The sequence below is a fragment of the Podarcis cretensis genome (genome assembly GCF_951804945.1).
Source record: "Podarcis cretensis genome assembly, chromosome: 2".
Classification (NCBI taxonomy): domain Eukaryota; kingdom Metazoa; phylum Chordata; class Lepidosauria; order Squamata; family Lacertidae; genus Podarcis; species Podarcis cretensis.
In genome coordinates this window covers 75,103,783-75,392,140 of record NC_137171.1, presented here as the reverse complement: position 1 = coordinate 75,392,140, position 288,358 = coordinate 75,103,783, and the positions used below count along the sequence as shown (strand labels likewise).

At 43.7% G+C, this 288,358-nt stretch overlaps 4 protein-coding genes and 3 long non-coding RNA genes across 15 annotated transcripts; 4 read left to right on the top strand and 3 right to left on the bottom strand.

Annotated features, from left to right (window-relative positions):
• Window positions 1–100,805: 100,805 nt before the first annotated feature.
• LOC307211284 (kelch repeat and BTB domain-containing protein 12-like) lies at window positions 100,806–107,996 on the bottom strand. 5 transcript variants are annotated; one of them, XM_079967776.1, is made up of 5 exons: window positions 107,868–107,996; window positions 106,146–106,297; window positions 105,750–105,828; window positions 103,902–104,129; window positions 100,806–102,468 (listed from the first exon to the last, which is right to left on the bottom strand). In XM_079967776.1, exons 2-5 carry the CDS (start codon window positions 106,228–106,230, stop codon window positions 101,028–101,030), a joined length of 1,833 nt encoding a protein of 610 aa, XP_079823902.1. In that variant the 5' UTR covers window positions 106,231–106,297; window positions 107,868–107,996; the 3' UTR covers window positions 100,806–101,027. The 5 variants fall into 5 exon arrangements, with proteins under 5 accessions (XP_079823902.1, XP_079823901.1, XP_079823899.1 ...); XM_079967775.1 differs by lacking the exon at window positions 107,868–107,996 and adding an exon at window positions 107,334–107,722; XM_079967773.1 differs by lacking the exon at window positions 107,868–107,996 and adding an exon at window positions 107,392–107,721.
• On the top strand, window positions 104,530–106,442 carry LOC307211286. Its single transcript, XR_013836368.1, has 2 exons — window positions 104,530–105,802; window positions 106,244–106,442. It is a non-coding gene; the product is annotated as an uncharacterized lncRNA (long non-coding RNA).
• LOC307211287 lies at window positions 107,931–118,591 on the top strand. Of its 3 annotated transcripts, none has more exons than XR_013836369.1 (3): window positions 107,931–108,070; window positions 110,383–113,417; window positions 118,350–118,591. It is a non-coding gene; the product is annotated as an uncharacterized lncRNA (long non-coding RNA). The 3 variants fall into 3 exon arrangements; XR_013836370.1 differs by having other exon boundaries at window positions 110,383–116,663; XR_013836371.1 differs by lacking the exon at window positions 118,350–118,591 and having other exon boundaries at window positions 110,383–111,351; window positions 113,218–116,954.
• A 6,956-nt stretch (window positions 118,592–125,547) lies between these two features.
• DNAH1 (dynein axonemal heavy chain 1) lies at window positions 125,548–251,260 on the top strand. 3 transcript variants are annotated; one of them, XM_079967202.1, is made up of 79 exons: window positions 125,553–125,701; window positions 138,096–138,303; window positions 139,175–139,247; window positions 140,773–140,947; window positions 141,492–141,648; window positions 143,053–143,185; window positions 145,044–145,205; window positions 146,224–146,476; window positions 148,521–148,678; window positions 150,000–150,211; window positions 152,312–152,610; window positions 154,123–154,273; window positions 155,886–156,079; window positions 157,215–157,440; window positions 158,111–158,230; window positions 163,859–163,941; window positions 164,491–164,632; window positions 165,192–165,347; window positions 167,357–167,555; window positions 169,025–169,278; window positions 169,802–170,014; window positions 175,310–175,474; window positions 175,617–175,738; window positions 176,113–176,218; window positions 176,951–177,130; window positions 181,953–182,093; window positions 183,069–183,232; window positions 184,035–184,148; window positions 186,619–186,807; window positions 187,525–187,630; window positions 189,487–189,600; window positions 190,682–190,831; window positions 191,382–191,468; window positions 192,065–192,251; window positions 193,451–193,542; window positions 194,108–194,262; window positions 195,514–195,691; window positions 196,007–196,201; window positions 197,160–197,279; window positions 197,723–197,881; window positions 198,160–198,264; window positions 199,792–199,932; window positions 200,674–200,834; window positions 202,205–202,362; window positions 202,540–202,713; window positions 202,826–202,864; window positions 204,173–204,351; window positions 205,410–205,640; window positions 206,759–206,955; window positions 208,631–208,766; window positions 210,038–210,246; window positions 210,943–211,114; window positions 211,424–211,615; window positions 214,082–214,192; window positions 215,243–215,428; window positions 226,758–226,949; window positions 228,644–228,811; window positions 228,963–229,154; window positions 229,615–229,746; window positions 231,739–231,864; window positions 232,240–232,359; window positions 233,006–233,155; window positions 233,742–233,902; window positions 234,180–234,405; window positions 234,504–234,699; window positions 235,673–235,824; window positions 236,935–237,131; window positions 237,626–237,770; window positions 238,015–238,173; window positions 238,989–239,120; window positions 239,704–239,874; window positions 240,174–240,353; window positions 246,773–246,949; window positions 247,466–247,636; window positions 248,355–248,485; window positions 249,044–249,188; window positions 249,532–249,738; window positions 250,103–250,337; window positions 250,955–251,260. In XM_079967202.1, exons 2-79 carry the CDS (start codon window positions 138,112–138,114, stop codon window positions 251,074–251,076), a joined length of 12,654 nt encoding a protein of 4,217 aa, XP_079823328.1. In that variant the 5' UTR covers window positions 125,553–125,701; window positions 138,096–138,111; the 3' UTR covers window positions 251,077–251,260. The 3 variants fall into 3 exon arrangements, with proteins under 3 accessions (XP_079823329.1, XP_079823328.1, XP_079823330.1); XM_079967203.1 differs by lacking the exons at window positions 249,044–249,188; window positions 250,103–250,337; window positions 250,955–251,260 and having other exon boundaries at window positions 125,548–125,701; window positions 249,532–249,687; XM_079967204.1 differs by lacking the exons at window positions 125,553–125,701; window positions 138,096–138,303; window positions 139,175–139,247; ... (3 more) ...; window positions 145,044–145,205; window positions 150,000–150,211 and having other exon boundaries at window positions 146,350–146,476.
• Window positions 216,852–222,054, bottom strand: LOC307211017 (HAUS augmin-like complex subunit 3). Its single transcript, XM_079967232.1, has 4 exons — window positions 220,741–222,054; window positions 218,716–219,158; window positions 217,951–218,167; window positions 216,852–217,686 (listed from the first exon to the last, which is right to left on the bottom strand). Exons 1-4 carry the CDS (start codon window positions 221,962–221,964, stop codon window positions 217,471–217,473), a joined length of 2,100 nt encoding a protein of 699 aa, XP_079823358.1. The 5' UTR covers window positions 221,965–222,054; the 3' UTR covers window positions 216,852–217,470.
• Window positions 251,261–251,421: 161 nt separating the features above from the next.
• Window positions 251,422–268,447, bottom strand: BAP1 (BRCA1 associated deubiquitinase 1). The gene is made up of 17 exons (XM_079967231.1): window positions 268,286–268,447; window positions 266,386–266,415; window positions 266,135–266,189; window positions 265,221–265,353; window positions 263,906–264,025; window positions 263,088–263,149; window positions 262,862–263,004; window positions 261,556–261,634; window positions 260,902–261,025; window positions 259,906–260,053; window positions 259,082–259,266; window positions 258,212–258,345; window positions 257,145–257,617; window positions 255,683–255,843; window positions 255,002–255,094; window positions 254,464–254,536; window positions 251,422–253,969 (listed from the first exon to the last, which is right to left on the bottom strand). The coding sequence occupies exons 1-17, from the start codon at window positions 268,320–268,322 to the stop codon at window positions 253,836–253,838; spliced, it is 2,184 nt and encodes a 727-aa protein (XP_079823357.1). The 5' UTR covers window positions 268,323–268,447; the 3' UTR covers window positions 251,422–253,835.
• Window positions 268,448–268,502: 55 nt separating this feature from the next.
• Window positions 268,503–269,328, top strand: LOC307211034. The gene is made up of 3 exons (XR_013836251.1): window positions 268,503–268,591; window positions 268,952–269,033; window positions 269,241–269,328. It is a non-coding gene; the product is annotated as an uncharacterized lncRNA (long non-coding RNA).
• Window positions 269,329–288,358: the final 19,030 nt, after the last annotated feature.

The window sequence follows — 288,358 nt, the reverse complement described above, 5'->3', positions numbered from 1 at the left end:
AATAGCAAGCAAACAAAGCACCCTGAGATCTCCTGCTCATGGCTGTATTTCCACTTGCACTCTTACAACACTTCCAGACGGGGCCTTAATATTGCAAACAGCACGTTGGCAACAGGTCTTTTTTTAGTTATTAGGTTTTGCGCAGAAAGGGTAGATCGGGATTAAATGGTAAAATAACACAGGCTGGCATTCTTATGCCAATGACATCGTGAGGATGCTTAAATAAATGTTTATGCATGAGGAGCACTGATCCCTACAGTAAACACCCGTCTGGGCTATGATCTAAGACTACCAGCTTTATTCAGACTACTTGCAGTCATCTAAAATCCGAATGGAACACAAATAGTGTTTATATTGTATCATGCCACCCCAATCTCCTAGTGGAGCGAGATTCCAGGGGTTCCAGGCACTTACCTGGAATGAGGTATAGCAGAGACTGTGGTGTCTTTATGATATATGGTTTATTTACACATTTATACAACCTGAGCCTGAGATGGAGGGGTTCACAGCATTTACACCCGAAAAGGGTCTTGTTTCTCCCATAGCCACAACCTTGGATTCAAGCAGAAATCAGGCATGGCTCTGACCCTCTGCCTTCCCAGTCTGCTGCCTTGCTTCCAGGTCACATAACTCTTACTCTCAACTCTGGCCTTTGTCTTTCTCACCACCAATGAGTTGAGGGAGGGGGCTAACCCATTTGCTATCTGAGTCAGAACCACTTCCTTTGTTACCTTAATGGCCCATACTTAGAGGGCCGTTAGCAAGAGACTTGTCTGGCTAGTTCAACAATTTGAATCCTTGCTTAGATTTTAACATTTGCTGGATCCAGGAATTAGAAGGGACCCAGGCATACAACCTATCTCCCCACCACCACCACCAAGCAAACTTATAACAGTATTATTTCTTTCAAGTACTCAAACAGTTCTATAGTGTGATGGGTGGTGGTGATCTTAGTTAAAGAGTAAACCAGGTGTGGGGAACCTTTGGCACTCAAGATGCTGTGAAACTACAATCCCCACTATCCCTGGCTTGCTGGGGCTGATGGGAATTGTAGTTCAGCAACATGCCCATGCCTGGAGTAAACAAAGGGCAAAAAGGGGTGCGGGCAGACATCAATCAAACTCCTGCTTGGAAGATATTCCTCCTGGGAATATTGAGCCACGCAGGGCCACGATGTCTGCCTTGCCCTATTTCTACCAGCCGTATCCATCGATCAGAATATTGCTCTTTTTGGAGCTGTCAGTCTGGCGATTCAGCAGCTGTATCGATCACCAAGGTAGATGCCTCCCACACTCTCTTCTCATGATGCAGAGAGAGGAAAAGGTGAGAGAAGCCCTCTGACGCATTTTGGAATGAAATGCCACAGGAAGTTGTTTCTGCCTTGATTTCCCTACTGCACCCCTCCCTGGCTGCCCCCAACTTTTATCACTGTTAATCTAATGTAGCCAATTTTAAATGAAGAAGCTGCCCTCCCCTGACATGAATCTCCCTGTGGCATTGAAATTAAATGTAGACTATGATTTGGCATTTGAGAAGTGAAAGGGATGGTAGCCCTAAGGGAAAAGATAACAGCTTGGCTCTTTGTGTTAAATAGCTGTCTGCAAGCCTCAAACTGCCGAATGAGATTTAAACCACTCCTGGGCACGCTGCCAAACCCACAGACCTGGCTGCAGCTATGACTCATTTATAGCAAGAATCTCTGACTGGGAGATGCAGTGCGGCACTGCATGGATTTCTTCAACAGCGTCAGGTAAAATGGATCATCCGGCTTCCTGTTCTGTGGCTAAATGAGGACATGCTCTGTGAGCGCATGCATCCCCAAACAAAGCTTCGCATCGGAGCCAAGGCTTCAGAACGAGGTCTGATTTCTGGTCTAATGCGTGGGAAGGCTGGCTGCGACAGGCTGCTGGGATTAGCTCCGGGGCGGTGGAATTTGGATCAGGCGTTTTACAAGAGAGCATTTCCACCAACACTCTTGGGTGCCCCCGCTCTGGGTGGGTGCTTTAATGCTCTTGAATGTAGTGCTTCACGATGGGGAAGGGGGGGGGGAGCGAGGAGGAGGACATAATCTCATCTGTAAAGAGGCCACAGAGGGTGGCCTTCCAGAGACCGCACCACCCAGGATGTTTTCTTATTGTTTTGGTGCTTGGGGCACCCTTATTCATTGGGCACAAGGGCATAATAGGAGGGCAAAGAATGAATGCTCTGCCCCCATCCTGGCAGCTGCATGCCCTCAGACCCCACACATTCTGTGGCTCCTTATGCCTTTGCACAGTTAAACACCTGGAACGGAAACCCATGAGGCTCAAAGCAAATCGCACAGAGGAAGGGAAGTACTGTGTGTGTGTGTGTGTGTGTGTGTGTGTGTGTGAGAGAGAGAGAGAGAGAGAGAGAGAGAGAGAGAGAGAGATCTGGTGCTCTTACCTTACAAACCCCTTCTGGCTGATACCCAAGCTGAAAATATAAAAGAGTTTTGTGGCACCTTAAAGTCTCACAAATTGACTGTGGCATAAAGTGCTCATGGACTAGAGCCCACTTTCATGTGCATGAAGTGGACTTCTTAATCCCAAGAAGTTTGCGTTATAATAAATCTGCAAATGCTGCAGGTGCCACGAGACTTGTGTGTGTGTGTGTGTGTGTGTGTGTGTGTGTTTCCTGTAACAGACTTTACATGGCTATCCTTCCCGGATCTGTAAAGACAACTTTAAATGGAGTGCCACCAGAGTGGCCGAGATTGTATGACAAGAGAGAACAGTGGAGCTGAGCACACACTCTATATTCTTCCATCCCATAAGCAGTGTCCTTAATGGAACATCATGAACAGAAGGGGGGAGTGCAGAATGGGGCAGGATCTATGGATATAAATTGACAACTATGACCACAGAGGTAGAGCGCTGATTACGATGATTAGCTTCATGGGCTCTACAGATTCTCAGTTCCACAACCATCTTGATGAATGATTACTGAATTTGAGTTTTGCTGGCTTCATACTCTGGGTAGTGGTGTAGTGGTTAAGAGTAGTAGACTCATAATCTGGTGAACCGGGTTCGCTTCCCTGCTCCTCCACATGCAGCTGTTGGGTGACCTTCAGCTAGTCACACTTCTTGAAGTCTCTCAGCCCCACTCACCTCACAGAGTGTTTGTTGTGGGGGAGGAAGGGAAAGGAGATTGTTAGCCGCTTTGAGACTCCTTTGGGTAGTGATAAAGCGGGATATCAAATCCAAACTCTTCTTCTTCTTCTTCATCACAAGCACAGCATTGTCCATTAGCACAGGCCCTACATTTTGAAACCTTGCATTCTATATGCAGGAGCTCCCAAATTCTCCCTAATCTGGGGTCCTAGAGGAAGCCACCCTGTTCTTACCAGCACTAATAAGAGTCCTGGCTCTCCTCGTCAGACTTAGTTTCTCTCAAATAATCTTTATTAGTTTTCCGGTTACATACTCCACATACACATAATGTGTTTCATTTGACATTTATACTTCTTGCTCCTAAGCGCTGACTTCCCTCCTTCCTTCTTCCGGTTTTTTATATCACATATAATTTTATCACATTATTTTCATCCATTTTGTATATTGTTATTCATTTCCCATATTTGTCCATAGTATATCCATAAACAAATAAATCCTCCTGTTTATACAATTATTGTTGTCTGTCTGTATTCATTTACAACTACTGTTAGTTGTATTAATCTCCTCAGACTCAGTTTCTCATTTCCCCAACCCACTAAAGTTTCCTTCAACTTCCCAGGCTCCTCCCATTCCTCCTCCTCCACATTGTGGGGGGATTTGCCAGCCATAACGATTGGTGCTGTCGTGGCCCTAGAGCATCAGGAATAGGCTGAGAAGGTTCAGAAGCCTTAATGATGAGAGCACAGACCTTAATACTTCACAGGCCCCCAAGTGCCTCACACAGGGCCATAATTTCATGGCCCACTTGTGTAGTGCATGCTTGAAAAAACACACAGTGGTGGGGCTGAACTTCTGGCTATGCCTTTGAGATTGGTTGTGTATTGGATGGAGGAGAAGGAGGGAGAAGGAGGGCTGAGGTTCTGGTTAACCTCCACCCCTCTCTGTATCTGAGGTTGGAGAGGGGGTTGATGGGGTGCAGTCCCAAGGACCTAGAAATGAAGTGTATTCACAGAGATCGATTGACACAGTGTTGAACTGTTGAACTTCTCACCTGTGTATGTGTGTGGATTTTTATTTTTAATAAAAACTGCGACGGGATAGATCATAGTATTCAACGGCAAGTCAACGGGAATTGTTTGATAAAGGAGGACTGTTTTTACTTTAGGTGATTCAGCTGAGCTAGAAATATTTTAACCTCTTACAAGGAAGTTCTAAAAGATCATTAATAATAAGTGAGGAGTACTCCTCAGTCTACTTGTTGCCTGAAAGGCTGTGATTCCATCATCATACAGTAGCCGCAGGTCAGGAAAAGTTCTTTGAAGAGTCACAGAGAAATCTGCTCTCCATCGAGACACCAACATCATTTCTTCCAGCCCCACAAAGTTCAGCTCATCAAGAACAGGCCTATGAAGAGGGATCCATTTGGGATTATATATCTGAAGGTGAAATAACTCCTGTCAGCCATACAAGAACTTGAGGTAAACAAAAGGAGCCTGGATAAAGGGAGGGTTGCTTTAGCTCCGCATGAGGGAGGGACTGGAGAGTGTTGTCTGAACAAACCCCCAGGTTTATTAGGCCCTGAGGAACATTTTGGGGGCAACCCAGCCTCTGCAGAAGAAATGGGCTCCAAAGAAGCAAAATTGCTGCATCTTAATGCTTGAAAGGGACACAGGTGGCGCTGTGGGTTAAGGCCTCAGCGCCTAGGACTTGCCGATTGAAAGGTCGGCGGTTCGAATCCCTGCGGCGGGGTGCGCTCCCGCTGCTCGGTCCCAGCGCCTGCCAACCTAGCAGTTCGAAAGCACCTCCGGGTGCAAGTAGATAAATAGGGACCGCTTACCAGCGGGAAGGTAAACGGCGTTTCCGTGTGCGGCTCTGGCTCTGGCCAGAGCAGCGATGTCACGCTGGCCACGTGACCCGGAAGTGTCTCCGGACAGCGCTGGCCCCTGGCCTCTTAAGTGAGATGGGTGCACAACCCCAGAGTCTGTCAAGACTGGCCCGTACGGGCAGGGGTACCTTTACCTTTACCTAATGCTTAAAAAGAGAGAGCAACATTTTGCTTTGTCGGAGGCAGCCAACAGGAGCTGCCAACAGGGGCGCCTCTACACCATCCTTTTAGAAGCATTCTCACACCCCTTTTAACAGTCATGACTTTCCCCAAAGAACCCCAGGAACTGTTGTTTGTTGAGGATGCTGAAAAATGTAGCTCTTCAAGAGGTCTCCATAAAACTCATGTTGTTCCTGCTGAGAATAAGGGGGCCTACTACTGAAATCAGGAACAGTACAGTACAGTGGTACCTCGGGTTAAGTACTTAATTCGTTCCGGAGGTCCGTTCTTAACCTGAAACTGTTCTTAACCTGAAGCACCACTTTAGCTAATGGGGCCTGCTGCTGCTGCTGCTGCGCCACCGGAGCACAATTTCTGTTCTCATCCTGAAGCAAATAGTACCTGAGGTACTATTTCTGGGTTAGCAGAGTCTGTAACCTGAAGCGTATGTAACCTGAAGCGTATGTAACCCGAGGTACCACTGTACTGGTTTGTTTTTTTAATGGCCTGTCTTCCACAGGCCCTTCCTTCTAATACTGAATTGTAGCTTCTGTTTTTTCATTTTAAATATCTCAAAAATTATCGCCTATAAAGCCCTTAGGTCCAAGCTATCTGAAATACCATATTCCCTCCTATGAATCTCCCTGGGGAGGCCCTTCTCTCAGTCCTGGTACCCTCACAGGCATGCTTGATGGTGATGGGGAGTGCGGGCGGCCTTCTCAGTGGCTCCTCCTAGACTTTGGAGCTCCCACCATGGAGAGGCTGGCCTGGCTCCCTCCTTGTCCTTCCACCAGCAAGTGAAGACCTTCTTGTTCTAACAGGCTTCTGGGAACTGGATGCTGAAGGGTTGGTGCTGTGCTCTTTTTCATTGTACAGTATTTATTTGTATATTTTAAACAGATTTTAGATATGCATATAATTTTAATTCTATCATTGTCTAATTGTATCTTGATGATTGGTTTTTCTGTTATATAGGGTTCTTGTTTTTATCTGGGAGTCATTTTGAGTCGCATCAGGGGGAAAATTGGGGTATAAATAAATTAAGGAGGAGGAGGAGGAGACACTGCTACTGAGTGTCTTGCAATATGTATATTTATTGGTATTAAAGCAAAGCAGTTATTGGTTAAAAGGCAGCTGAGGAATCAAGTGGAAGTTCTTTATTTGGTTTAAAGCTCTTTAATCAGTTGGCAGCCTAGTAGATTGTAGTTAGTTCAAGACTGTACTCATGAATTACTGTGAAGAACCTTAACTGTAATGGGCCACCAAAGGACAGAGGCATTTTTATCGTTGCTGCTAGTTTGGGGACTGAAAGTGAGCTGAGATTTAACTGTGATGCCAAAAATGGAAGAGGTATATTTAGAGATACTACCTTATCCAAGCAGAAAAATAAAGTGACAGGAACTAAGTTAATAAAGCTGCATTCAGGTGTTGCATTTTTTTTTTTTACCTTGTACTGAGGAGTCTGGGAATAGTAGAAGCTGAAAATACCATGGAGAGGCTTAAAGTACAAAGCCCTATTGTCACACAATTGGCTTGAAAACCATTTTCCACAGACATTGTGCAACACAGTGCTGGAGATGCAGAGCTCCTGGCAGGGAGTTCTCTGCAGAATTCGACACATGGCGCTTTTTAATCTTTCCAGTGTGATTATGCTCCGGCCCCAGAACAGCAGGGGACAACATCAATGCTGGCTTTTTATTGCCGGTCAAGGCAAGCAACAAGCCATTTCCATTCCTCAATCAAGGGCATTGCAAGTACAAGCACACACACACCTGTGACTAAGCCTCATGCCTTTTAATGTTAACACACCTATCTAGGTGAAAGCTAGAAGGTATGATAACACATTTACTTGTAATATTATTCATCAGCCATTAGATGTCTCTGAAAGCCGTACCCTTCAGCAACCTTTAAAAAGGTCCAGTTGCAAATCAACAAGAGAGAGAGAGAGAATACAAGATGTGTTGGAATATCTGCATCTACATCTATTTCTTCTTCCATGAACACAGTCTTAACAGTGTGTCTGCAAGTGACTGTGGAGGCCAATTCTGGATCCACACATCCTTCCACAGTGGGGACCTAGGTTTCTGGGCGGGAGTTGATCACAGTGAGGGTTTGCCAAACGTGCCTTAGTTCATTTCTTCCTTTCGTCCTGAGTTCGAGCATCTTGAAAGCCCATCTATATCTTATCTCACAGTTGTTCCTTTGTCAGCTCCCTCTATGGGATGACATCAGGTGTGTGATGCTGCAGACAGAACGTTGGACTTAGACCTGGGCTGAAATCTCCTTGTTAAGTGGCCTTGGGCCCAGCGGCGGAGGAAGGCTCTTGGGCACCTGGGGCAGCGTGCCCAGGGGCGGGGTGAACCACCCAAAGGGGCAGTGCACGGCGCCCATAGGGGTAGAACAGGGCACGCAGCGTGCCGCAACGTCCCTATGGGCGCCGCGACGCACCCTGTCCCTATGGACGCCATGCGTGCCATGCCATCCCAATGGGCACCATGGCGCACCCCATCTCTATGGACCCAGCATGCCCCATCCCTGTGGGTGCAGCGCCCATAGGGACAGGCGCGCAGTGGGGCCTCAGCTGCCCTACAACTGGGGGGGGAAGGCAGGGGGCAGACAGTGCGGAGCCTGCGGGTGCCGAGATGCGTGGCTCGTGCATGCTGCAGGCCCTTTGTTGATGAGTACCGCCCACCATTTTGTCACCTCCTGTCAGGGTGACACCCGGGGTGGACCGCAACCCCTTTGTACGCCCCTGCTTGGGTCAAGTCAATGAGACAGTACAGGTGTAACACTGAACTGCTTTTCATCCATGGAATGGTGCTATGTTCTCAACCATGGTACTATCTCTCAGCCCAACCAACATCAGGGAATGTTCTGAAGATAAAGTTGCATTGCCTGTGTGTCCTACCATGAGCACACACAGGAGATCAGGCGGTGGGCTCCCTTTCCAAACTACTTAATTGGTTTCTGCAGAACCTATAATTGGCAAGTCATGATCATGTAGTAGTTTGGAAACGACAGTGGCCCGCTGCAGCATGAATTTCCTACTAATGAAACAATTACAGGGGATGATACCAGTAATGCACCATTCATCTGCTGGGTGAAAGAATTAATAAGGAATGCAACTGGCTTGGATGCAAGGAATCATAATCGTCCTTCTAAAGGGAGTGAGCAGTATTGTAGAGATTCTTAGCACTTAGTTGTATAATCAGATCTCACCGAGAAGCTGCAAAACATTTCATTATCTTCTTAAGGCATGGAAAAACAGTAAACAGTTCTCACACAGAATATTAACCCTCCCTTGTCATGGAGCACTCTGCAAGCATTCACCTTGCAATGTGGTTAAGCGTCAGCCATGGCTCAGAGAAAAGCAGAGCCAAGAGCATCTAGCTAGCCTAACATCATGAGCTTAAACTTATGTGCCTGGCACATGCAGAGGTCTTCAAGATCTTCCACTGAAGAAGACCCAAGAATAAAGGAGTTCACAACACCTATATCTGGGTTGGCAGAGGCATAGATGGGAGAGGCTCACCAGTGGGGTGAGGACCTGGGACAAGCATGAGGCAGGTCCAGTAAGCAGGAAGCATTTCGAGATGGATTCCTGGGGGCAGTTATTGCTTTGTCCTGAGAGGGGAAGAGGTGTCAAAAGGAAGGATCTCCTCTTCGGTTCATGTGACATTTAACTAAAGAGAGATGCTATTGCCATCAAAGAAATCTGGCAGGGGAGGGAGGCGTCAGTTAACATAGAGGTGGATTTAGGGGAGCGTAACAGGTTCGGTTGCATTGGGTGCAGAGCCTCGGGGGCACTGCAGGTGGCGCCACAACTATGAGGCAGAGGATGGAGGGTGGTGAACATCTCAAAGGTGGCAGATGGTGCAGCGGCTGCAGGGTGGAGTGGTATGATTGTGGCAGGGCAAGGCAGCACTTCCTGTTTCACCTGAAGCAGCAGAACGGGACGTGCCTGTCCTGTAGGGCTACACTTCTCTCAGCTTCCCACTAACTTTTCAGGTTTTCTGTCTCTCTCTCCCCATCACGAATTCTGACGTCCTTACCACAGAGGATAAAGACCTTTTTGTTTTTCTCCCCTCTGACATTTCACAGAAATAAAGCTAACGCATATTTGCCCTCGACTTCCAACATTTCACCTTCCCACCCCCTTCACTGCCTGTGTATCATTCAGCTGGATTGCCCCCCCCCCTTTGATTAGCATTTTAATTATTTTAATTACCTTGTTTGCCGGCTTATCTCACAATTCAAACCCAACCACGTATGCACGCACAAACACAGAGACCTTTTTTTTTTTTTTATCTCAGGCCCACTACAGATGCCATTAGCATTTTCACTCTGGTGTCTCATGGCGGAAAGGAGAAATTAGCATTTGTTCATCTCTCTCTGTTTTGATTCAGGCAGGCATTGTGCCACAGGAACAATAGCTAGCCTCCGCTGCCTGCCTCTGTTCAGGGTCATTATATTCTCCCTAGAAGAATAGGGATAATTTATCTTTATTTTCCCCCTTACGTATCCATTTCAAACAATGGCTCCGAGAGATGAAAAATAATAGGAAGCTTCTGCCAAGGCCAGTACCCCCATCCAAACTGCATCCAAAAGCACCTTCCTGGTTTACCTTCAGTGCATGAACTTGGCTGATGTGGCGAAGCTTGGCATGTTCTCTAGGCACATTGGGTAATCCTGAGCAAATGTGGGAGCAGAGGAAAGAAAGCCACAGACAGGCTCCTGGGGTGGTTTAGGGGCCCCTCCAGACAACCTGTTCAATGAGCATTCATCCTGATTGACTTCTGCAGATCTTATACGGAAGTCAGATGATATCCAATCTTTATTAAGCATTTGTTCCAATTTGTTTATGGCACAGCTATTTGACAGCGTGCTTTCATCCTAAACTCATCCTTCTTTGTTTGCTGAGCCTTTATATGTCTTCCTGTGAGTCATTTATTGGTCCTCCGTCACTTTCCAAAAGGCAAAAAGTCAGACTCTTGTTAGAAGTGGATTTTACTCACCTGCTGAGAGTGGAGCTAAGTGTTTCTGCCCCTCCACGCTGCCTTCTGCTGCTCAGAATTAAGTTCCACTATGTTCAGTGGGGCTGTATGGGGTTGCAATTCTATACATAATGAGACAGGAAGGAACCCTTGCAGCCTTTCTTCATTGGCTTGCTTCTTCCTATGATTCAGTGTTTGTGCCTAGCCTACTTTCTCTGGGAGCCTTAAAGGTCCAGGAACCTGTAGCTGCCTGGCTGCAGGTGCTGGATTTATAAAGTTTTGGCATAGGCACCTGACCAGCTCTATAATTCTTAAGCCCCCAACTTCCCTACCCCCCAATTGTCAGATACCTTTCTCAAGGGGTACATGTTTGCTTAGGTGAGTGTGAATTTAATTTCCTGGGAAGGAATCCCATTTTACACAGGAGGGCCAAGTAGGACTTCTGGTTGTGTGAAGGAACCTGTATGTACATTGCTACACACGTAGGGCTTGTTCTCACTGAGGTCAAATGTAGAGCTGTTGGAGTGTAGCTGGTCAGCAGAGTCACATTACACGCACTCACAGAGAGAGAGAGAGAGAGAGAGAGAGAAGAGGGGCCTCCTGTATTGGGCCATTGGCCCATCTAGTCTAGCATCCTGTTCTCATAGTGACCAGCCAGATGCCTATGGGAAAAACACAACCAGGATCCGATCACAAGAGTACTCCCCCCACCCAAAGTTTCCAGCAACTGGTATTCAGAAGTATACCAGAGAAAATTGTGGGAGATAAATATAAGAGCTGCCTAGCAAACCAAGGAGGCAAGGGGAATTCCACTTTGTCCGGAAAGGTTCCAGTTGGAACTTGTTAATCATGAGGCAAACTTCCTGCTTTTCCTTAGAACAATATGATGGTCTCTATTTTGAAATGGCTTGAACAAAAGCACTTTTGGAAAACATGTGCATTTGTCATCCTGCCCAGACAAAATACTACACAAGGCATGTTGCCACTTTGTATGACTTTTTAAGCCGTTTTTAGGCGTTTTCGTCCTTTTAATTTTAACTGCCATGCAAATTCACATTTTCATTGCATATGGTCATACCCTCCAACATTTCTCCGGTGAAAATAGGGACATCCTAAGGAAAAGTGGGACATTCCAGGATCAAATAAGAAACTGGGATGGCTTCCCTAAATCAGGGATGTCCCTGGAAAATAGGGACACTTGGAGGTAAGTGCTTTGGGGTAAGAGTTCTGGGAACTGTAGCTCTGTAAGGGGCAAACTACAGTTCCCAATGTGCTTTCACTGTGTGGTGTGGATATCTGCCTATTCATGTCACTGCTGGGTCTGACCATGTAAATACTGGAGCCATGTTATCAGACTCGCTCCTTAGATTATACTGCAATCATTTCCATGAAAGGATTTCAAAAATACATTCTAGCTGTCTGGAAGAGTTAAATGGTGATGGCCTACTGGATAATTTTCTGAATTTTGACCCTTTGATGTTAGATAGATGGGTGAATTGCTAAGCAGAAAGGTTTTCTTTAAACAAATCTCACTGCATACCCTCCAGTCTGCCAGAGGTGATAATCTTATTTTCATGCCAGTCACAATATGCTGAACTCAGGCCTGTGCAGTTGTTTAAATGGTCCCTTGAGTAGGCCAGCCATCTGAATAGCTGCTTTGAATTGCTTTGAAAGGCTTTTACATTGTTGTGCATCGCTCTGATGAGAGGGTAGTATAGAAACACTTCTGCAAAGAAATAAATATATCAAATGTCTCAGTGGTAATTTGGTGATAGCAAATAATATTTAAGATCTTGATTGCTCTTCCTCCCCCATATGTAAGAGCAATGACCATAGCAGCTTTCTCTCTGGGCTGCATTGACCATTACAGTGGTACCTCAGGTTATATACGCTTCAGGTTACAGACTCTGCTAACCCAGAAATAGTGCTTCAGGTTAAGAACTTTGCTTCAGGATGAGAACAGAAATCATGCTCCGGCAGCGCGGCGGCAGCGGGAGGCCCCATTAGCTAAAGTGGTGCTTCAGGTTAAGAACAGTTTCAGGTTAAGAGCAGACCTCCGGAATGAATTAAGCACTTAACCTGAGGTACCACTGTACCAATATCACAAAGCTGGGGTCACAGATAGCCTCCCTGAGAGGTGTGTCTGAGAACGTGGAGCAGCAACATGTGCTGATGTCATTGCCACATTTCACCAGTGGCAGACAATGATGGAGGTTGTGGTCAAGGAGTGTGCGTGATCACATCAGGACAGAGAGTATGCAACTTAATGCATGTTAAAAGGGGGTATAGCTCAACAGGGAGGAGCTATTTTGGGCAGGAGACCCACCTTCTTTCTATTGTGTGCTTCTGCCCCCTGAATTTTTGTTCCTTGTTATTGGTAAAGCACAGTCAAATGTACCATCACACCCTTGGAGATTTTATTAGAGGTAAGAAGAAAACATTCCTCTATTAGAGTTTCAGCCCAGCAGAATGCATCAACCTCTAGTTAAAGCAATAATTCAGGCCTAGGACTTGTTCTCTTGAGGATTTGTGCTTCGGAATGAAATAAAGCTGTTTTTGTAAAGGTAGATATGGTTATTTTGTTTTATATCATCGACTTTGCATACGTTTTATTATACACATAGCCTTCATAAAATTTTCCCCAAATCCAAACTGACCCTTGACAATAATTTCCTCGTAGCAATAAAATACCTCTCTGATTACTGCAACAAACTATAAACTGTGATTGCCATTATCCACCTGTTACTAAAACATTGCATTCCTAAGTAGCCTTGCGTTTATGCAGAACTGAAAATCACCATGATTTTTTTTTACAAGTAATGCGAAAAAGAGAGCTTTTTGGTATATTTTATTGGGTGTGGGTGTGTGTAACTTTGATATAAAACCTACTAGGGTGAGAATGCACATTTATTTTTATTTTTAAAATAATCAGATTTTCCATCCTGCACATTAACATATTATTGTTTCGCGTTCAGGGCCGGTCCTGAATGCAGGTGCCTCACGCGGCAGCTACTGGTGGGGTGGCGGCAGCAGTTCCTCTACCATTCTGCCCGAGACCCCTAAGCTAGCCTACCCTGCTGCCTCTGTTGAAATAGGACGCAACTGCAAGCCCAGTGGAATTCTGTATACAGTGGTACCTCAGGTTAAGTACTTAATTCGTTCCGGAGGTCCGTTCTTAACCTGAAACTGTTCTTAACCTGAAGCACCACTTTAGCTAATGGGGCCTCCTGCTGCTGCCGCACCACTGGAGCCCGATTTCTGTTCTTATCCTGAAGCAAAGTTCTTAACCTGAAGCACTATTTCTGGGTTAGCGGAGTGTGTAACCTGAAGCGTATGTAACCTGAAGCGTATGTAACCCGAGGTACCACTGTACATGGAACAGACCCTCCAAGTGTCCCCATTTTCCAGGAACTGTCCCGGATTTACAGAAGCCACCCTGGTTCCTGATTTTATCCCTTAGGATGTCCCTATTTTCATCGAAGAAATGTTGGAGGGTATGGAGGTTTGCGACCCCTCAGCCAAGGAGATAAATAACTTCTTCTTCTTTGGCGACCACTCCTAGCCAAGTAAGATTACCTTTAGAAGATATCTGAAGCAGTGGTGTAGCGTGGGGGGTGCAGGGGGGGCCGGCCGCACCGGGCGCAACATCTGGGGCTTAGGGGGCGTAAATCCACGGGTTAGGGGGTGCAAATTACTTGCCTTGCCCCGGGTGCTGACAACCCACGCTACGCCACTGATCTGAAGGCAGCCCTGTTTAGGGAAGTTTTAAAATGTTTAATGTTTGATTATGTTTTTGTATACGTTGGAAGTTGCCCAGAGTGGCTGGGGCAACCCAGTGAGATGGGTGAGGTATGATGATTATTATTGAATAGGACGTGTCTATTTTCACTGGGGAAATGTTGGAGAGTATGCATGGAATGAGGGGGTGCCATCTTGTCCTTCACCTCAGGCAGCAAAATGTCTTGGGTCAGCCCTGATTGCAGGGGTGATGATGGTGGTGAAGCCTCTTCCATTAATTGGAGTAGCTGCTACGGTGGCCCAGAATGCTCAGTCCCTCAGGAAACAAAGCAAGTTGTTGCTGCCTGCCTGCCTGTGGAGTCTCTTGAAGTCACTGATTGTGGACTTCAGGAAAGAATAAAGTGTTATTCCTTTGGCTCCCACCAGCACGAATCTTTAGGAGTCATTAAACACACATTCCATTTCACTGAATGGAAGGAGGCTGCTCAGTTGTGCACCACCCAGCTCCCTCAGGACTGGTAAGGAAAACCATTTGTCCTTCCTTTAACAAATGATGGCACTCATCTTGGGAGGCTTGCCTTACATTCAACAGGCAACCAACCATGTGAAGCTGTTATTAAAGTAATACAGTGCTTTACATAGTAACATAATCAAAGAAAAGAAGTCCCTTCCACCAGTAGCTTACTTTCATCATTCTAACACTGGAACAATTACCGAGTATGAATGTAATGAAATGCAGCTGCACAAACATAGAGTTTCATTTCAGTTGGGGCTGAGGTTTAAGCAATAAGCTTCATGGAAAAGTTGGGTTTTAAGGATGGACTTGAGTAAAAAGAGAGTAGTGGTAGCATGTACTGAACTCATATCCTTCCCTATTATTAAGGCTTCCTGGGCACACAGTTCCTTTTCAGGGATTAAATCATGTAGAATGAACCTGTGTGGTGGACAGGCTCTGCCCTGAACTTCACACCTTCATCTCTAGGGAATGCCCTTACACACATAGATGTTCTCATAACAGTAAAAGGTAAAGCTCACCCCATCGCGTAGGGGAGGCTAAGACCATTTTACCAGCCCCCCTTTTAAGGGCTTCCTACCCACATTGGCCTAAGGGACGCAGGTGGCGCTGTGGGTTAAACCACAGAGCCTAGGACTTGCCGATCAGAAGGTCGGCGGTTTGAATCCCCGTGACAGGGTGAGCTCCCGTTGTTCAGTCCCTGCTCCTGCCAACCTAGCAGTTCGAAAGCACATCAAAGTGCAAGTAGATAAATAGGTACCGCTCCAGTGGGAAGGTAAACAGCATTTCCATGCACTGCTCTGATTTGCCAGAAGCGGCTTAGTCATACTGGCCACATGACCCAGAAGCTGTACGCCGGCGAGATGAGCGCCGCAATCCCAGAGTCAGTCACAACTGGACCTGATGGTCAGGGGTCCCTTTAGTTTTACCTTTACCCACATTGGGGTGAGTCAAAGCAGGCAACCTTTCAGCCAGGTCACATTTGCCAGGTAACCAGTGTGACATCTTTCTGGGAGCTGGGGCAGGGAAAAATGACCTTCGCTGGTAGAAATTGCTATCCAGGTTTTTCCATCCACCAACTCCTGTGCTCATTCTACATGAATGAGTGCGTGAAATGGCTATGTTTCTGAGGCAATCGATCAGTTGCAAGTTAACATAAATGTGACATTTGTGAAGCTAATGGCTATCAATAGGTCCAGGGAGAGTACTGGGAGAGGAGCTGTTCTGTGGTTGAAATTTGGGGGGAGAAATATATAAATGCACCTTCAAATTCAGGCATCTTCTGGAATGCTGTTTGAAACTGCTGCTTAAGTAAAGTGAAGGCACAAACTGGTTTAATTCAAGCATTGGCAAAGAAAACAGAGACTCTCCAGTAATTAAGGGTATGTGTGGATACCTTCCCAAGAGACCTGCATTTACATGAGGTGCCAATACTTCCCAGGACCTTTCCTTGTTTCTCTTCTTTAGGCTAGGATTTAACATTTTCATTTCACATGCTCCTAATAAACAAATTTCATGGATTTATAAAAGGAGAAGGCTGGCTTGACGATTACTGTGCTGTACAGACCTGAAATCCATGTATTTCTACTAGGAATCTTACAGGATGCTCCCATGTTAAATGTGTGAGAAGCACCATTTCTTTATTTGTCACACTGTATCTAGGGATGGGCAAGTGTGTCCATTTCGGTTTCTCCAATCTTAAGTTCAGTTCTGCACATTCCTACAGCACTTTGCTAATTCCACCCTCAGTCTTAATGAAAATGCACCAGCATTTTAATGCAAATATGAATATTTCACCTATGATACACATTTTTGTATACAATTTTGCCTAACATGCACATTTCTGTAAAGCAGTTCCCCCTAAAATAATGCACTTTTAAATGTTATTTTTTTTACTACTGTGCGTATTTTTATGGGCACCTTATCCCCAACATATGCATTTTTGTATGCATTACTTTGGTTGGAAAACTGCATCACAAAATTCTGAGAAGCGCAAATTTCAAAGAACAGCTGCATTTTAGTTCTTGTGCTTCTCGTGTTCTTGTCTTTCTCGTGTTTCGGGTTCTTGAAAGTGTGAATTAGGAAGGTTTGCCTTTAAATGTGAACTGAGTCACCTTCCTTCCCTATCCCTACCTATATCCCACCTCTTTCCTCCCAGGTGTTTTATCCTCTCAAAACTCTGTTGAGCTAAAATAGGCGAAGGGAAAGTGTGGCTACCACAGACTCTCATGATGGGTTTAATGCCTGAGTGGGGATTTGGATGAGGGTAAAGGTAAAGGGACCCCTGACCATTAGGTCCAGTCGCGGATGACTCTGGGGTTGCGGCACTCATCTCGCTTTATTGGCCGAGGGAGTCGGCGTACAGCTTCCAGGTCATGTGACCAGCATGACTAAGCCGCTTCTGGCGAACCAGAGCAGCACACGGAAACACCATTTACCTTCCCGCCGGAGCGGTACCTGTTTATCTACTTGCACTTTAACATGCTTTTGAATGGCTAGGTTGGCAGGAGCTGGGATCAAGCAACGGGAGCTCACCCCGTCGTGGGGATTCAAACCGCCGACCTTCTGATCGGCAAGTCCTAGGCTCTGTGGTTTAACCCACAGAGCGCCACCCGCATCCCCTTGGATGAGGGTACCCAAAACCAATGCTCTGGCTGCTATATGGTGCTGTCACTTCTTCTCTTACTGCGGCCAATACCTGCAGCAGGAACTGGGGTGTTTTGGGCAGCTGAAATTAAAGTGCAGCGGCAGTTTAGCATAATGTGAAGTCGATGATGCTAATGGCTTTCATTAGGGCCATCAAGACTATTGGGATTATCAAGTGGGGTGTGTGTGAGGAGGAGATGTTCTAAACTTAAAGTTAATTGAACTGCTTGCAGGTTAAAATGTAAGGAGAAGGAATAACAGATGACCCTTTTACGAAGTCTTCAGCCATTCTGGGAGGTTTTCTGTTAGAGGAACTGTGGGCAGGCTGGGCTGCCCCATCAACACCGCTTCTCCCTCACCTTCCTTGCAAGTCAATACAGGCAATTACAGCTTATTAGGTAACTGAGATACAGCAGTGGGGTTATATTAGTTAAGCAGTCATTTATTACTAGCACCACACGTGAAGAGAAAGATAGGGCATGGTTTTAGTCTTAAAACCCTACTCCCACAAGGCAGGAAAGAAAGGCATAGCATATAAAATGGTCAGAGGTGCTGTTGAATCAGCAAACATCCTCCAGTGCTCCTAATAGCTACTTTACCTTCGCAGTGTCACAGCCCATATGCCTTAGTGGTGCCTTGCACCAGGCCACAGAGGTAGGTCGGAAGTGAATCTTTCAAACCTCTTTTTATGCACCAGACCCCAAACAGTTCTCAGAATAGCGCTGTTCCAATATGTAGTGCCATGTGGATGGAGATTGTGGGGGAGGGAAATGACAGCAGCTGTAATATTCTCCTTAGGTCAGAGTAACATTCAGGGGCACATGCTAGGACCCTGCTTCTCATGGATTGGGTTTCTGGGGGCTCTGGAACTGTGTGAGTTGCAGGAGATGTTAGACTAGACCAGTGGTTCCCAACCTTTTTTTTGGCCATGCCTCACCTAAGCATCTCTAAAATCCTGACCCCCCCCCATGACATATAATTCTTATTATTCTAAAAGCGAACTCCTTTTTTTAAAAAAAACTTTATTGATTTAAAATAAAGACATAAAAGATTGTTTACAGCAGAAACAAAGAAGAAAAATGAAAGAAAAAAGAGTCAAGATAAAGAGAAAAAAGAAAAAACTGTATACAAAATGTGAACTAACTCCTGTTCATGTGGAAGAAGTCTAAAAAGCCATTAACTGTTAATAACTCATTCTCAAATTGCCCCCTTTAAAAATCAAATTGCCCCCCTGTGGGGCATGGGCCTCACTTTGGGAACCACGGGACTAGACGTTGGTCTGCTATTTGCTCCTGAGTTTGAGGTTGCCTGGCTAGCCTTCATTCTTGGGTGACTTCCATCCTGCCGTTAGCTGCTCCTGTTTGTGTTTCAAACTAATATGACCACAGCTCTGTACATGGTGCTATTTTTATCCTAGCAAGCTGCCTGATGTTTCCATGCATATCGTGCCTTGAAGACTGAACATGGTTTTGTGCTCCAGTCATAGTTAGGGTTGGGGGAGAGGTTCAAGTCAGCTGCCCTCTATTACCCATTTTCCAAAACCATATTCCAAATTATACCCTGGGGGTGGGGAGTGTGCACTGCTGCCTTCTGCCCCATCAAGAACAGCACCTGGAAGTGGGCGGAATGATGCAGGCTTTGTGTCCCATGCAGGCTTCTGTAGAAAGGTCCACCTCCTGGCCCATCCCAGGAAGAAGGCAATATAATATATTTCAGTGGTGGGTGGCAGAGTACGTAGGGGAGAAACTCTTTCTCACCTTTGTCATTGTCATCCAACTGCTTTTTCAGAAAATGTATTCATTTTTCTAATGAGTTATGGCTGATAAAAAAATGACCATCTGGAGCTCAGTACTGCAAATGAAAGGCAGAAAAGCTAAGCAGCAAGCAAAGCAGGAGCGGTACTTTTGATATACCTATGTACACAGAAAGGAGAACAAGAATATGACAATCCTCTTGTTGAAACTAGCACTGAGGGAGCTAAATGTGGTGCTCCTACTACAAACGATATAAACTCTAGGACTGAAGTTTCACAAATTGGAGATACAGTGGTACCTCAGGTTAAGTACTTAATTCGTTCTGGAGATCCGTTCTTAAGCTGAAACTGTTCTTAACCTGAAGCACCACTTTAGCTAATGGGAGCCGCCGGAGCATGATTTCTGTTCTTATCCTAAAGCAAAGTTCTTAACCTGAAGCACTATTTCTGGCTTAGCGGAGTCTGTAACCTGAAGCGTATGTAACTTGAAGCGTATGTAACCCAAGGTACCACTGTATTTATGGAAAACATCAAGGAAAGAGAGGATGTCATGAAAAGTGGAAGCTGGAGAGAAGCTGAATTGCACTTACATAAAGGAAAAACAATTGATGATATTAACTAGCAGAAAATTAGGTAAGGAGAACAATATTGGCTATAAATCTTGGAATGCTTGATTGCATTGGTCAGAGTTCCTGATATGCAAAACTTAGCATTCCATGGTACAACTGAAAAGTTGTATAGTGCTAGCAATGGATTTTTTTTGAAGTTTATATAATATCTAGCCCTTGTTGATCCTATCATGTATGAACATTTGTGCAGAGTTAAAGATCACGGAACAGTGGTTCACTACCTAGGAAAATAATATCCCAAATTAGCCTCTACAGCTTCTAGCAGGTACTAAAAGCAAAAAACTTTAGCACATGCAACCTCAGCCAAATACTACTCAATTATTCTGGACTTCACACCTGATGTTAGTTATATTGAACAACTAACAATGATTGTACATTATGTACCTTATATTGTACATTATATTGTACATTATAATGAGATGTCTGAACCTGAGAGTATCTCAAGAGAACGTTCATTTGGATTTGTTCCACTAATGGAGACTACAGGTGCCTTTATGACAGAAACTCTTCCTGAACAGCTTTAGCAAATGGTATTACCAACTGAGATTTGTGTGGTCAAGGTTATGATGATGGGAGCAGCATGAAAGGCAAAGAAAATGGTGTAGAAAAGAGTCCTAGGCATAACCTATATGTCCCTTTTTTGTGCCCTGCAATGCACACACTATAAACTTGGTCTCAATGATGCTACTAAATGTTGTCTGGAAGCATCTAGTTTCTTCAGTTTGGTTCAACAGATCTATAATTATTTCTCATCAAATTCTAACTAGCCATGTATCAGACTTAGGCATAACTGTTAAGCCATTGAGCGAAACAATATGGGAGAGTTGAATCGATGCTTCGAAACCACTGATATATCATCTTGGTAGTATATATAATGCTTTAATAGAATTTTTTGGTGAAACAAGCCTAAAAGGTTTACCTGAAAATACTTCCTGAATCAAAGCTAAGCCCCTTGCTGAAAGTTCAAGTTCATGGTATCCCTTTGTTACATGGCACAACATCCTTTTTGAAGGCAATTTTACATGCAAGTTACTACAAAATAAGGAAACTTATTTAAATTCAGCTACAAGCCAATTGCAAGTGACCAAGAAGTATATTGTGGGCTGCAGGTGTGATGAGGATTTTCGACAATTTTTATAGATGCTACTGAGATTGCAAAGGAGCCAGAAAAGAAATACTACCAAACTTTGGGACAGAACAAGTTAGAAAAAGGAGAAAGAAACAGCAGTTTGAATATGGGCCCAAGAAGAGGCACCACAAGATCCAAACCAGACTTTAAAGTAGGTTTCTTCTATGCTGTCCTAGACATGGCCATACAATCTGTTGAAGAGAGATTCCAACAGCTACAACAATATAATTTCCTACCAAAAAAAAAAAAAAAATCCTTCCAGTAGCACCTTAGAGACCAACTAAGTTTGTTATTGGTATGAGCTTTCATGTGCATGAACACTTCTTCAGATACACTGAAACAGAAGTCACCAGACCCTTATATATAGTGAGAGAGTCTGGTGACTTCTGTCTCAGTGTATCTGAAGAAGTGCATGCACACGAAAGCTCATACCTGTATCAATAACAAACTTAGTTGGTCTCTAAGGTGTTACTGGAAGGAATTTTTAAATTTTGTTTTGACTACGGCAGACCAACATGACTACCTACCTGTAAATATAATTCCCTGTTTGACTTCCTGTCCTATATAGTTTCAAAAAAACAAAAAACCCAATCCCAAACACTACTGAAGATGTACCTGAGGGCTACAAGAATCTGGAAAATGCACTGTGGAAACAAATATATTGATGCTGAAGATCTGTGATGTGAACTTATAGCAATAGCTCAAAGACTTCCAAAGTCTATGTAACCACTGTTACAATATGGATGCAATGCAGCTGCAAAGTACTAGCTTGAAAAGTAAACATGATGGGAATGTTGGGACTGCCCGTGGGAAACAGAGGGACAGTCAATTCACAGTGCGAAGCACCGGAATTAGCTCAGAGTGTAATATGAGCTCTTCCGTTTGTTTCCTGTCCAGGAAGTGTTTGTCTCTTGACTGCTGGAGCTTGAAGAGAGCAGTCATGTTTTTTGTAATGCTGCAAAGACAGAAATAAAGGCATGTAAATACGTTTCTGTCTATCTCTTTCCCCTGCCCGGGGGGGGGGGGGGCAAGAAAGAGGGGTGTGTTCTTCTCACGCTGAGAAGGATCGCCTATTGCGACCTAGCTTGGATCTTGCTGGGGAATGCAGCCAGGGAGGTCAACAGGAGATCAAGCCGGGTGCCTGGGAGAGTTGCCAGTTTCTCCTGATATGGGCTTGATTTCCGACAACCACAAGGAGTAATTCTCTTCATACTACAACAAAAACTCTTGGATAATGTGCCTAATGTTTCTGTTGCTCTGTGGATCCATCTCACACTTCCAGTGGCAAGTGGTGACTGCAATTTCTCAAAGCTCAGACTTATAAAAACTTACCTATGCTCAGCCATGTTGCAAAAGAAACTAGATGGCTTGGCAACTATCGCACCCAAGCATCAACATTTGACCTGAAGGAACTGGGGGCAAAATTTGCAAAGGAAGAGGCAGGCTAAGTGAGATTTTGATGTGCCTGAAAAGAGTCTGGCACCAGCATTGTGGGACCTGCACTGTGCCTCTCTCCTCTCTCTTCCACACAGAATGCTGTTTTGCACCCCCTGCACCCACTGCCTGGGCACATGCCCCCTCTTTCCCCTTTCAATCCAGGCCTGGGTGCCAAAGAAGACTGTTGAGAAGCAATTTATTGAAAGGCTACAGAGAATTCGTGAGGAGCAAAGAGGGAGAGGAGCCGAAGTGCTGGAAATGGGGCAGCTGATCCTGTGTGACACCTTCTTCCTCTTACTCCTTGATCAAATAAGCCTCTGCAGAGGGAAAGCATCACAGGATTTTTCTCTGGGGGAGAAGGGAAGAGGAAGGTGTGTGGTGGCGGCAGTGCCTGGGGAAGCCAATCATGCCTGCTGTATATTATCATCAACACTCTTCCTTGATGCGAAGACTTTCAAAATTAAAAAGAAGAGAGAGAGCCAGGCTGGTAGCATCTATATTTCCCAGCACATCAAACCGCTCCCCAGACGAACATCTCTGTAAATTATAGATCAAACTCTTCACGCTTTCCATCAGATGTGGAGCAGCAAAGACCGTGATCTGGTTGCAAATGGAGCATGTGTGTGACCCCGGAGTTTTGGAATGAACTATGGAGGGAGGGAGGGAGAGAGAGAGAGAGAGAGAGAGAGAGAGAGAGAGAGAGAGAGCCCTGATCACACGGAAAGGAAGATGCATCTATGCCATATCACACACAAACAGCTTGGTAAACAAAAGAAAAAAGAATGGAAGGGATGCTCAGGAAGCCTCAGGACCCTGGCACTCGCTCTATACTCCAATGACAATTTTAATTTTACTAATAGGTCCAGCTTGACAGGAAGTCTCTTCAGACTTAATTAAAGCAAACCCAAATGTCCTGATCCAGAATTAAATGGGTTGTAAATAAAACCTGCAGTGAATTATTTCAAGATAGCATGTATTACACGCTTCTCATCAAATCCCACTCAGGGGCAAGGAATAAGTTTCTACCGAAGGACCAAGATGCAAAAGGAGGGAAGGAAGTCTCATAAGTTTACTTGCCTTGGAGGTTAAAACTGCCACCATTACATCATGCTTGCTGCCCATTGAGATTTGATCATTACCATCACAAGAGTTCCGAAAGTTTGAACCTCACAATGATGCTGCAAGAATATCCACCTTTAAAAAAAGGATACATTTAAAAAAAAAAAATCTGGCAAGGAGAAGAAAAAGGTTTGAAGATATAACTGCAGAGCATAACCTCGGGGCACAAAACTCAATGAGCATTTTAAAAAGAACATTTTTCCATTTTTTAAAAAAATAAAAAACTCTTCTACCTTGTCAAAGGTAAACTCATTTTTTTTTTAAGTGAAAGCTAGTACTCATTACTTCTTTGGGGGTAAAAAAAACCAAAACCCAGTACCATATAACCTCATCCACAGCTTCCTGCAATACTATGCCTGCTAAAGGTCCCAATATTCTCCAGGTAATGCTGGAAATCACCCTGGAAAGCCACTACAGGACAATATTTAGTTATATGGACAAATTGCCTGACTCAGCAAGAGGCAGATGCATATGTTCCGATCTCTAGAAAAAGCAACTCTAAAAAGCTTTTAAAAGAAGCATTTCCAAAGAGTTTGCACCAACATGCCTATTCTCCTGGATATTTTGGCACACGCCATCATTTGACTTTCCCATCAATTACTATAGAACAGCAGGGACTTTGACTGCTGTGCTTCGAACTTTAAGAGTCCCTTATTTCTATTGAGGATGAAGAGTAGTGGCTGAACCATGCATCATTCTCTTCTTTCTTTGAAAGGTCATTAGCAAGGTCTGGTCTTCAAAAGTGGCATGCTTCAGAGACCAAATACACTTATTAAGACTGGTGAATCATAGCTGGCAGCCTTCTTGGACACAATACCTGAAACTCTCTCCTACAGAGGCTTGGCTAATGTGTATCTCTCTGTTTTAGCTGCATTTTCCATTGTTGCATGCCTGAGTGGTTCATGTTACGTAAATAGAAATCTTGGGCTTGTTTTTAGTTCGTCTAATTTCTACCTTAGATAATCTTTCTGTGAGGGCCCAAAGCAGGTTTAAGTAAGATAAGGAAATAAGTTCTTGAGACATGACATTTAAACTTGGATTGGAAATTCCCACCCCCACCCTGCTCCAAAAACTGTGAACATTGTGCTCCCAAACTTTGATTTACCTGTACAGGTATATCTTAATTTTAATGAGCTGGAAACACATTCCAGTTCACACAACCATCTTTGGGGCTTTCGCCCCCTGCTTGTGACTCGTTAACCCAAATTGAATGTGAAGGTGGTGAAGTTATTTTGAGTGCTCCACTGGTGGTGCCATGAATGGAAAATAATTCTGAAATGGTAATCTTTATGAATTATCCTTAAATTGGTTAAGAGCCAAGTATTCAAGTTTAATTAATTCATCCAGATTCTGCTGATGAGAGTTTTTATGCTTTATCTTAGCATTTTGATACTGGGTTACAGATGCATAATAATAGTACATAGTTCTATTTTTACTGGGGGTGAGAGGAGGAAGCGGCACAAAGATGTAAAACAGCTTAAAGGTAAAGGTAAAGGTACCCCTGCCCGTACGGGCCAGTCTTGACAGACTCTGGGGTTGTGCGCCCATCTCACTTAAGAGGCCAGGGGCCAGCGCTGTCCGGAGACACTTCCGGGTCACGTGGCCAGCGTGACATCGCTGCTCTGGCGAGCCAGAGCCGCACACGGAAACGCCGTTTACCTTCCCACTGGTAAGCGGTCCCTATTTATCTACTTGCACCCGGAGGTGCTTTCGAACTGCTAGGTTGGCAGGCGCTGGGACCGAGCAGCGGGAGCGCACCCCGCCGCAGGGATTCGAACCGCCGACCTTTCGATCGGCAAGTCCTAGGCGCTGAGGCTTTAACCCACAGCGCCACCTGCGTCAAACAGCTTACCCAGAGGTAAAAAACCTCACCCCAAGTTACCTAAATAGCTCAGAACTGAAAGGGAACTTGCTAACCCAGTACTAGTGGGATTCCTTTAACCTAATTCACAGATGAGCAACAGTATGACTTCAAGCACATAGGTGCCAACTCTCTGGGGCCCTGGGTGCTTGAGCACCCACAAAATTTCCCATGAAGGGGCTGGGCACCCATGAATTTTGGTTCCAGGGCCATGCATGGTTGCGGGGCCTAGTTGGCACTCCTGTTCAGTGTATGTGTGTTCCTGCACATGCAGGCTGCTCACCTATGTGGTTCCTGGTTGATTACATGCAGAACCAACATAACAAGTATGCCCAGGTGTTCATATCATCCAGGAAAGCCCTCCTTTCTATTTTGCCAGCATCTGACGTACTGCTGGTGGGAGCTCAAGCAAGGGCCTTAGTGGCTGCACCTGGATTTTGCCATGTATGTTAGTAGCCTAAATAGCAGGTCCTAGGGAAGGATGAAACACACTGGCAAATAAGACAGGGAAAAGAGAGTTTTTTTGGTTACTGAAACGTCTTGCCAACAAGTGACACTGCACTAGGAGCAGCACTCATTAAAAAGGCTCTCCTATTTTCTATCCTGCACTAACAACATTTCACAAATGATGTGTCCCAATTCAAAAGGTATCCTTCCTTAGCATCACTTGTAGAAACAAACAGCTGCCGTGTTTCCTTCCCTGTCATCCAGTGACTAGGTTAAAATGGCCCAGATGCCACCAGGCCATAAACTCTTCCCCTGCCTGCCTGCCTTGTCTGTCCAGCTTAATGGAAGAGGCTTTCAAATGAGATTATCCCACGGTGATAAGGGAGTGTAAAATAAAATACAGAGTCATTAACCAGACACAGGGCATTGTGTTCCTCTGTTCGAACCAAGCCTTGCTTTAATTTCACTTTCTTACCAAGAAAAGCAAAGGTTTTACTCCCCACTGGGGTTGTATTCTGAGTCACTGTATTTCAGCTTCCTGTTATTGGCATTTCCCTTGCCATTCGCATCGTGCTGCTGGCCTCAGAGTTTGTTTTTGCCACCGCCCCCTGAGTCCCCCTCCTGTTCATTAGTTCCTTGAGTAGATTTATTAAACAGTACAGTGCAGCATATTACCTTTCCACAGTTCCACCCCCTCCCCAGCCTTATTACCTTCAATTGCTTTTCATTTCATTGCTTTTGTAGCATTATATCCTCGTCTTAATGCTATTTTAATAGAGTTTTTGTATCTAATTTCCTTGTCATTAAGTTATTGCTGTCGAACTCATTGAAGCTGTTGTCTGATGTTTCCCACTGGGAGCATCAAGAGAGTCTCTCTGGAATTATTGTGCAAAGCAGCAGAAGAGAATGGCAGACCTGTCCAGACCATGGTTTTTTGTCTGCTAGAACTGAACCTAAATCTGTGTTTTGAACTTCCTTTCTCCTTGTTCAACCTTTTCGGCCAACCCAAGCACCAATCATCTATTCTGCAGGTAAGAGTACACGGATGCTTGCTCCCAGTTGTGCAATTACAGCTTGCTGCTGTGTGCAAGGATATTTGGGCTGAGGTATTAATTCCAACAATACTGCCTTTATTTATTTTTTTAAAGATATTTATTAAGAGTTTAAAGATTACAAAAATGAGGGGGGGAAATAAAAGATAAAAAAAATCAAGAAAAATTAACAACATATACATTGCAATATATAAAAAATAGGTAAAAAAAAGTAGAAAGAAAAATACACCAATAACAATAAAAAAGAAAGATAAAAACACACGTCCAATATTCCATCTCTTTGTCTTTCATTTACTTGTTTCATCAACCTCCTCACACCTCCCTTTTTGTATTCTAGTTTAATTATTTGTTTCAGCAAATTCTTTCCATCTTTCTCAGTTTTTATTAGATAATTTAACTTAACAGTCTGACCTATCAATTAACTCAGCAAATCCTTTTCATCTTTCACAATATTCTGTTATTCAATTTACCTTAATTTAATTTAACCTTATCTTACAATAATATACCTTAAATCCTAGAACTTAATACTTATTTATACATAACTCCTAATATCATTTCTGCTAAAGCCAAATAATTTCATTCCACCATTTTTCCTAATTCCCAAAATAAATTTTACCCTAATTCCCAAAATAAATTTTTAAAGCTTTCTTCCAATCTTCATCCAACATCTCTTCTTCCTGGTCTCGGATTATGTCAGACCTTACTGTCCATTCCACCAACAATACTGCCTTTAGACTGTCATCCAATGGCATCTGATGAAAAAGATGATTTTAAGAAGAGTACTCTGTAAAGTAGCACCACTTCCTCCTGCCCCAAAGAAACCCAAAGTCCCCTAGATACATTAACATGTTGAGCAACACTGACTCACCTGCAGCCCATAGGTTGCATGTGCCCCTCAGTATTTATTTTTTTTGCTCCCCAAGATCCCCCCCAATCCTTCCTTCCTTCCTTCCTTCCTTCCTTCCTTCCTTCCTTCCTTCCTTCCTGAATGCAAACCACTCTACATTCAAGCAATACCCAAGTGGTGTACAGAAATAAACTTTAAAGCACAAAACTGTTCATAAAACAGTACTAGAAACATGAAAACCAGCAAGAATTAAAAACTGCAAAGATAAAATAGACTCATTTGGGTAGGCTTAGGAGGAAAGGAAGATTTTCAGCCAATGCGGAAAACAATATCGGTGCCAATTTCTTGTAGTAGTAGTAGTAGCAGTTGTTGTTTGGTATTAAAAAGAGGGGTGTATGGGTATCATAGGGACTGCTCCACCCTCTTTTTTTTAAAAAAAAATAATATTTATTCAAATTTTAAAAGTTACAAAGAGGGAAAAAAAGAAAAAAGGAAAAAAGGAAAAACAGAAAAAATACAAACAATTGAAGAAAGAACAAATCAAACCTTTACATCACTTGCTTTCATTCACTTACTTCCTTGACCTCCTCACACCTCCCATTTTTGAATTCTAATTCAATTAGATATTTTAGCAAATCCTTTCCAACTTTGTTTTTATCTTAATAGTTTATCTTAATATTTTATCTTAATATATTGTAATTTTACATTCCCTTCTTTCACCATTATTTTTACTTAAACCTTTATATCTTTTCTGCTAAAACCACATAATTCTATTCCAACATCTTTCTAACATTCCTTAATTTTACAATATTTCTGTAAATAAACTTTAAATTTTTTCCAATCTTCTTCCACCGACTCTTCTCCTTGGTCTCGGATTCTGCCAGTCATCTCAGCCAGTTCCATATAGTCCATCACCTTCGTCTGCCATTCTTCCTGGGTGGGTAGATCTTGTGTTTTCCAATACTTTGCGATAAGAATTCTTGCTGCTGTTGTGGCATACATAAAGAAAGTTCTATCCTCCTTTAGCACCAATTGGCCGACCATGCCCAAGAGAAAGGCCTCTGGTTTCTTCTGAAAGGTATATTTAAATACCTTTTTCATTTCATTATAGATCATCTCCCAAAAGGTCTTAATCTTTGGGCATGTCCACCAAAGGTGAAAGAATGTATCTTCAATCTCTTTACATTTCCAACATTTGTTATCGGGCAGATGATAAATTTTTGCAAGCTTGACTGGTGTCATGTACCACCTATACATCATTTTCATTATATTCTCTCTTAAGGCATTACATGCCGTAAACTTCATGCCAGTGGTCCATAACTGTTCCCAGTCAGCCATCATAATGTTATGTCCAACATCTTGTGCCCATTTAATCATAGCAGATTTAACCGTTTCATCCTGTGTATTCCATTTCAACAGCAAGTTATACATTCTTGACAAATTCTTAGTTTTAGGATCTAACAATTCTGTTTCCAATTTTGATTTTTCCACCTGAAAACCAATTTTCTTGTCCAAATTAAAAACCTCCCTTATTTGATAGTAATGAAGCCAGTCTCGTACTTTGTTTTTTAATTTGTCAAAACTCTGCAGTTTTATTCTGTCTCCTTCTTGCTCCAAAATTTCCCAATATTTCAGCCAGTTTGCCTCCATATTGAGTTTTTTCAGAGCCTTAGCTTCCATTGGTGACAACCACCTTGGAGTTTTATTTTCAAGCAAGTCCTTATATCTTATCCATACATTAAACAGTGCTTTCCTGACAATATGGTTTTTAAAGGCTTTATGTGCTTTGACCTTGTCATACCACAAATATGCATGCCACCCAAAGACATTATTAAAACCTTCTAAGTCCAAAATGTCCGTGTTTTCAAGAAGCAGCCATTCTCTCAGCCAGTGCTCTACCCTCAATCAATGCAGCTGCATTAAAGTGTTTCTAGAGAGCTTTAGATGCCCTGGGATATATTTAGATAACTCTCTACAGCTGGCATCCTGAACCTGCGGCCCTCCAGATGTTTTGGCCTACAATTCCCATGATCCCTAGCTAACAGGACTAGTGGTCAGGGATGATGGGAATTGTAGTCCAAAACATCTGGAGGGCTGAAGGTTGGGGATGCCTGCTCTACAGTCTAAAAGAAATGTAAGTACATTGGATAGATGCCTGCTGCTTCAGTGTTGCATCCACAGCCCCTAAACGTGTTCACTGAATTTGCTAAGAAAAGTGTCATTGTAACAGCCATATGGAGCCCACAATACATGCAATTCAGACCTGGGTTGCTTCCACACATTACCCATTTTCCTGGAAGTGACACTAAGAATTTTGGATCATCCAAAGGATGTTTATACCAGGGTTTCACCTGCCATTCCATCTTCTCAAACTACCAAGCTAGTAGTAATTTTCCCGGGTTAAAAAAACTATTGCAGCACTGTTGACTGGCAAAGCACTATAGCTGCAATTGGTGGTACCTGCCAAATGGCAACCACGTAAGGTGGACTTTTGCTGATATTGCACTTTTCTGGCAACAAAACACTGTTCTAAAACACAAATCCAGTTTGTTTAACCATAATTCAGTGCCTTCTCCCTCTCCCTGCTGAGTGTTGCTTTAATGCTACTATCTGCTGAGTGTTCGTTTTTTTGAGACATAGCTTAAAATCTTTGAGCCATCCCAACACACCTGCAGTGCTGTGGGGTGACCAGAGCAGGAACTTTTCTTCCAAGCAGGCTAGGAGAATGAAAGGTGGATGTGGTCAATCTTTGCAGAGAATGAAAAGTGGGAGGAAGCAAAGAAAAGGCAGGGTTACACTGGTCCTGGCTACAAGCAGAAGAAAACTTGCACTAATTCATTGAAAAAAAGTATTCTTTCTTCCCTCACTAAACATCAATTGCCTTAATTATATAAAGCAAGCAAACATGGGCTTGCTGTGACAGCCAAGAGGAAACAAATACTGAAATGGCAAATTTGCTGGGAGGAAACAAGTCCAAATGATGGACTAAAAAGATTATGTTAATTCCAGGAGAAGCAGCAACCACTTTAAAACAAAACAAAAAATAGGAGGACCTCTGCTGATAATAGGCTGTAATTCTGAGCATGCTTTCGAAAACTTCATTCTGAGTAATAGTTTCAGAATTCCACAGTCCCTACAGGGTACTTTGACAGATGTGCGGGGCCAGCACCTATCAGTCACTTGATGTCTTATGATGTCATATGTTTTGACTTCAAAGGAAGAAGCAAGAGCGGATGCTAAGTGGGCTTCCAAGTCTTTGTAGCCTTGCTTGAACTCAAGCCAGGCTGCAAAGGGATAATTGTTTAGACCGACTGCACCACAAGCAAGATGTGGAAGCCTAGTGAGCCTAATCAGGCCTGCAGGCCAGAGGTTTTCCACTGCTGACACAGAATGTCTGATCAAGTGATTTAGGGTGTGGCAGGAGCACTTGGGCAGACAGCCATACTTCATCCTAGTTGGTTGTTTTTCCAGAGTCTTTGCATTTGCCAGACAAGTCAGCATGTTCCGTCATCTCAATAATGAAAGCTGTATTTGTCAGGGGTGACATTCCACAAATGGCCGTGTCCTATTTGTCAGCAGAGAAATGGCACACCTTGCAAGGTCTTGGGGAATATCACTCGCTCACTCCAGCCCAAGCTATCTGTTATGTACTGAGTCAAATAGGATCCAAACTGCAGCAGTCTGATTGGTCCTAGAACAATAGGATCCAAAAGGCAGCAGTCTGATTGGTCCTAGAACAATAGGATTCAGAATGCAGCAGTCTGATTGGTCCTAGAACAATGCAGCAGTATGATTGGTTGGCAGGAACCACCCAATCATGCTCCAGATTGAAGTGAATCCACAACCTGATTGGCTTACAGTAGAATTCCGGAATTAGCCAATCATGTGCAGCCCATTGTGTAAATAATGTATATAAAGCAGATACTTTGAGGGGACATTCATTCCTCCTCACCACTATGAGCTGAATAAAGAGCATGAAATCACTTTGCGACTCTGAGTATATTTCACTGGCGACGAAGGTGGGATCCCGCTGAGCTGACTGCCATACACAGCACCGCAGCACCGCCACCTGCCGCACCGCTGCCTCGCACCGTGTATCCAGGCTTCAGCTCCGGGACACAAGGAACTCAGAATGGCAACCGACAGCAGCTTCTCACCGTTCAACCCAGCATCCGGAGACTGGGAAGCGTACGCCTCCCATTTCACCTTCCTCCTAGAAGCCAAAGGGGTCACCGATGAAGAAGACGCCAAGAAGAGGGCAATATTCTTCAGCGTTTGCGGAGAGGAGACATTTGAAATCGCCCGGGCTCTCCTTGCGCCTGAAGACGTTGCTACTGTTCCATACAAAACAATAATGGAACAGCTGAAGGGGCACTTTTCGCCACAGCCCTCAGTGGTGGCTCGTCGAAATGCCTTCTATGCAAAGCGGCAAGCCCCTGGGGAAACCATAACTGGGTTTGTGACCTCTCTCCGCCAAGCCGCCCGGTTCTGCAACTTCTCAGAGCTGGAGAACATGCTTCGTGACCGCCTCGTCGGTGGCCTGAGGGATGAGAAGCTGCAACGACGCCTCTACGCTAAGAAGAACCTAACGTTCCAGGTCACTCTGGAGGAGGCCCTGGCAACGGAAGCTGCCGAGCGGTCGACGCAAGAGGCACGGCCGAGCCAGCCGTCCCAACCGAGGGTCCACCACGAAGACCTCACCGACGACTCAGGATCTGGCAGGGAGGAGGTGCACCGAGTACAGCAGCGCACTCAAGCAGCCCACATACCACAGCTGCCTCGACGAGAAGGAGGGAACTGCGCAAGCTGTGGAGAAAGTCACGAGAGGAGGACCTGCCGTTTCCGCAACGCAGTGTGCAGGCAGTGCAGAAAAGTGGGACACATCGCCCGGGTGTGTCGGGCTCGGCCCACCCGATGCCAGGCATCAGATGACCAATCCAAGAACCCCAGGTCCCGGGGCCCAACGCACCAAGGCAACTCGACGGAGCTCACGGACTTCCAGGTATACCAGTTGCCCCACCCCAACGTAGAGAAAATTTATGTAGAGGTACAGATAGAGGGGGCCCCATGCCGCATGGAACTTGACACGGGTTCAACTCTATCCATAATCTCGGCAAGGACCTTAAGGAAACTGTGTCCTAGTGGGGGTCCCAAACTCAGGCCGGCCCCATTCACCCTCCGGGACTTCCAGAAACGTAAGGTCCCCACAATGGGGGTGGGGACCTTCAGGGTGCAATACCGAGGGCGGACGCGGCAACTGGACTTACTTGTGGTCAAGGGCCCCTACATTAGCCTACTGGGATTGGCATGGTTTGGACCACTGGGGCTAGCTGTCACCGGGGTGAACCACACTAGCTTACAAGTGGACGTGGACGCCATATGCAAGGAATTTTCGGGGGTTTTCGATGGGAAATTGGGACAGTATACGGCCCCCCCCCCATTGCTCTACAGCTTGACCCCGCAGTACGACCGGTCAGGCTCAAGGCCCGCCGGGTCCCGTTCGCCCTGAAACCCCGTATAGACGAGGAATTGGACCGGCTCATGGAGCAAGGAGTGCTGGAACCGGTGCCTAATGCCCCCTGGGAAACCCCAATCGTCACACCTGTCAAGCCTAATGGTTCAGTCCACATCTGCGCAGACTACAAATGTACCATAAACAAGGCCCTCACGGCCCATGCATACCCAGTGCCAGTGGTCAGCCATGTCCTTGCCACCCTGGCTGGGTCGAAAATTTTTGGCAAGCTGGACTTGGCCCAAGCATATCAACAGCTGCCAGTAGATGAGACCACAGCAGAGGCACAGATGATTGTGACGCACAGAGGAGCATTCAGGGTAAAGCGGCTGCAATTCGGTGTCAGCGTGGCACCAGGCATATTCCAGAATCTAATGGACTCTCTCCTTAAAGGGATTCCTGGTGTCACCCCCTTCTTCGATGATGTGTTGATTGCCGGGCCCACACCAGAGGAGTTTGAGGACCGCCTCCGCACCGTTCTGCACCGTTTCCAGACAGCGGGTCTCAAGGTGAAGCGGGAAAAATGTCTACTAGGAGTGCCCCAGGTGGACTTTCTGGGATTTATGGTGGACGCAGAAGGGGTCCACCCGACTGGGGACAAGGTACGGGCCATTTGTGATGCCCCAGCGCCCAAGAACAAGACTGAACTTCAGGCCTTCTTGGGACTATTGAACTTTTACCATTCCTTCCTTCCCCACAAGGCGGCGGTAGCGGAGCCCCTACACAGACTCCTGGACAAGCGGGCCCCTTGGGTGTGGGGCCAGCGCCAGGAGGCCGCATTCCAGGCAGTCAAGGACTTGCTTGTCTCAAACTCGGTCTTGGCACACTTCGACGAGAGGCTGCCGGTGGTGCTAGCATGCGACGCCTCGCCCTATGGCATTGGCGCTGTCCTGGGACACCAACTCCCAGAAGGAAGAGAGGTACCGGTGTCATACTTTTCCCAGACACTCAACGCAACTGAGCGGAACTACTCACAAATCGACAAGGAGGGTCTGGCAATCGTGAAGGGAGTTAAAAAATTCCATGATTTCTTGTACGGGCGGCCCTTCACCGTGGTGACTGACCACAAACCGTTGCTTGGCTTGTTTGCCCCCGAAAAGCAGACCCCCCAAGTGCTGTCTCCTCGCGTCCTCAGGTGGTCAATTTTCCTTGCCAGCTACCAGTATGCACTGATTCACCGCCCTGGGAAGGCAATGGGCCATGCGGACGCCCTCAGCAGGCTGCCACTACCGGAAACAGGCCCTGACCCAGCACCTGCACAAGAGGTTATGAGCCTGGAACTGCTTCCTGACCGCCCCATTCAGGCACAAGAAGTTGCACACCATTCCAAGAAAGATAGGGTCATCTCCCGGGTCCTGGACTGGGTGTGGAGGGGATGGCCCAGCAGCAGCCCCGGGCCAGAATTCGCCGGCTACACAACCCGCAAACATGAACTGTCGGCCCACAAGGGGTGCCTGTTATGGGGAAGCAGGGTCGTTGTTCCCCAGCCCCTCCGAAAAAGGGTCCTCACAGCCCTACATGAGACACACCCAGGGGTAGTAAGAATGAAGGCCCTTGCCAGGAGTTATGTGTGGTGGCCGGGGATTGATGGAGAGATAGAGGCCTGGGTCAAACACTGCCAGGCCTGCCAAGAATCCCGCCCGGATCCCCCAAGGGCCCCAGTCCAGTCCTGGGAGTCTGCCCGAGCACCATGGTCACGACTGCATGTGGACTTCGCTGGCCCCTTTCAGGGGAAAACATTCTTCATAGTGGTGGACTCCTACACCAAATGGCTGGAAGTCGCACTGGTACCGTCCACTTCTACGTCCGCAGCCATCCGGGTACTACGCAGGCTGTTTGCTACCCACGGGCTCCCTGACACTCTCGTCTCAGACAACGGGACTGCATTTACGTCAGGAGAATTCCAAACCTTCACAGCGCAGAACGCCATCCGCCACATCCGTTCGGCGCCATTCCACCCTGCCACCAATGGCCAAGCAGAACGCATGGTGCGGACCACCAAGGAAACCCTTCGCCGCATGACGCAAGGGGATTGGGAGTACCGCCTTGCCACATTCCTTCTAGCACAGCACAGCACCCCCAGCTCAACGACTGGCAGGAGCCCCGCTGAACTACTAATGGGTCGGCGCCTTGCAATCAGATTGGACCGCCTTCACCCCGATAGAGCTCAGGATGAGGTAGTGGTGGGGGAAGGCAGGAACCCCTGGACCTTCGAGGCCCAGGACCCAGTGTACACAAAGAATTTTGGAGCAGGCCCTGCATGGGTACCCGCCACAGTCACTAGGGTCACTGGCCCCGTGTCGTACGAGGTGCTAACAGATGGGGGGCAATGCTGGCGCCGCCACTGCGACCAGATACGCCGTCGATTCCCGGGAGAAAACCAGGAGGAGGAGGACAGGTCAGAGGAGTCCCAAGGGAACAGTGGGGCAGTGAGGCCCATAGAGCAGCAGGGGCCAGCAGGAGAGGCAGAATCAGTAAATACAGAGAGGACCCGTGAGGCCGAAAGGACACCGGAACCAGAACCACGACTGAGCAAGCCGGTTGCGCCAGACCAAACAGCCCCATCACAGCCAGCATCCTTGGAACACGAGCCAGAACCTGAACCCCGGACCAGGGAACACCCCAGGCCGCAACGCACACGTAGGCCGCCAGCGTACCTTGAGGACTATGAATGCGACCTCCCGGGCAGGACTGGAACTTAGAGGGGAGGGGTGTTATGTACTGAGTCAAATAGGATCCAAACTGCAGCAGTCTGATTGGTCCTAGAACAATAGGATCCAAAAGGCAGCAGTCTGATTGGTCCTAGAACAATAGGATTCAGAATGCAGCAGTCTGATTGGTCCTAGAACAATGCAGCAGTATGATTGGTTGGCAGGAACCACCCAATCATGCTCCAGATTGAAGTGAATCCACAACCTGATTGGCTTACAGTAGAATTCCGGAATTAGCCAATCATGTGCAGCCCATTGTGTAAATAATGTATATAAAGCAGATACTTTGAGGGGACATTCATTCCTCCTCACCACTATGAGCTGAATAAAGAGCATGAAATCACTTTGCGACTCTGAGTATATTTCACTATCCTTCATCAGGTGAATGGGTGAATTGGTTGCTGGTCTGAGCAACTAGAGACATCCTTTTGTCGTATGCAGACAGCCCTTGCCTCATTCTCAGCTTGCACAGAAGCAAGTGTGTCTCCTGAGTCCCTGTCCTGCCCCATTGGACACAATCCTTCCCTGCCAACAGAGTCCCTGCCTGCTTGCTCTTCTCTCTGAAGTGGGCAGCAGCAAAGACTTACCTGCTTGCCAGCGTTACCCTTAACTGCTTTCTCCATTCCCACTTATTTGGTCCAGGGGTGTACCTAGGGGTTGGCAAGGTTGGCTCCCACCAAGGGTGCAGGCCCAGAGGGGCACCTCTCTGCTTTGGCTCAGCTCCTCTGGCAAGGGGGCAAGGGACATGTGTGTGTGTGTGTGCTGATCCAGCGCCTTGCCAAGGGTGCAAGGGAGCCTAGGTACGCCTTTGGTTTGGTCTATACGAGCATTTATTCAGGCACTGGCTACTCTACTGCAAACACAATTGAGGCTCTTCCAATACCTATTCTCAGCTATGATCAAGCACTTATGCCTCCCAACAGCATGCATTGGGGTGACTGTGCACCAGCCGTGCCATGCTACGTCTACCCTGGCTGTTAAGTTCCAGCCAAGCTGGCCATGTTGTGGAGTCACCAAGGAGCCACAAGTGTGCAGCACCCAAGTAACCAGCAGATAGTGTCTTGAGCCCCATGGAGGCATCTTGGCAGGACTGATGGGTGTGGGGGTAGCAATGGGACAAAAGTTCAGAATTGGATCCTGGGGAGGGGCCCAGTGGACTGGGAGGTGCTGGTTTTGATGTTGAAGAGGGGCTGAGTGAGTTGTCAGGGGGCAGTCCTGCCTCGATATGAGATGCCCTGCCGTGGTAGAGCTGCCTGACTTGACTCTATGACCGTTTCCTATCAGTGAAGTGTCCCCTGTGTCCAGGGAGGCACCTGAGGCTAGACTGGACTGTGAGTTGGCTGTGACAGCTCCTCCTCCATGGGCTAGAATGCAGTGGTGGCTGTGATGATGTGATCATACCTAGAAGGCACAGACTATGGATAAGAGTGCCTGCTTGCTTGCCCAGTTCCGTGGCTTGGAAGGACAACCGTGCCAGTTCACAAGGGGGAGACAGGGCACGGAGTCTTGCTGGGGTCTCGTCCAACCCTATCTGTAGATCCTAGGGACTGAACCTGGGACCTTTTGCATGCAAAACATTGCAGAGGGCTGTGGGCAGTAGAGTGTAAAGCAAGGGGGCAGGGAAAACCTGTGCCCTGCAAGGGTGGTTGGATTCCATTTCCCATCAGCCCCTGTGAGCATAGCCAAGGGGGAGGAGAGCTGAAGTCCAGCAACATCTAGAGATTTCCACAGGTTCCTCATCCCTGCTGTTAAAACATTTAAAATATCATCAATAATATCCTATGAATTTGTCTGAGTAAGGAGTGGGTGGGTGTGTTTAATGGCAAAATGTTCTTTTAAAATGCTGGTTGAGGTTTGTGCCCTGAGGACATGCTTTGCAGTTATACCTTCAGACTTTTCTTTTTCCCTTGCCAGATATGGAAATATATCCTTCTTCAAAAAAAATAAAAGAAAATTGGATATTCTAACAGCATCATTGTGAGGTTCAATATTCTGACAGGGACAAATCATGAAGTATTAACAGAATGGTAGTATCTGAGCTGGCATAATTTTCACCTAAAACAATCTGGAGCTGCCAGATTTACAGATCTGAAGGCTTGGGAAAAACTGGGGAAATGGGGAGGGGGGCCGGAAAAGGGGGGGGGGAACCTCTGAGCTTCCCCCAGCCACCCAGGGCCTTAACATCTCTAGCTAGATTATGTCAATCCAGTTTGGGCTTATGTTCTTTACAATAGAGGTGGGCAGGTCAGGATCAGTTGGGTGACTGCCATGTGATCTGAAGTGGATCAACAACAATTTCTGATTCCCAATTGCTCAACAGTGATACCAACAAAATGGCTCCCATGCTGCAGTGAAGAAAGACGTTGGGGGGAGAATCAGCTGTGAATTTTCACATGGAAGGACTGTAAGATCAGTTTGGGTACTTAAAAAAACCAAAAATAAATAATTGGGCTCGGAATTATTTATTTAAAAATGCAAGCCTTTGAACTTGGCTCCAATTGGTGGAACTTAGGCTTTTTTCTTTCTTTTTAAAAAAGTTGGTTTGCGAATCCAAAGTCTGCCCTGCCCCCAGTTTACAGCACAGTTGTCTTGGTTTGTTTTCTTCTGCTCCTTTCTTAATTTATGTATTCCTGTCTCCTGTGTCCACATGGGTTGGCTTCTATGAACTGTCAGGCAGGATGCATTGGCAGGGCTTGCTTGCCTGTCCCCAGAGTTACTTTCTATTTTTCAAAGGAAAGCTCTCACCGTAATTGCGCTAGTCTATATCTGGAGCAGCGCAATCTTGAAAAACCCTAGCAAGAGGTGAGGGCGGTGGGGACAAAAGCAAAGCTTGATAGGTAACCTAGAAGAACCCAATCTGCTCTACATCATAGGTGACAAATGTGATGTCCAATCTGCAGAATTTTTGTAGCAGCAGTAAGTCACAGTAGGGAAATTTGCCCCTCTTAAATTGTACAGCATTCAGCCGTGTACCTTCAGACAAACTCCCAAATGTTTCAGTAAAGTCAGCTCAAGTGAGTTTTAAAAACAAACATGAATCAATACTGGCGTTCGGTGAACAGTTAATGCCGACAAGGACTTATTTGTGGGACATGTCCCGGTTTTAAAGAATGGCCGCTTACTGCAGAACTTCACCGTTCCACAGAATAACTCTCTGTGTGACATCTAACTTTGGCTGCACATAGGACTACAAGGCTTCTGAGACCTGCATATTTCACACCATTAGCATATTAGGTCCTTATGGAAGAGTTTAACAAGTGCAATGGAAATTGCATTGTATCCATAAGTGAAGCAAAATGCTTTGCATGGCAGTTATTACCACTGTACTGATGATCCATACTAGGATTATTGCCTTCCATGACCAGCAACTTCCCACAAAGAGAGTAATTGTGTTTAGAAATCAACCTTTTTATTCAGGCATGGCTGTGCCTGCAGATTAAGTTGCATTACTCCATCCAAGTATAAAAGCTTATTCAATGAGTACTTTGGAGCTTGTTATTTTGTGGCTTGGCGCTCATGGTAGATTATGATGCTGGGTTTGAGTTATAGAGAATATATATAGTTATGCAGAGGATGAGATGGTTGGACAGTGTTCTCGAAGCTACGAACATGAGTTTGACCAAGCTGCGGGAGGCAGTGGAAGACAGGAGTGCCTGGCGTGCTCTGGTCCATGGGGTCGCGAAGGGTCGGACATGACTAAACAACAACAAATTGGGGCAGGGGTTAGGTTGAATGCTTGGGTCCCCTTATGGTTCTTGCAATAGCTAGCTTAGCTTCCTGATGAGGTGATAGGATAGGTAAAGGGAACAAAGGAAGGGGCTCTGTGCAATGCAGCAAATGAATGGGGGCCCCGCCCTCAGCTGGCTGGAAGTTCATAGAAGCATAGAATCTTAGAGTTGGGAGGGACCCAAGGGTCATCTAGTCCAACCCCCTGCAATGCAAGAATCTCCGCTAAAGCTTCCATGACAGATGGCCATCTAACCTCTGCTGAAAAACCTCCAGTGAAGGTCCACCACCTCTCGTAGGAATCTGTTCCACGGCTGAACAGCTCTTACTGTCAGAAAGTTTTTCCGAATACGGTATTTAATCAGAATCGGAATATTTAATCTTGTAACTTGAAGCCATTGGCTTGAATTGTACCCTCTAGAGCAGGAGAAAATAAGCATGCTCCCTTAAGATATTTAAAATGGCTATCATATCTCTTCCCAGTCTGCTCTTTTCTAGGCTAAACATACCCAGCTCCTTCAAGCACTCCTCATAAGGCTTACTTTCCAGACCCCTGATCCAGACCCCCTTCCTCTGCACACGTTCCAGCTTGTCAACATCCTTCTCAAATTGTGGTGCCCAGAATTGGACACGGTATTCCAAGTGTGGTCTGACTAAGGCAGAAGAGAGTGGTATTATTACTTCCCTTGATCTGGACACTATACTTCTGTTGATGCAGCCTAGAATAGTGTTAACTTTTTTTTGCTGCTGTATCACACTGTTGACTCATGTTGAGCTTGTGGTCCACCAAGACCCCTAGATCCTTTTCACATGTACTGCTAGTAAGCCAGGTGCCCCCCATCCTATATTTGTGCATTTGGTTATTCCTGCCTAAGTGCAGGACCTTACATTTATCCCTATTGAAATTCATTTTGTTAGCCTGGGCCCAGTTCTCCAACCTGTTAAGGTAATTTGAATTCTGATTCTGTCTTCTGTGGCATTAGCTACCCCTCCCAGTGTGGTATCATCTGCAAATTTGATGAACACCCCCTCAATTTCTTCATCCAAGTCATTTATAAAGATGTTGAACAACAATGGGCCCAGGACAGAATCCTGAGGCAACCCGCTTGTCACTTTTCCCCCAGGATGACAAGGAACCATTAATGAGTGCTATTTGGGTTCAGTCAGTCAACCAGCTACAAATCCACCTAACAGTTATCTTGTTTAGCCCACATTTTGCCAGCTTCCTCACAAGTGGCTCCAGTAGCAGGGTGTGGTATCACCTTCTCATTTTACCTCAGGCAGCAAAACGGGATGTGTTGCTCCTGTCAAGCAATACACCAGCTCCAGCAAAAACAGTCATGTTCTACTTCTGGATTTACCTCAGAGACAAATTCTGGGCCATTTGGAAAAAAGAATCCTTTGGAGCAGGAAAGGTCATTTGTTAAAGTCCAAGCTCAGCTCCCATGGGCTAGCTAACTTTGAAAACAAAGGGGCAATACTGTGTAGCTGAATGTAATGGCTGCTGCTTCATAAACCAAGAGGGGTTTTTCCAACTTTCCTGAACCCCAGTCAGAAAACGTGTCAACCAATTTTGACTTGCCCTGCCAATCACGCACCAAGAGTGTGTAATATCAACCATATGTTTACTTCAGCACTTTAAACAAAAGGAAAGCAATGTTAGAACTGAGATGCTGAATCAATCCAAGTGGTAGCTCAGGAGCCTTTGCTCTTATCCCCCAGATAATTTAGGTTAGGATGTGCTCAAGAATGCAGGCAGAGTTGCAGTCTGGAGCTTCAGACCCACTGCCTGGTTAGGATCTCAGTTTGCTGTCCACTAGTTGAGCAAAGAGAGAGGGTTCTGCTTGAGTGGTCCAGCCCACTCAATTTTCTTGACGCAAATTGGCCACCTCTGTCAGAGCTATTAGCCATGGGAGGGAGAATATACATGTGCAAATGGGTGAGTGTGTAAGTCAGAGTAATTTGTAGTGCTTTTTCAGGGGGGGGGGAGTGTACTCAAGGGTACGTAGTACTGGCACCTCTCTCCCCCCCCCCCAGAAGAAAGGTTAAAAGTGTGGCACTTGCTTTAACAACTTTTTGTTGAGTTCCGGCACCATTTTTTTTCCTAGAAGAAAAGCAGGGGTAATTTGCAATGAGGAAATGGTACATGGTAAGAAGGGTTAACCCCCCCCCCCACACACACACAATGACCCATATCCCACAGATGGGAGGAGAGCCATATCCACCATATCATTTAGTTTGGGCTTAAGTCACTGTTGGAAGATTGTCCAAGTCTCTTCCATATCTTATCCTCTGGCTGTGGTAAAGAAGCCATTGCTATCTTGGCCTACAACTGAACTGCAGTCACTTTCCTTCCGGATCAATGCTTTGTACTAGCACCAGGTCCTGAACTTATATGCTTTGGTCAAATAGCTTCTTCCAAAGCCAGGTCTATCTTATCTTCCTCTTCAAATATGTCTGCATTTTGGGTTCAGGTGAGGGCTCTGTTATCATGGTGAGGCTACCTTCTTGTATAATTTTGATCACTTGATAATCTTATACCACTAATTATTGTTCAGCTGGATTGAGTGTATGAAGAGAGACTTCTCTCAACTGAAAAGACACTGGAGAGTGTTCCTGCATTTGCACCCTCACTCACAAAGGAACAACCAAGCATACTATCTTTGATGATTCCAGGAGAATTAGAAATTTGCTTTGAAGGGAAAACCATTTATGTTAAGTTTGAAAGAAAAATATATTTCGGCTTGATTGTTTGTTGAGAGATACAGTCCGTAGAGACTTCAAGGTAAAATCTGCTGCATGTGCCTATTAAATGGAAGAGTAAAGAAAGTCCTAAACACCAAGAAACAAGCAATGTGTTGAAGAGCATCTGAATATAGATTAGAAAATGGAGTGGGGGAGAAAACCAGAGGAACATTTAAAACACACACACACAGCTGAAGAAGAGAAAAATGTGCTCTGAGTGTTCTGGATAGGAGAAGATGAATTTTAATTAGAAGGAAGCTGCAGAGAATGAAACATCAAAAATTGTTTTGTGTAGGTTTGTTTCGTTAATTAGGTAACTGTAGCTTGATCTTTTCAGCTTATAAATAGCTAAAAAGCAAGTGAGAAAATGCCCCAAAGCAGCTATTTGCACTGGAGTTAAAAATTAGTTTGCCACAAGTGTATGAATAAGCCCTTGGGTCCTGCAGTCATTTAAACACAGAACCTGTTTCACATTAATGGGTTTGGAGCCTCATTCTTCAGCCCAGTTTACTGTGATGCCTTTGCAACTGGAGTAGCACTGGGCTGGCCTGTTGCATTCCCCTGTCAGGAAACGCAAAGATTTCATTGTCTCTTGTGGCCCTGGCAAAATGGATCCCAACTCAACATGTATTTTACAAGGCAACCGCACAAAAACCACCTCCTGCATCTTTAACTGGGGCTGTCGCTAAGCAGGGCCCAAAGGGGGAGAAATAAAATTGTTTTGACAAACACATTTTCTCAAGAAACCTCTGGAGAGTTGCTGTAGCTAAACAGAACGGGGGCTGAATTGGATTGGTTGCCATGGAAACCGCAGAGAGCCAGAACCCATGAACTAAAGCATCCTAATAATACCTTCAGCTCACACACCAGCTAAGGGTGGAGGCAGCGGCAGGATCAAAAATCACTATTGCTCAGGGGCTGGGACTTAAGAAACGCTCAGAGTGCAGAAGCTGGAGGGTTGGAGGGGGAGGTTGTTAACTAATGTGCAGACCCAAACTCTGCTTCTCCCTGATCACCAGGTGCAGGGGAAAAGGGTGTGTGTGTGTGTGTGTGTGTGTGTGTGTGTGTGTGTATCTGTGCTCAATAGAGAAAGAACACAGCAGAGAAGCAGGTCATAGCAGTAAGTTCCTGCTCCCGATAATCTCTCCTTCCATCTTCCCACTCCTGTAATGCCCATCTCTCTCTCCTCTAGCCCATTTCCCTCTCCCTCGCCCTTTCCCACCTAAATCTATGGCCTTGTTCTCCCCTTCCCTGTGGTTCCCATCTGCTGCACCTCCTTTCACCCCCTATTCTTTGCTCATTTCCTCCCATCTGTCTCCTCCGCTGCTTTTCATTCCTTTCCTCCTCCTCCTCCTTCTCCTCCTTTTGTCGGGGTAGGCAGGTTCAGGCACCGTGGCCCATTCTGTCCTCGGCTTCCCCACTGAGCCTGCAACAAGGGTGCCAATTAGTGCGAATTATCTTGCTGGCATAGGTTCACCCGCGCAGCCACACAAATAACTGGGAAACCATTTCCTGTGGCTAGTGGTTCAAACTGAGAAGGCGAGTTCAGTAAATTTGACAAACCCTGTTAAAGTCACTGCTGCGTGGCGTCTCCACGACCGAACTGGCTTTTTCAAGAGAGTGCAAGGCCTACGAAAACAGCCCATGTGCTAAGGGCAACACTCATCAACGTAAGAGCTCTGTTTTCGAAAGCTGTGCGGGCACAGATGTACAAATACCTTGAGCTTAGCCATTAACCCCTGCCCAAATAAAAAGCTATATTGGCAAAGGCGGCAGCAGATGGGCATTGCTTTATGCTCATGTTCTTGACTTTCCACTTTGGTGAGGGTGCCTGAGTAAAAACATATGTGCACGTCAGTTGAGAATGGGATACACATGCTTAGACTGGTACTTTTCTTGGAAAAATACTTTATGTTAATGGCTCTTTGTTTCCTCAAATGACGAGAAGTTCTAGAGTCAGTGCCTGAGGGCTTAAGTTCCTCTGGATGAGAGCACACAGTAAGACGTAAGGTGCTTTTGAAATGTTCGTTTCATTTACAATATATGCAAGTAGACCGTAGTGGAAGCAAAGAAATTTCTGCAGCAGGCAGCAAAACAATTGATGCTCTCTCAATGATTCCCAGAGAGCAACTGAGTGGTGCCAACCGGTACTCCAAATCTTTAGCTGAAAAGCTCCCAGCAGACTGTCTATGGTTGTGTACACACCATATATTTAATACCTTATGCCTCCTATCCTCCTCAAGAGGTCCGGAGGGTGGCAACACAAGGACGGGCCTTCTCCGTTGTGGCTCCTCGTCTGTGGAATACTCTGCCCAGGGAAGTTCACCTGGCACCTTAATTATACACCTTTAGGCACCAGGCAAAAATGTTCCTTTTTAACCAGGCCTTTGGTTGATTTGATTGACATCCTATGCTCTTTTAAAATGTGGGTTGGGGGGGCGTTATTCAGTTGTTGTTTTATTTTGGTTATGTATTTTGTGGTTTTATATTTTGATTTTGTTCTGTGAACCACCCTGAGACCTCTGGGTATAGGGCAGTATAATAATAATAATAATAATAATAATAATAATAATAATAATAGGAGACTCCCGGGTTGGCGCCTCCGGCAATGGCGGAGTTCCTCCGATCAGTAGGAATTTGCTCCGTGGAAATCAGGGTCTGACCGCCACGGCGAAGGCGGAGACCCACTAAAATCACAGGCGGGAGAAGCTTGTGAACGTGGGATTTGGCTGGCACCTTTTGCGTCTCCCCTGCTCACGGGGAAACCCAGTTTTGGGGATCCGGAGCGACGTGGGGTGAGTGGCGTGGTGCTTCGAATTGACTGCTTTTTTCACGGAGGGAAGCCGCATTGCTGTTGCCGGAGAGCGCTGACTTTTTCCTGTGGACAATTTGACTCTAAACAACTACCCGTGAGTAGAACGGAAAATTGGATTTACAAACGTCTTAATTTGGTACCGAAACAGGAAGGTTTCAAACAGGAAGTCCGCCTTCCCCTTTTGTAAATAGATTGAAGCAAAGAAGCTGCAAGCTAAGGTCTTGGAAAGCCTTATGTAAAGGATTAAACTTCCATCAAGTAAAATCATTAACCCCCCCCCCCTTGGAAGCAGGAGAAGAGGGGGGAAATTTTGGATCATGTAAGCCTGCAGGAGAGAGTGATAAAAATTAAATTACCACTGCTCTGAACCTGGAAACGGGCTGCCAGTAGATTGATGTTTTGGGAGAGTTCATTGACTGTGAATAAAATGTATGTTGACAGTTAGTTAAATAAGAGAAATATATTGTTTCCATTGCCCTCTTCTGCGTTTAAAAAGGAGGAAAAGTAATTGAAAATTGAAACTAACTTTACTTTTGTAACTGTGCTTGAAAGGATTGATACAAGTGGAGACTGTTTCCCTCTAGAGGGAGCTTTTGAAACTGTTACAAGAGTGGAGCTGGGGAATCTCCAGCTGCAGGATAAGAACTGTGAGAATCAAGGATTGACCTTGGACTATTTAAGAATGTTGACAGGAGAAGCCTTAGTGACTGCATTATGCAAGATAAGCTATTCGTTGGAACAGCTTCAAAAGAAGATGGATGTTATGGCTACTAAAATTGATGACTTGGGACAAAAAGTGATTAATTTGGGACAAAAAGTGAGCACCAATACAGAAATTATTCAGGATTTGCTACAGGAATCTACTTTAGCAGAACAAAATGTGGAGAAGGAGAAGGAGAAAGTTGTTGTTGTCGAACCTAAAGTAATACAAGTGGGAGCCTCAGCCTTAAAGAGGCAAATTGAGGACTATAAGTTGAGGCCTTTTATGATTGAATCTAGAAAAAGTCAGATTTTGAGGATCGGAGCCCGGCCTGGACTGGAGAAGGAAAGCTGGAAAGATCCCTCCATGCAGGGATTAACTGACTTTTGGGACATGGACTTGGGTCAGGAGGAGACTGGAGTTCTGGGGGCCTTTGGATTTGGAGGAATCTTGAAACATGTCCTGAAATACTTCATGGATTTTAGCTTTAACTATGGAAATTTGGCTGACCTGTCGAGAAGGAACAAAAGTATTGTTAGGTCGGAGTTTCCCCGAGATCTGCTCTATAGCATCAAAGAATATGAAGAAGACCTGCAGAAGGGACTTGGAAAAGAGTTAAGAGCCTCGGACATAAGATCTCCAGGTTGATGGACTGTATGGAGTTGACGGAAGTGACTGGCAGAGTCCGAGACCGGGGAGAGGAGATGGTGGAAGAAGATTGGAAAATTTAAAGTCTATATATAGAAATATTGTAAAATTAATGAGTGATAGAAAAATGTTGGAATGGAATTTTATGGCCTTAGTAGAAATGTTATAAGGAGTTAAGCTTAAATAAGTATACTAGTTTTAATGGAAATAAGATTAAAAATATGTTAAGACATTTATATGATAGAAAATAGAGAAAGATGGAAAGGAATTGCTGAAACAATGGAAGTGGAATACAAAGAGGGAGGTGAGAGGAGGTCGATGAAACAAGGGAATGAAAGATAGAGTATGGAAAAGGTATGATGTATGCTTTTAAATTGTTTTTGTTTTGTTTTGTTTTGTTTTGTTTCTTGTGTTTAGTTGAATGTGTTAAGGTTGTGTTTTGTATTGTTTATATATTGTATTGTATTGTTTTCTCTTTTTTGTTTTCTTTCTCTTTCTTTTTTGTAAGCTTTAAAAGTAATAAATATTAAATAATAATAATAATAATAATAATAATAATAATGCAGGTTTAGAGTTCCACCACCTCCAGAATCCTAGAAACTGTAGATTACCCCTTATAGAAGTCTAATTCCCAGCACCCTTAACAAATTATGGTTCCCAGTGGGAATGTGTGTGCACAGCCTAACTCAATTCAGGCTTCTAGCTGCACCTCTGTCGCACCCCTCCACCCCAAAATGCTTAGGAGTGTCATATTCCCAAGGCTGGAGAAAGATTCCAGATCATTAAGGCACATTAAAGACCTTCTGGGACGTCCCTGCTCACCCATCAAGTTTGTCAGGCAAAACGATGGACCCATCCATGCTAATTGAGAGCGCCAAACTCATAACAACAAGCAGCACCAGGGCAGCAATCCTTCCATCAAGGAAAGTAGCAATTGAATTGCTATGTTCATGCTGTTTGCCTCTGTCAGGAGTGAATTTCACACACGATTCAAAGGGGGAAGATTACACTGCCCTGGTCTGACCCCCAAGGCCTCTGCCTACCCAGATACACTCGTCAACATTATAGCACCTTTCAGGCTCAAGTCCTAACTTAGCAAGTAATCTTAAAGCAAATCAGAGCTTTGTTCCTTCTGGTCCAGTGCTGTCTGCCCTGACCTGCAACTGCCTTCTGGACAACAGGCAAAGGTCTTTCCTATAGCGTTCCTTGCTACCTTATCCCTTTTTGACAGGAGATACCTAGGGCCTGGGCCAGAGACCTTTTCCTTACAAATCAAGTGTTCTGCTGCTAAAGGATGGGCCCTTCCACAGGCACTTGTAGACAATGACCTGCAATGAAGTGAAAGAGATCAGATAGCATATGGCCAAGAAGGGAGCAGAAGGGCTGTTATATAGGAGTTCCCAGGGCAGAAAGTTTGGGTGAGGAACAAAACGGAATAGCCTGTTCAGTTACAACAGCAACAGCTTATATCTTCTTTATTCCATCTCTGCATCCCATCCTTTGCTTCCTGGTTCAGCCTCATCTAAGGGGGTCTTAAGAGTATGCAGAGGTTTGGGATGATGCACAGCTGTGAAGGCATCTCTGCAGGTGAGTCTGCAGTACAGGGCGGCTGAGCCTATTTAACATACATTTAAACTCTAATTGAATTATCACTGATTGGCAATGAGATGCAAAAAGCACAACCCCCCACGATACATTTTCCACCTGTACATCCGTGTTTGTGTGTGGGTGTGGGTGTGTGCATCTGCCACCTAAGAGTTCACTTCATACATCTGACATAGTGGGCTTTGGTCCTTGGAAACATATGTGTCATGTTTGACGTTGGAACGGTTTCCTTTGGGAGGCTGTAGACTCTCCTTCACTGGAGGTTTTTAAGCAGAGGTTGGATGACCAACTGTCAGGGATATGTTAGCGGAGATTCCTGAATTCCACCATAAAATAGCAATAGTATGGAAGTGCCTCACATCAGACTGGCTAGGATATGGAGAAGGTGGCCAAGTGGGGGGAAAAGACAGAATTCTTGCACTTCTAATGGTTTGGAAGAACAAAGAATGTCAGCTTTCCCCCTTCTCTGCACTTATTAAAGGTGCATGAGCACTGTGCTCTTTTTTCACCTGGCTAAAGGTAAAGGTAAAGGTACCTCTGACAGCTAAGTCCAGTCACAGATGACTCTGGGGTTGCGGTGCTCATCTCGCTTTACTGGCCGAGGGAACCGGCATACGGTTTCCGGGTCATTGTGGCCAGCATGACTAAGCTGCTTCTGGCAAAACCAGAGCAGTGCATGGAAACGCCATTTACCTTCCCGCCATAGAGGTACCTATATATCTACTTGTACTTTGACGTGCTTTCAAACTGCTAGGTTGGCAGTGTTGGCTATTTGCAGTATGGTAGCGCTGCAGAGAGCTTGCTGGGGAGACCATGCATTAAAAAGAAAGGGACTCAAAAATAACTTAAACAAGGTTTTAATTACAAAAAACAAAAACTCCTTATACACTAAATACATTAACAACAAACCAGACCCAACCACCAACCCAACCCCCAGGGTAATGGGAGAGCTAGGTGCTGCTCCTTATATACTACACCCAAATGCTAACACGCCTTAATCAGTACAACTCAGCAGCACCTGCTATGTTTCACAGCTGTAAAGCTGGGTCTCGTTAGTTTGCTCTGGCCCTTGCTCTGGCCCCTTAAAGACATACACATTAGGTGGAACAATGATGAACCTTTACATTTAAAGAAACCATTCAACATTTCCCCTGCGGTTCACCATTGTGGAACAAAAACATAAAGCATACTTTGTACATGTTTTTCATGTGTAACCTTTGGAAGTGCTTTTGTAAAAATGTCCGCAATTTGATTATCACCTGGGACATATTCAAATACAATCATTTCGTCAGCAATTAGTTTCTTTACAAACTGCAAACGTAATCTTAAGACTCTAGTGCGCTGCGTATTGGTTTCTGAACATAGGATAGCAAGTCCACTCTGGGAATCAAGGTAAACTTTTACTGGTAGTGTTACTTGCATCTGTAGGTCTGCGAATACTTGCAGATACCATTCTACATCATGAGTGGCCTGAACGCATGCACATAATTCATTCTCGGTTGTGGAGAGACAAACAATGGTTTGTGTCTGGGACTTCCATTCAAAAGGACAACCGTTATAACAAAACACCATACCAGACACACCCCTGCAATTATTTTGTTCCACTGCATGAGATGCATCGCAGAAAATTTCAAAACCTTTGTCAATACTTGATGTAAACTGCAACCTATAATGTTTGGTATGTTTGAGGTACATTACCACTCTCTTAAGAGCAGAGAAACATTGTGTAGTAGGCTTTTCCACAAATTTTGCCAGAAAGTGAAAAGCATAAGTTATATCTGGTCTTGAGATTCTTTGAATGAAATTTAGCTTGCCAATAGCAGAACGATACAAAGTTTTGTTAGGGAATGGCTTATCTTCACCTGTAAAGGTGAAACCACACACCATAGGCGTTTCCTTCCCATTTGCATTCTCTAAACATAGCATTTCAACAAGGTCATCAATTTTTGCAGTTTGATGAACCAGAAAAGATCCATTTTTGCCTTTCTCAATTTGCATGGATAAGTAATTTTTAGCTATGCCTAATTCCACCACATCAAATTTCTTCTGTAACTGTGAAACTACCTCTTCATATTCCTGTTTAGTTTTTGTAGAAATTAACACGTCATCTACATACACACATATCTTTGTTACAGAGTTTGCCCTTTCCTTTATAAACACACAGTTGTCTGCCTTTCCTTGTGAAAAACCAATATCCAGCAATTCTTTTGCTAAAGTTTGGTGCCAATTCCTTCCACTTTGGTGCAGACCATAAAGGGATTTATTTAATTTGCATACCAAACCTTCATCGGTGTCTATGCCTTCAGGGACACGCATAAAAATTTGTTATTTTAAATCTGCAAACAAATATGCAGTTTTTATATCTAGGTGATAAACAGAATGTCCACGTTGTGATGCATCTTTTAACAAAAGCTTAACTGTTTCATATTTTACACTTGGTGAATAACACAAATCATAATCTTCGCCTGGAATTTGTTGAAAACCCTTAGCAACTAATCTTGCTTTGTACGTTACAACTTCATTTTTGTCATTCATTTTAACTCTATAAACCCATTTTGAATCAATAACTCTCATATCTGGGGTTTGTGGTACAAGAGACCAAGTGTTATGCTCTTTTAAAGAAGCTATCTCAGAGTTCATAGCTTTATACCAATTTGCAGCTTGGTGCTTAGGTAAATTCTGAACATCATTGTAGCTTTTTGGCTCAAAAACCGCCTTATTGGCATACACAGTATTAAAATGTTCATCTGCAAAACGTTGTGGCTTCTGCCTCTTTCTATCTGAATGTCTCAGTCCGGAAGGAGAGTCAGGCTCCTCAGACTTAATGGGACTAAGTGAACTACTAGTTTCAGGTTGTAAATCATCATTGTCAGACTGAAGAGGTGCCTGTAGGCTAAGCTCACGGTCAGAAAAATCAAGAGAATCTAACCTCCCCTCGGGTGCCTGTGACTTTAAATCATCAAACAAATTATCAGATTCAACAGGCTTTTTGTCTTTTTCCATTAATTCAGAAGCACCATTTCCTGCTGCTGCTGCTGCTTCTTCCTCTTCTTCCTCAGTACTATCTATACCGTCAGTATCTTGGAAAACAGCAACTCCATTCCAATTTACAGTTTGTATCATGCTTCTGGTAATATGAAATTTGCCAGTTGCTGGTATGTAAATTCTGTACGCCCCCTGCTGGTAGCCCATTAATTTTCCCTGAACACTACGCTCACCCAATTTTTGCTTAGCGGGATAATGCATAGTTACATCTGAACCCCAAATGCGTAGGTATTTCAGATTAGGGCATTTTTTAAACAGCTTCTCATAGGGGGTGACATCTAAACCAGAATGATAACTGCGATTTCTAACATAACAAAATGCATTAAGCGCTTCAGCCCAAAAGTCTTTGGGCAGATTAGCATCGTGCAGATAAGTTTTAACCCCTGCCTGCAGGTCACGCTGCACAACCTCAACAAGCCCATTTTGCCAGGGACTTCGGGGGCAAGATAACTCATGAGTAGTCCCCTGCGCTTCCAGGAATTTCTCAAAATCCTCAGAAACAAATTCTCCGCCCCGGTCAGAAAACAGGTTCTTAATTGGTTTGTTAAAGTGCGTTTTTACCCAGTTGCAAAAAACTTTGTACCTCTCAAATGCTTGGGACTTCTCAGCTATTGCATAAGTCCAACAATATCTACTATACTGGTCTATGAGGGTGAGCCAGTACTTTGAACCTCCTAATGATGGTGGGAGTGGCCCAACTAAGTCACAATGTACACGCTCAAATGGCTCAGTTACTTTCCTACCCTTGCGTGCAACCTTAATCTTATTCTTGCAACAGGATAAACATTGCATAAAGAATTTACATGGTTTTAAGTTGAGGCCATTAACAATATTCTTTGTCTTAATTACATCAGCAAAATTCAGGTGTCCTAGAATTCTGTGCGCCTCGTGGATACACCCGGAATGAGGCCTTACATTCCTCAACCCCTGGCTTGACTGTGCTGCTCTGCAATTTATAGGCGATTGGGAGTAGGTGTGAAAATACAGTCTATATAAACCATCAGAGTCCCGGGCATACAATAGATGTTTGCTCCCCTCAAAAAACTCACACATTGAATTTAAGAAACGCACACTTATGCCTTGACGAGCAAAACACCTTACTGATAATAAATTGTCCACTGATGGGCAGTAAATGCAGTTAGCTATTGTAATGTTTAAAGAGTCGAGTTTAACAGTACCCCTGCCAAGCGACTGCAAGACTTGTGAATTGGCTAAATGTACATTACCAATTTCCTCTTCGAAAGAAATAAACAAGCTTTGATTGTTGCAAACGTGGTGAGATGCTCCTGAGTCCACAATAAAAGAATTCCACTTGGCACCTTTAATTCTTTTAGGATCTGTAGTCCGAGCGTGAAAAGCTCGCGGCTCGTTTCTGTCTTTACGGTACGATGTCGACTGCTGGGCTGACAACCGTGACTGACGAACAGAAACAGGCTTAGGAATACTTTGCTTTCTTTTGGATCTGCAGTCCTTTGCAAAATGTCCTTGCTTATTGCAGAACCAACAACGCTTGGCAGCTTTAAATGCAGTTGTATCACCACAAGTTTGCATATGGCGTTCCTCATTCTTTCTGGAAATAGGAGTGCTTATGGCACAAGCCTCCCTTCTATCCAACTCGCCCATTAATCTTGCCGTTACCCCTTCCACAGTTAATTGTGCTGGTGGAACGGCAGATATCTGGCTAGCTATACCATCAAAGTCCTCGTTAAGGGAACAAAGAATGATAAAAACATACTGAATATCAGGTATGTCCATGTCCCTTCGAATTAATTCGCCGCGTATTGCCTCCAGACGTCTCAAGTGTGCTGCCAAATCACCACCAGGCTGCAACTTAGTCTGGTACAACTGCTTGAAAAACGTCAATGCAGACGCTGACTCTTTTCTAACATGCACTGCTGCAAGACTGTCCCACATTTCTTTGGCAGTTTTCTTATTTCTTATATAAACTACTTGCTGGTCGCTGACTGCCAAATTAATTATCGCCCTGGCTTTAGCATCTCCTTTCGACCAAGCATTTGTTACAGGGTCAGGAGGGTCATCTGTTACATAGGTCCATACTTCTCTAGAGGTCAAAAGCGCCTCCACCCAAAAAGACCATAAACTATAGTTCTCATCTGTTAGCTGTGGAAAGACCAGAGCCTTCTCAGCTTCAGGAACCCGGTCAACCATTCTGGAACTCTTCCAGACCCACAGAACTACGCTAACAGGAGAAGGAGTTTTCAAACCTTTCTCAGAGTCCAAAAATATGCAGTCATCCACTCAGCAGCTGGGCCCATAACCAAAGATGTTGGCTATCTGCAGCGCTACCATACTGCAAATAGCCAACAGGCAGGAGCAGGGACTGAGCAACAGGAGCTCACCCCATCGCAGGGATTCGAACCACCGACCTTCCAATCGGCAAGCCCTAGGCTCAGTGGTTTAGACCACAGTACCACCCATGTCCCTACTTTTCACCTGGCTACCCAGAATGGTGGGCTCTAATTTTCAACTCTTGGAGTTAACAAGGTGTGTGTTGCTTTGACTAACACAAATTCTGAGCTGCCTCTGAAAGAAGAGGCACCACTGCACTGACTCCAGATTTTTTGTGCCATGGCTACAAGTCCTAGAACCTTTTTGGATGAGGGGATGGAATAGGTATAGTTTCACACAACTAATTAACTCAAACATTAATATAACTTATAGATATTGAGGCATTTGCACCATGCTCAGTATATGTGACTGTGGCTCTGTGCTTTTCTGTCACACTTTCCAGATAGGAGCAAAGGCTTGGGTGGAACCAGTTAGTCTGCAAAGAATACATGGCAGAACCCCTGCATCTTCAAAACAGAGCCTTATGACTTAGTCTCTGAACCATACCACTTCATACCATAGGTGAAGGAATGCTTTTTCGTAATAGGATCTGCACATCAGAGAGGAAACATATGGAGCAACATCAGTCATGTAAGCCTCCAGCTGCAGTCTGCATGGTCTAGCTAGCTCATGCAGAAACTGCCCTCTTGACCGTTGGACCCACTATTGGTCTTGTCCGCTTAGTCCCCCAGAGGCTGTTTTCGTATGCAGGGGAAGTTCTTAACTCACGAAGGGTTTGAGACCCATCAGCTACACTCACCTGATTTAGCCAGCCTGTGGGAGGTGTGGCCGCTGTCACATGCTGACAGCTTCTAAGAGTCACAGGTGAGAGCTGAGTGCAGGGTGGGGACCCCATGCATTGGTTTAGTAGCTCAGTGAGAACCGTGCCTTAGAGCAGGGGTAGCCAGCATGGTGCCTTCCAGGTGTTGAACTCCCATCAGCTCCAGCCAGCCTTGCCAATGGCCAGGGATGATGGGAGTTAGAGTCCAATGGCATGTGGACAACACTATGTTGCCTACCCTCCTCCCTTAGAAAAAGGCCAGCATCTTTTAAGTAAAAACGAAAAGCACAGCCTCCAATGAACCAGACGCAAGAGTTAAACCTTCTGTGTTCTACCCACTATACCCCCAGCTCTGGATCTGAAAGTCTGGCTGCTGGGTATTTGCTTCCTGAATCTGACAGCAGCTAATACCCAAGAGACTCGAGTGGTTTGCTTTCAATTTGTGTGTTTGTGCCTGTGTTAATTTGCCCAAACATTGCATCCCACGGTGTTGGGCTTGACAAGATGACAAGCAATGGGAGCACTTCTAAAGGATCCAGACAGACAGGCAACTGGATAGACTGCTAGGCGAGCTACTCGATCTGCCTCCTTGTTAAGCGCCAATGTGCAAGTAATGATGCCAAAGTTGACGGACCTTGGAAACAGGGAACCTGCTGTCTGAAAACCCTGCAAGAATGACGTAATTGCATCCACCACTCTCCCCTCCCTCCTTCCTGATGTTTGGAGGAGCTTAGTGAGATACGCACAAAAAGTAGCCGAAGATTAACTTAGTTTACCCAGAAATGCTTTGGCGCAGCAAAAGGCAATATAATAGCATTCATTCCAGCTAATAAGCTCCGGTCTTTGCTTAGCTCTGTCAGATACTTGCTCAGGGATATTTATCAACAGAACACTGAACTGTGAAGGCCTCTGGACAGATCTGCTGCTTTCAAAATGAGAAATGCTACATTTCATATCCTAGCCACCAAAGCCCCACGTAATATCCCCCACGGAGCATGCTCTTGTTGTAGGGCTTTTCTCTCTGTGTGTTTTTGGAAAGAGGAGGGCTTGCCTTCCTGCCTCTTGACACTGGCTCCTGCCAGAAGCATCTGACATGTGTTTTTCCCCAGGAAGACATAAATCTATCAGGCACGGTTAACCAAATCTTAATTATGGAGGGAAAGAAAAATACCTTAAACATATTCATATTACTAGTTTATAATGGTCTCTTGCTCTGGATCCAGTAAACTGAATAATAATGCACTCTTGAATAAGGTGCAATCAACTGTGGTTGAGCTATGCTAATTTGCAAACGATAACAATCTTGTGAGTCTTAAGAATTGCCTTGTTCGATCAGACTCCGAGTCTGTGGTCCTGCAGTGTATCATCATAGAATCATAGAATTGTAGCGCTGGAAGGGACCCCAAGGACCATCTAGTCCAACCCCCTGCAACGCAGGAATCTTTTGCCCAATACGGGGCTCAAACCCATAACCCTGAGATTAAGAGTCTGATGCCATACTGACTGATCTATGCAGCTTTACAGCAGTGACCAGCCCTGAAGGCTTACCAGCAAGAAATCATCCCTCTGTTGCTTGACCTCAGCTTCTGGTCATTCCAAAGGTATACTGTCTCCAAATATGGAAGCTCTGTTTAACAATCAAAGGCCTTATCATTAATTGCTTTTCTAATTATTTTTAGAGCAGTGGCAGATATAAAGATAGCACTCAGGGGGGTTCCTCAGCTGCAAGGTGAGCTGTGTATACATGCATGCCTCAATCTAGGCATGCATGTATACACAGAGAGCTGCCCATTGGTCCACCCCACTCAGTATTGTCTACACTGACTGGCGGTAGCTCTCCAGAGTTTTAGGCAGGGGACATTCCAGTTCTACCTGGAGATGCCAAGGATTGAACCTGAGACCCTCTGTTTGCAAGGCAGATGCTCTACCACTGAGCTATGACCCTTCCCCATATGCAGGCCATTTAACTCAACACTGGCTCAGCTGTCCATCTTACCTTTCCCCAATGCTTCGACATGGGATATCTGCCTTTTAAAACTGTTTCACTTGCACAACTTGTTATAGAGCAGGAGCAAATCTCCTGTCAGGGGAAAAATCACAGCATTGGGGTAATCACAGGTGGGTAAAGGGAGAACATAGCAGAGGTTTGTGAAATCATGCACAGTGTAGAGAAAGTGGAAGCAGATAACATAATGGCAGCACCCAATGAAACCAAAGAGTGAGACATTCAGGAAAGGTAAGAGGAAGTTCTTCTACCCCCCTGGAGTACATAGTTAAAACTGTGGCATTTGTTTCCCATGGTGATAGCCACCAAATCAAACTACTTTTTTTAAAAAATAAGCTGGGCAAATTAGCGGAGGATAAGGCTATCAAAGGCTACTTGTCATGACAGCTACATGCTGCCTCCAGGATCAGAGGCAGAATGCCAGTTGCTGGGGAGCAACAGCAGGAAAGGACTCCTGCCCTCATGTCCTGCTTGCTGGCTTCCGAGAGGCATCTGGGGGGCCACTGTGGGAAAGAGGATGCTGGTCTAGATGGGCCTTTGTTCTGATCCAGCAGCAGCAGGGCTCTCCTCGTGTTCACTTCCTTGCTTAATCCCAGAGTTCCAGTGTTCAAAGAGAATTGTTTCACTCTCTCCATGTAGTTCATAATTTTTGTACCTTGCGTACTGCCTCCCACGCCTGCAAAAGACTCAGCTTCTCAAGCTTCCTTCCTTCCTTCCTTCCTTCCTTCCTTCCTTCCTTCCTTCCTTCCTTCCGAAGATGCTTCTTCCTTTTGGGACCCTTCCAGATGTCCTTTTTATTGTGCATTCACAATGATTTGTGCTCATGATGGTATTGGGGCAGTTATACGCCATCCCATTTGCAATACTGTTTGAGTCTGCGAAAGCGTTGGGGCAGACATAATGCTTTGTTTCCAAACAGTGCATGTCCCATAAGTTCCTTCTGAAATGCTCTAACTTTTTATACCAAACATTTTCCAGTCCCCACCCCCATTTTTGTTGCACCAGAGTGTAAGAACGCCCCTCCAGACAGCAATAACGCAACAGCACTGGGGAAAGCATTGCAGAACAACTTAGAAAGCAGAATGATGTGTGGACAATCCGGTATAAATCCAGCAATCCTTAATGACATGTTGCAGAACACATCTGCGAAAGAATGAAAAAACACCTCACCAGCCTGGAGAGGGTCTTGGATCATTTCACTTGCCTTTTAGCATGGTTTCTGCTTTCCAATATACTTTGGGAAACCACAGGCATCAACGGATCAACGCTGGATATTCACCATCTCTAGGAGGCCGATATGCAGGGCCAGCTCATAGATGTGTGCACCCTGCTGCCGCAGTCCCAGGCAATCTTACCTGGGGGCATGTCCCATTGAATTCAGAGGGACTGTCTTCAAAACAGATGAGGATTGCACTACTGATTCTTCAGCACTTGAAAGATTGCAGCTAAATCATGTTTGAGGCGATTGCTTGGGAGTTTGAACTGTGGCATTTGCTATGTCATGGGCTTATTTGCACGCTGAAGCTACCTCGAAGTGCCACCACCAGAAAATGGACATGTGCAAACCAGCCCACAGCTGGCTTTTGTCGTGATTCTGTTCACAAGATTACAAATCCAGGAGCACCTCAGAGCAAGTGGAAGCATAAGCGGGCTCCATTTTTAGACCACAATGTGTCTCTCTCCTTCTTCCCATGTGTCAAGCCAGCAGCTCTCTGTTGTGCTTTTGCTATTTTGTCACTGCCTGTCTCACAGGCTTTCTGCATTTCCCTGTGCCTACCCTCTTCTGCCTTGCCTTTCCTAGGCCCTGTGAATCAGAGTATGCCTGTCCTTCGGCGATAGACGCAGTGTGCCACCCCTCCCTCCCTCCCTCCTCCTCCAACTAGCACCAGCTGCCATTATGTGAGAGGCAGCCCAGGGCAGAGGGGGTTCTGTGTGCGGCTGGGCTGGTGCAATTTCACAGCTAGAGTCCTACCAGCAGCTTAATGCAATAAGTTTGTCACAAATTAACTTCAGGTTGCTGCGCCTCTGTTGTTTCCCCACCCCCATGTAGCTGCTGGCGAGGAAAGGGAGTGATTATTCGCATTATCCTCTTCACACCCTTCTGTAGCCCCTCATCCTTCCTGCCTTGTCTAATAATTCCCCTCCCACTTCTACGCCTGTGACACAGAGCACAAAGCCCTGTTTCTTCGGCACAATGCCAGGCAGGGAAGACTGAAGGAAGGGTACCGGTGACATCCTTCTCACCTGGGCTTTGCAGTTTGTTCACCAGCAGGCAGTGGACCGGAAATCCATTGGGCTCAGTGGGAACCATGGGCTAACCTCAGGCAAGATTTTATGTGCTTTGCAGACTTTGTACAGTGGTACCCCAGGTTACATACGCTTCAGGTTACAGACTCCACTAACCCAGAAATTGTACCTCGGGTTAAGAACTTTGCTTCAGGATGAGAACAGAAACCGTGCTCCGGCGGCGCAGCAGCAGCAGGAGGCCCCATTAGCTAAAGTGGTGCTTCAAGTTAAGAACAGTTTCAGGTTAAGAGCGGACCTCTGGAACGAATTAAGTACTTAACCCGAGGTACCACTGTAATGTCCTTTGTAGAAGTCCCTGCTTCAAGCGGACTCATGAAACTGCTTTACCAGGAGGGTGGGGGTGGAGAAGGGAGGGGCAGGGTTGTGCCAGGCTGGCCTCAAAGCAGGAAAAAAATCACTTGCCACTCTTCAGAACATGGTTCTTTCAGCTTATGCAGCTGAGCAGGATGTTCCCAGGCCATCCGGGACAACGGAAGTAAATGCAGCAGCAGAGCATGTCTCCAAGCTGCTTGGGGCATCTATGCCAGGGGTGGGGTGAGGGATGGAGGATAAATGGAGCCCACTTCCTTGTTCCACCCTCCCCCGATCTGAGCCTTGCAAGGCCACTCAGGGAGGACGGTGTAGGGATGTCAAGGTTGCAGGTTCGATCCCCATAAGGGACAGCTGCATTGCAGGGGGTTGGACCAGATGATCCTCAGGATACCTTCTTCCTCTATGATTCTAAAGGGCTGGTGTTACCTTTTAAAGCCCCACCTCCTTACAATCCTCTCTGGCTACCTCTGCCAGATGAGGTCTGACGGGTGGCTCTTAGAGAAGGACACTTTAGATTTAGCATTCCAGTTAGGGAATACCTACCTCAGTGGGAAATGGTTGAGAATTCCAGCTGGTGAGAGCATTTGTGGTCTGGTGATTTTTATTCTCATTTTATCATACGTATTGGCAAGGCTACTTTTTGTGCCAGGCCATTGTATACAGAAACACAGACAGCTTCAATATTTCAAAACAACTCAATCAGCTCCTGTCTCTCAAACAGGAAGAAGACAGTGTTGGTTATTGCAGGAGTGCGGTGCTGTTGTAATGATTTATTACTACAGCATCAAAGTACATGGCAATTTATAGAGCTGTAATGAGAGCACACCTCTGCAACTCCGGATCGTAAAATGCTTGGAGAAGAGCAGGGCAGCAAGGGAGGGGTAGAGAAAGCAAGATGAGTGTTGCACATTAACACTCTAAGGAAAATTAGTTGCCATGCAAGCTGCAGAGAGAGCTTAAGAGTAAGTGGCAGTAGTTAGAGCAGGTACGAGGCATTTTGCTTTCTGAGGCAAAGGGAAAAGGCGGCTCCTGCCATTTAAAGCTGACTGGGCTGGGGGTTTGAATCTTATTCCACCCTGGTGACAGGGCAGCATCCTCTGCCACACCTGAGGGAAGCAGCCTAGCTTAAGAGGCCCTGTGGCAAACACAGCTCTGCCCTCCCTTGACATATTGCTACAGTGATGTCATTATGAGACCCTGGAGAACAGCTGCCAGTCACTGCTGCAATGGCCTGACACAATATAAGGCAGCTTCCTATGTTCCTAAGCCAGGGCAAATGTCATGGGGCAAGTTAGCGGGGAGAGGGATACTGAAACATTGTGCTACTCAGCAAACCACTACTGAAAATCTGTCCTAAATTCAGTATACCGTATAAGCAAGAGTGTTTGTAAAAGAAAACTGGCTTATATTTATAACAGGATCCACCTCTTCAAATGGGAGCATTTCCATTTTAAATAAGCAGTGCTGTTGTAGTCAAGCTGTTCTGCCATGTAATGTGGAGAGATTATCATCTCTCCAAGGTATTATTCATCCTGGTAGCTGATGGAGATAATCAAAGTGGATTAAGGGGCAATCAGCTGCAGCGAGATCGCTTCAGCCTTGTTTGGATGTCCTAGTTCCACCTAGAATGTGCTTGGGATGTGTCTCTCCTCCCTAGAAGGGACAATAATGGGTAAAGGGATGTGTGTAAAAACCACACTTGTTCTGTGTGGCTTGTTCTGGAGACTTTGCCATTGTTTATGCCAGAATTGCTGTGCTTGTGCTCTTTCTGCTTGCCTTTCCATAATTTGCAACCTGCTTGATCTGTACATTAAAAATAAAAAAGATTATCATAAAGGTACCATCATTTGGGGGTACTTAGTCCTCCAGTGGCAATTGGTGCCACACAGGGTGCACTGAATTTCCCTGTTGCAATAGGAGGACCATCAATCATGTTGGTTGTAAAACCAGCAACAGGACCCAAGTCTTGCAGCTGTCCTGAGTTACTCTTATCAAGTACAGATATCTGAAATGCAAGAAGAAGACACTTAGAGTCCTCCCCTTTAAAAAGGTCACCCGTCCCTAGCGTTCCTCTCCCTCCCTCTGCTTCATTGCAAATTGTATTGTCAAAATCTCCTCTTCAATATAGAGGTGGGTGCTATCTGTCTCATCCAGGAAAGATAATATCTGCAGATACTGATGCTGCCAGATTGAAGTGCTTCAAACAAGCAGCTTGGGGGTGGAATCCCAATTGAGTTTATATCAACTTTTAATGACTTTGGAAATCTTGTGCAGTTTGGCAACAGCTTGGTCTACTGTGATTGCAGGAGGGAGCCTGGCCGCTGCTTATTTCATGGATGCTACTAAAATTGAGAATGAACAGAAATAGGAAGAAAATGCAAATCTCTTGCCACTCGCATTCTCTACGTTGCCTAGAAGCTGCTAAATCCCCAAGAGCAAAAAAAATCAGCAATCATTGTGCAAACCCTCAAGACAGAACTGACTAAGAGATTGAGCTGTGAATCAGGAAGAGCCTGGTTTGAGTCTTATCTCTGCCGTGAACTCACTAGGTAGCCTTAGGCAAGCGGCTCTCTTTCAGCCCCAGTTCTTCCTCACCCCAACATGCAATCGTGGGGAGACAAATATTAATATAGACTTACTGCTGGATTGTTGCAAGGATTACAACTGGATAATGCACATGGAGTGCTTTGGAACTGTGAAAGTGCTGTATGGTCAATATAGTGATGGTGGTTACTATTGTTAGTACATGCTCTTGCATGTAGTTTTAACTGGGTATAGTACACACAGTGTTAACATTTTCCATGGAATGTAGGACAAATATAGGCTTTCATGGCATGTCAGGACTGTGGTCATCTAGGTCTGCTTCTACCATTTCCACTCAGGCAGGAATTCAGTGCTCCACGTCTTTGCCATGTCACTCAGTTTAAAATGCACTATGATTGGCCAGAGTTTGGTGGTGGTGGTGGGTTAATTCTCATGATTTGAGCAAGACTTCCATTTTCTGAAGAGAGCCTTCTTTTCAACTATGTCTTCCTTGACTCTGCTCGTTAACTATGTTTGCATCCTCCTGTATTTGTTGGTAGGTTGTGGATTTGATGTATACCTAATTTCTTGCATACATGGTAGCTGAACATCTAATACTATGGTTTCATATCACTTCAGTTCTTGGAAGGATCAAAATTGCCCCCTCAACTTCCTTTTGATGAATCCATTGATTTTAGAAGTTTCCTATTTTGAAACCAAACGTTACTATTTTGAAACCAAACTTTTCGCTTACATAGATGCTGAATTTTAACAGCACTGGAGTCGCTGTTCCCAATCAGTTCAGCAACATTTACACTTAGGGCTTCTCCTCAGTCACTCTTGGCCTGTGCCTAGAAAGTGTAGGCCTGAGAGGTTTTCTGATTGCCCCATGCTTTCCAGGCACTGGTCTGAGTGGCTTTCATTTTCCATTTGCAAGAAAACATGCTCTTTACCATTCAATCAGAGCAAACGTCAGTTGGGTTTCCTGCAGGTTGATGTTTGCTCCAATTCAGCACTAAAGCATGGGCTTTCAGAGTGAAAGTGGTGGGGCAAACAGAAAACTGCTTGGACCCATGCCCAGAAAGCATGGGGCAAGTGGAAAACCTCTCAGACCTATGCTTTCTAGGCATGGGAAAAGCAGAGTAGATGAGCCGTTAGTGATGGAATTACCTGCTTCCAACAACCCCCTGCTCCTGAAAGTGCATCCTCAGCACAAGAAGACATCTGTTTGTCATGTGAGGAATGAGCCCCTACTAAAATATTATTTCCTGCTTTCCTAGAATGTCAGGTTGCATTGAGACCCACTTCCCTGTGACAACATGATTGTCTCCAGTCCTTGTTGGAGTGAAGACCACATTGTAGTAACAAATGAGCTAGGGAATAACCCAAGGATGGGACTGTGGTTCCATATCCTCCAACATTTTTCCAATGAAAATAGGGACGTCCTATTCCATAGTGATAATAATTTTATTATTTATACCCCACCCATCTGATTGGATTTTCCCAGCCACTCTGGGCAGCTTCCAACATACAACATAATACAACATTAAACATTAAAAGCCTTCTCTATACAGGTTTGCCTTCAGATGTCTTCTAAAGGTTGTATAGTTACTTATCTCCTTGGCTCAGGGATCGCAAGACTTCATACCCTCCAACATTTCTCTGAAGAAAACAGTAACGTCCTAAGGAAAAGCAGGACATTCTGGAATCAAATCAGAAACTGGGACAGCTTCTATAAATCTGGGACTGTCCTTGGAAAATGGAGACACTTGGAGGGTCTGCAGTTCAGTGCTAGAACATGTGCACTGAATACTGAAGGTATTCGGTTCAACCCTAGCATCTCTTGTTAGAAGGATAAGGTAGCGAATGTTGTCAAAGACCTTTGCCTGAGAGTCACTGAGCTGGAACAGACAACACTAGGCAAGTGGAACAAATAGGCTGAACTGGTATTAAGGCAAATTCCTAAGAGGTTCCTGGTTTCCAGCACAGCCCTTTCATATTCAAATAGGAAAGCCCAACCTACATATTTAATTTGAATGTTTAATTGGATATACATTTTCTACCAGGGCTGAAGGGGCCAGACCTTGCCTAGGTTAGTATCATTAGTGTGCCCAGTTCCCCCCGCCCCGCTTTTAGAGGGTGATGAAATACTGGAAGTATGAAAAAAACCCCACTATAGTATGAATCTTAATGAAAGCGCTTATGCTGTCACCAGGGAGATGTGTGAAATTTGGAAACCTAATTCCATCTGGTGAAACACCCAGCATCAGAACACAGAGGACTAAGCCCACCGACAGCTAGTGGGGCTCTGCACAGAAGCAGTGCTGTGCAATTCAGGTGATAGCAGCGGGGTGGGGGATTCCTGGCTCCTGCAATCCCCAGACCAGGTCCTCCCTATTGTCAGCTAGCCAAGCTCCCTGATTAAGCATGCAGGAAAGTTGAAACTGCCTGACTGGGTGGAAGGAGCCAGGCACAGCCGCTCCATCCATCAGGGCTCTCGCTTTCTGCCAAGCACATTAGGGGATAATTAAGTAAAAATAGGCCTTCCGACCAGTGTAGCTCATTAAGGGCTAATTAAGTTAATTAGTGCCAGGTGTGGATTGCGGCTCTCGCTTTCGCTTGGCTGTTGTTTGCTGTAATTGCATTTTCTCAGAAGCTTCCTCCCTTCGGCTGGAATACTGCCAAAGGGAAAGGTATTCAATGCCTCACACTGTTGATGCAACAGTGACTAGCTAATGGCCGCCTAATGATGGCCACATGGGAAATGGGGACACTTAACCCTTTCGGCTATGTAATCTGCCACACACACACACACACACACACACACACACACAGAGTGAGAGAGAGACCTGGGGCCTAAGCCAAAGCAATGAGTCCAGTCCAAAATGCAGCTCCCAGTCGCTGTCATATATCTGCACTGCTTAGACTTTTGCACACAAGTTTAAGGAGGTCATCATCCCTGACCGCTGGTCCTGCTAGCTAGGAATGATAGGAGTTGTGGTCCAACAACATCTGGGGACCCAAGGTTGAGAATGGCTCCCCTAGAGTGATTAAGATGGAAGATGGCCACCTTAATGTGTTGGCGCAGTATGGATTTAGATAGGTATCTTCCTCCAATGAGCTAGCCATGAAGGCAAACAGATGAGCACAGGATTCCCTTAAAAGATGTGGAGACTGAGGGACAATGAATTATTCAAGATGCATTCTACAAGAAAGGAGATTCTGACCAAACATCAGGAAGAGCTTTCTGATGGTAAGAGCTCTTCAACAGTGCAACAAAGTCCCTCAGGAGCCTGTGAAATCTCCTTCCTTGGAGGTTTTCAAACAGAGGTTAGGTGACCATCTGTCACGGATGCTTCCTTTGAGATTCCTGCATTGCAGGGGGGTTGGACTAGATGACCCTTGGGTCCCTTCCAACTCTATGATTCTATGGTTCTGGGCTCATTTTAATATGAAGTGTTGGCCAGAGATACAACAATGGGGTAGACATGATTAAGCAAGATTTTAGAATACAGTATATCATTACCTATGTTCATCAGATTTTTTAAAACATTTCTTTTTTTGCTTGTTTTGAGTGTTTGTTAGGTTGCTTGTTTTAGTTATACGTTTCTTACCCCTGGTGATAAGAAGGTATCGCTTTGGATGTTGCTTGATAAGTTCCTTGGCAGAGCCATATGACATATAGATGCCTTCCAGATTGCACCCATTTCCTTCCTTGCAGCGTGCTGAGTTGGCAGAGTTGGCTTTGTAGGTGATATGAAGCCCATACCTCATTGGGGAGGGGGACACTAGTCCTCCCCCCTCACTGTCTGTTCACCCTGCCTGTTCACCTCCTTCCTGCTCTTTCTGAGTCAGCAGGCAGTGACAGGAGTACAGTGTAAGTAGGAGTAGCGGCTTCGGCTCATCTCAGCCTCTTCCTCTGGGTAGCCATGCAGACTGGGCCCAGAGGAAGAGGGCAAGGAATGGGCTCGTGTGACAGTTGTATGGAGAATGATGCCTTCCGAGGGAGCCTGCAACCAGCACTGCTAACTGACCCCATAGCTGCCATCACATGAGCTGTGTGTGTGTATGAGCTAAGACAGGCAAGAAAAGAAAGCCAACTCTCTGCTCCCCTCTGCCTTCCTTCCACTCTCTATTGGCAATGAGCAATTGGTAGGTGGCCACTTTGAAGGACCAAGGCCAGCAAATGCTGATAGAACATGGCGTCAATACATTAACTCGTAATTAGTTATATTTATTCTTGTCCACTCTTGTCCACTGCTCGCCCCACTTTTTTTGTACTTACTCGGGGGAAGACCAGATGTCAGCAGCAGCAGGACTCTCAATTTAGATGCCCCTAAAAAATAACCAGCTGGTGGTCTGTGCTAATACATCATGTTGGCTCCGTGTGCATTCATCTGGGACTCAACTGGATCTCTGTGTCCAGCTGTATGGAATCGTAGCAAGCACTTAGGACTCTGCGGAGCAGAAGAAAAACCTGTATCTCACTGGCATGTTCTCAGCAATCCCAGCTTAACTTTGTGGCTTTGACACGAAACCACTGGAGGATAAGCCCTGCCAGTCTAGACTGTTGGAATCTGCTCGGCTCACTTCACAGCAGAGATACAATCTTCCATCCGGGAGCCAATCGTGGCACTGCTCAAAATGTCACATCAGATGCCTCCCTTTATCTGCCAGGAATCACCCAGCAAATGTCACCAGCCACATGATGACATTGGGAAGGTTCTGGGGAAGGAGGAAGAGGGAGATAGGTGCTCAAGACTAAAAGGAATGCATCTGTGGTGGGCATGGGATCCTCTGGAAATTTAATTTCTACATAGGTATGTTGTTTGTGGGTCATGTGTCAACATCAAGTGAAGGCTTGTCTGTGGGAAAGAGGTGAACCATCACAGGCAGTGGTTTTCCATTAGCTCAAAATAATTTCATTGAAAGCCGTTCACATGTTCAGCTAGGAGCCATCGTGGAGCATATGCATGTGCAATAGTTAACTGGTCCCTACTTGCTTTCAAGGAAAGAAGGCAAATATCAGCACATGGGTCCTTGCAATATCTTGTGCACCTATACGTGGGTCAGCAAGCAAGAATGGATTGCAGCACTGGACATAGCTCAGCTAAGAGCTGCCAGATAGATGAGCTATGGACACACACATACAAAATCTGTTCTTTTCTCTTTCTTTTCCTTGCTCCACACTTTGTCTTATTTGGTGAGTGGGTGCCTGCCCAACATCTAGTTACCCACTTGCTGGTAAACATAAGGCTAGCAGCTTAATCAGGTCACAAGATGGGACTGTTTTCTGGCTCTGAAATCCAAATCCACTAGGAATATAACTGAAGGGTAACTTCTTATGACAAGGGGCTGAGGTAGGAGAGACTTGCGCTTGATTAAAGCACAATAAATGAAAATTATTTTTAAAAGGTACAGGCACCTAAGCAATTAATATTCACAGGTAACGAGTGTTCTCTCACATGGGAACATAATGCATAAATTGGGGTTTATAGATCTGATTCTCCTCTCAACCTGAAAGAGTTTCTGGAATAGTTGAAGTCAGCAAAGTCGCCCTGGATCTATATTCCACTGATTGCAACGTCAAGTCTGGCATCTTAAATATTTTAACAGCTGTCAAGTGACCATTGTTTGTATACTTGATTGCTTGCAAATGTTCAGTGCTGAGCCACTGATACTTCCTCCATGGTTACTAAAGGATGGAAGATGTTTCTCAGGGTGGCTGGTTTCCAACCAAGTTGTGGCTGAAACTGGTGCTCTATTCTCTGGGTTCGTGTACATGTGCGTCAAGTTAGAACTTTCAATCTGCACCACTTCCTTTTCCCCGTATGTGTGTGTGAACACAAACAAACAAACAAACAACATGGCTGCTGAGGGTGCAATTTGAGGAAGACTGATACAGAGCCTAGTGCCTGACCTAACGTTTTCAGGAAGGAAGTCTGAGGAACTGAGTCAGAAAGTGCTGACAAAAGATGAAGTTCTGGGTCTAACAGACAAACCAAAAACTGACAGATTGCCAGGAATAATTTTTGAATTATGGGGCTGGAGGAGACTCTTGAGAGTCCCATGGACTGCAAGAAGATCAAACATATCCATTCTTAAGGAAATCAGCCCTGAGTGCTCACTGTAAGGACAGATCGTGAAGCTGAGGCGCCAATACTTTGGCCACCTCATGAGAAGAGAAGACTCCCTGGAAAAGACCCTGATGTTGGAAAAGATGCAGGGCACAAGGAGAAGGGGACAACAGAGGATGAGATGGTTGGACAGTGTTCTTGAAGCAACCAGCATGACTTTGACCAAACTGCGGGAGGCAGTGGAAGACAGGAGTGCCTGGCGTGCTCTGGTCCATCGGGTCACGAAAGTCGGACACAACTAAACGACTAAACAACAACAAATCCAGGATCCTCTTCTCACAGTGGCCAACCCACAAGCAAAACCCAAGCACAACACCAGCATCCTCTTGTGTGGTTTCCAGCAACTGGTTTCTTGGGAGCATTACTGCCTCTGCCTATGTAGGCAAAGCAGAGTCATTGCAGCTAGTGGCCATTGAGAGCCTTGTCTTCCAAGTTGGTGGTCATCATTGCCACTTGTGGGAGCAAGTTCTTTGTACAGTTCTGGTCGCCTCATCTCAAAAAGGATATTGCAGAGTTGGAAAAAGTTCAGAAAAGGGCAGCCAGATTGATCAAAGGGGTGGAGCGAGGTTGCACGAAGGAAGGTTGCAACATTTGAGGCTTTTTAGTTTACAGATGAAAGGTGAGCGAGAGGTGACTTGATAGAAGTTTATAAAATTAAGCACGGCATGGGGAAAGTGGGTGGAGAAAAGTTTTTCTCCCTCTCTCATAACTTGTGGGTATGCAGTGAAGAATGTTGGGAGATTTGGGACAGATAAAAGAATGGGCTTCTTTCTTTTATTTGTCCTGAATGGCACATAGTTAAACTTTCGAACTCTGTCTCACGGGAGACAGTGATGGTCACCAACTTTGGCAACTTTAAAAGGGGATTAGACAAATTGTAGGGAATAAGGCTATCCAAGGCTACTAGCCACGATGGCAATGTTCTACATCCATGGTCAGGATTCTGCTGGAAATTGCAGGTAGGCAGAGACCTGCTTGAAGGCTTCCCGTAGGCATCTGGTTGTATACTGAACTTGATGAGCAATATGGCCTGATCCAGGAGCCTCATCCTACATTCTTATGTTGCAGCCACAGTGGCTGCATTCTGTTTGAAAGGGGGGTGGGGAGTCTGATAAATGTGAAGCTCCAGCCTCAGAGAGGAAACAGTTTAGGTTTGGGGTAGAAGACATGCAGTGTCATCAGCTATTTTGAAGGTGGTTGGCAGGAGATGCAATATAGTTTGCTTGCACTTGGGGGAACTAAGAACTCCCCTCCTTCCCGTGAACTGCAAAATGTTGCTCTGGTGCTTCATTCCTGTCTGTTCCTGTTCCCTTTCACCTTTGGGGATGGTGGCGAGGATATGAAAGCTGAGCTAAGGGTTCAGAATGAAAGTATTCCCTTCCCTCTGCCTTTACCCAGTGGACTGAGATCCTTTTAAAACATGCTCGTGCATCAGAGAACCGATGAGTATTCAGTGCTAACTCCTGTTTCTGAAAATGAGTCTGGCTGACCTATCTGGAAAATCTGAAATAAAATTGGGTTCCATCCCTGTAATCTATATTAACTGCCCCTTTCAGCTTTAATGGCCCTCTCCAGGCACCACCCCAAAATTTGTCCTCATCTAGGGCGCAGATTGTTAAAATGCAGCGAGCCAGGTATCACCGACCACCAGCCCGTCCTCTAAGTGGAGAGAATCGCAAAAGGGTGCTTTGAAATACTGGTGTTAGCCGCGGATGAGGCAGGCAAGGGTGCCACTTATTCATCAGCATTCTGCAGCTCTCTCCCCCATTATTCCTACAATGAATCAGAGCGAGATGAGGCAGGAGTCTAGCCGAGAGCTTCATCCATAATCTGCACTCCGATGCCAGCACACACAATGGCATCCCAAAGGGACAACTAGTCTCCACATTTGGGGCAGTGGAAAGTTACTGCTTCTTTTGCAGGCATGGCAGTGACAGTCCTGTAAGATGGCGGGGGGGGGGGGGGAGGCAGCTATGGAGTGGGGGGGCAGGGAGGAGATGGGGAGGCCCTCATTGGATTGTTACACTTGCGGGCCGCTATTTCTCAGCAGCAAGATAATTGCCTTCCAGTGACAACCGAGGTCAGGCGTGACTGGCATCTCAGGGAGTATCTGTCTGCTACGGGGCTCTGACAGCCCTGCCTGTCATTGCTTTGTTTTACAGCTACAACAACTGGGGGAAGGGGAGGGGGGAGGGATCCCACAAAGCCATTGCTTGATGGAAAACAACCCAGAAATTTGGTGTTATGTGAGCTCTTTAATTAGAACCCCGCACAGATAAGATGCTGCTTCTGGTGTTCCGCCGGAGACACCTTTGGTGTGGGGCAGAACCTGCGATATTCTGGGGGCAGGCCCCAGGGGGAGAGAGAGGGATACTTATCCTTCTCTGTACTCTAACCCCCCACCCACCCTCTTTCTTCTGTGCACCGGACATGGTTTAATTTGTGCCCCAAACCGTTTCCTACTACTGAGCCCTCGGTAGTAATGATAATGAAGAGGGGCGCCCCAGAGCATATGCAGATTGTTGCCAACCGTCCATCTCGGAAGAGAATGGAGGTGCACACCTTGCGGGGTGAGGTCAAACTGTTGGAAGGTTGCAGCGCCTGCTGTGGCTGTAGAGACGGATGCAGACGAAACATGCTTTGTTGCAGCTGGGGCAGATGAAGGCATTGGGTTGTGCTGCTGCAGATGCACCATGGCGTTTTTTCTCTCTGCACCCCACCCAGCGGTCATTTCTCCTCTGGTCACTGCTGTGGACAGACAACTTGAGTGATAATATCATAGGCACAAAGGAAGCTTCCTTATGCTGAGTCAGACCCCTCGGTCCATCTCACTCAGAATGGTTTACGCCAGCCACCCCCAATTTAGAATCAGAGAACAGTAGAGTTAGGAGGGACCACCAAGGTTGCCTAGTCCAAACCCCTGCAATGCACATAGTGGGGGCAGGGCGGGGGGGAGAGCCTTCAGCAGTGTGGCTTGTGGGGCATCTCAGAAAGGAGCCCTTGGAGGGAGAATAGGGATGTTACAAGAAAAAACGTGCACCCCCATTTTTGTCTGAAAAAGGTTGAAGGGGATGTGCTAGAAGAGCCATATCTCAGCTCTACCTAGTGACGTCTGTTGAGTCACAAGTGCATTTGTTGACTGCAGTGGCCAAGTCTCCACTGTTCAGGGATGCAAAAGTCCTCTGCTGATTTGGTGCCCCCCCCCCAATCTAAATGTACAAACTAGATGCAAAACCATGCCTGCCCCCAGCAATGTTTCTCCTCCAGGTCAGTGTTTTAGCTCTGTTGCAATCAATATACACCACCCCCACCCACCGACATCATCCTTGATTGCAGAAATACTTCAGTCACCATGAAAGGAGAGTTGTGCATCCTTGCTGGGATCACCAGCGCTTGCCCTACCACCAGTCCTGACCTCGAAAGGCCACCTCCTTTTCTCCCCCGGGTAGAGGGAGTTCATAGCTCAGTTGGAATCAATATTCTCTCTTGTTTGTGATTCTATACAAAGCCTCTCGTGATGAGCAGCAGTGTGTGTGTGTGTGTGTGTGTGTGAGAGAGAGAGAGAGAGAGAGAGAGAGAGAGAGAAAGTTCGAATCTGCACTCATGGATTGATTTCTTGCTAACAATCAGAAGGAGGTTGCTACATATCCAACATCTGTTAGAAGCCTTCTTCCATACGGGGCAAGTGAGGGGTGATGCTCACCCTACTCTTTTACTGCTTGCATGCTCAAAGGTGAGCAGGTAGTGCCAGCAAGGAGGGGCAGCAGTGCCAGAAGGCTGCAGGAGTCAGCAATGGATGCCCCACAGAAGGATGGGCCTCCTCAGTAAGTGCCCAATGATGCCAGCCCCTGATGGCATGGACTGAGTTTGTACAGGGACCTGGTGGGATTAAAGTCAGTCAACAGTTAGAATTACCACCCCACCACTACGTCATACACAACTGCGGTGCTTGAAGGAAAGACACAGTTCCCCGAAGTGCATCAATCCAAAGGCTCCCAAGCCTTTTAAAATATCATGTAGAATTCCTAAGTCAAGCCCTAATACTGGGTATGGAGTCAGTTCCTCTATACAGTTTATTTGGAGAAGCAGAATCCTTTGATCTTCCTGCTTCCCTATTGCAAACAGATAAGGACATTGGCAGGATTATTGTAACAACCTGCAGTTTCACGAGAGTATATAATTAAAGTAGATGAATAAAAGAGTAAGTTAAGTTAATTTAGAATATGCAGGAAATGATAAAAATAATTTTAAGGAACCACAGAAAGAGGAAGGAAGTTGAGTTTTGAAATGTTAAAATGACTGTAAAACTATTGAATCATAGAATCATAGAGTTGGAAGAGACCACAAGGGCCATCGAGTCCAACCCCCTGCCAAGCAGGAAACACCATCAGAGCACTCCTGACATATGGTTGTCAAGCCTCTGCTTAAAGACCTCCAAAGAAGGAGACTCCACCACACTCCTTGGCAGCAAATTCCACTGTCGAACAGCTCTTACTGTCAGGAAGTTCTTCCTAATGTTTAGGTGGAATCTTCTTTCTTGTAGTTTGGAGCCATTGCTCCGTGTCCGCTTCTCTGGAGCAGCAGAAAACAACCTTTCTCCCTCCTCAATGTGACATCCTTTTATATATTTGAACATGGCTATCATATCACCCCTTAACCTCCTCTTCTCCAGGCTAAACATGCCCAGCTCCCTTAGCCGTTCCTCATAAGGCATCATTTCCAGGCCTTTGACCATATTGAAATGTATATAACTGAAGAAGAAAAAATAGCAATGGTTTCTGTAAGTCCTCGACCCTGAACAGCTCTGTTTCTGTTCAACCTTCACTCACCTTGAATTATGATCCAGTTCTTGTCCCATAACCCCAGTTTTATTAAAGGATTCCTGTGGGAAGCAGTAGCACTCTGTAGGCTGACTGATACAACAGCTGAATGCCCTGCTTCTTTTACTGTAATAGCTGAATTCAGAAACTGGTCCATCTTTGAACAGATGGTCTTACCTCATGCTTCCTTCCTTCCATGCTAATGAAATCATGCACTTTTTGCAGCTATTAAAGGTAAATGTGAGCTGATCGACAAGAGAATTCCTTGTGAGGAGGAGATGGTTACAGAGCATATTGCCACAAAACTTTTTTTCGGGTGGTGGTGAGGGTTTTGGCATGGAGATTCATTCCATCAGTTCTCTCTGACACAGGTTGAAATTGCAGCTTCCCATTTCCTGGCCTAAGGCCCATTTCAAAGTTATGTCCAGCTGCTGATTGGACATGTCAGAATACGGACGAGGCCAATTGCCATGATAAATCCCACTGTAGAAGCTCAGCTGGGGGCTGGGAAGCATGCTCATGTGAACTGGTGCTGCGGAGGGCTACATGGATGTCAGAACTGACAGTATAATCCTATCCTAGGCATACTCCACTTCTGTAGTCAGCACAGGCTGCTTCTACACTAGAGCTCTTAAGACACTGTTTTTTTGCACATAGTTGGAAGTGGAGCTAGAATGGAGGATGCACACACACATGTAACATATCCAGCAATTCTCTTTGCTATAGCCAAGAACCTTCTATAATGAGAATGTATTGGAAGTCTGAGTGCAATTCAGCTTATGGAAGAGGGTTCTTGCATGGTTTAAGACAGATAGAGTTAAGGACCTCCAGATACCCAAGACTATCCCTGCATCTTTAACCTCTTGAGCTGACCTCTCTGTCTCTCTGATGGTTAGGCTGATGCTTCTCAGGTTGCATCTCGCTTACAACTTCCTCCACCTCCTCCTCCCAGTTCTCTCTCGAAGCTCAAGATGAGAGGTGGCGCTGGAACTGTTAATTAATAATTTTACTCAGTATGATAGAGTTTTATTTCATACAGCTTAGTTTCAGATTTACAGGCATCTCTCCACATTCCATCTAGGGAACTGTGGATGTCATGATCTTAGATTGGGTGTTATCATTCAATACGTTTAGGTTTTGTATGCCCTGCCTTTAGTTGGATATATTAAGAAATCTTTTGCTGTTGCTCGTTTGTCTTTGTGGTTCTATAATAATTTGAAAACCAATAAGAATAAACCAGTGCTTTTTTCTGGGGGGACGCAGGGGGACGCATACCCCTAAACATTTTGTGAATCTAACAGGAGAAGAAGCTTAAAAAATTAAAAAAATTCGTTTCTTCTTTAGCACGGTGAATCGTCAGTTCTGTTGCTACCTCCGATGGCAGCCTCATTTCCTGTCATGGTGTTTCCTGAGTCTCAGATGGAAGCGAGCGTTTAATGTGTGAAGTAGGAGTTGGAATCTAGCACGGTGGTTGGTCAGTTTAGTTGTTATCACCTCTGACGGACACCAACAGCAAGCAAAGGAATTGGGAAGATGTTACTACACACAACCTCATGCCAATGTGGAAGTTACTGTGAGCTGTCAGCTGTGTCATATGAGGTAATGCATGTTCTTTGTACCGTTGTCCATTTACTGTATTTATTTTCCCTGATTTGAACTATAAAATGGTGGTTTTCTTGAGTCAAAATGTTGTTGTTGTTTAGTCGTTTAGTCATGTCTGACTCTTCGTGACCCCATGGACCAGAGCACACCAGGCACTCCTGTCTTCCACTGCCTCCCGCAGTTTGATCAAACTCATGTTTGTAGCTTCGAGAACACTGTCCAACCATCTCATCCTCTGTCGTCCCCTTCTCCTTGTGCCCGCCATCTTTCCCAACATCAGGGTCTTTTCCAAGGAATCTTCTCTTCTCATGAGGTAGCCAAAGTACTGGAGCCTCAGCTTCAGGATCTGTCCTTCCAGTGAGCACTCAGGGCTGATTTCCTTCAGAATGGATAGGTTTGATCTTCTTGCAGTCCATGGGACTCTCAAGAGTCTCCTCCAGCACTATAATTCAAAAGCATCAATTCTTCGGCGATCAGCCTTCTTTATGGTCCAGCTCTCACTTCCATACTTCACAAAATGAGAGTACCCATAAACATTTTTTTAGAAAAAAGCACTGGAATAAACTAACTAACTAAATAAATATGTGGATGCCCAGATAAGGGTTGTTAGCATATGTTTCTCTCATAGGACATTGATTAGCTTGGGGTGGGGTGTGGACTTTCTCATGGCATTGTTTTAATGCTGCATCACCACAAGAGAAAGCCTAGGAAACTACTTGTTGATACATGCCCTGAGTAGCCCTCACACCTGGCTTCCCTCGGTTGCCTTGACGCTCTGATTATCTCTTCTTTCACTGGCAGGGATATTCAGGGAAGACTCATAAGGAAGGCACTGTGGGATGGATTTACAGAGGGCCCACCATTAAATAGCGCTCCCCTGATTAATTACCTCAGACCAGTGGGAGAGCTCAGCCGCTGATCATACCACTATTATCTGCCATCATTCTTCACTGATCAAAGGCAGTCCTTTCTTCTCTTCATTCTTCTGTTAGACTCAAGTAATGAGATTTAGCTGCAGTGAAAGGATCCAAGCTGCATCCCTCAGCTTTCTCCTGTGATATAATGCTGAGGAGGAGTGAAGCTGCCCTGCCCTGCGTACCAGCTGGTATCAAGGAAACACCTGTCAGTGGTAATTCCCAGCTCTATGTCATCTCTGGATTTACCACTTTGCAATGTCAGCACGGCATGTGCAGTGAGGCAGGGGCCACTGGGAGCTCACGTTGCTAGGCTAGCGCTGGGCAAAGTGAGCAGCAAATTTAATTGCATAGGGTTGGGCCGGGGGTGATGTTCCCTTCCTTCCATCACCGTCACGGCGGATGTGCCAGTTTCTCAAAATCTGCACGCAAGTATGCTGAGTTGGTGTATTTTCCAGCACAGCTGGCAGTTGATATCGGCAGACTTTGGGAAATGATGGATGAATGCTGAGGGATGCCACTGGGAACCCAAGATGAGGATGTTGAGGTGAGAATCAGCAGGAGCACAGGACAGCAACCCCTCTCCCACCATAAAAGTGGAACAGCTACCAAAAAGGCCTCTCCATCCCTGTGACATTCAGACCTAGGGCATGCTCATGGTTGCCCTTAGCAACTGCAGAGGTACCAGAGAACCCAAAGGAATGGGCAGCAATGCTGTATAACTACTACCAAGGTTACTGATTGAGGTTTGCTCAGTAACCTTTCCTGGACCTCAAGTAGCTGCAGTCTGGATGTTGTAGCCAATGCTAATTCTACTCAGGTTAGAGCCATTGAAATGAATGGCCATGACTAACTTGGGTTCATTGATTTTGATGGGTCTACTCTGAGTAGAATTTTGTTGCATACAACCCTGGATTCTTGAAGGCCTGGGAATTGCATGTTGCATAGATGAGACTGCGGTTTCTTCAAAAGAAGGTCTTAATATCATTCAGATAGTACAAATGGGTCATAGATTTTTTTTAAAAAAATCCACATACCCGAATTTCCTTCATAAAGAGTAAATGTAGATTAAATGCGGGGGATACAGGCTGGCATTTTGATGCTGCCAATGCCATGTAGACAATGCAAAAAACTTGCATGTATGAGCAGCAATAGGTTGCTATACATCCGGAAATTCCTGGACATATGTATGGCAACCCATGTCAGAAGTCGTGTAGATTTTGACGAAAAGAAGCTCAACAACTTTAGTCCCCCACCCCCAAATGAAGATCGTCAGCTTTCCCAAAAACAACTTTTGTGTCCAGATTCTCACTTTTTGAAAAATGGCAGCCCTAAGCACCAATCATACAACAAACACCTGATTGGAAGTACCCTTGAATTGGGCGGGGGGGGGGGTTGTTATGAATCCAGTTTTTCAAGCTTGCATTAAAAAACAATAACACCCTAACGTCATCTTGTTTCTTCATTTACTGTGGAATTGCTCACATATATTTAACAGTACAGGGGAAAGATTTTGAATGTTAGCTATGAAATATAGGAACACAGGCTGAACTGAAGCCTTTTGAATTTATTAAAAGATATAACACTAGACCCAGAGATAGAATATGGCTGGAAAATGTACCAGTAGCTGTAATAAAACTAAACCCAGGAAGCTGCATGATTTTGCACCAGACTGTTGTTCTCCCTAGGCTAGTATTGTATTGTCTACTCCAGCCTTTCGAAGGACAAGCCCCTCTTGGGATGTAAATGCTATGAACTCTGTCTCCATAAATCTCAGGTTTAAATATATGTGAATAAACCACATTTCTTAAAGGAACACAAACCCTGGTTAAGTGCCAAGACCCCTGCAACCTTGCTACCTCTCGGCAGAGATTGGGGTGGCTTGTAACAACATATACCTAGTCATCAGTCTGCCACAACAGTTGAGCTGTAACCTGTTTTAGTTGGTTAAAGTTTACTTGTTTATCTTTCCCAGACTGATCAAGCAGCTTTGCGGAATGCCCTTCTCCTGTTTTTCTGCTGAAGTCGTGTTCTGAACAACGTTGCTTGCATTTTGTTCTTGCAGTAAAGCAGGAGCGCAGAACTCCATGCCCAGGGCCCAAATGCCACTTTCCTGGCCCACAATTCAGACTTGGATAATGCAGACAGCGGCGTAGCTAGCCGCTCAGGTGCCCAGTGTGTTGCACGCATCCTGCACCCGGGGGCGGAACGAGCCGCCCATGGGGGTGGGGCGAGCCAGGGCAGGGCGTGCTGTGTGGAGCCTCTCTGCAACCTCCCCCTCAGCTGTAGGGCGGCTGAGGCGGTGGGCAGACGCAGCCCTGCGCTGCTCGAAAAAGCAGCGTGTTGCTCACAGGAAGTCCCCCCGCCGCCTCCCCTTTAGGTGAGGAGCGTGGCTCAGGCACACTGCAGGCCGCGCAGTGTGGCACCCAGTGCCCCCCCGCCTCACCTAGCTATCAGTGGCGTAGAAAGGGGTGTGTGGTGGGTGTGGGAGTTTATTTTATTTCAAAAAAGTGTCATGAGCCCAAATTTTTATTTATTTATTTTAAAAACACACGTTTTTGCCATTTTGTCACCCCCCTCAGTGATGACACCCAGAGCGACCGCACCCCCCCTTTCTATGCCACTGAATGCAGAAGATCTCTCACAGACAGTAGGCACCAAGCTAAATGAAGGTCAAAGGCCGACTGTTTTCTTATACTGTGCTTCCAAACAGGACTTAATAAATACCAAAGCTTGCGCCTCAAGTTATATGTAAATATTTTAAGGGGACAGGACTCTGTCTTCTACCAAGTCACAAGAAAAAAGATTCCACCTAAACATTAGGAAGAACTTCCTGACAGTAAGAGCTGTTCGACAGTGCTGCCAAGGAGTGTGGTGGAGTCTCCTTCTTTGGAGGTCTTTAAGCAGAGGCTTGACAACCATATGGCAGGAGTGCTCTGATGGTGTTTCCTGCTTGGCAGGGGGTTGGACTCGACGGCCCTTGTGGTCTCTTCCAACTCTATGATTCTATGATTCTATGATTAACCATGGATAGGCTTCAAATGGTTATTTTGCTGTTTTCAGTGAGGACATTTAAGCGAATGAAAGGACTTTATGATTGGTGGGTTGCTTCAAAATCCTCATCTGCAAGGATCTGAGCTGCTCTTCCTAGGTTTGGGTGCTCCTCTTCAGGAGTAAACACTCTGGCAGACTGAGGAGCCATGAGACCTTCTGGGAAGGCGGCTTGATGCCATTATCCCAGGAGTTGTTGTTGGAAGAGCCTATTTAGAAGATGAGTATGCAACACAAACTGAATTGCCATTATTTCCAGCTCAGTTACAGTTAGGTGCTGACAAAAAGAAATAAATTTATTTAGGTCTTCTACAGAACTGATTTGAACATTTGTACCAAACAACCAAAGTGTGCTGCATTTAAAAATGAATAAATCATGAAATATTTCACATAGGAAATGGCAGGCATTTTCTCGGATGCCATTTCCTTGTTAATCAGACTGTTTTGCCTGGCAGTTGACATCTTTCCCACCAGAGATGGCTACATGTATGTTGTATATCTGCAGTGAAAGTGAACTTTCTGGATGCGTTTGAAGCAGAGATACTGAGCAGGTAGCTCCAGTCGATATCTAAACCTTAACCCTCTACCAATCCATGACTCTGTAAATTTTATGTCTCTTTCCATCCCAGTCTCCCTGGAACATGGATGCTGACAGGATTGTTACAGTCTCTAGCTGGGGTCCTTATCCTCCTGCCCACCCCTCCCACCCCTTCACTCTCTTCTCCTTTTGCATAATGGATCAGCTGTGAGTAATGGGAAATGGCAGGGCATCCGAGCTGGCTGGCAGGCCCTTAATGAAGAATATGGAAATCTCATCAGTCCAATCAGGCCAGCAAATGAAACTGCTTCCCCACCGCCGCCACCGATGTGAGCAGAAGGCTAAAGACATGCGTGTCCCTGCTCAGTTCCTCTCCTGGGGTGCTTCTGCCTTTTGTGTTGACAACTGAGCTGTGAACTTCATTTCTGGAGCATGCACAGCCTTTGCCCTGATTTCTCTCTCTTAGTGGTTCATCAGCAATTAGGGCAAGCGGGATACTTCTGCTACCCTTTGGGGGGGGGCGCTCTCTTCCTAAGGCAATTGGGGGCTGCTTTTCCTGATCCCTTTGTTGGGGTGGCTTCTTAACACAGATATTGTGAGGGAAGCTCACAACCTTATAGCCCCCTCTGTCAAATTTACATGTGTTTTCCCCTCTTGACACAGGTAGTTCTAGTTGCTCCAGAAAAAAAGCAATATGAATAGAGGTTTTTTGTCACTGAGACAGCAGTTTACAAAACAGCAAGAAGCAGGCAAAGCTAGAGTACATAGGTCTGAGCAAAAATGGCTCCCCAAATTTATCTGTGCTATTTGTGGGTGGCAGAATTGGAGGTTTATTTATTTATTTTATTCTTTTACCAATTCTTTTCCAGGGGAGAGCTGAAATTCTCACAAGGTTTCAGGAGAAACTTGGAAAATAAAATGTTCACAGTTTACAGTACTGTAAAATAAGCAGCAGAATCCACCGTTGCATGAGCAGATTTCTGCTTGTGCAATAAGACTTCGCCTTCCTCCCCTTTTGCCGGCACTCCTCAATCCTCTTCCCAGAGGATCCCTCAACCTCCTGGAGCAGATGTTGGCTGAAGTAGGCTAAAGCAGGTAGGAGATGAAGGTGAAGTACCATTGTGTGAGCATGAAGGAAGCAGGGGGCTAAGAAAGGAGGACTGGAAGGAGTAGAGGCCAAGCCCACGGCTTCCTTCAGCAATATGGTAACACAGTAATTTCAGACTACTGCAATTTGCTCTATGTGGGGCTGCCTTTGAAGATGACTTGAAAACTGGTGCAAAATGAGACTGCCAGAGTCCTTATGGCGGCGCGGGAGTCAGTGTTACTGCCATTGTCATATCACTAGTTTTCTGTATGTTTCTGAGCTCCATTTAACGTGCTGGTTTTTACTTTTAAACCATTTGGGCTCAAGTGATTTATTGGACTTGGTGCACCTGTATACTTGTTTGAAGGTTTTTCCTTTCGCTTGGGAAAATATGATATACTGTAGGTGAATATAGGACAGCAGCTCTGAGTGGGGCACGGTATGATAGAAGATTGTAAAATTAGGTATGTTGTGAAGAAATTGGATAGATATCTTCTCTTTCTTGCCAAACACTAAATTTTAGGGTCATCCGATGAAATTGAAAATTTGGCAGTAGATTCAGAACACACACACACACACACACACACACACACACACACTTAGCCTATGGAATATACAGCCACAAGATAAGATAATGGAGTCTTGATTAAAGGCTTTAAACAGAGATTTGCTTCTATCCATGGTAGCTAAATGGTGCCTCTCAGGTTCAGAAGTAATATACCTCTGAATATCAACTGATGCCCATGACCAGGGGTCAGCAAACTTTTTCAGCAGGGGGCTGGTCCACAGTCCCTCAGACCTTGTGGGGGGCCGGACCATATTTTGAAAAAAAAAAAAATGAACGAATTCCTATGCCCCACATATAACCCAGAGATGCATTTTAAATAAAAGCACACATTCTACTCAGGTAAAAACACCAGGCAGGCCCCACAAATAACCCAGAGATGCATTTTAAATAAAAGGACACATTCTACTTATGTAAAAACACACTGATTCCTGGAACATCCGCGGTCCGGATTTAGAAGGCGATTGGGCCGGATCCGGCCCCTAGGCCTTAGTTTGCCTACCCATGCCCATGACAATCAATGGAATAGGCCTGTTGCCTTCACAAATTGCACATCACTCTCCCAGAAACAATTGGTTGACCATTGTAGGAGACAGGTATAGACTGAAACGAGATGCCCCCCAGTCTATAATCCAACAGGCCTCTTTGTATATTAGTTGGAGACGAGGTGAAACTCATTCCCACCAAGGCGCATGTCTTTATTTTGTTGTTTGCAATATTTGTAGGCTGCCCTATAACAGAGTTCTGAGAGCAACTCACAAGAAATAAAACAATTTTAATATTTAATAATAAAAAAATGAAAAATATAATACACCTTAAGCATGCAAGGCATAGGGAAAGCTTTAATCTGCAGTTTCATAATATGCAATTAATATTTCTGTCAATTAAGTGCCAGATGAAGGCAGCAATCCCATGCACATTTACCTGGTTGGAAGTAAACATCCTTGTACTCCGAGGGGCTTACTTACAAATAAACATACGTAGGATTCGCACTGTAATTGATTCGAAAGTGTCCCCTTCTCATTTATGTGGACCTACACGAAAAGAATTACTTCCAAAGTTGGCAGAGTCTATTGCAATGTATGCTGCCTCCCAAAACTGCATACTGTATTTGTTAGATGTTAATTGGGTCACATGCAAAGTGGTTTCCTCTGCTTACACTGCAGCTAAGATTAGGGGGTGGCAGGCTTTGAGAGCCAGATTCCCTAAATATTGTTATCTAAACAGTATTCTGTATTCACACTTTAATTAAATTTAGGTTGAATAGGCAGCAAATAATTGTTAAATATTGTTTGCCTTTGTGCATTATTATTCTTGATTTTAATTTTCATCTGATTTTTTGCTTAATTAAAAAAAATATACTCATTTGGCATTTCATGTGAAACGTCTCTAATTACTTAAAGCTCACAGTTCCAGCAACAATACAACTAGGATATATGACACAACAAAAAATAAGGAGGAGATATGGTCACCTGCAGTAGTATATATATATATAATTTTGGAGTTATAGGGGAAGTAACAACTTTGTTTCTCAGGTGCAGGAGGTAACAGGCAGGTTGCAGCTTAGGCAAGGAGTTTTTGAATCGGCTGCAAATCTGGCAGAGTTTCCATGCAATCTAGTTGGGTGGGGGAGCTTTCTGGCCAGCATCACTTCACCTTGACCTCTATGGTTTGACTGGCTGGGTTGAGGCTGGTGATGGCTTGCATAGTTCCCTGGTCTTCTTCTGAAAGGAAGTTCAGCCAGTCAGGTGATGGTGGGCAGTGCAGAGTATTTAATGTCATGGCCTAGGGTCAGACACCCATCCCATCTTTGGGGGGTAAAGCTGGGGAAGTGGGGAAGAGAATTGCCCACAGGGTCAGCTGCAGAAACTAATCCAGAAACATTTCTACAAGAGGAGCCCATTGCCCTGGTACATCTGTGGTTCAAAGAGATTGTGTTGCCCTCCTCTGACTCCAGCTCAGAAGCCCTTGTGGAACCACAGCAGAGAGGGGAGCGTGACTGGTTTGCCCTCACTGGGTGCCGAGCCGAGAGGGCACCGTAGGGGGCACCAGAACAATGATTTAGAACAGAAGGCAAAAGGCAGGAGTGCACTGGATTTTGGATCACACAGGGCACCACTGAAAAGGCCTCTACAGACCACAGTCTCCCCTGCTCCATCAGAATCGATGACTGGTTATGCACCTCTCATGGAAGGCAGAGCTATCTACTCAGATACAGCTGCAACCAGGGCCAGCCCTATCATTAGGCTGAGGCAACCATCTTAGATGGACGTTGGAGTGCAGGACAGCTACAGAAGCCCCCCAGCTCTTCCTCCTGAACCCCACCCCTACAGAGCTTTTAAAGGTGCTGAAGATCTCTCCTTTTGTTTCACCTAAGATTCTTGTTATAAGCAGGCTGCTCCATTTCCAAGATGGTGGTGGGAGCTCCTCTTTGTTTTAATTGCTGAGCTATGGTCAGAACCTCCTCCTCTTTTTAGACAGGCCTAAGTGATGCCTCCCCTTCATGCGTTTCCATGAATCTGTAGTTTGTACTTGATGCAGAGATAATAGCAAGCAACCCTATTAACATTGTCACCAGACTCTACAGCTAGGTCACTGTTCCCATTTGAACCCTATTTCCAGAGGTCTGAAGCTCATCTGTAACAATGCACTTTGATGCATTTATGAATTGCAGCCCAACTGGAGAGTTTCTTTGTGTTTTGTAAAGGAAAAATGGAGGGGAAATCATGTTTTATTTTCCTTCCCAATATCTCTTGGTGATTGTGGCAACATAACCACCAAAGGGCTTGAATAGAAGCTAAATGGATCTAAATGGTTGACCCTGACCCGCACAGCCCTTACCCTTTGCTTTGTGAATCTTCTCTTTGTCCCTTCCCAAAAGCCAGGGCTCTACCATTAGGCAGAGTACAGCAGTTGCCTCAGGCAGTATATGTTGGAAGTTATGAAAAGGCAACAGATAGTTAGCTGTTCAGCTTATTGTTGCATTTTTACTGCCAAGTGTGATGATTGTAGGGTTGGTTTTTCTTTGTTTCTTTCTTTTTGCCTCCAGTGCCAAAATAAATTTGGAGTTGTAGCTCTTTTGAGGGCATTTCCTACCAACTCTCAGCACACTTAACTACAGGTTCCAGCCTGTTAAAATGGTGCTTTAAATGTATGTTGTGGCTATGATCCTGGATGGCCTTAGATACCTCGCACCTTGATTTGGAGTGGGGGTGCCGTTTGCTACGCTTCCTCAAGCAGCAAATTGTTTTGGGCTGGTTCTGCCACAAACTCATTTCTCGTTTATAGGTCTTCAAGGGGAGGACACTCTCAAGATAAGACCAATTCTCATAACTTTGAAAACATGCTGACTTCACATGTGACCCGGCATTGAGGGGAGACCTGTTCTGCTGACATGTACATTCTACTGAATTTAATGAAACTTACACCCAGGTAATTGGGTAAAGAATTGCAGCCTGAGTAAATGAATGTGCATGGGGTGCCGCAAAGGTGAGCAGCATGCATTGACAGACCCTTCTGGTTTTCCCAGTAAAATGTAGGGATGAATGGAATACCTGGGACTTAGGGCGCACTTCAGAGCAATTATATACAAGCACTTTATTGCAAGGGTGGGGAACCTGGTGGCCCTCCAAATACCGTTGGACTACAACTCCCATAATCCTTGACCATTGGACATGTAACACACGTTGGCTGTGGCTGTTGGGAATTGGAGTCCAAAAGCATCTGGAGGGGCACAGTTTTCTTGCCTCTACTTTAATGCATACCCAAAATGAGCCAACCTACCCTAGGAAATCAGCCCACAGTCCAGTGCATAAGGAGCAAGCTATCTGGATTGCCTTGTAGTTTAGCAGTGCCTTGCAGCCAGCACACACAAGTTCAGAATGTGAACTGTATGTTACCTTTGAGCCACCATGCATCTGCAAGAATCTTGATATTTCAAGTTTTTAACTTTAAACGTAAGATTTTGGCTCTCATAGAACAATTTTTAGCTTGGCTGTCTATAAGAAGCTTGAAATATCGAGGCCACAGTAAATGGAGAATTAGCCCGGAAAGAAAAAATATGTTCCATTATATAATTTTCCAAAACAAATGGCTTCAAAAGCTTTCTTGGCTAAGTTTCGACCCCTCCTCTTAAATTATATAACTGCTGTCCCATCATCAGTTTCTCTGAAAACATTGCGGACTGAGCCCAAAGGACTCCATACTCATCCACTCTTACTTGAACATTATTAAGCCAGCTTGCACATCGCCATACTGTTTCATAGCCATTGCTGCGGACATGGAGAAGTCCTCATTTTCTTTGTCTTTATCAGAGTGATTCTGGCAATAATCAACAAGTGTTGTATTACAAGTTCAGTCCTGAGACTTCAGAGTGATCATTACAAAGTTCCAATAGTTTTGTTGAAGGGCTCGAATGTAAACAGATTGCCAACAGCGGGTGAATTAAAGCCATTTCCACAAGATATGAAGAAAGTCTTCCTCCCCCCCCCCCCAAGTGCATCTCCAGTGCCTACAAGAGTGATTACACATCTTCTGCAATCTGTCTGGTATGTAATACCATTCAGATTCACACAGACCAGCTATCATGGGGCATGTTTACGTACAAATTTCCCATCTGTTATCCAAAGTGTTTCTATTTCTAGCATACTCCCACACCTTCCTAACTTTGTCTTTTTAGAGCTAACAGAACAGTTAAGTCAGCCACAGGACCGGGACCTATCGTTCAGCAGAACTAATGTTTTGCATAATATAAATCATGATTAATAAGAGGTCCCAGGTAAAATCCCTGGTGGTATCTCCAGTTAAAAGGATCAGGTAGCAGGTGGTGTTAAAGAGTGATGCCTGGCACCTTGGAGAGTGTGGCTGTGCACACACCATACATTTAAAGCACATGATTTCCCCTCCAAAAGGATTCTGGGAGCTGTAGTTTGCACCTCACAGGGATACCATTCCAAGCACCCTCAACAAACTACAGTTCCCGGGATTCTTTGCAGGGCAAGTCGTATGCTTTAAATGTACGGTGTGTATGCAGCCCCAGATTCAAATTCCCACCCAACTGAATGACCTTGAATAAGTCAAACTGTCCCAGCCTGACCTACCTTACAGGGCTGTTGTGAAGATAACGGAAGGGGGCACTAGATGGACAAACAACCTGATCTGATTTAAGGTACTTTCCTACTCTCCTGTCTTAATCAGAGGGAAAGGCTACTTCACACCTCCTGAGTTTTCTTTGCTACTGTCAGGGACTCAGCGGAAGCGCAGGGAGGAGAGGAGATGGAGAGCGAGGGGGAGCAATCCGAGGGCAGCGTAGGAGAGGATGACAGCAGCCCGATAGATTCCGTGAGCCTCTCCAGCGAATCGGAAGATTCACAGAAGGGGGCGCCGATGGGCAGGGCAAGGGGGGACCCAAGGGGGACACCCCAGAAACAAGGGGCCAGCGGGGACTCCCAGAGCAGCAGTTGGAAATCAGGACCAGCTTCCCCACCAGAGCGTAGTGGGGGGGAGGAGTCCCAGGTATCAGAGCCCACATATTCACCACCAGCGAGAGAAGATGAGTCAGGGGTGGCCACGCCTCCATCGGAGAGCGAGGGAACGGTCAAGAGGAAAGTTGCAGGCTGGGCGCGCGCGCCAAGTTCAAATGTACAGGCGAGCGGCACAGAAGGTAGCCCGGATAGGGAACCAGGTCCTAAAGCCCGCCGGAAGGAGGGGGAAGAATCATCAGGGTCAGCGTCAGAGGAGTCCAGAAAGGATGAAACCCTAGCGGGCAGGAGGGCCCAGAGGAGAAAGGAACTTAGGAAGAGGTGGAGCAAAGCGAGAGTCTTAAACTGGTGTGGAAGGGGAGGAGACTCAGACGGGACTTCGCCGGTCTAGGCTTTAGACGTAGAGCTGCGCGCTGCGGCTTTGAAATGGAAACTAAACCTCAATAAAGACTTTTGTACATAACGACAGCCTGGCGTTGGTCCTCTGTGAGCTGGGACCTAGAGGCAGCTCTGACAGCTACCAACATTATCCAATTTCAGACCTCAGTTGCATGAAGTATATGTGGGAGGCCCTTGCATACAGAGGAGCTTCATAGACACATTATAGCTGCTATGTCTGCAGGAGCCCACTGAACAAGAGCTAGTGCTTTTATTGTCTGCAGCATATCTGCAATGTTGAAACAAATACTAATTTCAGCGGCTGACCACCGGTCTCGGGGGACGTGTGACCTGGCATTGCGCATTTTGGAGCCTGAGCTAATCTGCCTCTTCTTTGGGTATTGCTGTGTACCCAATAAACTATGTCCTCCTGTTCCTGCATCTTCTGGCTTTAAAGAGAGGTTGCTGGTCCAATCTGTGCATTCAGGTCTTTTCCTGGGGAGAGGTAGGTGCCCCCCCCCAAGCTTCAAGGGTGTGTGTGTGCTCTGGCATGGTTCTTACTGCTGGCACATGTCTCCTAAATTTATGGTGTTTTTAAAGTTTCAAATTTGCCCAGAGCAACTGAGTTGGTATTTCCGAAATGTAATAAATACAGCCCTGCACAAAGATCACAGCTGAGTCAAACTCGTAGATCCCCGCATGCTCTCCTTTTTCTGTAGGGTACAATGTAGGCTCAAGCTTGGGGAGGCCATTTATCTTCATGAGTTCTAAGATCGAATCGTAAGCCACCTCTAACAAGCAAGGACCCATGCCCTCGCTTGAGGCTCAGCTGCTCCTCTGCACATGTTGTTTATACACAACAGTAATGACAAAAATCAGACTGCCATTCAACATGCTGATCAAAAGAAAATGATAGAAATTAAAGGCCGAGGGAGGCACAGAGGATTTCAATAAATGCACTCTGTGTTATTATCAGCTGCCGATTTCGATGCAAAGGAAATGCACAGGCAAAATAATGGGATTTATCAGAGGCAGCTACGAAACTTCCTTAATAAATGCAGATGTAGGCTTTCATAAACACACGCTGCCTAAAATACAAAGCCACCTTACTTGAGAGAATCTGGTGACATTTCGAAACATAATAGTAAAATAAATGGGAATCAATAAAATCCATCAAATAAAAAGAAATCCAGTTTCCCTGGTACATAAGAGCATGCATTTATTCTAAAATTCCCAACAGGGTTGAGGAGAAGAAATTGCAGTCACAAAAATGCAAAGTATGCCATTTGCTGGAAACGTGGTGTTGTTTATGTGTCTGGATTTTTCATTTGTTTGATGTGTTTGTTACATTTTTATCTGCTTGTCATCAGGCTGAAGAGCAAATCGAGAAACTGATGAGGCTGTTTTGCTGCAGTAGGGCAATTAACTTCATTAATAACAATAATGATCTTACATTTATAGAGCAGAAAGATTTATAAATCATTCCTCCCACCAGTGAAATGTGGGCACCTTCATTGGGTAGGGGAAATGCAGCAGTTATTTCAGACCAATCTGCAATCTTAAACAATTGCTCAGTGCAAAATATAAAGACTCTTACAGTATCCGGCTGAACGCATCATCTCGTTGTCTGCGTTAATTTGTGTGTTTTCAATACAAATGTTCTACTAATTGGGGAAAAGAACGAGACAAACCGCATGCAAGTAAACTGAGTGAAAATCTCTGCAGTGTTTCGCTTTGAGTGTTGCCAGAAAATTGACATGAATTGGCACCTTTCCTTAGACATATCCAATGCATTTTTGTTAAATTTCAACCTCTCGCAGTGCTATAAGGCATGTGCCTTCTGAACATGGAAGGCTGTGCAAAATCCTTATGAATAAACAAGAATGCAATCATTATCTTATAAATAATATGCAGCTTAGTGTTAAATTGTTTTGTTTTGCAACCCATCCCCCCCATCAGCCTCTCAGATACCATATGCAAGCATCTATACTTTGCACTATAACTGCAGTTCTTGAAAAGTTGGCTGCTTCTAGAAAGTTGGCTTAGAAAGTCAGACCCTTGGTCTATGTATCTTGCTCAGTAGACTGCACTGGCTGGCAGTGGCTCTCCAGAGTTCAGACCAGGGTGTCTCAGATGGAGATGCCAGAATTTGAACCTGGAACCTTCTGCATGCAAAGCAGAATGTCTACCACTATGCCACAGCCCTTCTCCAAAGGGCCTGTGCTTTGTTGCTGTTGTTGTTTTTAACCCTCTGGGCATTTGCAGCCCCTTCTTACACCAGAGAGCAGGACTTAGGACCACTCTTAGTCCCACCTCTTAGATCTAAGAGCCCCAGCTCATCAGCCAGGTTTTTAAATGACCAAGCTCTAAGATCCCTTTAAAATGTCCCTTTCTGGGAGAGGGATATAATCCAAGTCCTAAACATGCCTCCATTCTTAAAAATCACATTAATGCTGATGGGGTAGCAAGATGCAATTTATTTTTATGATTTGGAGTTCTGGTTGTACAGAAGACCTTCTACAACAGTAAACTGTTTTGGACTTTAAGCTGCCTCTGTGTAGTGGCTGGAACTGGGGCAGAGTCTCAACACTGTAAACTTAGGCAGATCATGTACATAAGCATATGGATTGTGCAAAGTTAGACCACCGGGTCCATCTGTCTCAATACTGTCTACTCTGAATGACAGTGTCACCTGAAAGTCTTACCTGCAGGTCTTTTCCACCCCTGCTACCTGAGGTCATTTTAACTGAAGGTACTGGGCATGCCCATTGTAGTCCTGTCTTGAGTTACATGCTTGTTCCTATACAGTCCGTTAAGGATACCTCTGTACTCTGACATAAGCTAGGCCAGAACAGTGCTGCTTCCATATTCACTGCATTTGCTCATGAGATTTGGGAGTGGCCCCAATCCTCTTTGTGTCAAGTATAGGACTGAAGTCTGACGTACATAGTGTTCTGAAGAAAAGTTGTCTGCTTCAAAAAATGAATTATTTAAGGTTGAAGTCACTTGATGCAGTCCTCCTGCATAAGTTAGCAGGATTGGCCCTGTTGGATGGTTGGAAGAACTGGATGTTCAGTGCAATAAATCAATCAATAGATCACTTAGGGCATGTTCACCTGTCTTCCCAAGTGATGTGTAAAATTTTATTTTAATCATTTAGCTAATATGTCATCATTTATTCAGGCAGATTGTGCCCTGATCTTCGGGGGAAAGGTATAATAATAATAATAATAATAATAATAATAATAATAATAATACCATCTTAGGTTGGTTGCCAAATATGGGGAAAGGATGTGAATATGCTTGAATGATTTGTCTGGTTAGACAACTCCCTGAACTCAGGGAGATGTGAGATAAGGAATATGAGATATAAGATGTTTTCCATGTGCATTTTTATGTGGACGAAGTGTTGATAGGAAGGCAGAAGGTAGAAAGAGAGAGGAAACATTATTATTTCTTCTTCTTCCTTAAGCCTGAAGAGTTTTCTCCTGCTGGCTTCAGTCCCTGCATGGGGCTTTCTTGGTCAATAACATCCGATGCTCTCCTTGCTGAAGGAGATGGTCCAAGTGACATGCCACTGCATGAAATTACTCTCACCTCACCCCTGAAATATCCCAAGAGTCTGGCTCCATTATGACTGTGTACAAAGTCCGGGTCCACAGCCAAACAAAGGGATGAGGAAAGAAAGTGTAAGTTACCATAGCAACACTATCCAGGCAGGCTGGTTTTATCAGCAAGGGGCCTGGCTTTCTGCCTGAGTTACAGGAATCTGAAGCAATTTATTTGCACTGCAAGACAGAAGGATTGGAGAAGAGCAAAGGGAGGGGCGGAAGAGCTTTTGCCTATGTGCACGGTCTGTTGGCATTTTCAGTGGGAAAGGCTGGTTCACCTAATCCACAGATCCTGCTACAGGATGACAGAAAATACTTGAGCCTCCTATATAGCAGTTTGGGGTCAGGGTTGAGTCCTAGCATTCCATTGGAATTAGGTGAACAGGAATAAAACTTTGTGTCTTGCCCATGATGTAGAAAAATGGTGGCTGGTGGGAGTCGTAGTTCCAAACAACTGGAAGGCATCAGATTGGTAAATCTCATATAGAGTAATCATTCTTCCTTCTTCACAAATTATACCTACCAGTTTACCTGTGATTATCATCTCAGATTCCTTGCTATCAAGTCCCTGGTTGGAGTGCCTTTAATTTAAAAGCTTTCCTTTATTTAGAAGTATATTGCTCTTTGTTCGAGAGAATCACAGGCTGCATCTTACAGCACCACGGTACTCCATAATAGAGATAACAGAGCTAAATCTGTTGTTGGCTGAATAAGAAAGCTGGTTATGTGCAATATGTCCTGCTTCTTGACTGTTACCTTACAATCAGCCTTCCTAATCCTCTCTGGCTTGGTTATTTGGAAGCATACTTTCTGCACTGGGGCCAGCCTGGATCAGCTTCCCTGTGCCAATGTTCTCTTCTCTCCTGCTTTTGAGTTTCCCACAGGCATCTGGTTGGCCACCGTGATAATGGGATGCTTGGCTAAATAGGTCTTTGGTGTGATCTAGCAGGGTTCTTCTTATGTTCTCCCCCTGCCCTGTCATATCATTCAGTGCAATGCCTGCCCGTCTGGTGCCTGTGGGTGCCATCACGAGTGGCCCATGCATGAGGCAGGGTGAGGCTGCTGCCTCGAGTGGCAGAAGCCCCAGAGGCAGCATCCCCTGCCCACCACACCCCCTCCGCTGCCAGTGGAGAAGTGATGCTGACTTCTGGCGAGATGGCAGCACTGAAACCTGGCAAGATCCAGTGGAGCACCTGAGATCTTGCTGGAAGTCAGCACCACTGTTGCCACTTGCACAACCCAGGTAAGGGAGGCTGCAGTGGTGGCATGATGTGGCGGCAGGGTGGCAGCAAGGCACAGAGGCACCTACCTGTTTCATCTCAGGTGCCCAAACAGGACATGGTGCCCCAGATGCCATGGTGCCCACATAGGCTTTCATTGGCCCCTTTAGGCAAAAGCCCCAGACTCTGTTCTTTCATTTAAAAAAAAAAAAATTAAAAGTAGGTCTCTAACCTGCTAGAAAGAAAATTATGAAGTAGAATGTGCAGGTATCCTTTGGGGGGGTTTATAATTTTGTATTATACCATGCTCGCCATAGTGGTCATTTTATGACTGGTACCCCTAGTACTCAATCAAAATATAAAATGTGGGCCCTTGTCCCAAAAAATTGGCAACCCCTGATTTAGCAGAACTTACAATGTGGTGTCATTATAATTCCCCCCAAATTCTGCTACTGGCTCCCATTGACATGGTGGGGAAACTATTTGATGGGCAGGATTGCAGGGTGGTCATGTGCCCCACTTTACAGAGAAGAGTCCTCTGTTTGAAGACATGTCCAGTCTGAGTCTGGCTGAAAAATTAAAAACCAACTCTCTCTAGTTGAGAGAGCAAAGACCTTGAGATTACCCTCCAGATCAAATAGACATGCAGCTCACCTGATCACAAGGGAGATGTATTGCATACTAAGCCCACAACTTACACGGGGGTTACATTCCGGGGATTTCATCTAAGGCTAAAAGCACATATAGTCAAAACACATTGGGAGCAATGGTGGGTAAGGTTGCCAAAGTCATTTCCCCCAGAACCCTGTCTCCTCTTTGCAAATTAAGAACTGCTCAGGAGCCTTTGAACAGATGGAATATTAGAAGATGTAGGAAAGTTAACTGGACCTTTCCAATAGCCAAGTATCTTGTCTTAAGGTTCCTGTCTCCTTAGAAGCACTTGTTGGGGTGAAGGCAGCATGGTTTTTACCATGATAAAATTCCTTCCTTCATTAAAGAAAAAGATTATTCTTCCAAAGTGAACTTGGATGGATGCTTCTTCACAGGCCTTTGCAAAAACACAACTGGATCTGATGGGAACCTGGCTGTCCTGCTACCAAAGTGCCTATTGAATCTTATGTCAATATTCATGTATGTCTGCACACTCAGGTTTATGCATACTTGTGAACTTTGCAAGGCACATGATTACCTTTGCACCAGTCTTGTTTTCTTGTTTACAAGTCAGCCTGTAAGCTGTTCGGGTCAGGGAAGCTGTCTATGCATTTCTCTGCAGAGTTCCTCACATAGTGTCAAATTTTAAACTAATTAGTTGAGGAATAGCAATCCCATGCAAGCAGAGGCTTGACCCGGGAATCTCTGCATTCCACTGAGGCTTCAAGTGGGTGTGTTTTCACTCATTTCCCAGTTTAGCAATTCTTAACAGTTTGTCAGACTTGGAGTAGCTTTGATGGCAGCAGGACCCGACCTCCAAAGGGTGCTTCAGAAAGTGCCCCTCTCAACAGCTAGGGCAGACTCTTCTGCAGACCGTCAAATTGTGCTGCCAATTACACCCAAGAAATGTTGTTTTCTGTGGAACATCTCAGTTGCTTTGCCACATCGTATAGCTAGCTGGCTAACATTTCATTTGCAGACTTTTAGAATCTCACTGGAAGAGAAACAGTACGCAAATATATGGCATTTATGAGAAAGGCAGGAAGAAATCTGATTTTTTTTTTCAGATGACCTTGGTGTCGCTCTGTAATTATATTAAATGAAACAAGGAAAACACAAAAGATCTATTGGGTGCATAAAGAAAGAAAAGTGATGGGGATAATTGAGCCCTCCAATTCTTGAATTAGCATTCAGAATAAGGAAGTTAATTCCTTTCGGAAGGCAGCAGCTTAAGACGCCCCTTCCAGACTCCAGACTTTTAGACTCTGGACTTAATGGTCTTGCAGGCACCAGGAATGGGAAACTGTTTATCAGGTAAAGTGTATTACTTTGCTTGCTTCAGAATGTGGCGAGAAAACCCTGCTGCACTTGGGGGGCCCTTTTGCTCATTCTGCTGTCCTGCACTGACAGCACCACCACATTCATGTCATGACCTCAGAATCCAGAAGCAAACAAGACTCAGAACTGAGGCTGCAGAATCTCTAGCTAAAGAAACAGGCAAGGAGCCAGACCAGGTTCAGGTTGTGGAGACCACTGAGCCAAAGGCTGGCCGATAGGAGACCCTCCCCCCAGACCCTCGTGTACTACCTGGGCCTGAAGGGTCCCTGAGCAACCAAATACACCCCACAATGTTTTGTGGCTCAAGTGGCACACTGAGCATACAATGCAGGATGGAGGAAGCATCAGTGGACCAGAGGGTTGGCTCTTTGAAAATCTGAAGTTACCATAAGCCTGGGAGAAGTATTCTGGGGACCGAGGTATAAAAAGATTAGGTTGTGCTTTCAACTTTTGTTGGAGCAAGTTGTTTACTCAGAGCTGTCCGTGGTCCTGCAACTCCTGACCTGCAGGATTCAGCATCAAACCAGAACATGACAGCTCCCTTCCAGCATTTGTCTAATAGTTCGGCACCAGTGTGCTGCACACCCACCATGAAGATTATTGATCTAGGCAGCAGAAATACCTTGCCTACACGGTTCACATCTGTACTTCTCTTAGAACAAGGATGTGGTGTCTTCTGGATGTTGTCCATCACATCTGGCAGCCATGATCTATTGTCAGGGATAGTGGGATCTGGAGGGCTACCCCTGCCTTAGAAGATCAATGGGTGGGTAAGAATAAGGGTGACTATACCTTTAAGGGAACTTCCCCTGTGTGGGTTAGAAGCCTAGCCTTCCTTACCCTGGTGCCCTCCATGTTGTTGTTCTACAGCTGCCAACATCTCAATTAACTGGCCATGCTAGCTGGGGCTAATGAGAGTTGTAGCTCACCTACAGGGCACCAGGTCGGGGCAATCTGAACTAGGTTCCACCAGTGCCACCTGCCCTAGTTCCAGATGCTCCAGATGTTCATGTAGGTATTACTTGTGGTTCCCTCATTAAATAGGGTAAGGTAACATGTGAATTGGCCCTAGAACAGGTATATAACAAATCAGTCAATTATGTTTAAAGTGTTTTATGATGCCATAGTCTTGGAAATGATTTACAGGGGAAGCTGATCCTGGGAAGCTGCCTTATGCCAAGTCAGGAGATTTGTCCATTTAGCTCTGTATTGTCACTCTGCACACACAGGCAGTGGTTCTCCAGGGTTTGAGAGAGAGGTCTTTCCCAGTCCTACCTATTGATGCTGGGGATTGAACTAAGGCTCTTCTGTGTGTATAGCAGGTGCTTTACTGCTGAGTTATGGCCTTTCAGATTCATGTTTCACATCATGAGTGTCTGTTGAGGCCAGAGTTTGGCTTGGGCTCTCTGGTGGATATTGTGCACTTGAAACCCTAAGTCCATCTGAGCCACTGGGAGTGTTGCCTTGGCTTCATAACCTTTGCTTAGTTTAGAATCACATTTTGACTTTCATTAGTTCAATTTTGAACAATGTAATTGAACTAATCAAAGTCAAAGTTTTGCCTACATTAAAATGCAAATGGAGCAAATTATTCCAAGTCAGAGTTCACCGAGGTACTCAAAGGAGGTAAATTTGAATTTGAGGGCTTGTCAAAGGAAATTAATACTCGCATTTGATTTATGGATTTTAATAGCACTCTGTTCATTTAATCTCCTGTATATGAATATATTGGCAGCTGCATGTTTGAGTGCATCATGATAACATACACAAATCTGCTGTGTGTTTCTTTGAGCATGCATGCACATATTATGTGTCTGTGTATGCAAGCATTTGGGGAACTATACATTTGTATGTATATGCATGGTTGTACTCTGGCCTCTGACTCTCATTTATTGGGTGAAAATGGGATTAATTTCTAGAGTCTTTGGTTGCCATGGTACCTGAGCATCCACAATATATAGTGCTGGGGGATTGACTCTCTGCTTATCCCAAGAGTTTGGGGACACTCTATAAACCAGAAGAATAAAGGCTTCTTTCCTCTTTGTGTGGAGCAAAGAGGAAAAGTCAATGACAGCAGATTACTCATTTGTGTCTATGGTTGGGAACAATGAAAAAAGACCTACAGGAGCACATTTCTGTTGAAACCACTCATTAAAAAATGTACACGAGATATTCATCATTGTTCATAATAATATTAACGTTAATACTCAACATTTGTATAATTATAATAATTATACAATTGTGATTTCAAGTGTTTGAAGTGCTTCACATGAATTATTTAGTTGTAATAGTTACAATAGTTACCCTGTAAGATTTTATCTCTTGTTTTTCTGCAATCAAGCAGCATACAAATGTTGTTAAATAAAAATAAATGAAAGATAAAACAGTATTATTCCCTGAGGCTGAGGCCACCTAGTATGCCCATGACAGAGGGACTTCTTCGTTCATAGCTTAGCCTTAGCCATTACATTGCATCTGTTGTCATGGTTGTTCAGTGGTTGTTCAGCAATATAGCACAATATAATCTTGTACACTGAGAAGGGTAGCTACATGGCTCATTCTGCTCTCTGAATAAAATAAGTGAGAGTGGGCTGTGTTAATTGGATTCCAGATATCTACCTATTCTGCCTGTTTGAAAAGAAGTGATAGTAATAATTAATGCCATGATTGGTTAGAAAATTCTGTTAAAGCCATTGCTTGTTCCTTTGGGCTACATCAAAAAAGATGGCAGCAGAGGAAGATAGATGATTAATTGGACTAAGATAGCATCCAAATGAAAAACCAATACTATTGGCTTAAAGACTATGGAATACACATTTTAATGGCAAGACTAGCATGTTCAGTGAATGAAAGGTGTGGAGGGATATACATTAACTGGAGGTTAAAGGGGTGTCATTCTTAAATTTCTGGAATTGGAGGTGATGATGTAGACAAACTTGGTTTTTATAAGAGAGTTGCAGCAGCAAGTAATAATGTGGGGAAAAGAGACCCCTTGGTTCTCCTAGCAACCAGCTCTTTAACCTCTTGAGGAACTGGGTATCTTTACTGATGCTCCAGACTTTATAACCATTTGTTTGTTTCCCTAATCCTACTCAATTTCCCCTGCAGTTTTCTGCCTGGCCCATGCTATAGGACTAAGCCACATAAATCATTCATCCAGGTAGGAGCAGTTCTGTATGCCCACTGAACGGGCCTTCCAATTACTTCACACCAGCACAAATTAAAGGGCCCCCGCAACTCTACAGACCTCTGAATAACAACAGAGTGATCCACAATCTGTGTCTTGATGGAGCAATTAGAGAGCCATTCTGATGCAAATCCAGTGATGAGAACACAGTCCCAGTTTGTGTGTTTTGAAGTCTTGGCCAAATAATTGAATCTCACCCTCCCCTCCCCTGCTCCAAGCCTCTATAAGGTGATATTGACCTCTGCTGGTTGAAATGCTCCACTGAAGCAGAGCATCTGGAATGCAGAATTAAATTTCCAAAATTTTGCAGTGAGGAAGTCCACATTCCATGTTTCGAATATATCAGAGAATTTACACATTAGGTTAATTGGCACACTTTGCTCCCAGAGTGTAGTTTGTGGGGGGGGGGGAGTGAAGTTTGGCAGAATCTGATGTTTTGTTCACAGTTCCCCCACCCCAAAAAATGTATTTCCGTGAACCCTATAGAGCTTTAAACTGTGTGTGTGTTTTGGTGAGTTTAATTCCCTCCCCAAGCTGAAAGTCTCCCCTGTTGCTACATTGTCTTTTCCCACTCCCCTAAAGACGGAGGCGTCCAGTGAGCAGCTTGATGTGGGTGTGTTTTATATAGCTGAAGGGGTGAGCAGGTGGCCATTACTATGCTATGCAGGTGGCTGCATAAAGCCCAGTGATATAACATTTGGGGATGGCATTGTAGCAACTCTCCTGGGGAATCATGCTTCCATCGACTAGGGCAGGCATGTGGGGCTATGGTTGTTAGCCAAGATTTCGGTGCATATTGTTAAAGGTTACTACCATGGCAGTTTCCAGTTTTCTTTGTGAGAGATATCGGGGAGAGAGGCTGGGAGGAAAGGAATAAAACGTCAAAGCAAACACAAGAGAAACAAGCTTGGAGTCAAAGAGGCAGGGCAGAACCATTTGTAGCTCCCACCTGCTTACCTGCAATTGCTGCTCGGTGGGAGCTGGCTGCTCTGTTGGGCATAATTTATTGAGTGTAATTAACTCCTGCTCCAGTTTTCAAATTGGCACTGTTATTACTTATTTCTGCTGCAGAGGTGCCTGGAGAGTGTGGAAGGAGCCCCATTGCGCTAGATGCATATACATAACAAATGGAACAGCTGACCCTTTCTGAAAAAGGCTGCAGCCAAACATGGGAGGTGATTTGGGTGGCTCCTGCAAGAGAGAGTTTGCAAATGTATTTCTGATTGGAGGGCCAAACATCAGTCCTGTATGAAGAACAGATTTGACTTTATGTATTATCTTTCTGCATAAGATGTGCTCAGAACCAAGTAGGTACAGCTCATTGGAAGCCACGGGCGACTTGGGGGCGGGGTGTGTGTGATATGGATCTGGTGATCTGCAGAGCAAGATTACTTCTGCTATGCATTACTGTCTGTACAGCGGAACCCCGGTTTTCGAGTGCCTCGGAACCCAAACGCCGAAAACCCGGAAGTAATTGTTTCCATTTTTGAACGCGCCTCGGAAGTTGAATGGCTTCCGCTGCATGTTTTTTTCCATTTCTTCAGTGGATTTTGCCAACTGCTCATTGATCCTCAGTTTTCGATTACAGATTACCGGTACGTTCGAAAACCAAGGTTCCACTGTACTTTCCTACAGTTGCTGTTTCTGTTATTAAAAGGTACTTAGCACAAAGAACAAGTCAGAGTACAGAACACAAAAGCTATAGAATCTATAAGGAGAGAATTTACCTGTAGTTTTTTTTTTATGTGCAGGGAATTCCCATGGGGAAACAATTCAGGCAGGCAACCCCACTCACCCAACACATACAGATATTGCCTGGACACTTGAGGAAAAAGCTTTCCGATTTGTTTTTACTGATTGTATTCAGTGAATGTTTTTACTGATTGTATAAAATGGCCCTAAGATGCATGGTGTTATGTACTGAGTTGAATAGGATCCAAACTGCAGCAGTCTGATTGGTCCTAGAACAATAGGATCCAAATTGCAGCAGTCTGATTGGTCCTAGAACAATAGGATTCAGAATGCAGCAGTCTGATTGGTCCTAGAACAATGCAGCAGTATGATTGGCTGGCAGGAATCACCCAATCATGCTCCAGATATAAGTGAATCCACAACCTGATTGGCTTACAGTAGAATTCCAGAATTAGCCAATCATGTGCAGCCCATTCCTCCTCACCACTATGAGCTGAATAAAGAGCATGAAATCACTTTGCGACTCTGAGTATATTTCACATGGCAAGTAGTAGAGGCAGAGAAGGAATAATGATGCATGGAGGAAGGGCCAGCTTGGTGTAGCAGAGTGCTGAACTAGGACCAGGGAGGTCCAGTCAACCTCTCCTGGCCTCACCTACCTTACAGGGCTATGGTGTAGGCTGGGGAAGAGAGAAAGAGAATAATGTATGTATACCACCTTAGAGTTCCTTGGAAGAATGGCAGACCATAAATGGAAAACAAATGAATACAGTGGTACCTTGGGTTAAGTACTTAATTCATTCCGGAGGTCCGTACTTAACCTGAAACTGTTCTTAATCTGAAGCACCACTTTAGCTAATGGGGCCTCCTGCTGCTGCCGTGCCGCCGGAGCACAATTTCTGTTCTCATCCTGAAGCAAAGTTCTTCACCTGAAGCACTATTTCTGGGTTAGCAGAGTCTGTAACCTGAAGCGTATGTAACCCAAGGTACCACTGTACTGGCAAAGAAAGGGTCAATATCAACAAGAAATGCTCCTTGTGTGTTCTGGTCTCTTCCTGGCTTGGGCTTGCTTTCCCTTTCCCGGCTTGCTTTCCCTCCCTACCCCCTCTTCTGGCTCTGTTCACTGCTTTGGGCAGAGCTGTGGACATTTAAAAGGTGCGGGGCTGGGGTGGGGGCAAGGGGAGGGGATAGAAATCTATGAAATGTCATGTAGAACTTGCTTTAGCCAGGGGCTGGGTAGGAGGGACAGGAGGGAAATGAAAAGAAGGTGCTGCTGGGTGCAGTTTGTATGCCTGGTTAGATCATAAAAGTTTTTAAAGAAAAAAAGACTCTTTTTTTTTTTAAGTGGATGAGGAGAAACCAAACAATGGCCAGGAATTTGCCCAGATGGGAAGGGAATCTGCCCAGATGGCCACCGGTAACATTAAGCGGCATGGCTGCAGTAAGATTAGCACCTCGCTTAAGAAGTAATTATTTTAACACTAAGGAGGAAACTGGGAAGTGGAACATTAATTAGGGCAATGCATGCACTTAAATGCAGAATACACAACCTGTTCACAAACACCGCATATATTGATTGGACCAGATGTACCCTAATGGAAGCAGGCCCTGGAAAGGAGAGGCTGTGGAGGTTCTGGAAAAGTTTTGCTGGAAAAGTAGATTTTGAAAAAAGCTGACTTTATGACCACCAAGAATGAGCTTTTTCAGATATTGGGTGTAGTGTGGTGGAACAAGGCACAGAGGCTGGTGGAGTGAGAGAAGGCACAAAAGTGCATGTCTAAAAGGGAAGGGGTGGAAAGAGAGTCAGCTGTGGCAGAGAGGAAGGTAGCTTTAAATTTAAGGACTAGGAGCTGAAACTAATATGGTTTCTCACAGGGAGAGGAGTGTGTGAGCAATAAAAAGTTGATTTTATCAAGAACTTGGAAAGTCATTTTTCTTTTAAAACAGCTCACACTGCACAAATAAGATTTAACACCTGTGACCCATCTATGTGTGCTTCTCCCCAAACTGACATTTCAATATATCGGTAGAAAATACCCATTTTGTGCCAGGTGTACTTGTACCCGCACACCTACTTTGTTCAGCAACAGAAGCAAATGGTATAGGGAATAATAACCAGAGTGGTTGCCATTGATTAGCAAATCACTCCCAACCGTCCTCTAGCACAAGCAGCAGTCTTTAGTTAGTTATGTTAGTCAAGTGAATCTGTCTGGACCCTCTGAGGTTCTTCTCTGGGTGCCCCCACCCAAACAGGCTCAGAGGGTGACAACAAAGGCTGTGGCCTCCCTGCTGCCAACAATGACAGGTTAAGACTTTCTGTGCCCGGATAAGACTCTTCTCTTCTTCCACACATTTGATGCAGCTACATCAATGCTTAATGTTAGCCTCATTCCACATTGTTGATGATGTTTTTGTCTGTATATTTTCTGTGAAGGCTGGTGTTGCTTTATGTTTAATACATTGACCTCTTGTTAAAAATTTGATGGCCTTTGTTTTTCACAATTTTTTAATGTGTTTAAACTTGATTGTAAGTTGACTAAAGACCTGAAGGTTGGGGGGGGGGGGCAAACCAGAATAACTTTTTTGGAGGGGGTTCCAGGGTTTTTTCTTCTTCATTATTTTGGCTTTGTTTCCCCACCCCACTACTCCCGGGCCTTTACATCTCTACTAGAGATTGACTTGTGTTAGGCAACCAACCAATCTTAATTATTTGATTAACAGTTAAAGTGTGCCCCTATTTCTCTTCCAGTTCCTCCTTGCAGTACAGCCCAGAGTTGAACATGGCTTTGAAATCTGAAGGAAATAAGGGGACTTTTGCTTTGAGCCAAAGACAGAAAATATTTCTTTTTTCCACCTAGTCCAATGGTCCATCTAGTCCAGCATCCTGTTCTCACAGTGGCCGCCCTAAAGCCCCTGGGAAGCCTGTGTGCTGGGTTCAAGTGCAACAGCATTTTCCCCTCCTGCGATTCCCAGAAACTAAGATGCAGAGGCCTAATGCCTCTGACAGTGGAGGTAGACCTAGAACATGGGTAGGCAAACTAAGGCCCGGGGGCTGGATCCGCCCCAATCGCCTCCTCAGTCTGGCCCATGGATGTTCTGAGAATCAGCATGTTTTTACATGAGTAGAATGTGCCCTTTTATTTAAAACACACCTCTGGGTTTTTTGTGGGTCCTGCCTGGTGTTTTTACCTGAGTAGAATGTGTTATTTTATTTAAAAAGGTTATTTGTAGGGCATAGGAATTTGTTCATATTTTTTTTTCAAAATATAGTCCGCCCCCCCCCCCCCCAAGGTCTGAGGGACAGTGGACCGGCCCCCTGCTGAAAAAGTTTGCTGACCCCTGACCTAGAAGCTTCTGATCTTTTCCCTCATACCGCATAGTATTCAGAAAAATTCTACGATAAGTAACGTAAGTTAGAGGCTGGAATGGAGTTTATTCAGCAGCCAGGCCCCCTTGGCTGAGCCATAGGCACCCTGTCTCAAGTGCAATGAGGAGGAACCCATGTGACTGTATTCTGCTCCTGAAGGCATTGGTATTGTCGATATTAAAGGGAGGAGCTTAAGATGCCCGATGGAATCCTGCATTTAGGTGACGCCAAGGTAGCCAGGTTTGGGAAAGTGTCAATTGGCTGCTAATTATCAGCCACCCAAACCGCTGTCAAGGCTGCAGAGGCTTCTCGTAAAAGGGGCTGCAGATTTTTCTTTGGGACCCTCAGTGTTACTCCGTTAACTACAGTTAAGAATGTTACTCTTGTGTTGGGAGCAGTTTTTCGACTCCTGGTCCAGCTGGGCTCTCCGGGCTTCCACTGGTATATTGTATTCCCCACCAACACGTGGATTCTTCTCTGCCACTGCACAGCACAAGGTGGCAAGACCAGGATAGGAAGTTCTGGGATGGTGACGTCGTAGCTCACAGTGCCATCCTTGCTGAGGAAGAAACACTTGTGGGTGCCAGAGATCAGGGCCCTGATTACCGTGCCGGGTGTCTCGCGCCGGCTGCTCTCCTCAACAAGCCCGCCGATGACGAAGATCCCATTGTCCATGGTCACAGCTGTGGATTTGTAGCACTGAAAAGCCAGAGGCACCTGATTCCACACATCGGAACCTGTTTCATAAATCAGAATGCCCCTGTGAGCAAGGCCGCTTGCCCTTGTGTGAGAGAACCCTCCAATCAGGTAGAGCTTGTTTTTCAATGTGGCAGAGGCAAAATGACTCACTGCAAATGGCAAGTTGGCAATGGGAGACCAGGACTTCTGCACTAGGTCAAAGCTTTCTGCAGAATCAAGCACACTTCGGCCACTCCGACCCCCCAAAGCATACAGCTTCTGCTTACATGCTAGGAAGCCATGTTCTCGCCGAGGAGTGGACATGGATGGCAGCTGCATCCACTGGCCGGTAAGAGCATCAAACTCGTGCAGATTGCCTAAGACGGAGCCATTAAGCCTTTGTCCCCCAGAGACATAGAGCTTGTGCCCCACAGACAAGAAGCCAGAGGAATCTAGATACATCAGGGGTGGTATCTCCTCCCAGCTTTCTGTCTGCAGGCTGAATCCCAGGAAGTGAGTTTTCAGACGTTCAACTACGCCTCCCTGCATGTTGCTTACAAAAAGGCCCAAGCTCACAATCCAGTCATCGTACATGCCGTGCCTGAGACCCCCGCTCTTCCGCAACCTCCCTTCTCCGTCCAGCTGCTCCCACTGCAGGTGAGCATGTCCATATTCTTCGATTATGTCCTTCTGGACTACCGTGATCTCTTCGGAAGTAAGAAGCGGGAGGCGGACTTGTTTCAGCAGCTTCTTGATCAGTGAGAGATGCTCGGCTGGTTGAGACCTCACCCAGCGCTGCACAGCGTGGTAGACGATCAGCTCAGAAGACACCAGGAGTTTGTCTGAGGAGACAATGCTGATCACCGTGCTGGGATCCAAGCCTGGAAAGGCCTCGTGTTGAGAAAGAGGTTCAAAGTTAATGGTGATGTGGCGTGTGGCCACACGAAGCAGCGCTTGGTGGTTGTGAGCATATGCCAAAGCATAAATCCCCAGGCAGCTGTCCATAGAAATGCTGTCAGCAAGGAATCTGGTGAGAGAAAGAAATTAAATATGGATCAGTGGGGAACTGCAGGGGAATTTCACTCTCCAGATGGTGAAAGAGACAGCTTTTTGCGCTCAGCAGCAAAGGGACTGGCATGCCCACTGGCATTCTGACCTGTTATCCCACCGCCAGAGACCAACACATGCCGGTTAAAATAAGTTTGCCAAGGTGTCTGAAAAATGTACATTTTTTATATTTTGCTGGCAGCCCGCTCAAAAGCAAGATGCTTCAAGTGGAGCTAGAATTGTTTGTTGCATCTTTTCTCCAGGCTCAGGAGGAAAGGGATCACTTTAAAGGATGGGGGAAATGCATTGGAAGGTAACAGGTCAGGACTTTGGAGGAGGAAAGCTGAAACAAGCCACAGTAAGGGAAATGTCGGACACCTGAATGAATGGAACAAAATGGGATAGCCAGAGGGAATGAGTTGTGGATATGGAGAAATGGTGCAGCCAAAATATATGTGATTTGCAATAGTAATTGTGAGCTACAAATAAGCCCTTCCATGTTAAATAGCACTTGTGTCAGTGTGTGAAGTTTGGAGTATAGGCAATACTCCAAGGATCTGCATGCATCCCATCTTTCATTTTGCCTGATCTCTCTTTCCTCCAGGAAAATTCCCTCAGTTACAAAGTGAAATTAATTTAAAGGCAGTAATTGTGGAACTCCAACTGTCCCATAGCAGTTTACTTGCTGCTGAGGGCCCAGTTGAACATTACAACAAAGCGCTCAGCTGTTAGTAAACTGCTGTGGGACAGCTGGAGTTCACCAATTATTGTCTTTAAATTAATTTCATTTTGGTTAATGGGTAATGTGGTGGAATTTTTGGAGATTGATATCCTCTGTGAACCCCCCAGAATTACGACAGCACTGTGTGAACCAGTAAATTTTCCATTCTTGTTTAGCTTGCCAGCCAATACGTCTGTGTTGTCTGGGGCCCAAGTGAACACAGTCCTTGATTTCTTTGACAAACTAGGCAAAGGTCAAGGTACAGATGTCTGTCATTTTAATGAATGAAAACTCAAACTCGCTTTTGACATAAGCTCAGACAACTTACATTTCCCCAGACACTGGTGCTGGGTTCCTCCCCAATGCCACTGCTTGCTGCTGCAAGAAGCAGCAGCAGCAACTGCACTGGGCACTATTTCCCACCCCAAGCAATGCTTTAGACCTAGTGTCATTCAAGGGCATTGTCTGTGTTTATATTCAGGTCATTGTGCTGCCCCACAAATAATAATAGCTGCCTCCCCCCAAAGAAAGTTGGGAATATTCAGTGAAAAGCCTCAGATATATTATCAGAAAAATGTCTTCTGAGAAATTTCAGCTCAACTCTAGATTGTGCCTCCATACTGTATCTCTTAAGGATTTCACCCACTGATCCAAGGATCCCCAGTCCCAAATCCAAAACAGGATCTGTTTACCTGCCAATAATCTCCTGCAGTGGGCGGATGACAAGCCTATTGGCAGCTGTGAAGAGATCCTGAGCAGTCTCTGGTGTAAGCAACAACTCTCCAGTGTAGAGATAATCTAGAATTCTTTGAAGAACAGAAGAGGCCATGTCTTCGAACACAACTTGCCTTTCCCAGCATTCTCTAAAGGGCCTGGTGAACATGGCCCGGAAGTAAGGGCTGAATGCGGCCAACAATGCCCTACAAAGAGAGGCAGCAAAGCGACTACGTCAATTAAAAAAAAAGTCAGCCTTATGTTATGTATAAAAATGCTAAGCTTCTGGGGTTACATGATCCTTCAAAACAGGAATATATTTCTGCCACTCAGGATGAAACAATTCTAAGGACACACATGTTCACTATCTCAGTCATCCCTTACTTGGGAATATTCCTCTTCTTCCATGTACTGCTGCTGCGCTCAGTTGATTTGCTCTCTGTGCTTTCATTCCTGTAGCAGGTTTGCTAGTCCAGCTGTTAAAGAAACAGAACCTTCATCCCCTTAAAAAAGAGTCAGCAGCCTGTAAGCAGGCCAGTATCAGCCCATGTGATGGCCACTGCAGGAATGGCTCAAGACATTTTGTCACCTGAGGCGAGCTACAAAATTGCCGGCCCCCCCAGGAAGAAGGGGTGAAGTGAAGTTGTACACCAAGAACAGGGTGTGAATAAAGGCCACTGCAGAGGTGGCATGGGGAGGGCTGTCAGGGAGGCAGCAGATCTAGCCTCCAAGGAGCGTGCTGCAGCCATGAATGATCCCTTTCTTGGAGGCCAGATCTGCTGCCCCTGTGGATCCTGCTGCCTGAGGCAGTTGTCTCACTTTGCCTTATGGGTGATCCGGCCCTGGGCACTGTAAGGCCTAGTCTGCACAAGCAGCAGAATGGACTGTATCACTTCAGACTGCAGGTGGCCAATTACATTTTGGAAAGTTTCCTTCATAAACTATATGCATAATTAGCATGGCAAGAATCCTGGTGTACAAAATTTAATTTGCAGGAGAGCAAACCCCTCCCCCAATACACACCAAATCTTTCCCCCATTTAGATACTTTCAGAAATCCATTTTATTTTATTTTATTGGATCTGAAGGAAATAGCGCTCTCCCAGTTGTCTGCAACAAATGGTACTCAATGTCTCTGAAGGTGAAGGTTTGATTTAGTTATCACGGCCAATGACCATTGAAACCTCCATGAATTTGCCCGATCCTGTTTTAATTTAATATGGTGACCCTCACCAGACTGGATGACAATGAAATCCATAAATCAGTTGTGTGTTGTGTTAAAAAGTACTTTGTTTTGTCTGTCCTGAATCTCCTACCAAACACTTTAATTGGGAGACTGACACTCCCACAATTCTAGAGGAGGGGAACAGATTTTCTATCCACTTCCTCTACACCTTACATAATTCCATAAATCTTTATAAATCTAAATGATAAACCTTAATTTGTATAAACCTCTCCATGAATGGGATTTCTGCTAATCTTCCCTCATTCCCACCCCATTAAATGAGCCCCTGTCAGACGTGAATTGCAAATGTAAGCTTTTAGAGGCATATGACTAGCGCAAGAACCTGAGCCATTGGCTTATTCGGAATGGCAGTGATCTGGCAGGATGCATTGTGACAAAGATTGTTACACTCTTGTGTCAGAGGCTGTGTTGCTCCCATAGAGCCGGAGCATCTCAGTGCTGATGTGCATACTCTGCACTTGCCTAGGCAATTTCACCTCCCTAGGCAAAGCATTCGCTTTGCTGGCTATGGATAACATGAGCTGCTTCATCAGGCCAATATTCACTAGCAGGCTGGAGACCAGCAAAATCCAGGAACTCACCTGTGACAGGAGAAAATCCTTCCTTCAGCCATCAGGGTGGCATCACAGAGCTGGTGGGCCTCATAGAGCTGTTTTAAGCCTGTAAGGAAGGGGAGGCAAAACCAAGTTGGTGTGCTAGATCCTGACCAGAAACAACAAGGGCAACAAGAGGTAGACCTATCCAACTGGTCGTGTAAGACAAGCACAGAGAATTTGGGGGTTGATGTTAAACCTCCTGTTTCCAGCAATGCTCCTGGTTTAAGAGCATATTAAGGCACTATTCTGGACATGTTCAGTTATGGAAATTTCTTAGTCCTGCTAGAAACTCACTGGGTTCTGTTTCAGCTTTGTTTTGCTATGATGAAGGGCCATCGATACGATACAGAGCTGAACATCTATATTCTGCAGTAAACTTACCCTGAATTGTGTAACATCCCAAAGAAGTAGAACTCAAGCTTAGGTCATCCATTCCACTGCTATCCTGTTCCTTTTTGGTATCCATAATCCATCGGCAGGTTCAAGAATCTCTAGAAAAAAGGACTCCTCCGAGACTCACCAACCAGTCATTTCTAGGGAAGAAGAGAGAGCCTTCAATTGGCAGTGAGATGTTGGGAGCTAGACTACTCATGGGAGTCAGCCTCGTGGGAGTTAGAATACTGATGATGTGGAGCTCCAGGACACACCACCATCAGGCCAAATATATCCTCACAGATACTCTGCTGTCCTGAAACCCATTGTTATATAATACATTGTTTTTTAAAGTCCTCCAGGTTTCCAAACAAAAAAACTGCAGTCTCATGTTGCAGTTCTGAACTACATGGCCATGGCCATAATCACTTTGAGGCCAGACCTAATCCCAGTGCTTTTTTTCTAGAAAAATGTTTAGGGGTACTCTCATTTTCCTACTCATATTGAAATACTGCCCCTCAAAGAGGCCAAACTTAGATTCACAAAATGTTTAGGGGTATATGTCCCTCCCCCTCGAAAAAAGCACTGCCTAATCCTATCCCTCTTTTTCAGATTGTGTAGTGTCTTCTCACAGGTACTTAGGAATAATGTTCCCTGGATCAGATACTTAGGAATAATGTTCCCTGGATCAGGTACTTAGGAATAATGTTTTCCTTCTTTGCTACCTCTTGAATAGTCAACCTTCCCCTGGCCTTGAGGTTAAGAGAGGGGGGGAGTGTAACTCAGTAGCAGAGCACCTGCTTGGCATGCCAAATGTCAAGTGTCAATCCCCAGCGTCTCCATTTAAAAATTAAAATGGGAAGCAGGCAATTGGAAAGACTCCTTCCTGAAACCCTAGACAGCTGTAGCCAGTCTGAGCAGACAATACTGAGCTAGGTGGACAAATAGTATAAGACAGACTTTTATGTTCTATGAAAGGTGGTGTATCTGTTGCCCTGGAACACTTCAATGACTTACAGTAAGGGTAGGGAACCAGGGGCCCTTTAGGTGTTGCTGGATTACAGCTTCCCTCTCACGCTGGCTAGGACTGATGGGAGGTGGAGTCCAACAACATCCGGAGGGCTACTGCTTCCACACCACTGAGAGATTCCCGTATCCTGTATCTTCCTATCCCTTTTGTTCCCAAATGATGCTCACAAGGGTCTCCAGTCCATCTGGTTGCTACCAAGAACTGGTTTCAAGATGGTGCCTGTACCTGAGACAGGGATTAGTTGGTTGAGAACCACTTTGGGTTATTATAGGGCCTGGAACAAATCCTGGTGGAGAAGCAGTCCCAAAAAAACTGGGGGAAAAATGCAATCCCAGTGCTAGTCAACATGGGTCTCAGCACATAGTATGAGGTGGTTTCACATATAAAGAAGAGGGCTGATGTTCTGGTTTTGGTTGCTGGCCATTTGGTGAAACCAAGATATTTAGGCCATTGTGTCAGAAGTGTGAATTGCAGAGCACAGGAACAACTCTAAATCCCCAAGTATAGGCAGACCACCCATTATGACTACAAGCCTTGACACAGACAGGCAGCAGCCAATGAGCTGTTAATCTTTTACCATTCCCATTTCTTATTTGCATATGGGAGACCAACAAGGCATATTTTAAAAGCCATTGGCTGGGCTGGTAGGTGCAGAGGAAATAATTTCTTCTTTCATATGTAGCCCCTTTCAAAAGTTTTACTTTTACAAGTGGAGGTCAGATTTTTAAAAGTCAAGGAAATCATGCAGCTGCTGCGTTCTGAAAGAAGAAACATTTGATAGCTGTGGAGCTCAGAGATGATGTACTAATAGCCACATGATGGGTCAGTTGCCATCCAGTGGAGTACCTGAGGGTGGGTTGCCAAGCTGTTAACAATGGACATTGGAAACAAAAAGAGCTAATGGGTGGGTTGCTTTTTAAAAGGAGTGGGGCAAATGGGTGGCTTCTATGCTGAGTCAAAATTCTTTGAGGATGACCCTGCATTAAGGGACTCATCCTTTTAAATATGGAGTATCTACTTATTGTACCAGCAACCTTAGATTGCAGCCTCCAGCTACTTACACTTGCAGTGGGTAAGCACAGGCAGGTGTGTACATAAAGCTGTATCCCTACTGTAGGGGACAAGATGTTAGGATATTTCCGTTCCACCTTAAAAGGGAGCAGGATGTTTGTGTCACAGCCTGCGTATTTCCTGTTCACAGGATGTTTCTGTTTTGATAGAGCTGTTGTCTCTTTCTCTCTCTGCCTGAGCAGACCGAAGCAGGCAGTCATGTTTTTTCTTTGTTCTGACCAACGCTGAATAAACTTCTAAATGATACTCTCCTGAGTGCAACTTTCGCTGTGCATTATCTGCTGATAGAGCGTGCATCAGTTCTGGAATGTGGAAAGCTATTTTCTGGAGCTCGTGTCGCTAATTGCTGATACTGCGTTTCTACGGGAGGTCGATGGACGTCCGGAGACGGCTTGGGAGCCATGATGGACTTTGTCTCCCTGGCAGTATCCCAACACAAGATACCTTGGTACTTTAGGGCTCACCTGGAGGCTACTGTGACACACCATATGGAAACTGTTGGTTGGCATCTGTGTCTGTACTGGGAGACAATGGAGGAGTGCGCCTTTGGAAGGTTACAGTGCCTGTTGTGGCTATAGAGACCAATACAGGAGAGAGATGCTTTATTGCAGTTGGGCAGACGAAGGCATACCATGGTGCTGTTGCAGGTGTACCATGGTGTTTCTTCTCTTTGTGCTCCTCCCAGCAATCATTCCTCCTCTGGTCACTGCTATGGTCTGTCTTCAGGCGCTGCAGTCTGCAAGGGATTCCCACACGGTGGGGTTTGATGTTGCCTGCCTTCACATCACATTTGCAGACATCTTCGTAATGCAGAGCTGGTCTGCCAATGGGCCTGGTGAGTAGGAAATTGCCCAACTGTATGTCTGCAATGGCAGTTTTGTTCAGTTTAGTGTTACCTGCTCTGCTTGTCTCCATTTAATGCTGTTTATTCATTTTTTTAATTATTTATCAAATTTATATACCGCCCTATACCCGGAGGTCTCCTGTTACTGTTGATCATTTAATTAACTTCTATTAGATTTTTTTTAGGGACGCGGGTGGCGCGGTGGATTAAACCACAGAGCCTAGGACTTGCCGATCAGAAGATGAGCAGTTCGAATCCCTGCGACGGGGTGAGCTCCTGTTGCTCGGTCCCTGTTCCTGCCAACCTAACAGTTCGAAAACGCATCAAAGTGCAAGTAGATAAATAGGTACTGCTCCAGCGGGAAGGTAAACGGCGTTTCCATGCGCTGCTCTGGTTCGCCAGAAGTGGCTTAGTCATGCTGGCCACATGACCCGGAAGCTGTATGCCGGCTCCCTCGGCTAATAAAGCGAGATGAGCGCCGCAACCCCATAGTCGTCCACGACTGGACCTAATGGTCAGGGGTCCCTTTACCTTTATTTAGATTTTTTAATATAAAGCATTGCCTCATCCCACTGGCCCCTCTGGTAGGCAAGATGAAGTTCCCTCGTGTCACAGAAAAAATATCCTTACTGGCATTTAGGGGGTTAAATCTAACTAAAACATTGCACTCTATTATGTGGTAGCCGCTCAAAATGCTTCTATGTAGCTAAGTCACATGGTTGTAATAATATTTATTTACCATATGGACAATTCCAAAGCACATGGGGCAACTCTGCGCCATCAGCCCCTTGGAACAGGCAGTGTTGGTTTTAAGACCATCCACACAAAGTCAGGGTCATCCACGTAGTAAGAGGATTTCAGACATTACAGTCCCTGCCTGGAATGCTGTCCTGTGAATTAGGAATGGGCACAGCGTCTTTGCATTATCCGCACAGGTGATGGCATATAATTATTGTATTATTGCCATCATGTTGTAACAAGGGGGAATTTCAGGTTTGAGCACATTAGCTTGGAGCGCATCCCATGTACATTATGTCAAATGCTGCAGCCCAAAACACTTAGTCTTCACCTGGAATAAGCCATGCGGTAGATTTAGAAATTCAGTTTTTAATTGCAGTCAGCTTTCCTGATCTTCCTGCTGGTGGTTGGCATCTCGTTAAAAAATGCCACCCAGCAGTGTGCAGGCTTGGTGTCAAAGACTGTGTGCACGTCCCCATCTGGCTCCATAATTACTACCTTCACATCAGCAGAGGAATGTTAATAGGTAATATGTAAACACAAAATCTTTTATGTTTACCTAGTAAACATCTGGATGGAGAGCTTTGGATAATCTCCGATTGGGCTAGAAAAACAAGGGTGGAACAGAATCGTGGAGAATGAAAGCAGGAGGACACCAGCAGAGCTCTGCATGGGGGAAGGAATGGAGCGGCAAGGAGAAGGGGGCTTCTGAACAACTTTAGGGGCCAGCAGAACTGGAATAAAATAAGTCTATGGCTATATTAGCAGCACATCAGAGGAACTCAAGTGTCCTTCTGCATCTTGTTTGCTTCCCGGTTTGCAAACCTATCCTGCGGGGTGCAGAGAAACCTTAGTCTCTGGAGCCCCATGTGGCCCTTCAGACCTTTCCTATTGGCCCTCTAGACTCTCCCTAGGTTGGGTGGAGGATGGGCTGTGTGAGAGTATGTACGAGGTAGTCTACTGTAAAAGGCATATTTGCTCCACCCAGTTTTGTCTCTGGCTTTGCCCACCATTTTCATGTGGCTGCCCATCAAAGTTAGTCGACATGACTAGCTTAGGTTCATGAATTTCAATGGGTCTATTCTGAGTATGACATAGTGGAATACAACCCATTAGGTTGGACCGAGGCTTAGCCATGCTTAGAGTTACTAAAAGAAAGGGATCATTTAAGTCCCATTGATTTCAATAGGTCTACTCTAAGCATGACTATGTCTGGGTTTATTATCACACGAATAATCATCATTGTGGTAGGAAATAAATTTATAAGTTCCCCCCCTTTCCTTTTAATGTTTCTTTTTCCTTTTCTTTTAATGTGTACACATATTTTGCTTTTTTGTATTTAATAAGCTTTTCATTTTAATGTTTCATTGCTTTTTATTTTTTGAGTTCTCTTTTGAGTTCCTCCTACGCTGCAGTTTGGAAATACAAAATGCAGTCGAACAAACAAACAAATATTTGATTTTCATCAGTAGTGGGAGCTCCCTTGTTCTACATTTCAACATGACCATAAGAAACAATATCTCCAAGTTCAGGTAAGTAAATACTTTTCTTTTTTTAAAGAAATAAAAATACAGACTTGGTGACAAAAAGCAGTATATAAACACATTGGGTTGGGTGCGTTTCAACTAAGTTGTTGCATGTGTGGAATGAGGTCCACTTGTGCACCGTTCCCCCCTCTCCCCCTCATGCCCCCTAAAGCTGCTCTGAATTGTTGATGACATCCATCTGTCTTGAAAGACAATGGGCTGCTCTGAAGGGTTGAAGGAAACCAAAGAAGAAGAAGAAGAAGAAGAAGAAGAAGAAGAAGAAGAAGAAGAGGAGAAGTTTGGATTTGATATCCCGCTTTGTCACTACCCTAAGGAGTCTCAAAGTGGCTAACATTCTCCTTTCCCTTCCTCCCCCACAACAAACACTCTGTGAGGTGAGTGAGGCTGAGAGACTTCAAGAAGTGTGACTAGCCCAAGGTCACCCAGCAGCTGCATGTGGAGGAGCGGAGACGCAAACCCGGTTCACCAGATTACGAGACTACCTCTCTTAACCACTACACCACACAGATTTATGGGGAGAGGAAAGGGAGGGAAAGTCTTGTTGCATGATTACACCTTGTTCCTCATGCTCGTACCTCCCTGCTTAGCACTGCAGTGAATTCTACCCAATAAATATTATAGTAATAAAATAAATAGCAATCCTAAAGTTTCCATGTGGGGATCTGCATTTGATCTAGTTTTTCTTTCTACACACCTAAAGGTGAAATAGCACTATAATATTTGCAGTGTTTGATAAATCCCTGCCAATCACAACTGTATTTAGTTTGCATTGGGAGAGGTCTGAATTACAGAAAATGTCAGAATTATAAATGTCTGTGCAAAATACCAAATGGCTCCAGTAATTCCAATTACGTGCCCAAGTCAGGTCAACCTTGGCATCATCTCTAGGAAGAGATGCTCAGTTTTGGCAAACTTTAAATACGAAACCTGACAGATCAAAATAAATAAATCAATAAATAAACCAGCCATCTCTTCTGCTAGATTCTGCATTTATTTCTTCAGAGCTGATAAATTTAAGGCAAAAAGAAAAAGAAAAAAGAAAAAGGGAAAGCTGAATGCTCAATAGCTTCATGAGACTAATTATGATAAACAGCCCCATCACAGTTAATATCCGGCCATTAATTCCCAGATGGAGCTGTGGAAAATGTCAGGATTGGAAATGTCAGCTCTTTAAGAGGACCTGGCAGCCACTGAAGTGGGGACTGAAGCCTCAGCCTGATATTAGGAAGGGAAGGACAGAGGCACAATTCAGGACAGAGGCAATAAATGGGAGCTGTGCAACTAAGCAGCATCTTCCCACTGGGGTATATGTATCTATTCACTTTAAAACGGCGCATACGCTCCATTTCTCCTAAGAACAGAATCCATAGTGGCTAGTCACATAATATTAAAACATAATAAAATAACCAATAACATTTTTAATTAAATGTTATTTTTTAAAAAATTCCCACTACCACAATTTAAAAAGCAGCCCGGAAAACATTTAATGTAACACGAGGAGCCCCCAGTGGCACAATGGGTCAGTGCATCTGGCTGTTAACTGGAGTTTTGGTGGTTCGAACCCACCTAGGGACGGATGTGGTCAGGATTCCTACATTGCAGTGATCCTTTCCAACTCTACAACTCTATAATTCGATGATTTAAAACACTAATAAAGGCAGAGTGAGAACACTGCAACAAATGAAATTCCCTCCAAAGAGGAAAGTATGCAAGTGAACAGGACAGGCTTGCCTGATGCTCAAAAGTTAACAACGCAGGTGACATGTGGATCTCTTTTTGGGATGGAGTTCTGTTGCCAGAGTACGATAGAAATGACTCTCTCCCCTTTTGGCACTTGTCTGATGTCTGCAGGTAGAGTCACTGGAGGAGAGGCAGTGATGACCGTCTCAAACGTTGGGTGCTCTCATGTGGGACAAGGTTCTTCTTGACCGAGTGTCAGGCCTTGGTCAACCTCCAAGACAAGCTGTAGATGGAGGCTCTGGTTATGGTATCCCCCTCTGAATGAAGGGGATCTGTACGGCTCTTCAGTGGGACATGTTACAAGGAACCAGGTTTGGAGCAACCATGATATAGAGCTAGCTCCTCAGGTCACCTGGGCTGGCTGAACTGATGAACCCCTGAGTGGCTGGGGAAACCCAGCCAGATGGGTGGGGTATAAGTAATAAAAGTGTTGTTGCTGCTGCTGCTGCTGCTGCTGCTGTTACTACTACTACTACTACTACTACTTTACCATCCTTGGCCAATGTATGGGTGGTGCTCCAGCACAGAAAAGGTTGGACCAGTGGTGGCTCCTTTAGGTTGTGTGCTAGCTTGGTGTTGTAGAGAGCAAGTCAGCTGGGCCCTGTTCCCTGAGTCCCCCTGTTTGACCCTGGTGGTACCTTACATTAGTGCTTGAAAGGTCCAATGGAGTAGGCAGTGCTGGCTAGCAGCTAATCCAATGTACAGTGGTTATGAACAGTCCTGCTTACGAACGCTTCAGGTTACGAACTCCACAAACCCAGAAGTAGATGTTCCGGGTTGCGAACTTTGCCCCAGGATACGAACGCAATCCGCTTCCGGGGCCACGGGAGGCCTATGTAGGGAATGCGCGCCTTGGGTTAAGAGTGCTTCGAGTTAAGAACGGACTTCTGGAACAAATTAAGTTTGAACCTGAGGTACCACTGTAATGGGCCTGGATAGCAAAGTGCTGTTTTCTGAAGGATTGAAATGCCTAGGCCTCCATCAGTCAGTGTCGCTGACTCAGAAAAGCAATCAGGACTGGCCTAGTGTGAGCTTTTGTTCTGCGGATATTTGAAAGGTGGAAAGGGAACCTTTCCTCTCCATATCCTCCTGCTGATTGCATGGAAATCAGATGTCAGAAAGGTGAGTGAGGATTTGTGTTGAGGTACACTGATTATGTTATGCCTAAGGAAAGCATCAAAGTGGGACGACCAGTTTTTGATGGCGTTTGGGCAGAATACTTCTGATCTGCCTAGTGTCGCTCCCTCACAAAGAGAAGCAGATTCTGTTTACAGAAACAGCTCTTGCTCTCTGAAAGCACTGTGAGAGACAGAAAAGCAACAGGAGCAAGAAATGAGAGAAGCTGCACATGAGCAGTGTTCTCCTTTCTACATGATCCTTAAAGATACAAGATCCCCTTTGAAGGTGCAGGATCCATATACATCAAGGGGAGAATTTCTGCCAGTTGAAGCTTTTATAGCTACAGTGGAACTACCAAGAGGGCCCTCAAGAGGGTCTGTAGGGAAGGAAGTGAGCTTCCGGGTATTTTCGGCTTGAATCATTCCGGGCTTTAAACACTAATGTGAGCGTCTTGAATGGGTCCCAGAAACAAACTGGCAGCCAGCACAGCTCTGTTTAAAATGAGTTATATGGGATCTAAATGGAACCCCAGCCAGTAATCTGGCTACTGCATTTTGGACTAATTGAAGTTTCTATGTCATCTTGAAGGGCAGCTCCACATAGCAATAATCCAGTCTGGAAGTTACCAGAGCATGGAGTACAGTGGCCAAGCCATTCCTATCCAAAAGGGGCGACAGCTGGCAGACCAGCTGGAAAAGGGCATTGCTAACCACCAAGGCCACCTGAGCCTCTAGTGACAGTGCTGAATCCAGCTGGGTGGTGAACAGGATGAAGATTTGAGTATCCCTCCTTCTGCCTGCCACTTCTCTGCTTCAAACTCTGCCCTCTCCACACCACTATTTGGATGTTTGGTGATGAGCTGGGTTCCTAAACCTGGATTTCCCCAAGATGTATTCTCAGACAATCAGAGGGATTAGGTATGATGAGGGAATAAATCAGCGCTCGGTAATTCACCGGCAAGGCAGGTACAGAAACACACAAGATGTAGACAGAAAACACACAGAGAAGCATCAGATGCAGAGGCAACAGTCTTGGACCTTCAGGGCGTTACATTTCCCTTTAGCTGAACAGTTCAAGCAAGAGAGCCAGAGTCAAAGAACAAGAAGTTAACAAGCGATAATCACCCTTCATTGCTTGCACCTTGCCCAGTTCCTTGTTAGCACCATTCCTGACCCGGAGTTTCCTGCCACAAATCCATCTGATGCCTGAGCATCTTCTTGGGGTGAATTAGCAGGAGTTCTGATGTTTTGACTTAATAGCTTGGCAATTCAGGAAGCATGCATCTTTGTTTATTGGTGCGCAGTTGGTGGCAAGTATCACAATTGTACACAGGCACCTCAGATGGACACCTCATCAAACAAAATTCATGATTTGACAAGGGTGGGAGGTGACCTGCTTCTTCCCAGTCATAGAGTTGAGAGGGACTCATTTGATTCACCCCCCTCTCAGTGCAGGACTTGCAATACAGGATTCAGCCACAGCAGGGGTAGGAAACCAGTGGTCCTCCAGAAGTTGTTGGACTACAACTCCCACCGTTTCTATCCACTGGCCATGCTGGCTGAGGCTGATGTGAGTTGGAGTCCAACAATGCTTTGAGGACCATGGGTTCCCCACTCCTGAACTACAGCATCTCTGGCAGCTGAGCATCCAGCCTGTTTCAATGCCATCCAGCAAATGAGGGCCTACCATCTCTTCCTGCTGCAGTCAGTTCCTCTGTCAAACAGCTTTTGCCCTTAGGAAAAACTCCCTAACATGCTGATCACTCTTGCACCTGGAAATGGTCCGTGGCAGCCATTGCAGTTCTCTGGCACCCTCTAATTGTGCCTTTATTTAGGCATGGCTTATGGGGAGTATGGAGGGTGAGAAAAGCTCTAACAGTATGTCCTCGGACATCTGACAAATGAAAAGAGGCACATTTGTTCTATGGGAGTGTAGCTCCTCATAGTGGGGGAGAAAGCAAGTGAAGTGAACAAGCCAATTCCATGGTGGTTGCTGGTAAACTAAATCAAAGCCCTTGGGCAGGCGTTGCTTCAAATTGTGCATGGCTCTGTTGTTGTTTAGTCGTGTCTGACTCTTTGTGACCCCATGAACCAGAGCACGCCAGGCACTCCTGTCTTCGTGCATGGCTCTACCATATATTTGTTGATTTACTGATAGGACAGGCTTCTTTTGTGTTTTTCAGCATATCATTTTTTTAAAAAGAAGTTACTGAGCCCTAACCATTTTTGTAGTAAAGTTTTCAGCAACCGGATTTAGGGAGGATTCAGGAGAAAGAAAGAAAGAAAGAAAGAAAGAAAGAAAGAAAGAAAGAAAGAAAGAAAGAAAGACGACACGTCGCTAGTAAATAGGATCATTTTGGAGGACGAGCTCTAGTGTTAGGCATGCAAAGGAAGAATAGTCTCCTGCTGGTTCACCATTTCCTGTTGGTTGGGAAACAGGTAACAACCAAGGACAGGGCTTATTCACCACATGCAGTCTCCACGATGTGCCCTCAGCTGAATCCATGCTGGTCTCCTGCTTGATTTTTTTTCTGTGCAACAGAAAAGAACCAGAGCAAGGATAACTCAGGGCCCGTTGCCTGCATGAAGAAAGGTGGATAGTTAGCAGAAAGTTCCTTCCCATGACTCATCATACTTTTTCAGAGAATTCATTCAAAACTTCCAGTTTTGCTCTAAAGTGACATGCCAGGAACTAGAGGACAGTTACCACTGCAGTGTCATCTTCTCTTCCACAGTCAGGCCGCTTAAAACACAACAAGGTCACCTTCCAACACATACTGCATTCCAAGTCCCATTTAGATGTTGCTGTACACACCAGAGGTAGGGCAGGGATCCAATGCACATGACCTGTTTGGTTTCTGCAATGCTCCCAAACTACTATTCATGAAGGTGTCACCTAAACATGTGCAATGACTGTCTCAAATGGACACACCTCAAGTTAACTGTGAAACGAATGTGACCTAAGCTTTCAATTCAGATTGAAGCTGGTTTGAGGGGGAAACACACCAAACAGCAGTATTTCTGAAGAAATCATGGGATAGCACTGCATTGTGGATAATGGTGGGTGTACAGGCAAAGGTAAAGGGACCCCTGACCATTAGGTTCAGTCGTGGATAACTCTGGGGTTGCGGCACTCATCTCGCTTTACTGGCCGAGGGAGCCTAACGTTTGTCTGCAGACAGTTTTTCCGGGTCATGTGGCCAGCATGACTAAGCCACTTCTGTCAAAACCAGCGCAGCGCATGGAAACGCTGTTTACCTTCCATCTGGAGCAGTACCTATTTATCTACTTGCACTTCGTGCTTTCGAACTGCTAGGTTGGCAGGAGCAGGGACCGAGTGGGTGTACATGCATCCAAAAGCCAGTTTCAGGTTGATGTGGACCATGACTATGTAGGGAGAGTGTTGATAGCTCACAAGTCAAGCACCAGCACATAAATCCATAAAACCCATGTTTAAAAATAAGCAGTAATTACCAGCAGGCTTATAATCTATGCTAGGGCCTAGGCCTAGGAGACCAGGGTTCAAATCCCCGCTTGGCCATAAAACTCATTGGGTGACCTTGGACTAGACACTTACCTCTCAACCTGATCTACCTCACAGGGTAGTTGTGGGGATTAAGTAAGGAGGACGGAGAACCACCTATGCCACCTTGAGCTGCTTGGAGAGAAAAGTTGTGATATAAATGCATAAAAATAAATAAATAAATAAATGTGGACCACAACTCCCATCAGCCCTAGCCAGCATGGTTGAGGGTCAGATATGATGGGAGTTGTGTTCCAGAACACCTGGTGGGCACCACGTTGTCTATGTCTGATCTAAGGGATTTGGGAAATGGAAGGCAAAACGTTGATGCAAATCAAGTGGGGAAAAGAAGCATGGCCTTGTTGCTTCCCTCTCCCATGTCACAGCCAACTATACAGGTTACCTAGCCCTGATGTCATGATTTCAGCTAGAGAAAGATGATTTTTAATTAGAAGGAACACAGCGTAACGTCTATAAATAGCTTCCTCTTGCTACCCACAAAACACTAGACTATTTTTATAATGCCACATTTTGAAATATCATTAAGTGATTTGTCAGATATATTTTAAGGCTGTTGCCATAACATGTGATATTTACTCCAGATCGACACAACATCATGTGGCTAAGGAGGTGGGTGTAGCGACAGAAATGGAAGGCCCGCTATTCAACAGCCCAGGCGATCACACACACCTCTGCAGAGAGAATCATTGGTGAGACCTAAAATGTCAGCCTTCCCGTTTGGTACAGCTTCACTCCTACTACATCAATATAAATGGAGACACAAGACCATGACAATGTTACCCAGAATGTCAGCATGTACATTTTAAAGCACGTGGAATTAGATGGTAAATGCATTTTTTGCACTATAGCTTTTTTGTTGTTGTTTAGTCATTTAGTCGTGTCCGACTCTTCGTGACCCCATGGACCAGAGCACGCCAGGCACTCCTGTCTTATAGCTATTATAGCTATTAGGCTGGCTTTATAACAAGGGGGAGGGAAATACAGTATATTATTATTTTATCTTTTTTTACTGTGACTTTTGTATTGTTTTAGAGCTCTGACCAGGGCCAGATTTAGGTTTGATGAGGCTCTAAGCTACTGAAGGTAATGGGGCCCTTTATATGTCCAGTTGTCCGTGGTCAACAACAAATTGTTGCCGTTTTTTGTGTTGAATATATGCTATATGGTAATTTATGAACCTAATAGGTATCTAAAGCCATTTGCACATAGAAAAATATGTACTTTATCAAAGTAATCGTTTTATTTTGGAAATGTACATCCAGTTTTCTTCCTTTAATTTTTTTGGGGAACCCCAAGAGAATGGGGCCCTAAGCTATAGATTGTTTAGCTTATACGTAAATCCGGCACTGGCTGACAGTGGAGGAGGAATGGGCTCCAAGGGTGGAAGGACAGTCTTCTCTGCTTACAAACCTGCCTTCCTACCTAATATCCTATGGCTCCTTGGACTCAAGGATTGGGCCTAGAAAAGCCTTGCCTATTGGTTGCTCCTTGCTTGATCTCAGACGACAGCAGCATTTGGAGAAGGGCCTCTTAATGCACATACAGGTTCCTGTGCAGGCATGTTGAACTTTGAAAGTTAAAATTAACACTTTAAATTGTACTGTGAGGTGAAGTTACAGGCAACTATCTGTGTCTCTACCTCTCTCACACCTGGCATCACATACAATGTAAGGTGTGGGGAATGTGGCCGTGCTTCATGCGTCAAAATGGGAGCCATGCTGGCCCTAATTTGGCCCATGGCCAGAGGTCCCCTACTCCTGGGTATTGACCCACAATGGTGCCATTATTAGACTATTAATTCAGAATAAACTATTTTAAGACTCTCATTTAGTAGAATTACATGGCTAGTAATGAAGGGGGAAACCCAGTCCCTTTTGGAGAAAAATAATGAATAGCCACAGCCTGTTGGTACTTGTGGATCTTTTCAGTGTCCAATTGAGGCTCATGTCATGTGGGACATTTCGTTTCAGATCTCTGTAAAGGCTGAAGGGTATGGAGACCAAATCAAACGCGCAGACACTTATTTGCCTGTCAATCACAAAACTGTCTGGTCTGCCATGGCTCAGTAGCTTCTTGAACTCCCTGCTAGTTAAACTTCTATGCTTTAATCTTCTGACTCACTGAAGCATTTTGTCTCAAGCCTTGAAACACGCAGTAAAAATTAAATGAGATGAACCACAAAGACAGAGAAGGCTTGCTGTGAATTCAGGCTTTGAAGGGCCTTGGAATAAATCACCTAGGTTTTCCACAGGGAATATACTCAGCTGGGGTTCATCTTACCATCCTTTACTACCTTTCAGGAGGGGAATCTGTTTCAGGTTGCATTGAAACTGAGAGAATTACAGAAAGTAAAGGCATTGCGCATTCTCTTATACGTTATGCTCTTGCTAAGTAGAAAGAAGTGCTTGCGGGATTCATAGGAAACGTTCTGGTCAACAGTTCAACTCGGAAAGTTTCAGACACTTGTTAAAACTTATCTGACACTGGGGAGCTAATCAGAACATTAGTGTGCGCTAAACAGTGACCCTGAGTCCTTGGAAGGATGCTTGCCTACAACAAGCTTTTGCACTCCTGATCTCAGGTGCAGCTTCCCGTTCACTGTAGGAAACCTGGATATTTTCTTCTTTGCAAGTTTCGTTAAGACAAGCATTTCACTGTCTGATTCATGGCCACTGAGAGAGGCCCCAGAAGATGGTCATTGCCTGTGGTTCATTGGGTAATCTCCACTGCCCCCTTGTGGCCAAGCTGCTGGCCCCTGTTTATCAGAATATCAAAACTATTTACAGTATTTACTAATACTAGTTTGCAGCCGACCATGGGATTCAGAAGCTATTCATTAACAAACACTGCCATGCCAAAAGACTCAGATTTGTTTTGCTTCTTAATTATTATTATTTTCTAATTTGCATCAGTTGATACTGAAGCTGAACCTTCAGACACATTTTGGGTTGTATACAAAGGCAAACATTATTATTATTATTTTTAAAAAGGGACACGTGCAGAGCAATCCTACGTTGGTTTTCTCAGACACAAATTATACATTCCATAGGATTTACCATTTATATATATGGATACTACATTCCCAATCCACTTTGTCCAACCTTCAAAGCATAGCTCATGAAGATGTTTAATTTATTTTATTGATGATGTGAAAGTGCTTAGAAATATTTCATAGGAAGCGATTCAAAATTAGAATTAAACAAACAAATGTCATAACAACACTGCCATCCTGTACATGACACTCACACAGAAGTCCAATTAAATTCAGTGGGGTTTACTTTAGAGTAGGGGTGTATAGAATTGTGCCTAAAGTGCCTTAGCCTTTTGTGGCTTGGGGCAAGGGGCAAGGTAACAGGCATTATTACTATTAATGTTAGTACAGTGGTACCTTGGTTTACAACCATAATCCGTTCTGGAGGTCTGTTTGTAAACCAAAACAGGTTATAACCCAAGGCGCGCTTTTGCCAATGGGGCCTCCAAATTTTTTTTGTTCGTAATCCCCCCCCCCCCAAAAAAGGGTTGTAATCAAAAAAAAAAAAAAAAAAAAAGGTTGCAAACCAGGACGCAAACTTCCGGGTTCGACATGTTTGTAATCCAAAATGTATGCAAACCAAGGTTCCACTGTATTGCTTGAAGGCAAAAAACTTGCCACTGACAACCAACACAGATAATAATAATAATAATAATAATAATAATAATAATAATAATAATTTATTTATACCCTGTCCATCTGGCTGGGTTTCCCCAGATTGTCACACACCATACTTGGTAGTCACTGCTGCATTTATACTATATTGTCTTTTTTAAAATCTGGAGCGCAATAAAACCCTTTTGATCTATAAGGCATCTCAAGAGTTCTTCCTGCATAAGCCAAGAATGCATGCCTTCACCAGGTCGGGAGTCAGGGTCCCATCACAGTCAAACCGTTACCCAATAATCTCTAATGCCTGAAGGCTGCAATTGCACCTTCTGCCATGACTGGTGCTGGTAAAAAATTTTCAAACTCATGTTGGTAGCTTCAAGAACACTGTCCAATCACCTTGTCCTCTGTAATACTGCGGGCCAAATAGTTCAAGGCATCTCAGAATCATTTACCAAGCCCAGGCAGTGCAGGCAGAGTGTCGGATGCTCAGTTTTTGTTTTTTAAATTTATTAAAGATCTTGGTTCACACAAAAATGTGTGTTGCCCCTCTCCCCCCCCACCCCGTCATAAGGTTTTTTACATTTGATGTGAGATATTATAGAGTAAGGTGGGAGAGGGAGAGGGGAGAGAAATAGAATATAATAATAATAATAATAATAATAATAATAATAATAATAATAATAATAATTTATTATTTGTACCCCGCCCATCTGGCTGGGTTTCCCCAGCCACTCTGGGCGGCTTCCAACAGAGATGAAAAATACACTAAAATGTCACATATTAAAAACTTCCCTGAACAGGGCTGCCTTCAGATGTCTTCTGAATGTCAGGTAGTTGTTTATCGCTTTGACATCTGATGGGAGGGCATTCCACAGGGAGGGCACCACTACTGAGAAGGCCCCCTGCCTGGTTCCCTGTAACTTGGCCTCTCGCAGTGAGGGAACCGCCAGAAGGCCCTCGGAGCTGGACCTCAGTGTCCGGGTAGAACGATGGGGGAGGAGACGCTCCTTCAGATATACTGGACCGAGGCCATTTAGGGCTTTAAAGGTCAGCACCAACACTTTGAATTGTGCTCGGAAACGTACTGGGAGCCAATGTAGGTCTTTCAAGACCGGTGTTATATGGTCTCGGCGGCCGCTCCCAGTCACCAGTCTAGCTGCTGCATTCTGGATTAGTTGTAGTTTCCGGGTCACCTTCAAAGGTAGCCCCACGTAGAGCGCATTGCAGTAGTCCAAGCGGGAGATAACCAGAGCATGTACCACTCTGGCGAGACAGTCTGCAGGCAGATAGGGTCTCAGCCTACGTACCAGATGGAGCTGGTAAACAGCTGCCCTGGATACAGATTTGACCTGTGCCTCTATGGACAGCTGTGAGTCCAAAATGACTCCCAGGCTGCGCACCTGGTCCTTCAGGGGCACAGTTACCCCATTCAGGACCAGGGAATCCTCCACACCTGCCCGTCTCCTGTCCCCCAAAAACAGTACTTCTGTCTTGTCAGGATTCAGCCTCAATCTGTTAGCCGCCATCCATCCTCCAACCGCTTCCAGACACTCACACAGGACCTTCACCGCCTTCACTGGTTATGATTTAAAAGAGAGGTAGAGCTGGGTATCATCTGCATACTGATGAACACCCAGCCCAAACCTCCTGATGATCTCTCCCAGTGGCTGCATGTAAATGTTGAAAAGCATGGGGGAGAGGACAGAACCCTGGGGCACCCCACAAGGGAGAGCCCAGGGGTCTGAACACTCATCCCCCACCACCACTTTCTGAACACGGCCCAGGAGGAAGGAGCGGAACCACTGTATGACAGTGCCCCCAGCTCCCAGCCCCTCAAGACGGTCCAGAAGGATGTCATGGTCGATGGTATCAAACACCGCTGAGAGATCCAGCAGAACTAGGAAACAGCTCTCACCTTTGTCCCTAGCCCGCCGGAGATCATCAACCAGTGCGACCAAGGCAGTTTCAGTCCCATGATGAGGCCTGAATCCCGACTGGAAGGGATCCAAATGGTCCGCTTCTTCCAGGCGTGCCTGGAGTTGTTCAGCAACCACTCGCTCAATCACCTTGCCCAAGAATGGAAGGCTTGAGACTGGGCGATAATTGGCCATCGTGGCCGCATCTAAAGATGGTTTTTTAAGAAGCGGTTTAATAACCGCCTCTTTCAGCGGGTCTGGGAAGGCTCCCTCACGGAGGGAAGCATTCACCACCCCACGAAGCCCATCGCCCAGTCCCTCCCGGCTAGCTTTTATAAGCCAGGATGGGCAAGGATCCAGGAGACAGGTGGTTGGCTTCACTCGTCCAAGCAGCCTGTCCACATCCTCGGAGGTTACAGATTGGAATTGATCCCACACAACTTGACCAGACAGGACTCTAGCACTCTCCCACCCCGGCCCTGCTCCCACGGTGGAGTCTACTTCTTCCCGAATCTGAGCGATTTTATCTGCAAAAAAATTTGCAAAATCATTGCAGGAGAACATGTGGCCCGTACTGGGCCCCGATGTTACAGGTGGTTCCGCTAAATTGTGAACCACCTGAAAGAGTCTCCTGCTGCTGTTTTCTGCAGATGCAATAGAGGAGGTGAAGAAAGTCTTCTTCGCCGTCGCTATCGCCACTTGGTAGGCTCGACGTTGAGCTCTAACCTGTGTCCGGTCAGATTTGGAATGAGTTATTCGCCACCGGCGCTCTAGCCGTCTCAACGATTGTTTCATTGCCCTCAGATCCGTGGAAAACCACAGGGCTCTCCGGGCTCCATGCAATCGGAGAGGGCGCTTCGGAGCCAAACAGTCAATAGCCCTGGTTAACTCCACATTCCAGCGGGCCACCAGGGAATCGGCTGAAAGGCCATCAACATGGGATAGAGCATCCCCTACCACTCTCTGGAAACCATTTGGATCCATTAAGTGGCGGGGGCGGACCATCCGAATCGGTCCCACCTCCCTGCAGAGGGGATGGGTCGCAGAGAAGTCCAGTTGCACCAGGGGAAGAGGGGATTGTGTTGGTACATTTAATATGTTTGTGGGATTTTATGCCAGTCACACATATATGTATACATACACATACTCACATATTTCTTGGTAGTGAGGGCGGGACGGGTGTGGTTGGTTATCTTTAGTTGGCTGCAGTGAGGTTTGTTGGGGGGGGGGGTTGTTGGGTCAGGTCAGCCCCGATGCTCACTGTTCAATAACCGTAAAGGTAAAGGGACCCCTGACCATTAGGTCCAGTCATGGCCGACTCTGGGGTTGTGGTGCTCATCTCGCTTTACTGGCCGAGGGAGCCTGCATACAGCTTCCAGGTCATGTGGCCAGCATGACTAAGCCGCTTCTGGCGAACCAGAGCAGCACACAGAAATGCCGCTTACCTTCCCACTGGAGCGGTACCTATTTATCTACTTGCACTTAGACGTGCTTTGAAACTGCTAGGTTGGCAGGAGCAGGGACTGAGCAACGGGAGCTCACCCTGTTGCGGGGATTCGAACCGCTGACCTTCTGATCGGCAAGCCCAAGGCTCAGTGGTTTAACCCTAGAGCAGACCTAATCCATCTTCTCACATGCTCCAAATCCATTATAACCCTCCTGAGATCTACAAATTTAATTAATAATAAAAATAATAGCAATAACAAAAATGGGAGACAACTTTGCAGCATCGTGGAGACAAGGCATCTTGCTTAGAAACATATCCACTTATTTCAAGCAAAAACACTTCCAGCTGGGTTTTGCCTGGGTTTCTGCGCATTGTTATCTTGGACACAAATAACAACTCTGATTTTCCACCAAATTCAGTGCACTTTGCTCATTTCACCATCTTCTGGCTGTGCTTATGCTTCTTTATATACACAGGCATGCACCTCCCTAACCGGACGAAGCGTAACGTCCCTCACTGCTCATCGCCCCGCTCTTGACTCGAGACTACGGGCCAGCCAAGCGACCTTCCGGGCGACTAAAGGAAACTTCTTCCCTCTCTTCTCTCTCAGCAGCCGACGCGTGTTGGCTCACTACGGGCACAACCAATTTCTCGGTTGTGGGGGGGGGTGGCGGCGCGGAGAGAGAAGAGCGAGAGGAAGAGAGGAATGCAGGGAAGTGAGATGCCGAGAAGAAGTCAGACGAGGAAGGGGGCAAAAAATCTAGGGAGTATCAAAGAAGGCTGCTTGTTTGGGGTAAAGAGGCAGCTGCGTGTCTCCCCGCAGCGGTCCGGAATGGTTCGGTCCCCTTAGCAACCGTCCCCGGCGTCTGTGGCTTGGAGACCAAAGCGGTTTCCCGGCGCAGGAGGAGGGGGAAGCCGGGCAGGTTGGTGCATACACCTGCGCGCTTACTGGGTGGGACTGGGGGAAATGGGCAGCCGGGGGGAGGCCTGGGGGGGGGGTGGCGGACGGGTGGCGGACGGGGATAACAGGGGTGGGAATGCACAGAAGGGAGCGCGCTTTGGCTCTGGGGTCCTGCTTGCAAGTGCCCCACAGGCACTTGAGTTGGCGGGTGGGCCCAAGTTGGCCGACTCTTCTCACGCTCTTCATTGCTGAAGCACCTGCTTTCCCCCAGCCTCTGTGCTTCTGGAGGCCTTTGCTTGGAATCACAAGCTGGCAGGGAGGGGTGCCAACTTGAATAAAATATGGGGGGGGAGGTAAACTCCACCTTGCATAAGTAAAGGTAAATGGACCCCTGACTATTAGGTCCAGTCATGGCCGACTCAGGGGTTGTGGCGCTCATCTCGCTTTATTGGCCAAGGGAGCCGGCGTACAGCTTCCGGGTCATGTGGTATGACTAAGCCGCTTCTGGCGAACCAGAGCAGCGCACAGAAATGCCGTTTACCTTCCCGCCAGAGTGGTACCTATTCATCTACTTGCACTTTGACGTGCTTTCGAACTGCAGGGACCGAGCAATGGGAGCTCACCCCGTCGCGGGGATTCGAACCGCCGTCGTGGGGATTCGAACCGCCGACCTGATCAGCAAGTCCTAGGCTCTGTGGTTTAACCCACAGCGCCACCCACATCCCCTTGCATAATTAGGGTTGCCATATTTCAAAAAGTAAAAACCAGGACACTCCAAAAGTTAGGAAGACTGCAGCTGTTGAGCCCAATTGTTGACCCCAAAGTTTCCCCCAGACGTCACTTCTGCCTTTGAAGATCTGGACGTATGGCAGCCCTATGCATAATCAATCACAACGTGGTGCACACATACCATTTGAATGGTAATGGGGGGGGGCAGCCCCCTCAAATATTTTATTGGGGTGGACTGAAGACCCCCTTGGTCCATAGGAGTTGGCACCTATTCAAGCTGGGGGGAAACATTGCTACACTGGGGGGAACATTGCTTGAGGGCTTCCAATGGGCATCTAGGTTGGCCTCTGTGACAGAACAGGGTGCTGCAATGGATGGGCCATTGGCCCAATGCAGCAGGCCTCTTTTGTATGTTTCTCTGATTTACCCAGCCAGAGCTGGAAAGCTGGACAGGTCCTGATCCATTTGCTGAACAATTACAACCTAATGCATTGGATAGAAGATGCTGTAGTTACCTAACCCGACCTGGCTAGCAAGGGCATTCCTGGGCCTCTGAAAGATCCTCCTATGGAAGTTTCTGAAGTCATTACACTACTGTAATAAAGCACCTAGGTGTATTTCAGCAAGGATACAGTGTGCCTTTGATTTGGCCTACCTTAGCCAGTGAAATGGCTGGGTTTTACTTTAATGTCATCATGCAGTTTTCCATCTTTGGGCAAAAGATTCCTGCATCACGGGGTTGGACTAGATGACCCTTGTGGTCCTTTCCAACTCTACAATTCTATGATTCTATGAAATACTGTAATGAAGCAGTCCCAGCTCCCTTTAAATTAAATGTCAGAATCCTGTATTTTAACGTATTACAGCGGGCAGAAACTCCACGCCATAGGACATTGAACTAAGCTTCCTCTGGTAGTTGTAGCATCGTTTTCCTTGAAGATTTTGTGTTATTGTTTCATTTTCATGAAAGGGTGGCACCTGAAAGAGTTCATTAGGCGAAATGCATCCTAAGTCAGATCAGATGGTTGGGCGGGGTGACTTGGGAAGTCTCTTCCAGTGGCTGGAGGAACTGGACCAATGATGATCAGTCTTTAATAACAGAGAAGTTGTCAAAGCACTGTAGTAGCATACCTTAGGATATGGGGAATACTTTTTAAATTCACTTGAAGCTTTAAAACAGTTTGTGAGCAAAGATTACACAGTTAAATATGAACTTTTTCTTCATATAGAGTGTCTTCTGTTAGTACTTAAAATTTGAACAGGATATGTTGGTTTAAGACTTAGATGAGGTTCTTTAGAATCAAATATGGTTTTATATTCACTGATTTAATAGGAGATTCAATCATACCTCTAGAACTACTTAATGAGGCTGCAATCATGCCCACTTTCATGTGAGTGAGCTACACTGAGCTCAGTGGGACAGTTCTGAGTAAACCTGCATAGATTTGTGCTATACATGTATTTTTGTGTCTTTTTCAGCACTCCCAGAGGGACAGGAGAAAGTTGCACTGTTCTTGTACTAATATTGTTTTTAGACCATATTATCATCATAATGCTATCATAAATTCTTTAAAATGGCATTAATTGGAGATATAAGATATAAATATATAAAGATACTACAAAAGATAAAACATTCCTGTGATATTTATCCTATTTTTGTTTGTTTGTTAATAATATGTTGGGATTCTGTTTTCTTATTTGGCTTGTTTCTTATGCTTCCTTCATTAGGTTTCTCATACCTAGAGCATAAACTACAATTTTCCTGGCAATTTTTTTCTTTTAGTTTTTGCTCTAGGAATGAAAAGTAGAAGGACTTTTTGACAGCAGGTTTTCATGTTTACAGTTCAGTGTTATTTTTGCCTATACTGACCCGGCCTTAATCCCCTGCACATCTGTATGGACAAGTTTAATTCATTGAAAAGGTAATGTTGACGGGGGGGGGGGGGGGCGTCTTCTATGCAATTATTGGTATTGGTTCTTCAGGGACTTGCTTTTGTATCAGAACATTTATGCTTTATCTTTTACCATAGTGTATGAGTTCATAGTCCATAGTATCTGAGAGAAGAGTTTTCAGGGAAGCTATTTTCTCAAATTCCAAATGTTTTGAGGACTGGTTGCAAGTTACTCAGGACTGACAGAAACTCACTCGGCATATCTTTAAGCCACATTGTGGCTACTTTCTGTGTCCTTGGACTAAACCCTGACATTAAAACATGTTCTGAGATTGAATCCTGGTACATTCAGCCATGCATGGCTTATATTTAGAGAAAACCATTGTGCTCTTTGGTTCTCAAAGGGAAGCTAGATGCCATTTTCACATATTCTTTGAAGCATATTTAAGGCTAGCTTTTGGGGAAATACCATCTTCTGTGATATCACAGGAGCTTTAGCACAATAGTTTATGCTATTTAGAACCAGGATTTGGAGTTGTAGGCGCAGAGGCTTTGGTTTTTTTAAAAAAAATCAACCATTTCTTGCTTATTCCCCTGATGAATGGGTCACTAGGAATGCATAAGCAGACAGAGAATATTATTCTCCCTCAGATATTTGTCTGTCAGCCAATCTGATGTTTCTCCTTTCAGCCTTTTATTGTTATTTGGATTGCTTTTTTAAAGTATTTTTTTCTTTGCCTGTTAAAACAATTGAGTCATTTTGAACCCTATTTTAAAAAGCAATGGTTTTCCTAGCCCATTTGGTTGAAATGTTGAATCAAAGAGTTGAAGCTACAGCATCAAAAGCTCATTCAGAGAGTAAGAAAAATGAGTGGTTATTCAATGTCTTGGATATGTAATTGTGGCTTTGACTGAGGAATTGATATTGTCATCATGGCACACGTGATTTATATTGTGTCAGCATTTCTATTATAGCATGATCTCATTTCTCCTAGTACCATTACACAGTCCTTGCCTTGAATAATGTTGCAGACTTATCCAGAAAATATGCTTTTGAGACGTTGAAGAACTCGTGGTATATCTTGATGAATGTTTTTGTTTCTGCAATGTATGTATGATCAGCAGTAGTAGCAAATATTAGTGTCAGTGAAATGTTTTAAAAACATTTTTTTCCTGAATAAGAACATAGTTTATTTCATAAAATATGGAAGCATTTACTAACCTGTTTTAGGTAAGGAAAAGATTACTCTTTGACCTTTCTTCTTCTTTGGCGATAGAGGAAAAATATATTATTTGGGTGTAAAATAAAATTATGCAGCCCAATCATATAATTATAATTAAATTATAATTAAATATTATAATTAGAAGCCACCCACTTATATAAAAAGCCAGGGTACAATATATTCATTATCAGTTTTGAAGCCCAACTGCATGAAATTCTTATAAGCAATAGAATGACACATGTGAAGAAGAACTAATATCTGTTGACCAGTAGAAAGGAACTCTTATTTTCCATCCCTTTTATTAAGAGAATTGCTCAGCACAATAAAGAAGCCAACAACTTTTCCCTTGAGTAAGGAGAACTTTGGCTTAGGACTTTGAGGAAGGAGCAGATTTCACAAGGATCCAAAAATCATGATTGCAGCAGGGTTGCAACATCTTAACTGGCACTGGCTCCATCAAAACAAAACAAAAAGATCAGCAGATCTTGATTAACAGCTGTGGTGGCAACCCTACATCAAGGACTTCCCCCATGCATGCCCCACACCCTCCCCAGATCTGCTCTAGGGGACTGGGGAAACCCCTAGAACAGATTTAAGGGGTGCATGGGAGGAAGGAGAGGGGAGTCACATTGCGCAAGTGGAAATTATTCTTCTAATGAGACAATGACATATCACAACTTTAGATACAACCCTTGGGCTTACTCACTCTGTTTTGTTTTTCTTTTTTAAAACCTCTTTCTATGTAGTTGGTTTAGTGAGCAGATTGTCAAGAGTTAAATAAATAGGTGTTTGGTAAATTATTTTCAAGCCAGGTTTTCTTTTCCTGTACTCTGGAAAGACTGTGCCAGTTTCACAATAGTCAAGACTTAGTATGAGTACTTCCTCCTGTGCATCTGATAGATGGGCATTCCTTTGATCAGCATACCGAGCAGGAGTTTATTTTAATTGGTGGATAGATTTTGGTGATTGCACAGAACTCCAGCGAAGTGCCGATGACTGTACCAGCTGCACAGCGGTTGAGATTCAGTTGAATCCATAATGCACAGGTGAATTGCTCACTCCCTGTCCCTCACGACTGTCAGTGGACTTCAGCTCTGTCCTGCTCAGCGTATGTACCCCAAGCAGTGGTGAAGCTTGAATTAACCACAGCATAGCTTACCATGCCATATCCATATTGCCTAAATACCATACTTTTCTGTGTATAAGATGAACTTTTATTATGTGAAAATAACATTTAAAAATTGGGCTCATCTTAGACACAGGTAGTGCAGAGGGGGGAGGGCGGATTGTTTGCTGCCATGAGCAGTATATTGTCACCGGCATTAGTGCGGGTGATTGGTGGCTGCGGCAATGGCTGCTGTCAGTTGGCCACTGCTGTGGCAATTGGGTGTGTGATTGGTGTGTGCTGTCTGCAAGCGATAAAACAATAGGTTGCTTCTGTGTCACGTGCGATAGGAATTGTTGTCGAGGCAGGTGAGAGTTCTTAGGCATTCCCCCCCCCCAAAAAAAAAGCTCAACAACTCTGCGCAATCTCCCTCTTTAATTTAATTAGTCCTCCAAAATAGGGGGCGTCTTATACATGGAAAAATACGGTAATGTGTCCTTAAAAGCTGCCATTTCCCAGCATTTTGGAGCTTGAATGCACATCCCTTAATGCAACATATTGAACCATGAAGTTTTTTGTTAATTGAATTTGATTTTTTTTTGACATTTGTATTACTATAACTACTACTGTTAGACAAAAGCAAATATTAGATGTTCCTTTTCACCTAGACAGCAGCCCATTTTCCAAAGCTTGCAGTGCAAATTGATAAATCTTTCCAGAAAAACCACCAAAGCATAGTCTATGAAAGAAAAAATCACACCATCTGTCAACATCCTGAAGTCTCTTATCAAATGTTCAGCTTATTCAAAATAAGTAATTTCTTATCTGTACATTCCCAAATTCAGCAGGAACCATTATCAATTGTACATCTCCTACACTGAGAGGTTTCAAATCAGTTCTGTTGAACTATTTTCTAACTATAAGCCCCAATTCCTCATTATATGATAGAAGACTGTGATTCTGCCAGCTGTGGCCCTATATTTTGGTTGCCTCATTTGTGTTTTTGTCCCATACTGTGGTCATAGATATATAAATGAGATGTCAAATCAACTCATAAAAGAGATTATTTAAAAAACCGGTTTTCCAGATTGCTTTAAAAAGTCACAGGGACTTGACAAATGGCAGAACCAGAGATAAAATACAAATTAAGTAAGATTTTAGTCTTTAAGCTCTATGAAATCACTAGGTGAGGGCCAAACCAGATGTGTGTCTGTTTGCTAAACATGCACTTGCTGGGTTGGCCATAAAGAGAGGGTTGTGGGGGTGAGTCTACTTCAGTCACAGAGCGGAGCAAATGCAACCCCTCCTTACTTCCCTGTACTCCATTGTTCAGAGACATAGTCCCATGGCTGACTCACCTTAACCCCAAATAATAAACTATTATGTAGATGTCCTCTACTGTTTTAAGGGCTGCTTCAAACATTATGAATTTCATAAAGAGAATATTTCCACATCAAATGCTTGCAGAGCTCTTGAAGATCTTCAAATGGATGATTATTCATGTGCCTTTTACATTGAATGTGTATGTACTGAGAAGACCTAGCTGCATCTCTATTTCTGGAGTGATTGATCAAATCGTACAGAGCTGATTGGAAGAGGGCTTTCTAGAGCAGCGAATAACAGAAAGCTGCCCTATTCCAGGTCAGACTATTTGTTCATCTAGCACAGTGATGTCTACTACAATGCAATGACAGTGGCTATCCAGGGTCTCAGGCAGAGAAGGGTCTTTCACATAACCCTGAATCTTTTTTAACTGGAGATGTCGGACTGAACCTGTGAGCTTCCATCTGCAACTGAGCTTCAGTCCCTTCCCAATTGTGCATCACCTAATACTTGGTGTTTTAGGAGCCTTTCATTCCTCAATTAATTTATTTGCAGGGTGCAGCAGCACCTTAGGGTGGCCCAGTGCAGCATTTAAGAATGGCTGGTAATTCTTTTACCTCCCTGGTCCAGATTCAAATTCTTCTTAGTCTGCATTAGAAGTCAAGAACACATTAGAACCTGAGAGTTGTTGTTATTTTGCTTTTCTTTCTTTGGATAGGCAAGTAACCAACACAGTCCTTTGGACCAAAATATCTTTTAGCTTACATTGTTGTTCCGATGCAATACATAAAGATGAGACTGAGAAGACTGAATATGTTGGTCCCCAAATTGACCTTAAGATAATCAGGTTCTGTAACACACATATTCTGCCTGGAGTGGATATGCAGAAATTCATAAGCATGATTGCCCTATTTCTTTCACATATGATTAGATCAGTACTGAAATAGCAAATTGTGGTGATATTGGCAGTGTTGTCATTAGGCTACAGAGCTGACTTCCCACAGAGACAAAAAGCAGTAATTCACACCTCATGCAGGGCTGTAGCTTCAGGATACTTGTACATCATGTCTGACACCATGGTATCTATCTATCTATCTATCATCTATCTATCATCTATCATCTATCTACACACACACTATAGATTTTGAAGTTGAATACTGCAGCAATGTGTGCATTAGACTGAACTGATTACTGTATAACAGTAGCTGCCATACTGTGTACCTCTAAGTGTGACTGGATCAACTGATCACTCCTGATGCAGAGATGCAGCTGGGTCACCCACCCTCAGGTGGTGGCCCATGGTTGTTTCCTACTGGAGGCACATGCAGAATAGTAACTTAGGTGGAAATGCTTAGCTGTGGTGTGCAAAATGTCTCAGGTTCAGTCCCTGCAAGTAGGGCTAGGAAAGACTCCTCTGAAACCATGGAGCGCTCCTTCCAGCCGGTGTAGACAATATTCAGCTAGATGATGATGATGATGATCATTTTCTTATTTATACCCTGCCCATCTGGCTGGGTTTCCTCAACCACTCTGGCTGACTTACAACATATATAAATAAAGCATAGTAAAATATCAAACATTAAAAACTTCCTGATACAGGACTGCCTTCAGATATCTTCTAAACATTACGTAGTTCGATGGCCAACTGCCTGGCTTAGTAAAGCAGCTTCCTGTGTGTAGTTAATATTTTAATGTGCTAAAACTACATATTTTCATATCTAAGGCAAAGTATTTCTCCCATTTTAATTCAGTAAATAAGTGGAGCCTCAGCGGTTAGAAGTTTGGGAAACATTAGTTTAAAAATTGAAAAATAAAGGCCTATTAGTTGTTGTTTTTAAGCATAATTGTTATAAATTGATGTGTAATTGTTATAAATATGTCATGGGAAAACCCACCCCCACCCTATGTAATAGTTCCTTTGAGTAAATTACCGGTACATCTTCCCAGATTCCAAGCCCAAATAGTGTAGCACCCTGCTTGTGGTTAACGCTTAGCTGGAATGAAATATTCAACGCAGCAATAGAGAAATTAAAATAATAATTTATTTGTCAGACAAATAAATGAGAGGCACAGTGGTATATGGTTACCAAGCTCTGGCCTGGCCTCCTGCCATTCTGGCCAGCACTTATATTTCCTTAATCCAGCCCCCTTGCTCCTCCTGTGGCTGCCTCTGTCCAATCAGCCTGGTTGAAATTCCTATTGGCTGTTTGCTAGAACCAATCACAAAAGATACACCCATTTCCTCTTGTCCTTTTATGGGAATCAAAAAGCTATATATTCTTCTATCTATAAATGACAAATAAGTAGTAATATATCTTACATGTGTCTCAACAAGGAACCTTAATTACCAGCTCACCTCGCCCTATTGCCCTCCAAAACAGATGGTTAATCTTAAATTTTTATCTTAAACAGATGTCAAGGATCATCATTGAAAGATCTCCTTCTCTTGAAGGTCTTTTAAACAAAAGCTTGACAAATGCTCTAATGATGTTTCCTGCTTGGCAAGGGGGGCTGGGCTGGTGGCTGATGGCCCCTGTGATCTCTTCCAACTATATGAAATAAGAATCTAGCATAAGGATTTAACATTTCTTAGCTTCTAATTCCTTTGCATAATTACATTTAAGCCAATATATTTAATACATAACATAAATAACCTTTTTAAAAGGAAAAGAAATCTTAAAAGGATCTCAGTTTAAGAAAGAAACAACTTTAGAAAAAGACTTCCCAAAATACTCTCTTCCTTTCTGCCAACTAGATGCTTTTCCATTGCTCTTGACCTTTGAACCTTAGGAAAATATGGCTCAAGTTTAATGGGAGGCACATGGTTTTATTTTACTATTTACCCACTCTTAATTATGTTTATCTCTTTTTTTATCTTCTGTAATATGTAGGGTCAGTGTAACCTTGGCTGTCAGCCTGTAATTCCCTTTTTACGACTTTGAGAATTGTTTTCTGCTATAAATCAGGGGGCCCCCTTGTCTAGGAGGAAAAACATTTTGCCAAGGTTCTTAGACAGCTGCTCTTCTGCCTGGCATGAAACATTTGAAGATCTTTAAGCTCATTTTAAAATACAGGCCCTGATCAAAATATAAGCTTGATAAAAATGCAGGCTTATGATTAGATGCCTCAATAGCTCCCTGCTGGGAAAATATTATCTCCTTACCTGTTTTAGTTCATTGTTGGTAAGGCAGGGTGGCGTGGAGTCCTGCAACTGAAGCATCACTAGAGAAGAGAGGCACAGTTGCTCCTTCTATGTCCAGGCCAATTATTATTATTTATTTCTGTATTTATCTAGTTTCAGTCGTGGTTGTTCTGGTGCTGTACCCCTGCAATAGGACAGTGCTTCTGCACCCTTTTAACAAGCAATATGCCAAAGACCCGGAAGTGCTCATTTTTCTTCTCCTAACCATGACATGACATTTCAAGAGTGTTCTGTTTGTTGTTGTTTTTCAAACTGTGAAGGCCTTGTGCCAGCTTTCTTTCTGCTAAATGGAGGAGAACTAGTATGGCTACAGCTTAGAAAAGAAAGCCACTTTTTAAGAAGGCCCTTTAGAGGAAAAAGTATATTGTGGCAGTTACTTCATGAAAGTGCTAACTTGCTGAGCCAGCACAAAACGCAGTAGGCTGACCCCCTCAAAGGTATGTAGATTTTGCTCGTGTCTTGGTTTTTATTGCCATTTCACCTTCATAATTAAGAGACAGCATCTGCTCAGTCACTGATCACCAAACCTTATTCACTGGTGCCGTCCCACTATGTTGCGGCCATCCATGTGTGGTAGTCGCAGCCAATCAGGAAAGATCTTGCTGTGAGAGGTTAGGTTGGGCACATAAAGAATAGCTTTGGGGGCCAGATTTTGCACAACAAAAGACTGCAGTAGCCTCTTGCCAGAATGCTGAGGGCAGCCCTTAATTAACACCCTCATTTACATAAGTATCTTTATATAGCTTGGATACCCAGGCTCATTATAATTGCTTGTGCTTGCATTTAACCTGACAGCTGAATAGAAATTGTGAGAGGAGATCACCCAGGAAAAAAGGAACAACCAGACAATTAAACAAAAAGGCTCCTGCAGCCATTTTCTGAATTTATTTTAATTAGTAAAGAAGCTGAAACCAAACACTTTACATTTATTCTATTCTGAAGTTTTGTTTTTTAAAGAATCCTAGTGTTCTTTATGGTTTATGCGATGGTAAGATAACCAGAGGTTTTTTTTGGTAAAGGTCTATTTGTTTTGACTTTTGTTTGATTTGGGTATAACTTGATTCCATTATGTTGTGGGATCCATTTTATTATGGAAAGTATTTCTTTCTCATTTAATATTGTAACAATACAATTACTGGCTTATGGTCAAAGCTTAAATAGCTAGATCCAACATACAGCACAATCCTAACTCTAAGATGTTGATGGGTGGGTACAATGAGACAAATACAAATATAGCTTATTTACAGTCCACCAACCACAAATTAAGAAAATTATAGAATATAAAATATATCAGAACAAAAAAAATTCCTTCCAGTAGCACCTTAAAGACCAACTAAGTTAGTTCTTGGTATGAGCTTTCGTGTGCATGCACACTTCTTCAGATACACTGAAACAGAAGTCACCAGACCCTTCTATATAGTGAGAACCACCCTTCTGAGTAATACCCCTCCCCACCTTCTCACTATATAGAAGGGTCTGGTGACTTCTGTTTCAGTGTATCTGAAGAAGTGTGCATGCACACGAAAGCTCATACCAAGAACTAACTTAGTTGGTCTTTAAGGTGCTACTGGAAGGAATTTTTTTTGTTTTGACTATGGCAGACCAACACGGCTACCTATCTGTAACTGAAAATATATCAGATCATTAAAAGAGAAGGGAGGAGAACAGCTGCTGGTGGGACTGGACATTTTTCTTCATTGGAGCTTCAGCTGTGCCCTAGTGGGAGGAAAGGTCTGCCATTGGCAGTAGCAAGCAGAAAGGCCAAAAGTGAAATACATCAGGCACCTGGTGCCAATGGCTTTGAATCCCCTAGATCCAAGGCCTCATGAATTCCCCAAGGCCCCCCCCCCCCACGCTTGAGCCACCTCAGCTATGCCAGTCTGGAGATGACATAGCAATACAGTCATACCTCGGGTTAAAGTTGCTTCAGGTTGAGCGTTTTTGGGCTGCGCTCCGCGGCGACCTGGAAGTAACAGAATGCGTTACTTCTGGGTTTCGCCACTTGCCCATGTGCAGACACTCAAAACAACATCACATGCATACGCAGAAGCGGCGAATCGTGCCCCGCAGACGCGGGTTGTTTCGCTTCAGGATGCTAACGAGGCTCCGGAACGGATCCCGTTCACATCCAGAGGTACCACTGTACCGTCAACAGAATCGCCCCTACCTGCCCAAGCCAGCATGAGCCAGCAGCAGGGCTTGGGATGCGCCAGTAAAACCACTGCTTCACTCTTTTCCAAACCAAACTAGGATTGCTCTATGAAACAGGTTTAAGCTAATTAATTTCAACAGGCTTAAGTATGTCTCACTCCAAATTGGATGCATGTCGGCCATGCATTTTGACAGATTAATATGATTGTTAGGAGAAATCTGGTTGACCACTGTTGGAGTCAAATGGATTAGATGATTCTTTAATAGATGAATGGGGTATACAGGTCATACCATGGATAAAGCTTTGAAGTGTGAGATGATTTTCAGTTGGATTAGCATTTATAAAGTGAGCTTGAGCCAGAGTGAATCTCCAAAGTTTTAGTCCTGGTTGGGGGAACCTTTTTCAGGCAGATTACATCCATATTCTGCATTATTACAGTTTAAGTTTACAGTGCCTGTGGTTCCCTTCCCAAAATCTTTTCCAGGTCTGGAGAGGAGAATCTCTATAAGTGTATTATCACATCTCTGATTAACTAGCCCCATCCACCTGAGATCTGATGTGGACAGTTCTGAGTTGAGTTCATGGCTTCCGTGTTTCAACAGACCCCAGTCCCCTTCATTATACAACTCAAGCACTAAACATGATTTGTAGCATGTACATGAGCCTTTTCATTACTTCATCTGATTAGTAAGTAGCCCTGAAAATTGGAAGTTCTGGGATACAGAGCTATTATTAATAATTTGTTTCCTCTTTATGATGTGAAGAACAGCCTCACAATTCCTTCCTACCCCTAGGAGATCAAAGAGCAGGATGGATAAAGTCAAGAAGGAACTGACAGAGTCATTGGGAAGGAGTCCCTATCCCCCTTACCCCAGTAGCCAGGGTTCAGAGAGCCTTCCGGGAACCAGCAAAACCTCATCGGGCAGTAAGAAGTACCCACCGATAAAAGAAAGGGGATTTTACTCAGATGTCCTTACACCAGGAGCTTTAGATCTCTTGGGGGTAAGTGAATAGAACCTCTGTCTATCATTGGTCTGTAGACAGTTGAAATATAAATGACACAAACTGCTGTTAGAATGAGAGATAGATAAATGTATTTTAAGAAAATATATTTTGAAGTTCCATTTCTGTTTTCTGTCCCATGTCTGCTCTTTCTTTCCTCTAAAGCTGTTTTTCATGTCATAGGAAGGTTGGAATGTTATTTTTATTTATTTCTCCTCTTAATACTGGTACATTTTAGAGCTTTGAGGAGCTAGGTGATTTTCATGAAAATAGAAAGTCGTTTTCAATAGTATCTCAGGTGTTTTTAGGGAGTGAAATGGCTTTCCCTTAATGGTACCCCTCATGCTTCAGTTTATTGGCTTTTTCAAAAGGTAAAGAGTTTCAATTTCTTTCTTTCTTTCTCTTTTAGAACAGGAAAAGGAGGTTGAGACTTGTAGAAAAATGAGTGGAGATTGGTTTATATCAGGCCTGTCCAACCGGTTGATTGCTCACCCCTCCCCAAAAAAGCTCTTATAGTGGTACTAAGATGAGGGAGGGAATTCCACTCGATGATTACTGGAGGCTTCTCCAGATTTATTATACTTCTTAACCGTTAACTACTAACACATTTTCTCTTCAGCTGTAGAGGCTGGGAATGTGATTGTCTTTTAATTAATGTTGAGAATCTCAGGGAACTGCACAAGCTACTGGATGTACCATCAGATGTCATATCTCATTCTTTGCAGTCTGATTGCTATTATGAAAACTAGCTCACCAGATCATAGCTTGCTTTTTCTTTTCTCACTGTATATGACCAATTCTTGTTTGCTCATTGAATTCTATACATGTTTCTGTACTGTCTCTTTGTAATCTTTATTATATTAAATTTCAGGATGTGAGTGCAGGTCCGAATGTATACAGGGACTTACTGAAACAGTCAGAGCATGAGGATCACACGCCAAAAGGTAAGCACACTGAAAAGGCCGTTATCATCACTTTCCTCCCTAGGAAATTAGAAGAAAGTTAAGCTCCTGTAACTGGGGGGTAATGTGAACTTTGAAGAGTATGATTGATCATTGATGGTGCCAAAATGAACAGAACAGTCAAGCGAAGTCAGGGCAGAATAAATATCTGTGGATTTACAGACAAGTGGACTAGCAGCCGTGCCCCAGTCAAGTGGGTGGGAGCCATGCTGAAGGGATCAGAAAATTGAGAAGACCCAATAGCTGGGCTTGTTCAAGGAGCTTGAAAATGAAAGGGAGGGGAGAACGTCTTTTGTTTGGGGGATATGGGACATGGTACAGGTACATCTACCCTGTGAGGTAGGTTGAGAGAAAGTGATTGACCCAAGGTCACCCTGTGAGCTTAGGAACATAGGAAGCTGTTTCATACTGAGTCAGACCAGGAGTCCGTCTAATTGAGAATTGCTCATACTGCCTAATAGCAGCTCTCTAAGGCTCCAGGTGCTAGTCTTCCCAGTCGTACCTAGAAATGTCAGGGATTGAACCTGGGACCTCTGCATGCTCTCCTGCTGAGATACGTACTTCATGAATGAGTGAAGATTTGAGCATAGTGTGACACAGGAGGAGCCAACATTTCTCAGTGCAAGTTTATCATTATGCATATATGCATAACAAACATTTTCACTTCTCCAAGATGGGTTGGATGATAACTGTTCCCTCTTCACTTGTCCCTGGGTTTCATAATTGCTGATTTCACCATGAAACTGGCAAGAGTTACAAAATAACTTAGACTAAATGCAAAGCACAGATAAATAACATTAAACGGAAGATAAGTAAAATAGATAAACCCATTCCCGTTACTTCAGTGGAAGTGGAAAATATGAAAGATCTCATCACATATGGATTTACACCAGAGGTCGGCAACCTAAGGCCCGTGGGCCGGTTCCGGCCCAAATGGGTTCTGGATCCAGCCTGCGGATGGTCCAGAAATCGCCGCATGGTTCTGATTCATATCATTCAGAAATCGTGTCTGTGCATGTCCATGGCGCCTGAAATCGCTTCTGCGCAGGTGTGATTTCTGGCATCTGGGCATGCGCAAAAGCGATTTCCAGCGCCGCAGACATGCACAGACGCTATTTCCGGCGTCATGCTGTGCCAGCCCGGCCCACGGACGATCTCTGCAGGAGTGATCCAGCCCATGCCCGGTAAGCCTTGCCAACCTCTGATTTACACTATTGTTCTTTAATCTGGGTGGAAGAGAGGGAAATTTCCCAGAGCTGGGCCCGCAAGCATTGGAAATCACCACAATTTCTGTCCTTTGCAGGGTGGGAGCAGTTTTTGCAATGTGCATGCAGCTTTCTCTGGGCAGATTCTACCAATCTGCTGTTTTCAGTGGTTTAGGCAGTGCCTTTGCTGCTATAGTGGTCACTTCAGCCAGACTCCCAGATAAGTCTGGGACTGGGACTCTTACAGTAACCACATATTTTTTAAAAAATGTTTTTGTTTTCTTAATCTTGTTTCTTACCAGTCACAACATTTGAAACTCCTGAGAATATTGAGTCTATTTTGAATGCCCAGCAAATTGGACCAACTACAGAAATAATCAAAGAGACGGACTTTCCATTGCAATCATATAAGCCAAAAGTCCAAGTTCCCTTTGAGGTGATTCCAGGACAGTGCCCTCGGAAGATAGCGATCGAGAGGTAATTAGTGCCAGGAAATGGTTACAAAGGGTTTGCGTACAACACCGGCAAGGACCTTTGCATTTGGATGTGCAGCTCTGGATTTCTATATAAATCACAGAGAGTTACACGAGCCTATACTAAAACTATTGAAATGGGTGGGCTTAGGCTCCTCTAGCCCTGCATAGGTTCAGGTTGTAAGATGGCAATCCTTCAGAGAGGCAGATACGCTTCTCTGATTTCAGTGGGCTTTGGAGTGCCAAAATCATACGACTGGGCTACATACGTTAGCTTTTCTCACAGAACCTCAGCCTGAGGCTCCATGAACAAAAATCTACAGGCTGATTTGGAATGGTCTTCAGAATAACAGAGGAGCTTTTGAATCAGGTACCCATCTCTGACAACATTGGAGTATTGGACTGCCCCAGAGCATATAGTTTTGGCATGTCTCTTTACTACACTGTATTACGCAATTTGCTTTATTAGTCAGTCCCTGAAACAGATTAACTACAATTGAATTAGGTTTCCTGTAAATATGAACTGTTTAATCTTATTATTTAACCAGGTTGAGACGATTATATCTCAGCCTGGATATCACTCAGCTCTTAGAAATGGCAGGGATAGATTCCAATGAATTGATGCCAAGACACCAGGACCCTGACAATATGCCAACTATTGAGCAGAAGAACGACCCTCTTTTCCCTGTCTATCTCCCATTACAGGTAAGATATGGGATTCAGTGGTGCATGTGATCTACTTCAGGGATTCCCAAGCCTTTTACAAAGTTGACCCAGCAATTGCATTTGATGATGACTTTCCATTAAATAATCTGTGTCTCTATGGATATCTAATTACCATTTGGAAATTGCTGCTGTGCATTATGTCTTAACATTGGATTAAAAATAACCAGGACACTGGGGTGGTGTGGGAGGTGGGGACTGGATGTGACAACATTAATGGTACTTAAAAGAAGCTGAATAGTGTTACAAAAGCCTGGTGCCTGCCCCGATCTCTGCCAAGCAGTAACAAGAGAGTGCATAGGGTTGCAGGCATACATACAGGGTCAGTGTCCCTTTGGAGAATAGAAGACACGGCAGAGACAGTCGTGATTTAAGAAATAGGGTTTATTCGCTATTTGCACCTTCAGTCTGCATGGAGGGAGTCCAAATCTTACAGCATGGCGCAAAGCATTGTAGGTAACTTTTAGTCTCTCCCACAAAGATGGATCTCAGCCGTTTCCTCCCTTTCTTCTTCCCAGAAGCCCCTTGCCCTCCCCCAGAGCAGTTACCGTAGCAACCTTCCAAATCTCCAGTCTCTGGTCACACCTGGGGCAGGACCCTCAATGGCTCTTTACCAGGGGTCAGCAAGGTTTTCCTCGCCTGGACTGGTCTACTCCAGCGGAGATCCCTCTGTGGGCCAGATCATGAGTGTCTGTGATTTCCGGCATCAGCGGAAGTGAATCCCCGCATTGCGCCAGTTTAATGCAGTGCGTGGGGACTTGCCAAGTGGGCGGCTCCGTTCAGGGGCGACTCATGGGCTGGTTAAACGACCCCCGTGGCTGCTTGTGACCCATGGGCCTTAGGTTGCCTACCCATGCTCTTTACTCTAATGCTAACAGGTCTGCCCTTCCCTCAACCAGCCAGGCAGGCTTGCATAAGGCAGCCCAGGAATTCCCTCTCTGGCACAGCTCTGCAGTTAGCTTTTAAAATCCATTTCCCAATCAAAATCCTAGTATTTATATGTTCCTAGTGTTTCAGGGGATCCCCTCTATTTCTATAACAATATGTTTTAAAAATATGAGATTGATGTTTGGGTTTTGATCCAACAAGATGTACAAGAAGCAGAAACCTCCTACAAGATATTAGGCAGGATCCAATGAGCAACCAGAGGCATTTATGAACACACACATACCAGTGCTGCTCACCCCATGGCCTTCATCCTCCCCTCCCCAAGTCATTATAGAAGCTTGGCAGACCTTACACTCTTGCAGCAGGACAAGCTGCTGTCAGAACAAGCAGAGCCGTGGTGCATGTGCAGAAGTACTTGGGTATGCAAAGAGCTGTCAGGATTCCAAGACAGCTATTGACTTTGGTGAAGCATTAATTTCTCACTTCTTGCTTGCTTAGATTTTTGATAATGAAGAGTATGATTGCCGGACTCCAGAAGAGTGGCTTTTGTTGGGTGTGGAACCTGAATCTGAAGACCGGAAACCTATCCCAGGAAAAGCACTCCTGCCAACAGATGATGAGCTTGGGCATGGTAAAGCATAGATGTGATGCAACTGAGTTATTTCATTTATTACAAAGATTACAAAATAATAGTTGAATACATGAGAACCATGCTTTTCTCCCTCCAAGTATTTTTGTTTTGAAGTGTAGCAATCAAAACATACAATGTTTTCTTGCATTTTGCATATATTCTAAGGCCTCACTCTACCCTGAGTGGCTCTATGAACCCCTCCCAATGAAACTTAGAAATTAATGTTTTTAATCACCATATTTTTCTGTGTTTAACATGCCCCTGTGTATAACACAACCCCTATTTTTTGAGACTCCAAGTAAAGAAATCCCCCCTATGCACTATCTGTATATAAGACTACCCCCATTTTTAAACTTGAAAAAATAGGGAAATATATATAGTCTTATACACGAAAAAATATGGTACTTTGTTTCAGTTAACAATTAAGTGTATTTTATTTATGCTGAAGTTCGTGGGAGTCAGGCTGTTGACACTAGCATAATGTTTCATGTGAGTGGAACTAAACTAGTACTTTAATGTCTGAACTTGTGGTATTTATGCATTTCATTAACTATTTTATAAGCCATAATTTTTAGACATGGTGTCTGATTTTTAATGCCTCTGTATCTGGATGTACAATGTGATATTCTTGTGACTTAATTTTTCAAAATATGTGGAGTGATTGCAATTCTTCTATAATCTAACGCAAATGACAGGTGCTTTTAGCCTAAAAATTAAGTCCTGTAAGTTGACCACTTCCGTTAGAACATGTGCCTAACAACATTTTTGCATTATGTGAGTGCCTGGAGGCGGTTGGAGGATGGATAGCAGCTAACGGATTGAGGTTGAATCCTGACAAGACAGAAGTACTGTTTTGGGGGGACAGGGGACAGGCAGGTGTGGTGGACTCCGTGGTCCTGAATGGGGTAACTGTGCCCCTGAAGGAGCAGGTGCACAGCCTGGAAGTCATTTTGGACTCACAGCTGTCCATGGAGGTGCAGGTTAATTCTGTGTCCAGGGCAGCTGTCTACCAGCACCATTTGGTATGCAGGCTGAGACCCTACCTGCCTGCAGACTGTCTCGCCAGAGTGGTGCATGCTCTAGTTATCCCCCGCTTGGACTACTGCAATGTGCTCTACATGGGGCTACCTTTGAAGGTGACCCGGAAACTACAACTAATCCAGAATGTGGCAGCCAGACTGGTGACTGGGAATAGCCGCCGAGACCATATAACACCAGTCCTGAAAGACCTACATTGGCTCCCAGTACATTTCCAAGCACAATTCAAAGTGTTGGTATTGACCTTTAAAGCCCTAAACGGCCTCGACCCAGTATACCTGAAGGAGCATCTCCACCCCCATCGTTCAGCCTGGACACTGAGATCCAGATCCAAGGGCCTTCTGGTGGTTCCCTCACTGCGAGAAGCCAAGTTACAGGGAACCAGGCAGGGGGCCTTCTCAGTAGTGGCGCCCGCCCTGTGGAATGCCCTCCCATCAGTTGTCAAAGAAATTAACAACTATCTTGACATTTAGAAGACATCTGAAAGCAGCCCTGTTTAGGGAAGTTTTTAATGACTGATGTTTTAATGTATTTTTAACCTTCTGTTGGAAGCCGCCCAGAGTGGCCGGGGAAACACAGCCAAAAGGGTGGGATATAAATAATAAGTTATTATTATAAATTATTATTATGTTTTCCTGCTAAGATACTAATACGTGTTGGGGTGCCATTGAATATTAAAGGAGATACAAAATATGGAGCCCAGAACACAAAGCAGGATCACGAGGCTTGTAAGACTGTAAAGAGGACTCTCTCTAGTTCTGCCTATTTTAACCAAGACGATTGTGAAAATGTGATTCCCTGTCTGTCATTCATATCTCAGAGGATCCCAAAAGTTGCAAACTGATCTATAAGTGGATAGATGTTGGTGTTCTGGATTATGATGGAGAGACAAAATTTTACTTGGTTCATAAGACAAACAGCCTGGGCCTAGTCCGGGATGCACAAGGGAAACGTGTACTTAATGGAGGAATGACTGAAGAAGGTGGGCATTGATTTATTTTTTATTGGATTACAGGGAAGAAGTTAAAATCAAGAGCCTCTCTATACCCAATTAGCTGCCTTTGATTCATGAATGTCTTGGATTGTGATGCATCTTTCTGCCTGTTTAATAAGCAACCATGGAATATTTTCTTTTTCCTGACAATCCTTTGAGGATTCATAGAGGTGGATCATAGAATTCTAGAGTTGGAAGGGACCCTGAGGATCATCTAGTCCAACCTGCTGCAATGCAGCAATATGCAGCTGTCCCATATGGGGACTGAACCTGCAACCTTGGCATTATGTGGACAAATTCAGGATTATTTTTAAAAGGGCCTCCATTCTCATCACTCCATCACTTGGAACCTGATCATGTACATGTTTCCTTGGAAATAAGCCCCACAGAATTTGGTATGGCCTACTTTGGAGGGTCACAATTAGATGAGACAACAGGGGACCCGTGATCATATCTCCCACTTTAAAAAAGCCAGTGGTCACCATTGGGGGTGAGGAATAACTGAGCAATCAGATTGGGACTCTGGTACTGGGAGGAGGAGACATAGCACCTTCCCTTATGCTGCGTTCATGATCTAAATTTCAGCTCCCAGCCCCACCACAGCCACTCTTTGTCCTATTAAGTTCCATATGATGATCACATGTTTTCCCCCACATGATTAACTGCTGTTGGTGGGGGAGAGGGCAGTTTAGATTAGGAAAACAGTGTGAAGAAAATTATTCCCTCTCCCCACCCTCCCAACTGCCTTTAACTTTTGAAAATACAGTGGAAGATACAGTCACACATATCCCTCCTGTCTCATCTAGTTGGATACAGTGACATTTCTGATGAGTATTCTTCTGAGTCGCCATTTGGATTCTATTACTCATCATTCTCTTTTCTGCCACGAAACTCTCAGCTTGACACTAGCTTGGTCATAGACTCATTAGATAATTTTGGCACCTGGTTTCTGCAATCTATTTTTATGGCCCCAGTGTGTTCACATTCTTTTCTAATTTATCCCCAGGGAGAGCCCCACTAATGCCCTGTCAGTATTGGGTGCCCCGTGTCCGTTTGCTTTTTCTGGCTGAGGACCCCAGGGTTCTAGCCGAGCGAGTGATTTCTGCCAATGACTTGAGGAAGAAAACACAGGCACTATTGTTGTATAACCTGTATATTGACTGCATGCCTCTGGATGGAATGCAAAGCATTGAAGAAAAGAGTTTGCAGCGGATGAAGCAGATGGCAATGGAAACTTCACGTCTGAGGAAAGGGAGTATGTAAGTATTGCAACAGTCCTTCATACTGAAAACATGTTTGTGGTTTTAACACCTTGTTTATGACAAGGGAGGCCTAGCCACCTGGGTGGCAGGATAACTCCAACATTATCATACCCTCACACCCTTTCCTTCTCATCACATTTCCTGATCTTTCTTTCCTACTTCTTCTGTTTCTGCACACCCTGGGAATTGTGCTTTTTCAGAGGCAGACATAAAAAAGCTAAGGAGGAAACCAGTAAACACAAGCAGGGCAGACACCTGCAATTAATTTGATGCAATTCAGATGCAATTACACCAGGCTGTGCTGTGTTGTAGTCCCATTCAGTAAAACCACCATAGATGTATGGTGCAGACTTTCAGTGTCTGAAGACTTTAAGGAGCACGGATCTAACTTGTGGTATTTGAGATATTAAGTTGCAGCTCCTCCAGAAACTAGCTGGTGAAATGTAGAGATCTTTTTAGTGTGGTTATTAGAGCCCCTTCGTGTGATTCACTGAGAGCTTCTTCCTGATCAGGTGCTGCTCTTCCCTTTCTTAGCAACTGCTTGTGCATTTTCAAAGATTAGATAATGGTAAGTGAAGGGGAGTGTGGGAGATATTTCAACTGGAAATCAGGTGAGCATGGCACAGGGTCTTGAGTGGGTACAAGGTAGATCATAGAATCATATTGGAAGGGACCCTGAGGGCCATCTAGTCCAATTCCCTGTAATGAAGGAATTTCAACATGTAGACGCCCATCCAATTTGAAACCTTACTGGACCCTGCTTAGCATTGCAAATATGCTATCAGTTTTATTGCTGCACCACTAGGAGGAGATCACTGCAAGGATGGCTGATTTCCAATTGTTTCACGATAGCAATGACAATCTATTTCCCCCTGCCTAAGTTAGGATGCTGAATTGAAAAAAAGCTAACCAGGAATGGACTTCTGTGAGAAAGGCCGAGGAGCTAAGTTCATTTCTGGTATGGAAAACAAATTCCTAGGCTCAGGATGTGCTCAGAGGTGCCCATTTATTTAATACTGTCTGCATTTCTTTTGCATGTGATTCTGGTTGGTAGAGGTTCTAGTAAAAAACAAAGTAATTCTGACAAGGTTGCCATCAAGTCTGTAGCACTGCTACAGACTCCATGGCTTGGAAGATTTGAGACGCTTTGAGCTAGATGAATCATCAGCCGGTGGTATCATTGATATATCAGTTCATCTCACTGAACTGTGAAAGCTTTTTCCTCAGTCAGATACAGATGTGTGAAATGCAATAAAATTAGTTTTTGAAGAAGGCTAAAGACTATCTGTGAATAGCTCCAAGACCAGAAAATATATCCTGGTTCCAGAAGTGAGAGACAATAATATGAAATTGTGATAATAGTAATAATAATAATAGCTAGAGAGCTGGCCCTGTACAAACTAGTATCTCCATTGGGCATATGATAATTTACCATTGGGGCAAATCATGTAAAGACTAAAAGCTGAGGAGATAACTCTTGGGGTTATAAGGCTATTGGAACTTGCTATTCAGCTTTGCCCCAGCAATACAGCCTTGAGGCACTCCATTAGACTGTTCTTCCTTATCATCTGACTACCTTATCCACAGGACTTCTGGCCTTGTGTATGCCAGTCTTCCCTTCCGGGACAGGGCCTTTGCTTGCTTCTGCTAGTGTTGCTTCTCATTATTTTTTTGTTTTGCCTTCTCCATGCAAATGGAACGGTTATCGCCAGACTGCCAATTACAATGGGTCAGGAGGGGAGCGAGAAAGAAGAGTGGAAATATTGCTTCTAAATGTCTCCCTTTAGTCAGATGTAATACAGTCCTAGGTGTCACACAACTTGCCCCACTGCCCCTTGATCCTTCAGAATCACCTGCTGTCCCATTCCAGGTCTACTATGAAGCTCCCTTAATGTGCCGCAAGCACTTTTAATGAAGAAGCAAAGCACATGCAAACACAAGAGGCGTGAAGATGGGACTATAGAGATATATGAGTGATGCAGACGCAACATTGTCAGAGGTCGTTGTTCATTCTGTTAATTAGTTTTTTAATTATGCTTAGCATTTTAGAGAGGCTGCAGCTCCTGGGGAAAGAAGTGTCCCTAGACTTTGAGCGAACCATGAACAAGATTAACTTTGACAGAACTGTCACTTCCAAGCCTCAGACGTTCTATTATGTCACTCTGCCTGAGAAAGAGGAAGAGAAGGTGCCACAGAAGGGTAGGTGACACAGTAGAAAAAGACAGCAGCAGAGTGTAAAATCATCCCGGGGGGAAGTTACTCTGTTTCTTGCAATTAACTTTAGACTATGATTGATATGTTGTAAAGGGAGATGTACCAGTCCCATATTATATTATTATATTTTATAGTCGTAATTATTTTACTTATAAGCTGCTTAAATAAGTTTTGTTATTGGGCAATATATAGATATTGAAAATAAATCAGTGCCAGTGTGTTCCCTTCTGACAAAATCTGACAATACAAACTATTTATATATATTTCCATCCCAAGCTTTCTGGGTAAAAGAAGTTGAATGATAGTGACGAGAGCAAGTGGCAGCCATTAAGATACAAACAAGCTGCTGCCATGGATCCTTTGAGGGACAGAGCTAGACTAGCCCAAGGGTTGAGGCAATGCCATGCAAGATGGCTGCCACTCCTTTGCCTCAAACCCTTCTGGAGCAAGAAACAGTGATTAATAAGCAAGAGTATGTGTATTCTGCAATTCTGTGAAAATATATATCATTCTGAAAATCTCATTGCTTTGAGAAAGTGAGTTTTTGGCTGTTAGAACTACAAAGTTATATTTGAAAGCTTGTGAGCAAGTGGGGGGGGGAGGAGGGAGAATTAAGATTTCCATGGGTCAGGAAGATTGGCTTCAATGCTTGATCATAACTCCTTGTCCATTTCCAAACAAAATGAGTGGGAATGTACAAATTTGTTTAATTTTCATAATTTATACAGATCTAGTTTTTTTCCCTGAAGACAGAGATGTGGTCATCTTGCTTGCACCTGGAAATTACAGTAGGGATGGCCTGTGATTCTGGCACTGCCCTTGGGCCTTGTGTGCCTGGAGGCTTCATGCTCAAGGAACGACTCAGGAATCTTCTTTTTTAATCACTGCTTGAAGAGAAGTGGTGAGGCAGGAAAGGTACAGGGGGGAGGTGTGGTGAGGTGGAGGAGCAACGATGGGGTGGTCCTTGCTTTAAAGGAAGGGGGTGCCAGACAGCCACTGTGCCAGCCTGGAGCTGGTGCAACAATGGGGCACCAACAGTGGGACTGACTTAGGATCCAACTAATCCTGGGCTGGATCAGTCCCTTACTGCCTCAAGAATACACATTTTGGAACCTTTGGAAGGAGAAGCTTTGCTCAGTTCACACATATGCACACATACATGCTCTGATGCAAGGGTGGAGGGGTAGATTGCTCTGTAAGTAAATAAAATGCATTTTTCAGAATTTATGGTTATTACATATGCTTAACAAGAACAGCTACATGACTACTGTTCCTACAGAAATAACATCTCTTCTTGTGTCCCCAGGTCGCATTGAGGTTCCTGAGTACCCATTTAATGAGCAAAGAGAAACTTTTAGCTTCATCTCCCTCCTGACACGGCCAGAAGTCATCATGGCTTTGTGCCAGGTCCGGGATGAGTGCAATAAAACTGCAGCTATGTCACTGTTCCATTCAACCCTGACTAAGTACGGCCGACTAGAGGAGTTTGAGCAGATCCAGAAACAGACCTTTTCACAGGTATAGCAGCAGGGAAATACTCTTTGCAGAGATGTGGCTATGCAAAGTGTAAGTGGCTATAATATGTTTGTGTGTGTGAGAGAGAGAGAGAGAGAGCGCGCGAGCGAACAAGCGTGCGCTATTGTAATGTAATGGTTAGATTGTCAGACTAGGCCTGAGGAAACCTGCGTTCATAGTTTCTCTCAGCCGAGAATCTTGCTGGATGATATTGAGAGACATTCTCTCTCAGCCTAATCTAACTCACAGGGTGGCTGTAAGGGCAAAATTGGCAGAGAAAAAACACGTACGTGAGCTCCATGGAAGATGCTGGGACAAAAGTGTAATCACACATATTAAAAGTGGTAATAATTCTATTAGTATTAGGCCTTAAGTGGTCAAAATGGCACCATCCATACATGAGAGCATATCAGCAATTTGTCGAGGGGAGAAACCATAAGTGGGGAAACATCCTTTAAGAGTCCACCGATAGCCGAGGATGCTCAGTGGCTATGGAGTATGTCAGCCTGTTGAAGGGTGGGGAGGATAGAGAAGAAAACCAGGGTGGTTTGGTAGGAAAATGAGGTATTCTTGAATAGAGCATGTAATGCTGAACAAGTGTTGTAACATTTTGTTGTAGTTCCCTCTTGTAAATAAACAATTGTGGGGCAAACAGCCATCATTCTTCAGTTAGAGCTCATGGTTGAGTATACAGTTTCCAAGAACCCCAACTTCCTTTAATCTGTAACTCACCTCAGAAAGCAATCTGGAAGTTAGGCAGGAAGAAATGTGCATGGTGATTTCCCCTGGGAATAAGAACGGAAGGACTTAGGAGGAAGGATGCCAGGGAAGCAGCTTTTGACTAAGCATTCAGTGTACAAGCAGACAGTAGAGCAGACTTCTTTAGGTGGTAGGTGGGGTCTCCTTCACTGGAGGTATTTGAGAAGAGCCTAGATATCTCGACATCCCTCTGTCATCCTGTACCTTGTGTGTGTGTTTGTCCAGATAACCTTCAAAGTCTTTTCTTACACAGTGGTTCTATCTTCATATGACCTTTAAAGCTGCTCTGCATGCAGAAATGGACAAGATTCTATTTTTCTTTGTCTCACCATAAAATACAGTGTGCTCTATTTTTCTCCATTCCACCTTGAAATACATCATCAGCTTTGCTTGGGTTTTTTTTTTTTAAAAAAAAGGACAATAAATGGAAGAATTGCACTGGTCATGTTTTGGTAAACTAAGGTCTTATGCTGGTGCATTTTTAAGCTTAAATGTTATATTTGCATGAAAAAAAATAACTTGTTAATCTGAATCAATTTATGAGGCATGATTTGTTTCATAGTAGATTGCTATTGGAATGGTTGTTACCATTCTCATAATGTTACTGAAGTAGGCCAGAGGTAACTGACATGGTGCCCTCCAAATGTTGTTGAACTACAACTCTTATAACCCTAGCCATTTGGCCACACTGGCTGGCACTGGTGGGAGCTGTAGTCCAGCAACATCCCAAAGGCACCACACTGGCTACTCCTGAAATCTTCCTGCTTACCAAATGGTATTCTATGTAATTTGTGGAAAGTACCCACTGTTGTTTGAGAGTTCTAAGAAAACAAACAAAACCAGTTCTGTTTTAAAATCAGTCGTTAAAATCAGTGCAATTTTGAAAGTTGCAGTCCACCATCTTGCTTTAAAATGATATCTGGTTGTATCCCAACCCAGACAAAAGCCTGTTCCATGATTTTCAGAACAAATCATGCAAAATTTGGTTGCAGTATCTTAAGAGGTGTCCAAATGCATAGAGAACGAAGAAGAGGAGTTTGGATTTGATATCCCGCTTTATCACTACCCTAAGGAGTCTCAAAGTGGCTAACATTCTCCTTTCCCTTCCTCCCCCACAACAAACACTCTGTGAGGTGAGTGAGGCTGAGAGACTTCAAAGAAGTGTGACTAGCCCAAGGTCACCCAGCAGCTGCATGTGGAGGAGCAGGGAACCGAACCGGCTTCACCAGATTAAGAGTCTACTTCTCTTAACCACTACACCACACTGGCAAACAGCTTCCCAAAAATGTAGCAGATATGTCATTTGGCACTGTAGTTGACATTCTTTGTTTTATTTTTATCTAGGTTTCAATGTTCCTTAAGGATACTTGGATCAATACTCTAAAGATAGCCGTGAGAAGCAGTTTGAGGGACATAGGCAAAGGCTGGTACAACTTGTATGAGACTAAGTGGGAAGTATACCGGATGTCCAAGCTTCATCAGCTGATGGAGCTCATCAAGTTTATGTTGCAGGACTCTGTACGTTATCTGATCCAGGATTCACTGGTAAACTTCACCCAGCTCTTCTTGGATTCCTGCCACAGTGTCCTGAATTGCCCTGAAGATATGGTGTGGGGAGATGACCTTGTAAACAGCCCATACAAGTAAGGAGAGAAATGGAGAGATGTTTTATTTTTGTGGAAAAGGAAAAGAGCATTGATCAGTGTGCTCTCATATAACGGGAGAGTTCTTTGTCTCTGAATTTTCTCTTGATGAATTGGTATCACTGTGCAAAATCACACTGCAGTCATGGCTCCTCCTTTGGCATGCTTCAGCATCCCCTGGGACATTGCTGGGCACTGATATTTCTCATGTTATTGCTGGCTTCTGAAAGGCATCACAAAAAGTCTGTAGGTTACAAAGTGAAGTCACCATAGCTTTAGTATTCATTGGCTTTATTAGAAGATCTTACTGTGTCTGTTTAGCATGGTCTTGGGGCCAGAGTTATAGAATCATAGATTGTAGAGTTGGAAGGGACCCTGGGGGTCATCTAGTCCAACCCCTGCAATGCAGGAATCACAACTGAAGCATCCCTGGGAAGACATGCTCCACCGCTGGCAGCATGCTGCCAACAAACCTTTTGGACCTTACCTTTTCACTTCCGCTGCATGCTCATGCTTCCTGGATGTAGGCCCCAGAAATGCAAAGACCACTTTATTAAGGGGATATTTTTACAAGTGTTAACCTATTTTTGCAAAACATGTGGTATCTGTACACATGCTTTTTTGGGTGCATGGCACAGTAGATATTAACAGAGACCTTACGAACATCCAGCAAGTTTAATTCAAGTCAGTCATTGTTCTTGGCAGATTGGAGAAGTGGGTTGAACAGTAGGCAGCTGAAGTATGTTACCCAGTCTGGAGTATGCATTTTGAGACAGATGAAAACAAATTGAATAAAGCTCCAGTGTGAACCTAAAAAATAATTAAGGTTAGAAAACATGGTATTGAGGAAAGCAGAACTCACTGAACCAAGGAATGGAAAAATATGAAAACACAACAGTCTTCAAATATTAAACAAGTACCATAAAGAAGATCGGGAAGAAGAATCCTTTTCTGCTACTGGCAAAAGGGCCAGAGTCAATTTAGTTACATTGCAGCTGTGTACATTTTGGTTTACCAGAATATGAAATAAGTTTCTGTGTCAGTTTGGCATAAGAAAAGTTGAACAGTGTGGAGCACAGCCCCCCCACCCCCCGCAAATGTTCTACCTCATTTCTGATATGTCTTTAAGGCAGACTGGATTAATATATATGTATTAATATATATTATATATGTGTGAATCCTAACTTATTGCAGAGGGATAGTGAATATGAGTCTGGACACCCCTCTATACTTTTTCTGCCAATCCATGAAGGGATATTTGCAAGCATGATGACATGCCTTTTGATCATAGTGATTCCCTTTGTTCCACTAAATTTGATGCTTATGCCTGTTTATACAGATGTGGTTGCGTATCACCTTTTAGGGCATTTGGTTCCACAGGAAATGCACAAGCAGAGCTAGGCTATGTTTCTGAGAAGTAATTGATCTATTTTTTTAATTAGCAAAGGCATTGTTTCTGGAAGCTATTCATTCCTAACAATCTCAGAGATCTCCATATTCTTCCTTTTGTAGGCCACGGAAAAATCCTCTGTTCATAATTGATCTGGCTCTGGACACTTCAGGTGTTCGTTTCAGCACACCCCTGGAGAATTTTGAGACAACAGTTGTTTCTCTGTTTGATAAAGGGATCTGGGCTACCCACACCATACCACAACTGGAGAAAGTGAGTTACCTTGAAGAGTTTGAAATGCCTTCTTACCCTAATAATAGGATCCATCTTGTAAAAAGTTATACACTTACTGAAAATAGATGCTTCTACTAGAGATGCACACTACAAAGCTGACTTTCCAGAGCAGTCCTACCTATATGTGTACCCAGAAGCAGCAAGTTCCATAGAGTTTATTAGACTTATTGCTAGGGAAGTGTGCATAAGATTGTAGCCTTACTGGTCATAAGAATTGCTCCACCAAAAGGCTAAGCTGTGAGTTGTCAACAGTCATATCTGGGTATTATGGCTGCATTGCAGGAACATTATAACAATATTATGGAGAGAAACACAACACAAATGCTTTGCAGTGTGGTATTGAAGATTGACAAGCCTTTCTCAGAACCAGTACCGTGGTTTGGTATTGTGTCTGTAATTTGCAAACAACAACAACAACAACAACGAAAGCCTGTGGAAAGAAAGTCTAGCCCTTCTGAAAATCACTTATCTTTTCTCCATGTAGGAGAAGATAATGTGATTCTCCACTTAATGTGTAGTGAGATGCAAGAAATAGAAGATTTTCTTTGATTTCACATCCTGATCTCTTCTGGGTTAGGTAAATGTCAGAAGAAGTTTGATTTGTGCTGCAGATTTCATGTAGCAACTCATGCGCAGGCACATAAAATCTCAACGGTTTTAGCAGGGTGGTGTGCAAGGGATGATACTGCAGAAGGAGGATTTTGCTAACAGGAGAATGATTCAGCCAACACTTTTAGCATTGAGGAAAACATGCCAGATTCAAATAAGAAGTGCCGTCAATAATGTTGCAATTTTAAATCCTGAAGCTGTTAATACCGACATTGAAGTAGTGGCAGGGTACGAGATGTGTGATTATGTGTTTAGTGTATTTATCTTATCACTTCAATTTAAAAAGAGGCTTGCTTCTTTTTATAACAAAATCGAGATAATTCAAGAGCTATCATTAAAGTGAGCTTCACAATAACCTAAAGATTGCTTGTCTGCAGTTTTTGAAATGTGCTGTTGTTGGTTTTGGCTAAGGTGGGAGGTCCTTTTCCCATCAAGCGGTGTCTTACATATTGAGTCTCCTGCCTCCTTGAAATGATCTCTGCAGGTATTGTTTAGGGCACAGAGCATGATCTCATAAAAATCTGAAGCACACTAAGTTGCACATGGTTGTATCATTTGAAAGCCAACAATCCATGTTAAAGGCTAGATTATCCAAAATACCTAACCTCTTGAATGCAGCTTTCAGCCAAGAGCAGCTCATAGAGATAAGCTGCAGTGCAAGTGAGGCAACATTTGGAGCAAACCACAAGTAGTATGACCAGAAATTCTAGTGGGGCTCCATACATTAAAGATGGGTCTCTAAATTGAGACCCCTGCAAGCTTTCGTTTATACAAAGTCTGGTAAACATATATGGTAACCTGTATTATGATTAAGGCTACGGTTCCTTGGGTTGGCATTGGTTTTTACTGAGGTATCCAATACAAAGAGCAGGAGAAACATTAACTGTCTAGCAGTAGATGGATTTCAATTTTGTACAACAGACTTGAAGGAGAAAATAGAAGCAGTTTGTGCTGAATGGCTGTTCTTTTGTCCCTTGTTCAGCACGTGCTTGAAAACATGTTCATCTGTGGCACACCGTTGCTGGAGTCAGTGGGTCTGTATGAGCCACCTGTGATCGAACTGCGCAAAACCATCATCACCTGTATCCGCAAAGCCCTGATTCCCCTCCAAGCTTATGCCAAGAATTATGAAAAGTACTTGGAACTGAATAACCGTGACATCAACAGCCTCCTAAAGTATGTAGCTTTTAAAGGGAAGAGCAGGGACTTGCATAAGAGGTTTTTCTATAGTTGCATGGGTAGATTAATGCACTGCCTTCTGCACTGATTTCACTTTCAGTGGCAAATGTTTTCTGAAGACAAAGTTCCCCCAAATACATGGGCTTGGACCCTAAGTTACTTATCTGTGCACGTGGGAGGAGGGAACTTGGTCAACTTGCCCTTTATCTGCAGGCCCCCATGTCATATTACACACGATTGCCAAAAGTCTCCCAGTCCCCATAAGTGATTTTCAGGAAAGGAAGTAGGAAAACCCCATTTGGGAGGATGATGTTCTGTTCATGGAAGAAAACTTAGGACTGTGCCCATGGTACTGTGAGGTACACTGTGAAACAGATTACTGTACATTGTTGTTTTAGCATCAGTGTGGTCATTGGCTACCTGTTTTCTTTTCTTAGGGCTTTTACACACCTAGGGTAACAAATCTAGGTGCCTCCAAGCATACACGTAAGAGGGAACAACAAGCAACATCTGCTCCTGTTTCTTGTATTCACACCTTACATTTTAACTGTGCACTTCAAAATCTTAAGTGTACACCTAAAAGAACATAGTAGGTAAATCTGGCCTTAAGAACCCTTGGGTTTTTAAAAACTGCCATTCTACCCTGAAGGTATTTAGATCTTTCTTCATTCCTAAGTGCTAGAAGCAAAGACCTCTTCATCACCACCACCCCCTTGTGTTTAGTCAGAGCAATCATAAGGCCATAAGAGGAGCCTGCTGGATCAAGCCAATAGCCCTCCTTGTCCAGCATCCTGTTCTCACAGTGGCCACACAGATGCCTGTGGGAAACCCCACAAGCAGGACCTGAGCACAAGAGCACTCTGCCCTCCTGCAGTTTCCAGCAACTAGTAATCAGAAGCAATACTTCCTCCTACAACAGAATCAGCTTCCTTCCTCTAATCTCCAAGGGCTTTTGCAAGTGCAGATTTGTTGAATGGCCTTGAAGCCTTTCACTGGTTACATTTGCTGTTTATAAATAATATGTTCCTGCTGTAAGTGGGAAATCGTATTCTGGCATAGTTTGCAATATGCCTGTCTTTACCTGTGTTGTGGTGGTGAGTCTTCCCTTAATAATAATTCTGTATTTCTCTAGACCATATCTGGAGCAGTGCCCTCCTGCTCAAGAGGTGAGAGAGATCGTTAACAAGCATATGGCAGAAAAGGAGTTGCTGGACAACAGCTTGCCCGGTAGCATGGTGATTGGCCCCTTTCATCTCAGCGTTGAAGGCGTACGGCAAAACCTTTCCAAGAAATGCAAAGCGTTGGCCACCACTATGCTGGATATATTGGCTAAGAATTTACATGAGCAAGTGGAAGATGTGAGTTTCATACTTGGTACTCATCCAGAGGAGTAATTCTGTAGCTGTTTCTGGAAGTTTACAATTGCAAAGAAGTTACAAGGAAAAGAAATGAATTGCAGTCATAACAGCAATTTTGAACTCTTCTTAGCATGTATATATAAATATATGTACTGCTGGGGATTGTTCTAGTGTGAGATCTAACAGCCGGTTAAGTCAAGTGCTTCTGCACAAATGTGTCAGTGCAGGAAGAGCATCATGTAGAAAGGTTTATGTTTCTCCTATTGCCACTTCCAAACATATTCATGTGCAAAAACCTTCTTTTTAGTATTCTTTATTCTTCTAATCTGCTACACCATTCTCATTTTATTAATCCCCAGCGCCATCCCAGTCATCCCAATCATCTTGATGACTTTAGATGAAGACCTGCACAGCTGAAGTTCAGGGACACATTCCCATGAGTGTTTGGCTGCCTCCGTCCCATGTTTCCTCCCTGCCTAATATTTAGTTAAGAAAAGTACATGGTGTGATGTTGTCCTGGTCAGAATCTCTCTGTTTCCGTATGCCCAATGTCCTTCCATATTTCGTTGTTGTTGTTTTTAAAGGAATGTTGAATTCCTATAATTACTTTTGAGTTATATCAAATGATTTCACTATTTGTTTAAATATTATCATTCACTTCTTTCTGCAGATCTGTGAAGCTTTCAAAGCCATCAGCCGAAAAATTTATGAAAAACCAAACAGCATTGAGGAGCTGGCTGAGCTGCGGGAGTGGATGAAAGGAATTCCTGAGAAGCAGAAAGTGCAGGAGGTAAGAAGTGGCAGCATGTGTGGCATCAAACTATTGGAGTGAAGTAGATAATGGGCAGATCACTGAACTTTTAATCCAGTACCGCATCCTGACCAGAACAGTAATTGTGGGCTGCTTTGAATAAATCAAATTCTCTTAGCAGATGCATATGCAAGTTGGTAGTTACAAAAACACTTCATCAGAGCTTGCAGGGCAGCAGCTAAAGAAGGAGCAAAAAGGGTTTTCTTGTGTGTGTGTTTCTTTGTGGCTGATTAGCTGCTCGCCCTGTGCAAAGGTGAGAGGGGGCAGGGTTTCTGTTGAGGCAGGTGATTAGCTGTGGGAGGAGCTTATCAGAGCTTGCAGGGCAGTGGCGCGCGCAGTTTGATCCATCTTTTAGATTTAGGGGAGCTAGTCTCAAACGTTTGTTGGGGGAGACCTAGGATTTTTTGAGGGGGAGTTATTTGTCCTGTCTTCAAGCTTTTTATGATGGAGGACCGCTGTAGCCACCCCCAACGACACGTTCTCAAGATGGAGGGTGAGGGAACAGCTGCAGTCGCCTGCGGTTCCTGCGCAATGTTTGCCATCTTGCCAAAGGTTGCAGGCAGCTTTACCTGCAGCAATTGCATGTTGATTGCCCTCTTAGAAGACAAAGTCCAGCAACTGGAGGAACGTGTAGCTACACACCAAAGAATTAGAGAGCTGGAGCTCTTCTTGGAAGCAACAGAGCACACCGTCTCCACCAAGGAGGAGACAGGGGACTCCCCTGAGAAGGAGGCTAGTTCGCCAACACAGGAGCCAGATATATGGAGAAACATGACACAAAGAAGTAGGAGGCCCAGGGTTCGCTCTGATTGTTTAGAAATACACAATCGCTTTGAGGTCCTCTCCCCTAGCATGGAAGACGAAGAGCAGACTCCATTTGAGGATCTCTCCCTCATTAGAGTCGATCAGGTATATGAAGACGAGCAGCAAAGTCAGTCCTCAGGGAATGTGCAGGCGACCTTGGAATGGACAGCTCACGGAAGAACCCCGACCAAACCTAAGAGGAGGCGTGTAGTGGTGATAGGGGATTCCCTACTGAGGGGAACAGAAGCAGTGATCTGTGGGCCTGACAAGATGTCTTGGGAACTGTGCTGTCTCCCCGGGGCGAAGATCCAAGATGTAACTGAAGGACTGCAAGGAATCATAAAACCCACTGACAAATACCCCTTCTTCTTGGTTCATGTGGGAACCAATGACACTGCAAGCAATAGCCTCCAGAAGATCAAAAGAGACTACGAGGCTCTGGGCAGGAAATTGAAACAATTAAATGCACAAATTGTCATCTCATCTGTCCTCCCAGTTGAACGACGTGGCCCAGGGAGAGAGGGAAAAATAGTGGAAGTGAACAGCTGGCTTCGCAAATGGTGTAAACAGGAACGGTTTGGATTCTTAGATCACGGACTGCAGTTTCTTGAAGATGGACTTCTGGCAAGCGATGGGCTGCACCTCACAACGGTTGGGAGGAATGTTTTTGCCAAAAATCTCAGAAACCTCATCAGGTCCCCCACAGACTAATGTGGGGGAGGGAGACAGTGCTCCTGAAGGTAGGAGTCTATCAATTGATGAAGATGATCATTGAAATGTCATAGACCAAATGGAGCAAACAGCACGCAGACCTAGTGGTGGGAGGAAAAAATCCTTAAATAAGAGACACGGGGGAATGATTAATGGACTTCAATGTCTGTACACTAATGCGCAAAGCATGGGAAATAAAGAAGATGAGCTTGAGCTCTTGGTACAGCAAACTAAATATGACATAATAGGCATCACTGAAACCTGGTGGGATAAGTCCCACGATTGGAATGTAATAATGGAGGAATACAATCTATTTCAGAGAAACAGACCAGACAAGAAAGGAGGAGGAGTGGCGTTATATGTCAGGGATGTGTATACCTGTGAAGAGATCCAAGATTTAGAACCTCAAAGCCAAAGTGAGAGCATTTGGGTCAAAATTAAGGGAGAGAAGAATAACAGTGACCTCATTGTGGGAGTTTACTATAGATCCCCAAGCCAAATGGAGGACATAGATGATGCCTTCCTGGAACAGATGGCCAAGCATGCAAAGGGAAGGGAGATAGTAGTAATGGGGGACTTCAATTACCCGGATATTTGTTGGATGTCAAACTCAGCCAAGAGCATAAGGTCAAACAGATTCCTCACTGGCCTTGCAGACAACTTCATTGTCCAGAAAGTGGGAGAAGCAACAAGAGGAACAGCCATTTTAGATCTGGTCCTAACCAATGTTGATGACCTGGTTAGTGGGGTAGAAGTGGAAGGATCATTAGGTGCGAGTGATCATGCTCTTCTGAAGTTTACTATACAGCAGAAAGGAGCAGCCAAGCATACTAGGACTCAATTTCTTGACTTTAAGAAAGCCGACTTCATAAAACTTAGGGAAGTGCTGGGTGAGATCCCATGGGCAGTAATACTAAAAGGAAAGAGAGTTCATGATGGCTGGGAGTTTGTTAAGAGGGAGATAGTAAAAGCACAACTTCAGGCAATACCAATGAGATGGAAACATGGAAGGTGCCTAAAGAAGCCAGGGTGGCTATCTAAAGAACTTTTAACTGAGTTAAGATTAAAAAAGGATGTGTACAAAAAATGGAAAAGGGGGGAAACCACCAAAGAGGAATTCAAACAAATAGCCAGCACGTGTAGACACAAAGTCAGAAAAGCTAAATCACAGAATGAACTCAGGCTTGCTAGAGAGGCTAAAAGCAACAAAAAAGGCTTTTATGGGTATGTTCGTAGCAAAAGGAAGAACAAAGAAACAGTGGGGTCACTCAGAGGAGAAGATGGTGAAATGCAAATAGGGGACACAGAAAGGGCTGAATTCCTCAATGCCTTCTTTGCCTCAGTCTTCTCCGAGAAAGAAAACAATGCCCGACCTGAAGAATTTGGAGCAAATGATTCAGCAGAGGAAACACAGCCCAGAATAACTAAGGAGATAGTACAAGAATACTTGGCTAGTTTAGATGTATTCAAGTCTCCAGGGCCAGATGAACTGCATCCAAGAGTATTAAAAGAACTGACAGGTGTGATCTCAGAACCTCTGGCAGTCATCTTTGAGAATTCCTGGAGAACAGGCGAAGTTCCGGCAGACTGGAGGAGGGCAGATGTTGTCCCTATTTTCAAAAAGGGGGAAAGAGAGGACCCAAATAATTACCGCCCAGTCAGTCTGACATCAATACCAGGGAAGATTCTGGAGCAGATCATTAAGCAAACAGTCTGTGAGCACCTAGAAAGGAATGCTGTGATCACCAATAGTCAGCATGGATTTCTGAAAAATAAGTCATGTCAGACTAACCTGATCTCGTTTTTTGACAGAATTACAAGCCTGGTAGATGAAGGGAACACAGTGGATGTAGCCTACCTTGATTTCAGCAAGGCATTTGACAAGGTGCCCCATGATATTCTTGTAAAGAAGCTGGTAAAATGCAGTCTTGACTATGCTACCACTCAGTGGATTTGTAACTGGCTGACCGACCGAACCCAAAGGGTGCTCATCAATGGTTCCTCTTCATCCTGGAGAAGAGTGACTAGTGGGGTGCCACAGGGTTCTGTCTTGGGCCCGGTCTTATTCAACATCTTTATCAACGACTTGGATGATGGACTCAAGGGCATCCTGATCAAATTTGCAGATGACACCAAACTGGGAGGGGTGGCTAACACCCCAGAGAACAGGATCACACTTCAAAACGACCTTGACAGATTAGAGAACTGGGCCAAAACAAACAAGATGAATTTTAACAGGGAGAAATGTAAAGTATTGCACTTGGGCAGAAAAAATGAGAGGCACAAATACAAGATGGGTGACACCTGGCTTGAGAGCAGTACATGTGAAAAGGATCTAGGAGTCTTGGTTGACCACAAACTTGACATGAGCCAACAGAGTGACGCGGCAGCTAAAAAAGCCAATGCAATTCTGGGCTGCATCAATAAGAGTATAGCATCTAGATCAAGGGAAGTAATAGTGCCACTGTCTTCTGCTCTGGTCAGACCTCACCTGGAGTACTGTGTCCAGTTCTGGGCACCACAGTTCAAGAAGGACACTGACAAACTGGAACGTGTCCAGAGGAGGGCAACCAAAATGGTCAAAGGCCTGGAAACAATGCCTTATGAGGAACGGCTAAGGGAGCTGGGCATGTTTAGCCTGGAGAAGAGGAGGTTAAGGGGTGATATGATAGCCATGTTCAAATATATAAAAGGGTGTCACATAGAGGAGGGAGAAAGGTTGTTTTCTGCTGCTCCAGAGAAGCGGACACGGAGCAATGGATCCAAACTACAAGAAAGAAGATTCCACCTAAACATTAGGAAGAACTTCCTGACGGTAAGAGCTGTTCGACAGTGGAATTTGCTGCCAAGGAGTGTGGTGGAGTCTCCTTCTTTGGAGGTCTGTAAGCAGAGGCTTGACAACCATATGTCAGGAGTGCTCTGATGGTGTTTCCTGCTTGGCAGGGGGTTGGACTCGATGGCCCTTGTGGTCTCTTCCAACTCTATGATTCTATGATTCTATGATTCTAGGTAGCACTGAAGGTATTAAGGAACTCTACAGCTGTTGACAAATTCCCAGTTCATTATTTTAGGGAGCAGATGTAAGAAGCAGATGCATGCTATTCATGCATAGTTTGCTAATAAAATCACTGGAAAGCAGATCTTAACTCAGTGCATGAAATTTCACCAATACACCTTTTAAGCATCTGTGCTATAGTATGTGGATGAGTGTGTGTGCAAACCATCATGCCTCCAAGTTGGGCTGACAGCTGTCTGACTACCAATCATGGTCATGAATTCAGTTAAAGAGCATGCAGGTGTCTAGGGTGGGATAGGTGTTAAAATGCCTGCCTGTGTTTGGATTGCTTATCACACCTGCTTCAAAGCTTTTTGCTCAGTACAAATTTTAGATGTTGAATATTTGCATATTAATAACTTGTGGGCTAACAGTGAGCCCGTTTACATTGACTTCTTAACCATACCAGGGTGGTATCATATTAATGTAACCAGAGTGGAATTATAATACACTATTTCAATGGCCTGTGGCACTTCTCAAGCTTTGGGTATCTTGTTTGTTCTCAAGCCTGTAGCAGTGAGCAAGATTCACTTAATGTGCCTTGCATGAGGGCTCCCCTCCTCCCCTGGTCCCCCTCCCGAAATTTGCTCAGGAGTAGGTGTCAAAGAACCCCCAGGAAGAGAGGAGAGGGGTTGTTCCATCAGGTTAGCTGCAAAGCTTCTGCTGATGGGATGTTCACCACAGCATGATGTTGAATTCCACCCAGTGCTGCTGCTTTTTTCTTTTTTTTGTATGTGTTACAATTTTTATTAAAGTTCTTTCATGAAACAATAAGGTACAGAAAACACATTCACCCAGTGCTTCTTAAGACTCCTAAGGCCTGCTGGATCCTCTGTGTTGTTGTAACCTAAGAAGAACTGTAGAAGTGTATTCCTTGTCCCTCTTTCACTATACTCGAATACCACCATACCCAGACATTTGACTTATAGGCAGCATTTTTGTGTGCAACAATATTAAAACGCAGATGGAATGAACTTTTGATCATGCAAGCAAAGTCCTGCTTATCGGCTCCTCTCTCTCTTTCTGTCATTGCATAGGAATTGATAAGTAAGGTCATGGAAGAATACGAAGTCATGGAGGATTTCCTCTACAATTTGACTCAAGATGACTTCAATGACAAGTAAGCACAAGTCGTTTCCCCTGCAGTCAGAGCAAGACCTTTGGCTTCAGATACCATATTTTCTGCCTCAGGGCTTTATTTGCACATCAAAGGGCTTCAGCAAATCTCTTCAGGCCGCCAGAAAAGATGCCCACTGAACTACCTTATTCAAATGCAGAACCAGTCATGGTGCCAGCCTCTGGGCCAGGGATTGAAGCAACCTTCTTGTTTCTGAGGCTTTTAGCAAACCGGAGGCCTTTATTTTGTTTTATTTTTCATGAAAAGCCAGTGAATTTGGGGGCTGCACAGCATGAAATTGTTAGGCTGTGTATTTCTGTGTGGGTGCAAGGTGTTCACAGGGATTTGAGAGTTGCCATGGGGTGTCAGCATTTTATTACAGATTTGTAATATAGTGTGTCCCAGGCACCCAATTTGTAAGACTCAGCACACACATGCAAGGCAGGGTTTTGGGGGCGCCTGTGCCCCACTAGATGTTGCTGAGCTACAGCTTTGATCATCTCAGAGGATTGGATACATGGTGCATTTGTGTGACTCTCTTTATGTTGTCAGGTGGGCTGCAAGCGGCTGGCCTCTGAAGATCACCACACAGATTGAATTGATAAGGCAGCAGCACATTGAAGATGAAGAAAGATTCCGTAAAATTCAGCTCATGGATCAAACCAACTTCTTGGAACGACTGGATGGTCTTCAGGTACTGATAATGGGCACCAGAGTTGTCCTCTACACTCACTTTAAGTATCAACTATCATCAGCGGGTAGCTGGGGATGAACCACAATAAGAGCTTGACACATGGAGTTAGCCGGGTCTATTCCTCATGGAGCCTAGGGACATAGAGATCATTGTTGTGGGTGATTGTCCATTACTCAGGGTGCATTATCATCCTTAGCTAGCAAGTTCCAATGTGACCAGGAGAGAGGGAAATGTTTCCACTTTACATGGTAAAAACTCATAGCCATCTGAGACTTGCTATTAGCAGGATTCTATCCAGTATTTATGACCATTTAAAGGATCTTAAAATACACTATCCACCCAGTGGCATAGCGTGGGTTGTCAGCACCCGGGGCAAGGCAAGTAATTTGCGCCCCCTAACCCATGGATTTGCGCCCCCTAACCCCCAGATGTTGCGCCCGGTGCGGCCGGCCCCCCCTGCACCCCCCACGCTACGCCACTGTATCCACCTCTCCCAAATCTATGGTTATGTATCATGGGCTCTATCTTCCTGCTTGCTATGACTGCTTTTCTTTCACAGATTGCTGTTGCAGGGTTTTCTGCGCACAGTGATATAAATCGGGCACATGAGATAGCCAATGAAGCTAGAAGAATTAAGAAGCATTTGAAGGACTCCCAGCAATTGGCTTTACTGTACAACAACAGGGAACGGATTTTTGGGGTGCCAGTGACTAATGTAAGTTCCCAACTCCTTTGCTACCTTCATTGTGCTTTTTGCATTTCTGTTGATAATAGCAGAAACTTCACCAGATATTGCCAGTCTTTCTTTATAACTCCACCATGTCGCTCACCTTCATTTTTTAACCATGTGGTCTCACTAAACTGGCACAGAACAAAGCAGTATGCTAGCCACTCCACTTCATTAAATTATTCTCAGTTTTTTGGGAGAGCCCATGCAAGAAGAGCTGGAAGATGCAAGGCATTCATGAAGCAATTCATGTGGCAGAGATCTCAAAACTTTCATAAACGTATGGCTGCAAGCTATATTGTTGGCTTGGCTCCCAGCACAAAAGCAATAAGCAGCTATTGAGGATTAGGAATTTCTATACAATGATTTCATTTACTGAAACCTTAAAACTCCAAATGTGCTATTTAATTAACACTTTTTTGTTGCTGTTGGTTTTTTTGTTTTTATTTTTAAAGATGCTATTTAAAAAAATCTTTTATTTTAAAGATGCTACTTTTAAAAAGAATGAGACATTGTATTTGCTTCTGTTCCATAGAGGATAAGGAGAAATCCAAATAATTGTTTGCATTGTTTGCATTTTTATGCTTTAAATAGGTATTAATAATTGTGTGATTAATAAATAGGTATTAATAATTGTGTGAAAGGGACGCAGGTGGCGCTGTAGGTTAAAGCCTCAGCGCCTAGGGCTTGCCGATCGAAAGGTCGGCGGTTCGAATCCCTGCGGCGGGGTGCGCTCCCGCTGCTCGGTCCCAGCGCCTGCCAACCTAGCAGTTCGAAAGCACCTCCGGGTGCAAGTAGATAAATAGGGACCGCTTACCAGCGGGAAGGTAAACGGCGTTTCCGTGTGCGACTCTGGCTCGCCAGAGCAGCGATGTCACGCTGGCCACGTGACCCGGAAGTGTCTCCGGACAGCGCTGGCCCCTGGCCTCTTAAGTGAGATGGGCTCACAACCCCAGAGTCTGGGGCAGGGGTACCTTTACCTTTACTAATAATTGTGTGAGATCTCTAATATAGCAGAATTAATTGTGTTGGAATCTTTCTGTGGTTATGTAATAATAATGGCTAACTAAAATAAAATATTTGAAACAAACAGAAAGAGAAGAAGTGATCTAGTCAAATAGAAGCATGTCACATGGTTCTGAATGATCAAGTATAATCAATGGCACTTAATGTTGTTTAATGACCGAATTTTGTTCCCTTTATACATAGGATAATATGGTTTGTGTGCACTTTTGTATAGTGTGTGTCTGTTCTCCTTTCTCCTCTCTTTCCCTATTTATTTAGTTACTTTTATTTATAACCTGCCTTTCTCACAGCATGAATTAAAATAAATACCGCTACAAACAGACAAGCAATATAAATATTTGTAAAAATCAAAAAAGTAACTATTAAAACAGCACTGTAAACACTTAGAACCATTTTGAAGCATGCACACACACACAAAGTACAGCACCCACCCTTAGAAGATCCTGCCACAACAGCCAGTTAGTGGCCAAAGGCCTGTCTGAACAAAATAGTATTTGCCTGCCGCTGAAAAGAAATCAGAGAGGGGGCCAGCCTAGCCTCCCATGGAAGAGAGTTCAGCAATCTGGGAGCAGCCATGAATAAGATTCTCTCTTGTGTCCTCACCAATAGTGCCTATGAAGGTAGCAGGACCAAGATAAAACCGTCCCTGGAAGGTCTCAAAGCTCAGGCAGTCTCATAGGGCAATAAGCTCCTTCAGATAGCCTAGACCCAACCCACATGGAAACTCTGGGACTGTTGTGATCTGGGCACATGTATAGTCACATATTGTGCCCAAGAAACAAAGGGAAGGTCCCTTGCCCACTAGACAAACAGAAGGCTCCCTGCTAAGTCAAGGCTCCCTGCTGACTTAGAACAACCTAGTGAATGTATACCCTGATGGCATGCTAGAATTATTTGGAAGACATTACAGGTTATTTTTCTGTGGAACATGTGCCCATTAGCAATTAGTAATATTCTTTTGGTTTCTCCAGTACGATAAGCTGTCCAGGATGGTTAAGGACTTTCAGCCCTTCTATGATCTCTGGACTACAGCATCGGACTGGCTTCGCTGGGCTGACAGCTGGATGAATGATCCTCTGTCTGCAATTGATGCAGAACAGCTGGAGAAAAATGTCAACGAGTCCTTTAAGACAATGCACAAGTGTGTGAAACAGTTCAAGGATATTCCAGGTAGCTACAGAGCCTTGAAATGTCATTTTAAAAAAAAGCAAACAGATTCAGAAATGGGATCAACTGAAATTAATATTGGGGGGGGTGAGAAATGGGGAGAAATCAAAACTGACAGATTTAGCATCCCTTGGAACCATTTCAGAAATTGTAAAGATATAGTAGAACTGCAAACTTTCTCTAAAATTATATTTACAATGGCTTCATATTAACACTGTAAAATATTCTGTAGTGGGGGAATCTTGTTTCTTTTCTTGACTTGTATTTTATTCTAAACAATTAATTCTGTTCTAAGTGCTGCAGTGAATCAACCTTAACAGAGGAGGAGTTGAAGGAATATGTATGAGTGAAGGTGACTCATTTAAAGCAGAAGGATTAAAAATACACAGTTGTGTAATAGAGCAAGTCTTCCAGAATTGGCTTTTCTTATATCACAGTGTTCTGATCTTGTAAAAGACGGTGCTGGGGTGTTAGTCCTTCATTGCAAAAATAAACGGAGGCTACACACCCGTACAACACAGTTTGCTAAATTTAATCATTTAAAAGCAGATGGACTGTATTCATTGTTGCTCTAGTACAGGGATATCCAACAGGTCGATCGTGATCTACTGGTAGATCCCCAGGAGGTTTTGGTAGATCATGGTCAATTGCTGGGTCCCTTAGCATTGTCAAAATCTATTCTGGCCCTGCCCCCTTGCCCTGCCCTCCATTGTTGCACGATTTGCAGAACAGAAGACGGAGTTCAGTTAGTGAGGCTGTTTGTTTCCTCAGTGATTTGTTGGTGATTGACTGTTCCTCTTTCTGCCCCCAAACCCTTAAAAATGGGGCTTTCCTCTTCCCTAAAAAAGGTCAACAACATTGACCCCTAACCCCCCCCCCCAAATGAGGGAAGATCACTGCCAGTTTTTAATTTTGTAAGTAGACCGCAGTCTCTTGGCACAGTGGAACTTCCTTGCGTCTTCTCCCCACTTCTTCTAATCTGGAATGTCGGGAGAACCCCCAGAACAGCATGTAGGGGAGGAGAGGGGAGATCGGGTAAACATGAATGCTTGCTCTGACAAATGTTGAATACCACCTATTATCTCCTATTCTTTGCAGAGCTTGTACCTTTCTTATAACTTAAAAGGGAGCAAATGTATGCATTACAGAAAATATTATGGTATTGATTCAAATGTGCAAATAAGGAACAAATTATGGGCAACATACAACATTTCCCTTTGGATAATGTAACATTGTGTTGCCCAGTACCCTTTCCCTAAAGCAAACAATTTAATCTTGTGTTTCTGCACATACGGTAATGGCTGATATGTTTGTCATAGTCAGAGTAGACCCATTGAAATAAGTGGACAAGTAACTTACATCTGTTGATTTCAATGAGTCTGTTCTGATATCACACAGTGTTCCTGATTTGCACTATATTATGTAAACTTAGAACTGTTGATTGATGGTACATTTTTTTATATTCTGTTAAGCATGCCAGGACGTTGCAGTGGAAATCCGTGGCAAGATTGAGGAATTCAGACCATACATACCCCTGATTCAAGGTCTACGCAATCCTGGTATGCGCAACCGTCATTGGGAGATGCTTTCTGAAGAGATCAAAATCAATGTGAGGCCGAAGGCCAATTTGACGTTTGCACGCTGTCTGGAGATGAAGCTTCAGGATCACATCGAGATCATAGCCAAAATAGCTGAGATTGCAGGGAAGGAATACTCAATTGAGCATGTAAGGAGACCATTCTGTCTGACCTTCCTTGCGGTGTCATCCTTTATGCTGCAGTGTTTTCTGTAGATGAATGCTTTTCTTCTGATTGTTCCTCATATCCAGGGATTTTAACATTTGCCCTAAATATTTCTGAAAATGTCTAACAAAAGCACTAGTCAGCTAAAAATAATGTTTTTTAAAAAAATAGGTAGACTTTCTGAATGCGCTAGCAAAATAGGTACTTCTTAATTTGGCATGATGTTGGGAATGTATGGGAGATCTGGAGAATGCTAGATAACTTGAGCTTGGAAGGAACTCGTTGGCAATTACTTCTATACCTGTCTGTCTATGTATTATCCCAAACGAGTTTTCTGATGGAAAGTAATTTCCATGTCCTTTGTTTGTTCTCTCTATAGCTACCCTCAGTCTGTTACCATGATCATTAACCTCCATTAACTTTTCACTAGTTGCCACCTTAAGGAAGCAAGTGCTTTGCAAAGTCTGTTCAATATGGACTAAAGATTTATTGCTTCTCATTTCCCAGGCCTTGGATAAGATGGAGCACGAATGGGAATACATCCTCTTCAATGTAGTTCCCTATAAAGAAACAGAAACATTTATTCTGAAGAGTCCTGATGAAGCTTCTCAGCTGCTGGATGACCACATTGTTATGACTCAAAGCATGTCCTTCTCGCCATTTAAGAAGCCATTTGAGGAAAGGATCAACACTTGGGAAAATAAGCTAAAGATGACGCAGGTAATAATTTTCTAGATTCTTTTGTGTGCTTGAAAGTGGAATCTGATATAACAGAGGGGATACTCCAATTTAGCTGTGAGAATAATAGGCTGAGGACAATTTTGTATACGTACCTCCAATACATGCTCGGAGATCAGACCCTGTTGACATGGGAGCTCTGTGTACAGTTTATAGTTTACACAGAACTTTGGATCAGATTCTGACTTTAATGAGACTGGATAGCCACAAACTTCACTTATTTCAGTAATTTAAAGAGAATTTTTCATCCTGTGAAAATTTGGTGCTTTTTTTTCTTTATAAACAACCAATTATGCCCTTGCATATTTAATCACTCTATTGACCAGGTTCACCCTGAAGAGCCTAATTTTGTAAGGTGTTACCAGTAATTGCTAGGTATCACCATTAGGTATATGAGTAGATTAGGGCCAAACTAGACATAATGGTGGTGGAGCTGTACGTCAGAGAACTGTAGTTCTGGCCCAAAGACATGTTCAAAAGAATGCCATCTTTTAATGGCTTTCAGAGTTTCCTTTTGTTCCACTGAGGCTTCAATATAAGACATAACCAGATGAAAGGGTTTAAAACCCATTTCAGGTGTAAAAGTGAAGAAGCAGGAGGGTTCAGCATCTCTCTTCCACCTACCCTCCGTGCTGCACTCACACACACAATTAGAAGAATTTTGCTGGTGTAGTTTCATCTTTGAACTCATTCTGGTTTGGGGGCAGGGAGAGAAGCACCTCCCTCCCACCCATCCCTAATGTGCTTTAAATTGTGTGCACACACCCGCACTTACGGCAATTTGATGGCAGCTCTTACACTCAAATATCTTAAATAAGCCTTTTAGTTACTGATGGAAGCAAGCAGGTCTTTTGCAATGAACAGGTAATAATAGTACAGTACTTTTATTAGTGGAGTGTTTTGACAATGCAGAACATGTGCTTTTATGTTATCATTCGTTTGCTTTATTAATGGGCATTAGCCATCCTTATGCGCTTGAACCAGAGTCTGCAGAGTATGTTCTGATTGCCTCAGGATGAGAAAGGGATGGAACCCAAGGCTGTAAGGAATCAGGTGACAAGCTTGTTCTGATGTGATTATGTGTGCGCTGTGTGTGGATTTGCATGTGGAATTGTGCCTGGCCTTCCCTTCTTTTTTACTCCTTTTACTGATATGAGATTTCCACATGGTGAAGGCATTGAGATTTTTTTTACTGAAGAAGAAAAACCTCCCCACAGAGTAGTAATTTCAGGCATTGTAATAAAATGTTTCTATCTTGGTAGTTAAGGGATATTAGGGGGACAGAAAATGGAATGGTGACAAAGACTATGAAGGGCATATAAACCATCCTCAGTTTACTAAAACTGCTACAGCAATTCATTGCTACAAGAAGAATGGGCAATTGTTATCTACTGACTCAAGCAACAGGATAAGAGGCAAAGGGGTTAAGTTGTATATCCATCATATTTGGGTTGAAGGCAGAGATACACCACTATGAATGTTTAGGACTCAGATGCCCTTCACCTCAGTCTCAGAAAGCTTCGACACACATTTATATTTCTGTATGGCTTCTTGACCATCCACACAAGTCTCAGTGCTGCCTGCTTTGAAGAAGACACTTCATTACACACCTGTCTGCCCACAAAATCTGAAGAGCAGAGAGCAAAGTAATTTCTGAACCTCCAGCCTGTCTCTGAGGGAGATTGTATGTCTGCCAGTACCAATGAGACTGGAAGAGCGCAGAACATCTTTAATCAGGTGTCTAGGAAGTGGTATTTTGAATCTGGCTAAGCCACAACACTTCAAAAAGTGGTTTTAAAATAAACAAACACCAGGACGTTCTGCAAGCAATTACTTCAGCTGTTCATAGAGAACATTCTATCACTCGGACCATTAACTAATTTAATGTGAGCCGGATCGGACTTCTGGAGCCTAACTGTTCCACATTTAGCCCAAATTGAGAAGTGTTATTCTCCCTGAATAATAAATGCTAATTTCACTGGGAGTGTGAAAAGCAAGTATAAATTGGCTCACAGTTTTGCGTGGCTCCTAAGAAGGGACACTTGGCACATTCAAAAACAGTGCCTAGTTGTTGTTGTTTTCTCTACCAAATGACCCCCTCCTCTTGAGGGTTTTAAAGGGATATGTGGGTGATCAATTAGTCTAGTTAACTCATTCCTTGCTATGTGTTCAAGGAATAGCCATTGTTTTCTCAGCTAAGGACATTATTTAAAGGGCTTCTATTTGTCTGGGGCCTTACTAACTGTTCAGCACTGTGCCCCAGTTCATACATGCAAAATTTCTCCATGCAGAGTGGCCTGTTTCCTGCAACCACAGTGCTATTTTTTATAGAAAAAGAGGTCCTGGAACTCAGCATGAACACCTCCCCCATTCACTTACAATGGCAATGCCATCCACCTAAGAGGTGCTGGAATTCAGTTCCTGTGAGTTAATCCTAAAAAAAGTCCTGTGCAGCTACATAGGTGATGTAACATATGGACTGGATTCCTTGCATGATTTCTCCTCCACCTGAGGGAGAGAAATCACAGGAGCAGGGGCTCAGCTCAAGCAGGCCTCAGAACTGGGCAGCCGATTCATTCCCTAAATGTATGAACTGTGGCAATGAAATGCATCCCTTAGATCGAGAGTTCAAAATTAAGATTTTTTTGAATTTTATATTCATGATAGAAGTAAGATTCATAAAAACAATGAAAAAGGATCTATGGCAGCAGCTCCCGATCTAAATTGATTCTTTAATTCAATTTTTGCAGTTGAGGCTCATTTTTTCACTTTCAGCTAAATGACACAACTCAAATTATTTTTCCCACTGTTATTGTGCTATATATAAGAAGAATCAATACAAATCCATGATCATTTTTATCATCACCAAAACTCATGAAGTTAAAAATTATGTAAATTATCATTTTTCCAATGAAGTTTCCCAAATCTCCCGAAATGTAGCAGAAATTCTGTTTGTTTAATAAAGGGCAACTTATTCATAATAACCATAACCAACCTAGCCTTATTTATTGATGCTTGAATTGTGTGACCATCATCATGATTCTAGATTTTATGTATGGTGATCCTTGCATGGAGCAACACATTCTCTACTAGGTTCTGATGCTTGAGTACATTCTGTTATCTGGAATGGCTGAGTTAGCATTGCCTATCACTTCTGGGAAAACATACCCCTATCACCACAGAAAGCCTTCTTTCAAACTGGCAATTATTAAGCAACACATCTCATGGATTCTGTTTGTCACTAGGAGATCTCAGACCATCATACTAATATTGCTGTTTAATTTTATTCCCACGAAAGTAAATGCATAAGCTCATTTTAAAAGTCCAGTAGTATTTCTTGTAGAAAAAGGACCTGAGTACTGTCATGTAGCTTCTTACTAGTATTATAGTATATAAAAATTTAACAACATCTTGGCTTCAGTGGTATTTAAACAGCAAAAGTGCTGCAAAAGAATTGTAGCCAAAATCCCTTTATTATAGCTACAACTTTTGATATTTGTTGACAGCTGTTGAAAGTACTATCATCATGAGTGGACATGTTGCAGTTATTGTTCAAATACTTGGCACACACACAAAATGGAGCTAAATTGCACCTTCCATTGGTTTTTGCATCTTTTTATGTTTTGCCGTGCTCTGTTGTAAATATTTGGATTCCATTCCAAATATTTTATGTAAATGTTGTAAGTTGAATATGCAACTCAGCTTTCTTCTTGCATGATATGTATCTGAAAAAAATGCTTAACACCAAAATATGACTCCTTCCCTGTATGGCTTTGCAGTGTATATATTACCACTGAGTTTCTGGAAGAGACGTTTACTAATACACCAGACCAGTTGTATCTGTCTTAAACACACTCACTAGGGTGAAAGTCTCTTTGAATATAGTCTCTTTGAATATAATGGGCTGGATTCAACTAAATAGTTATGCTAGCACAATGGGGCTTCCCTCCTCTCCTCTCATGCCCCCCGTCAGGCACAATTCTGTCTCCAATGCTAAATAGATTTTACATTGATGCTTATCAATATGAAGCTGTTGGGAGTGGTCCTTAGGTGTTATGGAGAACGGTGCCATCAGTACTCTGAGGGCATGCAGCTCCACATCTCCATGATATTTGAATCGGGAGAGGCTGTGCAAGTGCTAGATTGTTGCCTTAATGCAGTGGTAGACTGGATGAGACCCAATAAAACTGAGTTTAAACCCTGGGAAGACGGAGTTTTTGTGTGGACGGTGGTTCCTGTGTCCAGAATATAGGCTACTTGCCTGTTCTGGGTGAAGCTGCACTCCCTCTAAAGGAGCCAAAATGTAGTGTGGAGGTACATCTGGATGCATCTTTCTCATTAAAGGTCCAAGTAACCAGTGGCTAGGAGTGCCTTTTACTAGCTTCATCTGGTAGACCAGCATCAGCTGAAGTGGGATAATTCGGTCCCTGTAGTGCATGCTCTGGTAACCCTGAGAGTGGATTACAACAATGCCCTCTATTTGAGGCTGCTCTTGGGCCTGGTCTGGAAGCTCTAGCTCGTGTAGAATGCAGGAGCTAAACTACTGATGGAGGCAGATAGCCAACAGCCTGTGACACCTCTGTACTGGCTGCCCATATGCTACTGGACTAGGTTCAAGGCTGCTGTGTTGATCTGCAAAGCCCTGAACAACTTTGGCTCAAGATACTATAAGGACCATCTGAGCCCTTATATCCCAGCTCAGTCACTGAGATCATCTAGAGTTATCCCCTGTGTAACCAAGGCCCAATTGGCCTCAACTAGACTGGACCCAAGTAGACTTGAACCTGCCCAAGGATCATTCTGAAGAGTTGCAGTTTTCTTTCTTTTTCATATTAGGACATTTACTGTGATACCAGTGGAGTAGGCAATAGCTTGAATACTTCAGATTGCAAAGAAAATCCAGCTACTCTAATATTTGTAATATTAACATGTATAATTTGTAGACTCTTCCCCTAGAGATCTTCAATTTGAGCCCAGAACATAAATAATGGAACCAATTCTTTTAGGTGGTAATCCTATACCAGGCACCCCCAAACTTGGCCCTCCAGATGTTTTGGGACTATAATTCCCATCATCCCTGACCACTGGTCCTGTTGGCCTAGGGATGATGGGAGTTGTAGTCCCAAAACATCTGGAGGGCCAAGTTTGGGGGTGCCTGCCCTATACTCATTTACTTTGGAGTCAGTTCAATTTAATTCAGTGGCAATTAAATCTGAGTAAATATGTATCAGTGTGCCTATTGGTGTGCTTTTCCTGATGTTCATGCATTCCTGTCAGGATGTCTTGGAAGAATGGCTGACATGCCAGCGTTCCTGGTTGTATTTGGAGCCCATTTTCAGCTCAGAAGACATCAACAGACAATTGCCAGTGGAAAGCAAGCGCTACCAAACTATGGAGAGGTCATGGAAAAAAATCATGAAAAATGCTGATGAGAACAGAGAGGTGAGGTTATGTCAATGCTTGGCTACAAAACACAGAGTCTCTTACATTTTTAAAAGTTGCTCATCTTTGCTTCTATATGTTCTTGCAACTAATCTATTCAGGTGCCAGCAGAACTAACAGTTGTTGGTCATGCTGTTCCCAGGTGATTAATGTGTGTCCTGATCCCAGGCTGCTGGAAAAGCTGCGGGAATGTAATAAGCTACTTGACCTGGTGCAGAAAGGCCTAAGTGAATACTTGGAGACCAAGAGAGGAGCTTTCCCAAGGTAATTCTGTTACTTGAGGCTGAACTTCAACAGTATGCAGCAAAGGGACAACAGGCCTAGAGCCATTAATTTCTGCGGATCTACTCTGAATAGGACTTGCATTTGTTAAAATCCATATGTTAGAATTTAGGAAATGTCCAGGGGGGAGAATATGGATCCTATGGTGTGTGTTTTTGAGGGTCTGGTGCACCCAGGGAGAAAATTGCCTCAGTCACCCAATAACAGCCACTAGCAAAGTGATTTTACTCTAAAGTAAGTGTTTTAGGATTATGGTCAAAGTTTTAAATATCATTTTCAGCATTTAATCTTGGAGTGCTTTCACTGGCAGAAAAGCTAGAGACCCGGAACAAAACACCAGTCTTCTTTCTTTGCAGATTTTACTTCCTTTCTGATGATGAGCTGTTAGAAATACTATCTCAGACCAAAGACCCCACAGCTGTGCAGCCTCATCTCCGCAAGTGTTTTGAGAATATTGCTCGGGTAAATAAAAGCCATCCACATTGGGGGTCCTGCTTGTACTGTGAAGAGTCAGAGAGGAATGGAGCGAACAGGTTCTGCTATGCTAGCATGATTACAGTAACAGCTGGTATTTAGCTAAATATATGAAAGAAGTCAGTTGCAAATCTGCATGCTTCAATATGGGGGGGGTGAGAGAGAGTGAAAGAGAAGAGGGAGTTTTTCTCAGTGGATGATAGCCATGCCATCACCACAGGCTGCAAACTAGGTGGCCACCTCAGAGGAGACCATGAACTGAATTACACAAACAGAGGTGTAGCAATGTAGTTTGTTTTGAGTTTGCCCACTGATTTTAGAAGGCTCAAAACATACCCAGTCTCTTCCTTTTGGTACCTATGCCCCTTCTTTTTCAGGCTGAATGAGATTAATAAGAAGGCATATTACCATACTGCGTCGTCTCTTCCTGGTAGATGTAGAGAATACTTATGTGACCTTTTAATCCAGCACCTTTAACTAGCAAAGTGCTTATATATTGAAATATATGCCTTTGTATATGAATCAACATCTAGTAAGTTAATGAACATTTGCAGAGTGAGCTTCAAAGGGTTTGAATTTAGGGCAGTGAAGTTGATTGTAATATATATATATATATTTGCTTTGGATCCCACACAACGGTGAATCTACAGCCTTGTGCAAAGTAGGGGATGGAGGGTAGTTCTCCTGCTTGGCTTCTCATGCTGTGCTTCCTCTCACTAGCTGCACTTTCAGGAAGATCTCCAAATTACACACATGTATTCTGCAGAAGGGGAAGAAGTAAAACTTTTCTCTCCCATTTATCCTACTGGCAATGTGGAAGACTGGTTGCTGGAAGTTGAGAGGATCATGAGGGCCAGTGTGCGGGACAACATTGAAAGGTCCATCAAGGTTTATCCAAAGGTAAGTGTCTTGCATAGAACCATGTAAATTTCACTTAAGAAATGGAACTTGTTTGTAGGTTTCGGATGCTTCATCTTAAAAACCAATGGACAGCAATCTCTACTGATGGATCTTTGAAATATATTTCTAATAATCCTCTGGTTTTCCATCTGTATGCTTGGATCTTAATGGTGCATATAACTGCATTTCGACTTGTGTCTTGTAGTCTTGTCTATTTTGGGATCAGCATTCTTTCATCATCTAGATTATTCTTGGAACGCATTATCCTGATAGGGATTGCAGAAGTGCAGTCAACAACCATTTTGTGTGGGGGTTCTGTTCCATGCCCCCATGTGGTGGCAGAGTGCATATAAGTGCCCCCTGTTCTGTTCTGCCATGCCCCTGTTCCACCCCCGTTCTGCCCTTTTAGTGACCTTTTCAGGTCATTTCCAGGTTCAGCGCTGTGAGCACATGTGCGATCGCACATCAATCGGACTCATGTTCATTGGTTGTTGCCTGTAAGCCAAATGATTGGCACAGTAGGCAGTCTGTACCCTAACTTACGCATTGGATTTTTTAAACCTGGTGACAATATTTTGGAAACAATGGAATGTGTAAGGCCAGGGCTTTTTTTCTGGAAAAAGAGGTGCCAGGATTTGGGAAGCTTCTGCTAAAGAGAATTCCATGGTTGATGGTGTCTTTTCATAGAATCATAGAATCATAGAGTTGGAAGAGACCACAAGGGCCATCGATTCCAACCCCCTGCCAAGCAGGAAACACCACCAGAGCACTCCTGACATATGGTTGTCAAGCCTCTGCTTAAAGACCTCCAAAGAAGGAGACTCCACCACACTCCTTGGCAGCAAATTCCACTGTCGAACAGCTCTTACTGTCAGGAAGTTCTTCCTAATGTTTAGGTGGAATTTTCTTTCTTGTAGTTTGGAACCATTGCTCCGTGTCCGCTTCTCTGGAGCAGCAGAAAACAACCTTTCTCCCTCCTCTATGTGACATCCTTTTATATATTTGAACATGGCTATCATATCACCCCTTAACCTCCTCTTCTCCAGGCTAAACATGCCCAGCTCCCTTAGCCGTTCCTCATAAGGCATCGTTTCCAGGCCTTTGACCATTTTGGTTGCCCTCCTCTGGACACGTTCCAGTTTGTCAGTGTCCTTCTTGAACTGTGGTGCCCAGAACTGGACACAGTACTCCAGGTGAGGTCTGACCAGAGCAGAAGACAGTGGCACTATTACTTCCCTTGATCTACTTGCTATACTCTTATTGATGCAGCCCAGAATTGCATTGGCTTTTTTAGCTGCCGCGTCACTCTGTTGGCTCATGTCAAGTTTGTGGTCAACCAAGACTCCTAGATCCTTTTCACATGTACTGCTCTCAAGCCAGGTGTCACCCATCTTGTATTTGTGCCTCTCATTTTTTTTGCCCAAGTGCAATACTTTACATTTCTCCCTGTTAAAATTCATCTTGTTTGTTTTGGCCCAGTTCTCTAATCTGTCAAGGTCGTTTTGAAGTGTGATCCTGTCCTCTGGGGTGTTAGCCACCCCTCCCAGTTTGGTGTCATCTGCAAATTTGATCAGGATGCCCTTGAGTCCATCATCCAAGTCATTGATAAAGATGTTGAATAAGACTGGGCCCAAGACAGAACCCTGTGGCACCCCACTAGTCACTCTTCTCCAGGATGAAGAGGAACTATTGATGAGCACCCTTTGGGTTCGGTCAGTCAGCCAGTTACAAATCCACTGAGTGGTAGCATAGTCAAGACTGCATTTTACCAGCTTCTTTACAAGAATATCATGGGGCACCTTGTCAAATGCCTTGCTGAAATCAAGGTAGGCTACATCCACTGCGTTCCCTTCATCTACCAGGCTTGTAATTCTGTCAAAAAACGAGATCAGGTTAGTCTGACATGACTTATTTTTCAGAAATCCATGCTGACTATTGGTGATCACAGCATTCCTTTCTAGGTGCTCACAGACTGTTTGCTTAATGATCTGCTCCAGAATCTTCGCTGGTATTGATGTCAGACTGACTGGGCGGTAATTATTTGGGTCCTCTCTTTCCCCCTTTTTGAAAATAGGGACAACATCTGCCCTCCTCCAGTCTGCCGGAACTTCGCCTGTTCTCCAGGAATTCTCAAAGATGACTGCCAGAGGTTCTGAGATCACATCTGCCAGTTCTTTTAATACTCTTGGATGCAGTTCATCTGGCCCTGGAGACTTGAATACATCTAAACTAGCCAAGTATTCTTGTACTATCTCCTTAGTTATTCTGGGCTGTGTTTCCTCTGCTGAATCATTTGCTCCAAATTCTTCAGGTCGGGCATTGTTTTCTTTATCGGAGAAGACTGAGGCAAAGAAGGCATTGAGGAGTTCAGCCCTTTCTGTGTCCCCTGTTTGCATTTCACCATCTTCTCCTCTGAGTGACCCCACTGTTTCTTTGTTCTTCCTTTTGCTACGAACATACCCATAAAAGCCTTTTTTGTTGCTTTTAGCCTCTCTAGCAAGCCTGAGTTCATTCTGTGCTTTAGCTTTTCTGACTTTGTGTCTACACGTGCTGGCTATTTGTTTGAATTCCTCTTTGGTGGTTTCCCCCCTTTTCCATTTTTTGTACACATCCTTTTTTAATCTTAACTCAGTTAAAAGTTCTTTAGATAGCCACCCTGGCTTCTTTAGGCACCTTCCATGTTTCCGTCTCATTGGTATTGCCTGAAGTTGTGCTTTTACTATCTCCCTCCTAACAAACTCCCAGCCATCATGAACTCCCTTTCCTTTTAGTATTACTGTCCATGGGATCTCACCCAGCACTTCCCTAAGTTTTATGAAGTCGGCTTTCTTAAAGTCAAGAAATTGAGTCCTAGTATGCTTGGCTGCTCCTTTCCGCTGTATAGTAAACTTCAGAAGAGCATGATCACTCGCGCCTAATGATCCTTCCACTTCTACCCCACTAACCAGGTCATCAACATTGGTTAGGACCAGATCTAAAATGGCTGTTCCTCTTGTTGCTTCTCCCACTTTCTGGACAATGAAGTTGTCTGCAAGGCCAGTGAGGAATCTGTTTGACCTTATGCTCTTGGCTGAGTTTGACATCCAGCAAATATCTGGGTAATTGAAGTCCCCCATTACTACTATCTCCCTTCCTTTTGCATGCTTGGCCATCTGTTCCAGGAAGGCATCATCTATGCCCTCCGTTTGGCTTGGGGATCTATAGTAAACTCCCACAATGAGGTCACTGTTATTCTTCTCTCCCTTAATTTTGACCCAAATGCTCTCACTTTGGCTTTGAGGTTCTAAATCTTGGATCTCTTCACAGGTATACACATCCCTGACATATAACGCCACTCCTCCTCCTTTCTTGTCTGGTCTGTTTCTCTGAAATAGATTGTATCCCTCCATTATTACATTCCAATCGTGGGACTTATCCCACCAGGTTTCAGTGATGCCTATTATGTCATATTTAGTTTGCTGTACCAAGAGTTCAAGCTCATCTTGTTTATTTCCCATACTTTGCGCATTAGTGTACAGACATTGAAGTCCATTAATCATTCCCCCGTGTCTCTTATTTAAGGATTTTTTCCTCCCATCACTAGGTCTGCGTGCTGTTTGCTCCATTTGGTCTATGACATTTCAATGATCATCTTCATCAATTGATAGACTCCTACCTTCAGGAGCACTGTCTCCCTCCCCCACATTAGTCAGTTTAAAGCACTCCTGATGAGGTTTCTGAGATTTTTGGCAAAAACATTCCTCCCAACCGTTGTGAGGTGCAGCCCATCGCTTGCCAGAAGTCCATCTTCAAGAAACTGCAGTCCGTGATCTAAGAATCCAAACCGTTCCTGTTTACACCATTTGCGAAGCCAGCTGTTCACTTCCACTATTTTTCCCTCTCTCCCTGGGCCACGTCGTTCAACTGGGAGGACAGATGAGATGACAATTTGTGCATTTAATTGCTTCAATTTCCTGCCCAGAGCCTCGTAGTCTCTTTTGATCTTCTGGAGGCTATTGCTTGCAGTGTCATTGGTTCCCACATGAACCAAGAGGAAGGGGTATTTGTCAGTGGGTTTTATGATTCCTTGCAGTCCTTCAGTTACATCTTGGATCTTAGCCCCGGGGAGACAGCACACTTCCCGAGACATCTTGTCAGGCCCACAGATCACTGCTTCTGTTCCCCTCAGTAGGGAATCCCCTATCACCACTACACGCCTCCTCTTAGGTTTGGTCGGGGTTCTTCTGTGAGCTGTCCGTTCCAAGGTCGCCTGCACATTCCCTGAGGACTGACTTTGCTGCTCGTCTTCATATACCTGATCGACTGTAACGAGGGAGAGATCCTCAAATGGAGTCTGCTCTTCGTCTTCCATGCTAGGGGAGAGGACCTCAAAGCGATTGTGTATTTCTAAACAATCAGAGCGAACCCTGGGCCTCCTACTTCTTTGAGTCACGTTTCTCCATATATCTGGCTCCTGTGTTGGTGAACTAGCCTCCTTCTCAGGGGAGTCCCCTGTCTCCTCCTTGGTGGAGACAGTGTGCTCTGTTGCTTCCAAGAAGAGCTCCAGCTCTCTAATTCTTTGGAGCGTAGCTACACGTTCCTCCAGTTGCTGGACTTTGTCTTCTAAGAGGGCAGTCTTTTGTCTTACCTTGGTTCACATATGGAAAAACTCAAAAAGCAGCATAGCCGAGCTCAGAGGGTATAGCAGGGCATAGATAAGGACAGGGTGATCTAGGGCTGGAACTTTTGTCAGAAACAGCTACTATGCTTAAAACAGTGATGAAATGGGGGGGGGGGAGTTCTCCATTGTATTTAATATTAAGGCCATATGTTTTTAATAAAGACACCACGGACTACATGGGTCTTAGATTGGCCAGGCCAGGTGACCATTGCTGGATGTCAGACGTTCTGGACAAAAGAAGTGTCAGAGGCCCTGGAAGCTGGAGATTTGGCCACCAGGTTGTTTCCACAGCTAAGTGCTCAGGTAAAAATGTCACTTCATTGTGTAACTCAGGCTCAGTTGCTTCTGCACTGAAACCCTGCTTTTTATATCACCTAGCTGGCCAAGGCTGGGGACCCTTTTTCAGCCTGATGGCAACATTTCTTTGTGGGGAACCTTCCAGGGGTTGCATGTCAGTGGTGGGTGGGCCAGAAACTTGTCCTATGCACTAGCTTCACTCCGCCCCCAAAGATATAATGAAAAACTCATAAAGACCAAGATCAAGACAATGCCCACCAGCCCTTGCTTCACTGCTATCACAGAATTGTAGGGTTGGAAGGGACCCTGAGGTTCATTCTAGTCCAGCCTCCTGCAATGCAGGAATCCCAACTAAAGCAGCCATAACAGATGGCCATCCAATCTCTGCTTAAAAACCTTCAGGGAAGGAGAGTCCACTGCTTCTCGTGGGAGTCTGTTCCATTGCCGAACAGCTCTTACTGCCAGAAAGTCCTTCCTGGTGTTTAGTCAAAATCTCCCTTCTTGTAACTTGAATCCATTGGTTCACTCCCCTCTGGAGCACGAGAAAACAAGCCTGTGGCAGCCCTTCAGAGATTTGAAGATGGCTACCATACCTCCTCTCAGTCTCCTCTTTAGCAGGCTAAACGTACCCAACTCCCTCAACCACTCCTCATAAGACTCGGTTTCCAGACACTTGATCACTTTGGTTGCCCTCCTCAGCACATGTTCCCGCTTGTCAATAACCTTCTTAAATTGTGGCACTCAGAACTAGACACAGTACTCCAAGGGGGGTCTGACCAAGGCAGTCTAGAGTGGTACTGTTTCTTCTCCTCCCTTCACAAAATGTAACTTGTGAGGAAGGCGGAGAAGTGGCTTTTCTTTTTCTCCCAAGGGACTCCAGTTTTCTTACACACTTCAGTACATTGCTAACTATAGAATGCCAAGTAGATACGAGATATTTCTCCAAGGCGTGGCCTGACTTGTTATGCTTTCCTTGCACAGCTGAGCGACCTAGTAGCACTTGTGCGAGGGAAGCTGTCTCGGATGCAGCGGGGAGTGTTATCAGCTCTCATTGTGATTGAAGTTCATGCCAAGGATGTGGCAGCTAAACTTGTTGAGGAGAATGTCAGCAGTGAGAATGATTTCGAGTGGATTTCCCAGCTCAGGTGAGACATTTCCTAGAATCTGTTATCGCTCTTTTTGGGTAGTGAGACAGATCCCTGTCTTCAGCTACTGTGAGGTACATGAACTAGGCAGGGCACCCTGAAGCACACAGCCTTAGAGAAAGAATAATCACAAAGGTCTGAAAAGGATCGTCTATTATTGTATCATTCTACTTAGGGGTTATTCCAACCCAACAACACTCCCTTCCAAAACAAATTCACATTATCTTTCTTCTCTTGTGCTTTATGCTAGTTGCTGAAAGGTGTTCTACACTTAACCTTTTTTTGTGGCTGTGGGAAATTTCTGTTAAATCTACTGTTTTTTCTGCATGCATAACATTATTTTCTGCATACACTAACATTACTCATTAAATGTCCAGTTTTTCAATAATGACCGCTCCCCACATCAAATGGGGGGCGCCTTTTGCGTGGTCGTGTGCAGCCCCTCGCATCCCAGTGCAGCTCCTGGTAGTTCAGGCTGGCTTCATCTCCCCAGGCTCCGCCTACCCCGATCCTGTCTGGGGAGGTGTTGCCAGGGGATTGGCCAGGTAAGGGGAGGGACCGCCCTGCCCACACAACAGAAGGTGAATCTTACCTGCAAAGCGGCAATCAGCTCCAGAGCTTTTTCAATAATATGCAGGTGGAACATGCAACGTTATAAAAGAATATGCATTGTTTAGCATGAACAAAATACAACCAAATAAACAGGACTGCAGTGTTTAAACTGATGGTATAAGAAACCCTTTGTTAGTTCTTGCAGTTTTTTTCCTATATCATTTTGCATTTAACTTTTCTTTAACATTAGGTACTACTGGACAAGAGATGATTTGTATATCCGGGCAGTGAATGCTGAATTTATCTATGGCTATGAATACTTGGGCAACAGTGGGCGCCTGGTGATTACACCTCTCACTGACAGGTATCATAACTTATTAGACTAAAAAACAACAACTTGTCTCCATAATCTTGAATGAATAAATCACTCTTTGAGAGCTGAATCAAGGGTCAACTCTGCCAGTGTAGCATCTGCATTGTGGATTAATTATAGTTTCTGAGTCTTCAAAGGTAGTCGCACATAGAGTACATTGCAGTACTCCAAGCAGGGCCAGGCAGCAAGAGTATGCTCAGACAAAGCCCAAGACCTAGCATGGAAGCTCCTAAAAACCAGATACATATGGAGTTAGTGGGAAACTGGGCCTAGCTTAGAGTCTCGGTGAGCAATAATCACTAATCACTAATCACTTTCGTATGTAATTCTGGCACAGACTGTGCAGCAAAAACTACACAGGGTGTATCTGCTTGACCTATGGTGACTTAGAATCTATATTATCCACACAGCTCTTGTGTCTGCATATGTCAAATATGGTGAAGTGTTTAGGAACAGATTCCACATGTGTCTTAGAGAAACTATGTTTAAAGTGCATAACTTTGTTTTAAAAAGCTTTTTATTTAGTTGACCAATGCATGTATGCATGTGGTTGGTTGTTGTTATTTTTTAAATAGTTGACAATGTAGTACAGTGGTACCTCAGTTTAAGAACAGTCCTGTTTACAAACGATTTGGTTGACGAACTCCGCAAAACTGGAAGTAGTGTCCCGTTTGCAAACTTTACCTTGGTCTAAGAACGGAATCCAAACGGTGGAAGGGCACTGGCAGTGGGAGGCCTCATTAGGGAAAGTGTACCTTGGTTTAAGAATGGTTTCGGCTTAAGAACGGACTTCCAGAATGGATTAAGTTTGTAAACCGAGGTACCACTGTAATCGGTTGCATGCATCGAAGATGGATTGCAGTTCTGCAGGCTGAACAAGGATATAGCCGTTCAGTTCTCAATAATGGTAACAGAAGCAGTTTAATCAAGTGGTCCTCCATGGATAATATTGAATGATGGTTATTCATCATTAAACAGTATGGTTAAAGCAGCTCTCTGAGAATAATAACATATGATCTATGTCTTCTTTTTAAAAATTCTTATTCCTTTTGAGTACCATTATTGATTATTGATGCTTTAGCAGAGCAAGGGATGGGATAGCAAATGAATGTGTTGAAGTGCTAATATAATTGTTCTCAGGAGGTTTCAACTGGATTTCACTTGTTCTAGCTATTATTGATAATCATATTAAGGTCATAAAGTATATTTACATCAGAAAACCTAGTGAGTCCCTTTAAAAATATTTTTCCTGCAGCATGTCATTTTGAAGTATTGAAATCCACCCCGGGTATACCTTTTATTGCAGAACACACAGAGAAGTAGACTTAGGATGCAGTCTATCTCATTTACTGTCACCTTCTTGGTGGTAAACAATCTTCCCAGTTTTCAGCCACTGGCTATATACAGGATTGTATTCAAGTACTGTAACTTTTATTTAGAATAGACTCATTGAAATTTATGAACCTAAGTTAGTCATGGTCATTAATTTATATAGGTCTGCTCTGGATAAAAGCTAGTTGTAAACAACCCACAGTTTTCTGTAGACAAAAAGCACCTGCAGCAATCAATCAATCAATCAATCAATCAATCAATCCCAAGAAAGCCAACTGACTCTTTAAAAGGGTGTGTACTTTTTTAACCCTAATCAGTGTTGGGGCCCTATGTGGTTTTTAAAACAAAACCCAGAGAAGCAGATAAATGACATTCTTCTGACACACCACACATATGTCACAATTTATTTCAGGACATTTCACACACACACCCAAGACACATTTGAATTGGGCTGGTTTACAACATAGGCAAACAAATGTACAAGATTGCTCTTCATTACAGTTTTGGTTTGTTTGTTTTAAAAAGCTGTCTGTGGCTCAGTTTGCATTTAGCACTAAACCAGATCATGCCTTAGTCATGATTTGCCTTAGCTTGTTATATGAACTCAGAGCTATGGTTTGTTTCTCTCCATGCAAGCAAAGAGCTGTAACCAATATGTGTTCTTGGTTTACAGCTCATAGTTTGTCTGGAGGAGACAAACCATGAGCCAAAAGGCTCCGCCAAATTCACCCATTAAATTTTTTTTATATTACATTAAAGGAAATACTGACCACTCCCATGGATCCTCTTCTGTGTTTTCAAAATGTTTTGTGATACTCTCAAGATCCCCCAAATTTGTCCTTTTGTTGTTGTTGTTTTTTTAAAAATTGGTCACATCCACTTTTATACTTTGGGCATGCCCACCATGAGATGTAGGCCCCAGAGGGTTTGCCTGAAAAAGGTGAGCCCACCCCTTTCATAGTGTTCTGATCTTTCCTCGTAGTATACTGTCATTTGATAATAAACTGCATTCTTCTTAACATAATGAGCTATTTGGTAATGTTTATAAATGAATAATACATTTTTCATTGTGTGGCATTTGACTAGATGAACCCTTCCAGCCTTAAAATTATTTGATTCTTTGTGATAGATGCTACTTGACACTTACTGGAGCATTGCACTTGAAATTCGGGGGCGCTCCTGCAGGACCAGCTGGAACAGGCAAAACAGAGACGACTAAAGATCTGGGGAAAGCTTTAGCTATCCAGACGGTTGTGTTTAATTGCTCTGATCAGCTTGATTTCATGGCAATGGGGAAATTCCTGAAAGGACTAGCCAGGTATTACAAAACAATGCCATATATGAATATGCTACACAGGGGGTGGATCGTAACACAGCCGCAAAATTATTGGTTTGGCAGTCAATACATGAATCAGAATATTGTTGCATCCAATACATCTAAGCAGAGGGGAGTCTATGAGAACCCAGAACAAGTAGCTAGCCTAGTGATAATTTCTCTACTAGCAATCTCCATATATTGCCTGTTTGAGCATTCTGTAGAGATGTATCACTATATTTGGTTTGATAGAGTAAAAGAGAACCCAATAAACATTTAGATTGTGCTAACTTACATAGTTTAAAGTCCAGTCACCTTTGGAAGCTGGGGCCAATTTACATATTGTGATTGTTCCAAAGAGGACATGTAAAATAGTTGCTCGTGAAGGTTGGTATCAAATGGTAGGCAATTTGCATAAATTAACTAGCCACCAGTAACAGCCAGCATGGTGAGACAGAGCTATACTCCCAACACCAGCATCTCTGCAGCTTGCCTGGAAGGCACTGGGGCAGTAGTGAGGCTGGTGCTGTACAAATGCAGCAGCAGAGCCAATCCTGCACTCCCAGCAGCACATTGGTGCAGCCCCAACCTCACTGCCAGCCTACCTTCCTGTCCCAGTGCTGTCTAGATTGGCATAATCTCTTCATGCCTTTTAAGACCAACTGATTTTTTGCTAGTAACTATTGGATTCCTGATACTGTCTTCTCCTTATATGCTCAGTTCTGGAGCCTGGGCTTGCTTTGATGAGTTCAACCGCATTGACATTGAAGTGTTGTCTGTAGTTGCCCAGCAAATCACAACAATTCAGAAAGCTCAACAGCAGAGGGTAAGTTAAGGAAGTGAAGAGTGAAGGAATTTGGCTTCCCGAACCACACTTTTATTTCTCTGGTAGGTACTAGGACATCACCAAGTGGGATATCATTATGCTCCACTTCCTTGAAGGCAGAAAAAAATGTCACCACTCCTAAAGGCTTCTGTGTTGCCCCTCCTCTAGAGTGACATTTCATTTTTTCTGCCCTTGCTTGAAGCAGACCAAGCTGGTGCTCTTCTGACCTTTAATTGTTTGTTTGTGCATATAATTTGGTTGCTTTTCCCTTGTGTATGTGGTTCTTGGTGTCTCCTGAAGTTTTTCTCCCCAGTGGGCTGTTTTTGTGGGGGTTTGAGTGATTTCTGAAATGCTATTTAAAGCTTGTTGTTTTTCCTGCCTATGTATTGGCAGATTTAGGGGGTTCTCCTCCTTTATATTGGCAGTTCCATAATCATTTAATAGAATGCATATTTTAAATGTCAGATGATTTTACATTTATTACTTTCTTTGACAGGTAGTCCTTTGGAGACCTTTTTTAATATGAATATTTTTCTAATAGAATATTGAACTGGAAAATTCTGCTTCCCTAATTAAGAGAAAAGGAAGCTTTCAAGGCTCCTGTTAGTCCCTTCTGCCACTTAACTGGCAGTTTGGTGTAGGAGTTTTGGGCGCTGCACAGGTTTTCATAGCATGGCAAAACCCTAGTACTACACAGAGGTTTGAATAGTTTTGACCTAGCTGAAGAAACTTCTTTTCAAAGTTAATTGGCTGGTTTCAATACATTCAGAAGGGTCGTTACTTGCATTTTCTGGTGCTTGTTATGTAAGCTGTTCTCTTCAGATTGTGGGCTACAGAGTAGGTATCTCTGTGCTGGTGTTCTAGTTCTGCCTCAAGTATGTTGGTACAAAAACATTATCCAGTGTTTGTTTTCTTTGCTGTTCAAGTAGAAATTTGTTGTTTAAGTAGGTGAACATATGACAAGCCCCAAGACAATTGTAGAGGCTCTCCAGCATGGAACCCACTGGTGGGTTCTACTATATTTCTTTTATTTATTTATGCAATTTATAGTCAGAGAGGCATAGCTAACCGGTTACAAAGACTCGAAGGCAGAAAAAAAGTCATTACTCCTAAAGGCTTTTGTGCTGCCCCTCCCCTGGAGTGATAGTTTGCCCTTCCAGCCAGACCATATAACAGACATCCTAGAAAGAAACTAATGGCATGACAGACTCCAGACACCAGGAGTAGCCATCCATAATATAAGAAATGTAAACAATGCCAGTGAAGGGTGGGCCTTGGTGATGTCCTAGTGCCTCCTTAGAAACACCTTTCAGGTCAATACCATAGGCACCAGGACACCAGCAAATGACATGTTCCAAAGTTACCCCTAGTAATCCTAGGGTGGGAGCTGGCAAATTAATGATGAGGAATTAATTTCTGGAGGATATGCCTTCCAAATGCATCCTCCAAGGAAGCATGCAAGTCCATCTTATAACTCTCTGTGAAAGAATTTGGAGTAGCCCAAGTTGCCATCTGACACACCACTAGAAGAGATGCAGTGGATGCAAATGAATGAGCAACCATGCCTTAGGGTAGAATGAGCAACCATGCCTTAGGATGAACCAAGTTCAGGGAAGTGCAAATCTAAGGGAGGGATGTCATTGTGTGTCCAACTGAATTCTAAACAAATCTGGTCCTGGCTGCAAGCCAATGAGTGGGTAGTGTTCTTCTTTGGACCAGCCCAGTAAGGACATTTGACTGGATTTGTAGGGTTAGATTTATCTGTTTTGACACAAAAAGGATTTTGTTCCATCTGGAATTGAGGATATTTGCTTACCGGCAAGTCATTCACTATGGTAATGTTTTACTGGGTCTAGGTGGATCGCTTCATGTTTGAAGGAGCTGAAATTGCACTGGTTCCATCTTGTGCGGTCTTCATCACAATGAACCCTGGCTATGCCGGACGCACTGAGCTGCCGGATAACTTAAAGGTAACTAAAGACTGCTGGACTTGGCTACACTCAGTTCATATATGAACAGCTGTCTCTTACTTAACTATAATGCTATAAGATGACATCTACGTTCTGACTATCTTAGGATGCAGTTCTAAGGTTAGGGGAAGGGGCAGGAACAAAAGGCAGTTCAATGACCACATCCAAAGGTCTGCTGGGCTCAAGCTGCCAGGCCAGGCCAGAAATGAGGCAGAGGAGCAATCTTGCAGTCCTTTGTCTATTTTCAGATTTAATTCCCACCTTCTGTACATTTTCCCTCTCAAATGGAGCAAGATAGTGGAGGGAGAGATTGAGTCATGCTTAGAGGTATGTCTAAATTTGTCCCCAGTTTGGGGGTGTATCAGGCGACAAGGAGAGAGTTGGATCCTTCAAATCCCAGCTGTTTCCTGGTCTTCCTCAGGCACACCTCTTAATGTCTCCCAATATATCTCCATTTTGTCTATACTGCCATTGCAGCTCAAACACTGGTTGGACCAGGGTGTTAGTGGCTTTGGTGTTGGGGGCAGGGGCTGACATCAGAACTCCCTCTCTGATGTTGGAGCTCTGTGTCTGACATTGGAGAGGAATAGCTGATATATTCTGCCATATATAGAGGAATCCATCCTTTATTTGTAGGCATAAATGGGATGGGAGTATCCCAACCCCTAGAATATATTGCTTTGAAAATCTCTTCCAATTTCAAAGCATAGGTAAATTTGGTGAAAGAGATTTCATTCCACTCCCACAAAGTTAGGAAAATCACTTAAATTCACGTTGGCAAGGGAGACTGTTTTTGAATGCTACTAAGTCTGATTATGCAATAAGATGTTATATTATCCCCCAAATGGTTGGAAATGCCTCCTCAGAAATCTCAAACATTAAAAAAGATCTCAGATGCAACTGGCAAATTTCATAGATCCTGTCTTCTGTGTGCAATTATAAAGGGTTGCTGCCACTTGGTTGATAATCTCTTTTGTGCAGATTGCTTTTAATTTGCTTACCATCCATAAGCACAGATTGCTAAGAGTGAATGTACAGTATGTGGAGCCTTCCCTCTTCATGGTGACTGTATACCTTCCAGGCTCTTTTTCGTCCTGTGGCTATGATGGTTCCAGATTACTCTATGATTGCTGAGATTTCTCTGTATTCATTTGGCTTCAATGAAGCCAAAGTTCTGGCAAAGAAGATCACTACCACCTTTAAATTGTCTTCTGAGCAACTCAGTTCCCAGGTCAGTATTTTTGAGCCATCCAGCCTTCCTAACATAAGTAGAATCTTTAAAGTTTCATTAGAGTACATCCTGTAGCTCAGAATTGTTGCTGATTCTGATATCTTGGCGCACCATATTCTCTTCTCACTTTCATTGCTATCTCCGTGGCTGTCCTTTATCCATTTTGATCCTCCTTAGCTCAAGTTTTTGTGCAATCATACCAATGTTATCGCTCATGCCCTGGTTTCGTTTTCAGTTGTTACCAAGGAATTGCTTTATGAGGACAGAAGAACTAAAAAGGATTGCTGCAGTATCGAATACCCTTCTTCATAACAGTACTCTCTGCCTCTCTACTCTTTGTCTTTTACCTTTGTTCAGAATGAAAGTATTAAAGCCTAGGCCTAGCTGTGTAAAGATTCTCCCTCTTTTTGTTTTCTTAGGAAAGAGGATGGCTGCAAGTAGAGAAGGAGATTGGCAGATTGTTCCCTTCTCTTGTCTAACTGATTAGATGCTTGCCATTCCATTTCAGTTCCTATTTCCACTATTGTCATTTCCCATATCTCTGCTGCAGGATCACTATGACTTTGGAATGAGAGCTGTGAAGACAGTCATTTCAGCGGCTGGCAATCTCAAAAGAGAAAATCCAACAATGGACGAGGCAAGTTCAAATAGTCCCACTTCAAATGGCTCCATATGCAGTGTTGCATGACAATGACTAGAATAGTTAAGAGCCACTTTTCTGGTTACCTTCTGGACATGTGTTGCTCATCTGGGCAGAGTGTTGGGAATAACTTCCCAGCAGGGGCATAGAACATCATGTTGGTGAAGGCTGTGCTAAGACTAAACTTTGTTTAAAATTTTGTTCTGCTCTGTCTGTACCTAATCTACAAATATTTGTACATTAAAATGTGCAACAATTCCATTTGGGGCTAGATCTTGTAACTTTTATTTAGCTTATTTTGATTTTTTCATTAAAAAATTAAGATTGTTGATAACATTCTTTCAGCAACCTCAGTGAAACTCCACCACCACCACCACCACCACATTTTTTCATCTTAGCTGAAGATGTCTGGAACAAGAAAAGTAAACACAATCGAAAAGAACAGTCCTAATTGCAATCATCTGTCTGTCAAAGTACAAAGATTAGTAGCTCTGTAGAATAATCAAGATTTCAGAGTGTGGCAATTAAAGGCTAGGCATGGAGATCCAAGAAAAGAGGAAGAATCTTTACTAATATACTTTTCTTGCTTGCAGGAACTGATTTGCCTAAGGGCCATCAAGGATGTCAATGTTCCTAAATTCCTGCAGGATGACCTGAAGCTTTTCAATGGTATAATTTCTGATCTGTTTCCCAAGATCAAAGAGGAACCTATTGACTATGGCATCCTGGAGGAAGCAATTCACAGATACTGTCTTAAAGACAACTTGAAAGATGTTGATGGTAAGTGAAAAAGTAACACACTGCCTCTGTGGAGTTTTCTTAAAAACTATATATTAGTCTCTTGTGAACTTTGGAAATTTGGCACCACAGCAGTGGATTATAATTTGTCCTTCAGCAATTGCAGCTCACAGATCATTGTATGAGGATGGGTTTTTAAGTGCCTGGGTGGAACCTATCTGGGAATCCCATGTTCTTCACCTCAAGTTGTGTGGAAGAAAGGCAGGATACAAATGCAATAAGTAAATAACAGAGCAATCCTTTACTTGTCTGTTCAGAATTAAATCCCATTAAGTTCAGTGGAGCTTACTCCAAAGTAAGTGGATATAGGATTGCAGCCTCAATAAATACACCTGTCTTTCCATCTGTGGACATTCCTTTTTAACTTCTGCTCTGATGTTGTTCTCAGAGCATCAAAAATGGAAATTAAGTAGATCAGGCCCAGAAATTCTTAAAGCAAAATGTTCACAGCAGTGAGGGAAATGTCATTTATTTATTTTTAAAGCATCTGTATACCACTTAACATTTTAAATTCTTACCAGGAAAAGTACAAACCCCAAATCTATGCTCATTTTGTTCCCCTGATTGCATTTGTTATCTAGATTTTTTGGTGTTTTTTTAACTGTTTTCTAACACTCTGGCAGAATACTGTGCAATCTAAGTAGGAGGGTAAACTTGGAACTTAATGTCATTTACCTGAAGTGTATATTTAATATTTATTATTATTTTTCATTCTGCTACATGGTTTAACCTAAAATAGCTCCTGGAGCAAAGAATATTTAAAATAACAATAATAAAAATGATCAAAGCTTTAGAACATTAAAATTAGATCAAATAATAATTCCACTGATAAAAACCAAGTTCAGTCTAAAATACCAGGCAGATAAAATGGTTTTTTACCTGATGCCAAGAAGAGAATTATAAAGTTGGTGTGCCGTAAGTGAAAATGTGCTCTTATTTACATGTATACTATATCACTCTCTGGATTCTAAAATGTGTGATAGCTATGAAAGGATTGAGTGAGTAAGAGTAGCATTCTAGGTTGTGCTGACATCTTCCTCAAGATAGCTAAGGAACAAACTGGTGTGTGCCTTCAGTGGTGCTTTGGGGGCTTATAGCATCCACACAGTTTCGTATCCATAGACCTGCAGGCCTGTGAAAGCAACTGTGAGGCATTCCCATTCTGGATCTTTTTCTTCCAGGGTTTGTGATGAAGTGCATCCAGCTATATGAAACTACTGTGGTACGTCATGGTCTCATGCTGGTGGGGCCCACAGGCTCAGGAAAAACTAAGGTAAGAACTTCCGGAGATGCCTGGTGTTGCTGTCAACAGATGAAAGGGAAATAACACTAAGATGGTTTGTCCAGCACTTACACCATAGGAGGAGCATTTCCAGCCTTTGTGCTTGGCTTAATGTGGTTCGAGATACTGTTCTGAGACAGAAAAATCCCTTCTTGCCAAGTACAGTAGCAGCCTGCATAGAAGAGCTTTGAAATAAGAACACTAGGATTAAAACTGATATACTGATCTTATGTGTACTCTGGAAGAGCCTCATTAAGGCAAGCATGGGTGACTTTGAGCCTGCACAGCTTTGCTGGGATTTCTGCAGTGCGATGTTTGCAGATATTACATCAACTTTCCAAAAGAATGAAGGCCATTCCCTCCTCTGTTTTTGTGATCAGTGCTTGTCTTTTATAATCCTCTTTTCTTAATCATGTCAAACCCTTGGGCAAAGTCCTTTGTTACTACTTTGCATTCTTCATTATTGTAGATTCATGGTGAGTCTGAATTGTCTTTCTTTTCAGCCTTCAAATAGATGCCATGATATTTTATTCCCTTGCACTCTTTCTGTCTTCAGTGTTACAAAGTTTTGGCAGCTGCAATGACATCTTTGAAAGGTCGGCCTTCAGTCAGTGGTGGAAACTATGAAGCCGTCAATTATTTTATATTGAATCCCAAATCTATTACAATGGGCCAGCTGTATGGAGAGTTTGACTTGTTGACTCATGAATGGTAAAAGATAAAAACTGTCCTTATCTGTTCTAGATGGCTTCTGCTTGTGTCCCTTTTTTAGGAATTATAAGCTCTGTATAAACTGAAATTTAAGAAAGCTCCTCTTTTGTTAGGCATAACTTTAGCTAATGTCCATATGTTTTGATTGTACTTTTCTATGGCCTAAGAAAATCCATAACACTAAATGGATAACTGGCTGGCTCATGCACATTCTTTTGAGCTTTCTACGTTGGGTTTTTGCTGATGAGCCTGTGTAAGTAACATGAAAGAGATATTCAAGGCATTAAAAGCTAATGAGAACTGGACACTAAACATGCATCTGCATCTGCAAATGTGTCCTCTCATTCATTAATCATTGCAGTTGTCATTTTTATTTTGATGGCCTCTACACAAGGAAGGCAGAACTATTTAAGGAGATTTTTCTTCCCTTCCCTTAAACTCGGCCATCTCACCACACTCTGAGTAAAAGGTTTAGAGATGAACTGCTGGAGACTGGTTCTGTGGATCACTACAATCACATATCCATCTTCAGGAGTGAAGTAATAAAGATTGCTATAAAAACACAGCCCATGGAAAAACTCCACTATAATACTGTTTTTCTGTTGGCTATGTCAAGTACATACATCAATACTGTATGTATGTATGCCAGGTAAATGTTTTGTGGACTTGGGCTGAAGTGCATATTTATGAAACCTGTCCCATAGCATATTATGGTTAAGTGTGGTGACTTATTTACAATACTGTTTTTGCTCAGTGTTCTTTCCAGCTGGGCCTCTGGGGGTTTTATTTTCTTTTGATCTTGTAAAAAGAAAACCACGCATATACTAAGTGTATGGATAACAAAAATGAGCAATAATTATAGCAGTTTTACACTGATGACAACAATTATTGATTGATAGAGATAAAATGTTGGACTGCCTCCAGAGATAAAACATTTGAGCTACACCCAGAAGCAATTGATGCCTTTGCATTTCTGGCAATGAATAATTACATGCATTGACACTTCATTTGCTCTGATCAAAATAATCAAATGGGAAACTTTTTTTTTTTTTTAAAAAAGGCAGATTCTGCTTTATGATCTTCAAAACAGCAGAAGCCTGCATACTTATTTAGGACAAAATAGAGGAGGCGATGTGGAGAGAGAAGTTTGGGTTCACAGATGTGATGCTGTCATAAATTATACTGGACATTGCTAGATGGAAGTGTGCAACTATTTGGTTGACTCCTGTATATCTCCTCCTCACCTCATAGGACAGATGGGATTCTTCCTGCTCTTATCCGAGTGGGAGCCATAGCTACTGATCATAAAAAGAAATGGTACATGTTTGATGGTCCAGTTGATGCTGTTTGGATTGAAAATATGAACACTGTGCTGGATGATAACAAGAAGTTGTGTCTCAGCTCTGGTGAAATCATTAAGCTAACAGAGGTATCTTTCTCTTTCCTCCTTTTCGTTTCCTGGTATCTACACACACACACAATCATTTGTAAATGTATAGTCTGCTTTTCTCTGAGAAAGAGGAATATGTGGTTGAAATGTAGACATTTGATTTTAGCATGCCCAAATTACTGTATTTAGAACACAATTCTAGTATTTATGCTGGATACTGCTGACCAGCACTGTGATTTCGCTAATACATAATCCCACTTAATGAGGGATTGGAGTTTTAGGATTCCCTCCACGCTATGTACCTTTTGTGAAAAGCTGTGGGAAACAGTTTTGCTCCTTTCCTCTCATTTCCAGGCAATGACTATGATGTTTGAAGTGCAAGATTTAGCTGTTGCTTCCCCTGCCACTGTTTCCCGGTGTGGCATGGTATACCTGGAACCCAGCATTTTGGGATTACAGCCCTTCACTGAGTGCTGGCTGAAGAGAATCCCAGACATTATGAAGCCATTCACTGAAGCCCTTGACTCGCTTTTCAGCAGATTCCTAGAGGTGAACCATTACAATATTCCTATATTTTGATTCAGTGTAGAATCTGTAAGTCAGCCTAGCCTTTAGCCAAACAAGGGGATATGAACCTATCAAGTTTGCCTTTATTAGTTTTGGGGCAGCTGGTGAACACAGTTTATTAGATGACAGGAACTTCACCTGTGCGGTACAAGAGCTATAATCTTCCAAAATGCCAATTTATTGTTAATTGGCTTGCAGTGGGAAAGTTCTCTGTGAATTGAGCCCTGTCTCTTTTGCTTCCAAGTTTAGCAACCGGATTGCTTTTAAGATTTTACAGTTGTGTATTCATGGTGATTTGTTTTTTTAATGACATTTTCTCACTTTAGGTTTTTGTGGCTCTTGCTTTCATTACTTTGTGAAGTAATTTCTTAAAATGGCATTGGGTGGCTAGCTCATTTTCATGTCTCCTGGTCACGTTTTCCTGCATATTAACAATCAACAGGTTAAGACTAATAACAGTCTTCGCTCAATGGCCAAACTAAAGTTTCTCTGGTGCTTTTCCTTCCTATATGGTCTTGCCTCAGAAGTACATATACGGTAGTTTTGAATCCCCAGCCTTGCCATATCAAGTGTGCCCTTGCAGAATGGGAGAAATTCAGTATAGAACTAAGTGGGGCATATGCGTTCATGGAAAAATGTCCACTTGTGCAGTAAGACTTTCAGCGCTGTCTTCATGTAAACCTGTGTTGGTTTTCTCCCAACCCTCCAGAGCAGAATTAGGGGTGCAGGGAACATTCTTGGGGAGGAGAGTCCCATTGTGTGAATGGACCTCATTCTGTGCACACAACTTCGCTGAATTTTAATGATTGGTTTTTCTGTGTTTTTATTGATTCTAGTTTTTATTTGTAAGCCGCCTTGAGTCCCATCAGAGGAAAAAAGGCTGGAAAAGCATAATTATATGACAACAACATTTAACTCTTGATCTTCTGAACCCTTTCAGGACTCTATCAGATTTGTCCGAAGTTCAGTGAAGGAAATAATTGCCTCTACAGATGCTAACCTGACAATGAGTCTTCTCAAGTTGTTGGACTGTTTCTTTCAACCCTTCATTCCTGTTGAGGTAGGGCTGGTGTAGCTGTTGATGCCCAGGGTCAATAGAATGGACAACTGGGTCCAATTGAACAGATGGACGCGGAAATAAGTTCTACATTTATTGATAACAAACAGAGGAATTAGCAGACAGAAATGTACTTAAGCTTTGATATTGTTTACTGTGTTATCATTTGTGAATATCTCTTTGATAGGGTCTGATAAGTAAAGCCTAGATGCTAAACCACTTTGGGGTTAATGCTGTGACAGTTGGAATGAATTTGTTCATCAGGGACCTCATGCACCAACTGGGTTACAATAGATTTCTTTGTCCATAGAGACTGGAGCTACTTTCAGAAAAAGCATCCAAAATGCATGTAGGGAATTTAGAGAGATTTTGCAGATAATCTAAGGTTTTACTTTGTCGCTAATTAACTTGTTCTGCTTCGTTTGTACTGCTAATTGAATCTTCAGGGAATGAAAAGAATTCCTCCAGAGAAAACAGCCCGTATTGGTGAACTGATTGAACCGTGGTTCATATTTGCTTTGCTCTGGAGTGTGGGTGCGACTGGGGATGCCCAAAGCCGTGTGGCCTTCAGTGTTTGGTTAAGGAACAAGATGGCAGACGAGAAGGCAAGTTGATGGAAATGGCATCTGTTCCTAAAGGCAGCTATGGGGCTCCTGTATTTCCAGAATTTGTGTGAGTTCCTTGTTTCTGCTGTCTCACAGATTAACACTGCCTGCCTTGCTTCTGAATCACTATTTTGGGAGATACTGGAAAATATAGCAACTTTAACTAAATAAACAGGATGGAATCACTCTGAAGTTGTTTCCACACACTACATTCTTTATATTAGTCTCTTCTGAAGTAAAGCTAGCTGTGATGTTCACTGCCTGTTTTCTTCCCACAGATTGAATTATTGTTCCCAGAAAACGGCTTGGTCTATGACTATAAACTGAACGATGCTGGAATTAGCAGCATTGAGGAAGAAGAAGATGAAGAGTTTGTTAACATGGTAAATGAATTCTCATCAGGGGATTCAGATATCCCACCCCTTAAAAACATGCAGGAGGGGCCACATGAGCTAAACTTTGATCCCCCACTTGAATGAGGGAGCTTTATCTGTTACATCAGTGCATGCATAGATGTAAACAGGAACCAAATGTACAGATGTTGGAGGGGTGTGGCCACCAAGGATATTGGCAGGACCAGGACTAACCTTCTTGGGCCTGCAGCCCTCCTCACTCTATAGAATCATAGAACTGTAGAGTTGGAAGGGACCACAAGGGTCCTCTAGTCCACCCCCTGCAATGCAGGAATATTTTGCCCCAACGTGGGGCTCAAACCCACAACCCTGAGATTAAGAGTCTCATGCTCTAAGGATGGAGCTAGTGTTATTTTTCCTCCCCACCCCCTTTTTTCTTTTGCAGGAGGCAAATGAAAGAGAGCATTCTGACTGTTTGTGGGTGGAGGGTTGGCAAAATGATTTAGATAATTTAGAGGGGGATAAGGGTGGCGCTGTGGGTTAAACCACAGAGCCTAGGACTTGCCGATCAGAAGGTTGGCGGTTCGAATCCCTGTGTTGGGGTGAGCTCCCGTTGCTCGGTCCCTGCTCCCACCAACCTAGCAGTTCGAAAGCATGTCAAAGTGCAAATAGGTACCGCTAAGGTGGGAAGGTAAACGGCGTTTCCGTGCACTGCTCTGCTTCGCCAGAAGCGGCTTAGTCATGCTGGCCACATGACCCGGGAGCTGTACTCCGGTTCCCTCGGCCAATAAAGCAAGATGAGCGCCGCAACGACTGGACCTAATCGTCAGGGGTCCCTTTACCTTTACCTTAAGGGCTTAAGGGTAACCTACTCTTTTTCTTGTCCTCTCCCCCACCCCCATTAAATGCATCTTGTCACAACACTAGCATCATTTCTATTTTTTTTATTTCTATTAATTATTTTATAACCATACAACACAGCATACACATCAAGCATAGTAACATTATTAAATTTTGATACTCCAGTTTTGTTTTAATAATTGACTTCACCGTCCAAAAGAATCTTAATTTAAATGCAAGAATAGAATAAATATAGTACAATCTTGCACATTTTGTATTGTAACAGCAGTGAAACAAATATTAAATAATTCTGAGCATCATTTTTAAAGTAAAGAGAAAAGTCCTTGTGCCATTGCCACCAGAGTAAGCACCTTTAAGCAACTCCTACCCCTCAGCATTGAAATCCTCGCCTGCCTCTGTTCCTTAAGTCTAACTCTCTTTTGGCATTTAGGAAAATGGTGGTTGGGGGAGGGGATAATCCCAGATGTAGTTTCAGTGAGACTTTCTCATGGTTAAGATTGGACTGGTAAAGGGAAGTAGACTTACTGGAATCTCTGGAACATTACTGTAAATTTCCCCCAAGATTCTACTGAGGTTTTTTGCAAACTTAATCCTGTATTCAGTTTCTATTTTGGCTCGGATGTATTTAAGAAACTAATTACAGGATGTTTTAAGCCTCTATCTGTCCTTCCCATCAAATGTACCTGTGTCTCTTAGGTGTGCTGGGAGAATTGGATGGATTTCTCTTCATCATTTACCATGGTGCCTGATACCAGCTTTTGTGACATTATTGTTCCCACAATGAACACTGTCCAGATGGCTTTTCTGCTGGAGCTCTTGCTCACAAACCACAAACCAGTAAGTTTCCTGAATTTCAAGTGGAGTTAAGTTAGCATTGTAGAAAGGCAAATATTCTGTTGCTCAGTCAAGCCAGCATTAGTTCTTTGCTCAAAATGTCCCCCCAAATGGCTACTCAGTAGACTTTTATTTGCCTCCGCTTCTGCATTCATTCATTCATTCATTCATTAGTTTGATCTACTACAGAAGAGGTTCTCAAATGCCATTCAGCTTTATTCAGGCAGTCTCACGAAAAGATTGTGGAAGAAAATATCTGTACATGGCCCTGTACTTGATTATTAGTTTTTCTGACTAAGGCTGGATTATTAAACAGCCAACAAGGTCCTGGTCTAGGGCCTCTGCTCTTCATAATATGCCTTTGGTATAATCTACTTAATGTTTATGCAGACCTCTAAACAGCTTAGCCTAGGGTCCATAGTTTCCACAAAGTGCTGTTTTTTACAATGATCACTATGCAGAAGAATGCTATTAAAATATGAGTTAGTATATTTGATTTTGTTCTGCTTCGATTTGCAGAACAAAAAAAGGCTGTTAAGTCATTCAGTGAAACCCCCAGCAATTTCTGAGAATGGTTCTACTGCAGCAATAAACAAAGGAATCTCAAAGACACAGTATAGAGCACTATAGAGTCACAATGGACTGTCAAAAACACTACTAATTGGCAAATGAGTCTGTGAAGGTGTGATTACAGTCTGCACACATTCCCCAATAGTGACAGTTTTTCTCTCTTCCAAATTGTAGATTCTTTGTATTGGACCCACAGGAACTGGAAAGACCCTCACTATAGCAGATGAGCTTCTGAAGAACCTGCCACTAGAATTTATCAGCCATTTTCTTATGTTCTCTGCTCGAACCTCAGCCAACCAGACTCAAGATCTCATTGACAGCAAACTGGATAAAAGGCAAAATTCTTTGTTGCAATATTTCTGCTGCTTATATACCACTTTGTTCATATTTATTTTATTTGCTTTTTAGCATTTATTAGCAATCCTGTCCAAATTTGCTAAAGAAATTTAAGCATAAAAATGTAAATTATTTAAAATCAAAGTATAGCTATTTCCCCATCCTGGGAGTGATAGCAGAAACGTCTGGCTGATCAACACTCCCATAGGGTCAGTTCAGTGGGCAAACAGGCATTGGATAAACGCTGGTTGAATGCTCTGGCCCTGGGGATTCCTACTTATTTCTGAGTCACTGGATATTTTGATATTACCATTAGTAAACAATCACATACCCTGAATGGAAAACACTGGGTTGTTCATTGAGTTGCCCCTTGAACTTGGCGGTTTTATTCCTATCTATTTAGATTTGCGGCCATACTGTGTTTTATTTATGTTATTCAACATTGATTATCTAGTGACCTTTAGCAGAAAGTTCATAAGAGCACAAGATGAGAAGGCCCATCTAGTCCATCATCCTCTTCTCAAGGTGGCCAACCATATGCCTCTGGGAAGCCTTCAAGCGGGAGCTGGGTGCAACAGCACTCTCCAAACTTGTGGTACCTAGAAACTGCCATTCAGATGTACATTGCTTCTCATAGTGGAGATCGTATTCATGGAAATAATTCATAGAATTGTAGAGTTGGAAGGGACCCTGAGGATCATCTATGCAGGAATATGCAGCTGTCCAAAACAGGGATTGAACCTGTGGCCTTGGTGTTGTCAGCACCAGGCTCTAACTAACTGAGCCATAGTGGGGAGGTGTGTGTATACGTGGTATACATACAGCAACACTCTTGTGTTTCTTTTTGCTATGATTGCTGTTGCTGTTGCTGCTGCTGTTACAATGTCTTGCCCACCCTTCACCATAAGGTTCCTGGGCAGGTTACAGTAATTTAAAAATCCAATATTAACAACAGTTTAAAACAAATTACAGTTCTAGGAATAGGGTGAATCCTAAAAATATATATTGCAAGCATCAATAGCGTAGGTGCCAGGAGGGAATTAGGGCTGCCATAAATAACGCCCCCTTTCCTGGGCTCCAGCCCCACAAACATCTGAGGGTGATGGAACTACCAAGAGGTCCCTGTTTGCTGATCTTGATATGCAAGAGTCAAGATCAGCACTGAGGAGCATATTCAACACTTCAGAGATTAATACTTTTCCTGTCAGCATTAACGGATTATACATGGATTCACCAACTAATCAACAGGCTCATCATGTTAAATGTATAGTCTCTTCAGCAGCCTTTTTCCAAATTGTACCTTGACTGCAGTATTTTCATCATGTGTTCCACTGTGATGTAGTTTTTATTCTTGTCTGGTTCTATATAGGCGCAAGGGAGTTTTTGGTCCTCCACTTGGCAGATACTTCATATTTTTCATTGATGACCTGAACATGCCCGCGCTAGAGACCTATGGTGCCCAGCCACCTATTGAGCTTCTTCGGCAATGGATGGATCATAATGGCTGGTACGATAGGAAACAAATTGGTATGACATACTTTCTTTACTTAATTTACCCAATTATTCTATACACAAATACTTTCCGTTCCAGGCCAGCCAGGCTAGTTCTGAAGTAACCTGCCTCTGGTGCACATACAGCTTTCCCCCCCACTGGAGTCTTGGCATTCATACCTTCTCTCATTTTTCTGTGGAATATTTTGTCAGGTACCTTTAAGAAATTAGTAGATATTAACTTTGTTGGTGCCATGGGACCACCGGGTGGAGGAAGAAATGCAATCAGCCCACGCCTCACCCGCCATTTCAACTATCTATCTTTCACTGAACTGGAGGATAGCAGCAAGAAGAAAATCTTTTCTACCATTCTAGACAGTTGGATGGGTGAGTTATGAAAATACATCCCCCCTTTTTTATACAGCTCTCATATGCCATGTGACTGAGGAAATGTTTGATAGTGGAATGTGACACCATTTTTCTTTCTTGATTATTTTAGCTGGACGTCTAGGAGAAGTATGTTACAGAGAGCCAGTTCGTAAGTAACCTGAGCACAAGTTAATCAGTTGTCTTATGTAAGGCATGGGGAAATAAGTCATTTGCTTGATGGTGATGATAGAAGATTTTGGACCAAAAGCATTAGGAGAGTGGTCTTTGCTTCAGCAGATGAATGCCCATTTCTTTAAACACAATAACATGGATAAGCTTAAGTATGCCAATTTTTGGCTTACCTAAGGGAGCTCCATACTTTATGCTGCAGGCACATGTCCTGTCTGTACACTAGTGTTGGACCAGAGTTCCCTGCAGGAACCATGTGACTTGTGGACAATACCCATTTGTTTGTGCTACAGCCTCCCAACTGATTATACATGCATGTATCTCACAAGATAGCTCCCTGGCAGCCACATTATGGAGAAAAGGCAGCCACACATAACCTCAAAGTAAGAGTAATAGAAACAGACCCTTCTGAATTTATCTAATCTGGTTTAAACAATTCTCGCTCAGCAGGTGCCAGTTTCTCTAGTTGGAAAACTTGAGTTTTTGATATGGGGATAATGTATGCAGAATTCTTAACAGTGCAAGAAAAAATCTGGGGTTAAGCTGAATTTGAATCTTGACAAGATCGAAGTCCTGTGGGTGGGTGGTTCCCAGGTTCAGGAATTGGATAGTATGCTTGTCCTGTGTGGGGTCCCATTCCCCACAAAGGAGCAGGTGTGCAGTCTGCTGGTACTCCAGGAAATGTCTCAGTCACTGGAAGCCTGGGTGGTTGCAGTGCCTTTGACCAGGTCTGGCTCGTATGCAAACTGCAACTGCAACTATTCCAAGAACAAACCTCATGTTTAGTGAGGAAAGAACTTAACCATGAGTTCCAGTTCAGATGGCACACTAAGCCGGACATTTGCTTCACTCAGCACAGCACAGGAGCAAAAAAGGGCTGGGGAGGAGAAAAGTGGCTATGAGCTGCTTTCTGTGGGCCTGCCAGAGTCTGGCTTACCATGTTGTATGAACCATGTTATACAAGCCATTGTTAGAATTCTGTTTATCTCTGCTTAAGTTATTAGCTGCATTTTAATTGTACTACGATTTAATTTTAGTATACCACCTTGAGACTGATGTGGGAGGCAGTATAAAAAATCTTAATTAATAAGTTGTGTGGTTGTACTACAACTGCACATTAGGCGGTAATATAGATTGTGAGGATGGAAAACATCTTCTGTGAGATAAAGTCATTGGTAAATCTCACTATGTCTCAAGCTAGCCTGCCCTATTTCTATGTGATCGCTCTTGGTTCTTCCTTTCCTGAAAAGCCCCCACTGCAATGCTGACCATCTTTTGGGTTTTTTAGCTGGATGCCCACAGGTGCAGGACTTAAGTGAACCCCTTGTTGATGCAACTATACGAGTGTATTCCACTATCACATCCCAACTGTTGCCTACTCCAGCAAAATCTCACTATACGTTTAATTTGAGGGATCTGTCCAAGGTTTTCCAGGGCATGCTCATGGCAGAACCTGCCAAAATTATGGTAAGTGCTCCCTTCACAATATCTGCTCTGTGACAGGATTTTTAGTTGCTGGAAATTGCATATTATTTCTCGATAAAATGACACACCGAACATTTATCCCTTTGTTGTGTGCATTGCATACCACTGCACTAAGTGCAAGCAATAAGGCACAATCTAGGCCTGATTGTGGGGATCTGGGGCAAAATATTGGGGTTGCTTTTTTCTCTCTTGTTGGCAGCAGCAAGAGTATCACACCTCTTTCATTCACTCATAGTCCCCCTACCTCAGGAGAACTTGATTCTGCAGTATCCATGGTAGAGCTTTACCGCAAACCCAGTACAATCGAGCTTGGGTGTCCATGAGTCCCTCATATATCTAGCAATAAAATCTGAGTGCATGGATTTATCCGCAGAACTCCACCTCCCAGTTTCCTCAAGTTTTGGCCAGCCATTCTTACAGTGCAATCCTAAGTGGGGTGTGGGTGGAGATGTGTGGCAGACTTTCCTTTTTTTCCCTTTCCTTGAGTGGATCTTTATTTTTAAAAAAACAAAGAAACAAACCACTCCTTGATTCCAGTAGAAGGAGAATTAGTTATAACAGGTCTAGACTGGCATAGGAGAGGGACCCAATTCTGGGGCCTCTCTGAAGGACAGAGGGGCCTGTGATCTAGCAGATCCAAGGCCACCCCTTCTGTGCGCCAGAACTCTCCATTTCAAAGCCCGACACTGACTAATTGTAGCAGAAACTATACCTGCAGCAGAGCTAAACCCACAGAGCTTTTTGAAGACCTAGGAGGGGTCTCCATGGCGGCATATCCTCTGCTAGCAAAACTGGTCTGTGTTATAGGGAGAGACCCATTGTCCTCTAAACCCCTCCAATCAGCTGATCTGGGGTTTAGATTTGCTCTGGTAGTTTAGAAACATTTTCTTATAAATCTGGTTGGGAAAGGGTTGTTTTTCACACCGTAGGGTCAGTGTCTTAGGGGGAAGAATCAACGTGGAACAAGAAATAACATTCTTTGGGGTTGTGTGAGTAATAACGAAAGGTTGTTTAAGGTTGTCACTGGAATTATTTGCCAGAATAAAGCGGACCTGCTGAGGCTGTGGTATCATGAGAGTTGCCGTGTGTTTCGTGACCGTCTGGTTAATGAGGAGGACCGAACTTGGTTTGATGACTTGATGAAGAGCGTGATGTCTGAATGGGATACCGACTTTAAGGAAGTTGTTCCTTATGAGCCCCTTCTCTATGGGGATTTCATGAACCCAGGTTCTGATGTGAAGCTTTATGAATTAATTGCCGAAAGAGAGAAGGTAGGATTTATAAGATGCTTCTCCATTTTTGTACTTCTTCCATCTTTCATTCCTTTGTGCACAACATATAATATGGGTGCAGTTAATAAAAGCATTGGGTGTCCAGAGTTGAGTTTCTAGAATATACTTTATGCATGGCAAGCCTATACTAGAAGTGATTATGATTTTCAGAGGAAAGAAACAACAAGAAGGTTGTACAAGGATAGACTGAGCACTAGAAGCATGCTGAGAATGATAGATGAACATGGATGGAAGAGGATAGAACAGACCTAGATAATGCTGTTTCCTCTGACTGCCCCCTGTGTTCAGGCAAGTAATAAAGAACAGTTGGGAATCTGCTATGCAGATGACTTTAGCACAGTACTTGGGCTTGGAAAATGCAATAAACTAGGAAGAGGAACAAGTTTAATGTTCATAGTACTGCAGCGGATGCCATTAAAATCTGTACAGGTGACCTTTGCAGGTAATTATCCTTCCTGTAGAACTCCCAACTGGAAGGATATTGTGCATACTGAGAAAATGTTAATTAAGCAAAGGGTAAAAAATATAACGATTTTAATAAGGAGCAGTGTACTTTGCATTCACTGCCATGTAGTCAAGGATAATAATAACAGTATGTCTTCTTTCATGATCACTAAGTGAATTATAGATAATTAATCCAGCCTCTTAGGTAGGCAGATGTTCATCACACCCATTGCCCAGATAGATAAAATGTGGATGAGGGATTAGATAACTTAACCATGTCCATGCTATGACACAATAGCTAAACTCAAATTGATACTCTGAAATCCTTGCAAGCGTGTTGCTCTAATCCTATTGAACTTGGCTATGATTTACAGAGAACATTATTTAAATAGTTAACTTTATCTGTGAAAGATTTTGGTTGGGGAGTTAAAGAAAGGCTGCTTGCTCCTCTTTTTTGATGGGTGTACATCCTAGATCATCTATTTTCATTTTCACTGAGTAGGCTTTCTAAGACAGTGGGTATTTTTTTCACCCCTGTCTTCCCTTATTGACAGGATCTGATGGGCATAGAGGTGGATGGTCCATTGATGGCCTTCTCAGAGAGGCATGCTTAGTTCCTGCTCCTATTCTTCTTCCTCTCTTTTTGACTATAGCTTATGCACGTGATTGAGGAGTACATGGAGGAATACAATCAGATCAATACTACCAAGATGAAGCTAGTTCTTTTCATGGACGCTATGCAACACATTTGCCGAATCACCCGTATTCTGCGCCAGGCACTGGGCAATGCTCTTCTCTTGGGTGTTGGTGGCAGTGGAAGGCAATCTCTCACCAAATTAGCATCTCACATGTAAGATATGAATGATATTAAAGGTTTCTGAGCCAGTGGGTAGTGACAGAATGATCAGAAAGGCAGTGAGTTTGGGTTTGGGTTTTTTAGGATTTATGTTCTTCATTTCTACTTCTGAGTTCAGTTTGCTCACATCATATGAAGAAAGCTTGACACTGTTCACATCATTTTCCAGCTGTACAGAAAGTAACCATAGTGAAGAAACTGGGATTTTCCTTGCCTTCCCACCCAATGTACGTGAATGCCTCCAGGTCCACCTCGCATCCACTTTATAACACTGGAATATGGTCTTTGGGCCTATGCACATAGAGCCTAATGGGCACAGGCCTAATCTGTGTAACCATTGCCTCTCAAAATGGGAAGGGAATTGCTCAGATTCTGGCAATATGCATTAGACTTCCGCCACATAGGCCCTATATTCTTATTCTTACTCGACTACAAATGATCACCAAAGAAGAAGAATATTATTATTTATTAAAAGTTATACCCTGCTTTTCATATCTGTGTCTCAGCTTACAAAAATTAAAATATAAATGCTTAGAGAAGCTTTGGTATGCCCCTCACTAATTACCTTCTCCAACAACATGAGAAAAAGCTGTTATGTTCTACCTGAATGGTAGGAATGGTTTAACTGGTTGAAGGTCATCAGCCTCACCCTAGTTTCTCAACTGCTTTGGTTAAGTAGTTTTTTTCTAGTTCTGCTGTAAAAATTGTTAGATTCTTATCTTAGGGTCACTCTCGTTGTTTTAATTTGCCCTTCACCCTAAAGCTCCAGGGTAGGTTACAACAATTGTTAGAGAAGTAGATGTTTGTTTTCTCTCTTTGTGTTTTTGTGTCTTGGTCAACTGACCTGTTTGAGTATGGCAAGGATGCAAACTGGATTCTGCAAGCTGCCTATCTCCCTCAAATTCTTTTTCCTGCCTTTGACCACAAGGTGGCCCCGTAACTCTCACAGATTACCTTCTTCCAGTGATACAGAACTACCACTCAGTTAGCAACCAACAGTTCTTTCTGTGTCTTTCTCCCTTGTATACGTATTAGCATCATAGCTGTCAATTTACAGATTTGAAAATAAGGGACCAGCAGCCAAAATAAGTGACCTGCAGCCTCACCTGTTCCAGGCACTCCAGTCTTCCTGTCCTCCTGCAGTCTGGTCAAACTCATGCTGGTAGCTTCGAGAACACTGTCCAACCAACTTTGTAACCAGAGGTTCAACTGAATAGAATCTGAATCACATGCACCACAAGGCCTTTGCAGCCTCAACTTAAGATGGCTCCCCGGCCTGGCTTTGCACTGCAAAGTTTGCAGCAGCACGTGCAACAAAATAGCGTCCAGCATTCAAAAAACCCCTCAGCTTGCATTAACTAGCCACACACAAGGCATGCAAGCTCCACCCCCCAGTCATTCTTAGACTTCTTATTGGGTGAGCAACACAGCCAAGCAACACAGTTGGAGCCTCCCTCCTCCCTGGCCAGCAGGGAGGGAAGGAGAGGAGCTGCTTCCTTTGAAATTTAAGGGACATCATTTAAGGGACATTTAGGGGACATCCATCAATAAGGGACAGCAGAGGGACATGGCACTGGAATAAGGGACTGTCCCTTCAAATAAGGGACACTTGACAGCTATGATTAGCATATTGTAGCCCATGCCCTGATTATAATCATTTCCTTTTTAGAGCTGATTATGAATGTTTTCAAATAGAACTTTCCAAGAACTATGGGATATCTGACTGGAGAGAAGACCTCAAAAAGATCATGCTGAAGGCTGGTCTGCAAAACTTATCCATTACCTTTCTGTTTACAGATACGCAGGTAATTGAAGCTGTTGGGAATGAAATTTCTTTTTGGGCTGGATAGCTAAACCTTTAAATGAATGTTGCTCAGATTTGTACCAATTTTGTCACTCACATCTATTGTTTTATTTTCCCAACTAGTCTTAGCTTAGCAAGTTTACTTGAAAAACTGAACTTCTATGTTTTGAGAAAAACTGTGCTGTACCTGATACCTGAATGACATTTCTCTTGGTGGTACTAAGAACTCTTAACTGTTAAGGAGTTAGATTACTAAACATGTTGGCCAAATTTTACACACATGGGTGCCAACAGGTAAGAATCACAAATATAAATTACACTGATATTTGAGTACCCTGCAAACCAAAAATTGCATAGTGCCTCTGCGGCTTATCCAGATGATCTGTGGTTAGATATGTTGCAGTGCAATCCTGTGGAATAATCCCATTTACACAACTTGTTGAAGGACAACAACCATACTTCTAGATAGTTGTGTACTGCAGTCAACTATATCATACAGGCTCTCTGATAATAATAATAATAATAATAATAATAATAATAATAATAATATAATAAAAAAATAAATAAAAGCAGGTGGCTTACACAATGGTGTGGCACTGTGCATAAGGGAAGGAATATCAGTTTCATGCACTGGGTCATGCACTCAGCATTTAAACCATTGAAAACATTGCGAATAATGAGCGAAATAACACATTAGAATGCATAGAACGGCATAAGTATTGGGTGGAGGAAAAGGAGAAAATTCTCATTACAAGCAATATCTAATAGGTGTCAATGCCTTCTAGTAGCAATAAGTGTACCATTGGAGGGGAATTTGCATTTTCCCAGGTACAAAATACAGCCCAACTAGTATTGGAGAGATGTAATGTCCTAAAACAGATGTTTAGGGTTGATGGATGGTAAGTGGATTGCAAGTAATAGATAGGAAGTGCATATTTATTGTCTTAAGAATGAAATGCCTAGAAAAGTGATCAGAGTTTAGGACTGGATCCAAAAGATGGGTCTCAAAGGTTAGTCTAATTTCTGAATTACTACTTCACATTAACAAAGTAGGGGTTTCGCACTATTCTCTCTCTAATGCAGATCTCATCCCATCAGTTAGGCTGTTTCTCATTATTTACACAACCAGTGTTCTCACTGTGACTTACATTTCAGTGATTTTCAATAGGAAAATCTAAGTCACGAAGACGAGATCTTTAGTGGGTAAGTAGATGAGGTTAAAATGAAAGGTGATATTACTGCCGATAGAAGCCTTTTAATTTTTTTCTTTAGATTAAAAGTGAGTCCTTTCTTGAGGATATCAACAACCTGCTGAATTCAGGAGACATACCCAACCTGTATGCCCTGGATGAACAGGACCAGATTATGACCACTATGAAACCGTTAGTGCAGGACCAGGGGCTTCAGCCTACCAAGGCCAACCTGATGGCTGCGTACACAGGGAGAGTACGCAGCAATATCCACACAGTCCTATGCATGAGGTATGAGCTAGCCTAGTCCATTGGGCTAAATGGTGAAGGGGGTCTCTCCAAGCCCCCAAGAGCTTTCCTTACTATCAGTGGTGATCCATGCTACAGGGGGCTGGAATATAGCAGGAATGGGGAGCCTGTCATCCTTCAGATATTGTTGTTGTTTTTCTTCTATTTTCCGTACCCTTGAGGTTTGATGTGACTTTTTCAATTATATTTCGGCTAATAGTCTTATAGCTGTGCTATAAATCTTCAAAATAAATATCACTGCATTTTGAACGCTGTATCCATAGGAGCAATGAAGTTGTGTTGCCCACAATTCTTAGACGGATCAAAGTGTTCACTTACAAAGCATAGTGCCTATTCCTTCAGGAATAACGGCACATACCATAGTTACAGCCTTTAGTTCCAATACACATGTAGAAGAGATCTGTAGGGCACCTAATTTGAATGTCAACATTTGGGATGATTGCCTTGTGGAAACATTAATGAGTATAAAGGCTTTGCTGGTGAGGTGGGAATTCTCCACCCCCAGTGGTTTAGTGTAATATATTAGTATAAATTTTAATTGTGGTTTTCTGAATGTGCCTAGCATGGCCTTTGCTGTTAAAAGAATTCCCTGCAGTACATCCCAACTAGAGATATTTGACTTAGTTGAAGTTATTCTAATAAGGTTTTCTCGTTCTTTACTGCTTCCTCGTTCTCCAGTCCTATTGGAGAGGTATTCCGAGCACGGCTCAGACAGTTCCCATCTCTGGTGAACTGCTGTACCATTGACTGGTTTAATGAGTGGCCTGCAGAAGCCCTGGAGTCTGTTGCTGCTTCCTTTTTCAATGAGATCCCAGATACTGATGCCACCCCTGAAATTATACAGGGAATGGTAAGTGACCTCTCTTAAACATGCTCACAACCTCTGATTTTACATATGTGCAAGGAGAAACATGAAAAAGAGAGCAGCTATCTAATAATTGAATGTTTTGTTATTAGAATTCATATTGAATGAGTCCCTGCTAGTGTTTCGAATAGCTGTCACTTCTCCAATTGGTCCCTGTGTTTCAAGGAAATACTCATTTCATAAATGTTAGCGTTACACATTTTGTGCATCTTGCATGTAGCACATTTCATAGTCATTCTCTGCCTTCTTTCTGTTGAGAAACCTCTTCCAACGTCTGTTTCCTCCCCCTTATAGATTGAGATGTGTGTAGAAATCCATCAGAGCGTAGCACTTAAGTGCAAGGTGTATCTGGCAGAATTGGCAAGGCATAATTATGTCACTCCCAAAAGCTACCTGGAGCTGCTCGGCATCTTCACCACCTTGATAGGTGCAAAAAAGCAGGAGCTCAAAGTTGCCAAAACCAGGATGAAGAGTGGATTGGACAAGGTGAGTTGCTTCAGTCTTGGGGTTCTACCACATATGTTGAAGACTGCACTTAGAGCAATAGACCGATTTCTCCTTTTCAGCAAAACACATCATAAAAGGTTCCCTCCATCAGCACACACTAAAAAGTTTGGAATATCATTTTGGGCCTGATGTATAGTGTGTCACTGTGCTGATCACTTGCAAAAGCATTGTCATTGCTTGTGAAAGTCAATGTTTGGAAGCCTCCTTTAGAGAAACTATCAATATTAGGTAAAAAGTGGTCTGGGATAATGGGAGTTGTAGTTCTGTAACATCTGGAGGGCCACAGGCTCCCCATCTCTGAGATGCATAGTATTCAAGTCTTGATGGTAATCTACCAAATAGCTGTTCAAACTGTCAGAGTTACTAATTCGTGCTAAGAAGACAGTGATATATACATGCAAGGTTCCAGCTTTTATGTACAGGGCAATAACATCCAAAGTGGTTAGTTTATGATAAGTCATTTAGTGGACATTCCTTTCAAACCTGTTGGTCCATAAGGGTTTGGAATTCCAACAGAAACATGTTGATTGGCTGAAGGGAATATTACACCAGGCTCAGGACTGTAGGAAGATCAGTCTTCAGTAAGTTCAGTGAGGGAATTCAGAAGGAAGCCTAGAGAGAGAACCCAAAGCTGCCCCAGCTGGCAGCTGATGAAGAGTGAGAGGTCAACATGGAAGGCTCTAGAAAGATGCTCAACACAGAGGGTGCCTGTATGACTATAACTGGAATAACAGCATGCATCACATTAAACACTACCAAAATAAGACTAAAGAATGATTAAACATTCTTTAATAAATCTGAAAAACACCCAAAATAAAATCCAGCAGAATAAAATATCTGAAAAACACTCAGAATAAAATTCAGCATGCAGCCTTCATATTTTAAGACAGCAATCAGATCAATTAACATGCATCTTCCAAAAAGCCTACAGATATGTTTTTCTTGCCGACTGAAAACTGATTTGCCTAATTATATTTATTTATTTAAGGTAAATGCAATGTCACTGGTGTTAATTACCTCGAATCATTATACACCCAAATATCATTAGTGAAAGTCAATGTATCTGTATTTGGGTGTGAGCAAAGACTTGCCTTACCCAAAATGGTGCCCTCTAGAAATTGCTGAACCCTCAACTCCCATCAGCTTCTGCCAGCATGGCCAATGGTTAGGGATGCTGAGAGTTGAAGGGCACCAACTTGGGAAGGTTGGCGTAGACTCTTTTCTTCACTGTGTAAATGTGTAAGGCTATAAAAGAGAGAGAGAAGGAATGAAGATAAAGCCACATATATTGATGTTCTCTTTTCCTTTACTGAGTGCAGTTCACCCTGGTCTTATGTGAAACTGAGACTTTTAGTAGCACATTATACTTTATATTTAAAAAAAACAAAACTGTTATGTACTGAGTTGAATAGGATCCAAACTGCAGCAGTCTGATTGGTCCTAGAACAATAGGATCCAAAATGCAGCAGTCTGATTGGTCCTAGAACAATAGGATTCAGAATGCAGCAGTCTGATGGGTCCTAGAACAATGCAGCAGTATGATTGGTTGGCAGGAACCACCCAATCATGCTCCAGATACAAGTGAATCCACAACCTGATTGGCTTACAGTAGAATTCCGGAATTAGCCAATCATGTGCAGCCCATTGTGTAAATAATGTATATAAAGCAGATTCTTTGAGGGGACATTCATTCATTCCTCCTCACCACTATGAGCTGAATAAAGAGCATGAAATCACTTTGTGACTCTGAGTATATTTCAAAAACCCACAACCTGAAACAAGTTTCGAGCATATAGTGCTGCTCTTAGGAAATGCTGCCAGTTTTCATGCAGAAAAGTGGCAGCATGGAATAACAACAAAGAAAAAATAAAATAAAAAAATTCCTTCCAGTAGCACCTTAAAGACCAACTAAGTTAGTTCTTGGTATGAGCTTTCGTGTGCATGCACACTTCTTCAGATACTTCAGGTATCTGAAGAAGTGTGCATGCACACGAAAGCTCATACCAAGAACTAACTTAGTTGGTCTTTAAGGTGCTACTGGAAGGAATTTTTTTATTTTGTTTTGACTATGGCAGACCAACACGGCTACCTATCTGTAACAAAGAAAAAGCAATGGTAAAATAATGTTTTAAAACACGGCTGGGCCAAGTAAAAGTTAAGCAGTTTTAATACCATTGATTTTGGTGGGGGAATTGAGCACCTGCATAGAACTCTGACACAGAATTAACTGTGGCTTGGACTGGATTGTGCTCTAGAATTTGATTAATAGAAGAGACTTTCCAGTGGAGCCCAGAATAAGCAAGAGGTTCTCTTTTCAAGTAGCTTGAAGCTACTTCTGAGGTTTTTCCTTTACTATCTGTACTGTTTTCAGCGTTGTAGCAACAGATTATTTTCCTCTTCGCTAGGCACGTTCAATAAGAAAATGACTTTCCCCTCCATTTCTAGCTTTTGCGAACTGCAGAAGATGTAGCAAAAATGCAGGAAGAGCTAGAATTAGCACGCCCCCTGCTGGCTGAGGCTGCCCAAGACACACTGGTAACCATGGAACAGATACAGGTATGCAGCGGACCTTCAGACACTGTTGCAAAAGAGGCTGATGGTGCCCTGGTAAAACAAGAAGGGGAAAGAACCTGATACTTTGTGCTGATACTCTTCCTTGTTAGCTTTAAGCTAGAGAAAGGGAGGCCCATGTTGCATCTCTGCCTTGTTTTCACACAATACAAGTCCTACAATTAAAATAATGGGGCAACACATTTGCCACAAGGAAAACTTTTGTTGTTCTTTACTGCAAAAGGGGGTGCCATTTGGGTTTGTTCTTTTGGCTCCAGAATGACAGGACCTGCCCTTTATACTAAACTCCAAATATTTAACCTTGCTATGTGAGGTGTGATGCTTATTTCAGACAATCATGTTCATAAGAAGAGCAGCCTCTTTATCTTTAGCTATGCATGCACAATAAAGAACTTGAAGCTATCATATACTACTTCCCAAGTGAGACAGGTAACCAAACATTGCATACTATCATTCTGTATCAGCAGTGTTCCTGTTCAGAGTTCTGGTCAGCCATATCTGCTCCTGGCCCTTTTGAGAAAAGCATGCCCCTTGGGTGGTGGTTGTCGTTGTTGTGCTAGAATGTTTTTATGCTTTGGCAAACGATGACCTCATTAACACATCATGGTAAACTATAATTAATAGTTTACTGTGAATACACTAATCCTGCTTGCTTTTTTCCTTCCCGCAAGTGATCAGAAGGAAAACAAACAAATCCCCAACTTAAAGTTTCATCTGAATTAGTGCTCATGGTTTGCGTCACTCCAAACAAACATTAATCTGTTGTCAAAGTTTTCCTTTGGCTTAATGTGGTCTTGGGGCTTTTTTTCAGGGCTGGGGTAGGGAGTGAAACAAGCCACAATCCTGTATTCAGATGTAATCCTAAAACAACTGTTGTGGTTTGTCCCCCCCCCCCCCCCGTGTGCTAGTGAGAGCCATGTATTTAGGCCTAGCCCTTAACTATGGTCTGGGTCTCTGACTGATGCAGAAAAGGTGCTTCTAATCTAGCCAGTCCTGAAAGCATTCATGATTCCAAATACCTTTGTGCTGCTGCAGGTAGACACAGCTGTAGCAGAAGAAACACGGAATGCTGTGCAGGCAGAGGAAATGAAAGCCAAAGTCAAAGCTCAGACCGCTCAGGCTATTGCTGATGACGCACAGAAGGACCTGGCAGAAGCCCTGCCTGCCCTGGATGCTGCCCTTGCCAGCTTGAGGAACCTCAACAAAAATGATGTTACAGAGGTAACAGAGTTGAGAAAGAATAGATTTTAACAATACTTTCAACAAGAACACTAGTTATACCGTCTGTGCTTTACCATGGATACAGGTTCAATAGTAACACCCCCTAAACACCCCACCCATTCTGATTTTCAAACTTTGTTTCCTTGTAAGTGAGTTGTAGCAGCTTATTTCTTTTGATGGCTGTCCCTGAAGAGGAATAATCTAATCCTTTTCAGCCAAAGGTATGTAGTGCCTTTGGGTACTGCACACTGGCAGAGGAGTCATATCCAGCATGCACACTCTCTCACCCACATCCCAGCCACCACATACACAGACATGCAGATGCATATACACAGATCAGACATTGTTCCTCACTCATCAAATGATAAATCTGATGAGGAGGGATGAAAAGCAGTCTGCACCTGCCGGAGAGGCTGAAACGATGGGTATCAGCATCCCTCTACCACCTTAACTCTTTGGACTCGAATGGTTCTATAGTAATGTTACCATCTGGCTTCATTTCACTAGATGAGAAGAGTAAGGGAAGTAAAAGCATAGTTCACATCACACAGCACAATCCTGTTTGTGTCATTTCAGAAGTTAGTCCTATTGAATTCAAAGGCCAACTCCCTTTTTACTAGTTTATTGAGCCACTGCAAAGCTTCCTAGCTGGGAAGAACATTGACAGCTGCTGAATACAAGCAGAAAATTAGTGCTACAGATCCTTGTCTCGTTTTCTGTTCACTGACATTTGAAGGTACATGCTGGGTTACTACCTACTATTATTTGGCACTTCCAGAAAATTTAGAAGGCCTATTGTCAATTATGTTCCCCCTGTTCAAGGACTGTTCCAAGAGTTGGGTTTATTTAGCCAGCTGTCAATTTGACTGATGTTGTAGTCAGTGCCTAGAGATGATCTTAAGAGTAGAGTCATATGGAGATTTTTTTAATGCTCTAGATGTGTATTTTTGCTACGCATGTGAAGACTTATTGTTAGTTGGTGCCCACCCCGTCAAGTAGCTCATCTGTATTGTCAGGTGGCAGCAGCAAGTCACCAAAAGCAATGTATAGGTGTATTTAGATATGTGCAATATCTTTTAGTATGTCTTAAATGCATAGTGGAAAATGCAGTTATATTGAGCTACTGTACTGGTGTATGAAAAGAGAGCCCCTCCATAACCTTACTTCAGAATTCTGGAAACAAAATTATATTGTAACTTATGATAAAATGTGTGGATCCTGTTGCCAATGAAATTATCTAAAAATAGGCTTCTATAATAAGTGATTATGACCAGTTTCCACCAGGATTCTGCAATGCCTGTCACCATATCCTATTTGAAAGGTAAAGGGAGAATGTGTTTCAATAATTATATTGCAACATCAGCATGTTTCTAGGCTAGTTGGTATAGCCCTTTGCCTAAACAAATAGTTAAAATTAAAGTGAACATTACTTTTATTAGCATATTTCAGTGAGTTGTTTTCAATATAAAACAAGCAACATGCCTGAAACTGGTACACATTATATTTTCAACCATGGAGCTTCTTGTATTACCACAATTTAAGGAAGCAAAAAATGGACCCTGACCATTAAACAAAACATTCTTGATTGTGCAGCCATGTTCTTCTTTCATCGCAGTTTTTTGAATAACATCAGTAATTGAGATAGAAAAATAGGTAGACAATAAATATGCAGGCAAGCAGAAAAGGGCAGCGCCCCATCTTAGAAGTATGCACTGTAGCTTTTAGTTTTAACCAACATCTCAGCCCACCCATCCATCACTACTTCCATCACTTTACTCAGACTCTGAAGGGAAAAAAACAGACTGTAGTTTAAGAGCCTTTTTTACCAAGTCATTGTAGGGAAGAAACACTGTATATGGAATTACCGGTAGGTCCAAATCTGTCTATTTTACAAAGAGAACATAGCAATGTAAGCTTTCATGAACAGGATTCTCCCTAAGGAGACTTTCCACTCAGTCTAGATGACGATAAGATGTGAGTACCTTCAAGCAAGGTGGAGGACTATTTTCTACTGAACTACTCTCATGTGACTATACCGACACCTAAGAAAATGCCAGGGTCTGTTTCTCAGCATCTTGCACCAGCTCCTTCAGCTGTTCTGGGTTAGTGAAGAAATGCATGTAGAGGCTGCGCTCAGTTTGCTGAAAGTGACTCCGCAGGGATTTTTGCTTGGCCTTCACATCACTCAAGGTGTCCATTAGCATTTGGTAGAGTTTGGCTTGTGTGGTGTAAAGCTGCTCCAGAGGTTCTTCTAGTCCCTGTAGAAAACAGGTGTCAAAACAAATAGGGGTTCAGAAGAAGCAGCACATATTTCTCCAATTTTTCATCATTTAGAAGTTTCACAGGGAGGGAAGTTTGCTACTTAAGGAGGACCGGGAGTCCCAAGAGTACAACACTTAATGGTGTAGCAAAAGCAAAGATCATTGTGTGCCATTAATTTGGTCTATTCTTGTGATTATTAATAGATAATATAGCAAGAAAAAGAAGATTCACACACATGATGGGCTACAGCTTTTGCTTACCTGAGCACGAAGCATTAGCTGGTTGCAGTCACCATACATCAAACAGTGAAGTACCTCATTGTCAGACTCCAGTTTAGGAAGCTGAGAGTGTGGTGTGGCCAGCTGCACTTTGAGCATCCTGAGCTCCTGGCATAACCGGGAGCCCCAGCCTGCCAAGGCCCCATAGGCATGGAAGAGTTGCTTATCGTGACTGTGCCTGTTTAGCATCTCCCACAGCCTAAGGAGGAAAGGAATACATAAGACGCATCCATCAGTTAGAAGCTTTGAGAAATTGTATCCATGACAGTTCTTGGCCTTGTACCAGTGAGAAAAGCGAGAGATTCATATACTTTGAAAATGGCTGCGCTATAGATGACTAGAGTGACTATAGAATTGTGCTGGGATGCTATCTCGTTTCTTGTTGATCTGCTGCTGTGAGAGAATTTTGAGTATTTGAAAGACTCAACCCGAGTTAGACTTGATGCTTGTTTAGCTGAATTAACAATTAGGAGTTTATCTGTTAATTCATCTCAAAGTGGTTTAAATGTCCTGCATTAATGACTATGGCTCTTTTCCAACATTCATTCAAGTGTGCTGCATAAAAGAAATGGGCGAGAAGGTCCTAGCGTTTTTTATCTTCAATAGGTTATGCTTCATTTTAGTCACATACCAGCTTATTTTTGTTTTCTAACGAGCCCCATTTCTACCCTAAGGAAGTATTTCCTTGTTTCTAAGACTTGCAGCCATTTGATACCTTTCCCCTGCCATAGCTCTTCTGATCTTTACCTTAACATGGTGAGATCACTGGGGTCTATCAGAGTCCGCGGGCATTGCTTAATGGAGAACCTTGAATCCTCAAAGCAGGCTTGCCATTCCTGTAATTTAGCATGTGATTCATTCGAGGTAGCCACCATCCCCTCCAGTTGGGTCTTCATCTGTTGCAGATTCTTCTGCTCATGCATCAGCAAGAGCCACAGCAGCTCCAAATGGCTCCACTGGACCATCATTTGGCCAGCAGCTTGTTCTTGCATCGATACAAGATGACCAAGTCTCCTGGTTTCCAAAGTGAGTTCTCCACATACTACAGGCAAGCGAAGGAGGCTGGCACTGGTCTGGAGCAAAGGGACAAGTTTTTTGGTTTTTGCCTGTCTAACCTCCCTTTGGAGGATACACAACTGCTCCTGGAAAGTGGCTCTACGAAGATACAGTTCTCCTTTCTCTTCCTCCACCTGTAGAAGAGAAGGACATTAAATTTCACATTCCCCTGCAGTTCTTGAAGGCCTCTACGAACTTTGCAAGAAAAACCACCAGTTTTGTTGGCAAGTATTCTCCTAACCCATGGGACTCTAACTAAAATACTATTGGGAATGACATCATGGTACTCTCCCTATATCTAAACCCATATATCTTGTTAAAAGTAACTCAAAAAACTGAGAATAATGCAGAACACAATACAAATAGCTTAGGACTAAATTGGTCCAGAGGACCTGTTAAGTTCTGATTTTCTAAGCCTAGTGATTATATCAGCTTTCTTTATAAAGCTTAGCAGCCAAGAGTCCATAAAGTGGGAGGTAGAAATTTACTCAAAACATGGGGCAGAAGTATTCTTTTTGTCTGTGTTTGCAGCATAGTTAATACATAATATTTTAATCTTGTTTTTAAGTTGCATTCATTCAACTTGTTTTTATTATTGCTTGTTAGCCGCCCTGAACCCGGCCTTGGCTGGGGAGGGCGGGGTATAAATAAAAATTATTCTTATTCTTATTATTATTATTATTTAGCTTACATATAAATAAGATGTCAGTTAAATAGGAACATTTCAAGGGGATTTTTGCTGTCACCCCAATCTATTAGTTTTTGACCTCATGGTTGAGAACATGTTGGATATACAGTACAGACTTTAAGTGAAAAACTGAATGTTGCTTTTACTTTTCTCTCCTGCCCTGCCCCACTTCCTAATGTTTCTTTTATTTTCATTCATCCCCAGCAAGGGATTTCTTTGTTTCCCTAGAGAAACTGCTTTCACCACCACCACTCATTTATTTCCTCTTCTCCAGAAGCATGTCCCTTATCCCAAACCTGCCAGTTTCAGCCTTCAGGAATGCCCTCTACTTCCACAAAATTTAATGTCCAGGGGTTGGCTCTTGGTGGATGGATACAGTCAGAGGTGGACAGAATCAAACATCAGCTCTGATGAATGCAGAGCCAAACAGGGGCTTGTGTGACAAAAAGAGTATTTGTTGCTGAACTTTATAGCATCTCTACAGATGTAAAAAGTCTGGTGGTTCAAACCCATTCACCAAGTGCAACAGGTGAATTAGAGTCTCACTCTTTTATTATTCGTATCTCTCTCTCTCTCAATGCATTTCTGTGTTGCAGAGCCTATTGTACAGTGGTGCCCCGCAAGACGAACGCCTCGCAAGACGGAAAACCCGCTAGACGAAAGGGTTTTCCGTTTTGGAGGCGCTTCGCAAAACGAAATTCCCTATGGGCTTGCTTCGCAAGACGAAAATGTCTTGCGAGTTCCTGCGGGTTTTTCCCCCTTTTCCCCCCCTTTTCCTAAGCCGCTAAGCCGCTTATCAGCTGATCCGCTGATAAGCCGCTTAACAGCTGATCGCTAAAAGCCGCTAAACCGCTAATAGCGCTAATCCGCTAAGCTGTCAATGGGCTTGCTTCGCAAGACGAAAAAACCGCTATACGAAGAGCCTCACGGAACGGATTAATTTCGTCTTGCGAGGCACCACTGTATTACAGGTGCTTACTGTCATTTACTAAACCCTGTTTGTTTAAGCCAGGAAGCTAGTGACATACCTTGTTCTCCTTAGCAGCCTTGAGGGCCTTCCCTGCCCATTTCAAGGTATATGAAATTCCTTTAATGTTTGCAGAGGTCACAAGTGCCTTTTCCTGACTGCACATGTAAGCCAATGCCATGCGCTCCAGTTCTTCCTGATAGCTGCTCAGCTTGTCATCTTTGGTATGCTCCATTTCAGCAGCTTCTCCCCGCATCTTCAACCCTCCTTGACGACCATCCTGAACGGTTCTGAAGTTCTCACTTTCCATTCGGTCCGTATCTTGCGGCAGAGCTTTACAAGTAAACTCTGGCTCGTTCTTATTGGCCAGCTGCCCCTTGGGGAGAACTTGGCTTTTCAGTGTGCCATGTGTCGTTTTGTGACCTTCGGAATCATCACTGCAGATTGTACTCTTACTATCTAACAGCACTTTCTGAGCTCGTCTTTCCATAGACCCTGTATCCAGTTTTTCCCAAGAGTCTCCCTGCCCCCTTTTCACCAGAACTGTTTGATCAGCTTCCACATCGCTGACAACATCTGGCAAGACCTTTGGTGAGAATCCCAATAAAGCCTTTGTGACTTTTTCTTCCAATTCAAGGCAACGTTCCAGGTCCGCTGCTGCCATTGAGGCTTCCTGCCGCTTGCTTGCAGGCTTCCTGTGCCATTGCATCAGCTCCTTTACTTTCTTACAGGCTTGGCTGAGACCATCATTGCTCTGAAAGTTCTCTGGCTCTAGCCGCAGGTGTGCCTTCTTCAGCTCCCGGCTTGCTTTCTCTTTCTTCTCAGCTGAATGACAGAGCTCCCGCTTCAAGCTGGCTAGACGAATTTGGAGCTTGGTGCGCCGCATTACCCGACAGGCGCATTGGCTCTTCAGCATCTGCACCTCTTGTTCAAGTGTCTCGAGAGGCAAGGTGTCATTCTCCTGCATAGCACACCTGAGCTGAGAGGCTTGGCGGCAGGTCTTCAACACCTGTTCCAGTGCTTCACCTTCCAGAACAGGCTTCCCGGAAATGACCAGTTTCTCATAGGCCTCCAGTTCTGTAGAACTGGATACATTCTCCTCCCCCACTATGTTGCAGAAAGACTCAAGAAACTGTTCTGTCTCAGGACAATCAAAGAGCCAGTCAAAGTCTTTCTCCTGAAGATCATCTGCCTTGGGATAAACAAATTTCAGGGTCTCCACAAACTCACTTCCTCTGTCAACTGTATCCAGGAGGAAAACTCTGGAGCGTCTCCGTGAGAGCATGTTCTAGTTCTTCGAACCCTGGAGGGAGCAGATGCAATTTGCTTATTAAAATGCAGGGAGGTCTCCCTTGTGCCCACCTATGCTATCATTGCACAAGTAAGATGTTTAATAGAGGTGTGCACCAACCATAAGATTTTGACTTGTATCTTCCGCTTTGGGAAGCAGCCCAGTCTTTTTTGGAGTCACTCCATCTTTCCAGCTTGACTCATTTGGGGGAGGGGGGTCAAATTCATTCTACTAAAAACAAAGCTCTGCTTTTCCTACATTCAGTAATGGAAAATCTAAACGTGGCTATAATTTTTTCTCATTTCACAGAATTTGATGAAATTTGCAGATATAGGAGTCCTACTAGGGTTGGTTAAGTCTGCCAAATTGTATGCAGATACATTCTGGGGTGGGGGGTGGGGGGTTGTACAAAGAGCCTGTTACCCAGCAAAGAACCCATGCAAGTAAGTAGACAGGCTTCTCCTCCCTGGGGGAGGGATACAGAATCTTTCCCCTGGGAAAGAATGCAGCACTCATTTTGAAAAGCAGCATTGCGGGCACTCAATTCTACAGAGGAACTTGGGACTTTAAGGAGTCTCCAGTCAGTCTGATTCAAGCATGTGAAAACCTTACCCAAATCACCCCTATTTGCCTCATTAATTTGGGAAGTACAGAGCTGATGCACACCCCTAGTATCGGTTATCTGAATTCCACACCTTGAGAATTTTAGTGTTAACTTTCTCCATGCATTTGGGTGTTAAAATAGCTTTTATCTTGAAAATAGCTTTTATCTTGAAAGCATGCAGATAATAATTGGTTAAATTTTATAATATAAAGGAGGATCAAGCAGGATTGCTCATGGTCAGGGAAAAGTTTCAGGGCCCTACATAAATACTTGTTCTGCCCTTTGGATACTATCCCCCAGCTTCTTCACACACAGACCACAACCACCCTGGAGCAATCCTGTGAGCCAAGTGATTCACTTTGCATTTTTATTTGCATCAACATCATTGCAGGATGTTGGACTAAATGACCCTCGGGGTCCTTTCCAACTCAGCAATTCTGTGATCAAAACCCCACTGGTGCAGTAGCAAAACAACAATGCATGTAGTCTTTTTTTAGCCACTCTTTGTAACTTACCCCTGTAACCCTGGAAGCAAACTGTAGCCTGGAGTTCTCTTATACCTATTTCTGCAGAAACCAGCAGGGGGAACTTTTCACAGCACAAAGATCAAGTATTAGCGGCTGCTAATTGTCCTGATTGCAAACTGCTGTGTTAAAGCTATATCAAAAGCCAATTGACAAATTGGTACGATTAGTTTCTATCCAGTATTGTACTCCTATATCCGGCAGCTGCCTTTTGTATTGATCATCACTGCCATCCTGTCTGTACAATTTCTGCTCACGGGTGGCAATGCAATGAAAGCCCATCAGCTCTAGTATGCTCAGTACTTTCCCAGCCTGTAGCCCTACTGATACATAATAGGGGAGCTCATCCCATTGCATTCCAAAAAGACATTCTTGAGATTCTTCTCTTGCATGCATACCTACCTAGCCATCTGATGGCAAACACTGGGACACTTCAGCCATTATTTGTATCAGGTGGTTTTATCCGTAATTGAATGCACACTTACCCGAAAGGAAATTTAGTGGAGCTTCCAAATACACATACATACATACATACATACATACATACATTGACACAGAGGTCGTATGACAATAATCTAAGCCGGGGAAAGTTCAAGCTCAAATGTTCTTTTCTCATTCAGCGTGGTTCTAACATTGAGTGACAACTTGCAAACATGAAACCATCTTCAAAGATATGACAACAGGGACAGTTTTCATATAATGCCAAGCACAATATTGTTCACTCATATAGTTTGAGTGACTAAGGCTCACTGTCCTAACCTCAATTACCTGGGAGTAAGCCCCATGGAATTCAACAGGGCTTACTTCTGAGTAGACATGGTTAAGATTGTGCCATAAATTAGGCAATACTAAGTGATCTAGACCAGATGTGAGAAACCATTGGCCATGCTTGCTGGGGCTGATGGGAGCTGTAGTTCAGCATCATCTGAACAGCCAAGGGTTCCTCATACTTGAGTTCAACAAAGAAGGTCAGGGCCCTGCATCCTTAATGGATATGCAGAAGAGAGCATTTGAAAGGGTTACCTGCTGAAAAAGAAGACTGGGCCCCTTTAATAGTTAAGTAGAAGGAGGACTTTCAGCTGGTGTTGCTTATATTATATGCTGCAGCTGTTAACATCCCTCTTTTCCATAGCTATTAAAGGTTTGGGAGCTTTGTCTTTTTCAACTGGCCACCCTAGCATTTGGACACTTACTGCTCTTCATGTCCTGAAATTCTCTTTTCTACACTATGAAAGGTTTATGAACCCAGTCTTCTTTTTTCCTCATGCCACTAGGCATGGGTAAAGGTAAAGGTAAAGGGACCCCTGACAGTTAAGTCCAGTTGCAGACGACACTGGGGTTGCAGCATTCATCTCGCTTTACAAGCCGAGGGAGCTGGCGTTTGTCCACAGACAGCTTCTGGGTCATGTGGCCAGCACGACTAAGCCGCTTCTGGTGAACCAGAGCAGCGCACGGAAACGCCGTTTACCTTCCCGATGGAGCGGTACCTATTTTATCTACTTTGATTTTGACATGCTTTCAAACTGCTAGGTTAGCAGGAGCAGGGACCAAGCAACAGGAGCTCACCCCGTCGTGGGGATTCGAACCACCGACCTTATGATCAGCAAGCCCTAGGCTCAGTGGTTTAGACCACAGCGCCACCCACATCCCACAGTGCCACCCGCTGTGTAAATAATGTGTAAATCAAACCTAAGTAAGTGGTGGTTCAAACCTGAAGAAGCAGCCATATTCAGTGCAGCTATCATCTCTCCTCCCAAGAAATAAGAACCACACCTTCAAAACTACTGCATTTAAACATGCCACTGGGTAGTATTCTGCAAACCTATCCTGTCTGCTTGTGCAGTGGAACTTGTCCCCTTCTCTCCCCCCCCCCCCTTGCACACACTCCATGCCCCTTCCAATTCTGCTTTATGGGGTTGGGAAACCCCTAGAATAGATTTAAGGGGTGCATGGCAGGGAGGAGAAAAAATTCAATTGCACAAGCAGAAATCCTTCAGCTGACAGAATGTTCCCTCAGTGTTACTTTGGATTCTATCCTTTCCACTAGTCTCAAAAAAAAAAATCTCTTCTCCAATTTTTAATCTACCTGCAATTTGCAGACTACTGGGGTATGCTGTGTATTCCCAGTATCTCAGTTTTCTCTCCTGCAAATTTTCTCACCTCTTCAACTGTACCTACCAAAATCACTGACCACCTCCTCCTACCAAATTCAAAGGTCTCTATTTAGTCCTCATTCCCCTTGACCTCTATTCTCCCTTTCAAATTGATCACTCTCTCTTGCTTGGCTCCCCTTTTGCCCTAAGTTTCCATGATTCTGCCCTCCATGAATTCTTTTCCTACATACCTAATTACTCTTTCAGCATTTTCATACAAGAAATCTCTTCTCCTGCTTTCCTTCTGTGTTATCTGCTCATTTTGATCTGATAGAAGAAAGGACATTGTGGCAGTGGTTGAGCGCCCTGGGATGGTTAGTACAAGTGCGGTGATGATCTCGTTCCTCAGGTCTTTGTAGAGAGTACAAGACAGGAGGACATGTGCCGCTGTTTTGGTGTTTCCTTCTGTGTTGTGGTTCCTATTCTTCCCTTTCTGCTGTTCTTCCTCTGCACACATTGTAGAGTGGCTTTAAGTACCACCTATACACTGCTAATGCCCAGTTCTGCCTCGCTAGCCTAGAATTTCTCTCTTTCATCTGATATCACATGTACAAGTCTTCACTGGTTATTTCTTTTTGGTAGTTCCATTGTTGTCTCAAACTCATTACATCCAAGACCAAACTTCTCATTGTTTGTCCCAGCCCCCTCACACTATCAGTATTCATTGATAACACCACCATCTACCCTGTTGAAAAGGTACAACGCCCTCTCCCTCTTTCCCTTGGTCCTTTTCTTTCTGACATCTTGGCAAAAGCTGATTCAGGCCCTGGTCATCTTGCATCTTAATCACTGCAATCTTTTCTCAGCATCGTTGCCTCATTTTTGTTCCCCTCACCTCAGTCCAGCACTTGGTTGTCAAAAAGCATTCAACTCTCTTATAATGCTGGCCATATGATACACTTCCTTAAGTTCCTAGACTTCTTACCTATTCAGTTATCCGCATGGTCCCTTATCCCTTTTCATTCATATATCCTGATGCATTCCTGCCTGTAATCTTCACTTGTCCCTCTCTGCCACCCTCTGCTGCCCAAAGGTCTTTTGCTCTTTGCAGCCTCCCAGAATGTCCCCATGATGCCATCCTATCTTCAAACCCCTCCTACCTTTCCATGAAGCCTTTAGCAGAACCCCGCTAGTCCTCATGCCCCCATTATAACTAAGCTTAAATACATGTCGCTGAAGTAATATCATATTCTTGCCCCTTTTACCCCTTCCTTTGTTGTCTTCCTTGTGTCAGTTTGTAGACAGTAAGCCCCTTGGGGGCAGGGACCTGTCCTTTCTTTCTTTGTAAAGTGCTGTGTGCATGGATAGCATTATATAAACAATGTCAATGATCAGAGAAAGGGTGCTCAGCTTTATGAATGGTGGTGCTCTTTTAAAGACCATATTCTAATCTTGATTTATTTCATGCCTCAATACTGAAGTCCAGGATAGTTAGGAATGCCCCCCAGCAGATGTGGCATTATACTGAATTACTGATCCACTTCTTTCCCCCGTGTTTCCAACTAGGTGCGAGCGATGCAGCGTCCTCCACTTGGAGTGAAGATGGTGATTGAAGCTGTCTGCATTATGAAGGGCATCAAGCCCAAGAAAGTGGCAGGAGAGAAACTAGGTTCCAAATTAGATGACTATTGGGAACCTGGCAAAGTCCTTCTTCAGGACCCAGGGAAATTTCTTGAAAGCTTGTTTAAATATGATAAGGTAAGTACCATAGTAGTCAGTCAGTCAGTCATTCAGTCATTCTCTCTCTTCCATACTGACCAGAATAAAACTGTCTTGGCTTCTCCTGTTCCTACAGAGGGAGTTGTTATTAAAAGCTCAGGAGCGAGGGCTAGTAAAAAAGAAAAGGGCAAGCCTAAGTACTAGTGTAGCTGGCATAATTGTGAAACTTAAGCTTGCCATCTAGTCAGTCAAATGCTTTTCTCTCATAGCTTTTTGGTTTGTGCTAGTAAAGCTCAATTTGATTAGTTAATGGGCATATATTTCAGAGAAATAATACATCCAATATGCTACATCTCTGAGTAGGGATTTCTAGGATGCTCCTTTTTCCTCCCCTCACCACCTCACCTAATCTGATGTATTTGGCAGGGAGGGAGGGAGGGAGGGAGGGAGGAGGCATCTACCATTTCCCCACTTTATTTTATTTTGGCTCAAGCCTGGATATGAGCTCCAGGGTCTCACGGTGTGCGTTTCAGAGAAGCAGCCATCCTTGCAAATCCTCAGAGTAGATTAAAATCCAAGGGTGACAAGAACTCTTGGTTTAATATCCTCCCACCCATGCCACAAATCCCAAAAACACGGCCAGGAGAAGTTCGGCAAGGGCTTTTCCTGGCAAGGAAGCATTTGGTGACAGTGAAATCTTTCAAAGCAGTCATCTCCATTGATGCCCATCAGGGCTGCTTTGAAAAGATGCACCTGAAAAATGATTTTATGTAGGGGCAAGGCGGAAATGCCACTACTCACAGGGGACCCTATTGCTCCAGTAGTCTCCTGCCCCTAAGATTAATTTTCACAGGTATAGCCCCTGTTGGAGACCAACCATCCCACATTTCTTAGGAGGTGCAGCCCCTTTATTGTACCTTATTCCATTAAATGTAGCAATTAAACAACAATTCAGTTAAACAGAGGGGTTGAAAGAAGCCACACCCAGTGAAACTGCTGGTGGAAATAAACACCTTATATCTGCAGAGAATCCTTCAGGCTAAAGGGTTTTACAAGGTGAAGCCTGCTTGCCCCAGATGCTTCCCTTAGCTAGGGGAGAGTTCTCTTAGCCACACAAAGCTATCATTTGACAGCCAGGGATCTGGGAGGTGTGCAAGCAATCCCTGGCTGTGAAATGGGGAAAGCGGGTCAAGTTCATCTTCTTCCCAATTTAGGGAGGAAATGGCTCGATTTATTCCCAGGTTAAGGTTGCGTAAAACATGGACCATGCATCTATCTGTAGTCACAAGCTGGCTATGAAGCAAATGTCAGTGTTGATGTTCCCAATTAAGGGATGTGATGCGAGGAATACTCAGCTGTCCTTTTGACTCTGGTTAGACACTGGACACTCCTTGGCCTACTCACCTTTTGATTCTTGGCCTGAACCAGCAGATGAAAATAAATGGTTTCCTTTCCTTCCACTTTTCGGGGAGGTAATGATAGCTTGTATTGCCCACAAACCAAACAAATTGCCTTGCAATAATAAAAGCCATATTGAAGGAATGAACAAGCAATGCATAAGCTTGGCTTGAAGCTAGAAACAAAGAAGGGAGTGCACAATTGGGAGTTTATGCTTTTCCTGCCACACTGATGAATTTTTGCCATGGGGTTTGGTTCTGCCTCACAGCTGACTCCCCTGATGTCTCAGACCTTGATGCTCCCAGCACTCATAATCTCTTCTTTAACCCTTTCAGGATAACATTGCAGATTCAGTAATTAAGTTGATCCAGCCATATATCGACAGTGACGAATTTCAGCCAGCAGCCATAGCCAAAGTGTCCAAAGCCTGCACATCTATCTGCCAGTGGGTCAGGGCCATGCATAAGTATCACTTCGTGGCAAAAGCTGTGGAGCCAAAACGAGTAAGAACTAGAGCAGTGCTTCTTCAAAGTTATTGCATGTACACCTAAAACGGAATGGAGCCTCTGCCTGCCCCATTGCTGCTAACCACAATTATTTTCCTTGGAATTATGGCAGAACTTGACAATCACAAGAATTTCTCTCTCTCCACAGCAAGCCTTGAGGGAGGCTGAAGAAGACCTCCAGGCCACACAGAAGATTCTGGATGAGGCCAAGGAGCGTCTTCGAGAGGTGGAAGATGGCATTGCCAACCTGCAGGCCAAATACCAAGGTACTCTGGCCACAAAAGAGGAACTCGAGATGAAGTGTGATCAGTGTGAGCAGAGACTGGGTCGGGCTGACAAGGTAAGGACCACGGCCACAACTGTGGATTCTCCTCCCCCATTCCCTTCACCAGGCCTCACCTACCACTTGTTGGGGAAGATGGAAGACAGGAGCAGAGGCCGAAGGAAAGAACTGGGGGTAAAGAAACAGCTTTCTTTTGTTTCACATCAGCCGAGCTATTAAAGAGACAGACACAATCTCCAAGTTGCAATCCAGAAACTTGGGGGGGGGGGGATACTAGTAAAACCACCAATTTCTTCTGACAATTATGTCCGCCCGAGTAAGTTTGCCATATCCTCATCGATAGTAATTTTGTGGCCTTAATCACAGCAGGGAGTCAAATCTGCTTTTTCATTTCCCATATATCAGTAGTTGGGCTTAGGTAGGCAGTCCCAGTCACTGTTTTCCTGCGGCATTTTCTGCTGGGGTTTGGTGGAGCTTCTTTGAGAAAGAAACTAATGTCAATCTTTCTTTTCTCCAGTTGATTAATGGTCTGGCTGATGAAAGGATACGCTGGCAGGAAACAGTCCAGAACCTGGATTATATGATTAACAACATTGCAGGGGATGTGTTGGCTTCAGCTGGCTTTATAGCATACATGGGCCCTTTTACAGTGAGTAGGAAAAATATTTTATTTTCCAGAATACCTGATCAGTGTCTTGATTTAGTTCTGGTTCAGAATAAGTTCCCCAAGAGAAAATATGTTTCTGGGTCAAATTCTTGCTGCATCCCACATTGTAGCCAAACCATAGTGGCATAGTGCTGAATTGTCAAACATACAAGGGTTGAAACTGGGATAGTTGCAGTCAAAATCTAACAGTGCATATTCTTGTTAATTAGTAAGTCTGGGGGCCAATGGCCACAGATCTATTAATTACTAAATGGGCAGTCTTAGACCATAGGAATGTAACTGGTGGAGAGAGAGCTCTGTGTGATGTCATTTGCCCTGTTTCCAGTGGCAGGAAGAAATGAGACATATGTTGCTCTCTCTCTCTCTTTGTCCTTTTGCACCATGCTTTTGATGGAAATAGTTGTCTGTCTGTGTTCTCCCCATGTGCAGACATAGTTGAATCTTATAATTTAACTATGAATTTTGTAACCTAGAAGTATTTTTACCTGCATTGTTTTTGCTGGTGTTTGTTGAAAATGAGTGCAAGACTTTAAGTAAGCGCTATTTTTAACTTACTTTACAGTTTTTGTTTTGATTATTTTTCCAAGTGTGGTAACTAAAAAGGGGGAAGCGAGCTTACTTCAAAACTGGATTTAAATAGGTTTTGCAGCCTTTCCTTAACTTTTATTTTTTCTGCCAAGGGATAGTAATCTGAAACTCTGACTAGCTAGCTTTCTAAGTGCAAACGCTAAGCTGATTATTCTAAACGTTTAAATCCCAAACACATGGGGAGACTGGAATGATAATTGTAATTAATACATCCTCTCCTACTTACTAAATCTGTCCCACAAGAGAAACAGCCAGTGCAATTGATAGTTAACAAGTATAAAGTGATGCATATTGGGTTTTTAAAAACCTAACTTCACCTATGTGCTAGTGGGTCCTGAATTGGCGGTCACTGTCCAGGAAATAATTCTTTGTCAAGGTAGATAGATTAACGAAAATGCCAACCCAATATAAAAAAGAGGAATTCCATATTCGGGTTCATTTAGGGAAGGGAGTGAAAATAAAATTTCCAATATCATAATGCCCTTATAAAAATTGATGTGCAGTCACACATGGACTATTATGTACAGTTCTCATTGCTTCATGTCAAGAAGACTATTGTAGACCTGGAAAAGGTGCAGAAAAGGGAAACCAAAATTAGGAAGGGGCTGGAACAGTTCAGTTTAGAAAAAAACCTACAAGTAAGGAGTAGGGCATGATAGAAATATAGAAAATTATCCTGGGTGTAGATGAAAGTGGATAGAGAGAATTTTTCTCCTTCTCTCTTAATACTTGAACCCAGAGTCATCCAATGAAACTGTGTGTTGGACAATTTAGGAAAGACCAAAGGAAGTTCTCTTTCACCACCGTGTGATGCAGTAAAGGCCACCAACTGGGGTGGTTTTGAAAGAGATGTTGATAAATCCATGAAGGAGAAAGCAGTCAGTGGCTACTAGTCACGATGGCTGCGTACAGAAGTGGTTTGCACGGTGGGCTGCGCTGCAGAACCGCCCTCCTGACACCAGCATTTCTGCCACTTAACAGGTCAGTGCAGGGGCAGGATAGCAGCAGAACTGGGGCTTCACAGGCTCCCCAGCAAGAGCACCAGAGTAGCCCCAACCTCACCATTGCCTTGTCCCATCACCACACTGTAAACAGCAGCAACACCAGCGTTGGGAGGATGGCTCCTCAGCATCACCCCACTGCGCCAGCCAGTGATGAACTGCTGAATACCAATTGCCTGGGAGCACAAGTGGGGAGAGTGCTGTTGCACTCATGTCCCATGAGCTTCCTATAGGTATGTTGTTGGCTACTGTGTGAACAAGATGCTAGACAATCCATTGGAACAGCTAAGCATGTGGGCCTCAATTCTCTTTTTCAGCATGTTGGCCTAATTTAGCTAACTGTAATACTGATTTAAGATCATTGATGCATAGTTTTCCTTTGCAGGGTCAATACCGCAATTCACTTTATGATGAATGGATAAGTAAGCTTGAGACGTATAATGTTCCACACACGAAAGAACCAAACCTGATAGGCACACTTGGAGACCCAGTGAAAATCCGATCGTGGCAGGTAATTTTAACAGTATACACTGACTGAATTGTTTTGAAATGTGTTCCCATGCTTTGAATAACTTGTGGGGCTGAATCCTAGCTATGTGGACATGGCTTTGGTTTCCCAGGCCCTAATTACATTGTAGACAAAACTCAAGAAGAAGTGAATCACAGAATAACTATACAATGGGTTGCACTGCACACCTCACCTTGTCCTCTCCTCCGCTAGCAGAAGTTTAAATTATAGAAAATTTGCTTGATTGACATATTTTGCACAGGTTACATAAATTCATTTTCCTTGCTGCAGACCATATGTTATTGCCAGTGCAGTTTTGTTTAGGGGCAGAGTACCCAGAATTTGTGCTTAGTGTTAAAATGACATGTTCTTATTCAGATTGCAGGTCTACCCAATGATACATTATCTGTGGAGAATGGAATGATAACTCAGTTCTCTCAGCGCTGGACTCTCTTCATAGACCCCCAGGGACAAGCCAACAAATGGATAAAAAACTTGGTAAGGGCTTCTGCTTCTGCAAAGTCATTAATCCAGTTCAGTGGTACCAGGGGATTTGGTACCCCATCCTATCTCTGAGAGTGAAGTTCTGTTCCTATAAAGGCATGTTGTTTACATCTCACTGTTAAAATTCCCAGTTTGCAAACTATAAATGCAAATGTAAAAAAAATACACCCTTGTTATCTGAATCTTCTGATTATCTTATTATTACTATTTTAAAAAAATTCTGCTCTTTCCTTCATGAAATGATGGAAATATGGTTTAAGAATTTTAAAGCAGAAAACCAAACTTCATGGGTTTGAAGGTTCAGCTGCCAATTCTGAGTATTGATTTTGCAATGTGAAAAACCGTGATCAAAAAGCAAAAGCAGAACGGGGCATTGAACTGTTATCATGAAGAAATATGAGCAGTGAAAGTGGTTATCACACAAGTGTTCCTTTTGGTTGCTTTCACACATTGGAGAGTCGCAGGTCTGGGTGTTCGCTGTGTTCAATTTATTAACAAAGTGGATTCTTATACTCAAGATTTCTCCACCCCCACCCCATGTTTCTTTTAATCATTTTTCCATTTGTTGTTCCACATTCACACAAGCAGGCCCCCACTTATCACCTGTACTGAGTTTGTCTGCACCTTCTCTGTTTTTCAGGAGAGAGATAGTGGGTTAGATACATCTAAGCTCAGTGATCGGGACTTCCTGCGCAGCTTGGAGAATGCCATTCGTTTTGGAAAGCCGTTCCTACTGGAGAATGTTGGTGAAGAACTGGATCCGGCCCTTGAACCTGTCCTGCTAAAACAGGTGCCTCTGATTTGTCTGTGCCTGTTTGATAAAGTATTAGCAGGCACTGGCAACTTTTCTGCTGTCAGCACTGAGTGAAGGGGCTACTCTAATGTTGGAATGCCTTTCATCTTTAAGAACTGGCATCTTCTGTGTGAATTGGGGTTACAAAGGTGCAGATTTGTAGTTGAGAAGCTTTGGGTGGAGAAGGCTTACTTCTTCCCCTGACTGCTGGTTTTGCCTCTATTAGCTGCTGTTCCCCTGTTATCATCCATAAAATGAAGGAAAGAGAAATGCTTGTTAATATGTGTTGATATGCTGGACCAACTGGGACTAGGAAGCAGCTTTGATGCCGAGACGTGCAAATTTGTCTTCTGGTTGTAGACTGATACTAGCCCAGAAATTATGCAAAAATCCATTCTGGCCTCACCATTACCATCTACTTTTGCCCATCCCAAGCCACACTATCCGTACACTCTCAATAACATGAATTTGTTGGACAGAGTTGGCTATGAAAGTTGTGTTACTATGTGTTACAGAATTGTGTCTCTTTTGTTTGCACAGATGTTTGTTGCTTCTTCTTTTTACTTGTTTTCCTGATATACAGACCTATAAGCAGCAAGGTAGCACAGTGTTGAAGCTGGGAGACACAATCATTCCATACCATGAGGACTTCAAGATGTACATCACCACCAACCTACCTAATCCCCACTACACACCAGAGCTGTCCACCAAGCTTACGCTGATTAACTTCACCCTATCCCCCAGGTAACACCAGCTCTACTTTTCATTGCTGATGCCAGCAAGTGTTCTGATACTCTCCTTGGGCTTAATCATGTCAGCTGCTTTTCCCCACCTATAGTTCTGAGACAGAGGTTGCATCCCATCAATCTTGAGAGATGGAACTGTGGATTTGAGCCCTGCTAGGCATGCAGTTTGCGGCTGGGGAAAGTCTGAAACCAAGCTCTAATAGAACATGAAGATTCAATATGACCCTTTGCTGTTCAAATTGTAATATGTGTGGTTACTTCTCTTCTTTCTACAGTGGCTTAGAGGATCAGCTGCTAGGCCAAGTGGTAGCTGAAGAGCGGCCTGACTTGGAAGAGGCCAAGAACCAATTGATTGTCAGTAATGCCAAGATGCGACAGGAGCTGAAGGAGATAGAAGATCAGATCCTGTACCGCTTGAGCTCTTCTGAGGGGAACCCTGTTGATGATCTAGAGCTTATCAAAGTATTGGAGGCATCCAAGCTAAAAGCAGGGGAGATTCAGGTTGGTGACTAATCTGCACTTCCACTGCAGCCTGTCAGCTGTTTGTTTTGACTTAATATGGAATGGTGCATTTTGTCTCGGTCTTGAATCTCCTGCAGGCCAAAGTGAAGGTAGCTGAACAGACAGAGAAGGATATTGACATCACCCGGCTGGAGTATGTGCCTGTGGCTGTCCGCACCCAGATCCTCTTCTTCTGTGTCTCAGACTTGGCCAATGTCGATCCCATGTACCAGTATTCATTGGAATGGTTCCTCAACATATTTCTGACAGGAATTGCAAACGCTGAGAGAGCAGGTACCTCTGATAATGTGCTGTGTGTGAAGAGAATCCCATCCCAAACCCCTCAGTGTCTCACTTAGAACTATAGAATTGTAGAGTTGGAAGGGGCCATACTCTGATCAACACTAAAACGACAATTTCATAGTCCGAATGTTCAGAGTTTCTAAAGTATTATGTTTGCATAGTAAAGGTGTTAGCCTTAGGATAGTAACCTCAGCTAAGTAAAAATATAATGTATTGGTGATCCCAAATGCTATATCCCGTTATGTTTGTTACAAGCCATCCCAAAATTAATAGGTGGTCTTGCAGTTCTTCTGGAAGATGTTCAGACTTTTGAAGGACTGGAGATTTGTTCATCCTTGCACTTCAATATCCAGTAGAGCTCAGTGCTGGAATAAAATTGGCACACAAACCTTTTAAGAGTACATCTACTCATTATGGATCATAATCAGCCCCTACTAGTTTATTGCCAGAGGTGCAGAATCTCAATGAACTTCAGCTTGATCCTAGATTATTTCTGTATGGGGTTCAGGAAAAAAAATCCACTTTACTGAATCTATAGATGGTCATCATTTCAGGTGATGCTGGTGGCAACATTCAGCCATTTATGCTGTAGAACTAGTATGTAATCCAGAGATGCGGGTGTTCCTGATGCTGTCTGCCCTTCCCTCACCATATCTAAATTGTTCTACTGTCAAGCTCTGTATGAGAGAATTATTTTAAAGCACTGGCTTTTAACTTGGTATCCTTATAAGTGCAAAGCACTTGGCTTTTAAATGGCCTTCAGCCATCCTAGCAGTTTTTATTTCTTCAGGCAGTGTTCAGTATGCCAGCACCAGACAGGAGGCATGAGAAGTTTTTCTGGCTCACTAGTGCAGGCCTAAGGCCTCTTGAATAATGAACACAGTGCTAAAGCATATGGGAATATTGTGGGTCATTTCCTCCTACTCGCTGTCTGCATTGTTATTTTGTGATTTCTTATTTTCAGACACCCTAAAGAAGCGAATAGCAAATATCAATAAGTACCTCACCTTCAGCCTCTACAGCAATGTGTGTCGGAGCCTCTTTGAGAAGCATAAGCTCATGTTTGCATTTCTGGTCTGCATCCGGATCATGATGAATGAAGGCAAAATAGACATGGTCAGTGAAACTATGTCCTCGGACCCTTTTAAGCAAGTATCTGTACGATCATGAACTGCTATGAGACTGCTTTTCAAATCATGTAACTACGCAGTGTACAACAAACATGTCTTAAAGCATAGCCCATTGATAAAATGCAGCATCACCTATTAAAATTGGTTGAAGGCACCACCCTGTGTTTCACTGGTGGCACAGAATGTTCAGATACAGGCATCTGGGAAACCTGATTACGCCAGGTGTGTGTGTGTGTGTGTGTGTGTGTGTGAGAGAGAGAGAGAGAGAGAGAAAGAAAGAAAGAAAGAAAGAAAGAAAGAAAGAAAGAAAGAAAGAAGTGTGTGTGACAACCACCTGCTAACTTGATCCTATCTCTCTTTCTGTGAATGGAACAGAATTCATGGAATGAGGCATTCCCACCTTCCCTTTCCTTCTGCAGCTCCATGAACTTCCTGAAAATCTATTATAGGAGTGAGGTGGCTGGGTGACCCTTGGGAAGGAATATGGGAGGCTGTTTCAGATGGAAAAGAGAAGTGACAAGCACCCAGTTCCCTTTACCTGAGCAGAGGAGCATCTGTTTGCTGCAGAAAACACCCATGTAATGTTTGTGTTCCCCACAGCAGTTGCAATTTGTAGAGCTACTGCTACGGTGTGCTTCCAGACATATATTCCTGGGGCAAATCCATTCCATACACTAAGGCACATCCAACACACATTTAAAGCACATGACCTCCCCCCCCCAAAAAAAAAGAATACTGGGAACTGTAGAACTACAAATCCCAGCATCCTTAACAAACTTAAGTAGTGTCACCGAAAGTTACGTTTCAGGGAAGGGGGAGCAGTATTACATACCTTTGTTCTTAAACCTGTGACCAGTGCAGAACTGTCCTCACAAATATACCTTATGGAAGTGATGGTTGCCCCGCCCGACAATTTATCATGCTGACTGGTCCCTCGTCAAGAGCCTGCAAACATTTTGACAAGCCTGCCATCTGTGGGCCAGAGAGGTGAACACCTCCATACATTGGCACTTCTGGCCATGGTTCATGGAAGGAAATTTCACAAGCAGAAAGTCTAATTCTTCCTGTCTTATTGTTTGTGATTTTTTACATTCAGGATGAATGGCGATACCTAATTTCTGGTGGTGCAGTTAAGACCATGCGGGATAATCCAGCTCCTGCATGGTTATATGAAAGAGCATGGAATGATATCTTGGCCTTGACCAACCTACACAATTTTTCCAGCTTTGCAGATGATTTTGTGGCAAATCTGAATGGTTTCCGAGCAATTTTTGACAGTGCAGAACCTCACAGGTGACATTTCCCCTTCAGTTTCCAGTAGGGTTGTAGGTCCTGTACTGTTTTTTGTTTGGCTGTGCCCCCCTTCCCCATCCCTCACCCCCACTGCTTGCCAGTGGTAATTCTGCCCAGAAAATGGCTAGAGATTTGTTACTGACCTTGCCAGCCCCTTAAAAACATCAGAAGAGCCCTGCTGGCTCAGGCCAAAGGCCCAGCTAGTCCAGCATCCTGTTCTCACAGTGGCCAACCAGATGCTATGGAAACTCCTGAGCAGGACCTGAGTGTAACAGCATTCTGCTCACCTATGATTCCTAGAATCTGGTGTATGGAGGCATATTGCCTCCAGCAGTGGAGCTAGAGCACAGCCATCAAGTGATCTGTCACAAAGATTGATCCCATTATAGTTACCACACGAAATCCACTCTGAGAAGCCTGTCGTCTTGCCCTATGCCTGTTACATTTTCAGTGTGAAATGTGAAAACCTGACACAGCCCTTTCCTCTCTTGCAGGGAGCATCTGCCTGGCCTGTGGGACGCCAAGTTAGATGCCTTCCAGAAGTTGCTGGTCCTCCGTTGCCTGCGAGGGGACAAAGTCACCAATGCAATGCAGGACTTTGTGGCTGCCAACTTGGGGCAGACCTTCATTGAGCCTCAGGTAGCTACCAGCAGTTGAGCGTGGGTGGTAGGAAGGGTGAGCAGATAGATGTTTGGCAAAACCATCACCTCATACTGTCTCATCCTGCCGCCTTCTTTCTCAAGTCTAGCCATGGCCTTATTCCCAACACTAGATAGCAAAGCATAAGACGGGGAAACGCTGTGCACTGACTCTGAGCAAATATCTTCTCCGTTGTCTACTACCAGTGCTTAATAGAAAATTTCCGCCTTTATTCCCATTTCAGACTGCAAACCTCTCTGTGGTGTTTAAGGAATCTGCCGCTACTACCCCTCTTATCTTCGTCCTCTCTCCCGGCACAGACCCAGCTGCTGATCTCTATAAATTTGCTGAAGAAATGAAGTTTTCTAAGAAACTATCTGCAATTTCTCTTGGACAGGGACAAGTAAGTGCCCAGTGCTATAGTGCTGCACATCCCTTAAAACATGGCTGATCATCATTAATTGCTCTGTAGCTCTTTTCCAAAGAACTTTGGAAGTAGATTCCTGCCATTACTATCTTTGAGTGGATAACTAAGTATAAGAGCAGTGGATGTGTTCAAGTCCACCACTGAGTTTTCATGTCTAAGTACAAGGTTTCACCCGGGGGGAGCTGAATTCAGCTCTTCCAGCACCCACTACAAAATACTGCAAACCTGTTTCACACACTTTCCTGCTTTCAGGAATTCTGGGTAACGACACTTGTGGACTCTGATCCACAAAAGCTGGTGACATAATAAATTTGTCAGTGTCTTGAAACTCTTAATCATGTTTGCTGTCCTGCAGTATTCCTTCTTACATCTTGTATGGGTTTCTCCTGCAGGCAGACATGGACTTTGAGAGCCTACAACGCTCTAAGTGACCTTCACGCCCCTAAGTCAGGGGTGGGGAACTGGATCCAACTGACAGCCCAAATCCTTATATCCCCCACCTCACCTGTCAATCACCTGGTGCCACATTGTCAGGTGACCTTTTTCATGTGGCACTGCACACAAAAGGCCCAATGGGCATCAGGGTTTCAGTGCACAGTGTTATGCAAGCCCTGACAATCAGCTGATTGGTGGTGCCTACCAACTCCCTTTTAGTCCATCCACCTGGCTTTCTTAGTTTTCTTAGTTTTTCAGGTTTCTTAGTTTTTCTGCCTTCCCTAATTCCCTGCTGACATAGTACAGCCACCCTGACTGACCTGTGGATAACTGTGTCATTCTGTGTTGCTTCTTAGGGTCCCCGCGCAGAAGCCATGATGCGCAGTGCTATGGAGCGTGGGAAGTGGGTCTTCTTCCAGAATTGCCACCTGGCTCCAAGCTGGATGCCTTCTTTGGAACGACTCATTGAAGGCATCAACCCTGACAAGGTGACACACAGATGGACTTCAGCTTTTGCTTCCCTGTGCATTTTCAGCAGAAGCCATAAAGTTTCTCCCTGGATCCTTATGTAAATGTTTATAGGTAGCTGTAGAAAAATTGTTAAAGTGATGGGACAGCAGTAGTTAGGCACAATCTTTCTAGAGTTTTCTACTTTCTTTGCAGAGCATGCTTATGATGCCAACAAGAATCTGGGCAAAAAAGGTGGAGGAGGTAGGGATTAGTTGCAGAATCTTGAGGCTCCATATGGGAGCAAGTTAATAAGATGAAATAGAATCTCCAGTGAGCATTTTTTTGCTTCTATAAAGGAACTCGCAGCAAGTGTCACTTTCTCTCAATGTTCTCCTTACACATTCTTATTGCAGGATGTCTTTGAAAGCTCACAGGAGTAAGCAGGATATCTTAGGAGAAACTTTGACTGTTCCCTCCTGTGAAAAATATATTTGCTGGTCTCTTTGTGATGGAGGAACACTCTAATGGGAGTGAGAAAAGACTCTTCCGTAGAAAAGTTGTTTCTAAAAAGTAGAATGGAACTCTTTCAGATTATAAATGGCTCATATTTTAATTGCCTAGGTGCACCGGGACTTCAGACTTTGGCTCACCAGTTTGCCTAGTAACAAGTTTCCAGTGTCCATCCTCCAGAATGGATCTAAGATGACTATTGAGCCACCACGGGGAGTAAAGGCTAATCTGCTGAAATCTTACTTAAGCTTGAACAATGACTTTCTGAACTCCTGTACCAAGGTAAGAGGTCCCATTTTCCAAGTTCTCAGACAGCACTTCCTCATTCCTACCTTTCTCCCGCCAAGGGATTGGTTACCATAAGCTTCTGAATCAGTCCCTGTTCCTCTTCACTGCTTCTGTGCCTCTTTGCACAAAGGGTACCACGTTACAGTGGTGTACAGCCAGATTTTTTTTGGGGGGGGGTGCCTTTCTTGCTCATTAGAAGCAACTGTTAATGGAAATGTTGTAGCAGCTTCTTATCCTGTGACACTTAGGACCCTTTTCTCAATGCATGTCCTCATTATTTCTGCATCTTGCAGCTTACGGAGTTCAAATCCTTGCTCCTCTCGCTTTGCCTCTTCCATGGGAATGCACTGGAAAGGAGGAAGTTTGGGCCACTGGGGTTCAACATTCCTTATGAGTTCACAGACGGAGATCTGCGCATCTGCATCAGCCAGCTGAAGATGTTTCTGGATGAATATGAAAACATCCCTTACAAGGTAGGAGGAGAGTGGTGCATGCCAAGGGTGAAATCTGGGGTGTGAGAAAATGTGTGTGAAGGAATAAAATCCTCCCAGGAAGACGGATTATGTAGGTGACCTAATACTTGGGGGAGTGGGTCAGATAGTGCTTCTAGCCTTATTGGAAATACTGCTAAATAGCCTGAAGTTCCACATTTGGCGGAACATATTCACCATTTCTCCTCAGTTCTCTGGAGAAGCAGTAGAATAACTTGCTGCAACACAGCAGCTGCAGCATAATATACTTAAGGCCTCTCTTGCCACATGCTCTGATGCGACAGGATTATCTGTCTCCAAGCAGTGGGCCTGAATATTGTGTACAGTTTAAATTACTCAAAAAATTTAAACTGGGTTCATTTGGACTGGTCCAAATAATCTGCCTTTGCACAGCCTTCATCACTAGTCAGTGTTTGTCAACAACAACAACAACAACAATAATAATAATATTAAACCATGCCTATCTAGCCATGCCTTCCCAGCCACTATCAAACCTTCCGCACCCTCTTATCCATTGCTACCACGCTTGTTAACTGTAAATCCATTTCTTGCATTCAGCATGGTGTACCCTTATTTCCCTGTCTAATATTAACAACAACAATGATGATGTCTTTTTTTTTTTTTTTTTTATAATAATTTTTATTAATTTTCCACACATAAAATGAAGAACAATGTAACACAGTATTACTTCATAATCATCGGTTCATACTTTGACTTCCCCATACCTCCCAATCCCTGCATCCTTGTTTAAAATTCTTTAGCAACCCTTAAGTCCATTGTCTTAGTTCTTTTTCAAAAATATTTCTTAAGTTTTTTTGTTTACTGCTGCAATTCTTTACTTCTTACCCCCTGACATCTTAACATTCCTCAATTTTACAATTATTTTTAAGATATATCTTGAAGTTCTTCCAGTCCTCTTCCACTGTCTCTTTCCCCTGGTCCCGGATTCTGCCCGTCATCTCAGCCAGTCCCATAAAGTCAATCACCTTTGTTTGCCATTCTTCCAGAGTAGGTAGTTCCTGCGTCTTCCAATACTTTGCCAGTAGAATTCTTGCTGCTGTAGTGGCATACATAAAGAATGTCCTATCCTTCCTTAACACCACTTGGCCCACCATACCCAAGAGGAAAGCCTCTGGTTTCTTAGGAAAAGTCCACTTAAGAACCTTCTTAATTTCATTATAGATCATTTCCCAGAAAGCTTTAACCTTTGGGCAGGTCCACCAAAGGTGGTAGAAAGTGCCTTCAGTCTCATTACATTTCCAACACTTATTATTAGGCAAATGATAAATTTTTGCAAGCTTGACTGGGGTCATGTACCACCGGTAGATCATTTTCATAATATTTTCTTTTAAAGCATTACATGCAGTAAATTTAATACCGGTGGTCCATAACTGTTCCCAGTCAGCAAACATAATATCATGACCTATGTCTTGTGCCCATTTAATCATAGCTGATTTCACCGTTTCATCCTGTGTATTCCATTTTAACAGCAAGTTATACATTCTTGATAAATTCTTAGTATTGGGTTCCAACAATTCTGTTTCTAATTTTGACTTCTCTTTCTGAAATCCTATTTTCCTGTCCTGTTTAAACGTCTCATTTATCTGATGGTAATGCAACCAATCTCGAACCTTAGGTTTTAGTTTCTCATAACTCTGAAGTTTCACCCTTTCCCCATCGTATTCTATAATCTCATGATATTTTGGCCATTTAGAATCCATATTAAGCTTTTTTACTTCCCTAGCTTCCATCGGTGACACCCACCTAGGGGTTTTGCTTTCCAACAAATCTTTGTATCTAATCCAAACATTATACAATGCTTTCCTTACAATATGGTTTTTAAAACTTTTGTACACCTTTACCTTGTCGTACCATAAATATGCATGCCAACCAAAACTATTGTCATACCCTTCCAGATCCAAAATATCAGTATTCTCAAGAAGTAGCCAGTGTTTCAACCAGCAGAAAGCTGCTGATTCATAGTAGAGTCTTAAGTCCGGCAGGGCAAACCCCCCTCTATCCTTTGCATCAGTTAAAATCTTAAATTTAATTCTGGGCTTTTTGCCCTGCCAGACAAATTTTGATATATCTTTCTGCCACTTCTTGAAACAATCCATCTTATCCACAATCTGCAGCGTCTGGAATAAAAACAGCATTCTAGGCAATACATTCATCTTAATGGTAGCAATTCGGCCTAACAAGGAAAGTTTCAGCCTTGACCATATTTCCAAATCCTTTTTAACTTCTGACCAACATTTTTCATAATTATCCTTAAATAAATTCACATTCTTGGATGTTAAGTTTACCCCCAGGTATTTTACCCTTTTTGTAATTTCCAAACCTGTTTCATTCTGAAAACTCTCTCTTTCTTCCATTGTTAAATTTTTTTCCAACACTTTCGTTTTTTGTCTATTCAATTTAAAACCTGCTACTCGACCAAATGTTTCAATTAATTCTAATACTCTTTTAGTACTAGTGTCTGGCTGTTGCAAAGTCAATACTAGGTCATCTGCAAATGCTCTTAATTTATAATGTCTAACTCCGACCTGAACTCCTTTAACCAACTGGTCCTTTCTGATCATGTTTAACAAAACCTCCAGGACCGATATAAAAAGCAAAGGAGATATTGGGCAGCCCTGTCGTGTACCTTTTTCTATAGGTATTTCTTCTGTTACCACGTTATTTACAATTAATTTGGCCTTTTGTTGAGAGTATATTGCACCTATACCGTTTTCAAAACCTTGTCCTACCCCCATCCCTTGGAGATTCTTTTTCATAAAAGTCCAACAAATGTTGTCAAAGGCTTTCTCCGCATCCACAAAAATCAAAACTGCTTTCCTATTAATGTCAACGTCCAGCAGCTCCAAAATGTCTATAATGTTCCTCACATTGTCTGACATATGTCTACCTGGGAGAAAGCCTGTTTGGTCCTTATGAATCTCATCTGCCAACACTCTTTTCAATCTTTTTGCCAAAATGTCTGCAAAAATTTTGTAATCCACATTAAGTAAAGATATAGGGCGGTAGTTTTTAACTTGGTTCTTCTCAGTCTCTGTTTTCGGTATAAGTGAGATGAAAGCCTCTTTCCACGATTCAGGTGCCTTTTTCCCCTTTAAAATTTCATTGCAAACTTCCTTCAATGGTTGTATCAGCCATTCTTTCAGCAATTTGTAGTATTTGGCCGTCAGGCCATCTGGTCCTGGTGATTTTCCCAATTTCATATTTTGAATGGCACCCTCTATTTCTTGTTCTGTTATTTCCTCATTTAAGATCCTTTTACTTTGTTCTGAGATTTTTGGTAAGCCGTATTTTCTAATGAATTCTTCTATTTCTTGCTCGTTAGTTGGCCCTTGTGCATACAATTTCTTAAAAAAGCTTTGAAAACAATTGTTGATCTCATTGGGTTTGTGGATAATCTTTCCATCCATTTCTAAACTTGTTACCGTGTTCATTTTCTGCCTTTTTTTCAATTGCCATGACAGAAGTTTCCCACATTTATCCGCTGACTCAAAAGTTTTTTGTCTCATTTGCTTTATCTTCCATTCTATTTGTTGGTTCATAAGTTCCATGTATTGCATCTGATGAAACTTTATTTCTCTCAAAATCTCATGAGACTTTGGTTTAGACCTCAACTTCTTCTCTCCTTCTTTTATTTTTTCTAAAATTTTTTCCTTCTTTTCATTTTGTTGCTTCCTCTTAATGGAATTTTGTTGAATTAGGAAACCTCGCATCACGGCTTTGCTTGCGTCCCAAATTATTCTTTTTTCCACATCTGTTTTCCTGTTGATCTCAAAATAATCTTTTATTGTTTTAAGGGCCTTCTTATGGATCTCTTCATCCTTGAATAGGGTGTCATTCATTCTCCATCTAAAGGAACCAGTTGTTGTTAGTTTCATCTCCATCTTGACCGCGTTGTGGTCGGAGCACGTTTTTGGGCAGATTTCTACTTTTTTTGTTCTTGACGCCAGACTACTAGAAATCCAAATTTGGTCTATTCTTGTCCATGTCATTTTTGCTTCAGAGAAGAAGGTTCCCTCTCTCTCTAGAGGATTCTTTATTCTCCAAATATCAATCAAGTCCATAGTTTCAGTCATTTCGAAAAAGATCTTTGGTAGTCTCCCTTCTTTTGAAATCACTTGTCTCTGTGCTTTATCCATGTTTGTTGAAACAACTCCGTTCATGTCTCCCATCATTAGGATTTTATAGTCTAAAAAGTCAACTAATGTCTCATGCAACTTCCTAAAGAATTCGGCCTTCCCTTCATTTGGGGCATAAACTCCCACAATTAATATCTTTTCTCCTTGAATTTGTATTTCAATTGCCAGGTATCTTCCTTGTTCATCTTTAAATATTAATTTTGGAGCCAACTTTTCCTTTGCATAGATCACCACACCTCTTTTCTTTACTTTATCTGATGAGATGAATTCTTGACCGAGTCTCTTATTTATTAATAATTTCCTGTGTATCCTGGCGATATGGGTTTCTTGCAAACATATTATGTCTAATTGTTCTTTCTTCAGAATGTGAAAAACCTGTCTTCTTTTCCGAGGAAGGTTCAAACCATTACAGTTCCAACTAAGGAGTTGCAGAGACATTTTGTATTTAGGTAGCTGTTCCTCCAACTGCTCCAAGCTTCTGCTCTTCCTCCGATGGTGGTAGTGAAAGTCCAAATGACAAATTTGCTATATCGGGTGGTTCCCTCTCCTCCACGGTTCCTTTCTGCAAATCCTCCAGATACTTCTCTAGAAATTGTTCTTTGTCCTGAATTGTTTTTATTTTGATCTTCCTTCCATTGAAGTTAAAGGACAGTCCTTGTGGAAATTCCCATCTGAATGGTATGGTGTTTTTCTTCAGCAGGTCTACTAGACTCTTGTAGTATGTTCTCACCTCTAAAATGTATTTAGGAATGTCCTTAAAAATCTGTATCTGACAATTTTGGATCACCAATGCCTTTTGGTAATGCAAATTCAATATTCTATCTCTTTCTTCTTTTGATCTCAAAGTAATTAAGCAATCCCTTGGTTTTTTGTCCTGCCTTCTACCCAATCGAAAGGCTGAAATTATCTCAAGTTCCTCATCTTCCTCCCATTCTTCCCGCCAAAAAGTTATGATATTCTCTGTGAGAAATTTCACAAGGTTGTCCCCTTCCACTTCAGGCACCAATCTAAATTTTAAATTCTTCTCTTTACGTTGAAGTTCCAGTAAGGAGAGGGCTGCATCATGCTCATTCACTTTTTTAACAATAGGCCCAAATTTTTCCTTTGTCTCTTCAGCTGTTATTTTTGCACTTTCTGCAATCTTTCGTGTTTCTGAATTTTCCTGAATTAATCTATTTATAGAATCTGTGTTCGATGCGACACTAGCCGTATTCACGTCCAACCTTGTTGTCAACTCTGTTAATTTTTTAGAGTTCTCTGTCGAAAGTTTTGTCAATGCTTCCAGGGATTGATTTATTTTAAGTAGAGCCTGAGTCATAGGATCCATAGAAGCTGGTGTTTTTTCCTGCACAGCTGCAGTTCCTGATATAGAGGCCCTTTTCTTGTGAGCTAGTTTTGCTTTCTGCCTTGTTACTATCTCATCTGTAGGGGCACTCATATCCTCAAGGTCGTTCTCACAGAGTTGATTCCCAAGTGGAAAATCCCACTGTTACTTTTTCAAGTGCAACAGTTTCAGATAGAGCCCTCTAGAGGGAGTATTCAATTGTATCCAAATGGCAAAGATGGAAAAACAACAAAGAAGCAAGGGAATACAACAGTAGCCAAAAGTTTCCAATATCCAAATTGTAAAGTCTCTGTTTTTCTATGTGGCCAAAATGCAACAAAGTACATCTAAGGTCCGATAACTTTTTTGCAAACAAGTCCCCACTTCTCAGAGTTGGACAGACCACGTCCCAGGTGTCTTGTTTGGGCAGCCCGACCCCAGGGGATTTGGCAATGGAAGTTCTTAATTTTTCATTAATTTTCCAGCAGATTAACAACGTTCCAATCCCTTCCCCCCTTCTCCAATGATGATGTCTTATTTATATGTCACCCATCTGACTGGGTTGCCCCAGCCACTCTGGGCAGCTTCCAACAAATTAAAACATCAGACACTATGTGTTTGGAGTAGTTGAGGCAAGCCAATCCAAGCTTGTGCTTGTTTTAATGCTGTAGCTGAACCAGCCAGAGAAAAAGTTATTGACGTGTGTAAGTAGATGGTGGAGACTTGGATCCCTGTGCATGACAGAAGGCAGTTGTACTCGTGATCTCTTGCATGGGTGCTCTTTCCCTGGAGAGTGTTTCAGTTCTTCAAGGTGGCTTCTGGCATGAAAAAAGAGGGCTGGCAAAGTGCCCCAAATTGTTCTCCTCTTGTACCCAAGCCACAACCTTCTTTGCCATTTCTATGTGCTTGTCCTTTTGTAGGTTTTGAAGTACACAGCAGGTGAGATTAACTATGGAGGCCGGGTGACGGATGACTGGGACAGGCGCTGCATCATGAATATTTTGGAAGATTTCTACAACCCAGATGTTCTCAATCCAGAGTTTTCTTACTCAGAATCTGGTGTCTACAAACAGATTAGTACCACTTATGACCTTAATGTAAGTTGCATAAACTAGTAGGCAAACACACTGCACTGTAGAAAGAATTAAACCTATACTAGTCTGAGTGTGGTGTTCTGTATGTGCCTGGTTAATTCAAAAGTGAACCACTTTTCTAAGAGTCTGTATCAGATTTGGGAAGATCTCTCACAGATGAGTCTGTTCATGAAACAAAATGCACGATGCTGTCGCAACGGTTGTAACAGTTCTTCCAAAATACAAATTTTGGTTGAAACCCTGAGTGACAGGTTAACCAGGTAAACACCTAATAATTTGCACTATTGCACCATTTTAGTGTTGTTAGCCGCCCTGAGCCCGGCTTTGGCTGGGGAGGGTGGGATATAAATATTATTATTATTATTATTATTATTATTATTATTATTATTATTAATTATTATTAGAATGTGTTCTTTTATAACTGTTGGAACAGTTTCTCCCTTTCTTTCAGTAGTTTACTTTTGGTCTTTCTTAAAGAAATTCCTCCTCATTGTTCTGCATGTTGATTTTCCTCCATAGGGATACATCCAGTACATCAAGAGCCTTCCCCTCAATGACATGCCTGAGATTTTCGGATTGCATGACAATGCTAACATCACCTTTGCTCAGAATGAGACTTTTGCACTACTTGGGGCCATTATTCAACTTCAGCCAAAGACATCAACAGCAGGAGGGCGGAGCAGGGAAGAGGTCTGTAAACCTGCTACCCTAATGGAAACTTAGTGCATACCCCCACCCAGAAATACTCTTTAATAGAAAGAGCTGCCTGTATACCAAGAGGCAGAACAGAAATGGCTCAGAATGCCACAATGGGCACAGTTCAGCTTCCTGAGAATCTTCCCTTTCATTTTAAAACAAAAACATTTCTTGTCCTTATGGCTGAGAAGAGAACCTGAAAAGTGTTTGAGCAATGTCTCCTGAAATCTCAGAAAGGAAGCAGAATAAGAGTTCTAGGAGGCAATGACAGCTCTTGGCCATGACTAAAAATCATGCAGAATGTTATGCAAAATAAATAATATTCAGCAGCACTTAATGTGCATAATTTCTACAGATCACAGAATTCAGCACTTTTTTGTGCAGAAATTGAATTGTGAAGTCAGAATATTTTTTAAAAAAATGAATAGCATTGTCCTCATTACAGAACTACTTTGCTATGTGAAGATCTCTACCTGTCTTACAGTAGACATCTCAAGGGTGCAAAGGCACCCACCTTAAAGGTTAGGTGACCTTACAGCCTGACGGCAGTATAAACTGCATATGTAATGTGAGAGCAGAAACAAATTACAGAGTAGAAACAATTTAATTTTCATCTTAGACACGAGTCTTCTCTCACCCAGTTTAAATAAGCTACTCTGAAGTTCTCCACCCACAAACTGTTGCTTCCGCGTCTTTTCCATCCATTTTCTAGATTGTGGAGGAGACCTCAAAAGATATATTGGAGAAAGTGCCTCAGCCCATTGACTTGCAGAGAGTAATGTTGAGATATCCTGTACTGTATGAGGAGTCCATGAACACTGTTTTGGCGCAGGAAGTGATCAGGTACAAGTCTTACTTTAACCCAGCTTTTTGCAGGACTCCTCTGCAGGTGCCTCTCAGAGTTTACAGTTTAGTAAACTGAAACTAGTAGAGGAGCAACTGCTAGGGAGAGCAAGTAGATACAATAGATCTGCAGGCAGGTAAATGAGGCAGGAGCTGCCTTTCTCCACCTGTTTGGGCATTTGAGGACAAACCTCATTTACATTACCCTCACAGCACATATATTTGTGTTTCAGCTTAAGGTTATGAAAACTGAACTATTTATAGCTTTTCTGACATTGAAATGTGGAAAGAAACAAATACCCCCTCCCCATCCCAGAATTCATATTTCAGACATATTAATATCTAGTTATGCTGAAAATGAATTTAAACAGCCTTTACAGAGCTGCATATGATATAATGTTGAGAATTTTGTTGAAAATCAGCAAAATAAATTAAACATGATATCCCCAAGTTTACACAATAGTGTAGTCATATATGCTCACAGAAGTTATTAAAATCACAGCATTGGATTAGTTTGCTCTTTTTTTTAACAAGAATACCTGCCTTGATTTTGCACAGATACAATCGTCTGCTGGCAGTCATTGCAGCGAGTTTGAAAGATCTGCTGAAAGCTCTCAAAGGCCTAGTGGTGATGTCATCCCAGCTGGAACTGATGTCCATCAGTTTATACAACAATATTGTCCCAGAGATGTGGAATAGTAAGGTACTTCTGAGTGCTATGCACAGTTTTTGGTAGTTGCAGCAGTGCAGCAGGTTGTTTTGCAAAATGGGAGAAACACCTCTACACCACTTAGCTGCTATGACTGGTCAGTTTTTTCATAAGGAACGCCAAGCCAGACTGAAACTTCACAGATGTACAGATGAAGCCAAACATTAAAAAACACTTTTTCTTGCTTACATTGTAGAAATTTAGCACCATAGATTACTGGCTGACCAAGTAGAGTTAATTTTAATTTGCATTTAAAATGTTTGCCTCATAGCAATTCAAAGGACTGGGACTTACAGATGCTTAACAGCTCTTTCTTCCAACGCCATTCTTCCCACAGGCCTATCCCTCCTTGAAGCCCTTGGCCTCCTGGGTGAACGACCTGCTGCTGCGCATTGACTTCTTGCAGAGGTGGATTGAAAAAGGGATCCCACCTGTGTTCTGGATAAGCGGCTTCTTCTTCCCACAGGCTTTTCTAACAGGGACACTGCAGAACTTTGCCAGAAAGTCTATCATATCCATAGACACCATCTCTTTTGACTTCAAGGTCAGTGGATCATGTATCAAAAGCTCATCAAGTGATGTTTTCTTACCCTTTTACCTACTGAAAACCCAAGTGTCAGCTTTGCAAGTGAAAGGTACCTGTGGTTCCTAGTCCCCCATTACATTTAAACCACTACAGTAGTGGTTCCCAATTACCACAAAGCACCCCTACTTTTTAAAATTCGGTAGTTTGTTATGTAAATGGTGATACAGGTATCCCCAACTAGACACAATCATTCTGCTCAGATACAGACAAACTCCTTTGATATAATCCCACAGGCAGGCTTCTTTTTCTGTTGTTTCAAACTGGCACATTTCTTTTACCTGATTGATTGATGAAAACTTGCTTTCCCACCCTCTCAATTTAGGTGATGAGTCAGCCTGTGCAGGCACTAACTCAGCGTCCTACAGAAGGATGTTACATCCATGGCTTGTTTCTGGAAGGGGCTCGCTGGGACCCCATGTTCTTTCAGCTTGCAGAGTCACGGCCAAAGGAGCTGTACACAGAAATGGCAGTCCTGTGGCTAGTTCCTGTGCCTAACCGCAAGCCTCCAACCAAAGGCATCTATCTGTGTCCCATCTACAAGACATTAACTCGTGCAGGTAAGCCTTTCAGGGAAAGGTTGGGTGAAGGATGCCAAAACTTGGAAAGGAACAGTATTAGAAATTCTTCTCATGAATCTAGCCTTTCTCAACTTTAGGTCCACAGATGGTGTAGGACTACAACTCCCATGATCCCTAGCTTAGTAGTGGTCAGGGATGATGGGAGTTGTAGTTCAACAACATATTAAGAAAGGCTACAGTAATCTCTCAGTAGGGGAGACAGGTGCTTTCTCATCTAAAATTCTAACCTGATTTTCAGCATATGTCCCTTTGCATCTTTGACTACTTTTAGCAAGATAAAAAGCTCCCCCCATCTCTCAAACAATCTGGGCATTACAAACAGTCCCTTGTTACATGGTGTTTGCATAAACCTTTGCTAGGGAAGGGGAAGCAGAACAAACAAGGAAGAAAGTGCTCTGCCCTCCAGCCATGACAATTTTTTCAGCTACTTTTCAGTCTCCAGAGATTTCTTTTGCAGAAATCATGCCAGTTTGAAAGACAAAAAAACTCCTGTAGCAAATGTCATTTCAGCCATAGGATCATCAGCCTGTAAGTGATACAAAGATATTATCTTCTTCAGTATACTACAGTCTAACACTGTTCATTTTCTTTGCTAGGGACACTGTCCACAACGGGCCATTCTACTAACTATGTGATTGCTGTAGAGATTCCAAGCAGTAAGCCTCAGAGGCACTGGATTAAACGGGGTGTTGCCTTGATCTGTGCCTTAGATTTCTAAACACTGAAGGAATAGACTTGAGCAGCTTCTTGAAGCTTAGAAGAGAATGAAGTTATGCAGGTGCTCTATGCAACTAGACTTGTTTGATGAAGCCGCCTCTGCTGAAACACAGCTGATCATAAGATTGTGATAATGCTATCATTTCATTAATTTAATCCTGTAACATTAATAAAATATCAACTTTGGTTTCGCAGACAAGTGTGGCACTCCTAACTGGGATTTCCCTCATCCTGTAGACAAAGAGGACACAAGGGTGTACTTGCTAAGATGTATAGTGACAAAAGCATTTCTGTTTTTGCAAGTATAGAGACAAAATTTAAGTTTTAAGGTCTGACCAGAGAAATCTTCAGATGGGTATACATTTTATTTTCTGACCCAGAACTGGTATTTACAGCACTTGAAACTGACAAAACAAAAGACAGTTGATTCTGTCAACATATAAAAAATAATAATTCTACAGTCAGCATCTGTACATATTTTCAGAGAAAGCAAATGCAGTTCTGCTCTCAGCTGCACTACCATCTCAGGAATCACTGGGTGTCCTTTCACTCCTCAGCTTGTGGTCTTCTTTTGCTTTCCACTAATCATTTCTGGTATTACAAAAGAAGACTCAACTATACATGTTCATGGAATGAGTTTCAGCAAAAGAGAATTTTTTCCAGAAATCCTATGATAGCCTATGACTACCAGCAAGCATAGCCTACAGCAAACTTGCAGGTGGGTCCTGGTCTCTCTCTTCAATATGAACGCTGCTGCATTTACCATGTACAGTCAAGCTTCGTTTGTCGAAAGTAATCCATTCCAGAAGCCTCTTCGGCTTCTGAAATGTTCAGCAACCAAGGCACGGCTTCCGATTGATTGCAGGAGCTTCCTGCACTCAAGCAGAAGCCGCATTCGGCTTCCGAAAAATGTTTGAAAACCAGAGCATTTACTTCCAGGTTTTTGGTGTTCGGGTGCCGAATCATTAAAAAATGGAGCCATTCAGGAACTGAGGTTTGTACTCTATTTTCACAGGACACAGTAGACAAGAAGGTCTCAGGTCGGCTGTGGTGGCAGTAGAGCTGCCGTGCTGATTATCCAGCTTGCCTATCTTTTACCATTAAGCCTGCTGCTGCAGCAAAAGACTGGCAATGAGGTAGAACTGGGGGGGGGGGGGGGGATTGTACACCCTTGCTGGCAAGTAGCAGCAGCAGAGGGTGACTGAGTATGCAGGTGTAGGGCTGCTGAGCAGTGTCCACAATCCCAGGTATACCTGCACACTGATGATCCAGCTGTCTCTGCCTTGGCCATCACCCATGCTAAAGGCATAACTCCTCCCTCGTTGATCACTGCCACCACTGCTGAGAAAACTACTACTTCTTGCCCTGTCTCACTTTTCACTATAAAAGCATACAAGGAAAACCAATTATCCAACGGTAGCCCTTTCATCAACAGTCTGCTTCCTGTCTGTGCCTCAGAAGTGTTAACAACCCATAAAAAGGGTCACTTCACATTCACTGGCAGCAGTGAAGGAGCTGCTTTTCTGGGGCTTCTTCCTTTATTCCACTTGCCACATGCATTGGGGAATCACACAGAGAGACCACTGTCATGATTCCTACCCACCTGATTTTTTTTGGTGGTCTAACAGTTCCAGAGAGCAAAGAGAAAACAGAACAAATACCTATGTTACTTCTAGCATATCATGACACTAATCCACCCATTTCAACTGTTTGTCTCAGCATTGCTTTAACTTCATAAAGGGTGGTTTTATGCAGCATAATCTGAGCAAAAGCCAAGGGACTTTCAAGGGGGACCTGAGGCTACAGTTTATCAACCCCCAAGATCAGGAAGGGGGAAATAATCTCGTATGATTGATCATTCTGATCCTTTTCTGTGCATGGCTAACAAACAGAAAAATATAACAGAAAGCAGCACACACTTCAAGGTATACACCCCTATAAATTGTGAGTCACACTGTGTCCTTACTTTGGGCACCCACCGCCCGTTTCAGAAATTCCTCTCCCTGTTCCTGCAACAACTGAAGAAACCACCCAGAGAAACATTAACAGGACTGATACTGAACTGAAAGACCTTCTGCAAAGGAGGAGCAAAGAAGCCTGACCTTCAAGTGGACAGCATCCCTTCCAATGCACATAATAGATTCCTGGAAAAGGGTAGATGGCCACCTGTAGTCTACTACAATGATAATATGGCTCAGAAAAAATATATATACATTTTAATACAGAAAATAGATAATAGCCTCCCAGGAGAACCCAGAGCCATCGGCACTGGCCAGAAACAATACATAGCCAGTTCCTTTTTTGCTGGGAAAACTGAACCCAACACCACACCAACTCCTGCTGCAATGCCCTTCTAGAAGGTGGCAGGAATTTGGTTTCTCCTTTTCCAATAATCTCCCTACAGAGCTTCTGAAGGATGCCATTGGCTACTGCAAGATATACTGCAGACGGATTTAGGACACTGAGTAGCAAATTCAAGTGCTGTGTTAAGTAGGATCCTCAAGTGGTCCTGGTCCTTAGGGTTTGGAGAAAAGTTACACTGGAATGCCCACATAGTCACCACCATTAAGAGGAACATCTACAGCCCATTTGAATGCAGGTGGATTTGCATGTAACATTACACTAACACTGATTATTTGAACAGAGATGTTCAGTGCAAAGCCCGTCTCCTGGGCACTGCCCAGCTGGTAGAGCCTGAAATGTGCACCAGATGACCAAAGTGACAAGCAGTGAACACAACGTACTGTCCAAAGGCCGGTGCTACTGACGCTTGGCTTTATACGGCCGGGAACGTTTCCGCCGGTCAGGCTTCCGCTGCTTGTGGAGACGCCCAATGCTGACCCCTTGCCGCCTACGCACAGAGATGTTCTGTTCAACAAGGCTAGCCAACATTCCTGCAGGAAGAGAGTTTGAAAGGTTAGCTAAAGAGAAACAATTGTTATGCAGTTAGGAATGTTCTTTCCTTTTTAGCCACTTCAAAACACAAATTCTAGGGAAATAGCTTTACTTGCCAAACAAAAGTCTTGGGACCTTAAACCAAAGATTTATTGTAGCATAAAGGTTGGTGAACTAAAGCTTCCATAGCCAGTCCTCTAAAGATTACAATATTCATATTTAAGGTGCATTTTAAGACATACTGTCCTTCAAAGTAAACTATACAAGTCTTCAATTCTGTACCAGAGGGACGGTTAGATAGTCAGGAGCATTATATGGATAATCAGGAATTATTTAAAAAAGCATGCCCAAACATGGAAACTCTTCAAAGGTCCGCTTTCTGGATACTGCCTTCAAAGGGAGGAGATTTAGAATCAAAGCTGCAGTTTCCAAAATGCAAGTGAAGACCAAAAGAACAGTCCCTGATGCCAGGACTGCTCAACAGGCATCTTACCTTCTTGTGCCAGCATAGAGATAAAGGTGCATATGAATTCATCATAATTGTGAGTTCTTCTCTGGTCATCAATCTAAGGGGAAGAGTCAGTAAGGTGGAAGAGAATTATCACTTCAGCAGTTATAGTCAAAGCAGCCAAGAGAAAATGTTTGCCAATGTTAACTTTCATGTTGCTGACTGGCAGTATATGTGAATTAGGTCTACTGTATCTTATCCAAAATAAGCTTGGGAAATTATATCCAGTGGCACACCAGTGCCCACAAATGAAGAACTATGGCAAAGCCCCATTTTCTCCAGTTTTTAGTAGATGTATAATAAGTAATAGACAATGAGATTTCCAGCTTCAGGCAAGAGGCACTGTGCAAATATTACTAACCCAGCCAAAAAAGCAGTAGCTTAGCATCATGAATGGACTCCTGGTATGATGTATTCTGATTTTGCTTTTCTGAAGACTTCTTTTCATATCAGAAACTGTGGTCATGGTGAAGGAAAGTCATCTCATGATTACCCCCCAAGATGAAACACCCTGCTAGAATACCTTGAACTTCTTCCTTTTCTCTATCTCCTCCTTTAAACAGGCTTCATAGTTAGCTATTTCGGCTTCCACACATTTCAGCAGTGCCAGCAGCTCCTGCCAGAGCCAAAACAGGGACATATGAACACACCCAATCCCCAACAGTGTTTTCTCGACTTGCAAAGTCAGCAGAAAAAACAACGCACCATCTAGAACAATCTCACATGAAGCACAAAGAACATCTCATAGCTTCAGTGCCAGACCAGGGCATTTTGTAACTCATAGAGTAGCTCCCCGGGCGGCGGGTACTCAGTCCAGAAACCATATTAAGAGAGGCTGCAACGGGGGGAAGTTGTTCTACCTAACGGCAGCAAGGAAGAAGGGGAAAAAGCCACCAGCAGTAATGTAGGAAATTAACAAGCTGCAAGGTTTAGTGTTACACAGTCTCATAGACCTTGGACTGTCTGAAGCAGGCATCCCCAATCCTTCAGCCCTCCAGATGTTTTTGACTACAATTCCCATCATCCCTGACCACTGGTCCTGTTGGCTATCATGGGAATTGTAGGCCAAAACATCTGGAGGGCCACAGGTTGGGGATGCCTGGTCTGAAGCATAACTGTGAGGAATTGCAGCATCTAAAACTCATACTACCAACGGGTATCAGCTGTCTTGGGGAGGGAGGGGAGCAGGGGTAGAAATGCTTACTTTAGGAGAATACTTTTCCCCACAAGGGAGATCACCAGACCGACCAAGTCCAGCCTTCTCCTTGCTGTCATTTGCTTCACTTGAGTCTCTCTCTTCTAGTTTGACAGTGGACTGAAGCTCTTCACTGGATTTGCTAGAAGATGAGGAGTTTTTCCCACCATCTGGTATCAGTGGAGAAGAGAGCAAAAAGGAGGAATGCTGCAGGAGAGTTGGACTAGGTGACCCTTGGGGTCCCTTCCAACTTTACAATTCTAACACACAGGGTGGATTCATCTTATTAAAACCATTGTATACCACTTTTCATTTCAAAGAAATACCAAAGTAGTTTACAAAATAAAACACAGCTGCATATAAGCACAACATAACAATAAAACATCAACATCAAATCAAGTAGCCAGAAATGCCAGGAAGTGACATTAACATTTAGGAAAATACACAAATGGTTTAAGTACTTCTGTAGTGTTTAAATACATGTTTTGAGCACAGGTCATACTCATATTCCTCCTTTGAGAACTATCCCATGCATAGTCCTAGGCCAAGGCTATAGTCACATCAAGTCAACACTGGGCCCTTCTATAGGGATTACTCATAAGCATATGCCTTGCTTCGACACAGTTCACACATGCTTTGGGAGGAGAGAAGTTGTGAAGATTATCTGATAGTACTTTGGCTCTGCTTCCAGAATCAGCAATGAGCCAGACTCTTAGTGATGGAAAAAGGAACTCTGGAAAAAGGAAGAGCAGACTTTTGCTGTAATGCTCTCACCAACAAACTGCAGAAGTTAGGGGAACCTCCACAATATATGCCATATTCATAATCATTGCCCACCAAACTGCAGGTTCATCCCTACACCCAAAAAAGCTTTTAAAGGCGCCTAGCAAAAAAACCCCACATGGGCCTTTTTCTCTGTAACCTGGCAGGTTTCAAACCTAAGAGTACCTCTATATGCTGTTTTCATAAACGTCATCCCTTTAAAAAACAGGAAAAATTAAGTGAGCCTTTTAACTTTTCTAAACAAAACCTGTCCTTGCAGTTTCTCCTTCTGAAGTTTGGCAGGATTCATCTCCTTAGAAGAGACTATCATGCCTGCAAATTTCATCCAATTCTACCCAAAATTAACACATACATAGATGGTTCCTCTTGGGGTGGGTGTGTTTAAACTTTAAATGTGCCTAGCATGAAAACTCATTGTCCTATGTTTCTATAAGATGGAAAACTTCTGAATCAGGATTTGAACAGAGAACTGAAATGGATAGCCTCCAAATCACTCTCGACTGAACTGGGTTTTGAACTGAATCAGGATCAGCACACCCCTACCAAACAGCTTTTTGTTCTATTCTTATGCCTTTGGTATCTAACTGGAAACCATTGGTCATTCTCTCACTGCTCATCATAGAGTCAGAACCGTCTGCTCCAGTAGTTACAGGAGTACAGGGGCTACAGCCCTTCCCCTGAACCTTACCTGTTATAGTAAGTGGGCAGAAAACCCCATCCTCTGTGAGGTGCAGCAAGCCTGTGCTGATGATAGGCCCCAAATCCCTCACAGCTCGATTGTAGCGTATACAGTCCACACGCAGAAGGCTATCCTCCTCCCCAAACAGCACCTTGGAGATGTGAGAGGTGACAGGGCTGGAGGGACGAGTAGGGTTGGCTGAGCGGATGGGGGAGCGGAGTGGGGAATTGAAGGCACTCCCAATCTCTGAGGCAGTGTCCGTACTCTCATTGCTGGGTGTAGGAGATGGTTGGGAATGGGCAACAGCAGCAACAGCAGTGCCTCCACTGCTGGTCTTGATTGACAGGGGGATGGAGAGATCCTTCTGTGTTTCCTTGAGCTTCTCAGTTAGGACATTAATAGTGTTGGGCTGCAGCATGGAGAGCTGGCCATCTGCACTCCCCACCAGGGGCTCCTGCTTCACTGGGCCCTTCCGCTTGTATCTGTTCAAGATTGGGGAACAAGAGAGGAAGATCAATTGAGAATGATTGAAGGGCAATAGGAGCAGAAAATATCAGCCATAACAGGTCTGATGGAAACAATCAAAACATCACAGTATTCCATATTCACATTCAGTAATATACAATTTAAAAATGCAGAACACCAGGAGTCTCTACTGTAAAGGATTTGTCTGTTTGTTTAAATCAGTGTTTCCCAAACTTGTGTCTCCAGCTGTTTTTGGACTACAATTCCTGTCATCCTTGCTCACTGGTCCTACTAGCTAGAGATGATGGGAGTTGTAGTCCAAAACCATCTAGAGACCCAAGTTTGGGAAACTCTAGTTTAAACAGTTTGTATCCCACTTTTCACCAGGTAGGTCTCAAATCAGCTTACAACAATAGAATACGCAAAATTTAAAACAATTAAACCTCTGAAATTTAAAATCTCCTTTCACAAGGGAGTGAGGCTTCAAATCAAAGCCAAATATAGCAACTGAAAATGCTGGTTTTGAAAAATAATCACTGACTTGCATTGAAAAGCTCCCACCCTCTATTCTATGCCTATAGAGGAGAAAAGGGAGAATGAATCACCATTACCTCATGGTGGGATTGGCATTGCAAACTTCCTCCTCCTCCTCCTCATCATAGTCATCCTCCTCGTCCGAGTACTGCTGGTGCTGCCGTACTGGGACCCGGCTCCGGCCCACTCCTGCTGCAAGGTCCTCTTCCTCCTGCATTGCATATCAGAACACACCTTAGGAATGCAATCTGGGAGGATCTACTGCCCTCAAAAGCCCCTCATTTAACCAACAGTCCTTCGCAAAGAAATATCCCAGGCATCACCCGAGCCCTGAGAAACCAGCTTTTTAAGCCCATATCTGTAGTGCCAAATTTCTCATTAAAATAGCTCAAAAATGGCAAAAAATAAATAAATGTGATCTTGCCGAATAAGCTCAACAACAGAAAAAGCTTAACAACCTTTCTGTCTCTATTTTCACTGATTGAAATATGGGAACCCTAGATCAGGCCAATGGCCCATCCTGTTCTCCCAGTGACTAACTAGATGCTCACAGAAAGCAGGATATGAGCTCTCATGTCCCACTTGTACTTCCCAGCAACTGATATTCAGAGACAGAGATGGCTATTCCGACAGAACACAGCCACGGTGCTTAGCAGCCACTGACAGCCATTTATTCACAACATAGGAATGTTCCTACTTCATACCCACTAATGGACAAGCTAAGAGCCAGTGGAACTTCAGTGGAACAACCTACAAAGCAATGGCAGCCACCTATGTAGAAAAGCTTTAAAAAATAAATAAATACCGAAGGGAGATTCTCATGTTAACGATTTGTTTCAATTTGGCATGTAAAAGAAAGCTTGACAACAAGTCACTGTCAACTGGAGATTCGTAAACCAGAAACTTGAATGAGATACTTGTGTTCAGCATAGCTCCCCTATACTTACTTGCATGGGTGACTTGGCATAATTGTGGTTATCCAGGAAAGCTGGCAGTCTCTGCATAATAGGGCTAGGGTTGGCCAGTGCCCCATTGATGCTGCTCACAGGTAGCTTATTGCCCAGCTTGGATTTGCTTGGAGGGCTCTGGGTTGATGAAGGCTGATCCTGGCCTCCAGACTCCTCAGTGCTCTCTGGAAAGAACACCTCTCTTTTATTTTCCCATTTGAGAGCATTTACACTTGCTTAGTGAGTAAATGCATACACCTCCAATGAGACATTTTCAGATGCACTGAGCAAGCACTCCATTCCAGAACACCACACGCTTACCCCAAATCCAACAAAGGCAAACAGAGACACTTAAATCTGATACAAATGCCTACAATTTGCAACCCTGTTTTTGCACTAAGGGACGGGCTAAAGCAGGCATGGCCAAACCTGGCCCTTCAGATGTTTTGGGACAACTCCCATCATCCCTAGCTAACAGGACCAGTGGTCAGGGATGATGGGAAATGTAGTCCCAAAACAGCTGGACGGCCAAGTTTGCCCATCACTGGGCTAAAGTATTATTTATTTATTTTGTTTAAATAGTAAAATCAGGCTCTCAGTGGCTTTCACTTAGTGAATGGATCCTTAATAAGCCAAGTTTATTTTGTTACATTTCTACTCCACCCTTCCTCCCAAAGGAGCCCAGGGTGGCAAACATCAGAATGATAAAATAAATAAACACACACACACTTACAAACAGTTAAAAACATCTAAAAACATATCCCATTCTGAGCATGGTTCTTTGTTCTCCGCACTCCACACCCCCCTTCTACATTTCCCCATACCTGCTTGTGAGCTCTCGGGGACCAGCTGCACTCGCCCCAGTGGCAGGGCGGTGGGGGGTTTGCTGTTTGCTGACTTTGGCTCTTCAGAAGCCTGGGCCTCCAGGAATTTCTGGGTGTGGACCAGCTCTGGTTGCGTCACACGGATTAGCTGGTGAGGAAAGAATATAGATAGAACAAAGCAATTCACAAAAAGGAAAAACCCACAGACACAGAAGGAAAGCAATGAAGTTCCCATCTACATGTCAGTTCCCAGTTAACATGCTTCCTTAATGAAAAGGCCAGCCAGGAGTGGGGAGGAGGAGGATAACCATGTAACCTCTTGCACTATTTATTTATTTCTGCTATTACTGAATTATATGGGGCTGCTGCCACTGCTCACTCTGATCACCAACCCCCCAACCACCATCCTTTCTTCCCCCACCTGACCAAACACCCCACTCCCTCTCCATAGCCCCGCTTCCCTCACAGCTCATTAAACGTTTAATGGAGGGAAGGACGCCAAACCACTCTCTGAAGTGCTTCCCAACCACCTTTAAACACCACTTCGGCAAAGGGGGAGGGAAACAGTGAGAGAAACAGCTCTCTGAGCCTTCCCCACATTAAACATGACTCCTTCCTTAGCATCTCACATGGGCTGTACAGCAACTTACTTGCTCAGCTGCCTGCTGCACTCTTGTACATAATACAAGCCATAATACAGTGTGGCACTTACAAACACGTAGTACAGAAAGACTTTGGTTCAAGCAATGATTTAGAAAGGATTCATTTTGGTTCCCACGCCAGGCTCAGAGGCCAGCCCACAGAGGGCCTTCCCTGAATTCTATACATACAGAAGTCATCTTCCAGTGTTTCTAAATTGAGGGAAAGTGGGTGAAAAATGTATACAATCTGCAGCCCCAGTAATGGTTCAACAACATCAGTCTTGTACACAGACATACAGATAGCCAGAAGCAGTCAAGAGAAGAGATTCAATTACTAGGCTCATCCCAAACTTACCTGCTGCAAAGCCTCTAATACAGTTTGCCGGTTCATCTTCAAGATATGCAGCTTGGATTCATACTTCATCCTCCTGTCAGGCACGACTGCCATCAAGTTAAAGCGGATGTCATGATATGGCTCCCTGCAGGAAGACAGCATCAAGTGCTAAGCGCCCCAATTCAAAGAACAGGGTGAGTCTTTGAAAAGAGGACCCATGGAACATGTGTACTCTGTATCCACAGGGCCTCTTTTAAAGGACTCACCCTGTATTTGCAGCAGTATATTTCCCTCTGTCACACAATGCTAACATCACAGTGTATGGCACTGAATGGACAAAACTATTGGAGTGCAGGTGCAACATGTCTTAGGACCAGAAGACGGCCTTCCGGAGAAAGCTGAACCAAAGCAGGATCTACAGAATGTGAGATCCCAGGAGAAAGACTTGTCTCTTCTGAATCACACCCTCCTAACTTATCACAGGATCCTAACTAAACATGACAGCTATGCAACATCCCAAGTAACAGAGGCACTATGCCTCTGAATGACTGCACATAGACTCACGAGCAGGAGACTGCTAATGCGCACATGTCATGCTCATGGGCTTCTCATAGGCATCTGGCTGGCCACCATAAGAACAAGGTCTTCCTATGCTATGGCACTTTGATCATTTACCCTGCTGTGGCAAGTCCAATTCTCTCCATGATCACTCTTCGAGCTTTGTCTGTCCATTCCTCCTCTTCTGCCCACGGCCCTGAAAAAGCAATAGGTAAATGTAGAAAGAAAGAAAGAAAAGGTCCCTGCTATCAAATCAAATCAGATTAAATGCTAACAGATTAAATGAGCTTGAACTGCATACGCAACAGGGTGTGTAAAGGTGGTTCAGTTAAGGTAAAGAAATCCATCGCAAGACCTATCATGTACAACAACCCTTGGGAATGAGCTCACCTGAGCTTCCCATGTGGTTGGCTAGATTCATCCATGCTACCTGCAAAGTCAACTTACAAAATAAATGTAAATTGTCCCCCTTTAAGCTGTTTATTTCAGCCTAACCCTGAGACCCAGAACAGGTTATCAAATCTAAAGAAAATAAAAACCCAGAAACACATTCAGATTAAAAACCAAACCACTCCTTCCCATTGTATCCAGGTGCTTTCTAATGCTGTTCTCCTACTCAACCATTTGCAGAGGTTACCAGAGTAAGGCATTTCCGCCCATTCTCTCTCCTCACACCCCCAAGATGTAACAAAATATACCCAGAAATCCTTAGATATGATGTTGCCTCCAGTCATGATTCAGTCCCACTCTTTAACGAGTTCCCCAAGGTACATCTATTTCCTAGACCTTTGCTAATTCATAGTTTACTTTTCTTCCGACCTCTTCTCTTGCCCACTTTCTTTTCTTTTTTCACATGTGCCCATCTACGTAGATAAGTTTGCACACAGTTCTGCTATCGTTTATTTTACTTACTGCAATGATTTAATGCAGTAAGAGTGCTCTGATGGTGTTTCCTGCTTGGCAGGGGGTTGGACTCGATGGCCCTTGTGGTCTCTTCCAACTCTATGATTCTATGATTCTAATGTATTTCTTTCCTGCCTCACCAGAAGAATTTGCAGAGTAATAATACAACAAATACAAAATATACCAAAAACATCTGAAAAGAGCAACTGCGAGCAAATGAACAGTAGGACTAAAACTGCAAACACAGCCTCCCTCCTGCAATTCCTGCAGCCAAGCTGGTGCCGAATATATTGCTCTGTTTTCCTTTGGACCACATCAGCGAGGCCGAGAGAGGTGTTCTTGTCCTCTGGGCAGCCCAGGACTTCCATTAACACACTTCCCAGGCATACAACTCAGAGATGCACCCTACCGTCTCTCAAGAAAGATGGGTGCCAACAACATTTTTGATTACTCCAAATAACTTGCAGCCAGACCAACATTTTTAGTTTTTCAGATAAGCACAGTAGGTGGAGTCCCTTACCATGGTCAATGGGATAAACCTTCAGGCCATCCAGCTCAAAGAGTCTCCCCTTAATGGGAACGTAGCTGACAAAGTGAAAAGCCTCCATGGTTCGCACCGCACTGATCCCATTCTGTTTCTCTGGCAAATGCCGGGGCTCTGGCCTACCAAAAAACCAACAGACAAGAAGTCAGAATAGATGTGGTCTATTTTGCAGCAAGCATTTTTGCGTTGTGATCCCACTTACCTAGCATGACTGTTGTGGGCCTTGGCCAGTTCTGGGGCATTTCCAATGGCATAGCCTTTGCTCTGTGGGGAGGAAACAGAGCAAAAAGATAAGATAGCTTTATTTTCACTAGAGACCTTTATCAGGCAAGGAAGCCCCCCCCCCAATGCCACCTCCCTTCGTGATTGAATTCAGAATGGCATAGCTTGGTCACCACTCCAGCTAGCCAGGAGGACTACTCTCTAAGTAAAAGCTAAGTAAAATTTACTTAGAAATAATCTGCATGAGTTTTGCGAGACAACTACAACCACAGTTTGATCAGACAATATGGAGATTAAGTCATACTGGCTGGGAAAGAAGACACTACAAAGAAAGGATGTTTTATAAAAGCACTTGGGGAGATCAGAAGATTACAGTGATTTTAGATTTAAAAAGGTAAAGGACCCCTGACAGTTAAGTCCAGTCGCAAATGACTCTGGGTTTGCGGCGCTCATCTCGCTTTACTGGCCGAGGGAGCTAACATTTGTCCGCAGACAATTTTTCTGGGTCACGTGGCCAGCATGACTAAGCCACTTCTGGCGAAACCTGAGCAGCGCATGGAAACATGCGTTTACCTTCCCACCGGAGCGGTACCTATTTATCTACTTGCACTTTGACGTGCTTTCAAACTGCTAGGTTGGCAGGAGCTGGGACTGAGCAACGGGAGCTCACCCCATTGCTGGGATTCAAACGGCTGACCTTCCGATCGGCAAGCCCTAGGCTCAGTGGTTTAGACCACAGCACTACCCGCATCCCAATTTCAGATTATCCCACCCTCAATGCACCCTGCTGCATCATACCTCTGGACTAAACCCTTTTGTGAACTCCTTCATTCGGCTCAGAGTTGGCCCCAAGTCTACACTGTTGCAGTTCAGGAGGACACTCAACAACGCGTGTGTGGCACAAGAATTGGGGATCAGCTATAAAACATAATATTTACAAACATTTTGAAAAACAAAGCAATGAAACAGTCATCAACACTAAACATAAATCTACCAGTGTAGCTATTGATGCCTACAAGCTAAACATATGGTTCTTAATGCATGGTAATGGTTAGAGGTCGCAGTCAAAACTGGAAGGAATCAAAACACCATAGAATTCAACTCCCTGATGCAAGGCCCACACACCTAAAAATATCAACCTACACAAATCAGACCACGTTAGTAACAATGACACCCTTATTCAAGAGAAGTTTTGACAGAGAAAGTCACTGAAGTAAGCACACCAAGGTGCTAACAGATAACACCCACTGTATTGACTTGTTTGTCCCCAGTTGTGTTAGATGGTGACTGAGGAGTGTGCAAGACAGCTAAATCAGAAAGCTGTAATACCTTTGGAATAGTTCAACCCACAAGAAAACAGGAGCCTACTAACAGATGTTTCATTTTCAGTATATTCTTCTGAATCATTTCCATCTTCAGCATAAATCATGCTGAAAGTATATATTACAAGCAGATCTGAACATGCTAAGCAGAGATAGAAATTTGACTTATGATATCAATTCAATTGTATGTTTTGGTTTTTTTTGTCTGCGAGTTTCGGATTTCAGTGAATATTTTAGGTATCTAGCTAAGAAACCAGCAGATACACAAGGAGGGAAAGATACTGGCTTGGTTCTGTCATCACAACCTTAGTCTGATAAACCATGGGGATGTGTTGTCTGAACCAGGCCACAGTGAAGGGCAGTTTTATGGAAATGGACAGAGTAAATAAAGTAATAAGTTAAGTAACTGAAGGTAAGTAAGAAATTGTGGTTATGGCAGGCTCTGGGAATTAATGAATGAATACCAACACAAGGGCTGGAAGGTGAAATTCCCTACTCTGAATATGAGGATGCTCTATTCTGTAACCAAGTTATGAAATAAGACTTGGAGCCTTCCATCATGGAAGGCCATATCCCTGATCTCAAATTGGCTGTAGTCAACTGTGGTCACTCAGTGATGAGGAGTTGACACTCTGCACATACTCAAAAGCAGTCTTCTTGAACAGTAATTCACATATTGCAGATTGGATCCTGGGGATTTGTTTTCAGTGCCAAGTATTAGACTGGCTCACATTAAACCCTGTCTCTACCCAACTGGGGAGATCCTTCTTTCTTCATCCATGTCAGCTCACCTGATGAGCAAAGAACATATTATTTACAATGTCATCATCAATCACTGATGTCTCATCTACCAGAGTTGAGACCTTCCGTCGTGATCGGCGCTCTTCAATCCATTTGAAAAGGAAGATAAACCCATAGACTGGCCTGAAGAAAAGAATGGAGACAGCAGGGCACCAATGAAGCTGTATCACTTTTGAAGCATTTATTTTAACAGTTCTCTAGTCATTCACACATGCCAGCCTAAGAGCTTCAGTCATTTAAACAATAACTATAGCTGGTAAAAGCAGTGGGGGAGTAGACAAAGTCAACCATACCACATTACAAATCCCCATTATTGCATCATTCCTGATACTCCCAAATAGTGACAGCGACCAACAGAAATAGCTACAATCTAACATAGACCTTGGGTTGTATTCAGCTAACTTTTACTCCAAGTAGACCCATTTAAATAACTGGACCTAAATTAGTAATGGTCATTAATTCGGGTAGGTTTACTCTGAATGAAAGTTAGTTATCTACATTTAATTGTCTATGCTTTACTCACTATTTTTGTACTACTCTAAGCTACAGCAGTCTTGTATTTAAACACTAACCTGGTTGCCATAGCTGACCAGGAATGCTACTATCTTCTAAGAAGGCTAGTAACTTGTATGTGCTTATTTACATGGTTGTACTGCATTACAGAAGGTTTGGCAGGGGTGGGAAACTAGATCTATTTGGTGGGTCAAATCTTTATCTCCCACACAGACCACGTTTGAGAGGTGTGAGAGCAAAAGCACAGCCACAAAGCACTGTTTATCCACTGATTGCCAAGCCCTTTGCTAAGCACTTATGGCTGAGCCAGATCTTTACACAATGTGATTATTCACAAACATCAGAAGGATATTTTGCCTTTCTCAAATCAATATAATGATTACTAACTTACCCTTGGCATTTGCTCTGTAAATCATAGATTTCTTCAACTTGCACCCCCTTAACACCTACAAGAAGATATAGCAGGAGTCACCATGTGGGAAGGAGCAGTCAAGGAATATTAGCAAGGTGATATCCAATGTTAGTCATAGAGTAGTCCAAATGAAACAAAAGGAATTAACTCAATTCATTTATTTCAGTGAGGCTACTCTGAATATGACTAACATTCAGTATCATTCATAGACTACCAGTTGCCATACTCACCAAAATCCTCTACTAACAGAGTGAAGAGCCCTACAAAAGAATACAAGACAGAAAATTACTTACTGACCAATTCATGTATTCTTCAGAAAGAAACTTTTAGCATTTATTTCACTATGAATGTTAAACGCAAAATCATGACTAGAAATTATTTAGTCATACTACTGGGCACCTTCATAAAGAATTCAGATGTGTAATATTATTTTTCACTTTTATATCCCACCGTTTCACCAAAGCGTTCACATTGATGTGGATGGATGAGAGAACAAACCTGTGAAGGTTGGTGGGTAACTGGTGCAAGGTCACTTGTAGAGCTTTGCAGCCTGAGTAAGGGTAAAAACCCACTTCTCATCAGCACAGCACGGGTAAGGCACAGGGGCTGAGGGCCAGAGGGCTGGCTAGCTGGGGGACAATTTCCAAAGTCAGATTGGATTATATTCTGAGCCAATCTATTTCTTGTTGGTTTGTTTTTTAAAGTAACTCTGGTTAATTTTTGAGCTAATCTAACACAAGCTAAACAGTGCAATAATTGGGACACATACTTAATTTTTTTCAGCTGTGGTGAAGCATACACTAGCTTGAAAAACAGACAGCATATACATGTTAATAATAAGTCTTTCCCCTGCAGAAGGCCTCAGCTGTTTTCTATAGAAAGCATCTATTGTTACAACAGTGTTGGCTGTTGTATTCTAGCATTCCACATTTCCAGAAAAATATGCGTCAACCTTACATGGTGCATCCTTCTAATTGGTTGGAATAAGGTACATTTCAAGCCTTACTCTCACTGTTTGTTATTAAGTATTTAGACTTCTTTCACATGAATCTGACAAGTAGAGTTCGATTTGTAGAAAGACAAAGACATGAGTTTTTTTATTTAGAAATGTTTATAAAGCACTTAATATTTTAAAAATCTAAGTCGTGTACCATCAATCAGCCTTTCTCAACCTTGGGCCCCCATATATTGTTGGACTGTAACTCTCATCATCCATAGCTAGCAGGACCAGTGGTCAGAGTTGATGGGAGTTGTAGTCCAACACTATCTAGTGACCCAAGGTAGAGTACAGCTGGCTTAAAGGTACCAAATATATAATTTAAAAAGAACAAAACCTACAAAACAGTAACGGAAAAGTGCATAAAATCAAATAAAACAGAAATCCAAAGAGTTCAAGCTTGTAAAACAGGGTCCAAACTTATGGGTCAAGGAAAGCCTGGCCAAAAGGATAAGTCTTCATAGGACATGTGAACCACATGATGGCTGCTGCTTCATGTGTGGCAGAGGGAAGGGCATTCCACATTACAGGGGCAGTACAACGGCATAAAAACGTGCCCTGTCAAAATGATGATAAAAGGGCTCCATTCAGCTGAAGGGCATACACATACGCAGACCAATATGAACCTGGTTTTGGACATCTCCAAATAGGCCACCATCTCACATCCAATGTTATGGGACCTAACATGCCTTGCTGCCCACTTATCTTGGGCAACCACAAGGCAACATATCATCAGGATATAAAGTCGCCTGCCATTGGGTGGCACAGCATAGACATTGCATGCCCCAACTCCTCCTGATGAATCCCCTTAAAAGTTATAGCCGCCCTCTGTGCACTGCCACACATAGGGACAGCCCAATTTTACCGCCAACCTCTCTCTCGCTATCAATGCACCCCACAAGAACAAGCTTTTAGCCACCACCCGCCTTAGCCAGGTATCCTAATCCACCACCCTCCCGATTCCCAAGTGGAGGGGGGGGAGAGAAGCAGCACATCTCTCTCCCCCTTCTCCGGGTCCACCCACCGCCCGCCCCCACCTCTTCATTGCCCCCACCTCCCCCCTCCCCTCCCCGAGGCCTCCCCCTCACGACCCCCCGGCGACCGCGGGGTGGGGGGCTCCCATATTCACTCACCAGGGTCGCTCTCCAGCTCCAGCCAGCCCTTATTCATCTTCCTCCTGGGTCAGGCCCCAGCGCCATGACCGGCCCCAGGCCCTTCACAGACCCACCTGCCCGCCCACCTCCAGCTTCGGCCACCCGCCACCGCCCGCCCTTTGAGAGGCTCCAATTTCACTCCGCCGCCACCTACAACAACAGGACCCCTCACGCTCACGGCGCCGCCTCTTGAACACGTCATCTCGGCGCGACTCGAGACGCACAGCGTCCGCCCGGACGTAGGAAGAGGGAAATGGAGCGCGGCGAAAGATAAGTCGCGACGCAGTAAGAAAAGTCCCGGGCGGAAAGGGTTGGAGGTTTCCGGTTTGGGCGGAGTTTCAAGAGCTTTGAGCCTGCAGATGTGCTGGCGAATTCGGTTAGAGAAATAATTGAGTGGGGGCGGGGGGGACCGTTGCTACTGGTTTGATTTTGTTTTATTATATATTTTGTGTTCTCGTTTCGTTTTTCTATATTTGTATTTGTGAAGTTGTTCTGTGCTGTGATCTTCGGGCGAAGGGTGAGATACAAATCTAGCGATAGATAAAAAACAAATAAACTTTAAGCTGTCCTGAAGCGGTGAGGATACGACTCTGGGAAGCAGCCCGCCACTACTTTGCATATTTCTGTGTCTGCATTTCTCCCTAGCAGTCACAACCTTAAGCGGGGAATCGGTTCAGCTTGCGGCGGAAGTCCTCTGCATGCCTAGCCAGAAGCAAGCCTCCATGAGGTTTGAGAGTACAGTGGTACATCGGGTTACAGACTCCGCTAACCCAGAAATAGTACCTCGGGTTAAGAACTTTGCTTCAGGGTGAGAACAGAAATTGTGCTCCGGAGGCGGCAGCGGGAGGCCCCATCAGCTAAAGTGGTACCTCAGGTTAAGAACAATTTCAGGTTAAAAACGGACCTCCGGAACGAATTAAGTACTTAACCCGAGGTACCACTGTACTAATCCTCGCCATGGCTATTCGGGAGCTCTGCACCCAGTAGGAATTGCGCCCAGGTAATGGGGGTTGAGGTTGCAGAGGTGGCAAGAAGGAAGCCCCGCCCTGTGTAAACGTGCATGAAAAGGTAAAGGGACCCCTGACCATTAGGTCCAGTCATGGCCAACTCTGGGGTTGTGGCGCTCGTCTCGTTTTATTGGCCGAGGGAGCCAGTGTACAGCTTCTGGGTCATGTGACCAACAGGACTAAGCCGCTTCTGGCGAACCAAAGCAGCTCACGGAAACGCCGTTTACCTTCCCGCCGGAGCGGTACCTATTTATCTACTTGCACTTTGACATGCTTTCGAACTGCTAGGTTGGCAGGAGCAGGGACCGAGGAACAGGAGCTCACCCCGTCATGGGGATTCGAACTGCCAATCTTCTGATCAGCAAGTTTAACCCACAGCGCCACCCGCATCCCTGTAAGCGTGCATAGGATGGCAGAATTAAACTGATGGAAGAGTGCACAAACCAAGTCACGTCTCAACTGGAGTAATGTGTCCTCGTTGGAATATAGACAAAAAAGAACAGGTTCATGGGGGGGCGGGGTAATGAAGACAGTCACCAATACAGAACACAAATCCTATGAGGAAAGGTTGAACTGACTGATTATATTTACCCTGTAGAAGGGAAGGCACAGGTGGGGTATATGATAATGATAGCACTCTTCTCGTTACCTGAATGGCTGTCGTTATAGAACTAGAGGGCAAAAGACTTATTCTCTGCTGCCCTCAAAGGCCAGATCTACTAAGCTTAAAGGGGCACGAGATTACTTTTGATGGAAAGAGCAGTTTGACAGTTGAACCAATTACCTAGAGAAGTGGTGGATTCTTGCTTCAAGGAGAGGCTGGGGGATTTCCCAAGAATAAACTATTTTATTTTCAAGAATCCGTGAATACAGTAATATATTTTTTTTCTTATCCTTGGGCAATGGGAAAGAATTTGATTTTGAAAAGGCTACTTTTTAAAAATAAAAAAATAAAAACTAGTGATGGGACCATTTCTAGTGCAGGAGTGCCTGCATGCATCAAGCAGGGGCGTGGTCTACAAAGCCCCCTCCACCCTTATGGTTATCCCTTTCTCTGGATCAGGGCCCTCACAGACTGCAGAACTCATGGGCCTGCTGCACATCTAACCATTTAAAATATTTAGTCAGCCCTGTGGTACTAAAGATTGTGCAAGTTTATTTGTATTTGCTTCCCCACCCTCTGTCCCATTTATCCAGGAAGATAACCAAGAAGATTTTTGAACTGGAGGGCACCAAGATGATGAAAAAATATGGCAAGAAACTGAGCATCAGTAAGCCACATGATGGCAGTATCCCCAAAGATATTATGTCAAATAACCAAGGGCCTTTTTTCAGCCCTTAAACTGTTTTTATTTTGTTTTACTTTGGTGTGTATCTGTCCATCTGTCTGGAAAGGTAGCAGCTGTTCCTTTGTACAGTGGTACCTCAGGTTAAGTACTTAATTCGTTCTGGAGGTCCATTCTTAACCTGAAACTGTTCTTAACCTGAAGCACCACTTTAGCTAATGGGGCCTCCTGCTGCTGTACGATTTCTGTTCTCATCCTGAAGCAAAGTTCTTAACCTGAAGCACTATTTCTGGGTTAGCGGAGTCTGAACCTGAAGCGTATGTAACCTGAAGCGTATGTAACCCGAGGTACCACTGTAATCATATACCAGGGAAGAATTTACTTTTTTAAAAAATGGAAGGGGGGTTATAAAATCATAGCAGAAAGCCAAAAGCCACACATTACCATTTACTCCATCTTCAGTGTGCTCCCACCACTGGTATTCAAAGCTGGGTGCACATGAAGTTAGCTACGATCTACATGTAATCCATAGTTTCTTCAGATTTACTTCTGTTTGATGCATTTCCCCTCAAGACAGCTTCCATTCAATTTGAAAACAAGCCATGATTAATCTGAAGTTTGTGCAGGTCAAACAGCTGTTGCTCATGGGCAGATGACAGCACGTGCATAGATGTCAGCTTCCTTGAATAGGAGTTTGGGGGAGTTGCAGGTGTAGGAAAATAAAGCAGGTAATGTGCATCAAGTGAAGACAGCTTTGTCCCCTGCGTGGCACGTACTGCACGTGCAAATGTGACTTGAACTGCAGTGGGGGGAAATGATCTCGCTGCGTTTTAAGCCACTAATGTGTATATACCCTTAGTGACTAATCCAGTCCACCTGCCTGGAACAATCTATCACACTTTATGTGAAAATCTGTGCATTTTTAGAATCCCACAAATCCTAAGAGAAGAGCAAATAGCTCCAGTTGACTTTCAAGTGACCTGAGCTACATACATTAGTTTCATAGGAGATGGATCATAAACAGAATTTGCAGGGAGCATAGGTTGGTGAAAAGGGCACCTACATACTTTATGCTGGTCCTCCCATATTATAACCACATAATCAACTATCTTACATATAGTGGTTACTTTTGTGCCATGGCAGCTGCACCTGACAAATGGTTTCTTCTCCACAACATATGCAAGTCAAGCCCAAGTCCACCAACAACAGGGTACCATACATGGAACACTCCCCTCCCCCCCCCCCCAATCCTTTGATGCAACTTAGGCTGAGGGATGGTGACTGCCCCACAAGCATCCAGTGAGTTTCATGGCTGAGAAGGGTTTTGAAGCTGGGATTCCCCAGGTCATAGTCTAGTGCTCTAGCCACTAGGCTATGCTGGATCTTACCAGGACTCAACAGAGATGAGAGAAGTGTTAGTTATGGCAGACAGGAGCCTATGTGTTGCATCAAACTAAGTAGGATCAGCATGGTACAATCCTGCGCTTCCATATTGTTATCCATCCAGCTTTGTAAACTCAGGGAAGTCTGCATAACAAATAAATTGCCATGACATAGTTACTGCGCATGAAGCAACATCTCTGATCTCAAATAAAGGACTGCATCTCCAAATAAAAGTATCCCTTTAAGCAAAATAAACAATAAATAAATTTAAGCGAGGAACATTTGGTAACCATTAAGCACAGACAATCCATCTATATTAAAGGTGCCTTGTATCTGCTATTGAGTCATCGAGTCTTGACAGCAGACTGTGATTGCAGTTACATCACAATTGTCTTTCTACTCCCCACCCCCGATATTCATTGCAGATTTCTGTGAAAACTTCCTGATGCCACAAGCGCATGTTCCCACACAAGTAAATATTATTTGCGCAACGATTTGGATGGCGTGCTAGGAATTACACACACAGCATTGTGAAATAAATCAGCAGTTGCATAGCATGAGACGGGGAGAAAACGCAGCCTTAATCATCACGTCTTGGCATTGGCAACGTGAGGGGTCTCTCTTGCCAAGCAAGCAGAATCCCCATTGGAGCTAACAGCTGCCAGGGCCGTGCTGAACCAAGTCTTCTCAAAGATGCAGCTGCTTAAGAAAATCCCAGAGGAGTTATTTGGGCTGCCTGAAAAGCCATAAGTGATCAGGCCCTTACAAGTAATGTGTTTGCGGATGTGTTGCACAACAACATGGAAGCCACCATAGTACACAGTGAATACAGCGTACAAAGATTATTTGATGAGATCAGGCATATCCACAAGATTGCTCCATTTCTGCAAAAGTTTGGTGTTATGACAGGAGAAGGAAGGCCCTAAAAAATCTATATACCTCAGGTGTTAAAAGCCCAAGTAAAGAGGTGTTCCTTCAGCATCTGCCAAAAGAAGAAGAGGAGGAGTTTGGATTTGATATCCTGCTTTATCACTACCCTAAGGAGTCTCAAGGGACGCGGGTGGCGCTGTGGGTTAAACCACAGAGCCTAGGACTTGCCAATCAGAAGGTCGGCGGTTCGAATCCCCACAACGGGGTGAGCTCCCGTTGCTCGGTCCCTGCTCCTGCCAACCTAGCAGTTCGAAAGCACGTCAAAGTGCAAGTAGATAAATAGGTACCGCTCTGGCGGGAAAGTAAACGGCGTTTCCGTGCGCTGCTCTGGTTCTCCAGAAGCAGCTTAGTCATGCTAGCCACATGACCCGGAAGCTGTACGCCTGCTCCCTTGGCCAATAAAGCGAGATGAGTGCCGCAACCCCAGTGTCGGTCACAACTGGACCTAATGATCAGGGGTCCCTTTACCTTTACCTTTAAGGAGTCTCAAAGTGGCTAACAATCTCCTTTCCCTTCCTCCCCCACAACAAACACTCTGTGAGGTGAGTGGGGCTGAGAGACTTCAAGAAGTGTGACTAGCTGAAGGTCACCCAGCAGCTGCATGTGGAGGAGCAGGGAAGCGAACCCGGTTCACCAGATTACAAGTCCACTGCTCTTAACCACTACATCACACTGGCTCCCATGTATAATGAAGCCACAGTATATAATGAAGATGCCGGATGCACCTCTGTGAGGAGGCAGTGCCGCAACTTCTGGGTTGCCACAGAGAATGCCCTCTTCTTATCCACCATTACCCCCAAGCTTCTGAAGGCAGTGAAAGAACCAAGAGGGCTTCCTCTGCCGATCTTAACACTGAAGGAGGTCTGTAGAGAAAGAGGCAGACTTTCAGTTATTTCCTCACTAGATGTCTTTCTCCTTCCATTTTCTCCCCTGAGTAGCACACCATCTTCTCATGCCATCATTCTACTTCTATCTCATACCCTCCAAGATTTCTCCAATGAAAATAGGGACGTCCCATTCTGAATGTTAGTTCAAAATTCATTTGTACAAGCGAGGATGGAAGAAACTGGATTATAAATATGGAATATAACATCAAACAGAACTGTGTGTGTAAAGAAAGGAAAAAAGGAGGGAAGCTCTATTTTGCAAAAGGTTTATGATGGAAACTTGGAGCTGACTCTTTCCCATCCTTTATTATTTACAAAGTGAACTGAATTACACTAAGAGGACTTGGGATTTAGTTTAATTGGAAGTGTAATTTCTTATATATCTGCAGTTGGAAGGAAGGACGAAAGGAGTCTATGAACTGCCAAGGAACTGATAGGGTTCTTTGTTGAGTCATCTGTAGTTCCACAGACAGCTCTTCTTCCCAGGCTGAGAGGAAAAATTGTGACAACAGGTAGTATTTACTGAGACAGTGACTTTTGCAGCTGTTGTTAAAGTTGCAAAACAACAAAGCATGGGACGGAGCGACGGAGAAATTCCTGGAACAACAATGGGATATCACCTCCGCCCTAGGCATGATGGATAACAGCAACAACTGGGGGAAAGAAAGACATAACATCTTACAAGGACAGGAAGAAACACAACGGACAGAATAATTGCCACACACACAGGAGGAACAAGGATATAATCTGAGTTCCTCACTTGTAGTTTTATAAATCATTTAATGTGCCAACATGAATAGAAGTTATTAATATTGCAGTTGTTGTATGAGGGATTATTGCTATGACCAGAAGGTAATTGAAATTAATAAGATTTTGGAACGCAGAAATAAAGAAAATCGTCAAATCTGGTATGCGGGGGGCCACTTTATCTAAATTATATAATTCAGTATTTGAACGATCAGTATTAATTGTATTATAAATTGGTATTGTTACAATGAGGCTATGATTGGACTGTAATTGAAAACAAATAAAAAATATTAAAAGAAATTAAAGAAAATGATCTTATGCACCAGATGTTTTCAGGGTATACGCATCTTGAGAATGTATCAGTGTCCCAAAATGGAGTGTGTCAAGATCTGCAGAGAATGGAGGCATTCTCTACTATTTTGTTTTGCACGTTTCAGCTTGTAGAACAGGATGCTTTCCAAGACAGTATACTGGACTTAATGAATACCTACAGTTTTATATAGTTCTACATGTACTGAGGATCCACCTGGAAGAGGTTACATAAATTCCTCCATCTCACAGGGAAACAAGCCAAGAAACTCCTCCTTAATGCAGAGGTGCGAGATAGTGCCTCACGCTGGCTTGGCTAAGGACCATCCCTTCCACTGACTCCTGAATTTGAGCTTGAGGAAAGAGGGCAAAGGCTGATCAGTCAAAGATACCAGTCTTTCATTTCCTTTGAGAATTACATTCTCTGCTGCAACCAGAGCAGACCACTAGGTGGACCATTAGATCAACCCAGAGTGTCATGCTGAAAATCCTTTGAACAATTATTTTCTGCACTGCAGGAACTTCACTCCTCTCTCCACATTGCTGCAATTGCTGTCCAATTCAAATCTTAGTTGAGCAACTGAAGGGGGCAGATTAGGACAGGAGCTGTCACCATAATTAAATATATGTTTATTTAGCTTATGGGAAGGGCTGCCCACTCCCCATTCTGCTCCTATGGCCTGGAAGGGGCCAGCTCTAGATCATCCATAGGCATTCTGAGTGGCCAAATATCTTGCACAGTTGGAAGAGACTGAGCCTCCCTGCTTCCTCCCGGGGATAGCTCAGCAAAACAGTACCATACTTTGTGTTTTCAATAGAAGGCTGCATTGTAAATATGGCGAAAGAAAATGCCCACCCTCCCAAACTGGCAGGTATGCCCCTCCCGGTGCTTCTGTATGCGGACGACGCAGTCCTACTCTCCTTTTCCTGCGTTGGCTTGAGGAAGCTTTTGAGATCACTTGCTGACTATTGTCAAGCGGAACAACTATCAATAAATTACAGCAAATCTAAAATTATGGTGATCTCAAAAAAAAAAGAAGGAAACACAAATGGAGAATTAATGGTCAACCTATTGACCAGGTAGCAACTTTCAAATACCTGGGAATAACTTTTCAGGAAAGGGTCTCATGGCACCAACAGATGAAAAACGCCATTGCCAACGCAGGAAGGGCCAATAAAGCCCTTACAAGATTCTTTCATGGGAAAGGGGGAAAATACGTTCCGGCGGCCTCCCAGGTTTTTGCTGCAAAAATACTCCCACAACTCACTTATGGATCCCAGGTCTGCAGTTTTAAAAATTTTGCGCCTATGGAGGCATTTCAAACAAAATTCTATCGGTGTTTATTGGGGATCCCCCCTTGTGTATCTAATATAGCTGTCCGCTTAGAAGTTGGACAACCACCCGTTAACGCACGGCTGTGGATTCTAAAGATACACTACTGGTTAAAACTTATTTTTTCCCCGGCCGGTTTGGCTCCCTTAACACTCTTAGACACCTTTCATTCTACCTGGAAAGCCTCCCTGTTTGAAAAGATAAGAAGCTTGGGATTCTCCCCGCAGATCTTGATAGCGGCAGGATATGAGAGTGCCAGAAGTCAAGTGCTCCAACGCATTAGGGACATAGAGCTGCAATGTCATATGGGCAAAATGGATAAACATGCCACAATTAGAGACTTTGGGAGAGGGTTCTCACCCGCAAATTATCTGGCTGATTTACAAATACCTAAGTACAGACACTCCTTTACCCTGGCCAGATTCAACGTTCTGCCCTCTGCCCTGTTGTTAGGCATATATGAGGGCAAACCATATGAGTCACGTGTTTGCCCATGTGGCTCATCGGAAGTGGAAACAAGTCTGCATGTATTGTTGCACTGTAGTTATTACGAGGACCTATGCCTGACCTTTATTGCCCCAGTTCTACAAAAGCTTAAAAATGAACCAGAACTCCTATGTATGAGAGCCTTGGTAGAAGATAAGGTCCCTGAAATTACGATCAATGTTGCCAAATTCTGTGTAGCCGCTATTAGGCGCAGGAAACAAGAGCTTTCCAATGTCAATATGCAGGCGAAGGCAAATATTTGATTTTATTTATGCTGTCTAATTTTAAATTGCTGTTATGGCCTAATCTGTATTGAAATTGTCCTTTGTTTTTCCAGTGTTATCTTTTGCTGACTAGCTGTATGAGTTAATCTGGTCTGTGACCGTTTAATAAAATTTGATTTTGATTTTTTTTATTATTATTATTAGAAGGCTGCATTCTCTGTTGTTACATGGGATTGCTAATTGACCAGGAGAGAGCATGGCCTGGCTTGCTGACAGTGGACAGTTGAAAAAATGACAACCGTGTTTCCTGAAGCTGGCAACTGCACAACTTCTCGTTCCAGAAGCTTCTTTCAGAATATACGCGCCTATTTCAAATGAGCACATGCTGAGTTTACTTGCATTTCTCTTTTGGACTCTAAGCCACATAAAAACACCAGACTGTAAGCCATCTAATCCAGGTTTCTGTTTTCATAGTGGCCAACCAGATTTCTGTGGGAAACCCTCAAGCACAAGAGCGCTCTTCCCTCTTGTGGTTTCCAGTGGCATATTGTGTCCAACCATTATTTTACCAGGGGAAAAAAGTTGCCCTGCAATGCGGAGAGGGTGAGGAGTAAAAAAAAGTGCCAAATGACTCAGTATCATAGCCTTTGAATCTTTAAATCAGGACTGCTGCCTGTGGTTAAAGAACAACATTTGTCCCTCTCTGCTTCCACATACACCAGTGGTTCCCAACCTTTTTTTGGCCATGCCCCACCTAAGCATCTCTAAAATCCTGATGCCCACCCCCCTGTGACATATAATTCTTATTATTCAAAAAGTGAACTCCTATTCACGTGGAGGAAGCCTAAAAGGCCATTCACTGTTCATAACTCATTCTCAAATTGCCCCCCTTAAAAATCAAATTGCCCCCCCCGGGGGGCATGTGCTCCACTTTGGGAACCACGGGCATACACACCGCCTTGTGTACGTACCATATATTTAAAGCAGATGGCTCAAAATTCTAGGAACTGTAATTTCTTAACAGTGCTGAGAGTTGTAGCGCTGTGGTGAGCAAAGCACAGCTCCCAGGATTCTTTGGGGAAAGTTGTGTGCTCTGACGAGATCAGCAGCTGAATCGTGATGCAAAGTGGGTGATGGAGCAACATCCTCTACTGCACCGGGGGGTAGTAGGATACCTTAGGGCAGGCATCCCCAAACTCGGCCCTCCAGATGTTTTGGGACTACAACTCCCATCATCCCTATCTAACAGGACCAGTGGTCAGGGATGATGGGAATTGTAGTTCCAAAACAGCTGGAGGGCCAAGTTTGGGGGGTGCCTGCCTTAGGGCAATAGTAGCCAAGCCCTCCATATGTTGTTGGATTCCCACTGGTCAGTGATCAGGGATGAAGGGAGTTGTAGTCAACCAACATCTGGAGGACCACAGGTTAGCTGCCCCTTGTTTAGGGGTGCAGGGTAGGCTGCGTGGTCTGCTGTTGCCCTGCCCCAGCTGTCTGTTCTTGGCCACCTTACTCCGCCTAATGCTGCTTCAAATCTTGTAGCAACTCTGAAAGCAGGCCCAATCTTCAGTCCATACTGACCTTGTCTTCCAAGAAAAGACCCAACAAAAATCACTGAATCCAAAACTGCAACAAAAAAATCTGACTGTAGAGCTTTTTGGGTTTAACAGGGGTTTTTATATTATACAATCCAGTGTATTCTAGAATAAGCAACAGTTCTTTAACACAGGACAGATGATAAATATTAATAAATCTTGCATTCTTTAGCTCCCTTCTTTCCCCATATATGCTGGGTTCTGCCGCACTTCATTTCCATACCAGAAGATGTGCGCCTTTGGAAACTGGGGAATTGTCAGCCATGCATCTCAAACATGTGTTTGGCAAACCTCACAGAAGCAGGACCAACAGCCCTATGTCTGAGACATGCATCTAACTATTCCCAAGTTGCTATTCTTTTACTATTAATAATTTGATTGATTATAACAGTAAAAGCAGCTTACAGAGAATTCCATCTGACCACGAAAGTTTCAAAAATATGATCTACACATGCACTGTGTGATTTAAAAGCTTTTTTTTATTTATCTGACTCATCTTGACTCCATGATGACGGGGCTGGACCAATGCTAACAATAAAACATTTAAAGAGAAAAACTTGACAGACAAAAAAAGGGGAGGACAGGGGAGCCTGCATAGAGAATGAATAAGGAATTGACTGGTACATCTCAAGGTAATCTGCAATATATCAGCAAGGATTTCTTACTGATGATAGATAAACAATAGCAAGTAAAATGGCAAGTTGTTGTTGTTGTTGTTGTTGTTTTAAAAAATCTCTACCATAGCTGACTTTGTGCTAATCAGTTGTCTTGGCCTCAAAATTCCTCATTTAGAATATATTAGTATTATTTGATTGCCTCAGACTAGGTTTTTGTGCAGCTGTGATGGTGACCAGCTGTGGACATTTGTGTCAGAATTCCTGAGCTGTAATACAGTGGTACCTCGGGTTACAGATGCTTCATTCGACTTGGATGATGGACTCAAGGGCATCCTGATCAAATTTGCAGATGACACCAAACTGGGAGGGGTGGCTAACACCCCAGAGGACAGGATCACACTTCAAAACGACCTTGACAGATTAGAGAACTGGGCCAAAACAAACAAGATGAATTTTAACAGGGAGAAATGTAAAGTATTGCACTTGGGCAAAAGAAATGAGAGGCACAAATACAAGATGGGTGACACGTGGCTTGAGAGCAGTACATGTGAAAAGGATCTAGGAGTCGTGGTTGACCACAAACTTGACATGAGCCAACAGTGTGACGCGGCAGCTAAAAAAGCCAATGCAATTCTGGGCTGCATCAATAGGAGTATAGCATCTAGATCAAGGGAAGTAATAGTGCCACTGTATTCTGCTCTGGTCAGACCTCACCTGGAGTACTGTGTCCAGTTCTGGGCACCACAGTTCAAGAAGGACACTGAGAAACTGGAACGTGTCCAGAGGAGGGCAACCAAAATGGTCAAAGGCCTGGAAACGATGCCTTATGAGGAACGGCTAAGGGAGCTGGGCATGTTTAGCCTGGAGAAGAGGAGGTTAAGGGGTGATATGATAGCCATGTTCAAATATATAAAAGGATGTCACATAGAGGAGGGAGAAAGGTTGTTTTCTGCTGCTCCAGAGAAGCGGACATGGAGCAATGGATCCAAACTACAAGAAAGAAGATTCCACCTAAACATTAGGAAGAACTTCCTGACAGTAAGAGCTGTTCGACAGTGGAATTTGCTGCCAAGGAGTGTGGTGGAGTCTCCTTCTTTGGAGGTCTTTAAGCAGAGGCTTGACAACCATATGTCAGGAGTGCTCTGATGGTGTTTCCTGCTTGGCAGGGGGTTGGACTCGATGGCCCTTGTGGTCTCTTCCAACTCTATGATTCTATGATTCTAGGTTACAGACGCTTCAGGTTACAGACTCCGCTAACCCAGAAAAAGTACCTCGGGTCAAGAACTTTGCTTTAGGATGAGAACAGAAATCGTGCAGTAGCGGCAGCAGGAGGGCCCATTAGCTAAAGTGGTACCTCAGGTTAAGAACAGTTTCAGGTTAAGAACGGACCTCCAGAACGAATTAAGTTCATAACCCGAGGTACCACTGTATATAGATTTGTACTTGTATAGGCAGGTTATGACAGCTATTGAACAGAATGCCTCTTCCCAGACCAATCTGCCCCAGATCTGCAAAAGAGGCTCTTTGGGTGGTTCCATAATCCAATGAGATTTGTATTTCAGGGGTCTAGATTGGCTCTATGCCTACAGAATGACTTCCCCTGGTTAAGTGTGTCTCATCATAACATAGTTTTCATGGCATGTGAGGACATACCTCTTTGCCCAGTGTTGGGTGTTGTGTATGTGCCACAGAAGTTCAGTCAAGAGGTTAAGCTCACCGCAGAGTTAGCTTTTACTTGGCAAAACATACACAATACACACACACACACACACTACTAACACTACTAACAGTTGCTACAAGAAGTCTTTACTCTCTGAGCCCAGAGAGGGTTCTTTGCTTTCAAAGTCCTTGCTGTGCCAAAGTCCACTAGGCAAGTACTAAATCCTGCAACTGTCAGAGTTCTCCAAGTTCAGAAGTCTTGCAAGATGTTCAACTTCTATCAGATGAGCTTTTCTTAAAGTCTTCCATGTTTCCAGAGATTTCTCCAACAGTCTTCACAAGTGTCCAACACTCCCCAGCAATTAATACAATAAGCTGAACCCTTTAGTGCTACATGCTAGTTTGACCAGCAACTCAGATAAGAGAGTTACAGTAGCATACTTTGTGGGGGAAATCATTTATGCTGACACATGTGGAATTAACCCTTTTGTTGTAGTCTCATTGCTGAGCAACACTGTGCAGAGCTCAGTGGAGTGGGAGGCCAGCCAACCAGAAGAGTCTCTGAGGTGTACTTGCCTGGAGGCAGAGTTGGCATCCAGAGTCAGGTCCAGTCCTAGGGTGGGCGAAGAGCAATTCATGTGGTCAGATGGTCCAGGGGTCAGAGAATCCGATGATCTTGGGGTCGGGGTCAAGACAAACAGGAAACAAGGTCAGGCCAGGAACTACAAGTGTTGTTACCAACATCTGACTGCTGCTGGAAGCTCTGCTTAAGAAGGCTGAAGCCAGATGGTTCTCAGCAGCAGGTGGAGTCAATCTGCCTTCTCCCCCTTCAGGCGAAGCTAACTCCTGACCCATGACACTTTCCCCCACTTTCCTCAACATTTTGGTGGGATGGGAGATGAGACTCCCTGCTTGCTGTTGCTTTGTGTGGTTTTACACTTTTATTCTGGATTATATTCTTTTAGTTTTATATTGTGTTTAATAGTAGTTGCACCCCTGCTGGCTTCACTTTCACAGATCAATGCCAGTCAGACAACTGCCAGAGGCAGAACCACCCACAGGGCCTTCCCTGCTGCTCATAGGGCCTGAGATGGCTGGTTTGGGGGCAGTCATTCTACATCTGTGCCATCAGATGCACTTTAGGTTCATGAGAGAGGCTGCACTCTGCATTCCCTTATTCACCAAGATTAGAACTATGAGGGCACCACGGGGAGGGCTTTCATGGGGGCCTGTCACCCACCCTGAGGAATTTTCTTCCCCAAGAAGCACAACCAGCCCCATCAGACTCAGGAATCTCCCTTTGGGAAGTCTGCTTTTTAAAAAAACAAAACATTGGCAGCCTGAGCTTATTTTTAATTGGATTTTGCTTCTGCTGGTTTACCATGTTGTTTATGCTATCTTTTTCAAAGAGGACTGTTCTAATTTTTATGTATCATTTTGGACGTTTTGTAAAGAAGCAACTAAAATGTTTTTTTTAAAAAAAGAAGAAGAAACACATTGTGTTTTCCCTTGTGCCTTTTCCCACGGTAAACATTAACTTAACTCCATTTAATTAAACAGAATGCAAGCAACCGTCTTGGTGGCATTTTCACTGTATTTGCCCACTCTAATCAGCTGTGAGATTCCACCAAGTTGCTTGGCTGCGTTAGCTCTTTACCCCATGGAAATAATTCCTGGCAAAGGATTTTATTGTGTTGACAAAAGGCACACTTTAGCCTCTCATTGCAGATTGAGTAGGGAGGCTGGTATTGACTTCAGAGGGAAGATGGATCAGGACCCTTAAAATTAAGAATGCCACAGTTTATTCTAGGTAATTGCAGTTGTCATTAAGTGGCCACATACTTCCTAGGGCATTTATCTTTCTCTTGAAAACTGTTTGCTCCATTTTCTGCTGAATGCTTGGGCACTGTTTACATGTTCCATCTTGGCAGCGACTGCCAGCTTCAAATGTCCCAATTCTTTTGTGCTGTTCCTATTATGGGAACATGGACTCAGGAGGGCAGCCTGGGGGAAGACTGTGATATTAGGAGAAGAGGAGACTGCTGAAAAGAGCACTGTTGCACTCCTGGAAGGCTTCCATAGGCATCTGGTTGACCACTAAGAAAGCAGGCAGTTGAACTAGAAGGGCCTTGGGCCAATCCAGCAGGGCTCCTATGTTCCACAGCTCATTCAGCCCATTACTGTCTACTCTCGCTGACAATGGCTCTCTGAAGTCTTGTGTGGAGGCCTTTCACAGCAATCTGCTCCCTGGTCTTTCAAATGCCACCTATTAAACTTTAGAGCACAAAAATCATGGGCTCTACCACTGAGCTCTGGCCCTTACCTTACCTCTTCATAGAGTCACAAAATTATCTTTATCTGTTTTTGTACCTATCTGCTCATCAGATCATGGAGCTCCTTCCCCAGCGTTGGCACCAGTGTGGCACAGCAGCTAGAGTGCTGGGTTAGTATGTGGTAAACCCGGGTTCAAACTGCCACGAAGTTCACCAAGTAGCCGTGTGCAAGTCTTTCCATCTCACAGAGTTGTGTTCTGAAGTTGAAATACAGCGCTGAGCCCTTTGGAGGAAATGACAGAGCACAAAGTAAGTGAAAACTGTGTAACAGGTGTATTTGTACCAAGCAAAATGGAGCCTCTGAGCTCTAAGACCAGAAATGAATTGTCCCTCTGGTCAGTGCAGTCTGTTGATTTCAGTAGGTTGGAGCAATGTGTCTGATGCAGCCGTTTCTCATTCCATTTGGGCACTGCAATACGGTTCCATCCTGACCCGGGCCTCATTAAAGAAAAACTTTATGCTGTTGAACGCAGCCTACGTTAACATCCAAAAATCTGACACATAGTTGAAGGGCTGAGAAATCTCCCAGAGGAGCAGACTGGAGGAGGAAGCCTATTCAAGGATCCATAGATTCTGGAGCCAGCAGGGTTTGATGATCTTCATTTGCAGTTGAAATTTCAAAAGTGTCGATGGATTCCAAAGTCAGTTTTCCACTTTTCCTAGTCCCTAGAGAGAGCTCTTTTCATAAGTGTGTCAGAATCATAGAGCTGGAAGGGACCACGAGGGTCATTTAGTCCAACCCCCTGCAAGACAGGAATCTTTTGCCCAATATGGGGCTTGAACCCACGACCCAGAAATTAAGAGTCGCATGCTCTACTAACTGAGTTAATTTACTTTCTCTTTAAAAATACACAATATTTCCTGTATTAGCATTGATTTACCTCTTTAAGAGGGATGCGGGTGGCGCTGTGGTTTAAACCACAGAGCCTAGGACTTGCCGATCAGAAGGTTGGTGGTTCGAATCCCCACGATGTGGTGAGCTCCTGTTGCTCGGTTCCTGCTCCTGCCAACCTAGCAGTTCGAAAGCACATCAAAGTGCAAGTAGATAACTAGGTACTGCTCCGGCGGGAAGGTAAACGGTGTTTCCGTGTACTGCTCTGGTTCGCCAGAAGTGGTTTAGTCATGCTGGCCACATGACCCAGAAGCTGTATGCCGGCTCCGTCGGCCAATAAAGTGAGATGAGCGCCGCAACTCCAGAGTCGGCCACGACTGGACCTAATGGTCAGGGGTCCCTTTACCTTTACCTCTTTAAAAAGGGGGGTGGGGAGTAGGTAGCAAAAACAAAACGAAACATCCAGCTCATTTGATGCACATTCCATCCTAGAATTGTAAAGGAGATTCACCTGTTTTTAAACCAACCTTCCTGCATGAAGACTATATAACTAGATTTACTGAATGCCATTTGCTCGTTCATTATTATTTTGTCTTTTCTAATTCCCTAGATAACCTGCTTTATCATGGGACCTCACTTCTTCATTGTGTGGGTTATATTCTACTAAATTATCCTCAGAATAGACCCACTGAAATGAATTAATTCTCTACTCCGAGTATGACTAACAATAGCAACAGCCACATACATTTTGAAAATGTGGGTCTGCATAGTAAAACAAAAACAAAACAAAAAGCCCTCCTGTTTATCTCCATCATGGAGATAATTGAATCGGAGCCTCCATTCCAAGTTGTGTATCTCTGAACAGCTGTCATTTCCTCCCCTCTTGCCTGCAAACATGAAAGGATGACTGATAACTGAGGCAGCATCGCTCTCTTCCAGCACAGCAGCCAAATGTGTGGGATTGTTAATGAGATCCTCACATCCTGAAGGGAACAGACACCAGTAAACATGGAACAATTTCTTATTGTGCCATCCTTTGTCTTGGTATGTTAAAGAATGCCCACTCGGAAGTGCTAAGGTCTATAAACACCCCCTGGTCTTATTTAGTCCCAGGCAGGCAGTGGCTTTTGTATGTATGTGTTTCACATTCGGCAACAATGCTCTTCCCAGCAGGACTGGTGGTTCACACTATTGTGTGAGGCCTGATTGGCTGCAGGAAGGAGAGAGATCCTTATCAGCCTGAGGGAGTTTACTGAGCAAGTGAGATCATGCCGTCCCCATAAAAACAGAGAGTTGCCTTTTCCAGCCAAAACTGCTGCCGGCTGCAGGAGGACTTGGTTCCTTCTCCAGGCTGTGCCGCAGAAATCCCTTGTACATCTCTGCTCCAATCTGCCACACGTGAGGATGAGAGGTCATGTCTGTGCATACAGGCATTTCTACCCCAAGGAGCTCATTGTCCCTCTACACTTTATCCTCACAGCCATTCTGTGAGGCACATTATTCTGAGAGTGTGTGACTGATCTAAGGTCACCCTACAAGCTTCGCGGTGGCATGAGGATTAGCAACTTGCAACACTCTACTGAATTGTGGTGTGGCCCCCTACTTCTCTCTTCTTTGAGCTTCAAAGAGAGGTCAGTTGGGGGTCTGAGAGGTGAGTAGCCTTGGAATAAAATCTGCAAGGCCCACCTCCTGACCCTCCCCCCCTGCTCCCAATTTTAGTCAAAGCATGGTTTCATCCAACACCTTCTAAGAACAGTGGCTGAGAGAGTCTTGTTGCAAAACGTGAAGGGGCCTTGGTCTCTTTTGAGCTCCCTGTAAATCAAACACTGACCCTATGCGGCCCACTCTGTTCTCTGCCACCTGTACTGGGGCAGGGAGTATTGTTTACCAAAGGGGAGAGGAGGATTTCCAACACATGCTGTGGCCCTACATATGACCAAAGCTTTCCCAAATATAATTGGCTGTAGACTACTGAAACCAAACACAGTTTTTCAGGGAGGCTTTGAATCCCATGGAGAGAGGAGACTGCACACACTTACTATTGCATCTCCATCACAAGAGTTGGCTCATGAATGACTTCAGTATCATCATCCTCGCCACCCCTCAGGATTCAGTGATGTGCTTAAATGTACAAAGCAAGGATGCTAATGTCCTCTTAGGGTATAAGTAATCTGAGGCACATGTTACTGAATATGCTGAATATTTATCCAGTTAAAACAAAGATCCATCTAGTCCAGTTTTCTTTGTAAAATAAAATAAAATAAAATCCAGCAGCCAGATGGGTGGCCTACGAGAGATCAGGGTTCAGTGGTGGGCTAGTCTTATCCTCTAACCATCCCTGCTCTACTACACTTATCTTGCTAGATGCCAACTCCTTTTTGGACTAATCTTGTTCAGTGCACTTAATCATGTATGACTTCCAGGAGCTAGCATGTGAAAAATCTTCCACCTGGAAGAGCCCTTGAAAGTAGAGACAATGAGACCCACAAAATGAGTTGAAATATTGAGTGAGGAAAAGGAAATGGAGATGAATGATGAAAATCATTCCACCCTCTTGGAATCCATGTCTGAAAGGGTTCCAGCATCTCTTCCTGTCTCCACCAGGCCCCTGTTAAGGAATCTCCTAATGACATTTTCCCGTCTTTGTGGTTTTGCGCAGTGCTAATTGAATATTGAACACAGCTTCATTCTAACCACAACCTGGCTTCTGGCAATTGCCTTCCAACTTACAAAGAAGCTGATATTGGAGTGTTTAATGCGAACAGAGAGTAATCCTATCATTCAAGGAACTTGCCTTATATTGACTCAGATCTTTGGTGTATCTAGCTCAAGTGTTGTCTACATGTGACTACCCTGAGAATGGCCATGCAGACTGCCCTCCCCCAGGATGCTTGCCTGGCACAAAATTGAATGAATCTTCTTGTTATTCACATCGACCTCTCAGCCAGTTTCTGATACCCAAGCTCATCTTAGCGGCTGGTTTTAAATCATTATTACTGCTGCTCTTAATCCTTTGGTGGTTGTTTTATTTGGTATATTAACTGTAATTTATCTCAGTGGGTTTTAGAATTTGATGGAACCCACCCTGGAAATCTATTATCTGAAAAGATGGTGAATCTAATAACACATAGTGGACTAAAAAGAAGTTATTTCTGGCAACCTGGCCCTAAGCACGTTTCCCCGGAAGTCTCACTAAGTTTAATGGGGCTTACTTTGGGGGAAAGCAAGCTTCAGGCAGCAGATCCTAAATGTACCCACTTGCACATTCCAGTGAAATCAATAGAATTTGACACCAAATAGGTGCTTAGGATCATGTTGTTAGGTTTCTGGAAAAACTTGGTGCCCTTTAACACTTAGAAGCACTGAGCAATAATTTAGTCTGGCAAAAAGGTGTGGTAGGATTCAGTACTCTTGTGTGAAGCATCTGAATGACGGGATTTTATCCTGCTTTGTTCACTGAGGTGAATGACCGCACACAAGTTTGAGAAGTCAAGGCAAATGGGGAGACCCGAGTCTAGTGCACAGGAAAGGTCTAAATCATGTTCATACACAGGCTTGAAATCCACTCTCTGCGATCTCCCACTATTTGTTATTTTACCTCATGTCATGCTCACTTTCCACTTTGTAGGCCTTTTGCAAAAATAAACTCCATGTAATTATATTCCAGCAGATGCAGGAAAGAAGTTCATTGTCTGCCTGTCTTCTCCCTTCACACACCCGGCTTCAAAGACCTGCTGGCACATTAGCTCATGGGACTGTAGCTGGAGAAGGCAAAGATCATAAAGGCTGTCTGCTTTCTGAGAGAGTTTTCTTGACAGAGGATGTATCAGATGTCAAGTATATGCTCTACACACAAGGCTTAAAAACTCCAATCTCCCCCCCACCCATAATAATAGTATTGCCTATAAGTCACTTTAATGTCTTGGGAATCTTTACATGCTTAATAGTTTAGCTTTCCATATCCCCTCAATATGCTCCAATCAAAAGATAATTTGCCTTAAATTGCTCTGAGGCAAAAGGGTGGGGGGAATTGTTTTTTTCCTAATGTCTCACAACAAATCCATAGTTGTGCAAGACATAGGGTCCCATTCACATTAAAAGTGAGGCAAAATATTATTAAACCATCCACTTGAGTGGGTAATTGTTAGTAACTACAGCAATCATGAATGAACAAGTGAATAAAACAGACAGACCTCATATGAAGGGGCAATGGAAATTGTTAAATTGTCCAGAACAGTTTGGAAGCCAAATATGAAGCACATATAGTCCAATACACTCTTATTACTAATAATGACTGAAAAGCAGTGCATTATTATCTCCCTCCCTTGACAGCTACCTCACAAGAGTCACAGCAGCAGCAAATCAAATATAAACCCAAAAGTTGGCCTGCAAAAGTTCCAACTTCATACATATTATTAATCCTCAGA

Excerpts from the sequence above, each read along its gene's own strand:
- LOC307211284 (XM_079967776.1), bottom strand. The coding sequence starts at position 106,230 with ATGGATACCAAAAAGGAACAGGATAGCAGTGGAATGGATGACCTAAGC. Across the intron at positions 105,829-106,145 it reads GGGATGTTACACAATTCAGG|GCTTAAAACAGCTCTATGAG; the intron begins GTAAGTTTACTG and ends CCTTCCTTACAG. Across the intron at positions 104,130-105,749 it reads AGGATTTTCTCCTGTCACAG|GGCATTGTTGGCCGCATTCA; the intron begins GTGAGTTCCTGG and ends CTCTCTTTGTAG.
- BAP1 (XM_079967231.1), bottom strand. The coding sequence starts at position 268,322 with ATGAATAAGGGCTGGCTGGAGCTGGAGAGCGACCCTG. Across the intron at positions 261,635-262,861 it reads GGTTTATCCCATTGACCATG|GGCCGTGGGCAGAAGAGGAG; the intron begins GTAAGGGACTCC and ends TTGCTTTTTCAG. Across the intron at positions 255,095-255,682 it reads GGGAAAAGTATTCTCCTAAA|GAGCTGCTGGCACTGCTGAA; the intron begins GTAAGCATTTCT and ends TGGCTCTGGCAG.
- DNAH1 (XM_079967202.1), top strand. The coding sequence starts at position 138,112 with ATGGATAAAGTCAAGAAGGAACTGACAGAGTCATTGGGAAGGAGTCCC. Across the intron at positions 150,212-152,311 it reads AGAAACAGACCTTTTCACAG|GTTTCAATGTTCCTTAAGGA; the intron begins GTATAGCAGCAG and ends ATTTTTATCTAG. Across the intron at positions 247,637-248,354 it reads GAGGGCGGAGCAGGGAAGAG|ATTGTGGAGGAGACCTCAAA; the intron begins GTCTGTAAACCT and ends TCCATTTTCTAG.
- LOC307211017 (XM_079967232.1), bottom strand. The coding sequence starts at position 221,964 with ATGCTCTCACGGAGACGCTCCAGAGTTTTCCTCCTGGATACAGTTGAC. Across the intron at positions 219,159-220,740 it reads AGGCTGCTAAGGAGAACAAG|GTGGAGGAAGAGAAAGGAGA; the intron begins GTATGTCACTAG and ends TCTCTTCTACAG. Across the intron at positions 217,687-217,950 it reads AGCTAATGCTTCGTGCTCAG|GGACTAGAAGAACCTCTGGA; the intron begins GTAAGCAAAAGC and ends TGTTTTCTACAG.